The sequence below is a fragment of the Anabrus simplex genome, chromosome 1 (assembly GCF_040414725.1).
Source record: "Anabrus simplex isolate iqAnaSimp1 chromosome 1, ASM4041472v1, whole genome shotgun sequence".
NCBI lineage: Eukaryota > Metazoa > Arthropoda > Insecta > Orthoptera > Tettigoniidae > Anabrus > Anabrus simplex.
The window spans coordinates 1,450,089,536-1,450,377,893 of NC_090265.1; the positions used below are offsets into that span (position 1 = coordinate 1,450,089,536).

General features: G+C 39.2%; 2 protein-coding genes across 3 annotated transcripts; one reads left to right on the forward strand and one right to left on the reverse strand.

Annotated features, from left to right (window-relative positions):
* The first annotated feature begins 11,090 nt into the window (after positions 1-11,090).
* LOC136858417 (mitochondrial outer membrane protein SLC25A46) lies at positions 11,091-125,475 on the forward strand. 2 transcript variants are annotated; one of them, XM_067137943.2, is made up of 8 exons: positions 11,091-11,452; positions 14,474-14,577; positions 19,160-19,338; positions 34,093-34,149; positions 42,635-42,779; positions 72,128-72,280; positions 89,733-89,854; positions 124,634-125,475. In XM_067137943.2, exons 1-8 carry the CDS (start codon positions 11,290-11,292, stop codon positions 125,049-125,051), a joined length of 1,341 nt encoding a protein of 446 aa, XP_066994044.2. In that variant the 5' UTR covers positions 11,091-11,289; the 3' UTR covers positions 125,052-125,475. The 2 variants fall into 2 exon arrangements, with proteins under 2 accessions (XP_066994044.2, XP_066994045.2); XM_067137944.2 differs by having other exon boundaries at positions 11,098-11,452; positions 42,635-42,780; positions 72,144-72,280.
* Positions 125,476-170,297: 44,822 nt separating this feature from the next.
* On the reverse strand, positions 170,298-179,236 carry LOC136879372 (protein pelota). The gene is made up of 2 exons (XM_067153191.2): positions 178,032-179,236; positions 170,298-170,518 (listed from the first exon to the last, which is right to left on the reverse strand). Exon 1 carries the CDS (start codon positions 179,234-179,236, stop codon positions 178,094-178,096), a length of 1,143 nt encoding a protein of 380 aa, XP_067009292.2. The 3' UTR covers positions 170,298-170,518; positions 178,032-178,093.
* Positions 179,237-288,358: the final 109,122 nt, after the last annotated feature.

Genomic DNA, 288,358 nt, shown 5'->3' on the forward strand with positions numbered 1-288,358 from the left:
AGTTATTGAACAGAGAATGGATGCACCCGGATAGAATTGCAAAATTATTTAACATTATTAGGGGAAGGTGGAGCAGGAAATTGAAGGAAGGAAAGGATGTGATACATGTCAGCCAGGAACCGAACTGTGCCTAAGGTAACCTAGACAATATAACTTCGTTGAAGTCTAGATCCACTAGGTACATAGGGTTAAGTATGGAACTACCTCGTTACACAGACTAATAATGTTGTGTGCATAAATCATTTTATCATTTTTGAAATCAAATGTATTGTTAGGGAAGGCATTATATACCCATTGAAGGTGGTGATCTAATTCGAGTGCCGCGCAAACTTCCGAATTTAAACTAATGATGCCTATCCTAGCATTTGGCTTATCAGCCAACGTACCTTACTACAAAGAGCATTAAATCAGTCCCAGAAATCATGACTAAAATTTATGATTTAGAGACTAAATTAATCTTAAACGGTGGCGCAAAAATCGTGTAATTAATTTTCAACGTTTTACCATGAACATGCGTAAACTAAACCTAACACCATTTCCCGTGGAGTGAACATGAGGATTATGTTTTTAAGATAAAATACAATTATGCCATCAATTCTGGTGAGTTTTAAGCTGACGAGTGCTTTAGATGGTCAAAGTGTATCATACAGCTGTCGCTTGTACCTACTCAACAATACAGGTGGATTTTGGAGGGTTGAAATTTTGTTCGAGAAATTTGTTTGCGTGTTTTACATAATGGGCTGTGGTTAATGGTGGTGTTACATAGTATTTCATGTAAGGTTAATAATGTTCTTTGTTGACATCTATATATCGTATTTGCTGACCGGAGATTCACATTTCAAATATTTTTATAACCTGTGTCTGTTTCAACCTGACGTTGATACAATAATATTCCCTTCGTTATTTTCCCCTCTGAAATTCCATTTAGACTTACAATACGCTATAACGGTACTTTTGGTGTTTAATTATTCATATTTTGAGTTAGTGAGTTGCATTTCATGACGTTCGACGTGTGATATTTTCTTTAGGCGACTCGGAATAAGCATGCATAACCTTTCCGTCAACCTCTCACATCGCACACCGATGTCCGCCATGTTTTTTCTGGATTACGGTCTGATGTAATAGGGAACGTGCATAATTTTCAAAAATATTTTTTTTTGAAAAGTACAACAATGAAATAGTACGTAAACGTATTACATTGTGGTAAGTTGCCTTGTTTTCTACCATTAAAAATATTTAATAGTGCCTTTCTGCAAGGCGAGTGAAACGGCCTCTGGCGTAAGCGGCGCGCTGTGACGTCACGATCCAGTACTGCATGCTGCTCTACCAGCCGTTGTGCATCAGCCGTTGCTAAAAGCCGATTGTTTATTATTCGTGATCGCGAATAACTTCGAAATGACAGAAGAAAGGTTCAAAACAACACAGTCAGACAATCTTCCATGTGCAGATGTCATCATTCTTGAAAAATAGTGACTTTTGTGGCAGCAGAAATTCGCGGATGAAAAGCAAGTTTGTAAGTGGCGTCTTTTATATACGTGCAATGTACTGTAACCCATAGTATTAGGATAACAAGGAACCTGGATAGATATAACATCACTTTCTTCTAGATTGATTCCCATATTAAAAAATAACATTACATTTTCGGGCTTTCAGCATTAGTAAAGTAAGAAATCGGATTTCAGCACTAACATAAACATATAGGTAGCATTATAGTACTAGTCCGCCTCTGTGGTGTAGTGGTTAATGTGATTAGCTGACACTCCCGGAGGCCCGGTTTCGATTCCAGGCTCTGCCATGAAAGTTGAAAACAAATAGTACGAGGGCTGGAACGGGGTCTATTCAGCTTCGGGAGGTCAACTGAGTAGAGGGGTTTCGAATCCCACCTCAGCCATCCTTGAAGTGGTTTTTCGTATTTTCCCACTTCTCCTCCAGGCACCTAAGGCTACGGCCGATTCCTTCCGTCTTCCTTGTCTATCCCTTCCGATCCTCCCATCCTCCAACAAGGCCCCTGTTGAGCATAGCAGGTGAGACCGCCTGGGCGAGGTAATGGCCCTCCTCACCAGTTTCATCACCATACCCAATGTCTCACGTTCCAGGACACTGCCCTTGAAGCGGTAGAGGTGAAATTCCTCTTTGGGTCCGAGAGAAAACTAACCCTGAAGGGTAAACTGATTAAGAAAGAAAGAAAGAAATAAAGAAAGAAAGAAAGAAAGAAAGAAAGAAAGAAAGAAAGAAGGAAAGAAAGAAAAATCATAGTACTATAGGGTAGGGCTATAATCTATCATTCCCACAAAAAATATATTTATGTTTGGGACAGCTGGCCTACCCACTTCCGGGGCCCATGAAAGAGAAACATTAAATATCTTTGTGGAGAGAAAAAGTTAAACATGATAAAGATAAATATGACTTCATATAGTTTTCACAAGTCAGACTGAGTGGTTCAGACGGTTGAGGTGCTGGCCTTCTGACCCCAACTTGGCAGGTTCGATCCTGGTTCAGTCCAGTGGTACTTGAAGGTGCTCAAATACGTCAGCCTCGTGTCGGCAGATTTACTGGCACGTAAAAGAACTCCTGCAGGACTAAATTTCTGCACATCGGCGTCTCCGAAAACCGTAGAAGTAGTTAGCGGGGCGTAAAGCCAATAACATTAATTACATTTGGCTTTTAACAAGCTGAGCATATCAGGCGAGAAAAGTGTCCTGATGACATTTTAGTCGTTCAATACAGGAATGTCTTTGGGTGCTGTGACTTTTACTTTTTTCCTATTTGCTTTACGTCACACCGTCACATATAGGTCTTATGTCGACGATGGGACAGGAAAGGCCTAGGAATGGGAACGAAGCGGCCGTGGCCTTAGGTACAGCCTCAACATTTGCCTGGTGTGAAAATGATAAGCCACGGAAAACCATCTTCAGGGCTGCCGGCAGTGGGGTTCGAAACCCACTACCTTCCGGATGCGAGCTCACAGCTGCGCGCTCCTAACCGCACGGCCAACTCGCCCGGTATTTTTACCCTTCGGTTTATTGACTTGGCTTGTATAACCTAAAACTTAAGCTAAGTTGGATACTATTTTAAACACCAACATCACTATTTTCACCTGTGTGCAATTATGTTATTTATTTCATTAATATTATGATAATTATTATAATTGAGCATTGTTAACTTGTAAGACCCCATTAGACAAGCATTGGTTTTGTGTAGATTTATACATTTGTTAAATTCACGTTGTTTCCTTTCATGATGTACACGCCTATTTTTTGTTATATTATAGAGTATTTAGACATAGCCTAAATTTCTTTACAAATTAAGCTCTTCAATAAAGACATAAATAACTGTCGCATGCCAAGATAAATTGGTAGAATTAGAGCTGTCAAAATGGTTCATAACCCCTTTGATTTATTATCTTGTCATGGATCACCCAAAACATAGGTTAGGTTTGGAGAATACTTTAATAATCAGCATTAATTAATGCACTGTTTATTACTTTCATATTCCAAGATGTAATTGAAGCATTTAAATAAAGCATCATACCTTAAAATTTAAAGTTTACCACTAGAACAGCTGACATGGAAAAGTGATTGAAAATTCAAACAAATTCATCTTACGTTAAAATCGACAAAAAATAAACTGTAGACTTTTCCGATATATCACCAGCATTTCTCCGACTCGCCAGAATCCATTCCTCCCTAGTTTTAGCGTCTTTGGAACATGTATAAACAATTTGTTTGGGATGGTATGCGATGTGCTATTGCACATCGGAACTCTACACCATTTATATGTTTTCTGCCTCACTGTCTGCGCAGGATTCATTTTAAGTCTAAAATATACCACTCAGATTATTATCCAATGTATAGACCTCGAATTTAACTATACCAGACACTAACATAAGGTAGAAATACACGAAGTGTATCCTGCTTCTCACAGCACACTATGTGTTATTTCGTCTGGTAATTCAGTCAACCTGTACGATGACGTCAGACCAATGAGATCGCGTACTTGCGTCACGTGACAGTTTCGTGCATTGATTTAGATTTTTATCATGTTTGGAGTTATTATTTGTACATTCTGATCACATTTTTGAATTCTGCATGAAATTTTGTATCAGATTAGCATATTATTAATTAAAACACCGGATCATTCATGTTCCCTATTGTAGTTGGTCTTGGTCTTGAATAGACCATACCTTTGTTTTGGACCACGAGAGTTGGAGTCTGACATTTGAGCTGCAAAGCAGTAACTGCGAAGTACGCTGCGTTGTCATAGTTACCGCCTTCTGTGGCATATCACCCTTTCACACAGGCTAAATATTTTATCAAATATGTAGGCGTGATGGAATTCAATGAACTTTGACCCGCTGGTGCTAATATTTGCAGCATTTATGACAGAACACGTTATTGCCGATAAATATGAGAATTCATGATCACTAAACTGACATTAACCTCAACAAATGCATATGTTAAGTAGGTAATAGAACTGTACATCTAGCCACTGATTATCTTGCACAAAAGTAAACTAACAAAGAAAATAATATTCAGGAAACAAAAACGTAAACGTAAATAATTACATAAACCAGCAACAACTAACACAGTACCACTCCGAATAATATCACAAAAGCGACTGAGAGCATCTCTGTTATCGTTGCAGTAGCAACTGACCATTTTCGAGCAGCGTTATTCAACTTTTCTCGCCGGTGGCGCTAAACGTTAAAGCCGGTTAAATGTTAACTGGTTCAACATGTTAAACGTTAAATGGTGAATACTGTTTCATTTAACATTGTGTCCACACTTAATAAACATGTTAAACTTGACTTCCTTTCTCTAAATACAAGTAGTTCATTATATCAATTTGTGGTAATAGGCCTACATTTAAGTGGTGTCTAGTATTTTCAAACAAGGACAATGGACTCAGATGAAGAGGATTACCAGGCGAGTTGGCCGTGCCGTTAGGGACACGCGGCTGTGAGCTTGCATCTGGAAGATAGTGGGTTCGAATCCCACTGTCGGCAGCCCTGAAGAAGATTTTCCATGGTTTCCCATTTTCACACGAGGCAAATGCTGGGACTGTGCCTTAATTAAGGCCACGGTCGCTTCCTTCCAAATCCTAGCCCTTTCCTATCCCATCGTCCCCAGAAGACCTGTCTTTGTCTGAAATTTTTACACTTCTCGGCTGTACCGTACTGGGAGCGGAGGGACGCTAGTACTTTTTCGATGCAATCACAGGAACAATTTTAGATAATTTTGAGTTCCTGGAAACTGGCGGCTTTCTTCGCTTTATCTCTGAATTCCTTTGATGAGACATCCCACAAACAAGGCCTTTCTATTATATCATTAAGTCCAAAATACCTAATCTCCTTGCTCCACTCCATTTCTGACTATAAATTTTAGTACCGGTATAGTGCAGAGAGAAGGTGGTGGCGGTGATTATTGTTTTAAGAGGAAGTACAACTAGGCAATCATTCTCTATATAACACTAATCAGAGAGAAAAAATGGAAGGGATCCGACACTTCGAAAAATGAAGATTTTGGCCAAAGGAAGACAAGGGACACGGAGGGCGTGAACATAAAAGGCTTCCTAGTCCTCGCAAACCTAATAGCGTCGGGGTCGGAAAAGAACAAGAGTTAACCAAGAGAGGTCTGATAGGATAGGCGAACGTGAGGAGCTTGGCACAAGTAAGTGGAAGCAATACCAGGACTCAGCAAAAGGCCCCGTGGTCGCCATCCCACGCTTCAAAGTACAGAGCCCGTGGGGCCCCTTTTAGTCGCCTCTTACGACAGGCAGGGGATACCGTGGGTGTCATTCTACCGCCCCCCACCCACAGGGGGTGAGCAGAGAGGACATACGTGCGTGTACTGTATTTGTTGCTTATAACAAAGAAAATGGGTATTGCGGAGTGTTGTAACTATAATCCTACTTTATGAGAAGTACGTCAATTGTGTCGTTTAGGCTATCTGCTGGAATGGAAACAGCACGAAATTTGCCGAAGTTGTGCAGACAACTCACGAACAACGAATTGACTTGACATGTTTTCCACCTGGAGCGAAAAACACGCCAACATGTTAAAAGTGTTAACCTCAACATTCTGAGTTAACATGCAAATTCAATTGGAAGACACAATCACAATATACATGTCAATTGTAACATGTCAAATTTAACATGTTGGTGTTAAATATTAATCAGTGGAGACCGGCCTTTAGACTCCTCGTGGGCCCAACTATACTTTATTGAAATGCATTAGACTGTTTTCTGTGTGACCATCGCCAACGATTCAAATTAAATCAAATCAAAGCAAAATACTACCTTTGCAAATTAGGTCTCTACCTTGGTGGCAAATGATACATAAAAATGCATTATTCTCAACAACTACATTTTACGTTAAAAAGAAGACATTTTCCTAAAATACAGTATTATACAATTTACATTAGCATTTTTCTATTCAACACACAGCTCATCCTTAATAAATTTATATTATTTACCAAATTCTACTTACCGAGCTCGATAACTGCAGTCCCTTAAGTGCGGCCAGTATCCAGTATTCGGGAGATAGTAGGTTCGAACCGCACTGTCGACAGCCCTGAAGATGGTTTTCCGTGGCTTCCCATTTTCGCACCAAGCAAATGCTGGGGCTGTACCTTAATTAAGGCCACGGCCACTTCCTACCCACTCCTAGCCCTTCCCTGTCCCATCGTCGCCACAAGACCTATCTGTGTCGGTGCGACGTAAAGCAACTAGCAAATTCTACTTATTATATCTTCTGTGCTTACACACACAATAAAACTCATAAACAGTATGTGGAATCGCTTCAAAATACTATGCAATATCGCTATAAGATTTAAATGTACGTTGCATTTCTAACCCATTTTGGCACCTAACGTGCATAACGACCTGCCTCCTCTTAACCAAAGCTCCTTTTGCCACTGCTTTTCAGTGTTCTTTAAGGGCCTTCACAGCTACCGTAGCGGTCCCAGTGCCCTCGAAGTCCCCACTGTACTTCACTTCTCCAGGCATTCCCCTACTTCAGCTGTCCAGTCTCCATAGACAAGGGGATGGAATTTATTCACCAAAATTCCTTATTACAGTAACCTTCAGAGGTCGAATGCCCTCTAACATTTCTTTTCTCTGTTGCCGTTTATTCTTTTCTTGAATATCTGTACAGATTTTAGAAAAGGATCAAACACTTCCCTAGGTAAAATGTTTCACTCCTTCACGTCCTTTCCAATGAATGAAAATTTACCTCTATAATTTCTGCTTAATTCCCGTCTAATTTTATACTTGTGATCAGCCCTGCCGATATAATTATTTTCCAACTGAAACCTCTGACGGATATCTCCCCATGTTTCCTCTCCTGTGAAGGCTCAATATAATCCTATAAGTGTAGTTTTCTTCCTTCTTTTACTTAAAGCTTCACACCCAAGTTTCTGTAACACTTCTGGTACACTACTTTTTCTCCTGAAATCTCCCGTTACAAATCTTGCTTATAGTCTATTCTCTGCACACCATCTACTGTATTTCTTTTATTAGGCATTCCTGGCGAGGATTCCAAACACTGTTTGCATATTCCAATAATGGACGAACCATACTTAAGTAACTTTTCTCTTTTAATCCTTTGTTGCATCCTTTAAGTAGCCTCATTATGACATGTAACGATCTGTATGCTTTCCCAACAATGTCATCAACATGACCCTTCCAGTGCAAATTACTTTCAAATCTCACACCTAATTATTTGCACTTGCCATCTTTTGGGACAATAACCTCATCTAAAGTATATTTAAATTCAGTTTTTAAGCTCCTGTTTGTAAATATTGTGACAATTGATTTGCCTCCATTAATCTTCATATTATTCTCTTCAACCCATTGTTGGATACTGTCAAGGTCCCTTTGTAATTCTGTACGATCCTATATGTCATTTATTTCCTAAACAATTATATCATCTGCGTACAATCTTATATTTGATGTTATATTGTTCCCTAAATCATTTGTATTTATTAAGAATAGTAAAGAGCCGATTTTCCTACCCTGTGGAATTCCCTTCCAAACTATCTCTTCCTATGATACATTATTTCCTAGTTTGACTTTTTGAATCCTTGAATTTAGAAATGTTATTATCCAACATAAAAACCTTATAACCAATCTTATTTCCTCCAGTTCCTTTAATAATCTTCCATGCTCCACTCTGGCAAATGCCTTTGAAAGGTCAATGGCTATGCAATCAAAATGGTCTCCTGAATCCAACTGATCTGATATGTCCTGCTGAAATCCCACCGGTTGTGCCTCACAAGAAAAATGTCTTCCTAAATCCATACTGGCTCGTCATGAACCAATTTTTATCTTCTCATACATCTCTAATACGTTTTGCTATTGAACCCTTCAGTATTTTACAAACTATACTGGTCAGGCTGACTGGCCTTTAGTTCTCAGGTTTCCTTTTTTTCACCCTTTCTTTTACACATATAGAACATATAGAACGTTATGCATTTCAGCGTTCAGTCTGCAAGCCACTGTGAATTTACTAAATGTCGCCACAATCCTCTATTTGCAACTAGTGCTGTGGCCTGGTTTAGTTCCATACCTCTTATCTTTAAATCGTTAGAAACTGAGTCTAACCATGGGTGTCTCGGTCTCCCTCTACTTCTCTGACTCTCCATAAAGTGTCCATTATTCTCCTAGGCAACCTATCCTCCTCCATTCGCCTCACATGACCCCACCACCGAAGCCGGTTGATGTGTACAGCTTTATCCATCGAGTTCATTCCTAACTTAGCCTTTATATCCTCATTCCGAGTACTTTCCTGCCATTGTTCCAATTGTTTGTACCAGCAATCATTCTCGCTACTTTCATGTCCATTACTTTTAACTTTTGAGTAAGATATTCTGAGTCCACCCAGCTTTCGCTCCCGTAGAGAAAAGTTAGTCTGAAGACAGACAGATGTTAAGATAATTTGGTCCGGGAGCTGATTTCATTCTTACAGAATACTGTTGATCGTAACTTCGAGTTCACTGCCTTAACTTTACTGCACCTTGATTCAATCTCACTTACTATATTACCATCCTGGGAGAACACACATCCTAAATACTTGGAATTATCTTCCTTCTCCGGCTTTGTATCACCAATTTGATATTCATTTCTGTAGAATTTCTTACCTACTGACATCAATTTAGTCTTCGAAAGGCTAATTTTCATAGCGTACTTATTTCACCTATTTTCAAGTTGCAAGATATTATACTGCAGGCTTTCGGTACAATCTGCCATTAAGACCAAGTCGTCAGTATAGGCCCGTCTGCTAACTGAATCCCTCCCTGCCACTTTATACCTTTCAGCGGATGATCCATGTAAAGTACGAACAACAAACGTGAAAGATTACAGCCTTGTCTAGCCCCTGAAAGTACCATGAACCAAGAACTAATTCTGCCATCCATTCTCAATGCAGCCCAATTGTCAACATAAATGCCTGTGATTGATCCCATAGTTCCCCAGTACGGTGAACATCTTTTTACTCGGTACCCTGTCATATGCTTTCTCTAGATTTACGAAACGTAAACACAACTGTCTATTCCTCTCGTAGCATTTTTCAGTTACCTGGCGCATACTGAACGGTCTAGATAGCCAAGAATAACGACCGAGAGGATTCGTCGTGCTGACCACACGACACCTCGTAATCTGGAGGCCTTCTCAAATTTACCAAAACATTTGTTATATCCAGGAGGCTGAATATGAAGCGTAGGGAAAACAAGATGTCCTATGATTCGTCAAATGTAAGCCGTTTACTCAAAATTTACCAAGATATGAATGTATCTCTGTATGTTAATAGTTATCAGGTGTCGGTAAAAGAAATGGCATGTTTAGCTGATGGTAAAATATCCACGTGGTCTCAACAAAATGAATATTTATTCAATTATATAGGTGCCACTCCAAGTAGTGTTAGTGTTGAATGTGTACAAAGAAAAGTAAAAAAAAAAAAATATATTCGACAAGTTCAGAGTTTCGTGAGGTAATCAGTGAAGCCACAGACTCTTACCTCATATTTTTAAGGGAACAATTCGAACATTGCAGTAAAAGGAAGAAGAGTGGCTCAAAAAGTTTTTTTTTGAATCTGAGAAATAAAATTATTTACTGTAAGTCAAGTTTCAAAGTGAGAACTTAGAAAGAAGTACCGATAGCTTAGTGTTGTAAGTATAGTGTTACTACACTTTAAGTCCGAGAAAGTGAGATGAAAATGGGGATTAAGTGTGTTGTAGGCTTGCGGTGGTGGTGATATTGAAAAGTGAATTTTTATTGCAGCCAATTAGAAATGTCTCATTCCATCTACACAGGTGTTGTTAGGCCTAGTATGGAAGTAGTTAGCAATTTAGACTCATTTATATCATGTGAAGTTGTTGGTCGGCGTTTTGAGATGTCAGGGATAACATACATTTCTAGGTATACAGTAAGAACAATATCTAGAAGGATAAGCTGTGACAAATGTTTAGGTCTCCTGCAGAGTAATGAAACAGATGAACCCTATTTTGAAGAACTCAGAATGAAAATTAAGAGTTCTTTGGTTTTCTTTCTTCTTTACGTTATTTTGAAGTATGTCGAATTTTATTTGACCGATATGTGGATTTCAACGTTTAAGATCAAAATTTTTGCGTCTGATTTTGTCCATTGTGGGGATGTCTTGAAATTGTTTTTAATATCTTCCGTTATCCTAAATGCATTCACTGATGTGTGGGTTTCATAATATCATTTTACGAAGAGTGTTATGATCATCGTGTTGGTCTAAATGTAGTGAATATGTGTGATGTCTTTCCGAGTCGGACACGCCAACTTTTCTCTCGGCCTCCGTTTGACAGATAGGTACAGCGTTTACAGGCGTACGTTCCTCTTTTAACTGTAGGTGGCTCTGGTTTGATATCCGCTCACCCCCTAGCCCGCAATCTCTCTTATTCTCACTCTCTCCCGCCCCCCTCCTCACTACAAATAATTATTCTCTGGTTTTCTGTCTTCTTTACGTTGGTAATGTGAAGTATGTCGGATTTTATTTGAGATATGTGGATTTCAACGTTCAAGTTCAAAATTGCTGCGTCTAATTTTGTCCTTTGTAGGGAATGTCTTGAAACTGTTTTGAATATATTCCGTTTTCCTAAATTAATAATTAGGTATGGCCGAAATGACTTTTCCATGTAATTTTCAGTACTTGAAAATCGTGATATTAGGAATGAGACCTGCAATCAGCTGATCATTGTGTTAATGTGTTGTGAAGTTTTCTGTAGTAGTACTTTCTCCGTGTAAGATTTCCTTGGGAAGGTTTTCAAAATGGCTGGTATATACTGGCAGCCAGAGGCACGAAAGGACGGTGATGATTGGAATAATGGGCAGCCTGACAACTATTGCGCGAAACGGATTTTACAGTCTCCTACAGAAGTTGCGTGGTTACCATCTAAGCCATTGGATGTTAGTGACTTAGAAGAAGACGATGGTAAATATACTTGTTCTCGCATACATAACCTTACATTCAATGTTAGAAGTGCGGTTTCATGTTGACAGTTCTCTCCATTTTGCCGTGCTTCGTGTCTTTATTAATAAATGTTTTATTGCGCACAAATGTGCATGGAAAAAATCTTATGAGCAGTCGTCTATACAGAATTTTGTTAAGGATTCTATTCTCAGTTTACACTTAAGTACGTGATAGTGTTCACAAAGTTCGCCGCATCTTTTCCACCTGCAGTCCGGACTTGGTTATGAAAGCTCGCTTTAATACACAGGCGTTGGTGAAACCCATGGACTGAGAGTCTGGTCACAACGTGTCTCAACTCATAGCCTTCCTGAGTCCAGTTGCGTTTGATCATCGCATCACACTGGTAAAAGTCCCACCATATGCTGTCTCTCTTTTGTTGAAGCTCTTGTAGGAGTTCCTTATACGCTGGGGTGGCCGGGAGCAGTAGTTTCAAACACAGCTCTTCCGCAAAGAATAATTCCCTCGACAGTTGGTATACGAGGCGTGATGGAGTGTACTTTGACAGGCAAAGTACCGGTACTTTCTTTAAATAGAATGCTTTCACCTTCTCTATACTATGTAGTTGCCTCTTTCCAAGATATATCCATACATTTTCTAATCCATAGGTGGCTACAGGACTAACCTTAAGATGAAATAGCTCGATGGCATATGAAAGTGAGAGATGGCTCAAAGATCTGATGTCGTTAATGGATTTTATGGCAGCATTTAGTCGGGCTTTTACATGTAAAGAGAATACGTTCCCCGGTGTTTGAAAAATGACTCCTAGGTACTTAAAATGTGTGACTGACTTCAGTTGCTGGTCATTGATTAAGAATGTTCCCCGTTTTCCTCCTTTTGTGAAGGTCAGAGAGACAGTCTTATTTTCATTTAACCTCAGCTGGTTCTCTTCTGCCCATTTCGTAACTTTATTAAAAGTAGTCTGCAAATCTAACTGAGAAATTGACATCAGAACCATGTCATCTGCATACATGTGAATATTGACATTTTCTGAATCTATTCTTTGTACGATGTCAGCTGTGGCGGCAATGAAAAGCAATGGGCTTAGGGGGTCGCCTTGAAGGACGCCAATTTTTTGAAGTATCGGATATGACTTGGTGATGCCATCACTAATCTCTACCCGGTTATCTGTAAGGAGATTCTTGATGATTGGAAGTAGATAACAACTAGGCCCGATGATGTTTTGCAACTTCTCTAATACGATAACTCTATTGATCGTATCAAAAGCCTTAGAATAATCAATAAAGATTGCATGAAGTTTTCCATTTGGAATTGTGAGAGCTTCATTAATATACTGTTGTAGACAATCGATTGCTTGAATGGTTGATCTTCTTCTTCTGAAGCCAAACTGGGAATCTGGGAGCTTGTCATCTATTAATATTGTGAGGCGCTTACATACTAACTGAGTCAGTGTCTTTAGGAGTGTGCATTCCAGAGCAATTCCTCTGTACGAATTAGGGTCTGCTGTATCACCTTTGCCCGTATGGCTTTTGATAATTAATAAACTTATCAACTTTAAGTGGCTGTACTTCCTTTTGAGGCATTGGGCTCCTTGAAATTCTTGAGATGTCTCTAATTTGTTAACTAGCCTGCATAGTCATATGGTGGTACTTCCATACTATGGGGTGGTTTAGAGTTTGAAGTATTTTTTATATGACCGCTATTCCAAGATTAACAACCCGCTGTTCTTGTTTGATGTGTAATGTTACAGGTTTCTAGTGTCTATCATTAAATGTAAAGGCTGGCCATCACTTCTGTCCAACATATTTTTGCCGCTGGTAACTGAATGTGTGATTTGGGAGAGGGAAGACCTAACGTATTCTTTTATCTATGAAGGTAAAGAAGGCGGTCGTTACTAATTTGCTTTTAATACTATTTGGTGCATTTCTGTGGGCATGAGGAATGAGTTAAGGTGCAAACATTTTCTTTTTGACACAGTTATCGGGGACATAACCTACAATATTGAATACCGTATTGCATTAAACAGCACTTCAAGAGATCAGCATGCTTACAGGTTGACTGTGGAGTTATGAAGAGTCTTTCTATCATTCATGTTATCTACTACCAGTAATCAGCCTTACAGTTATATAGTATGTCAAGGATTAAAGTTCTTCTCCCGTGCTTACATCATTCATATTGGAAGTGTATATTGAAATATTAACGTGTAATATAAAAACTAACATGAGCATCACTGTATTCTAAATCGACTGGAGAAATGTACTGTATGCACTTGACCATCTGGACCGCAAAATATATTTTGAGACGTATTTTGGCTACCATTTACAACGTCTGTACATTATCTTGTCTAACGTACAGGACGGTGCAGTTGTGCTTGAGAGTGATGGCACTATTTATATTATTGTATTAATCAAGTGTTTGTAATATCAAGTGACTAAGTAATATTTTTTCATGGTGAAGGTAGTAAACATTGTCTATAAGGGGTAGAAATATAGAATCTGCTCCGCAAGGATTGTTACATAATATGTTATTTTCAGTGTTGCTGTTCTTACCTTGAAATGATTCTGGAGGAGAGATGTGTTAATTACACCTGTCAGGGTCCAACCAACCCGCCCCTAGAAGTATATTTACTTTTATAACCTAAAGTAGTGGTCCATGCACCATTATTCATTGCTTCTGGCAAGGATCACGGGTATTGGCCGACGTTACCAACCACTGCAAAAAGAAAAAAACTAAAGAGGCCCATGATGTTTGAAAGTGTCATAGCGTCGGAGTTTAACCTTACACTTTCTCTATTCCTCATTTAATCTCGGGACTTACGGCAAGAAATAAAGGTAATTTATTAGCTTTAACATATTTTTGCTCATCCAGGCCAATCTCTTATCATGAGAACAGCGGCCCCAAATGAAAACAAATACCAGTCACTTCGCGTGCGCCACATAGTGGTGCATCTTGTTAATAACATTGCAGAGCGGACTCTATACCTTTGCCAATTGTTCATAATTTATTGTTGTCCTTCTTTTCCAGATTTAGCAGTGAAGAGATATGTTGGGCTGGGGGTTGGCCTAGTTAGTTTACTTACAGAAAACTTGCTAAGTCACCCGTTTGTTGTCCTGAGGAGACAGTGTCAGGTAAGTTGAGCTAACATAATCATCACAGTAAATCTTTACTACTGGGCGAGTTGGCCGTGTGGTTAGGGGCGCGCGGCTGTGAGCTTGTATCCGGGAGATAGTGGGTTTGAATCCCACTGTCGGCAGCCCTGAAGATGGTTTTCCGTGGTTTCCCATTTTCACACCGGGCAAATGCTGGGGCTGTACCTTAATTAAGGCCACGGCCGCTTCCTTCCAATTCCTAGGCCTTTCTTATCCCATCGTCGCCATAAGACCTATCTGTGCTGGTGCAACGTAAAAGCCACTAGCAAAAAAATCTTTACTTACTAGTTCGGAAAAAGAGAATTTAAAAATGCAAGGTGCAGCTCTCACAGTGTCACAGTACACTACGCCCTGGTGCCAACTTAAGAATTTAGGTCCGATTAGTGACAGCACCATTGGCTAGTGGTAAATCACGACAGATTATGAGATATGTCTCGGTAGTAGTGGTCTGATTAGTGACCAGACCATTGGTCTGGATTGGTTAGGTCTGGTTAGTGACCAGACCATTGTCTGGATTGGTTAGGTCTGGTTAGTGACCAGATCATTGGTCTGGATTGGTTAGGTCTGGCTAGTGACAAGACCATTGGGCTTGTGTGGTTAGGTCTGGCTAGTGAGAAGACTGTTGCACTGGGGGCAAACAAAGTGGGTCTGGGGCGTTAGCCTCCATGTTAGCACCGCAAAGCAACCCACTGCCCTCTTGAATCCCTTGTGACAGTATTGTGTGTTGACAAGACCATTGATTAATGAAAACACTATTGGCTAGTGACAACTACGTTAGAGAATATGAGATCAGCGCATTCTATGTTTGACACTGGACAGAACTTAAATTAACAGGAACATTAACTTGCTCACTATGGTGGGAAGTGCTGGTTGTTCATAGAAATTTGTGGACTCTTTCTTGCCGTGGGAGCAGTATTAGAAGAAATGTTCTGCCGAGTAGCCAGTGAAATGGCCTTTTTTGTGGCCTGATACGGGTAGAGATTCCCAAACGTTCCACCCCTTCCTCTCAGTTGTATTTGTATGTGTGCACTCCTATGTCTTTCCTTGCGAGACATTCTTAGTAGACTTCCTGTGCTGTGTACAGTATCAACAGTGTCCACAAACTCAATAGTTTGATTGACCTTCAAATACCAGAATCTCCTGCTCTGGGGGCAGTTGTAAGCTTTCCAACAGTCAAATATTATTGTAGTCCCAGGCAATATGTATTTCTTAACAATTTTTGGTGACGTAGTATTGCGATATACTATGGATATAAAGAACTTCTTATAGTTTTCCCGTTCAATGCTGCCAAAGCCCTGTTAACTTTATACCCTACGGCTCTGGTTATACTTCCTTTTCCTGAATTTTGACTAGTCTATTTGAACTACAGTACCCACTTCTCCAATACATGTCAAACCCAAATCTGAGAAACTTCTCTGCAATTAGATTACTAGCCGCACTCTCTTCTAAAAGTTAGTTTTAATTCCTGTTAGATTAACATATAATGGGGCCTATTTTCCATTAATCAGTAGGCCACAATAGACATCGCTTTTATGAGCGAAGGTTTTCTTTCCAAAAATGTATTGTCCTTCATTGAGCGCTTAAAAGTTGCAGGTTCTTTTCTGGCAAGGGAAAACTGAGTTCCACTGACTTTCAGGTTTGGGTCTCTTACACACTCCACAATGATTTAAATGCTTAAATATGTTGTGATTAACAATATAGTAAATCTCATTTTTTGAGCAGATTCACTTTATCATAATAGCACTGTTTGATTGATTGATTGCTTTCTTGCTTGCTTGCTTGCTTGATTGATTGATTGATTGATTGATTGATTGATTGATTGATTGATTGATTGATTATTCTTAATATTTAGTACTCAGAATATTTAATACTCAGAATACTTTATTGGAATTCAGTAGCAGCACTGTGATATGGCAAAACATACGAACATTATTGGTAGCAATGTGTCCACTAAAATCCTATTAACAATAACCACATTCTTTTGACATTATTAGCTGTTTTTTATTGTGCATTATTGTGTTCATTATCCACTGTTTCCAAAGTCAGTTTTAGTAGGTATAGGAGACACACAAGCTAATATGGTTTGGTTAAACGTATCACAATATCTGAACTCCATTGGGAAGCTCTCCTGTGATCAAAAGCGAACAACTGGCAGAGAACAAGTCTCACTTTTATGACGTGCTTGCACAGCCAATGTTCGCAAGTTAGCCGTTGTGGGTAACCTGAATGTAAGAACCTTGGGATATACCTTAGTTAAGGCCACAGCCCCTTCCTTTCCAGTCCTATCCCATTGATGCCGAAAACCTACCAGAGTATGTATGACAGTAAAAACATAGATACCGTGACGTCTGCCATTTTAATGTGCGGCTTTGGGAGGAGCAAGGTAGCCTAGCTTTAGCCACAGGAGATGCCACTGAGTGAACCCCGTCCTCTCACCACTGCTAGTGACCAATCAGAGACAACCTTTGCATGCAAGGCCAGCTCCTGCTGCCTCCCATACTGTCGTCGCTAGTCGCAGGCCTCTCTGACAGCACAAGAGGGACCCTGAACTTTCTGATTTCAGAGATTTCAAGGAGCTTCTACTCTCGCAAAGTATCTGGAAGGGCCAGCCTTCTTATATAAGACAGGTCGGACAAGATTGTGACTGTTCAGTTTGGGGTCAGGTCTGCTCATAATTCAGCAGTGTTCTCCCTAGGACTTTTGTAATGGGTGCACCACCCTGCTGTTTTTTACAGGCCACCTGGTTAACATAACCTAGATATGTACTAGTTACATAATATTAATACATACTAATACATATTACATTAAAATGTAAAACTGGTTATTTAAATGATAAATCTTCATTATTGTCAGCATAATTCAATTACATTGGAGTTTAAATGTTTAGCTTAACTATCGCGTAGTGTCATGTGCGAGCATTGTGTGGATTGGCATGGAATTGCGTGCGAGCATACGATTCCGCATGACATCACAAACCTTGTAGGGCACTCCACAGTAACCAAGTGATATGGCCCCAGTGTTACATGATTATAAACGAGTGATAGAACATACGAAGTTCAGAATACCTTGTTATGTCTTGTTCAATTTTACATTTAATGTTTACCTCTCTGATATTATTGTTAATGTCCTGAGGGGAAAAAATTGAAATGTTATAAAGTTTTTACGTGGTATTTCCCGTCCGGCTACTCGTTACTGCCACCCGGCTGACGAAAATTTCTATGGAGAACACTTCATTCAGCGTAGACAGAGCTGTGAAGTGTGTGTACTGCTGTGGAATACTGAATCAATGTGCTGCAGTACCGATTGAAAGTTGTCTGTGAACTGATGCTGAAGGTGGAACATTGCAGCTGAGCGATGTGGGAGTGTGTGCGAAGAGTGCAGTGCAAGTGTGTGAACTTGGAAATTGCCGGTTACTCACTCCAGTAGGTCGCTGCTTCCTTTGCTGGTAAGCCTCACATCCTTACTGAAGCGTGTTTGGTACGAGGATCGTAAGTAAAAATCTGTGGCCCCCTCGTAGCCCAAATTTAACGGCATGTGATTTTTATTTGTGGGGAATGTTAAAAAATGTACTTTATGGGAACAACCCTCACACACTAGATGAACTTAAAGACAATATAAGAGCTGCAGTTGCATCCATCAGTGCTGAAGAACTTGGTAGAGTAACCAAAAACTTCATTAGGAGATGCCGATTATGTTCGGCAGCGCATGGGGAACATTTTCAGCATAAACTGTAAAAATGGTGAGTAAAATGCATGATAAATGCATGATAATGCTTTTGAGCATAAACTGTAAACATGGTGAATAAAATGCATGATAATGGTTTTGAGCACCGTATTCTGCCGTACATATGCACGCGCGGTACCCGGCAACTGAACTGACACTGGCAGCCAAGGTCGAGCGAGGAAGTCCTTGCCAAGCGTAAATAAAGACCCTGTAATAGCCTGTATGATGCCCAGTTAGCTGCTGCTCTTCTATTTGCCCAATTAGTGTGGGATTCATTCCAGAACCACACTCATCAAAAAATTTTCCGAATGTTTTCCAAGAAACAGAATATTTTGAATGAGAAACGCAAAACTTCAAAGCATCCAACGCATGAACACCACCCACAGCTTTCATACCCCCCTTCCCCCCAGCCCCCGATTAAAAATTGGACTGATTTACCCTTTAAGCACAACAGAATGTGATATCCTCAAAAAATATCTCATGTAGCTGAATTAGAGCTTGCTAACAAGAAGTTACCCTTAGATAAACAAGATGAAGTTAGATATGAAGTGATGGAAAAATTGCAAAACACTTTCTTGAAATAAAAACCCACACATTCTCCAACATCCAATACACAAATAATAGAACTGAAGCAAAATATTAAGGACAACAATATAATTGTTACCAAAGCTGACAAAGGAAATACTACCGTTGTAATCACTAAAGATAACTACATCAAAAAGACTGAATCCTTCTTCTTTGATAATATTAATTTTCTTCCTTGTGATTGTCTCTTCTGAGCTTAACAAGTAAGCAGGTTGTATGCTTTTATTTATAAAATTGTCATTTTCTTTTCTAGGTTAACAATAACTCACGACGATACCATTTGATACCGATTACACTTATACCTGTCATTTTACGCCTCCATCAGCGGCAGGGTATCACCACACTATGGAAAGGATTAGGCAGTGTCCTTTTGGTGCGAGGAATGAGCCTTGGCTTAGAAGATTTTATTAGCAAGGTGACTCCGTGGCCAAAGTACGTATTCCATTTAATATAGCATTTAGAAGCTGCACTTTACAAATAATGAAAGATACTAGGAATACTCTCTATATGTAATATGTATGTTTTTCTTTTCATCTTCCTTCTCTCCCTCTCTCTCCTTCTCTAACAACACGTTCATTCAATTATGTCTACTTTTCTTGTTTGTGTCTTTCTGTGTATATCTTGATTTGACACTTGTTTGTTCCTTTCCATACTTACGGCAGCTTTCTGTATCATATTTATCTTTTGTTTCAGAAACTTGTTTGTCATTGCTAGGTTGTAGATCCTTGTATGTATGGACTCTGTAAATTATTCTTGGTCTAAAAATGGTGTAGAGAAAAAATTTTCAGTTGAATATTCCTGTTTAATTTGGTCTTAAAAGTTTCTCAACAAACTGTTGAAAAAGTTTGAATCTTTATTTTTCTACACTAGAATGGAAATTTCTAAATTGTCCAGCTCCTTAGCTGAATAGTCAGTGCAGTGGTGTTTGGTTCTAAGGATCCTGATTTTGATTTCTAGCAGAGTTGGAGATTTTAGCTGTGTCTAGTTAATTCCTCTGGCTTGGGTACTGTGTGTGTGTCTTAATACACACTACTTCATTTACAGACAACACACCGCAGTACCAGCCACCACAAAAACGTGCAAAATAGTGAATACATCGTACCAAATAGGGTTGGATCGGGCAGGGCACCTACCATGATACTTTCCTCATGTGCAACACCACTCAGATCCGTGTCACTATTAGAGCGGAAAAAGTAGGAGAAGAAGAATAATGTAAATTTCTGAATGGGTAAACTGAAGGTAGTGTGATGAATACAATTTAAGTAAAATGTATATATATAAAATAAGAGTTTTGTCGGTACATTGCTCAGAATTTAAAAAGAATGGTGTTTCTGTATCAGTCGTGTCGCCAGTAACAAGGAAATGCACTTTTTACTTTTTCGTAATTTCTGTCTGTATGTATGTATACGCATCACGAGAAAATAGCTGAAGATAATTTAATGAAAATCGGTATTCATAGTCGGGGAATAAGTCGCTACCATCTAGGCCATAAATAATTGTATTCACTCTGAGCAAAATGGTAGTTTAGGGGAAGGCCTAAAAGTTAATTCTCAAATATGTATGTTATTAATGGTCGTATCTTAATGAAAATCAGTAGGCAAAGTCTGGGAATAAGTCGATGCAATCTACATTATAAATAATCTTATTACGCTGAAAGAAAGGGTAGTTTAGGGGAAGGCCTAAACTTAAAATCTCAAATATTTGTTATTAGTGGTCCTTTCTTAATGAGAATCCATGCAGTAAATGTAGTCCTTGTCACTTTGTGGAGAAAACAAGGAATGGCCGGAGGGGGTTTCCAAGTTTCTCGGGAAATAAGAAAAGGGATCAGCAGTCACAACATTTATTATATTAATAATGTAAAGATAACAATAAAGACTAGAGGGACTTTGACAATAATTAATGATTGATTATTATATTAAGCGCATTGCCTTGAGCAAAAGGTAGCCACGGGCTGTGCGTATAAAAATGTTAATATAAATAAGACTGTTGTCTTACGACACCTGAGAAATTCAGAATATCTGAGCGATCACATTAATCTGAAAGCTGGTCAAAACCAGACCGATAATTGAAGGTAAATAACATGAATAATTAGATAAATATTAAAGTTATCAAAAATAAGAAAGTTGAATGTACGAAATTTCGATAACAAAAGTTTACACAGTAAAGTTACAATTTGGATCAGAAATTCTTAAGTTGGATCTTACAGCACTCAATTCCCCGCCGGGGAGTAAAAAGTTCAAAGAAAATTGCAAAGGACCTTTGTCCAGCAGCTTCATTATCCAGTAGTAAGCTGCAATTAAACCTTCATAGGCGAACCAGCTGACATATAAATAAAATGTGTCCTTGCCAAGTATTAGACACGACTGGTTAAAATAGTCAATAAAATCTCAGTAGATTAGCGCATATCTCGCTACGAAGAAAACCAAAGCCTAGGCTGGCGTTCATTTAATGTCTGAAGTGAAACCTGCAAAGGCCGGCCAAGCCAGCATCGAGTGCAGCTACGCTGATTGACGAGTCATACTGTAGTGCTCAACACATGAGCAAAAGGCAAGATGATTGACCTCGAGCAGAATGTAGTGAAGTACATGTTGACGAGAAGCCACTATTCCAAATGCGTGTGGACAAGTATGTTGCCAAAATGAAAGTGCAGCATAGTAGCTGCCGTAGAGTACTAGCGGCGATTCTGGCAAGACCCGGAGAGTGAAGGGCGCAGCATTCCTGTAGACTTGATCCTTAAATAGCGCTGTAGAAGGTTCCAGATAGGATGCAATATAGTGCTGTAAAACTAACGGAAATAATTACAAACCTGTACATGAAAGTCTTAACAAAAAATACAAAGTAGTGAGGGAAGGGGAGTCCAGAAAGAATACTTTAAAAATTTCTAATTAATTAATAAAGACTAAAGGCAAATAACAGAAATGACCATTGAAAAAATAGAAAAGCGTGGAAGACTACATTCATTGTGCCAATTAGAAAGGAAGTTGCCGGTGACGCAAACAGTCATGTCAAGGTGATGCAGCCAATCAACAACCAAGAAAGAATGACATAAGGCAGCGAAGAAAAGAAAGAAAATAGGCAAGCAGTGTTCGCATGACCTGTGACATGATTGCACGTCCTTCCCATTCCTAGGCCTTTCCTGTCCCATCGTCGCCATAAGACCTATCTGTGTCGGTGCGACGTAAAGCAAAATAGCAGGGCTGCTGACAGTGGGGCTAGAACCTACTATCTTACGATTACTGGATACTGCATGTAATAAATATTTTGATCCATATTGATGATATTTGATTAGAATAATAACAGTAAGTTATTTATTAAATTGACCACCTAGTCAATACAATAAGTCATTGTCTTGGATGATTTACATTGATCTATTAACTAAAAATGGTACATGTTTCGCCTTGTTTGAAGGAACCATCAGCCATTGTCTTAATCTCGGAATAAAAAAAAGCACTTGAATAACAAATAAGATGAAATTAATTTTTAAAAGCCTTGAAGAGGCTTGAATTAAAATTAACATTAAAAATAACAATGTTGGTTTTGAAAATTTTTTTACAATGTGAAGAATTACAAATCAGTCATGTTTATTCATGTTTATTATATTACTTTTTGAATTCATGTTTATTATATTACTTTTTGATCATCATTCTCGTCAGAGTCTAATTGTAACCGCCAATCGGTCAAATTAATTTTTAGCAATCTTACTACTTGTTCATCACAGTCTGTTACTTTGTCCGTTTTACTTGTAATAGCAACTTTTTAATGTCAATAATTTTAATACTTTCACCTTTGTAATTCTTCACAATGTAAAAAAAAAATTTAAAACCAACATTGTTATTTTTAAGGTTAATTTTAGTTTAAGCCTCTTTAAGACTTTTTAAAATTAATTTCATCTTATTTGTTATTCAAGTGCTTATTTTTATTCCAAGGTTAAGACAATGGCTGATGATGCCTTCATACTAGGCGAAACATGTACCATTTTTAGTTAATAGATCAATGTAAATCATCCAAGACAATGACTTATTGTATTGATTAGGTGGTCAATTTAATAAATAACTTACTGTTACTGGATACTAGCCACACTTAAGTGACTGCTGCTATTGAGCTCGGTCATATGCCATTATTATTATTATTATTATTATTATTATTATTATTAATTAGTGAATTCTCCCAATATTGGAAGACTTTAAGCAAATAACTCAATTCTTCTGTGGGTTCTTGTTCTTCCAATAGGTTTTCATTCTTTCTGAGAAGGCTTATTTACGTTCTGCCGACCACTTTGGTCTGTATTGTTTTTGTTGTGGTTGCTGTGATGTAGCTTCCCAATTGTTTTTGTGCCTAAAGATGTCTCTTTCTAGGATGTCTGTTGAACTTGTTTGCATTATTGAGGTCCTTTCAAAGTTTAAGCCAGAGTGTTGAGTTCGTAAGCGAGGTTACATAATCTATTACCCTTTTTGTCAATCGATTTTCTGGTAATCTAGTGAGATGGCTGAAGAATTTCATTGGTCTTTTCCTAATGTTAATTTCGATGTTTGAGATCTTTTCTGTTGTTTTGATTGATTGTAACCTGTAACCGTCTTGAGTGTATCTTGCTCCTAAGATTTTCCTAATGATCTTCTTTTTTGATTTCTTCAAGTTCTTGTTTTCTGTTGAGTGCCAATGTTTCACTTGTGTAAAGGACTGTGTTGTAATGCTGAATTTTTGTATGTCTTGGCATAGATTTTTTTTTTTGGTTGAAGATGTTTTGGACTAACCCTAATGCTCTTTTAATTTTTTGGAGACTAGTTTGTTGTGAGATCTTTTCAAGGCCTGTCAGTTCAATAAATTCTCTGGGGTATTTAAAGTAAGGGACTCTGTCAATTGTACCATGTTTAGTTCTTAGGCTCTTGATATCTGTCTTTGAACATAAGAATTTAGTTTTCTCGAACGATATCTGTAGTCCCACTTTTTCTGCACTTTCTTTAAGTATCTCGAGCTGTTTGACGGCAGTCTCCTGATCCTCTGTTAGTATCGCTAGATCTGCAAAAGCGAGGTATGGTATGTGGAGGTTATCTTTGCGAAAGTCCAATCAGATTGGCTTCCAAACCTCACATTTTTTGAGTTTTTTCTCCCATTCGTCCATAACGTTGTCTGAGACTACGTTGAACAGAATAGGAGAGTGTCCATCACCATGTCTTACGTCTAAATGTCGAAGGGTTCTGAGATTTTCCCCATAAATTTCACTTTAGATTTTGTGCCAGTCAGTGTTTGTTTTATGAGTTCTCGAATTTTGGGATCCTAGTCCCCTCTCTTCTAGAATTTGGAACAGTGAGGGCCTGTCGTTCGAATTGTAAGCCTTTTTGAAATCTACAAATTTGCATACGAGGGTTTTTTCAATCAATACTGATCTGCATTGAGGGCAATCGCCCAGGTGGCAGATTCCCTATCTATTGTTTTCCTAGCCTTTTCTTAAATTATTTTAAAGAAATGGAAATTTATTGAATATCTCGCTTGGTAAGTTCTTCGAATCCCTAACTCCTCTGCCTATAAACGAATATTTGCCCCAATTTGTCTTCTTGAATTCCAACTTTATCTTCATATTGTGATCTTTCCTACTTTTAAAGACACCGCTCGCATTTTGAGTATGATTTTGAGGCTAAAAATTTGTTCAGGGCATTACCTATTTGGTCTGAAACCTGCTTGATATTCAGATAATTTGGGTTCTAATTGCTTTTGTGTTCTTTGCAAGAGACATACTGATAAAATTTTATAGATGACACATACAAGAGAGAGATACCTATATAATTATTTACATCTGATTTGTCAGATGGATGGTTTAGAGCAATCTTCCAGTCATCCGGGAGCTTTTCAGTTTGCTAAATGTTTTGAATTATTTGTGTAATTTCTTTGAGTGAATTTGGGCCTAAATTTTTCAAAAGTCCAGCTACAATTCCGTCGTCTCCTGATGCTTCATTGTTTTTAACCCATATGTGCCCACTGTTGACATTTGTCGACGTTAATATCTGAATATTGTCGATCTTGTATCGGTAAACTGGAAGAATATTTTTGAGGTGCATTGTTTACAGTTCATTGTTTGATACTTACTGCACAGCGCGAAAACAAGAAACACTCAGTTTCGAGCCTTATCGTGTGGCTGCGTTTGAAATATAATTCCGTATACACTCGAGGATGACGCTTCTGTCGCAGTGAGTAATATTTTCTTATAATATTGTTACAGTTGAAGGTAAGATCGGACTGTTGTGTTAAACGTAATAAATAACAAAACATGCCTTTAACAGACTTTGAATTCATTTATGGCTGATTTATAGTTGCTTTTGTCTAGCAGAGCACAAAAGTTTCACGTCGGCATATGTCGACAGTGGGCGCGAATGGGACTGCCTCATTACCGATACAGAATTTTCATTTATTCTTCTCAGATTGACCGTCGAGCAGATCGGAATCATCATGGAGGAATCAAAAGACATCCTAGATGCTAATATATACATAGAACCACCTGAAAATGCTTTCCATAGTGACGGTGGTAGCAATGATGATGAGTCATGTGGAGATATAAACAGACTCTCTGGTTATCAACTCCAGGCTGATGTTGAACTAGTGTGTACAAAAATAAGTGAACTTTACCGTTTGACCTCAAAGGGCAAAGAGGAAAATTTAGACCTTCTCGGCTTCACACGGTACATCGTTAGGGCACATATTAGATCTTGTGCCGCTATGCGTCCTAACGCAGGAAGACAGAGTACGAAAGTATCTTCACGCGAGTTGCAAGAAGTGCGTTTCGATGGGGCATCTCACTACCTTGAAACAAGAAAGAAGCAAGTGCAGTGTACTCAGTGTGTTAAAGCTGCCAGGAAACAGTGCAAAAAATGTAACGTTGGTTGCTGCGTCCTTTGCTTCGAGGCATTTCACTCGCGCTAAACCAGACTGGATGACGAAAATCAGAGTGTAACCTCAAAACACAGACTAAACTGCTGTGAAGTTCTACCCGTAGTTTTCCTTTTTTTCTTTTGCTATTTTTCATAGTGGTCATACTTGCTCAAGATCTGGTATTGTGTGTAACAAGTACTACAGACATATGAATATAGTCCTTTTGTTTTGAAACAGTATGTATTCTAAATTCAGACAAAACTGTTCCTCATTTGTGTTTTGAGTCTTATATTTTGCAATATTTTGTGCTTATTCAACACTTCTGTGACTAATATTTACTAAGTGATTAATTATTATATTCATATGAGCTTAAAACGTGAAGGAAAGTTCCTTTATTTAGCATGTCTTTTACCCTACCCGTCCATGCTCACCGTCGACATATGTCGTCAAGGCAAATCTACGCAAAAATATATTAATAAAACTTAAAATCATCATAACCCTTTCATTTAGGTTACGAACAACTCTATTTACGAAATACATCGCAGTATTCCACAGAAAAGTAATTTGGGCAGGTATGGGTTAAGTTTCTTGTTGTTTGAATAAATTTCTTCTTGTGTTGGTTGAGACAATTTTTTCTAGTGTGATTCCTGGGTATATTTTTGGTAATCTTTCTGGACAATTTAAAAGCTGTAAAAAATACGTGGCTAGTTCCTGGCAATTTTCTTTATTTGTTAAGGCTAATTTATCATCTTGTTTCCGAAAGCAAAGGTTCTGTGGAGAAAACCCTTTAATTTAGTTAACGAAGGTCTTGTAAAAGTTGTGTGTGTTGTAATTTTTGAAATCTTCTTCAATTGACTTCAGTTGGTTGTTGGCGTATTTCTGTTTGATTTGTCTTAGAATTTTAGATGCTTATTTTTGACTTCAAAAAATTTCTTCTTTCTGCTGATTTGTTTCAATTGTAGTTTTGAAATGCTTTTTTCCTTTCTTGTAGTGCGGTCTCACATTCTTCATTCCACCAAGGGTGTTTCGATTGTTGTTATTATTGTGTGAGAGTGTTTTTTGCTGAGGAAGACAGTTGCTCTCTTGATTTCTTATTTGAAGAGAAACAAGAAGAGACACTTGAGAGAAAGGCATTCCTTCCACACATCCCAGCAATTATAGAGAGGATTGGCAAGGTTATAAATGATCACAACAAGACTGCCTTTACAACTACGAAGAAAATCTCAGTAGTTTTGCTAAGCTAAGGACCCCCTCTCCAATGGTGGTGTGTACTGTATTTCGTGTTCATGTTGGAAAGTTTTAATGGGGAACCATCAAATGCAGCATTAACGCTTGGCTGAAAGAACATTCGCATCATCATCTCATCCAACTTGAAACATCTCAAAATCATGGAATGAAATTTAAGGAAACCGCTATTGTACGTACCACCTGCTATTATCATGCTCATTTAGCTATTGAGATGATGAAACATTACAGCTGTTTCAACAGAAAAGGAGAGGAATAACAGATTAGCAGAGTTTGGCGACTGTTACTGCCATTAGATGGCAGAAGTCACTGGATCACTTTTCACAAGTCCAGGCAGCACCAGTCTGAGAGAGAGAGAGAGAGAGAGAGAGAGAGAGAGAGGGGCAAGCCATTATTGGTGCCACCACCTAGCGAGTTGGCTGTACGGTTACGAGTGCACATCTGTGAGGTTGCATTCAGGAGATAGCGGATTCAAACCCCACTGTCGACAGGCCTGAAGATGGTTTTCCATGGTTTCCCTTTTTCACACCCACAAATGCTGGGGCTGTACCTTAATTAAGGCCATTGCTGCTTCCTTCCTATGCCTAGCACTTTCCTTTCCCATCATTGCCATAAAACCTATCTGTGTCGGTGTAACATAAAAGCAGCTTGTTAAAAAAAAAACACTTTTAGGTGCCCACCCAGCGCATGTTCTTTCGTCTTGACATGGCCTACTGTATAGTATTTGAAACATCAACTTATTAAAAAAGTTAACAAGACATTATATTTTGAGAGGAGATCGAAGCTTGTCTGTTGACATTGGCTGTGTCAGTCTGGACCAGTTTATAGAAGGCATTTGCTGATTTGGCAGCTCGTTGGAAGTCTTTGGAACGAAACCAAAGATATGGCCTAAGCATCAGTGGTCTGATACGTTAACATTACACAACTTGAAGAGAGTAACTCTTCACCCTGATATGGCTCGTAACTGAATGCAATGGAAATGCATACCTGCCAACCCTTCCGATTTACCAAGAAACTTTCCGTTTTTTAACTTGTCTTCTGATTTTCCTAATTCTTCCTATTTTTGACCAGGGCTAAGGGAGTAAACCCCGAAAGAAAATCCTCACCTGTGTTAACAAGTCAACAGTTTAGTATGAACGTACTGCTTTCAAACCTAAAACAAGCCTCGGATGGAAGAATAAATTAAATACCGGACATGACAGTTCTTCTCGTACCGTCCAAATTTATGATGGCCAAAAGTCTGATGCTCATCGGAGATACCAGAAGACACAAAACCCTCCCAGGAAAGAGTGACTAAAAATTGGTACACTCAATATCCTTACTCTCACCAACAAATATGAAGAACTTGTGGATCTTATGGAGAGGCGTAAGCTCAAGATATTGGGGTTGAGTGAGACAAAATGGAAAGGATATGGGAAGAAGCCCTTGAGAAATGGATATATGCTGTACTGGAGTGGGAACAATGATGAATCCAAAAATGAAGTTGGCTTCTTCCTTCATAAAGATATAGACACACAGACAGATGTCAAATATGTGAGTGATAGGATCATCCAGATGAGACTGAGTGTTGGTAATGCACTTCAAACTCTCCTGCAAGTATATGCACCGCAGACAGGATGTACCACAGAAGAGAAAGAACAATTCCTTATCGAACTTGAGGAACAAATAACAGAGGAGAACACAATCATTATGGGTGATCTGAATGCCCAAGTTGGTAAAGAAAAACTAGACTGTGAAAACATCGTTGGCCCCCATGGCTAGGGTAACAGAAACTCTGAAGGAGAGAATCTGATTGATTTCTGTATGTGAAACAACTTAACCATCCAGAACACATGGTATCAGACGAGGGACAGCCATAAAATGAGATACAGCTGGGATGGAAAGCTCAAGATTATGATCGACTTCATCATCACTGATAGAAAAGCGGGTCAGTATGTTACAGATGTTAGTCATACCCAGCAAGTGGCTATTAATCGCTGACCTAAAAGATGTTCATGTGCCAAAATTAAACAAAAGAAAATGCGAAAGATTAAGACATGGCTGTTGAAGGACATGGAGAAGAAAGGAAACTATGAAGCAAGGATAACAGCTAAATTACCCAAAACTGAGAAAGGGGATTTAGAAGAATAATGGTCCTTATTCAAAGAAACCCTTATAAAGGAAGCCACGGAAATTTGTGGGAAAACAAGTGCCACACCAAAAGAGAGGAAACACCTTGGTGGAATGACCGAGTGAAGACAGCAGTAAAAGATAGAAATATACTGAAAAGAATATTAGACCTCGAAAAACAGACAATAGGCGAAATGAATTAGAAATTGAACATCTAGCACAGGAATACCAGAAAAAGACTGATCCAGGAAGAAAAGGAAAAGTGTTGGGTTGACTTTACTACAAGGATAGAGGAAGACTGTCAAGGAAGTAGGAAACTACTATACAATAAGTAAATAGTAAAATAAATGAAAATATAAACATCCTTGCACTGGAAACAAATGGTGGTAGCTTAATACAGAGGAAGGGATCAGGGATGAAATTAAGTACTACTTCAACATGCTGTTAAATGGAGATGGGGGAACACCACCACCAATGATTGTAGCGTAGATGAAGCCAAAAACAACAAATACCCGTTAACATGGTTTGAGGTAGAAACAGCACTAAAGAACATGCAAAATGGGAAGTCCCCAGGCTTTGATGATATCAGCTCAGACATGATAAAGGCAGCTGGAATACCAGGCTTGAATTGGCTATGTAGAGTGTTATCAGTGATTTGGGAAAGTAACAAAATTCCAGAAGATTGGAGTAAAGGAGTCATCATCCCACTGTTCAAAAAGGGCAACCGACGGAAACATGGAAATTACAGAGGCATCACGCTGTTGTCACACTCACTGAAGCTGCTGGAAAAGATCATACAAACAAGACTTAGGAAGATAGTGGAACCTTTACTTGAGGAAGAACAACACGGGTTCAGGAAAGGTCGAAGTACTGTGCATTTTATCTTTGCAGTAAAGATGCTGACAGAAAAGTACTGGAAATATGGAAGAAATCTTGTGATTGCATTTGTGGACATTGAAAAAGCATATGATAACGTTCCTCGAAACAAGATATGGGAATGTCTGGAAGACCTAAAGGTGCCAAAGTACTTAATTGACAAAGTCAAGATTCTATACCAGAAGTGCTTCAGCTGTGTCCAGATAGGCAACGGACGATCAAAATGGTTTGAAACAAAGAGAGGTGTCCAACAAGGCAGTGCTCTGTCACCACTCCTGTTCGTAATAGTAATGGACAAGGTCATCAAATCTATCAAGAAAATGGACAGTGAACCAAACGCCCTGTTATTTGCTGATGATGTGCTTGTATGGGGATAGACAGAAGCTGAAGTTCAGAAGAAACTTAATGAATGGAACAACACATTCAAAAATTTTGGACTGAAGATGACCAAAACAAAGACAGTGGAAATGACCATCAACAGGGAAGGAACAAGCTCAAATATATTTCTGGAAGGAGCAAAAATCGATTCAGCTTCCCACTTCAAGTATCTAGGAAGCACAATATTGAAAGACAACACTGTTAGGCAGGAAATACTCAGCAGGACACAGAAAGCATCAAACTTCTACAGTCAAGTCAGAAATCTTCTTCTGGGACTGCAAAATACCACAGAAAGTGAAAACAGTCATGTACCACACTTACTTCGTACCAATCCTCACGTACGGTTTAGAGACATGTACCCTACTAAACAAAGACTTCAGTAGAATCCAAGCAACTGAAATGAGATTCATTAGAACCATGAACCAAACAACCAGAAAGGACAAGATCAGAAATGAAGTGAATAGGAAAGTAGCTGGTATTGAGGTTCCTATTATCAGCATCATAAAGAAATGCAGACTTCAGTGGTATGGGCACATAATGAGAATGAACAGGGAAATACCTGCCAGAAAATATTTCGACCTTAATCTCGTAGGAAGAAGACCACAGGGAAGACCAAGAAAACGTTGGATAGAGACTGTAACATCAGATGTGGAGGAGAGAGGATACAAATGGGTGGATGTACTGGATCAGAAGATGTATGAAGACAGAAGGAGATAGCGAGCGCTTGTACACCATACCCCGGGAAACTGGAGTTGGGAAATGATGATGGTGATGATAACCTCCAGTACAGTCAATACTCTTCCCCTAGGATAAAGGATAAATTCTCATGTGCTTGTGTAATTTACCCAACCTCATTTTAAGCCTTTTTATTTGATGCTTTATTTCACGAGTGTATCGTCCGTCGCCATCGTGTTTCCTGCTCGCTACAGCAGCAGGTGTGCTTTACAACTGGGGATTCGGGACGGCAATCGTCCTACACGCAAGAGAGGCTAGCTAGCGACTCAGTTGATCGGGACAAAAGAATGAGTTTCTTATTGTGTTGTTCGTGCATTATTAACATTGTTTCTGTGCTTAATTTCGTTGGAATTGTATGCCACGTTTTTTCTAGCGGGTCTGTGCTTTTCCCCATGTCAAAGTCGTATGTTAATAATGTACGAGACATACCTATCTGTTTTGTATGTGCTAGTTTAGCTTATTTCACTGCATTTTTGTTTATTCTTACTTCATAATTTTAATGAGTTGAATGTATTTCAGGGAGTTGTGTCTGTGACAGTTTCTGGTATTTTCTCTTCACGTTACGGCCAAAAAACATAAACATTATCTCCAGGTGTTAAGAGATACCTATGAAATTAAATTTCCGTTCATTTGACAGTCTAATAAAGGAAACTACTATGCGAATCACCTCGGGAGATGAATTTTATTTTGAGTTATCGAAATTTCGAGATATAGGGAAAACCGTTTATGAGCATGTATAGCACATAATTGTATCATATGTATCTACGGGCTTTTACTGAATACATTATGTTTAACGGTACCGGTACTTAAAAATATACAAAGAGACTATTTTACGGCATCACTTTAATTATAACCCTTATTATAGTCATTTTTTAGAAGACGGGATACAGTACATACAGTAGTGAAATAAGAAACATAGCTCCTTTAACACTTTTGGAAAAAAATCTGTTAGTCTCTTCTGTTTGTTACGGTTAACCTTTCCTCCCTTCACGTTGAAACTTTTCGTCAATACCACGCAGCCGAGTTTTGAAAATGGAGCTTGTCACCTGCGACTTCTGAGCTTGCTTTCGTACGTGACCGGTAATTGACACCCGAGAAACGGCAGGGCTAGAAGTTTGAGTTTTTCGGTTCCCGTCATATTAGTTTCCAGCTTCACTGGAACCCTTTCTTTACTTCTTAACTGTTTCTCAAAAACCACAAATGCCGTGTTGCACAGTTAATGTTGCACAAAATTTAAGTTACAGAGTATTTTTTGCTTCGAGAAATTCATATAACCAAATTTCAAGAATAGAGAAATAAATACATGTGAAGAATAGGACAAACGGCCGGAAAATCTAAGTTAATTTGAGTAATGGAGTTTCGAGATATCGAGGTTCGACTGTACTATTATTCGTATATGTGTGTCATAAATGAGAGGGAGTAGGTACATTTTCTTGTAACCATTTTAATTATTTTAGTTTAAGATATTAAATTTAATGATCAAATCATATTGTAATTGTAGGTATGCATGCCTTTTATCCTGTCCTTTTTTCACTTAGACCGTGGTGCAATATATGTGATAAAATCCAAGAATTAAAGACATCTTCCTACTTTTTATTTCTAAAAGTTGGCAGCTATGGAAATGGTGGAGCCACATAGCAAACCCTGCCACTAGATGGCACAAGCACTGATGAACATGAAAGATAAACACCATAGTATGAAATTAACTATACCTGAAAATGGTTTTCCGTGGTTTCCCATTTTCACACCAGGCAAATGCTGGGGCTGTACCTTAAGGCCACGGCCGCTTCCTTCCAACTCCTAGGCCTTTCCTATCCCATCGTCGCCATAAGACCTATCTGTGTCGGTGCGACGTAAAGCCCCTAGCAAAAAAAAATAAAAAAAATTAACTATACCTGGCAGGTCAGAGATCTCTCGTGCATACTTGAAGCCCTTAAGTTATTCCTCATGGGTATTGATTCATACTCTTCTTTTACAATCTGTTGTCTATAATATTATAGTTTATTGTGTATTGTTCTGTGCATTTTAATTTCGTTTCAGTATACTGAACTGCTTTTTTTTTTTTTACTGATCATGTCCATGTACTTCTATTTATCCTGAAATCTTTTAGTTAGTACAGTAGCTGGAGTAATTAAAAATTCAGATTTGATGGTAATTGTAGATTATTATCGATAAGTCCTCTGAAGTGTTGTACTATTTATTTTTTTAAATTTTTGTTTTTAGACAATTTAACTGCTTACCGGGCACAAGTGAGGTGCTGGTTAAGTTTATGCCCGAAGATTGAATTTAAATTTGCTAATGCCGCATTAAGATGGAAATTTAGTGAGCCTTGCCAATGATATTTAGCTAATTTGACAAAACAAGGTAATTTAATCAATGGGAACTCTTTAGAAATAGAAAATGAGGCAGAAATTATAGGGTGAAATAAGAAAATATTTTAGAGCAGAAAAATTAGGTTGTATTTGAGAATTTCTTATGTAGGAGATGCTATCAAATTCACATATTTCTCATTGTGTTTTAATAGAATATTAAACCACTTCACTAAATTCTAATATGGTCCTTTTGACCCTACATCTGGTACTCAAGTGCAATATAATGCCACCCATCGTAATATATCAGTCTTTCTTTTAAAACTTACAAAAATGGTGACAGATGAAGGGATTCAGTTTATGGATTCTTCAGATTTTTATTTATGAAATTTAAGTTACATTGTAGAAAAAACAAAACTAATATGAACGTGTTGCTGAAATCGGTTCTTTTCTAGACTTTCTTCCACATTCTTGTCCACATGAATGAAAAATCATTGAATCATATGTAAACAACAAAATGCACTCTTCTGTCCTACTTACCAGTCTACAGCATCTGCTCACACTATACTCCTTTTCCTTTCCCAACATTTTGATGTATCTCTTGATCAGCACTTCTCTTTTCCAATTCTGACATTGTTTATTTAGGTAGTTAACGTAAATTTTGCTTTTACAGAGAAATTTCATGGCGTAGTTCATTCAAATCTATGGGACAGCACATTCTACTTAAATGGTAAGTTCGTAATTTTTATTAGTTTTAGATATTAACTTGTGTGTCCCTTATGTACCTTGAGCCTTTAAAAAAAAATATTCATGTGATGTTATTGCTGAATAAATACAAATTTGGTTTAATTACAAACATTCAGTTACATTGGTTACATGTCGTGTCAGAGTATGCCCCCTTAGCTGTCACATACTGGTACCCGTTTTCTTTTCACCTCTTGCCTAGGACAGTGTTAAAGGTTTCAAATTGTACAGGATAATTGCAGTGTATTTATGCATGCATTAAAGTGAATACCTAGCTGTCTTAAGAGAGAGAAGGATCTCAGTTTCAGGATTAATATGTAATGCATACCTTGGCTGCTTGATTAGTGAATCATTTGAATAGGTCAGCACACGGCTGAACAAACGAAGCATGTTCAAAGACATTTCATTTTCTCGAAATGTACTTGTTAGGTTCTGAAAATAAATTACACCCCTGAATTTGCAGTGTCCTTGACTCTGATTTGTAAAAAACAGTGTAGTTCCATTTTAGAAAACATAGTAGCCTATTGTTATCTATCCAGATTTGACACACTGAAAAATACTCCAAGTTCAGTTATGAGCCCCTTGGGAGCATCACTGAAAGTGAAATAAAATTGTTGATCTGGGAATGGGTTATGAATTATTTGAGGTGAACCTTTTAGCTAATTTATCCTGTATGAACTTGATGAATTTTATATATAATTCATCATCATCATTGCAGTTTCCAGCTGTTGGCCAGGTCTGCTTGGAACATAAGCTTCTCCATCTCCACTTGTCTTCCCACAACTTCTGCCTCTTTACTCTTGCCTAGTCCTCTTCTCTGTACACACTCTTCCACTCCTTTTATCCATGTCTCTTGGTCTTCCTCATGGTTGTTTTTCTGTTATCTCCATTTTGTGCATCCTCCTGGGTATCCTTTTTTCTGTCATTCTCTTCATGTGTCTATACCATCTAAATCTAGATGCCTCTATCGTGTTCTGTAGTGACTCTTCTACTGTACTATATCTCTAACCTTCTCATTTCTCATCATTTCCATTCTTGTCACTCCTATCCTGCTTCTTAGAAATTTCATTTCACTTGCCTGTATCCTAGTCACAGCTCTCTGCCTCATTACCCAAGTTTCTGCTGCATACGTCAGAATAAGTACATGGTACGTCCTGTATGTCGCTCTTTTGCTTCTCTGAGCGACATCCTTGCTTCAGGAACGCTCCTGCTTGTCTTCCACGCTTGATTATTTTCTTATTTCTCCACTTTCCTCTATGATGTTTCCCAGGTACTTGAAACTCTCTACCTTCCTAAGCTGTTCCCCTCCAAACATTAACCCTCTCATAGGTCTCTCCTTCTTTCAAGTTGTGATCACTATCTCGCTCTTTTTGGCATTAAATTTCATTCACTATTGTTTCACCTCATCTTCCCATGTATCTAACTGCTCCTGGATAACCTCTTCCTTCTTTTCTCCAGACTAACAGGTCATCTGCAAGCATCATCACTTTCCTGTTTCCTTCCCCATTTTTCCTTGCCACTTTTGTCATTAGCTTGTCCATTACTACAATGAAGAGCCAAGGTGACAAAGCACTTCCTCCTCTTAATCCACTTTTTTGCTCAAACCAGTCTGTTCTCTCTCCTACTTTCACACAACTAACACTCCCATGGTACATCTCCCAAACTCTTTTTATTGTCTGCTTCTGGACACCTTTTTTCTGTAAGACTTCCCATACTTTGTTTCTCAGAGTCCAAGAAGGCCAACAGTAGATCTTTACCCCACTCATAAGTATTGGGTTTGTTATGTCCTATGGATCGTATTGCACCACTGGAAGAATGAAAGTAAAAGAAGTTTGATTTTTAATTATTGCGTACATATAAATGGTCCATTTATTCTCCATCCCTGAAAAATGCCGTTAGTCAAATTGTACCTGTATCGTTGCTACGACCTATGTTTCAATTTTCTATAAAAGACTGCCTCATGTCAATTATGGAATCTTTCTTTTGGGACCACTTAGTGGAAAACTGCCATAAGTAGAAATTGCATGTATTACTTTATATGTTCATAACTCATTGTGCCATTGTAATGTTGAATATCAGAGGACCGTAGAATTCAAGTATCATTATCCTAATATGGTATTTACTATTTTTCCCCACTGATTCAAACCTTTGACAGATTCTCTTGGAAAATGATTACTGTATTTCCTCATGTATTAGACCCCCTAGGTTTACGAGGCAAGGCAAATGAAAAATAAATAAAGCTCGCCTATAAGATCTCCAATGTAATTCGTCAGAGGAGAACAACGATTTTGCTTCAAAGTGAGTACAGGCCGTACTACAGCTCCGATGACACTAATTAGTAAATAGTCTTGTTTGTCCGACCATGGCAATGAAAGCTCGCATCAAAGTAATCCGGTACGTCTGTGTTTCATAGTTAAGAAATGTCAGCATCTGTAGCATACTGCAGCTCCGATGATGTGGCACAAATAGGTGAACAGTTTCGTATTTCCGACCCGTGCATTGCAAGCATGCATCAGTCATGCGATATGTCTGTGTCTTGCAGTTATGAATGTTCACCATTGTAACGGTTGGCACAATTAGCTGCCATTCTAGGGGGGGTCTGAGTTTGATTCCCGGTACTGCCAGAGATTTAACAATGGCAGGAAGGTTGGTATGCTGTAAAATCAACATGAAGCTCACCTTCATTGAGGGCATGCCTAAAACTAGCTGCACTTCCTCTTAGGATGAGGACAAGAGTTCACTTTAGTTAAGAAATGTTCACGGTTATTGCTATTAATATAGCATGTTTCAGGCGGCTCAATAAATATTTCTGTAATATTCTTCATATAAACTTCTGGCACTATCGGGGCACTTATGGATAGCACACCTAATGTAAACAGTTCAATCTCCCTATCTCAATTACATATGTTTATTTAAATCCTGATATGGTGAATGTTGAGAACAAGCAGGTGACAATAAGGGTCTGGCTTTCAACAGCCGTAGCTATCCAAAGAATGCTTCCAGTCACTATTTATCACATTCGGAAGTACAACTACTATCATTTGCTGGTGATCAGCTAGTGGGTTGGCACGCTTTCTACAGGAAGGCTTTATTCGGAAGGGGTGGTGCCTGCTACACATGAACCAACTGGGAAAATACAAACCATCTGTAGAAACCATTTGCAAATACATTTTCACTGTTTGGATTCTGTAATTGTGAACAAAACTATTTTTAAAAGTTTAAAACAGACCTGGATCTTGAATGCTCTCAATGGCAGTGAAGTTGACGTCATTTGGGATGATAAGTAAAATTCTTTCAAGAATAAAATTACTGTGTCCACCTATTCAATACAGTTATATTTTGTAAGTCTTAAGATTAGTATTAGGCTGAAGATGCCCAAAACTAGGGCGAAACATGTTCCTAACTAGTGTTTATAACTCATGTAGGATTTAATCACTACAAAATATAATTGTATTGAATAGGTGGACACAGTAATTTTATTCTTGTAAGAATTTTAGATACTTATTGTATCATCAATACGGAACAAAATGAGATTAGTTACTTGTAATTTGGGATGATGACAATGCCGGTAGCAGGGCTGTTGGCAGCACAAGCAGATGATAATTCATATGAAAGCAGTGATTAGGTTTACTGAGTGATAGGCCTACTGCTCTACTGACAGAGACAAATGACTGGCCATTAAGTTCTTTTTTTGTTCTTTTATATTAATATTGCATTGGAGATTTCAATGCTAAAATAGGCAGAGAAAAGAAGTATCGCACAGTTGTAGGAAAATGGCTAGCTCATAAATTAATGAACAAAAATGGCCAAAGATTAATTGAACTTTGTGCAGATCATGGACTAATTTTGAAAACCACCAGATTCATGAGGCGACCACATGAACTTATGACATGGAAATGTCCTAACGTAAAATTGGGAGAGTTTCAGATTGATCATGTTGCTATGGATAACTATTATCATTAAGAAATTTATGTCAGAGTCCTCCGTGGAGTAGACATTGACTCGGATCATATCTCAAAAATAAAAATCAAGTTAACACCAAAAAGGAAACACAAACGTAATCATCTCAAAGCAAGGAGAAATTATGATCCCCGTTACTTAATAAATAATAAAATATATTTAGAGAGATCCAAAACACTTTTAAATGACAAATTAGAGACGATCAACAAACTTAAAAACCATAGCTGAAGAAATTGCTCCAATTAGAAGGAGAAAGAAACATGCGTGGTGGAACGGGGAATGTGGCAAAGCAATTCAAGCAAGGCGCAAGGCATGGTTACATGATCAACAGAGGAAAACAGAAAAATCTCGAGAAGAACTAATTAATGCCAGCAGACAAACAGCTAAAGAAATTAGGACAATTAAAACAAATTATGAAAAGGAAATGCTTAACACTATAGAGGAAACATTCAATCAGCATAAAACAAGAGACTATTACAAAACATTTAAGCAATATCAATCTAAGTTACCCCTCCCACACTTATGTTAAGAAATATAAATGGAAAAATGGCACACAATCAAGGTAATGCTAACATCCTTGCAGAATACTTTAAGGAGTTACTTAATTGTGAGGATCCAATGGAACATTTAGAATTTGACCCTAACCTAAAAAATAAAACTCCATTACAAAATATTATACCACCAGTTTACAATGAAGTGAAAACAGCAATTAATGCACTTAAAAACTACAAAGCAGCAGGAGAGAATCAAACAGTAGCAGAAATATGGAAGAATGCTAATGATCAGACTATTCAAAACCTACATAAATACATCATTGATATTTGGTAACACGGAGAAGCTTCCCGAGGAATGGAATACAGCGATAATCCACCTGCTGCATAAGAAAGGTGATCGCTCCATCATCATCATCATCATCCTAAACCATCTCCAGTTTCTCGGGTGTGGTATATGAGCCTCCTCCATCTCATCCTGTCCTTGTACCATTCTTCCTCCACCAACTTGTCCCAATCATCACCTCTCAGCAGTACATCGCTCTTAACTAAATCTATCCATTTCCTTCGTAGCCTTCCCACGGGTCGTCTTCCTTCTACCTTTCTGTCAAATTCCTTCCTTGCAGTTCAGTTTACTGGCATCCTCTTCATGTGACCAAACCACTTCAGTCTTGATATCGGAATCTTATTGAGGAGAGAATCATCTATTCCTACTTCTTCTCTAATTTTCTCATTCCTAATCTTGTCTTTCCTGGTTTTCTGGATCATAGTGCGTAGGAATTTCATTTCAGCTGCCTGAAGTTTGGAATTATCTCTATTGGTCAGTGTTGTGGTTTCGAGACTGTATATAAGAATTGGTGTATAATAGGACTTGTACAATGTCATTTTTGTTTTCATGGGTATTTGCTCATCCCACAGCAGGTGTCTTACCTGGTGGTAAAATTGTGTTGCCTTATTGATTCGATTGTTCACCTCATGTTTTGCTAGGTTGTCATTTGATATAACGCTACCCAAGTATTTGAAAACTGGAACTCTGTCCAGTTCAGCTTCATTTAACATGACTATTGGTTCTGCTCCTTCCCCATACACTTTCATCACCACCGTCTTGGTCTTGCTGATGTTTAAACCATATTTCTTAAACTCCTCATTCCAGCTTTGTATTCTCTCTCCCAATTCCTCTTCTGAGTCACTCCAGATCGCAACATCATCTGCAAATGTGAAGGCTTTGATATCTCCATGATCTTTCCTTTTAATAGATTTCATTACTACATCCATTACAATAATAAATAGAAGTGGTGACAATGAGCTGCCCTGCTGCACTCCTCTCTTTGTTTCAAACCAGTCCGACAAACCACATCCTACTTGAATACAGCTTCTGTTTCCACTATACAACATTTTCACTTTGTCTATAAGGCTGTCTCGCACTTGAAGTTCTTTCATGCATTGCCAAATTCTTTCCCTTGGTACACTATCGTATGCTTTCTCAATGTCCAAAAATATTAAAAATAAAGGCTTGTTCTTCTCCCAGTATTTTTCCATTAGCATCCTAATTGCAAATATAAGGTCTGTAGTTGACCTACCTGGTCTGAAACCATACTGCTCTTCTTCCAAAATTGGATCGCTCCGATCCAAATAATTATCGGGGGATATCCTTGCTTGATATTACATACAAGATTTTATCCAAGATTATATACACAAGAACCCAAGAACAACTCGACCATGAACTTGGAGAATATCAGGGAGGATTTCGACCAGGTAGAAACTGTCCAGATCAGATCATTAGTTTAAAATGGATAATGAAGCACCAAGGAGTTCGAAGTAAGGGTCTAGTCATCACGTTTGTACATTAAAAAAAAGAACATATGACAGTATTCATTGTGAATCATTATTAAAAAGCCTTAAAGAATTTGGCTTACACCAAAAACTTGTTAACCTCATTAGTATGACTTTTAATAATATGAAGGCAAAAGTTAAATTTAGAGGTGAATTATCAGAATTATTCACTTTAAGAACTGGACTTCGACAAGGAGACAGACTTTCACCATTGTTATTTAATTGTGCATTGGAGAAGGTTATGCATGAATGGAACAAGAAATGACAACCAACTATCAAGATCGGTAGAAATATTAAACTTAACTGCCTTGCTTTTGCGGACGATTTAGCATTACTTGCAAATACAATAGAAGAGGCTAAATTACAAATTGAACAACTAGAAATTATAGCAAAAAAGATGGGATTACACATTTCATTTGAAAAAACAGAAATGATGACAACTTTTAAAGTTGATTTACCAGTTATTCAACTGAACAGTAATAAAGAGATTAAAATTGTTCAGAAATTCAAATATCTTGGGGAAATAATAACATGGAACACAAATGAAAAAGAAGCAATAGAACACAGAGCAACTAAATTTAAACAAACATGCAGACTTACCTGGCCAACCTGTAATAAAAAAAACAACAAAAAACAACTCTTTCGATAAACGCTAAGCTGAAACACTATAATTCCATAGTTAAACCGGAGGCAACATATGCTAGTGAAACTTTATTCAAATTAAATGTAAAATCTACAACAGACAAATTACAGAAAACTGATAGAAGAATTCTTAGATCAATTATTAATAAAAAACACCAAGTTGATGGACAGTGGAGATTGTTGCCTAACAACATTGTCTATCGTGAATGTGAATCAATAATATCTATAATGCGTAAAAGAAGAATTTCCTTTTTCTGTCGCATAACAAGATTACCAGACACCAGGATATTGAAACTATTTGACTACTTTTTGAAAAATAAAATCAGTAATAATTGGTTCAAAGAAGTTCAGGATGATTTGGAAGAATTGGGTATAACTTGGCAACAAATCAAAGACAGAAAAGGGAAGAGGATTTTGAAGAAGAAAAGCATAAGTCTCAAACAAAAAACAGTTGAATGGAAACGTGTACCTATGACTTTTATGTATTATGTATAAATTTTAACCACATAAAATAGTGGATTATATTGTATTGTATTGAACAGGTGGATCTATAAATATTATAATAATATTCGAGATATACAATATACTATGTCGGACACACAAAGGGCTTCCAGATCGGAGAGGATGAGAAAGTTCTGGGAGAAGAAAAAGAAGAAATTTATTAACTCAAATGTATTGATTTAAGTGCTCCAATGTGGGCGTAAAATATGTAAATAAATAATATTGCATTATGTAATAAATAAAACTGCATGTCCAAACTTTATCCCTTTTTTTCTATGGGGTCTAATATGACTGGATGTCCTTCTTGACGTCAGACTCATCAGAGGAGATGAGGTGAAATGAATGATGTGATATAAGAGTAAATCAAACATTATATTTACAGTACCTATATGTAGGCCGAAAAATCACGTGTTCACCATTGTTTTCTTTATTTGTTAAATGTAGGAATCCTGCTTTCCAACAAAGATAGTAAGACTCAGAATACAGTCCTAGTTTTGTTAAAGAATATTGTACAATACATGTACAATTTATATTTCTTTGTACTCAGAAGTCACTTTATCCTTTTTCCCTTTTTTTTAAACACATCCCTTTTTTTCTATGGGGTCTAATATGACTGGATGTCCTTCTTGACATCAGACTCATCAGTGGAGATAATGAGGTGAAATGAATGATGTGATATAAGAGTAAATCAAACATTATATTTACAGTACCTATATGTAGGCCGAAAAATCACGTGTTCACCATTTATTGTTTTCTTTATTTGTTAAATGTAGGAATCCTGCCTTCCAACAATTTATATTTCTTTGTACCCAGAAGTCACTGCATGAATTGGGAGGCTGTTGCATATTGGACCCCCTTTATTTTTTGTGGCTATAAAAGCAAGGGGGAAAAGGGGGTATAATACACAAGGAAGTACAGTATTTTTTATTTGTGGCGGTCATCTTCCAGGAGTGCAATAATTGCTGTCAGTTGTAAATTGTAAAGGGAACTTACTTTGCTTTTCATTATAGTCATCAGATGTTCTATCTAATTTCTTGTTAACAGCACATCTCTGGTCATTATCACACCTTTCTACTCAGCCAGCCTGGTGGAGACTGTTCAAAGTGAAATTGCAAGTGAGAGACCTGGTATGTTCAATGTGTTTAAAGAAGGCATTTGTCGTCTTGTAAGCTGGGGAGCACCACAGAAAGGTAAGCCCTTGTGGAAGTTTACCCATATTTTTCCATTTTTATTACTGTGTAGCTGGAAGCTGATTTTCAATATTTGTGTTTATGGGGTAATTATCTAATCTTATTATTTGTGAGTACTCTGTAATAATACACTGTTCAAAAGAATTAACAGAATGTTTTGGAGTGTCTGGTCTGTTACAGTACTTATGTCACATTTTGTACCAGTAGCCTTATTGCACAATCTGAGACCTTGTATATTCAAAGCAGGAAACATCTGAGTCATACCATCTATGTAGTCCTAATCCTTGCAATGCAGTGCCAAGAGACCCCTCAAAATAAAGTGAATACAGTGAAACCTTGTTAGTACGTTCCTCATTAACATGTTTTCCCCACTTAGCATGTCATATTAAATCTGTATAAAAAATACCTCATTTAACACGCCACGATTTTTCGTCTTTGCCGTTTAGTACGATTATATATTCCCCAGACCCGAAAATCTTCTTTGTCATCCCTTGTGTATGGAATGTTATTTCCAACAGAGATAAGAGCCCTCACCACGGATTGGTCGGAGAAAGTTGCACGATAAGAGGAAATGACCTTGAATTTTCGAACACCAAGTACAGTAGAAGTCCGCTATAGCGAGTACGGCATATAACGAGAACTCCGTTATAGCGACGACTTTTTTCTGTCCCTTCAAAATTCCTATATTAAACTGTGTATCGTTCTTCGGTTACAGCGAGAACCCTATCAGTGGCGCATCCGTTATTACGAGCGATTAAGCGCACGCGATTTTTTCCATTACTGATATACATTCACCCCAGCGATGATATTGCATGCAATCGATTACCTTCGGCATTGTTTCCTCGCTATGTGCACTAGTGATTTCTCTCGTCGACATTCGAAGGCGATGTCGGAGTCGATTAATAATATCCGCCGACAGCTGTTCCGTAAAGAAAATTTGAAATGAAAGAGAGGATATTTTCGTAATAAATGCGTAAATAATGTGTCCGATAACGGTTGTTAACTCGTTAAAAATGAAGGCTGACTAAACGACCGTTTAATTTTGAGGCTAAATACTGCAATTAAGAATGGGATACACCTCGAGATATGGCAGAGTGTTTAATTGATTTCATAGGTTAGTTTGTATTTTGTCGCGTCTGGTTAAATTACGGAAAGGCTATTATGAAAATGTATAACGAGAAAGGTATAATTTCTCTACCGGCGCTTGAAGTGTGTTTTCATCATACGTATAGTACGGTAAAGTGAGGATACGTGACGCTGTTTGAATGAGAAAACTGAAACGTTTGCAACAAAATGCGATCGATCATCTTCGGTACGGTATAGTTTTCTCACTTTGTGCATTTGCGAGCTCTCTCGTTAACATTCAAAGGCGATGGAGTTGATTAGTAATACCCATCGACTGCTGTTCTCTAAAGAAAATTCGAAATGAAAGGGTATAACACGTTTTCATAATAAATGCGTAAATAACGTGGTCGATAGCAGTTCTTAACTCGTAAAAATAAAGACTGAATAAACGATATCTTAATTTTAGTGTTAGATACGGAAATTACGTGAGAATGTCATACACCTCAAGATATGGCAGAGTACATCACTGATTTCAGAGGATATTTCATATCTTCTCGCGTCTAGTTATGGCTATTTACATGTCAATTTTTTGTGAGGAGGTTATTTCTCTGCATGCGTTTCAAATATGTTTTCATGATAGGCTACATACACGGTTAGGTTAGGTGACGCTGTTTGAAGAAGAAAGCTGAGGTGTTTGCCACAGAAATCTCTGGAGTGATACCGTATTTCTCTGAATCCAAGACTTTTTTTTCCTCAGAATCTCATGCGAAAACTCAAGGGTTGTTGCATTCGCGGCCTAACAGTATGTTAATGGATACCACTGGCAACTACCGTGGTAACCATGCTGCTTATTTTCACATGCGCACAGAACTCATTGACAATAAACGACCGCCTCTTTACTACACATCGCTACCGGTTGTACAGTGTACAGTGCCTGTGTGTTTCTCAAATCTGCAGAATGGCATCAAAACACGCGACCCTTCGAATTCTTAGAAAAACCATGTCTACTCAGTGGCAGAGTCATAACGCGTCTATTGTACTTGACGCTTAGTAAAATTAAGGTTTATAGAGAACAGGAATATATTCGTGATGGATAGTCGTATTGTAAAGATATGTGGAAAAGGTATTGCCGGCAAATTTTCAACGGGTTCTAGTCGATATTATGGAGCTAATTTTAAGTTAATGTTTATTAAACACTCGGAAATGTAGAAAAATTGTGCAGCCGCGAGAAAATACGGCATAGGCCTAACTAAAGCCAATATTTTGAGTTAGCGTGCAGACAAAAAGCCAAAAAAATGCGTACTGTACAAAAATGCATTCAGTGGTCCGCAACAAGGACGCTTTAAAGAAGTCGATGATGAAATTGTGAGGTATGAGCACGAAAAACGCAAGGGCGGTTGGCCATACCGAGGCGCAATAAACTCGTTCGTTGACTTTCAACGTTCGCGATTAGGCCTATACATCGCTAGCCGTTGAATGTGGCCGCACCCGACAAGCGAGACGTGCGTGTAGCGGTAGCCGGTTATATCTGACGGTGCATAAAAGTAACAGTTTTATAGGCAGCGAGAATAATTTCCCGATGGATCGTTGTATTGAAGAGACGCATGGAACAAGTATTGCCGGAAAATTTTCAACGAGTTCTCTTCGATATTATGATGCCAATGTTAAGTTAATGGTCCTTTAACCCGCGGAAATAAAGAATAATTGTGCAGCCGCAAAAAAAGAAGTACGGCGTGACGCAAGTCAATGTTCGGCGTCCAAAAATGCGTAGGCCTGTATGATTTTACAAACTTGTTTTTGAGCCTGATTTAAATTTTTTAAAGGAAAAAGTGGGGTTCATCTTGGATTCGGAGAAATACGGAACTATATTTTTTTCAGAATGAAATTAAACATACATTTTCACGTAGTATCGGATTACGAAAAATAACAAACAAGTAAGCCATAGTGTGGTTATCATCTGCGGAAACGCAAGTTTAGAACAAACGGATTGCCGTTTCATACCGATTTTAAAGTGCATGAAGGGTTTTCCGACTTTTATACAAAAATCGGATATAACGACAATCCGTTATAGCGAGTAAATTTTTCGCTGTTGTGAATTCTTGCTATAACGGACTTATACTGTATATTGCGCCTTCGAGGGGCAAGCTGTTAGCTTAGGTAAAGTTGAGTTTTGCGTCACTGATTGGCAGCAAAGACTTACACTAGAACAAGACAGGACAGTGCTAAGTTAAAGCACAGTAATAGATTCCACTGCAGTTAGGAGCGCTGAATTGAGTTTTCACATCTTATTTATTTTTTCCCCTTTTTCATATCTGTCATGTTGACATACATAGCTTATGAACAAATATGAAGATTTGAAACTTCCACCTAATCAATACATATATTTATATATTATTGTTCTACAGCACCGGTTTCGACCTTGTGAAGGTCATCTTCAGCTGACAATCATAACATACAATTAAAACATCACAATAAGAATGTCACATGGTATGGGTGAAATATAGTCATTACAATTGTTCTAGTTTAAATAATCGTCTACAATAACTGATATAATAATTAAAAAGTTAACATTACTGTATGTACATGAATGATGTATGTTAAAATATGTTTTCTTAAATTATAAAGGTGTCACATAGTATGGATAAAAACGTTATCAAATGTTTTTCTTCTTATCTTCGTCTACGTTAATCGGTATGAGAGTTAAAACTTTGCACTACTATTATGAGCACAGGTGATATATGTTGAATATACAATATTCTTGAATTGTGAACTGTCCACTGTTCCACATTAAAACTTATAGCTAGATGAATAAAACATTTTGAAGTACAGATTAATTCTTGTGGCATGTTGTATATGCGACTATGTTATATGATCAGCTGTGTTCGTCTACTGGTGGTATAGTAGTATGAATTTCTTGAAGTAATATGAACACTTATGTTGAAATCAGGTAGTTGTCCGGTGTTTAGTGCGGGACTTCGTCGATATATACACAAAGCTTATAGTTTTTACTAAGACTGAATTGACCATAAAATACGGTATATAAATGTAGATAAGTTGTTGTTTTAGTGACGTGATTCCTTTAGTTTTATGTTACTGTATTTGATTTCGTCAAATGTCAATATGTATTATAATACTTGATTTCAACATATTTTTGTGTTTTTAGTTAGCGTGAAAGCTTCTTTCTTCACTTTGTGTTGTAGGACGTATATTGTGCCTGTAAATAGAAATAAAGTGTAAGAAATGTTGCGTCTGCCAAGTTTGTTTTGAAGTTGGAATGGGTGTGCGTGTACTTACTGTAGATGTTGACACTAGATGTGTGCTATTCAGCAGCACGTCGAGCACTGTTCCGTGTTTGTTTGAAGTTGCTGCTTGTGGCTGCGGAGTGAAGTTCGGAGGGGTAGGAGGAGCGGCTGTTGAGGAAGTAGGACAGGAGCTGGGGGTGTCTTATGGTAGTTCTTTTATGTGTATCGGGTCTTGCTTTTTGATTTTCTTTAGGTAATTATTTTTTAGGAAAAGGATGACTGCATTGAAAAGAATGTTCACTTTGTCCGTTATTTCATTTAAATTAAAGTTTGGATTGGCGTATTGATCTAGATCGATATAGAATTCTTCCATTATATTGAGTAAAGGACTCTTGGGGTTAGTGCTTAGAATTTGCATATCGTTTTCAATGTTTGTAAATTTATGTTTGAAGTCTTCAATGTGTTGGCCTATGGCTGAGAAATGACTGTGTTTTATTGCGTTAATATGTTCATTGTAACGTATCTGAAAGTTCCTTCCAGTACGTCCGATATAACCGGCTTTACATATATCACATATATCACCTGTGCACATAATAGTAGTGCAAAGTTTTAACTCTCATACCGATTAACGTAGACGAAGATAAGACGAAAAACATTTGATAACGTTTTTATCCAGACTATGTGACACCTTTATAATTTAAGAAAACATATCTATAATATTATAAAAGGAAGTGTTTGTCTGTCTGTGTGTGTGTGTGTCTGTGCGCGATGCCCAGCAAAATTTACAGCACGTAGAGATCTGAAATTTTGAACATAGGTAGATGAAAAGGGGTCCCAATGCACCTCGAAGCCGGAATTTTCATTTTCGCTTTCGTTCGTGAGTTATGAACGAAAAACCATCGGAAAACGTGCATTGGGATATGAAAATCCAACGTGCTGTCACCAAGATTAAATGCGTAGAGTCGCTGTCGCTAGGCAACACACATAAGATAGGTAGAGAACACAATATTCAAGGAGCCATTTTACGTCCAGGACGTAGGAAGCTGTTTTTTGGTCTTATATGGTGGGAGGGCATATGATTCGTCCGTCGGATCGGGACGTTAAGTCTTGAGTTATTTGAGATGAATGGGCTATGTGCCGGCGCCGGGTTTCATCCTCTTCATTCTTGCTATCATATATCATGTCATTCATTTCTTTCAACAAGCAACTTTTACAAGAATTACCCGATGTTCTACACAGTTACAAGTCTATCGACTACATGACAGAGCTTCGAAAGACCTGGAGTCACCTGGAGTACCCTCGACATCTTAGAGGGGACAATTGTGGCACCAATTATCCTTCTTAAGTATAAGACCTGCCCTCTGCAATGAACACGTCTCTGAAACTGACGACTAATATTATTGAAGCCATTTTCATGATTGGGCATGCCGCGAGCGAAGTAATATTCATTCCTCGGATTCGATTAATTTCTTCGGATGTACAGTTTAAGTTTAGATGTCTGCAGTGTTCAAAATAAAATAATGTAATAATAAAGCAAGCATAATCTTCTTCTTCTTACTATCTTACTATATATAAAAATGTATGTATGTATGTGTGTAAATGACACATCTCCTCCTAAACCACTGGCGCAATTTCAATCAAATTTTGAACACTTATTATTTGCTATCTGAAAACGAGCACTGTGGGGGTAAGCCACCACTAGCCCCCTTAGGGGTGGGGGGTTAGGGGTTCATGTAAAAACATAATAGAAAATAGTGTCGAATCCATAATTTTTGGGGTCGCTGATGTGAATAGTGGCACTTCGTATTTTTTAAAAGTCAAATTTCTGCTCCCATTTGGGTGGGGGGCGAGGGGGGGACTGATGATGGATGTATGTGTGTAAATGACGCATCTCCTCCTAAACCACTGGAGCAATTTCAATCAAATTTTGAAACTTATTCTTTGCTATCTGGAGATGTGCACTGTGGGGGTAAGCCACTTCTAGCCCCCTTAGGGGTGGGGGGTTAGGGGGGTCAGGAAAAAATAATCGAAAATACTGACGAATACATAGTTTTCGGGGTCGTCGAGGTGAATTGTACACTCCGGATTTTTAGTATCAGGAGAACCACGTGGGGGTAAGACAGCCCAGGAAACCTTTGGGGCAGTGGGGGGCAAGGGGTCAGATATACAAATTAACGAAAATAGTGTCGAATCCATACTTTTCGGGGTCGCTGAGATGAATAGTGACACTCTGGGTTTTTTAAAGTCCAAGTTCAGCCCCCTTTGGAGGGTGAGGGGGGACTGATATATAAAAATAAATGAAAATGGATGTATGTATGTTTGTAAATGATATATCTCCTTCTAAACCACTGGAGCAATTTCAGTCAGCCCCCTTTGGAGGGTGAGGGGGGACTGATATATAAAAATAAATGAAAATGGATTGTATGTATGTATGTATGTATGTTTGTAAATGATACATCTCCTTCTAAACCACTGGAGCAATTTCAGTCAAATTTTGAACACGTATTATTTGCTATCCGGAGACGAGCACTGTGAGGGTAAGCCACCTCTAACCCCCTTAGGAGTGGGGGTTAGGGGGATCTGGTGAAAAATAATCAAAAATAGTGTCAAATCCGTAGTTTTTTGGGTCGCTGAGGTGAATAGTGACACTCCCGATTTTTTTAAAAGTCAAATTTCTGCTCCCATTTAGGTGGGGGGCGAGGGGGGACTAATGATGGATGTATGTGTGTAAATGACACATCTCCTCCTAAACCACTGGAGCAATTTCAATCAAATTTTTAACACATATTATTTGCTATCTGAAGACGAGCACTGTGTGGGTAAGCCACCAGTAGCCCCCTTAGGGGTGGAGGTAAAGGGTTTCAGGTAAAAACATAATAGAAAATAGTGTCGAATCCATAGTTTTTGGGGTCGCTGAGGTGAATAGTGGCACTCCCGATTTTTAAAGTCAAATTTCTGCTCCCATTTGGGTGGGGGGCGAGGGGGGGACTGATGATGGATGTATGTGTGTAAATGACACACCTCCTCCTAAACCACTGGAGCAATTTCATTCAAATTTTGAAACTTATTCTTTACTATCTGGAGACGAGCACTGTGAGAGTAAGCCACCTCTAGCCCCCTTAGGGGTGGGGGTTAGGCGTGATAAGTAAAATAATAATCGAAAATAGTGTCGAATCCATAGTTTTGGGGTCGCTGAGGTGAATAGTGACACTCTGGATTTTTAAAAAGTCAAATTTCTGCTCCCATTTGGGTGGGGGGCGAGGGGGGACTGATATATAAAATTAAATGAAAATGGTGTCGAATACATAGTTTTCGGGGTCGTCGAGGTGAATTGTATACTCCGGATTTTTAGTATCAGGAGACAAACCACGTGGGGATAAGACAGCCCAGGAAACCTTAGGGGCGGAGGGGGGGTCAAGTGGGTCATACATACAAATTAACGAAATTAGTGTCGAATCCATACTTTTCGGGGTCGTTGAGATGAGTAGTGACACTCCGGTGTTTTTGAAGTCAAAGTTCAGCCCCCTTTGGGGGGTGAGGGTGAGTGATATATAAAAATAAACGAAAATAGTGTCGAATATATAGTTTTCGGGGTCGCCGTGGTGAATTGTACACTTCGGATTTTTAGTATCAGGAGATAAACCACGTGGGGGTAAGACAGCACAGGAACCCTTAGGGGCGGGGGCTGAGGGATTAGATATACAAATTAAAGAAAATAGTGTTGAAATCATACTTTTCGGGGTCTTAGGGATGAATAGTGACACTCGGGATTTTTAGTATAAGGAGACAAACCACGTGGGGGTAATACACCCCATGAAACCATAGGGGCAGGGGGCAAGGGGGCTCTGATAAAAAATCATCAAAAGTAGTGTCGAATCCATACTTTTCGTGGTCGCTGAGATGAATAGTCACACTTCGGAAATAAGTCCAAGTTCAGCCCCCTTCGTGGTAGGGGGCGATGGGAAAGTGATATATGAAAATAATCGAAAAGAGTGTCGAATCCATAGTTGTCGGGGTCGCTGAGATGAATAGTGAGACTCCGGATATTTTATAAGTTCATCCCCCTTTGGGGTGGGTGGCGACGGGGGAGTGATCTATAAAATTAATCGAAAATAGTGTCGAATACATAGTTTTCAGGGTCGCCGAGGTGAATTGTACGCTTCGGATTTTTAGTATCAAGAGACAAACCACGTGGGGGTAGGACACCCCAGGACCATTCGGGGGGGGCAGGGGGTTAGACATATTGCACCCTACGGGTCAGGGTGACCACAGTATTTTCCCAACTAGTCAGTTACATATCTCAGGGTATTCATGCCTCTAGAAAAATGGTTAATTTTTCTATGTTTTGGTTTAACGTGTGTTCAAAGAGAAAGTAACGGTATCATACGCGGTTCAGAATTACGTAATTCAACGCTCAGTAATGGATTTTGCGAACATAAACTTCAGTCAACCTTTCGAAAAACATATTCGCATAACGAGAACCTCACTCACTAAGTACAACTACTGACTACCATTATAAATGAAAACTCATTCCATTCTATAAAAATGAATCAAGAAACACATTTATTAAACTATCAAGATTCGCGAAAGAAATGGTTAATGTCAAATATTGCTCATAATCTTCCAATTATCAACCTAATAAATAAATATTTTAATTACTGAATCAAATATTCTAGGTCAGCGCTGCCTTACTCCTAAACTAAGTTTACATATCTTAACACTCTGGGTCGCGTATTCCTGAAATGAATTGTTGCTTTGTTTCATCTTCCTATTAAAATTTACATCTGGTCACTTAAGTATATATTACATCAAAGTCTTCAGACCACGGTCAAAATTCGGTATATCAATAAGTTATTCCATCACTCACGGTGTTAATTATACACCCTCATCAAAAGTACAACCATTACATTGTTCAAGTTATCGCAGAAATGAACTGAATTTGAATAAAGTGTCCTGAATACAAATATCAGTGACCTAAGTTACATTGAAAATTATCTGAGTTCGTTGGTGCAGACTACAGTGAAGAAAATGAAATATTGAATGACGCACTAAGTTTCTCGGTCCGATTGCCACTTAAATTACGGCTCCTAACTAGATATTCGCTCTAATAATATTTCAGATTAACAAAACATCGATGATATCCTACGTAAATCTCAAATAATTTCCCTACTCTAGCTAGATAATTTCTTATGTAACGTATTCCAGTTCAATATACACATAGCCAATAAGCATTTCTCATATATAGATGTGCAAATGCCTACACAAAGATATTTCAACACTACATTATCATACTAGTTGCATACAAGTTTGATCTTCCACGCAATTACCATTCATTCAGAATATGATACAATCATGTATTCATTTACCCATCACCGGTTGTTATTATTGTCAAACCACTTTCACACTTCATTAAAATATGCGTAATTTTATTGTCCATACCTTGCTATAGTTCCTCCCTGGGGCATACTTATATTCCGTAGTCGCTTTACATGTGCTCCTACATCGCACATTATATATATCATACACGTTTTACTCCCTGTTAATCTGCGCAATATATCATTTAAAATACCATATATACTTCCATTATTTCATTATTAACCTTCAATTCAACCCATATTTAATTCATTTAACATCTATAATTACCGCGTTTAACCTCCAATATTAATTAAACACAACGATACGTATCTCTTCAATAGCGCAGAATTCGTTCCTCGAAACGCATTTTGTCATACTATTCAACATATAACCCCAAATTCAGTATCTATTCTTTCAATATATTCACACAGCAAAGAGTATGGTAATTTAACTTAACCAATTCAAACATGCATCCCTCTGTGACGTAACTGGGTTTGACTGGTATTACATCACTCATGGATCTTTCTAACTAACCGGGATTCTTTGAAAACAGCTGTTACACTATGTCACATTTTTAAATCGTATTCCTTCATCCTTGGATAAAATAATGTAGTAAACACGTTACCATTCTGTCACGAGATATCGTCTTAAATATTTCACACTGCACTTTCTTATATTCACTGCACACTTAATTATCTCACGCTTAGGCTATTCAGATCTATTGCATATACTGGTAATACTCTACATAAGAAATTATACTACTTAATACTATTACTTAGCTCGCCATTCAATATCTCGGGCCTTAGTTGCTCTTCGGTCTGGTCGCAGGCCTTGGATTGGGAACTGGGCAGGATCTCCACCACTGGTATCTCAGGTAGAGTGACCTCCTCCACACGGGTCGGGTGGTTTTAACAGCCAGGATGACATCTCCCTCCAGGTTGGTCTATGCCGATTTAGCAAGCCATCATCTGTTCAGGAACACAGTAGATAATATGCGTCGATTCTGGAAAATATGAATTCATCATGGTTCTGCGTAGTATATATATATTTTTTATAGTGATTGCTTCTTTATTTAGGCTGTCCTTGCTATTATTTCCACTAAATATAGCTCAACCTCGAGCTCTCACGTCTCAATCAACTTCTTGTTTCCAAACGACTTTGCGTCTAAGTATTTGGACGGACTTTTCAAAATTTCTGGATTTTATTCCCTCTTTACGGTATTTCAACGTTTATCTCTTCGTTTCGTTCAATATTTCCGTCCTCTCAGCTTAAAATTTCACGTTAGATATTGCAAATTTTGCTTATTTTTGAGAGCGATGTTCAGGATATCTTGTCCTTACCACGTCAATTTTTTAAGTCCGTTTTTATAATAATCTGTTTGATCCTTCTTATTTTTTTAAAAACAATTCTATCGATTCTACACCATTGTACACCGCCTTCATAGTGGTAGGTTTAAGTTAGTCATGGCCTTCTAGCATACATCAATATCGATACCCTATTACACATTTCTTTGCCTTGGCTGGCCTCTACCTTCTGTAGGCGCCATTTTTAATACGTCCAGTAAATGCATCGGGGTACAATATGTAGCATTGAAAGTAGTGTCGAATCAATACTTTTCAGGCTCGCTGAAATGAATAGCAACACTGCGGGATTTTTTAATGTCCAAGTTCAGCCCTCTTCGTTGGGTGGGTGGATGGGGGAGTGATATATAAAAATAATAGAAAATACTGTCGAATACATAGTTTTCGGGGTCGCTGAGATGAATAGTGACATTCCGGAATTTAATATCAGAAGACGAACCATGTGGGGGTAATACACCCCAGGAAACATTAGTGGCGATGGGCGAGGTGCTGAGATATACAAATCATCGAATGTAGCGTCGAATCCATACTTTTCGGGGTCGCTGACATGAATAATGGCAATTCGGAATTTTTTAAAGTTCAGCCCCCTTCGTGGTGGGTGGCAATTGAAGCGTGATATATAAAAATAAACGAAAATGATGTTGAATCCATAGTTGTCGGGGTTGCTGAGATGATTGGTGAGACCCCGAATATTTTACAAGTCCAAGTTCATTCCCCTTTCTGGTGGGGGCTGAGGGGATTCAGATTTAAAAATAATCCAAAATAGTGTCGAAGCCATAGCTTTCGGGGTCGCTGAGATGAATAGTAACATTCCCGTTTTTTTTAACTCTAAGTTTAACCCCCTTTAGGGGGCGAGGGGGAGTGAGATATAATAATAATCGAATATACTGCCTAATCCATAGTTTTCCGGGTCGCTGAGATGAATAGTAACATTCCGGATTTTTAAAGTCCAGCTTCAGCCCCCTTTGGCATAAAGGGTGAGAAAGTGTGAAAAAATAAATTGTCAAGAATGCCCAAGGTAATAGACGTGTGTATGTTCCAGTATGACTTTCAAGTATGACTTACTGCCTGGAAAACATACTGTGGGAGTAAGACGCCCCTAGAACCACTTCGGAAGCGGGTGAAATATATAATCCATATTAATAAATAGAAGTCAGTTTGGCGCGATATATATATATACTGTACTATACATATATAAATTAAGGCATAAAAATGAAAACAGACGTGAATTAATGAGACCATTCTAGGCATCCCAGAAACTTAAAACTTGGTACCAGACAACCTGATGACTTGAGGATCCTTAGAAAAATCTAAAATTCTCAAAATTCTCTGAGAGGGACACGTTGGGAGTTTCAAATCTGCATAAGAACACAGTCGGTGATATTTATCCAGAACGATAACCTATAGGTTTCATGGGCTTAAAAGTTTCCTGAAAGTCTTAATTTTTAACCCCCTCCCCCATATCAAGATGGCAGCACAATCTCCCAGACAAGTTAGAAAATAGAAATTTGGCAAAATTTTAGCTTTTTGCCTGTAACCGATGGAAAATTTTCGAGTTGTTCAAAAAATTTATTTTCTACCCCCCAAAAATATCGAAATATTGAGGCAATTTTAATGACGGTGCAGACCTTCCTTTCGAGGTAGTTGGTAGCTGAACGGTAAGTCGTATCACAAAACAGATGGCACAATCTCTGTTCAATTTGGAGTGATTTACAACTTTGGTCCTATGACTTTTTGTCGTATCTCTATCCCTTATGATAAATTTGGCTCTATTTCTGGATTTACGTAAATTTTGCACTTTGTACACGTATAACTGATGGTTTGAGCTACTTATAGGAAAGATGGGATCATCAAATTATACTCGAATATTGGCCCACCCAGCCAAATTCTATGTCTGAAGCTGTCGCGTAAGTATCTGAAAATTAATTCACTGTGTGAAAACCTTACACAAATTTCACCCTATTCAACGTTTCTAAATTATCTTGCCTTTAAATAGAGGAGATACGAGGAAATATCATAGGGCCAGCCATTTAAGTAGCGTTTTTCCATATGAATGAACCGTTTAGCAGCAGTTATTCTGTAAATGAAGGTGAACATGCATATACTTCCGTATGTCGATCTACATTTATTAATTTAAGTCGATTTGTAGCGATCTAGAAAGGGGTGTGTCTTAGATTGTAGTTAATACTTTATAAATCAATGGTGACTCTCAGCAGGAGGGCGTCTGCTGTTGTAATTAGTACTTCCCACATCGACTTTAACTAGCAATAGGAATGGGATAGTTCTCCAACGCCTGTGTACCATAGTAATGCATAATTCCCTTCTTGATTTGACTAGCAGAAGGCAAGGGAGCGTGCATTTTTAAAAACTCTTTTACCTGATTCTCTTTATCATTAGATATAGGTGCCCCAGATTATAAACAAATTTGCCCATCAAAATGTGACTGACGTTACGCATAGTGAACTGCGGCAGACAAGTGGACCTGTCGTTATCATCACAACCCTGCAACTCACACATCACATTGGAAACAACATCTGCGGACCTCCCTATGCTTTTTCTTGGATAACGCCAAGAGACATGCAATTTAAAAAATTTATTCACTTCGTGTACAGCAATTTACTTCGATATCCGTATACATTGTAGAATACCGTAGCGAAGCACGGGTACATTTGCTAGTTTTAACATGCATCATTCATGTACATACAGTAATGTTAACTTTTTAATTATTATATCAGTTATTGGAGACGATTATTTAAACTAGAACAATTGTAATGACTATATTTCACCCATACCATGTGACATTCTTATTGTGATGTTTTAATTGTATGTTATGATTGTCAGCTGAAGATGACCTTCACAAGGTCGAAACCGGTACTGTAGAACAATAATATATAAATATATGTATTGATTAGGTGGAAGCTTCAAATCTTCATATTTGTGAATATAATCAATACGGAAATGAAACTTACAGATTATGATATAACAACCAACCAGGCAAAGCAAACTGACTACAGATATAAAAATGTGGAAATCAAAATAACAAATGTAGTCAAAAGCATCACCTTTCTAAAAGAATGTCTATTAAATGAACTAACGCCTAAATTCCTCAAAAAATTCAACAAGAAACACCAACCAAACTCGTAACACACAGAAAAAGACCAATAAAATTTGGCTGAAAGAAGAAATAAAATTTTTATATAGGAAAAAACAACACCTTAACATACAACTTTATGAAGCACATCTGAAAGCTTCCCACGACTTACCAGACAGTTACTGGGACAATTTTCAACAAATAACTAATGAAAAATTAACAAATATAACCATTCAAAAACAGAACACATTAAATAAGAAATTAAATGCACTGAAACAATCACAAAGTCATAATACACAAAATGATGTTCCTAACAGCAACTACCCTATTAGACCTAATAACAGCAACCAACACACATTCCATCCACCAATGAAAAATCTAACAGATACGACCTTCGACGAAACAGAATCCATTATACTGAGTAAGGGACCCAAACATAATTGGGGAAACCCTTTAGCCTTCCAGAATATCACTACAATCATTACGGAAACCGAGAATGCCATAAATAAAATTCCTTACGAACAACATGATGAATTTAGATACGAAATTAGGAAAAGATTACCACAGTACATCAACAGAATCAGTAATGATAATAGCAACAAAGGTACTATGAACAACATACAAATTAAAAAACTCAAAAACAAAATTAAACAGAACAATTTACTAATAACTAAACCAGATAAAGGCAATACTACTGTCATCATGGACAAAAACGAATACATAGCCAAAACCAAACTTTGCTTTCTAGATAACACCTTTCAAATCAAAAACAAAGACCCAACAAACAGTATCCAAAGAAATCTTAAAACATTACTGAAAAATACTCATTTATTTTCTTCTAAATGAACAAGAAACTGCAAAACTTATCGCAATGAACCCCAGATTACCGACCGCTAAAACCTACCCGAAAATTCACAAAGACAACGTCCCAATGAGACCTATAATAAATTACAGACAGAGTCCAACTTACAAACTGTCACAATTCATCCAAACATTTCTTAAAAGACACTATGTATTTTTAGCAAAAAGACCAGTATGAAATTCAGTAGACTTCTGTAATATCACAAAAGAAATGAAAATCGAACAACACCACAGATTAGCATCATATGATATAATAAACATGTACCCAAACGTACCCACACAAAAAACCATAAAAATAATAGAATCTAATCTTAAAAACCACAGCAAACTCAGTATCCTTGAAATACAAGTTTATAAAATTACTCCAGTTCGCTACCTATAATAATTATTTCAAATTTCATGACACCATATATCAACAACAAGGCTTACCAATGGGATCCCCAACATCAGGCATACTAGTCGAAATTGACATAGATTACTTAGAACAACAAGAAATCAACAAAATAGACCATATTCTTTTCTGGTGTAGATTTGTAGATGATATCTTTGTCATAATAGACAATAGATATACTAATGAAACCAAAATATTAGAACAACTAAATGAAATAGATCCGCACATAAAATTCACCATGGAAACAGAAAACAACCATACTATAAATTACCTAGACATATCTATAACCGGACACGAAAGTCATTTATCATATAAAATATACAGAAAGCCCACACGTACGTCCAACACAATAAAAATAGACTCCATCCACCCTAACGCACACAAGAAAGCAGCATACCATAGTATGATATATAGAGCTTTTAATATACCACTAACACAAGAAGAACTAAACAAAGAACTTAACCTGATTCATGAAATAGCCAGACAAAACAGATACAAAAAAGAAATGATCAACAAAATCATATACAAAGTAAAAAATCAACCCAAATCAAAACTAATCAGAACAGACAAAACTAAGAAAGACTACATACTGTTCACTTTCAACAACACCCACGTATATCCCATAACGAACATCTTCGGGAAACGAAATCTAAAAATGATCTACAGAACTACATATAACAATGCCAATATCTTCCACAACTCCAATTCCATTAACAACAATAATAATAAATACAGTCACACAGGAGTATATCGTATGAAGTGTAACAACTGTGAAGCCAGTTATATCAGATGTACTGGAAGGAACTTTCAGATACGTTACAATGAACATATTAACGCAATAAAACAATCATTTCTCAGCCATAGGCCAACATATTGAAGACTTCAAACATAAATTTACAAACATTGAAAACGATATGCAAATTCTAAGCACTAACTCCAAGAGTCCCTTACTCAATATAATGGAAGAATACTATATCGATCTAGATCAATACGCCAATCCAGACTTCAATTTAAATGAAATTACGGACAAAGTGAACATTCTTTTCAATGCAGTCATCCCTTTCCTAAAAAATAATTACCTAAAGAGAATCAAAAAGCAAGACCCGATACACATAAAAGAACTGCCAGAAGACAACCCCCGCTCTTGTCCTACGTCCTCAACAGCCGCTCCTCCTACCCCTCCGAACTTCCCCTCCACAGCCACAAGCAGCAACTTCAGGCAAATACGGAACAGTGCTCGACGTGTTGCCGAATAGCACACATCTAGTGTCAACATCTACAGTAAGTACACGCACACCCATTCCAACTTCAAAACAAACTTGGCAGACATAATATTTCTTACACTTTATTTCTATTTACAGATACAATATACGTCCTACAACATACAGTGAAGAAAGAAGCTTTCACGCTAACTAAAAACACAAAAATATGTCGAAATCAAGCATTATAATACATATTGATATGTGACGAAATCGAATGCAGTAACATAAAACTAAAGGCAGCACGTTGCTAAAACAACTTATCTACATTTATATACCGTATTTTATGGTCAATTCAGTCTTAGCATAAACTATAAGCTTTGTGTATATATCGACGAAGTCCCGCACTAAACACCGGACAACTACCTGATTTCAACATAAGTGTTCATATTACTTCAAGAAATTCATACTACTATGCCACTACTAGACGAACACAGCTGATCATATAACATAGTCGCATATACAACACGCCGCAAGAATTATCTGTACTTCAAAATGTTTTATTCATCTAGCTATAAGTTTTAATGTGGAACAGTGGACAGTTCACAATTCAAGAATATTGTATATTCAACATATATCACCTGTGCTCATAATAGTAGTGCAAAGTTTTAACTCTCATACCGATTAACGTAGACGAAGATAAGAAGAAAAACATTTGATAACGTTTTTATCCATACTATGTGACACCTTTATAATTTAAGAAAACATATTTTAACATACATCATTCATGTACATACAGTAATGTTAACTTTTTAATTATTATATCAGTTATTGTAGACGATTATTTAAACTAGAACAATTGTAATGACTATATTTCACCCATACCATGTGACATTCTTATTGTGATGTTTTAATTGTATGTTATGATTGTCAGCTGAAGATGACCTTCACAAGGTCGAAACCGGTGCTGTAGAACAATAATATATAAATATATGTATTGATAAGGTGGAAGCTCCAAATCTTCATATTTGTGAATATAATCAATACGGAAATGAAACTTATAGATTATGATACATAGCTTAGGGCTGGGAGTCACCCGAAATTATGCATCACGGAAGTTACCGCTACAAAATGTGTAACGGAAGTGTAACTGTAGCACCGTTGGTCAATAGTCATGATCGAGAAATGTATCTATGATCATTTGATTTTCTCAAAGGGAAAAGTGGTTAATTTTTTTTTTTTTTTATATATATTCTTTGTTCTATGGAGAGGTCTTTGTTGTCGGTGAGATTGTTGAATAACCCAGCACGCTTCATTGTGCTTGTAGCCTAGTTCGCATTCCAATCAGAAGTTAGAAATTTATTTATTCAAAATCATTCTTTCCAACTTCGGAAATTTTCCTTCGTGCACTCGTTTTCATGTTCTGTTTCTATTTCGCTTATACGCATTTTCTATTTTGTCTTGGTTGCCGACAATAGTGTTCAAAGTAAAAAGTGCTAGTTTTAACGTTCGTGCCAACTCTACACGCTTAAGATGCGGATTCCTATCTACTTCTTGAAGGTTTTTAATTTTTTCTTCATTAGTGAGTGGTTTCACGACCCTTTTCTTATCCATTGCTAGGCAGATACCATATGTACCGCGCTACAGAACTTCTCACAATTATCCTATTAGTCCGTAAGTAGGCTGTCACGCAACAATCTTTTTTTTTTTTTTTTTTTACCACTCAACACAAAAATTGAAGGTAATGCCAATAACTGATCTTGTGATAAGATGGTTTAAATCACTGTGGTACGACTGGAGATAAAATAAGTCTATAGTGCATCAATAGCAGATCTTTGACAGGTCATTTGTGGGGTGCCGTTAAGTAACAAGGCTCCCATATACAGTAGAAGTCCGCTATAGCGAGTACGGCATATAACGAGAAATCTGTTATGGCAGCAACATTTTTCGGTCCCTTCAAAATTCCTATATTAAACTGTGTATCGTCCTTCGGTTACAGCGAGAACCCTATCACTGGCGCATCCGTTATTACGAGCGATTAAGCGCGCACAATTTTTCCGTTACCGATATTTATGCACCCCAGCGATAATATTGCATGCGATCAATTACCTTCGGCATCGTTTCCTCGCTATGTGCACTAGCGATTTGTCTCGTCGATATTCGAAGGCGATGTCGGAGTCGATTAGTAATATCCGTCGACAGTTGTTCCGTAAAGAAAAATCGAAATGAAAGAGAACATATTTTCGTAATAAATGCGTAAATAACGTGTCCGATAACGGTTGTTAACTCGTTAAAATTAAGGCTGACTAAACGACCGGTTGATTTTGAGGCTAAATACTGCAATTACGTAAGAATGGGATACACCTTGAGATATGGCGGAGTGCTCAATTGATTTCAGAGGTTTGGTTTATATTTTGTCGCGTCTGGTTAAATTACGGAAAGGTTAATATGAAAATTTGTAGCGAGAAAGGTATAGTTTCTCTACTGGCGCTTGAAGTGTGTTTTCATCATACGTATAGTACGGTTAAGTTAGGATACGTGATGCTGTTTGAATAAGAAAACGGAAACGTTTGCAACAAAATGCTATCGATCATCTTCGGTACGGTATAGTTTTCTCACTTTGTGCATTTGCGAGCTCTCTCGTTGACATTCAAAGGCGATGTTGGTGTTTATTAGTAATACCCATTGACTGATGTTCTCTAAAGAAAATTCTAAATGAAAGAGAAAAATACGTTTTCGTAATAAATGCGTAAATAACGTGGCCAATAGCAGTTGTTAACTCGTTAAAAATAAAGACTGAAGTAAACGATATCTTAATTTTAATGTTATATACGGAAATTAAGTAAGAATGTGATGCACCTCAAGATATGGCAGAGTACATCACTGATTTCAGAGGATATTTCATATCTTCTCGCGTCTAGTTACGGCTATTTACATGTAAAATTTTCGCGGGGGAGGTTATTTCTCTACATGCGTTTCAAATATGTTTTCATGATAGGCTACATATACGGTTAGGTTAGGTGACGCTCTTTGAATAAGAAAGCTGAGGTGTTTGCCACAGAAATCTCTGTAGTGATACCGTATTTCTCCGAATCCAAGACTTTTTTTTCTCAGAATCTCATGCGAAAACTCAAGGGTTGTTACATTCGCGGCCTCACAGTAAGTTAATGGATACCACTGGCAACTACCGCAGTAACCACGCTGCTTCTTTTCACACGTGCACAGAACTCGTTGACAATAAACGACCGTCTCTTTACTACACATCGCTAGCCGCGACAACCGGTTGTACAGAGCCTGTGTGTTTCTCAAATCTGCAGAATAGCATCAAAGCATGCGACCCTTCAAATTCTTAGAAAAGCCATGGCTACTCAGTGGAAGAGTCATAACGCGTCTATTGTACTTGACGCTTAGTAAAATTAAGGTTTATAGACAGCAGGAATATTTTCGTGATGGATAGTCATATTGTAAAGATACGTGGGAAAGGTATTGCCAGCAAATTTTCAACGGGTTCTAGTCGATATTATGATGCCAATTATAAGTTAATGTTTATTAAACACTCGGAAATATAGAATAATTGTGCAGCCGCAAGAAATTACGGCATAGGCCTAACTAAAGCCAATATTTGGCGTTAGCGTGAAGACAAAGAGCTAAAAAATGCGTACTGTACAAAAAATATGCATTCAGTGGTCCGCAACAAGGACTCTTTAAAGAAGTCGAAGATGAAATTGTGAGGTATGTGCACGAAAAAGCAAGGGTGGAATGGCCATACCGAGGCGCAATAAACTCGTTCATTGAATTTCAACGTTCGCGATTAGACCAGTACATCGCTAGCCACTGAATTTGGCCGAACCCGACAAGCGAGACATGCGTGTAACGACAGCCGGTTATATCTGACGCTGTGTAAAAGTAACAGTTTTATAGACAGCAAGAATAATTTCCTGATGGATCGTTGTATTGTAGAGATGCATGGAATAGGTATTGCCGGAAAATTTGCAACGAGTTCTCTTCGGTAATATGATGCCAATGTTAAGTTAATGGTTAATGTGTAGCTGCCAAAAATAAAGAAATACAGCGTGACGATAGTCAGTTTTCGGCGTCTAAAGATAGTCTAAAAATGTGTAGGCCTACTGTACAACAAGGCATTCATATGATTTTACAAACTTCTTTTTGAGCCTGATTTAAATTTTTTGAAGGAAAAAGTGGGGTTCATCTTGGATTTGGAGATATATGGTACTATATTTTTTTCAGAATGAAATTAAACATACACTTACACGTAGTATCGGATTACGAAACAAACAAGTAAGCCGTAGTGTGGATATCATCTACGGAAATGCAAGTTTTGACAAACTGATTGCTGTTTCATACCGATTTAAAAGTGCATGAAGAGTTTTCAGACTTCTATACAAAAATCGGATATGACGACAATCCGTTATAGCAAGTAAATTTTTCGGTATTATGAATTCTGGCTATAACGGACTTCTACTGTACTGTATGCCTATCCCATTAAAACGTTATGTAAAGATGCAGGCAATGGTAAAGCGATGTACCATTCATACAAAAATACAAACTGCTTGTTTGACAGTTGGCACATTTTTATTATTAACCGTCGAGTCTGTCCGTACCAATGTCCAGTACTGCAGAGGTGCCAACTATTACAAATTGTCCGTAATTATTACAGGTTTCACCTCACGATTACGGAATTACGGTCAAATGAGAAATTACTGCGGAAAAGCTGACTTCACGAAAAAATAATTTTCTACAGGAAAAAAGGAGAAGGAAAAATGTTCAATTCTTTCGAGCCTTTCTCCTAAATCGTCCTCGTTTCAATGCTTGTGAGTTGGCAACGATACTTATTCGATCGTGACTTCCTTTTGCTACCCATAAGCGTTGTAAAATTCATTGTGAAAGAAGGAGTTCAGGTGCTGCTCTTCTCCACTATAAATCCTACAGTAATGTTGTACTTACTGTGTTAGGGTACGAACATGCCGAGTGGATTACTCCTCGCTCAGCGCTCATCACTCCTGTGTCTTCACACAGGAAGTTGAGAGATGCAAAACAAACCCATACATTTCAATAGCAGCGTTCATGCCGGCACTTCACTCATCCCTCTTCTCTCCGCTCCTCCCTCAAGAATCAAATCGGTTTGATTTTGGAGCGATGTGCTTTTTGAGCGCTGTTCTGTGATTGGTTGGCTCAAGGCCACGGCCGCCTACTCATAATATTATCGGCCTGCGTTCACTGAAGGTAAAATATCCATGTTGAATATTATCTTTATACTCAGTAAATTTAATCTTTCGATGCAGTACAGATTGCTTTATTGAAGTGGAGAATAATATTATATTACTACTGCTTACGTTATTGTAATGACCAGTTCTTCTTCAATGCAAATATGACTGACATGATAGCTGCTGTACTTCCGTGGTTTCATATTGCCTTCAATTCCCTTCAGCAAATATTGAAATGTCTGCATTCTTCTTCTTCTTCTTATTTTTCTACCGCCTTTTGCCACACCTTGTGGGGCCGCGGATGCGAACCGTATCACACATGTTGACTGACGCTGTTTTACGGATGGATGCCTTTCCTGACGTCAACCTTATGTGGAGGGATGTAATTACTATTGCGTGTTTCGGTGGTAGTTTGTAGTATGGTGTGTTGTCTGAGTATGAAGAGGAGAGTGTTGGAACAAACGCAAATAACCAATCCCCGAGCCAGAAGAATTAATGTCGCCAATAAAATCTCCGACCCGGCCAGGAATCGAACCCGGGATTCACTGAACCGAAGGGATCAACGTTTGCCATTCAGCCAAGGAGTCGTATACTGAAATGTCTGCATTGACATTCTTCAATAGTCGTAACATTTCTGTGGGTCTTTCTTCACTTCTTGGTATAAATGATGGAATTCACCCAATCTCTGCCTTCTCTAATTAATTGGATGTGCGCTGTATCTTCTGTCAGAACTTGAAATCAAGTACAGTTTGCGTGCTATCATAAGTTCATCATCACTTCTGCTACTATACTTAACTATTATGTATGCCATTTTGCTTTACGTCGCACCGACACAGATAGGTCTTATGGCGACGATGGGATAGGAGAGGCCTAGGAATGGGAAGGAAGCAGCCGTGGCCTTAATTAAGGTACAGCCCCAGCATTTAACTGGTGTGAAAATGGGAAACCGCGGAAAAACATCTTCAGGGCTGCCGACAGTGGGATTCGAACCCACTATCTCCCGGATGCAAGCTCACAGCTGCGCGCTCCTAACCGCACGGTCAACTCGCCCAGTACTATTATGTATACAGAGGAGTATGAACATTTTCACGAAACAAAATTACATATAAAGAACACAACCCTATCTTCTCGTGAATGCTGCACAATCATAACTGGATGGAAAACTTTTCCTCATTAATGAAGAAAGAGCGAGGGTCTCCTACCCGGTATGTGCGCCTTTGAATGATGAGTGATGAGTGAAGAGCACTGCTATGAGCACTGAGTGAGGAGTAATCCACTCGGCATGTTCGTACCCTTAAGTGTACCTGACAGTTGACGGAAAGATTGAGAAAGAAGGGAGGCCTACCTTAAGCACATCTGCACTGGAATCGCTTATGGTTCAGAAGACGAAAATGTTATCGAAGTGGGAAGAATGCTTCAAGAAAAACTATACTGAAAAGCAGCTGCTGCGTGAAAAACAAGCTACAAGGAATGTTTTATCACAGAACTAACAGGTTGCGTGCAAATGTTATTGTGTAATGTGATATACTTTCAAATAGATTGCTAGAAGGAGGGGGCAAAAGGGGTGTTATTATCGAGAAGGAAGGAACATGCTTTGGACTTGACTCAAAATTTTTCTCGGGGGTGGAGAGCGATTACTGATAATCCACTTCAAAGGTTTGCCCTCTGGTACTGCCGAAGTTTTGGGTTCAAGATGGCGGCCGAAGGTGCTTTATCACGTATGACGAGTATAACCTGAGAAATTCATGCTCGAACAGAGCGACCAGTAAACGGTGTTTAATTACTCACTGGTCAGTAACCTAAGGCTTCAACTAACAATTCATTATACAGTTGTTTTAGGAAGAAAGTGATCTGCTATAATATGTAGGTAATGTAGGTACTGTAGCTACTTCTATGAGCCCAAGGGCAAAAGAATGTCATATATGTTCTTCCGTGTTTTTCACATCTTTTAATAGTCTCTTGTTACATTAACAGGGTCCAGTAGAGAATTATTGATATTTATTCTCTCCACTTTTTCACACTTTTTAGTGCTCTCCTTTATCTCCTTAAACACTACACATACAGTGTAAAATGTACTAATGTGTAGAGTGATACCATCTCCATGTTGGATAGTTTTTAATCCCTTGACGTTCTTTGACGGATCTCTCCATCCGTGTGTAGTGTTTATTTCCGGACCCGCTCCAAGCTGGTTTCCTTTGTGAAAGGATTTGATATTAGTAAGGTAACCTCTTGTTCGATGGAAGAACTGTTTTATTCCATTGATGTATTTGATAAACTCTTCTGTGCAGTTATTCCGTGGAAAGAATAACCTGTATCTTAATAACCTCATCGTAAGCGAAATCTTGGCTGCGTCCAAGTTGAGTGACGAAGCGATTATAATGGAATTTTTAGAAGAGTGACATTGATATCGAAATAAGCGACAAAGAATTTAGTGGAAATGAATGTAGTGAAAGTAGTTTGTGTGACTTAGAATGTCACATGAGTGCTGGTAGGGGTGAACAAAGTGCTGTTTTGCCGTCAAGTATGTCACTGAATTTTAGGCCTACAACTGATGCCACACCAACGGCTTCTAATCATATTTTACACGATAGGGAATGGAACTGGGAGCATGTAAGTAATACTCCAGAGTATCATTCATGCATCACAACTGGTGAAATAAATAGTGCTTTTCAAAGGCACCTAGGACAATGCCCGAATGAACTGCAAGTTATGAACGAATTTCTAACAGACTTTTGGGAGCATCTAACCAATGAGACAAATGCTTATGCAAGTAAATGTCTTGTAGCAGCTACTGAGGATACAAATAGGGCAATATTATACGAAAAGGAACTCTTGGTATGAAATAAAGGCCAGATTACCTTGAAATGGTAAAGTATAATGGAAAAAAGAAGTTCAGACCCAATATTTTTTTGACTACTACTGTTAAATGGGTGGTGTTGATTCCCATGACCAGAGACTTGCACCATTCCTCTTGATGAGGAAGGTTGTAAAAGGATACAAAAAAAAAAAAAAACTTCTACATGCTAGACATGACACTGCTGAATTCCAACGTCATTCATCGCCTCCTCAACCCTGGCAAGAAGCGAGTAGGCTTTATCAGCTTCAGGATCAATTTGGTCGAACAGCTGTTGGCAAGTGTGATGTTGCCTGACTATCCAAAATGAGGACGCCCAAGCTGTAGCGATACACCACTGAGACTTCAGGGGAAGCACCGGGGACACTTTCCAACCAAAATACCCCAACAACGAAGGAGGTTATCCTATCACAGAGATGCAGAGTCTGTGTGGCATGGGGTCTGAGGAAGGAATCTTCATTTGAATGCCAGTGGTGCAAGGTGGCGCAGCACGTGTATGACTGTTTTATGATCTACCATACACATAAAGAGTTCACAAAATACGTCTGACAGTAGTTTGGATATTTCCTCTCATTAAGTTTCTGTAAAGCATGCTTTTTCAGTGTCGGTGGTAATATCGTGTAAAGTAATGGAAATAAATGGTACACCAAGGCATAAATTAGTTCAATTAAATGGTATGTGAATGAGTTAATGGGATATTCAATAGTATGTTTTCCCGCTTAACACTATTTTTGTCATTGTCCCCTGCAGAAACGTACTAACGAGGTTTCACTGTACTAGTGTGTCGATGGGTCATAGTGGGGTGAACAGAATGAAGTTGTCATTTATTGAGTTTGTATACTTTTGAGCATGACAATGAGACATCTTAATGACATACTAATCACAAGAGCAGTTGCTTTGATCCAGGAAGGGTGGACTCATTGTGTTGCTGAGGACTTCAGTGTCTCCCTGTTTGTGATTTATTGGTTATGTAACCAGTACATCAAGACAGGTCAGTTCAGTAGGCGGGTTGGATTTGTTGACACATCGTACCACCAGTGCTAGAGAACTGGAACAACACCTCACAAGAGCAGCAGGAGTCACGGTATCCGATCAGACTGTAAGGAGTAGGTTACACAAAAGGAAATTATGACCCAGACAACCTGTTCAAGTGCCTCACTTGATGTGAGAGCATGAAGCAGCTCGCCTTCTGTTTGCCTGTAATCACATCAATTGGTAACTTCGCCAGTGGAGAGTTGTGTTGTTTACAGATGAGTTACGATTTCCCTTGACTCAAAGTGATGGCCGTTGTACATGTAAGGAGAGGCCCTGGTGAGCGTTACTTACAAAATTTTCTACAATAAGTGGACAGATTTGGACAAGATTCTTTGATGGTGTCAAGTGGCATTGGTGTTTGACATCGTACAAACTTGTTGGAGCATGTGGTGGTTGCTGCATACAGTGTTGGCCCCGATTTCTTTCTCATTCACGATAATACCAGGACACATGTAGTGGATGACACCAGGGACGTCTTGAGCAGTATTCACATTCAAGTGATAGAATGGTCGCCGGTGAGTCCCAACCTGAATCCCATTGAGCATGTGTTGGGACGTTTGGCAGGCATATTTGTGCACCACAGACTCTCCAGGAACTCTCACAGGTTTTCATTCAATGGGAATGGATACCACTGAGTGACATCCGTAAACCTGTACAGAGTACGTCATGTAGATGTTAAGCTGTGATGTGTGTACGGAGGGCATACACTATACTAAAGCTGTGAAACTCGGAAGAAAACCTAACTGGATGAGCGGCTACTCCCACTTTGTTTTTGACACTGTTTGGACGTTTAAGTTTGTTTTGTAAAAATGACTATGAATTAAATTATGTTCTGTTGTGTAATTTATCTGTAAAATGTCTTTTAGCATTGCTAATTATCAATTATTGTTTATGCATTACGACATACGTTCAAGAAAGTGTTTTACTAATTCTTCTGGACGATGTATTATTAATATTATGAGGCAGAAACCATTACTAGTCAGTAACATCATCTCTCACCAGCAGCAAATCTCTTCAAAAATTATTCAGAATAAATTGTAGTCTGTCATAATTTGTGTACATTTCAAAGAATATGTTACTTCTATTTCTTCCCTTTGCTTCTAGCTCTTTGTCATGCAGCCCATTATTGCCTCTTGGGTCCCTTTCCGACAATTTCCTGCATGTAGTTCATGCTATCATTCTATTTCTTGTTTATGTCCAAACCATTGTAGTTGTGCACTTTCTCATGGACTGGTGCAACAGCTATCCATTTTCTTATGTCTGTGGAAAACTTGATCCAGTGATGCCAGTTGGCACCGCATTTGGTCTATACACTGCCACAATTGCGTGGCAAATCTCAGTGCAATTTAGACATTTTGCCAACAATGTATACCATTGTGAGTACTTCTACTTTGGAATATGCTTCCATTTGATCCATTTCACTCACATACTACAATGCAACTCTTACCAGTACTACAGCTGCTGCAAATATGTACAGTACTCTAATCGGGAAATGTGCCACTATTGTTGTGTAGTGCTCTCCGGTTTGGGCGACTTGTAACTATATTTTGAATGCCTCTCATTCTCAACTGTTATGAATAGTACATTAGGAACACAGGTCCTCCTTTTTCCCAAAATCTTTTGATTTGGTGCATGTCCTCAGTACATAATTATTTTATATTTTTCCCAAGGTGCCATTAATAACAAAATTAAAATTAAGGGTCACACATGAAAGTATGGGCAAATCTGACCATCTCACCATCTTTTCTTCCATGATGTTTAGTTGATATTCTGCCTCCTTCATAGTTGGCCAACCCTTGGTACTATAGAGTGCACCAGGATGGATAAATCTTAGATTTTAGGTGGTCTTCTGTCTGGCAATTGCAGGTGACACCAGTCATTTGCCAGTTAATTGAGGCTGCATTAATTCTCATATTCACAGTTTTGATATGTTAGCAATCAGCAATTACTCACCTCCATGATCAATAAGGCATCAAGACTATATGGTCTGACACCATGGTTCGCCGGTTCAAGTCCCGTTAGTGGAAAAAAATGTCATCAGCAGAATGTTAACCAGCAGGGTAGAAGAGGTGCCAGTATACAATTTTTAATCACTAGATTGTGTGCCAAAAGCCTGGATTCCATTCCAAACTTCTCTGCAGTGTTCATGTGGAGAGTGGGCATATGATACTGTTGGTGATTCACCCGTCAGATGAGGATGTTAAGCCTTGAGCAGCCACTATGGTTTTATTTAACAGGAGTAAGCTATAACACAGGGTTTCGCCCTCTCCCTACCTCATTATCACCATAATCATCATCTGACACCCAGACATTGTAGGTCGCCCTTGGGTGTTCAAATAGACAGACCTACACCAGGTGAGCTGAACATGTTCTCGGACATTCCTGGCACTAAAAGCTGTATGCTAAATAAATACAGTAAATAAATATAAAAGAAAGAAATAAGTTAGCAAATGTAGACCTAAAATATAAACTTCTTCTTTCACTGCAGGTTCTCTCCAACTTGGGAGTGTTCTGATTTCTTGAAGGTCTTACATTATATTTGGTTTTCCTTTTGTTGGATTGTTGTCCGTAGTGAGTCAATCACTTGTTTTATTCCGGGATTTGGTGTTAGATATCAAGCTTTTCCTCAGCAGCCTGCAGTATGACATTAGCATAGAGAGGATTCAAAATGTTTTTTAGTGCAGCTCCACCATAAGTCCGACTCATTGACTAAATGGTCAGCGTTGAGGCCTCGGTTTAGAGGGTCCAGGGTTCGATTCCCGGCGGGTCGGGGATTTTAATTGTGTTTGATTAATTCTTCCGGCTCGGGGACTGGGTGTTTGTGTTTGTTCCAACACTTTCCTCTTCATGTTCAGACAATACACTACACTACCAACCACCACATATCCTTCCATATAAAGTAGGTGTCAGGAAGGGCATCTGCTGTAAAACAGGGCCAAATCCACGTGTGTGTGTGTGTGTGTGCGCGCGCGCGCGTGTGCACGCACGCGCGACACAGTTCGCACCCGCGACCCCACAAGTGTGGGAAAAGCTGTATTAGAAGAAGTGCAGCTCTGCCATAAGTGTCCAGTGAATAGAAGTGGCAGTAGAACTGAGCCTTGGTGATAGCCATCTGCAGTAGTTTTTTCTAGCTTCTGGACATGATATAAAGCAGGTGCAGCTCACTGACAAGATTCTTCAGAACACTGTTAAATTTAGACTTCCAATAACTGGTTCATAGCCCCTTCCACCACCTGTATCCCTGTGCCCAATTAGTATTATTGGACTCCTGTGGTTGAATACAAGCAATTCACTGCATCTTGAGAGCAGTGGTGTTGTTTCAACTGAAATTGATGAAACATCTTCTGATTGAATTCTGTTATTTATGATAGTAATGGCATTTAAATCTTGCAGGTCTTGCCTCATATTTAACTACAGCAGAAGGAAGCCTTTAACATTTGAACTCTTAGATTATACATGCATATGTTGGATTTTACCTGGATACTTCCTTTGTATAGTTTTATTACTAATTATTAGGTATATTGAGGGAAAAGATATTAGTTCGGGTAAATTTTGAGCATTTTACATTGTAAATTGTACTTTTTCTCCTTAGAATATTTTGGATAATATCTTAGAAAGAAAATGAGTAGTGTATGTTTATTGGTGTGTAATTTATGTTTATTTTTATTGGAACATATGATGCAGGAAGAATGCTGCCAGTTTGGTCTCTAGTTGTTCCAACTGTGATGTATGGATTGATGAAGTATCTGTTTGGGTTGATGGTCCAGAGAGCAGCAAGTCATGTAATTCATGCTCATGTCAAACATAGGCAGCTCCAGAAGGTAAGATGATGATCTCCTGTATACTGTACATTCTTGAGTTCTGTTTGTAGCAATTCTTCCTGTGAACTACAAGGAATATAGTGATGTGAAAATTTTGTCCTGCGATATCCATATATGCCAAAATCCTAAGATGATGTTTGACATTTCACATATTTCTATAAAGTTGTGTAATTCATGAATTCAGTTTTTGAATGATAAGGTATGTGTAGAAAGGTAACATGAGAAGCCCCAATGCTGGTGTTGTGTTTGTTCTATTGTGTGTTCCTCCTCATGTTCCTACCTTTCTACATACTGCCAGAGCTGTATTTAGACATGGGCCTTACGGGCGTGGGACCAGGGCGGCAAAAATTAAAAGGTCTAATAGTTTGAAAACAAGTGTTTAGAATGTGCTCACTTTTGTAGTATTGAAAAGCGAAAACTCCTAACATGAGTAAAGGCATTTTTGTTCCGCTTATGGAAAAGCTGTCCATAATAATATTATAAATACCACGTAAATGTTGAAACACAGCCCCCCTTGGTTCTGTGTACGGGTATCAAGATGACTTCGGGCTGCAACTTAGTCAAGAGGGCAGCGAATGGATGTCACCTAGAGACAACCACGTGGTGTTGATTGAATCGAGAAGGCCATTAATTTGCCATAAAACCAATAGTTCTGAAGAAGTCCATGAAAGTGAAAGTCATTTTTGTTCATTTTGTGACAGTTTTATTAAGTGTTTTTCGTGTTACGTATACTGTACCTCATGGATGGTCGAAAGTGATTACGGTAAGTGGTACAATTATCGCAGATTAGCAGAGAAGGAAAAGTGAATTATTCTTTCGAACAGCAATATTAGACTTGTTTCACCACAGGATCCAAACTATAACTTAACTTCCTCTTTTTCAATGACTAAAATAAAAATGTTGGTACCGGCACAGAAAACTTTGAGTGTATGCCCAGTTTTAGTTTCGTTCCCATTGGTCTGCTGTTGGAACTGTAAATGAAAATCATGAAGTGGGTCTAGTACCAAGAAAAGGTATTTTTAAACCAAACGATTATTTTTGGCTTATGAATAATATTACTAGCGACTGCTATGCTAAAAGTGGAGTGACACAGAATCACAGCAATTTCTGTAATTCTATGTGGATGTATCCAGACAATTAGCGATTTCTGACAAAGTGCTGTTTGAAAGAGCTTTTAAATAGAGACATTATGAAACGTGAATACAGTGGAACCTCGATTCCCCATTTTTGACAGGACCACGGGAAAAAAAAATTCATACAACATGTGTCAACGGAAAATCTGGGAACAAATTAACCATCAACAATTTGGCTAAGCGTCACAAAAATGAAATATGTATAATTATTATCTTACAAACACTCCTACATCAAATCAAACTACAACCCCAATGGGCCTTCGCCTACTAAGCTACCGCTGCTCAGTCCGAAGGCCTCTCGGCTGTTATTCCTGGCTCACTAGACTGGGGTCGCCGTCTCACCATTAGATAGCTCCTCAACTAAAGGTAATCTTAGGCTGAGTGGACCTGGAACCTGCTCTCATATCCAGGCCAAAATTCCTGACCTGGCCAGGAATCAAACCTGGGCCCTCCAGGTGAGAGGCAGGCAAGTTAAACCGCAGGGCCGGATTCAAACATTAATTTCCGGTACGTGAGTTAAGTGTCAAAACTTTACATTCATTTTTACCAGGGAAACTTTGTTAGCTTCCCCTGAAAACCTCTTTCAGTTTAGCAACTTCGATCAGCTAAACTAATCTAAAAACCTAATAACACCAAGCCAAATAACAATCGACTACAAGTAGTTTTTAATTCTCTAATCTAATAAAATAAAGCACATTAGATACAAAAGCACCTAACATGATGGCAAAATCCCTTTTTTTAATCTTCCATTGCAATTTGGTCACCTGTATACCGTGCTGTTCGTAGTCGGTTGATGGAAATCTTGTACCGCGTAAATTAGGCCAACATCGACTTTTCAAGGTTATGTCATGTTATGTTGAACCAAGACCAACTACAGTATCTCAGACCTTAACACTAGAACCGCCGGAGCGGTCAAAATGACCGCTACACGTTTTTCAAACTCAATTTTGAGTACAGTTTTATTTTAGAATATTGAGCTGCAGTGACTTTTCGTGATTAGTGCCTAGGAAAATCCATATTAAATATAATTAATTTTGCATCAATAGATGGGGCGTTAGTAACGGCTATACCTACTACCGCCGGAGCGGTCATTTTGACCGCTGTATTAATTATCATAATAAAATATATTGTAACACATACCTCTCGTTGAGATATAATCATCTACTTATAATTATCCTGTCAACAGCGGTAATTTAAAAAACCACAACAGTGGAACTGGATATATTATGAATTGTACGAGCATTATTTCTGCTGTGTCTCCGGTAGTGTTATCCTTCGTCAGCTTTTGTCAATTCGTCAGCTTGTCACAGTACAGTAAACATGTCCCCTAACCATCAGTTGCTGAGTCTATTGCATGACATTCTTGAAGATATGTCTGATTTAAAATGTGGCCCAGATATAAAGGACCTAAAAAGAGAAAATGCATACGAAGCTTACGACCAGACAAGTGATAACTCAGAAAGCAGTGATTCATATCACGCTGAAAACCGTATTGTTCAGGCTGAAGGTAAGTTGATATTAGTACAAAGGGCATACCGTGTTGTTTTACATTTTATTTTTTTTCTACCCAAATGAAGTACACCATTTCTTACGTCTACCTTCTCAACATAATCTCCTTGTAACTGTATGCACTTTTGTTATCGATGTGCCAGTCTCTCCAGACCTTCCTGAAACCATTCTTTCGGAGTGCTGCGTACCCATGCCTTGACAGCTGTGTCCAGTTCTGCAAAATCCGCAAAACGGCGACCACGCAGAGGTTCCTTCATATTCCCAAACATTATTTCTTTGGCGGTGGACTGCCCCTGAGCCTCCATTGCATCGATTGTTGTTTCGTTTGTGGCCTATGGTAATGGACCCATGTCTCATCACCAGTCGCAAGCCTAACCATGAAGTCGGATGGATCTTGATCATAGCGTTGCAAAATCCTCTGCACATGTCCACATGCCACGGCTTTTCATCTGCAGACAAGATTCTAGGTACCAACGTGGATGACACCTTCGGCTAATTCCCGTGGATGCCTCCATTTCCGTAAATGTGATGCATTTGTTTCCTTGGATGGCCTGTTCGACCTGGGCAATGTTGGCTGGTGTTGACACTGTCACATTCCATCCAGAACTGGTTCCCTTGTCCACTGACGTGCGCCTTGTTTTCCAACCACTTGTAAACTGTTTTACGTGACGGCGCATGTTCTCCACAGACTGCCACCAAGCGCCGGTGAATTTCTGAAGTGGTCACACCTTCAACCAAGTCGTATAGCGTTGTCCCTGACGGTAGCTTTCCATTTTGTCTGCTCCTACGCTGACATTATTGTTATGAAATGGCTATGACGAGTGCATTCGTTGGCCTCTGTTCGTGTACTGCTACCAAATAGTGGAATAAGACACTAGTTACACGTCACCATCTTCAAAGGTGAAATGTGAACCATACCCGGACGTACAAAAAATAAAGTGTAAAACAATAGAGTACGCCCATCGTAACCGTTTAATGTAATTAATGTAATTCCTTGATTTATGCCGTATTCAGATTATAACGATGCCTTGCATAGGCTGAGTACTGACAAGTTTTTAATTATTCTATTACAGACGTAGAAACAGTAACCCGTAAATCATGGTGTAATAGGGGACACAACAACCAATGTAAAGCCTCCCATGGCCAGATAATGCGCTATTGGGCACTGATGGCATCAGGGAGTGGACTGTGGCAGACTTGGAAGATGTTACTTGGTTGGATTGCTCACCATACACCCTTGAAAGGAAATCCAGGACTTACTCCATATTCAAAGTGGCATGTTTCTGACGATAGTGTAATCAGTGAGTGGCGTCTTTTTATTGATAATTCAATACTGAGACTCATAAACAAATGTACATAAACAGAGGTAAAACGATAATAATGAGTAACCGTGTGTATCGAGAACGAAAATATATTAATTTCAATAGCAGTCAAAATGACCGCATCGGCGGTTCAAGGTATACAATATATTCCGGCGGTTCTAGTGTTAATTCTACTATCGATTGACAGGAAAATGGTGGAATTCGTGATGGTCGTAAGGGATGTGTGGTTCGCACATTGTTATGTTTGTTTACGTTGTGTTTAGAGGATAGGAAGTACTATTTCATCTGCGTTATTGAGTATAAAGTATACACGTGGTCATTAATGAGTACTTCAGATTTTGTAGGCCTAGTGTTAGAGGTGTAAATAATTCTGTATAACAGTCTATTGTGCTATAACAGCTACAGCATTTATGAAAATGGATCATTCGTGCTGCGTACTATGCTGTAGATAAAATTCTACTGTTACAGATATTGTACTTCAGTTTTTAAATTCCCTGAATGTACAGTTCTAAGGGAGAAACATATAAGGAATATGCACTGGGAAAATTAAGTCTAAGGCCAAACTGTTCAACGTATTGAACCACTATTTGTGATTAGGAAGCGTCTCTTTCCAACAGAAAGTGGTAGTAGTTTAGGAAGTCGAGTTGAATTTTGCTAAGATTTGATCTACTTTTGATGACCTCAGAACAAACTCCTACTTCCACTTAACGTAGATGATAGTGCTCTTTTTATTAAGGTACAAGATGATGGTAGATTTGATGATATCTTGTCAAGGAATGCCTGTTTCGAAGTGTTGAGTATCTTGATTGTGCGGGTGTTTCATAAGAAAATAGGTGTGTGCCAACCGAGACCTTTTGTATAACAGCTGGGATAAACTGTAGAATTTGGGGAGTCATTTTACAATTACGAACATCTTTCCACCTCCAATAGGATTTATATCATAGTGAATATTTTTCAGAATGCCTTCATTCCTGATAGTGATATAGATGCAGTAAGATGTAGCAAAATAACATTTGTTTGGAATGATAGTTCAGTTATTAGTTTCAGCTTTCGAATGCACAAGTTTCTTGTTAGTTTCACGCAGTCGCTTCCCAGCCTCAGTAGACAGTGTACAGTTTGTTCTGCACAAATTGACTATGCGAAACCCGTAAAAAGACATCAAGTTGCCTATTATCTTTAGAAATGAGCCTTACACCTAGAATTTCATATTTCTCATCTTTAACATTTTTGTAGCTTACAAATTCTTCTTTCACCAGAATGAATACTCCCCTCCCACCATTCCTATCCTATCTCTATGATTCACTCTCCAGTTCTGTGAGAAAATTTCTGCATCCATTATATCGTTTCTCAGCCATGATTCAACTCCTATTACAATATCTGGTAAATATATATATCTATTAAATTAATTCTATTCCTTTCTTTACAATACTTATAGAGTTCAACACTAACATTTTTATGTCATCCCTACTTGACTTCCAGATCTCTGTACCCTTATCACTGCTCCCTAGACAACCCCGTTTCCCTGAATGTACTTCCCTATAACCCTTCCAAACAAATTTCCTAACTTATACGTACTACTGCAGTTTAAGTGAAGGCCATCTGAGCGCAGATCCCTATCTCCTACCCAGACCTGACATCATGCAAATACAGTAGAGACAATACGCGACACTCGGCGAGATATCGAGGGACAGCTATTAGAGCTCTCTCTAGGGGGTAGACCTGAGAACTACTGATTCTGTCATAACAGCACGTGTATTTGTGTGTGAAGTTTTTGGTGTAATTTATGCGTTTCCAGTGAGTTGACATAATTAAAGAGTAGCTTGTGTCATTCCTTGATATCTCCTCTCAACATGAGGGGAAAGGTATGTGCTGTGTTTGGCTGCAGTCACTATGAAGTAGAGAAGAAAGTGCTGTCTTTCTTTCGCTTCTCTCGTGACAAGAAAATGTAAGTAATATTGTGTTTGCATATATATTCTTCCAGTGACAAAGAGATTTTTATAGTACTTCATAATCTTCTGACCTGCTCGACCCATATTTTAACTGGCTTGAAATATAATACGCATATTTTATTGTATAGTGCAGCAGTTAACCTTCAATACCGATGTGTTGTTGTAGGTGTGATCTGTGGGTTTTTAAATGTCATAGAAGTGATTTGGATAAGGTGTACAAGAAAGAAGGGACGTTACGCTTATATAAGAATTTTAAGATCTGTTCAGATCATTTCCAGGCCAGCGACTTTAAAAATCCTCGACTATACAGCCAAGGGTACGTTACATTTTTACTCTAATTGTACATAAATATTTCTCAAAGCATCACTATCGACAGCATTTTCATACTTTTCTTTCTTGTATCCCTCTTCTCAGATTAAAGCCGGGATTTTATAGATTTTCTTTCTGTTAGTAGGCTTCATGTTGAGGAAAATTTTTCAGCTTTTAAATGTTAATTCATTGCATCATGTGTGTAAGGAATGTGCCGATATTTTTATTGACAAGTGTCTTCATGTGATGATACAATGTTTTGAAATGAGAAAAAAGATAATCTAATTATAGAAGTTCAGGCAGGAATGATAAAGTAAGAAAAGTAATGCATAAATGAAAGATCAACCCATTTCAAAGCAGTCCATTTCACATCTTGTTTATATGTCTAATTTCAGTCTTTAAATAATAACCTTTTAAATAATTCTTCATTCATTTACCCAGAATTGCTTTAGCAACTTCGAAGTTAATATCTCAATAATACTTTCTTTCTAGACTAATTTATTTATCCATTTTCGTATATGAATTTCCATAGATATTTGAATTTAGCACGACTTTTCAGGTCAAGTCACTAGGAGCGCCACCGTCGAATTGTCTCCCATTTTAACAAGGCTAAATCCGTAAGTGTCGCGTATTGTCTCTACTGTATTTGCATCATGGTTCTATCTCATCATGTATATCTTTGATAGAATAGGTTCGCACGAATACTGTTTAAAGCTTGCTCTAAATTTGACCAGGAATTCCTTGTATCCCACAGTTATAGAGATAAAGTTGATCTAGCTACTAGCATTTATCATAACATAACAAATCATAAGATTTTATATAATGAGTGTACTGTTATTTCTGAGGGCACTATCCACGAATATTTGCCCCAATTTGTCCTCTTGAATTCCAGCTTTATCTTCATATTGTGATCTTTCCTACTTTTAAAGACATCACTCAGACTTATTCGTCTACTGATGTAATGTTGAATGTAATATGTAAGCCTGTATGTTCACATTAACTTACTTTGAATTTCCTACCGTAGCAATTCTGTCTTAATATTTCTGTAACTGCTCAGTTAGGATTGCATTGATGGATATCGTCAAATCTACCGCCATCGTATAGCTTCATAAAAGGAACAATATTATCCTTTATTACTATATTAAGTGGAATCAGCTGTTTGTTAGATAAAATGTATCTATTGCATGTCATATTTCCTTACATGTTTCGTTCTGTCATTGTTATGTTATTCATATTTTAAGCAATGCTAAGGTAATACATTAACCTAACTAATACATTCGTTCTTAATCCTCTTGTTTATTATGAATCATTTCATTTATTATCTGCAAAGTACATGGTTTTGACATTAATCTTGGAGTTCCTGGAGGAAGGAAATCTGGTGTGCGGAGCTTTCGTATCCAAATGAAGTTATTTAGATGACTCCGTAATCTTGAACAGTAGGCAGCTGATCCTCCTATGACGCCCACTATTTTGGTTTTGATATTATGGTCTGATATATTGTAGTTGGTCTTAGTTGAACTCAAGAATATGGTTTTTAATGTAAGTATTGATTCTCAAGTTCTCGAATGCATTATATTCAATTCTGCCTGTCACTAATCACAATGAAATTGGAAAGAGGAAAAAGTATCATGACCACTTCCGAAATTACGGTTATTCACGACCTTGAGCTCAGCTAGAAAGTGTGCCCGCTGTACAAATCGGTACAAGTGCGAAATGACTAAACGTTTTTAAATGTAACGTGCGCAAATAAAACGACTGCGGTTTTTATAATATTTTAAGACAAAAACGTGAAATTCCCAGTCTTATATTAGGAGCAAAACAGTAATAGGCAATCCCAAAACCTCCCATGGCTTTATGTATGTAAGGTGTAACAACTGTTCTTGTCTCGATAACATAATAATGTACGATAATATTCAAATACTAAATGTGTGTTACTTCAGAAGGAACAGTTTCGATTTCTGCCTGAAAGCTCAGTGATTATACAGTGCCCTGAGGGAAGTGCTGAAAACCTGTTCGACGATACACTTGGGAAAAAAGTAAAAAAAAAATATACATCTAATCCTGGACATAATGTAGACGTTTCGCAAGTATCGCATGAACATTTGAGAAAACTCGTTTCGTCTTCGAGTAGAGGACATTATAAATTTTCCAGCTAGCTCATTCTTGGTTGCCAGCGTTTCGCCCTCGTGTGCTAGGGTGGGCTCATCAGTTGGTACCTAGCACACCTACCAATACGCTGGCTAGTGCATACCGTGGAGGCCACTGCGTAGGCTAACTGGAGCCACCGGCAGTGCCAATGCACTAAGAGAATTTGTCTCATCACTAAAAATTGATGCCTGCTTGGCCATCAGATGATATAGATGTTGATTCCCATAGGGAATCTGAAATATTTGTCCTGAATGAGCAAATTTATAATACCAATTTAAATGGCAACCAAGAATGAGCTAGCTGGAAAATTTATAATGTCCAATAACGGACCATTTAAATTGGTATTATAAATTTGCTCATTCAGGACAAATATTTCAGATTCCCTATGGGAATCAACATCTATATCATTCGAGTAGAGCTGTCGAAATATACTCTGCCTCCTTCCAATTGCTGTGAACACACTCTGCTTTATGATTTCTGAGGATTCCCTAAACAGTACCACCCAAATGCGATGCTAAGATGGTTCCTTATGCAAGTTCAGCGTCGATCGCTTTTCCAATACAGTACTTCCTCAAATTACCGCAGTGACGGGATGTTAACACCAAGATCCGCAAGTATGCCGTAGCTGTCCTTTCATGAGATACAGTTTGTTGAAAAACGCGTGAGCAAGGATTTAGCGTTGTTGGGACTGAAATTTCTGGACAGTTGATCCGGGAAGTCGTTTCTTCGGAGAACGGATATTGCAGGATTTTTACAGTGTGATTTAATCAGGGTGTTCGCGGGACCCCGTAATTTGAATGAATGATACAGGAAAACGTAGTTTCCGTGAACATATAATCGGAAACAATGATTTCATTATTTTCAAATCTTGATTACCAAAACATATCCTAAGTGCATTCCAAAATACTCATTTCCTTGTTGCTGTCACAGGCTCCATCTTGATGTCAGCTGTAGAACTTCATATTGCCTGGCTGGTTATGCAGTTGGTCGTAGGATACAATAATATCAATCTATTCATTGCATCACCCTGCTTATGGCTATTATACAGAAAAGCAGCTCGATTTGTTCTGGGTGATTTCCGACAAAAGAGTAGGGTTACTAAAAATTTTTAAGTTTGGGCTGGGATGACTTGGGAGAAAGTAGACGAGCTGCTCGACTAAGTAATATGTATATAGATGTTGAAAAATGCTGGAAAATTTATAATGTCCAATATTGGTATGAAGTTATATGTTCCGAGCTGTCATTGGAGAGATGATGTGGAATGACATCAGTAGACGAATAAGTCTGAGTGATGTCTTTAAAAGTAGGGAAGATCACAATATGAAGATAAAGCTGGAATTCAAGAGGACAAATTGGGGCAAATATTTGTTTATAGGAAGGGGAGTCAGGGATTGGAATAACTTACCAAGGGAGATGTTCAATAAATTTCCAATTTCTTTGCAATCATTTAAGAAAAGGCTAGGAAAACAACACTTAGGGAATCTGCCACTTGGGTGACTGCCCTAAGTGCAGATCGGTAGTGATTGATTGATTGATTGATTGATTGATTGATTGATTGATTGATTGATTGATTGATTGATTGATTGATTGATTGATTGATTGATTGATTGATTGATTGATTGATTTTCTCTCATTGGTTGGCTGACAGGCATGCCCAGCTTATCTGCCTCCTGTTGACTCATCACTCCCCGCTCCGTGGCATAGCAATAAGGACAGCACTTTGTTCACTTTATCCTTGCATGATATGAGATAACTAATAAAATTTAGAAAATAAGAATTAATAAAATTAGTAATTATTAATTAAGAAAATAAGCTCGTACCTTACGACAAGAGATGTTGGAAATTATCTCCTCCTGCATCCACACATTTCTGGCATCGCCTTACGAAACTCTGATTCACACGCATTCACACAATACACGACAGACAGCCAAGCAACTCGCATCACAACCACCCCACAGTAATTTTGCCAACTTCATAAAAAGGGAAAGGAACCACGAACATTTACGACATTGAGTGAGAAAATTCCAGAACAACAGTCACATCAGACAGGCCAGAATATGTTCAAGTCAATTAAAAAGTGGTTGAGTCATACACAAAGTGTATAAGCATTGCATATTAAAGCTTGTAATTTGAATTTGCATTTATAAAATATAAGGAAGTGCTGTCACTTACTATTTGGACTTAAAAGACATTCATATATAGCATATCTTACAATGTTGTAAAAGGCAAATTTGTCCAGTATTTTAATGCAACAACATAATATAATGCAAGAACTAAGGCCAACAGCTATTTTAGACTTTCAGTGTCACAAAGTACATTAGTCATACTTCATAACAGTTTAATGTGAATATGTAAAATTTTATTGAAGTCAACACGCAATTTAGTCTACTAAGTACATTATCATACTTTAACATTTTAATGTGAACATGTAATACAACATTTTATCAACACGCAACTTTAGTTAATTAGTATATTTTACTGGTAGCTCATTGCTATAACATTCACGAATATAAACAAAGCTCCCCTCAAATATGACTATACATTTGTAAAATGGGGCTTATTTCAACTGAATAGGCAAAACGCCTATGGTAAACATTTACACTCACTAAGCTTAAAGACGAATTCATTCCGCTACAATTGCATGTGTATATTAAGATATAAGCTTGTTTTGTCACAATTTCAGTTATGATGTAATGTTTTTAAAATTTTTAAGCAAGAGTATAAAAAAATATTTTAAATAATGTTGTTAAACAATAGAGTATGTCATAAATCTCTTTATGAGGCATAAGGTGAAAATGCAAATAAGATTCTAATGTAGCTGAGGATGACCTTGTTAAGAGGTTGAAACCGGTCCTAGACATGTGATAATCTGCATTACATGTAAATAAAATGTATTTATCAGGTGGAACTTTCTTTTCCTTTTATGACAATAATGTTTTCGTAGCCCGCCATGCTGACCTCTTCAGAACCATGGCTTCTTGTCCAAGTCGTCTTGGGGATTTTGTAGGCTTATGTTCTAATCTTTCTGCAATTTCATTTACTTTTTCCTCGTTAAGTACACATTTTTAACTACTTCTTATCAAGTTTGTTTACGAGTTTCTGCACGGTCTCTCTATGTGGAGGGGTACACCTGGAAATTGTTACAAATCGCCTAACGACTTCCCTGCAAGACTCTTTTCACATAATTATCGTACGTAAATACCCTTTCCTCTTTTCACATTATTATCGTACATAAATACCCTTTCCTCTACCGTATACACATATGGAGGCCAAAGTGAATTACCCCGAAGTATCACTTCACAACTCGAACAGTTGGAGCGATAGATCAACACGTAATATACATTCTAGGCACGGATCTGAACTGCGAAGTGTGGGCATTACCGTACTGTCGCTGCACTGTGTAACAGGAAGTGATGAGTCAACAGGAGACAGGTAAGCTGTGCACGCCTTCCGGCCTACCATTGAGAGAAACTCACTGTACATCTGTCATGTCAGTGGACCTTGCCAACCTCGCCGCCTACTGTGAAATGGTTAGTGCCATGCTCGTATCTACCTTGAAGTTGTGGAGATAATGAAACATGAAAACTGTTTCGATAGGAAAGAAGAGGGCCTGCAGATTAACAGTGTGCGGTGACTCAAGGAGACTGACCAAAAACTAGCCTGGTTGCTTCTTGTGGCTATAAAAGTACGAGCAACTGTCTACTCGTCTAATTTTGTTTTGACAAGAACTACCATAGAGTAGTTGAAATTGTCACTTGCTTAATATGTTAGCATAGCCGATGTCCTGGAAGGGCATCAAAGCTTGTCGGTTGATATTGGCCGTGAAAGCCTCCCTCAGTATATGAATCAGGACTCTGTACATACTCGGCTACTAAAACAAAATATAGATTCCATCTCAATGTCAAACCAGATATTCTGTTGCAATCATCCCAAATTCAACCAGACATAGCCACATTTATCGAATTAAAGTAGTTCCGTCCTTCTCATTAGAATACAAGTTTTTTCATGATGCCAAGAAACATTTTCAGTTTTACACCTGTGAAAATGCTTCCTTTCTATCCAAATGTGTTGTCTTGCTCTTAAATTTTTATAGTTCATGTGTGTGTAGTGAAATTTTTTTAGAAATGAAGTTTAAATCAATCTTGTTTATCAAGCTCAGATGTTTTTATCTTCTGTCATTCAGTTTGGTACTTACTGTATGTAGGTGCTGGGTGACAATTAGTGCTTCCGGACAGATTTTTCTCCTAATTTTTTTCAGATTGCTGGTCTAGAGAAGGCATATGTTGAATACAAATGTGGATTGTGTTATCAACTATCAGAAAATATTGCGGGGTGAAAAAAGATCCACACATTTCTGGCATCGCCTTACAGCTTGCATGACTTAAACAAGGTATATTTGTCTGAAGAAACCTAACAGTACGTAAGTTGTATGAGAGGTATAAAGTGAAACAAATGGACTTTGATCATTTTTCCCCTGAACCCTTCATATGCATTCACCACAGATCAGTTGTGGTCAACTGGATAAGTTAGCAATATCCCTAAGCTATCTCTTTAAATTAATGTCCAACTCTACCATCAATCTTTAAAGCAACCCTAATTTTCAACAAATACATCTATCCCCCCTCCCCACAATATTTTCTGATAGTTGATAACACAATCCACATTTGTATTCAACATATGCCTTCTCTAGACCAGCAGTTCGAAAAAATTAGGAGAAAAATCTGTCAGGGAGCACTAATTGTCACCCAGTGCATGATACAGTAAAAAAAGGGTTAATGTTAAAACAATTGAATCCAAAAAGTGTGCAAAAACTAGTGAAACTAGCACACTTTTTCGATTCATTTATGTTGCTAAAACTAGATCTTCTTAGTTTTAGCACACTTTTTGGATTCAATTATGTTGCTAAAACTAGATCATCTTAGTTTTAGCACACTTTTTGGAATCAATTATGTTTTTCATTAACCCTTTTTTTTTACTGAATTTGTCTCAGCGAGTTATTTATTGCTCCATCTAGTGATGTAAATATTGCATATTGTTACTGTTTTTATTTCCATGTCTCCTTCGTTTTTTCTTTTCTTCCTTTATTATGTTTTTAGCACTTTTTAGCTTGTATTATGTAGTTTACTTTAACCTCCGCCCTTATTCCACTGAAGATGGCTCAAAGGAGTCGAAACATGTTTGAATTTTATTGCTCCATCTAATGATGGAATTATGATTTGTATTGAATTAGGAGGATATTTTTAATTTTTCCTTTGTAAAGTGAAAACCATCAATACGGAATTATTCTAATATCTTGTAATGCATGGTAAATACCTTAATAGACCACGTAGACTTCCGAAAGAAACTGTTGACAATGTTGTTGCTCATATAAGTTCCCTAAGAGGTAGAAAGTCATATTATAGCTTGCATGACTTAAGGAAGGTATATTTGTCTGGAGAAACCTAACAGTACGTAAGTTGTATGAAAGGTATAAAGTGAGAAAACCAGCACATCCACTAAGCTATGAAAGTTACAGGGACATATTTAACAGTAAATTTAATATTGCTGGGCTGAGTGGCTCAGACGGTTGAGGCGCTGGCCTTCTGACCCCAACTTGGCAGGTTCGATCCTGGCTCAGTCCTGTGGTATTTGAAGGTGCTCAAATACGTCAGCCTCGTGTCGGTAGATTTACTGGCATGTAAAAGAACTCCTGCGGGACAAAATTCCGGCACCTCGGCGTCTCCGAAAACCGTAAAAGAGTAGTTAGTGGGACGTAAAACAAATATTATTATTATTATTATTATTATTATTATTATTATTAAATTTAATATTGGATTTTCGTATCCTAGAAGTGATCAACAAATTACTAAATTCATTTAAAACACCACCTAATCGATACTTTATTTCTTGCCTTTTAGCAGAATTATGAAAACATTATCATATACAGGACATGTTTCGACCACTTAGTGGTCATCTTCAGCTGTCTTTAAAATAGCTTAGACGAAATAATTTGATTAGTAAGTTCATTAAAATCTTAAATTACTTTCCCATGGGAACTTATAACTATTTCTTGAAGCGCTTGAAATTTGGGAGCAGGAAGGAGGAATAAGTGGCAGGGGGGGGGCATTTTAGTGATGTGGTGTGTAAAAAGGTACTTAAATCACAATTCAGGTCTACGGTAATATTAAAAAACTTATTTTCTAATTGAACATATTTTTAAAAATATTAAAACGTCTGTAATTGGGCACTTTTTGTAAAAACAGTAGGTGGCTTTATCTTGCTTATGTTAAAATCGATGTGTATAACAGTCTTCAAGTTTCTTATTGATTGTGTTGTATTGATTATCTTCCTTTAAAGTTGGTTTTTATTTTTAGTACCAGGTTGTGTTGAACTGTTAAGATACGATGGTCCTATGGTGACTTCTCTATTAAGTGATCGTGAGGCAAGCTGCCCAAATCTGAAGACCGCTATTTGAAGCAACTTAATAGAAAAGTCACCATAGGACCATTGTATATTAACAGTTCAACACAACCTGGTACTAAAAATAAAAACCAACTTTAAAGGAAGATAATCAACACAACAGACAATCAATAAGAAACTTGAAGACTGTTATACACATCGATTTTAACATAAGCAAAATCAAGCCACCTGGTGTTTTTACAAAAAGTGCCCAATTACAGACGTTTTAATATTTTTTTAAATATGTTCAATTAACAAATAAGTTTCTTAATATTACCATAGATGCGAAATGTAATTTAAGTACCTTTTTGCACACCACATCACTATAATGCCCCCCCCCCCCCCCGCCACTTATTCCCCCCTTCCCCCTCTCAAATTTAAAGTGCTTTAAGCAATAGTTATAAGTTCCCATGGGAAAGTAATTTAAGATTTTAATTAACTTACTAATCAAATTATTTCATCTAAGCTATTTTAAAGACAGCTGAAGATAACCACTAAGTGGTCGAAACATGTCCTGTATATGATAATGTTTTTATAATTCTGCCAAAAGGCAAGAAATGAAGTATTGATTAGGTGGTGTTTTAAATTAATTTGTTTAATAATTTGTTGATTGAATTCATCGATACGGTCGTGAAGTTCACAGCTTGCAATCCTAGAAGTGATTCGTGTAGTGAATGTGATGCACATGTTGCCAAACTTGCCTCTCTTCAGTCATCTATTTCCAACTTGAAAGCATCCCAGTCAGACAAAAGAAGGAAGCTAGAGAAAGAAATGAAGTCTGTGGAAGTAATAAATAGATTTCATAAAATGAAAGCAGAAACATTCTATAACAGGAAACACCAATCTAAAATGTCTGCAATGAAGGCAACATACTTAGAAGCAAAAGGTTTTGATTTTCAACAGAACTTAGCAGTTCCCAATATTTTGACGAATGATGAGACAACTTTCCTTCTACGCTTTTAACATACATGTACTGTCCACCAGAGAGTCTTATGTTCTACACTTACGATCAGACTGTTGCAAAGAAGGGATTTGACGAAGTCATTTCAGTCCTACATCATTTCATTGAAACATTTGTGTCGGAGAGAATAACAACGCTTCATCTATTTTGTGACCCTTGTGTAGGGCAAAATAGAAACTACTGTTTTCCACTACCTGCACTGGTTGATTCTGAGTCATATTCCCCATAAGAGGCCACAGTTATCTTGAATGTGACCGAAAACATGCGTCTGATAAACCAAAGGAGTCGTGTGGAAATTCCATCTGAATGGAATGAGGACATACTAAGTGCAAGAGGAAATCCATCCCTCTTGCAGTGGTCGAAGTTCAACAAAATTCTGTGCATGACTAGACATCATGCTTAGAAACTCCATCCAAGAAAAAGTGCCCCTTTCAGAAACGTCCAGCAAAGGAGATCAGGTTTTCTCAAACACATCAAAGAACAGTGGAGTTGAGGACTATGTACAATGGACAGTGGGAAAGTTATGACCTCACTGATAGAGCCTTTGTTATAGGTGGTTTGGGAGTTTTCCAGAAACAAGATCAACCTCGACTGTCATTATGAAGCCCTGATTCCAGTTCCGAAGGCCAAATTTGAAGATCTCCAAGTATTGAAAAGATTCTGCACTTCTACTGCTCAGAATTTCTACAATGCTCTACCACAGTGTCCTTCAGCAGATGATGATGATGATGATGATGATGATGATGATGATGGCCAATTTCCACTGCCAAACTCAGTTGTGACATAGAAAGTGAAGTTTCAGACTCATGTTTACTTTCAAAATATTTTTAGTGGTTATTCATTTCCAGGCAGTATAAATATTGATCGTCTTCCATACCAGAGAGTGTATATGCATAATGTTTACATGGTAATTGTTGTGAAGAACAGTATGTAACAATCAGTCAGTTTCATAACATCATTTGTATATTCTCTAACAATATGTATTCAGTAGTACAGTGGATCATTATTTCTTAGTTGTTGTATAAAAGTGTTTTTAAGATTCAACTTGAGGTAACTATTTTCAATGATAATGTGACTTTGATCGTTTTTCCCCTGGACCCTTCATATGTGATTCTTGAAATGGTAAGCCATGCCTCTGTGGTTCAGTTTCCGTGCATTAGGACCACAAGATTTGAAATTGAACAAATGTGCAAACTATTCACTTTTCATTAGCAGAAGGATGGTACTGAAATGTACTTCAAAGATATTTTTGTATCTGTAGCCTGAGTACTAGAAGACATGTTGATTTTTTTAATGAAAATGCGAGAATGAATATGTTCATGATCTTTGTGGTAGGTTTCCGTACTCCAGGAATTTACCTGTCCTAAGGTAGTATATCTCTTTAGCTACCATCCAAGTTAGTTGGCTATTTAGTTTGGGTCATAGCTGTGAGCTTGCATTTGGGAGATTCTGGGTTCAAACCTCCCTCCCCTTATCAGCAGCCTGAAGATGGTTTTTTTTTAAATCCCATTTTCACACCAGGAAATTCTGGAGTTGTCCTTTAAATTAGACCAAAGTCACTTCCTTCCCAGTCCTAGCCCTATCCTATCCCATTGTTGCCATAAGACTGCCTGTGTAAGTGCAACATAGAACCAGTAGAAAAAAGATAAATGAAATTTCATTATTATTTATATGTTTTTTTAGGGTGCGCTCTCTCGTGACTTACCACCAAAGGCTGTCCTTCAGGAGCTAGAACTTACCTCTACGTTAATTGGACTTTTTACTGCAGAAGTAGTGTTTTATCCCCTGGAAACTGTTTTGCACAGGTAAGATAAAAATAGAATGTCTATGTTCCACTTATTACCAGGAAAGTACCAGATCATTTAACTTAGACTAGTTTTTTGGTATTGAAGAGTGTTGCCTGGTGATCCTATCACAAGATTGTCCTGCACTTTTAAATAATCAGCATGTCACATTGTTTAGTGATCAAATGTAAACTCTGCAAAAAGTTTCAAGAGCTTTAAGTTATAAGTGGATAAGAAAAATAGGGGTGATTACGTAAATATGATTGTAAATAAAGGGTACAGATCTCTGCACATGGTTGTGAGGGTATTTAAGGCTTGTAGCAAGGATGTAAAAGGAGAAGGCATATAAGTCTCTGGTAAGACCCCAACTACAGTATGGTTCCAGTGTATGGAATTACTTGATTCAAGAACTGGAAAAAATCCAAAGATAAGCTGCTCGATTTGTTCAGGGTGATCTCCGACAAAAGAGTAGTGTTACAAAAATGTTGCAAAGTTTGGGCTCGGAAGACTTGGGAGAAAGAAGACAAGCTGCTAGACTAAGTGGTATGTGATTGAAATAATAACAATAAGTTCATTTATTAATTTGTCCACCTAATCAATACAATAAATTTTATTTTTTTATTGTATTGAATGTTGCAAGTAATCTATATCATTATGAGTCCATATTAAAAAATTCAATGTACTTTTTAAAATTACAAATTATTACATCATACACCTATTCAATACAATAAAATCCTTGTGATTAGGATTTAAACTTTGTTACATTTGTTTCTAATGGGGCATGTTTTGCCTGTATTTCAGGCATCATCAGCCAGTATATCACCTCTATCTAAGTTAGATCAAGATCCTGATATTGTTCTTACTGTATATGAGACTATCACATCATTTAAAATCTTAAAAACTACTTACAAATTCATATATATATTAGAATATATTAGAATTACAAACAGTTGTGGTAAATTTAAAAGTATAAATAATCAATAGCTAGGCTGTGATTGTGGACAGAGTAGAAAAAGCACATTGAATAATTCTAATACATTGTAAGGTATTACGAATTGTTAAAACCAAATAAATTACTATGTCTAAACATTTTAGGAAACTCATTCCATCTTAACCTCTTTCAGAGAATGGTTGTGAACACAGTACCATTTAATTGCAACTGTTGTGAAAATCTGGTTAAAAACTTGTGTTAATGTTTTATAGTAAGTCTGTCCTTAAGATATTTCTACACTACCATTGACGAGAATTATTTGTCAAAACCAATGTTAGACTCCCTTCTTAGTTGTATTATTAATGCTTTGGCAAATCAATAAGAAAATTAACAAATGCAGTACATGCTTTGCAGTCATCATCTGTTGTACAAACAGAAATATACCATGGGAAACTAAAAACTTATAAACTAATTAAGGGAACTAAACATTTATAAACTAATTAAGGGAGGAAGGTCATGTTGTGGGGGAGAGGGTTGTGTGTGGATTGTGCAGAGATGAAGGTAGTTGCTTAGTGATACTTAGCATCTAACATGTCAAAAATTCTTACTGGTAGTTAAAATAACTTAAAATGTCTAATAAATTATGTGATTATGCTTAAAAACACTGGTCCACTTTTCACTGAGTATAGGTGGAGTGTGTTGAACGTTATTTTCCTATGTCTACCATTTCTAAAGATGAGAGAGTGTGAAAAACATGAGAGACCAAAATATGAAAACCTTTGCAATTGCCACTGTCACACTCTGACCGTGTATTATTTGGAGGTTACACTCAACCATGTGCGAGAGAATAATTTTGGCTGCCATTTTGAATGCCAGAAACCTACTACGCTGACATAGCAGGGGGGAGAATTGATACTCCAAGTGGCGGATAGGGGGTCCTAACCGGCTTGCCGGCGGACTTCAGAAAAATAAAATAGCTCTCGCGGACTAAGTCACAACCCCTGTGGGTGGGGACGCAGACGAAGAATGTGCTCACGGTATCCCCTGTGCTTCTTTGCGCATCGCATGGACAGCGACCTTTTGAGGTAAGTCACGGAGAAACAATTACGTTACAAGACGCAATTTTATATCTTGCCTCTTCGGTGAAGTGATAGTTTTATTACATTCTTATTATTACAGGTTTGCATTGAACTGGGAACGTTGTTCTTGATAACATCTCAAAGGACTTACTGCTCGTGTCCACCTCATTAGGATTGCTCCATTAAAGGGACACTGTAGTTTTTATTGAATTATTTCCACTACGATACTACATCAAGTTTTAAGAAGCGAGATAAATTAAGCACATGGTGTTTCAAGACTATGCTATTTTAATTTGTTGGTCTTTTAAATCCACTTTATATCATAAGTGAGCAAAGCAGTTTGCACATGTTTTTATCAGTTTATGGCATAAGACTCGCAAGTCTTGGACTTGTAGAAAATATGAAATTAGAGACAGTATATTTTTAACAGAGTTTCATGTTGTTAAAATGGTTTTAAATTGTGGTCAATTTGACGTTGATAAAACTTACGAGATTGTCAATTTTTCTACAAAATTCTATCAGTTAATGACGCAGAGGGGCGTCGAAACTAGTACTGATTGAAATATATGTTGTAATTAAATATACGCAACAATTTTTATGTATTGAATAAGGTGGACCCAAATTATAATAAAAGTTAGAACCCTGAGACCACTTGTAATTAGTACCATCATGTGAGGAACACATGGGTCGCCTTTACTTGTGAGTAGTACCACTATGTTACGTACACAATAGGTTTGTGATTAGTAGTAACAGAGGGTGAAACATTATGGGTTTTACATACCCGTGATTAGTACCACTATATGCGGAACGCCACAGGCTTACGTTGCCTGTGATTAGTACCATTGTGAGAAACACCACATGTCTGGGCATTGCCTGTGATAAGTACCACTATAAATTCATAATCATTGTTCGTCTCTTTTTTTTTGAATTCTAGTCAGTGGGTTAATTTTGGAATTATTTTAAACTTCCAATATTGTGAGCGTGATCCGCTGATTATTTTAAATTCATATTCATCCATTCATTCTTCATCATCACGTTTTGAATTCTGGTCAGTGGATGAGTTTTGGACTTTTTAAATTGTCATTACATTTCGTCTCATCTCGTACCATTAGGGGCCGATGACCTAGATGTTAGGCCCCTTTAAACAAAAAGCATCAACATCACCATTTTGAATGCTACAAAACTTTGACCTACTCAAATCGAAACTCGAAGGTGTGAGTTTCAACAATCGTACAATCTCTGTGCACTTAAAAGATGCAGATGTCAGTCCATTTCCTAAAGGATTTTAATTTTGCCTTCATTAATAATCAATTTCACTACTTTTACCTGATCTATCACAAGGCAAAACAGCTTCACACTTGTCAACTGCACATGATTATGCAGGTAGGCTATCATGTGACAAATATTCACAACCCTTCACTGTAACAGTTAAGACAGATACATTATAATTCCTAACTTCTGAAAGGAATGCAAAATACAAGCACGAACAGGCTCGCTGGCTTATTCAGCAATCTCTCTGTTAACCAGCAAGTAAAATTGAATTTTCTTTAGGCTAATGGCTTTTTGCAAGGCTGATTAAACATATTATTATTATTATTATTATTATTATTATTATTATTATTATTATTATTATTATATTCAATGATGGCGGCTGTGTGATAGGACGTATCGTTTGCGAGTGATAGTGAATTGGTACTTATAAGAGCAATATTTCACAATACAGACTGTATTAGTTGTGAAGAGTGTAAGAAGCAAACGCTGATCAACGGACGTTAAGGTGAGTCTGTGTGAAATGTTTAGTGTCGTTAAGAATCACGAACTACGGTTGCATGAAGGTACTTAACCTAAACGAATAAGAGTTAGGTTCGAAGCTTAGACAACATCGAAACGTAATAAGTAGTTCACAAGATCACCGCTAAAGGCGTATTGGAACAATAATTTTGTGGTACTATCACTTGAGTTGTGAGGAAACAACACTAGAGCGCAGTTATACACCTAGTGCTAATGTGGGTCGTTCGCGTAATGTTCTGGTGATAAATGGAAACATCTACTAACACAATCACGCGTGATCAAAATCAAATGGTTACTCCGAGCATCGAATAAACTGAAAGAATCAAACGATGTCTCGCGAGATACCGACCTAATTATCCTATCTACAGCTGTGGAACAAGGTGAGGGAGAGGGGGAAGATGACCCAAACATGGTCGAGACGGCAGAAGTACAAAACAAAGAGCTTATATTTGTAACATTAGTCAATGAGATTAAAGAATGCGACAAAGTAAAATGGATCGAAAGATTGCAGCAGATGATTGATGCACGGTTTAGCAGGATGCCCCGAGGATGGTGGCCGAAAATAACCAAAGAGTTTCAACAACGCTTTGACCAAGGAGCTCGTCAATTTGATGTCAGGAATTTATACAATCGATTCAGACACAAGAGTCAGAATATTAATGCATGTGAAACGGATAACCTCAAAGAAAATAATGCAATACAAATGCCATCTATGATGAAGAACACAGACTTGTTCCTCAAAGTGAAACGAACGTTATTGACAAATATTGATGAATACTGTAAGAAGAAAGAGGCAAAAACAAGAACTAAGAAAATATTTAGCCAGGAAATAAATCAAGAAATATTCGAAATGATGAATGTAATCATAAAATCGGAACGAGTAGAACAGCAAATAACCACGATCGCCGAAATGAATGATGTGTTGTATGCATGCCAACAGACGTATGAGATGGTGACAGCTAAAGAAAAGAAGGCATCTGTCTGGAAAAGCTCTATCGAAGCCAAGATCAACAAATTGAATAGAAAATTGGAAATAATTGATGCCCACCGCCCAAATGAAAGAGCAAGTAAGGAGTTGATTAGAATGTGCAGAGAAAATCGAATTCATTCAAACAAGAGTAGTGATATTCAGAAGATGCGTGATACGATTCTTGAGAAAATAGCTATTTACAAGAAGAAGATAGTGATAGCTGAAAATCGTATAGCATCTAGGAACACAAACCGAAAGTTTGAGTTTAATAGGAAGACCTTCTATCGTGACCTTGAAGGCGACAGATTTACAGTAAGTGAAGATATTAATCTTGAAGAAACCAAACGCTTTTGGACTACAATTTGGCAATATGATGAAAGACAAGATTATGAACAACTGATCCAAGAACTAAGTCCAGCGGATGTGGAGGTAGATATGGATAGAGATAAGATAAAAGAGGTCATATCCAGGTGTATAAAGTGCCTTGCGAACTGGAAAGCAACAGGACCTGATTTTGTATATAATTACTTTATTAAGAGGATGTATGCACTACATGAGAGGTTAGAACAACTAATCCACGAAATAATCCAAAACCCAGACTTGATCAATGAAGAGCTTTATGCTGGGATAACATATTTGATTCCAAAAGTCCCGAATGCAAACATACCGCAGCTCCTGAGGCCAATTACATGCCTTTCAAATTTATTCAAATTAATCAGCAAAGTGTTCACGGTAATAGTCAATGATTTCTGTGACGTGAACAATATTATCTCAAGTAATCAAATGGGAACACGCAACCGATGTCAAGGCGCTAAGGAACAAGCACTTACAAGCAAAACCATAAACGAAAAGTACAATAATAAATTGTGTACTGCTTGGGTGGACATTCAGAAAGCATATGATTCGTTGTCACATGAATACTTAATTGAATGCCTACGGAAGATACATATGCCAGAAAACATCATTAAATTTGTCAATAGAACACTTGACAAACAGAGAACAACATTAATATGTGGAAATAAAGTGGTCGGTGACGTGAAAATAAATAGAGGAATATTACAAGGAGATGCTCTATCACCCAAGTTGTTCGTAATTGCTATGGAATCGTTAAGCAGAATTTTAAATAAGAACTGCGAGAAGATCCAAGCAGATGAACATGGAAGAATTGAGTGCAACCACCTCATTTTCATCGATGACATTAAATTGTTCGCCAAAGATGTGCAGACATTGAACGAGCTGAGCCAGTGGACGAATCAATGTCTCAACAACATGGGTTTTACAATCAATCAGCAAAAGTCAGCGAACAATATCAATTCGAACCATATCTTTGGAGAGAAGGTAAATGACGTGGAAGGATACAAATACCTAGGAATATTAGAAGACTCGAGAAATGTAATTAAACCCGAGAATAAAGTTATCATAGCCAACAAGATCGAATCACGGGTAACAAATGTATGCCAAACAAAGTTGAACGCGAGAAACCTGTTTGCAGCAATAAATGAGTATGCGTTATCAACTATTAACTATTATATTGGCCTGATCCCGTACGAGCACGAAGAATTTAACAACATTGATCTGAAGGTGAGAGGAATCTTGAGAGAGCATAATATCGTCAGAACAGCAGGTAATATGGAACGACTGTACCTGAAAAGACATGAGTTAGGAAGAGGACTACAAAATATTTCTGAGAAGGCCGAATTGATTTTACTAGAACTATGTAAATATTTGGCAACAAACACAAGAACGAAGTTTATCGCAGAAAGTGAAAGAAGAAATGCAATCCATCTTGGACTGATTGAAGAACATTTGAAACGGAAGTACCTAATTGAGGAAGGAAACGATGTCACGGTAAAAGTAGTTAAGCAGAAACAAAAACAGATGTGAATGGATCGAATCATGGCTAAGTCAATGCATTCCACATTGTTCCGTGAACAGGAGAAATTTGTTGACGTAAAACAGTCATCGTTATGGCTAATGAAGGGGAATATATCTCCACAGGAAGAAGGAATGTTTTGTAAGATACAAGACAGAAACATCTTCTTTAGTCATGGGAGTATAATCCAGAGGTGCCCACACTGCAACCAGGGCAATAAGACACTAGATCACCTGGCAACACAATGTGGACGAATGCTTAATTTGGACTACAAGAAACGCCACAATGATGTTGTCAGATGCTTGCATTTCATGTTCACCAAAAAGTATGGGTTGAATAACTCTAAGAAAATAAAGAACTATAAAGTTGAAAATGTCATATCCAATCAGCGAATTAGAATGAAGTCAGACGTCATCATACAGACTGAGCTTCGCATTGAACACAATAAACCGGATCTGATGATACATGACCTTGTAAAGAACGAAATCCTATTAATCCTAAAACAGACTGAAACCACTAAAGGAAGAAAGTACGAGATGCTAGCCAACGAACTCTCACTTATGTACAATGGGGCCAAGGTGACGATGGTCCCTGTGGTAATAACATGGGACGGGCTAGTTACCAACTTGTTCAAGAAGCACATGGACAAATTGGAAGTGAGCAAACAGCTACAGGCCTACCTACAGACCATTGTACTAAAAAGAACATGTGAGAGTGTGCTAATCGACTTCAGACGAGGCAACTTGGATAACGAGTTGTGGACGGAGGACTTGCAAACAATGATGGACCAGATGGAGGCGGTCCTGGTACCGTAAATGGTGTGCAAGAAGTGTGTATACAAATGCGTAGAATCATTGGATGTAACATGGACTTAAAAACTAATTGAATAAATTAATTATTATTATTATTATTATTATTATTATTAAAATCATTATAAGTGTGGTGTTGCCTTGATCACAAATTAGCCATAGTATGCTGGGAAATCAAGTCTTGAAGGTTTAATACCCAGGGGATGTACAATTTAATATGAAATGTGTACACTTGCACTAAAAATTGTTCACAGCAAAGAAAGCAAAATTGCCTAATGAAGTTACACAGGAAAGTAACGAGACATGGCAGTGCCTGAACACAGATGTCATGAGACCTGAAAAATATTTAATAAAAGCAAAAAAAAGAATTACTGGGCGAAGAAGAATAAAACCAAGAAAGTCAGTTAGTTGCACATTCACAAAAATATAATCTTCAGATTTGGGACATAACAATTTTTTAAACCAGCTTCCTTAAAAAAATACCATCTATGGCTAAGCATTCCCAATATCCCAATTAAATGCTAAGATTTTATATAAAACTCGTGCCAAATTGTAGTGAAAGGAGAAAGAAGAATCGTAGTCTTTATATTCACACAGAGGGCTGCGTATTTCTGAGACGATCTCGCTAACTAAAGATTATTGCAAGAGAAATCAGTCTTATTTTTCAAAAAGGGTACTTCCAGTGCTGCCATCTAGGGATTCAAGCATGAATCAACTTGTCCAAAGCACGGCCGACTGGATCTCTCGCTGTGCTCCTTATACTGGCCTTGACAATCGCTTGTGAAGCCCAGCATAAAACTGTAGTTGGAAAGTTTCACCATAATGCCGCTGGAGGCGCTGGTCCTCTAGTCACTGACAGGAAGCTGTATACTGCAAATGACCGCTTTTCCAGTTTTATTTATATTGTTTTGCTGTCTTAAATGTTGGCAGTGTGTTCGCTATGAGGCGTTGGTTAGCTTGATATTGACAGCTGACAGTTATGCGCTAATCGGTTTATTTTTTTTAATTTTATAGTGTGGTGATTTGATTTTTTAACTGTGTTTACAAATCTGGGAATATGTGTACTTTGTACAGAAATTTTCTGCAAACAAGAACACATGTAATGAGTGGCTCAAAGTGATTTCTCGCTGTAACGTCGCCCTAACCAAGCATTTTAATTTATGCACTAATTTTTTAAAAAATTGTGTAGTGATTTACTTTTCTTTAACTGTGTTTGGAAATATTCAAATATGTATTGCTGTGTACTTTTTGCACTTCGAACAGAAAAAAAAAAAAAAGAGCAAAGGGGCACTATCATTTCATGAATTCTCTGTAGACCAGGACAAAATTACGGTGTGGCTCAAAGCAGTTAGCACTTTCATCATAGTTTTCCGTTTCCATTTCAGGTATTTTTCTTCTTTCGTAATCTGTTTAGCCCTCCAGGGTTGGTTTTTCTCTCAGACTCAGCGAGGCATCCCACCTCTACTGCCTCAAGGGCACTGTCGAGACTTCGGGTCGGGGAATGCAACCGGGAAGGACGACCAGTTCCTCGCCTAGGCGGCTGCAACTGCTACACTGAACAGGGGCATTATATTGCGGATGGGAAGATTGGAAGGGATAGACAAGGAAGAGAGTAGGAAGCAGCCTTGGCCTTAAGTTAGGTACCATCCCCTTATTTGCCCAGAGGAGAAGTGGGAAACTATGGAAAACCACTTTGAGGATGACTGAGGTGGGAATTGATCCCATTTGACCTTCTGAGTCTGAGTGGACCTTGTTCCAGCCCCTGCACCACTTTTCAAATTTCGTGGCAGAGCCGGGAATCCAACCCAGGCCTCCAAGGGTGGCAGCTAATCGGGTATTTATTGCCCCTAAATTTTCTTTCATTGAATAATCCTTTAGGTGGAGTGACTTTTGCCACATGACAGCAACACAACACATTTTTATCCAAGATAATTTGAACTTTAACATTTAAACACTGACAAGTAGAAACCATTACTGTTATGATGGTAAGGCCAATGTTTGAGTGTTACCTGTGCAGTGACAGTTTACAATGTATTTACTCAAAGTACTTTTCTTTCACTGAATTTGTATTAAAAATTCTTCTTTTGTTGCAATTTGTTTTACGTTGCACTGACACAGATAGGTCTTATGGCGACGGAGGGATAGGAGTGGGAAGGAATCGGCCGTGGCCTTAATGCAGGTACAACCTGGTGTGAAAATGGGAAACCACGGAAAACCATCTTCATGGCTGCCAACAGTGGGGTTCGAACCCACTATCTCCTGGATGCAAGCTCACAGCTGCACGCCCCTAACGGCACGGCCATCTCGCCCGGTATTTAAAATTTTAGTGCAAGGTATGAATGAAATGTAATCTGAAACTATATATTGAAATTAAAATTTAAGCATGTTTGAGTCAAAATATTTGTTATCCGTACACCGAATATAGAAAAAAGTAAGATTCGTATGTTTTGTCCAACCCCCTTCCTGATAGCAGCACTTGAAGAATTTTAAAACTCTAACTGAATAATGACTCTTAATCTCAAGATTAACATGAGAGGACAAATGTGTTGCGGTAAGTACTGCTATGTATCTAAATGATATGGATAATAAGTGATTACTGTTATTCCTCACAGTTAAGGAACATCAGTTGGACTACTCCATCTCTCTGCAGTTTCATTTCACGATGCTATTTTGACAAATATCAATGAAAGTAGCCTTTAGGATTAATCATTTTAACAGTATTAGTCAATGTAATATACTCCTTTCCCTAAATCGTCAATCATAGTCAACATCAGAACGTCAGCTGGACTACTCAATCTCTCCGCAGTTTCATTTCACGACAGTATTTTGACAAATATGAACAAAAGTAACCTTTAGGATTAATCATTTGAACACCATTAACCTATGTAACATTCTCCATACCTCTAAATTACAATAAATCTGCAATCAAAGTCAATGTCTTTTCCATAAAGAAGTATGCATTTCTACCACAAATAGTTAGGCCGCCAGCGCCACGTGTTGAGATGTGTAGCTACTCCAATTACATTGTGTGGATCCGTTTGTCAAGGCCGGTAAGGAGTTAGCTAGAGCGAAGCATCAAGTCGGCCGTGTCCAAAGTTTAACACATTGGTGACAGCCATATTTGAATGTGCTACCCTCCAGAAATTGCAGGATTTTTAATGGTTTTTGAAATTTTTTCAATGTTAGGGAAAGCCATGATTATAACAACTTTTGGAATATTTAGAAAGGTCATACTTTCTTCTACAAAAGAATGAATTTTAATTATCATAATAGGGCTGCAATTTTTAAATGTAAATTTATGAAAATAGTTTTACAAACGAAAAAAATCTGACGCAGCAATGGATGCCAGTTTGGTTAATATTTTGAAACTTGTCCACTGAAACACACTAATACAGATTCTAACCGAATTGGTCAATTGGCACTGGTATCCTTATTTACAACCAGTAATTTGCTTTTCCACTGTTCATTGTTTGACAATGGGGTTGCATAGAGTTCCTGCAGGTTGTCATCTGTACACGGGAAACAGTCACATTTTTAGGAAGCCGTATAAAACCGTATTACAGAACCCACATCAGGAAGCGGTATAAAACTATGTTACACTTCACACCAATTTGAAATTAGCTCATTATCTACATTTACTTGCCTGAAGCGCCAGGATCATGATGTTTACTTAGTGTGTATTTGTTATCCTCATCCTCATTTTCAGAAACTCGTGTCTTCTACAAGAACATCCATTATGGATTCGTTGTCGAAATTTCGTATACTTAAATTAGACATGTTAAATATTCACAAGAATTACACAAACTAGCCTGCATCTCAAACACACTCTCTTCCTGTCTGCATATACCGTACGTACTTTCCTGCTCATTTCACAGCTAAGAGACAACGATGACGCAGCCCCAGGTTATGTAGGAACGTGGCTGTGTTATCAATGTCTTGAAAGAAGAGCTCTCGACTTATGCTCACAACTAGTACATTTTATGCCCATAGAAGCATTCAACACTTTACATTAAGACATATTATGGAGAAAGGATGGGAGTTTGGAAAAGACATAGTGATGACATTTATTGATATTGAGAAATCTTATGACAGTGTGCCCAGACAGTTGGTATGGGACACATTAAAGAAAAAAACAAGTTAACGGAATGGAAGTATAAATAAAAATAATAAATCGTATGGCCTCAGCTACCGTGTACAGACATTTCAATTTGGCTGTCTTCTCATCAATTTTGGCGTTCCGTTTTACTCTAGGCCCACTAGATGGCAGACCGAGTAAACTAAAACACTCTTGGGTGTCTGTGGCTGAGATTTTAATGAATTTTGTCAGGTAAACACCAAATGTGTCACCAGAGATCTTTTACATGCAGACATCGTACGACATGGAGTGTTGAATAGACTTTTTTTCCGCCCTTCAAAAATCCGACTACCTCTGCCGGGTTTGAACCGACTATCTTGGGATGCGGAGGACGACACTCTACCACTGATCTACAGTGGCAGCTAGAGTGGAAGTGCAAATGATAAAGGCTATGTACAAAACTTGTGTTAGTAGTGTGAAGACTTGTATAGGAAAAACAAAATGGTTTAAAGTTGAAACTGGTCTCCGACAAGGAAGTGTACTATCCCCCAGACTGTTTATCATAGTCATGGATGAAATTCATAAGAACATTAAACAGAGAGAGATTGGGAAGACAGGCAACAAAAGCCATGTTGTTTGCAGATGATATAGTGATATGGGGTGAGCACGAAACCGAAGTGTAAAAACAAGTAGATGTACGGAATCAAGAGATAGAAAAATTTGGGATGGAAGTAAGCACAGAGAAAAGTAAAACAATAGTGATGACAAGGGGAGGGAAAGAAGAAAGAGGTAAGATAAAACTGAATGGTAAAGTTCTGGAAGTGGTGAAAAGTTTCAAGTACTTGGGAAGTGTGATCACAGAAGATGGAAAGATAACCAAGGAAATTGGAAAACAAGCAAACAGTTCCTACCAGAGTGTAAGGGGTATTTTGTGGAACCAAGATGTCCCGAAGAAATGTAAGAAAGTATTACATTCAACCTATTATGAACCCATACTAACTTATGCAGCTGGATTGTGGACTACAACAAAACGGGAAGCTGGAAATGGGAAATGAAGATAAGCATTCAACAGTATCCTAGTGAATTCACAGCTCGCTGAAACGGCAGCTACATTTTAGCTACAGTGAAAACGTGCCTGTAGCATACCTGCCAACCCTTCCGATTTACCCGGAAACTTTCCGTTTTTAAACTCGTCTTCGTATTTTCCGATTTATTTTTAATTCTTCCTATTTTTTAATCTATATAACAACCAGTACGGTCAATAATCTTCCCCTAGGATAAAGAATAAATTATAATACCAATAGAATGGTCCGTTATTGGACATTATAAATTTTCCAGCTAACTCATTCTTGGTTGCCTGCGTTTCGCCCTCGTGTGCTAAGTTAGGCTCATCAGTTGGGACTTAGCACACCACCCAAGACGCAAGGCTAGTGCATACCGTGGAGGCCACTGCATAGTCTACTTGAAGCCACCAGCAGTGCCAATGCACTATGAGAGCTATGTCTCATTTCCAAAATTTGATGCCTGCCTGGCCATCAGATAATACAGATGTTGATTCCCAAAGGGAATTTAAAATATTTTTCCCGAATGAGTAAATTTATAATACCAATATAATGGTCCGTTATTGGACATTATAAATTTTCCAGCTAACTCATTCTTGGTTGCCTGCGTTTCGCCCTCGTGTGCTAAGTTAGGCTCATCAGTTGGGACTTAGCACACCACCCAAGACGCAAGGCTAGTGCATACCGTGGAGGCCACTGCATAGTCTACTTGAAGCCACCAGCAGTGCCAATGCACTATGAGAGCTATGTCTCATTTCCAAAATTTGATGCCTGCCTGGCCATCAGATAATACAGATGTTGATTCCCAAAGGGAATTTAAAATATTTTTCCCGAATGAGTAAATTTATAATACCAATATAATGGTCCGTTATTGGACATTATAAATTTTCCAGCTAACTCATTCTTGGTTGCCTGCGTTTCGCCCTCGTGTGCTAAGTTAGGCTCATCAGTTGGGACTTAGCACACCACCCAAGACGCAAGGCTAGTGCATACCGTGGAGGCCACTGCATAGTCTACTTGAAGCCACCAGCAGTGCCAATGCACTATGAGAGCTATGTCTCATTTCCAAAATTTGATGCCTGCCTGGCCATCAGATAATACAGATGTTGATTCCCAAAGGGAATTTAAAATATTTGTCCCGAATGAGTAAATTTATAATACCAATATAATGGTCCGTTATTGGACATTATAAATTTTCCAGCTAACTCATTCTTGGTTGCCTGCGTTTTGCCCTCGTGTGCTAAGTTAGGCTCATCAGTTGGGACTTAGCACACCACCCAAGACGCAAGGCTAGTGCATACCGTGGAGGCCACTGCATAGGCTACTTGAAGCCACCAGCAGTGCCAATGCACTATGAGAGCTATGTCTCATTTCCATAATTTGATGCCTGCCTGGCCATCAGATAATACAGATGTTAATGGACCATTATATTGGTATTATAAATTTACTCATTCGGGAAAAATATTTTAAATTCCCTTTGGGATTCAACATCTGTATTATCTGATGGCCAGGCAGGCATCAAATTGTGGAAATGAGACATAGCTCTCATAGTGCATTGGCACTGCTGGTGGCTTCAAGTAGCCTATGCAGTGGCCTCCACGGTATGCACTGGCCTTGCGTCTTGGGTGGTGTGCTAAGTCCCAACTGATGAGCCTAACTTAGCACACGAGGGCGAAACGCAGGCAACCAAGAATGAGTTAGCTGGAAAATTTTTAATGTCCAATAACGGACCATTATATTGGTATTATAAATTTACTCATTCGGGACAAATATTTTAAATTCCCTTTGGGAATCAACATCTGTATTATAAAGAATAAATTCTCATGTGCTTGAGTAATTTACCCAACCTCATTTTCAAGCGTATGTATTTGATGCTTTATTTCACGAGTGTATCGTCTGTCGCCTTCATGTATTGTGTTTCCTGCCCGCTACAGCAGCATGTGTGCTTTACGGCTGGGGATTCGGGACGGCAATCGTCCTACAAGCGAGAACGGTTAGCACGCGCTAGCGACTCAGTTAATCGGGACGAAAGATTTTTCTTATTGTGTGGTTCGCGCTCTCTGTTATTAACATCGTTTCTGTGCGTAATTTCGTTGGAGTTGTAGGCCATGTGTTTTTTTCCAGCAGTTCTGTGCTTTTCCGCGTGTCAAAGTCGTATGTTAATAATAACGTATGAGACATACCGATCTGTTTTGTATGTGGTAGTTTTGCGCATTCCAATGCATTTTTTGTTCATTCTTACTTCATAATTTTAATGAGTTGAAAGTATTTCAGGGAGTTGTATTGATGACAGTTTCTGGTATTTTCACTTTACGTTATGACCAAAAAACATAACAAACATCTCCAGGGGTTCGGAGATACGTATAAAATTAAATTTCCGTTAGTTTTACAGTCTAATAAAAGAAGTTATCATGCGTTTCGTTGCATGTGTCGGTGTGATATAAATACAGTGGAACCTCGATATCTCGATTCACCTCGGGAGGTAAATTTTATTTCGAGTTATCGAAATTCCGAGATATAGATAATGCTGTTTTTGAGTATGTATACCGGTATCTCGTAAATGAATCGTGTGTCTACAGGCTTTTAGTGAATACATTATTTTTAACGGTACTTAAAATATACAACGGAACTATTTTACGGCATCACTTTAATTATAACACTGATTATAGTAGGTAACTTTTTAGAAGACAGGATACCGTACGTACGTACGTACAGTAGTGAAACAAGAAACAGCTCCGTTATCACCTTTGGAGAAAAATCCGTTAGTTTCTTCTGTTTGTTGCGGTTAACCTTTCTTCCGTTCACGTTGAAACTTCTCGTCAATCCCACGCAGCCGAGTTTCGTAAATGGAGCTTGTCATCCGCGACTTCTGGGTTTGCTTTCCTACGTGACCGGTAATTAATTGACACCCGAGAAACAGCGACGCTTTGCCGATTTTCCGATCACTAGAAGGTCGAGTTTTTCGGTTCCCGTCATATTAGTTCTCAGCTTCACTGTAACCCTTTCTTTACCTGTTAACTGTTCCTCACAAATTCCGTATTGCACAGTTAATGTTGCACAAAATTCGAGGTACAGAATATTTTTTGCTTCAAGGGAGGAAATTTTTTCTTCAAGAAATTCGTGTAACCGAATTTCGAGTCCATCCATCCATTATCTAAAGGCTAAGCCTTGTCGCTGCAGTCACATCCCACGGTCTTCAGCACTCCTTCTCATCGTGACATAGGAAGCAAAACCCAGCTGAGTGATTAAGTTCCTAAGGATGAGAGACGTGGTCTTCCTCTCTACTTTTTCCCTAAGATCTTTCCTTCGAAGACATTCTGAAGAAAGGTGTCATGTCGTAGGACGTGTCAATGAAATTTAGCTTTCCTCTGTTCTGTTGAATGAATTAAGGTCCGTTTGTCATTAACGTCATTCAAGATTTGGATATTAGTCTTTTTTTTTCTGTCCACTCGTCCCTGTCAGTCTTCTCCAGAAGATATTCGAGTAATAGAGAAGTAAATACGTGTGAAGAATAGGACAAACGGCTGGAAAATGTAAGTTACTTCGAGATACTGAAAATTCGAGTAATGGAGGTTTGAGATATCGAGATGATGATGATGATGATGATGATGATGATGATTATTATTATTATTATTATTATTATTATTATTATTATTATTATTATTATTATTATTATTCGTATTATCATTATTTTACAATTATTCGTATGTATAAATGAGAGTGATAGGTACATTTTCTTGTAACCATTTTTATGTTTTTTAGTTTAAGATTTTAAATTTAATGGTCAATTCACATTGTAACTGTAGATATGTATGCCTTATATCCTGTCCTTTTGTAACTTAGACCGTGGCGTAATATATATGTGATGAAATCCAAGAATTAAAAATCTTCCTATTTGTTATTTCTAAAAGTTGGCAGTTATGCTGTAGATTCTCCTAGCTCCATCAGCAGCAATGAAATAGCGTGCCCATAGTTTCTACGAGCGGCATCTCCAATGTGTTAAAGTAGAGTCCAACCACAACACTATTCACTTAAATAGACTTTAAACGTCATTAAAGTTTCAAAACAGTATTGCAGACTAAATGGATGGGACCCCCAGCTAATCACACTGTCCACTTCATTCAACAGCTCACAAATATATATGAGCAGAAAAACAATCACCTGCCAAAAACCATCTTAACAAGCTGCATCACTGTGATAAGTCCTGCATAATTTTATGATACCCATAGAGTAATGAAGGTTAGAACTCTCATCCTCATGATAAGAGCCCAATGGAAGTCCGCTTAGACTTAATGGTATTGGGCAAATGAACGATTTTGAGTTGCGGATGACGAGGTTATTTGCAATCAACTCGGAAGAGGCGTTTAGAGTCTAATACGTTGCTGCAAATCACCACACCACACGTCAACATCAATTTTCTAGATTGATCAAGCACAGGGTAGAAGGTGACATTTTAGTATCAGGTGATAGTTCTAGAAGCCGGTAGGTGCCCGTATTGGAAATGACGGATTAGTTTCATGTGTAAGCTGCTAGCAGGATGTAAAGCAGATCCATGGGTGAGAGAAATTCTTAATGAAGCAGTCGGATGATGCTGCCAGTAATCAGCTCTGCTAAAGGCGAGATGTTTTGCTGAATACTGGTGGGATGTTGGTTACAGGCTTGCTCCCCAAAAGTGCAGTTTACCCTGTGAAGTTCAAGAATTGAAGGCCTTTTCCCATTATTGTGCAACATTCCTGCCTTGATGATGAGGGCTCTTACCATTGTGGGAAATCACGTTCCTTTCACAAGGGATGATTACAAAGTACATTTTCAGGGCTAGGAAAAAATGTGACCATACTAAGTGGTAAAAGCGAAAGTTCGTGACACAATTTGTTAGGTATTTCTTTATAGATATAATGCAATGGAAATCCAGACTTCGACGTGCTAAGCAAGAAAACATGCTAATAAGGAACACATTAATGAGGTTTCACTGTATTTGTTTTTCTTTTGACGAGTTGCAGCCTATATTGTACCAACTGGAACATGATGAATAAGACGTGCTGGAGAAAAAGTACAAAGTAGAGAGGAATCATAGCCATGCTGGATAATAAGGTATCTTCATGGTGATTTGACTGTACACTAGAAATGTCCCTGCAGAGAGGGAGATTATTATTATTACAGCAAACTCTTGGTTATCCGGGATAATCACCAGGAAAATTTGTACGGTTAACTGAAAACACGGATAATATGATTTTGTGCATTTTAATGGATAATGAAACTTTTAATACAGAACATACCATACTGTTTGAAAATGCAGTATTGTCCAAAAAATTAATACATTCAATAGCCACTTTTATCAGCACGTATGAAGAAGCACTGGGAGGACTGCAAGGCTCGGACAGATCCCACCAAGAAATTTGTAAACCAAAGGGTTGATTGAAGTGATCCAATGTAGTCTCAAAAATAGAAGAAGACACTTTTATCAATAAAGAAGTCCAATATAAAAGTTACAACGTCTGTTGTTGGTAAAATACTCAAGGTACAAGAAGTATACAAAAGGTCAGTTTCTATTTGGTATTGTTAATGTCTCCAAATGTATGAATACTAATTTCCTAATCATTCACTATTTCTTTACTGATTCTCCTTTCTCAAACTTTTCAGTTAATTCAAGCTTTTGTTTTAAGTTAAAATCACTTTATATCATTTCATGGCCAAGACCGCCATTACAGAACACAAAGAACTGCTATACAGAACATTATTTAGTGTTTAGTTCTTGAACAAAGTATGCCTCCAACACACTTGTAGTCGAGAGTGCACTTGAATTTCAAGTGGGCAGATGACACCTATTTAAAATACCGTGACAAAAATAAACCTCGGTGGACCGAGCTCGATAGCTGCAGTCGCTTAAGTGCGGCCAGTATCCAGTATTCGGGAGATAGTAGGTTCGAACCCCACTGTCGGCAGCCCTGAAAATGGTTTTCCGTGGTTTCTCATTTTCACACCAGGCAAACTCTGTACCTTAATTAAGGCCACGGCTGCTTCCTTCCCACTCCTAGCCCTTTCCTCTCCCATCATCGCCATAAGACCTATCGTGTCGGTGCGACGTAAAGCAACTAGCAAAAAAAAAAAAAAACCAAAACACCTCGGTGGTGCATGGATAATTTGCACCCGGATGACTGGGAGTTTGTTGTATAATAATAATAATAATAATAATAATAATAATAATAATAATAATATCGAGAGATTGACCCAATCACCAGCACAATGAAAGAGAATCTGTCATTTCTTTTACATCTTATGACCTGTTTTTACAACAACTAGTGATGAGAAATCTTGGAAAGAAGGTAGGAGAACAATGGATTCATGAAATTCAGCAAGATCTCAAAGTGGCGGTTGGACTCGAGGTAGCAGATGCAGAGAACAAAAATAAAATTAACACCTGACTGAAGACTCACAAATTTTCCGCAGAAATGACACAGAAGGGCTAGCAATTTTAGACAAATTGAGAAAATTACGATCGGAACAAATGACAACGTACTCAGCAGATCAGAAGAACCAAAGCATACAAACTTCAAAGAGAAAGTGAATGTGGAATGACTCAACTGGTCCAGTGTGGCCAATACATTTAATAATAATAGATTATATCTATATTTTCAGGTATTCTCTAAATTTGTTATACTGAATTGGTTTCAACAGACTGAAGAACCTCACAGTTATAAATTAAGTCGAAACTGAAGAACATTGGCTTCCATTATGACAAAGTTGAGATTATAAACCATATAACAGAGAAGGGTACTGGTGAAAAATAGGTGTGTGCATAATTTTGCGGTGGTGAATCAACAGTTCAGGTTTTAGTGAAATATAAAGCAGAAATTTTGAATTTGGTTGCATTCGTTAATGGAGCATCTGCACTGCCAAATATGAAAACAATGAAATTGACACTAGTGGATCTCGATGTAGCTCGTAATGTTTAGCTTAGGCAGTGAAGAGCGAAGTCCATTCCTACATCAGTTCCAATGGTGAGTGGAATAGCTTTATGGTTTCATAATCATGTGAACATTGCTGAGCTGTTTTCTCTGTTTAGTGGTTGGCTAGCTAAGTTTAAATGTCGACAGGGCATCGGGGAATTGAACTTCCAGGTTGTAAGTCTTAGTGGAGATTTTGTGGTCGCAAGGATGAGTTTAATTCCTTTATTGTAAAATCACAACTGGTTGCAGGAAAAATCTGCAAGGCAGATGAATCTCGTCTTTTTCTGGACAATGTCTTCAAAAATCTTTGGCCTTATAATTAGAGACTTTGTTCCCGGTCATAAGACCTATAAAGAAAGCCTAACAATGACGACGTGTTGTAATGCACCAAGTTCACACAAACTCAAGGTGACAGTTACGTGCTGAATGAAGAAAACCACAATCTTGTAAGGGAATGAATTTCTTCACAGGAAAAAGTTTCAAGAAACGTAATAATATCTTAACACCTTGTTAGTATAGACAGTAGAAGTCAGTTATTGCGAGAATTCACAACAGCGGAAAATTTGCTCGCTATAACGGACTGTCGTTATATCAGATATTTTGTAAAAGTCGGGAAAACCCCCATACACCTTAAAATCGGTATGAAACGGCAATCATTTTGTTCAAAACTTGTCTTTTTCATGGGTAATTTCCACACTATGGCTTACTTGATTGTTATTTTTCGAAATCTGATACTACATGCAAGTGTGTGTTTAATTTCATTCTGAAAAAGTTGTAGTACAGTATTTCTCCGAATCCAAGACTACCTCCACATTCTCTTTCAAAAAATTTTAAATCAGCCTTAAAAAGTGCTTTGTAAAATCATACGAATGCCTTTCTTGTACAGTACACATTTTAGACTATTTTTAGACCTTGAACATTGGATTTAGTTATGCCGTATTTTTTGCGGCTGCACATTCCGCGGGCTTAATAACCATTGACTTAAAATTGACATCATAATATCGAAGAGAACCCATTGAAAATTTGCCGGCAAAACCTATTCCACGCGCCTGTACAATTTGACGGTCCACCAGGAAAATATTCTTGCTTAATGTAAAACTGTTACTTTCACTCAGCAGCAGATATAACTGGCTGCCACTACACGCACGTCTCGCTTGCAGGGTTCGGCCAACTTCAGCGGCTGGCGATGTATTGGCCTAATCGCGGGCGTTGAGGGTCAACGAACAAGTTTATTGCACCGCGGTATGGCCATTCCGCCCTTGCGTTTTTCGTGCACATACCACACAATTTCATCTTCGACTTCTTTAAAGCGTCCTTGTTGTGGCCCATTGAATGCATTTTTTGTACTGTACGCATTTTTAAGCTGTTTTTGTCTTCACGTTAACGCCGAATATTGGCTTTAGTTAGGCCTATGCCATATTTTCTTGCAGCTGCTCAATTATTCTACATTTTCGAGTGTTTAATAACCATTAACTTAAAATTGGCATAATATCGACGAGAACCCATTGAAAATTTGCTGGCAATACCTGTTCCACGTATCTTTACAATACAACAATCCATCATGAACATATTCCTGCTGTCTATAACACTTAATTTTACTAAGCATTAGGTACAGAAGACATGTTACAACTCTGCAGCTGAGTAGCCGCGGTCTTTCTAAGAATTCAAAGACTCGCATGTTTTGATACCATTATGCAGATTTGAGAGACGTTTTTGTAGAGGCTAATAGAACGTCATTCTCTCTTCACTATTTCCCAAGATCCAGTGACGTTACACATAGGCACCGTGCAACCGGTTGCCATGGCTAGCAATATATAATAAAGAGGTGGTCATTTATTGTCAATGATTTTTGTGTGCACACGCAGGGGGATGAAAAGAAGCAGTGTGGTTACTGCGCTTGTTGCCAGTGGTGTTCATTACTGTTAAGCCGCAAAGGTAAGACGAACCTTGCTTTTCCACATGAGATTCTGGGAATAAAATGTCGTCTTGGATTTGGAGAAATACGATATCACTCCAGAGGCTTCTGTGGGAAACATTTCAGTATTCTTCTTCACGTGGTGTCACCTAACCTAACCGTATATGTATCATGAAAACGTATTTCAAACGCCGAATGTAGAGAAATAACCTCCTTGCTAAAATTTTACATGGGAATAGCGTTTCCAAAATTTAACTAGACGCGAGAAAATGTTATATATGCATTTATTACAAAAACTTGTTATCCCCTGTCTTTTCGAATTTTCATCAGAGAACAGTGTGGCGTCTTTGTCAATATGGGGTGCTAATAAATATTATGTTCATACAAATGGCTAAAAGGACGAAAATCTTAGTATAGATAATGATAGGATGGTCGGCCCACAACATCAAAGATCGTCAAACGGTAATCATTAGGACACCATAACGTTGGAAGCAAGCAAATGTTATTTCACTGGTGGTGACTTGTCGGACCACGGAAAGGCATGCGCTTGATGCCTCGTTGGGTCAAACCTAGTATATCAGACTTATTATTCATCAATCAGCAGAGTCAGTGGACGTCACGGCGGGCTAACCGAGAGGGCTGTCCGTGGTAAGTACAATGTTCAAAGAAAAAAAAAGAGAAGGAAAAGGTAAAGAGTGAGAGAGAACGTACAACGAACCAAATATAAGAAAGGTGGATTGATTTAAAACAAATTGTATTCAAACTTCAAATGACTAGAATAGGCAGTGTATAACAAACAAAGAATGGGAATTACAAACATTTAGCAAGGGCTCAGCCCGTTTGACAACCAAAATACAATCAATATGAATAATAATTAAGAATTCTTGGGAATAACGATTATGATTTTCAAGAAAAGCCCAAGACCAAAGTTCGACAGAAAAAAAAAAAAAAAAACCAGAAATAGCACCTATTTAAATATACTACTACCTTTTTTTTTTTAAAAAAACACACATTGGTTAGGAATCAAAGGGGGGGGGGGGGTACATTAGTATATTTGGAAATAATGATTTAAGGCCACCCTTACAATCTTCATTTGAAACCCAAAAGAGGGCAAGAGAGTTAAAGCACGTCGGGAGGCAAAATTTTTACAACTCAATACCGGAAAAGAAAAAAGGGAAAGAAAAGGAAACGGAGTGAGAAGGGAAGAAAAGAGGAAAGGGAGAGGGGAAATCCTTCCAGGCTGCTTAAACGCTATCACGTTGGCAATGTAAGCGACCACTCGGGCCTGTAGAAAAAGTCCAGGATGTGGCAACACTTCTATCACTTGTCCAAGCACAGTTTATTTTGGTGTATGAAATTGATAAAGGTATCAGTCTGAAGGACTCAGTTAGAATGGAGACCATGAAGCCACCAAATAATTTAACATTCAAAGTTCAGATCTTGATATAAACCACGAAAGATATAAAAAGTTGTAACATTTTGCTCACCCAGTCTGTTGATAAACAATGCAGCTATTCACAAATTAAAAGTAGGTAAAACGTTGCAACGGGCCAGCCGCTAGCGAACAGTTCCGCTCTCTCCACTCGTGTTGTTTTCCAACTCAATATCTGACCTGGGGAAACTAAGGAATAGCTTGCTTATATACGTGGTGAAGAGATTCGAGAAGTTACTCGATGAAAAATACGTAGGTGTGACGTCACAACGAGGGAGCAGCAACAGTGCCGGAGAACAGGCCAGTCAGTGAACAGCTGGGCGAGCAAGCAGATGGACGGTAGAATGTGACAGAAGGCAGAAGGTAAGATGTAGTAGAGCGGTCGTAACATATTCCCACCACTCGGCGAATCCGAAGGATGGGGGAGATGACGACAATGATCCAGAGGAGTAGAAGAAATTCCCATGTTGACGAAAGAAGGTACCATCGCCGGAACTCGTAGAACGATGAAGCAGAAACGGAAAGCAAAAACCAAACAGGCATAAGCAGCGAAATAAAACAAGGAAAAAGGGAAAAAGGGATGGGATGGGATGGGATGGGATGGGATGGGATAGAGAGTTAAAGAGGGTAAAAAAGGGGTATAAAGAAAAAGGAAGAGAAAAGTGATATGGATTGAAAGAGAGAATTACAAAAATATACATTTATACATTAATGAAAAAGGAGTGGCCTTAATATATATAGAGAGAGAGAGATGCAATAATTATAGATGTTTTAGGACTATATATGTAATTTAAAGTAAAGTTTCCCATATTGGAAATAAAAAATGGGATATAAAATCCCCAAAATTTATATATGGGAGAGTCAGACATAGGGCGAGGGTGAGTGGAGAGAGCAGAACTGAGTGAGCAAAAGGAAAAGAAAAAAAATACAGGTATAGAAAACTCAAAATGGACAAATGAAAGAAGATAAATAACCTAACCAAAAGGAACAACAAAGGCAGCCTGGAAGAAATCCCTATCCCTGGCCCTCAGGAACAGGAGGAGGAAAAAATTTCTTCATCTGGGAAAAATGAGCCTTTTTAACATCAGTAGGAGTGTCAAGGGATTGGAGGAGGGCAGTGGTCGGAGAGGGAAAGGAGAGGATACGGAAAGGGCCAATCCAGCGAGGGGAGAGCTTTGCAGGTAAATTTTGAGAAGTAGAACTAATGGGGTGATTCTTTAATAATACAAAATCAGAAACTTGAAAAGATGGAGAACGGACTCGGGAATTGCAAGCCTTACGGTGAAGATCTCTGGCATGAAGAAGTTGTTGAAGGGCGTGATTCAGTTTAGTATCAGTGAGAAGATGAGAGGGGGTATCCAATAATGAGGGTAAATTCCAAGATAAAGAAAGGGGTGTGTGTAACTCTCTGCCAAGAAACAACCTGGCAGGAGTAGAGGTAGAAGAGTTAATAGTAGCATTTAATGCCAAAACAAAATGGGGGAGTTCGGAATCCCAAGACTTATGGTCAGTAGAATGAAAAATAGAAAGAAAGGTTTTGAGATTTCGATGGTAACGTTCTACAATGTTACCCTGAGGATGATATGGGGAGGTAAAAACTTTCTTGATACCGTGAGAGAAACAAAAATGATAAAAGGCTTAAAAATAGAGGCATTATCGGAAATTAATACTTTAGGAAGACCAACGTTAGGAAAAATCTGGGTGGATAATAAATTAATAATTATTTGGGAAGAAATATTTCGTAACGGACGAACAATAAGAAACTTTGAAAAACCGTCGAGCAAAGTGAATATATAAGCATTTGCTTTTGAAGATTTAACTAATGGGCCAACAATGTCAATATAGAATTTCTCAGCGCAATGAGTAGCAGGGGAAGCAGCATAAGTACCATAGGGTTGGTGATTGAGTGGCTTAAGTTTTTGACAAGAATCACATAAACGAAGCCATGAACATATGTCTTTTCTCATCTGTGGCCAAAAAAATAGAGGCAAGACGAGCATAAGTTTTGGCCATTCCAATGTGGCCCCCAACAGGGGAACCATGAAAATACTGAAAAATCATAGGACGTAAATTTGAAGGAAGAATGAGGCGAGAAATAGCACGTGGAGTAGGTTTAAAAATGAGGAGATGATTCTGCAAACGAAAAGGACCAGAGTAATTTGGAAGAGAAAGGTCATGAATCAGCTGTTGGCAATACGGATCTTGTTTCTGGTGGTCTACACAGGACTGAAAAGAAAGAGGAAAATTGCTAAGGGAGGAAATAGAAGTAATAGCATTAACAGGCAAAGAATCAATTTCAGGTTCATGGGATTATCTTCAAAAAGGCGGGATAAAGCATCAGCAACTGAATTATGGAAACCCGATACAAACTTGAGCGAAAATTTAAAGCGAGATAACCGAAGGAGCCACCGACCAGTACGGCCTATTTTAGGAGCATTATGAAGCAACCAGGATAGTGCTTGATTGTCGGTATTTACTACAAATTCCCGATGGTCCAAGTATTCGGCAAAATGTTCAATAGCCAGAAGAAGCCCCAGAGCTTCTCTTTCGTAGACAGAATATTTTCGTTCGACAGGAGATAAAAGACTACTAAAATAGGCAATGGGTAAGGTTTGGCCATTACAAGTTTGTTGTAAGACAGCACCAAGAGCGACATCAGAGGCATCAGTTGAGAGTTCAAAGGGGAGGGAAAAATCGGGAATTTGCAAGAGAGGGGCATAAGAAGGTTTTGATTTTAAGGTATCAAAAGCAAGTTGTTGAGAATTAGTCCAGTGAAATTTAATGCCTTTTCTTTTAAGAAGATTTAAAGGTTCCGAAATTTGAGAGAAATTAGGAATGTATTTGGCATAAAAGCCCACCATACCTAAAAAGGAGCGCAATTGTTTCAAATTCTGAGGAGGGGGAATTTTATGAATGGCGGAAACACGGTCAGGATCAACAGCGACACCCTGTGAATTAAGGATATGACCAAGAAATTTGATAGATGTTTGAGCGACAAGAACCTTGGAAGGGTTAACAGTCAAGCCAATGGAACGAAGACGTGTAAGAACTTCACGGACATGCAGTAGGTGAGATTCAAAATCATGAGAATAAACAAGGATATCGTCAATAAAAGGAAATAAATGCTGCATGATCTGGCATCCAAGATTTAAACCAAAAGGAACTTTTTTGAACTGATATAAACCATTAGGCGTAATAAACGCAGTGTAGCGAGAGCTAATGTCATCAAGGGGAATCTGATTGTAAGCGGAATTGAAATCAAAAATAGTAAAATAATGAGAATTAGAAAAATGTTGAAAAGCGGATTGTAATTTGGGCATCGGATAGGCATCATACAATATACGGGAGTTCAATTTCCTATAATCGACAATAAATCAAAAGGAGCCATCAGGTTTATTAACAATGAAGGCAGGAGAAGCATAATTGGAGGATGAAGGAACGATAGTGCCATCACGAAGCATCTTATTAATTAATTCATTAAGAATGTTCATCCTAGGAGGGCTGAGAAAATACGGAGAAGAACGAACCGGAGTACTGTCAGTCAGATCGATATGGGCAGTGAAGTTCTTAACAGTCCCTAAGTTAGGGGTGATCACGTCAGAAAATTCCGGGAGCAGAGACTGTACCTGATCAGAATAAAGGGAATTAATTGTGAGGGAGGAAGACTGATGGAAAAAAAGGATAATCAAAGAGGTTTATCAACGGAACAGATTTAGATGAAAAATGAAAAGAAACCTGGGAGTGAACTGAATCAAGAATGAGACCAGTGTGAGAAAAAAAATCAAAACCTAAAATGAGAGGAGACGATAAATGTTCAACCACAAGAAAAGTAAAAGGCCAGGAAAAATTTTGCATTTTAATGTTTAAAGATATAGTGCCAAGGACATGAAGGGGGTGGTTTGATGCGGAAATACATTGCTGAGAAGATGGAGTATACTGCAAATGAGGAAAATTGGCTTTTAATGATTCAAAAAATGGTAAACTAATAAGAGATACGGCAGCACCTGAATCTAAAAGAGCAACCGATGGCAAATTATTCAGTTATCAACACATGAGAAGTACATGGAAGAAAAGATTATATATACTGGAAGAAAATTGAGGAACATTTTCAGCTGGAGAAAAAGTAGATGAAGGCAGGTTTTCCCCAATAATACGACGACTGCCTAACGACGTGGGTGGAAGGCGTTTCCCGAAAGTGGGGCAGTACAATACTTAGAAATATGTCCCTGACCTTTACAACGAAAGCATGTTATAATTGAACGATTTGTTGATGGAGAAGGGGAGACGGAAGGCGAAGGTAACGAAATAGGTAAGGGAGGGGGTACGATACCAGGTGGGGGAATAGATGAATAATATGAAAGATCTCCTAAAGAATTAATGACATGAGACTGAGCCAAATTATATAACTGAAGCATGGTAGTGGGGGGCTTAAGTGCATCAAGGAGCTGACGAAAGGAAGGAGCAGCATAAAAACGGACAATTGAAATTAATTCAGAAGTATTATAAGCAATGTTCAATACATCACTATAGGTGGTAATAGAATCAAGATAGTCATGTGTAGATTCAGTAGGTAGTTGGTGGCAACGGACAAACTCAGTACTTAATTTATAACGAATCTCATATGGCAAAAAATAATTGTGTATTATAGTCCGTAAGTGAAACCATGAAGAGAAATTAGACATATTATCAAGCCAAAATTTTGAAAAGAAACCAGTAGTTTTAGCCGACAAAAGACCGATTAATTGAGGGAAGGAAGCAAGTGTAATATTTAAAAATTTTCTCACAGAGAAAAGCCAAATGGTCAAGCTGCGAGGATCAGTAGCCTGTAGCTGAGGTACCAGAAGCAATGACTGCTTAACTATCTGAATATTAAGTGCACTGTCAGCAGAAGTAAGGTGAGGGGAGGAAGAAAAATGGGATGGTGGAGATGGAAACATTGCATGTTGAGCAAGGACTGGATGAGATTTTATGTCATCGGAAGAATGCATTACTGAATCAGAAGAAGGAGAGAAAGAAATCAAGTCCCCGACAGGAGGGTTGGGTAAGGACAAATTATGATATGAAGGAAGTGGTGAAGAATTAGAACTGTCACCCAGAGGAAAGATATCCAAAAAACATGCCATAACGATAAGTAAAAGAAAAACAGGGTGTATAATTAATAGAAAAGATTGTCTGCTACCATTTGTGGCGTCTTTGTCAATGTGGGGTGCTAATAAATATTATGTTCATACAAATGGCTAAAAGGACGAAAATCTTAGTATAGATAATGATAGGATGGTCGGGCCCACAACATCAAAGATCGTCAAACGGTAATCATTAGGACACCATAACGCTGGAAGCAAGCAAATGTTACTTCACTGGTGGTGACTTGTCGGACCACGGAAAGGCATGCGCTTGATGCCTCGTTGGGTCAAACCTAGTATATCAGACTTATTATTCATCAATCAGCAGAGTCGGTGGACGCCACGGCGGGCTAACCGAGAGGGCTGTCCGTGGTAAGTACAATGTTCAAAAAAAAAAAAAAAAAAGAGAAGGAAAAGGTAAAGAGTGAGAGAGAACGTACAACGAACCAAATGTAAGAAAGGTGGATTGATTTAAAACAAATTGTATTCAAACTTCAAATGACTAGAATAGGCAGTGTATAACAAACAAAGAATGGGAATTACAAACATTTAGCAAGGGCTCAGCCCATTTGACAACCAAAATACAATCAATATGAATAATAATTAAGAATTCTTGGGAATAACGATTATGATTTTCAAGAAAAGCCCAAGACCAGAGTTCGACAGAACAAAAACCAGAATTAGCACCTATTTAAATATACTACTACCTTTTTTTTTTTAAAACACATTGGTTAGGAATCAAAGGGGGGGGGGGGGGGTACATTAGTATATTTGGAAATAATGATTTAAGGCCACCCTTACAATCTTCATTTGAAACCCAAAAGAGGGCAAGAGAGTTAAAGCTCGTCGGGAGGCAAAATTTTTACAACTCAATACCGGAAAAGAAAAAAGGGAAAGAAAAGGAAACGGAGTGAGAAGGGAAGAAAAGAGGAAAGGGAGGGGGGGAAATCCTTCCAGGCTGCTTAAACGCTATCACGTTGGCAATGTAAGCGACCACTCGGGTCTGTAGAAAAAGTCCAGGATGTGGCAACACTTCCATCACTTGTCCAAGCACAGTTTATTTTGGTGTATGAAATTGATAAAGGTCTGAAGGACTCAGTTAGAATGGAGACCATGAAGCCTCCAAATAATTTAACATTCAAAGTTCAGATCTTGATATAAACCACGAAAGATATAAAAAGTTGTAACATTTTGCTCACCCAGTCTGTTGATAAACAATGCAGCTATTCACAAATTAAAAGTAGGTAAAACGTTGCAACGGGCCAGCCGCTAGCGAACAGTTCCGCTCTCTCCGCTCGTGTTGTTTTCCAACTCAATATCTGACCTGGGGAAACTAAGGAATAGCTTGCTTATATACGTGGTGAAGAGATTCGAGAAGTTACTCGATGAAAAATACGTAGGTGTGACGTCACAACGAGGGAGCAGCAACAGTGCCGGAGAACAGGCCGGTCAGTGAACAGCTGGGCGAGCAAGCAGATGGACGGTAGAATGCGACAGAAGGCAGAAGGTAAGATGTAGTAGAGCGGTCGTAACAACAGTAATCGACGGGTATTACTAATAGTCTCCAACATCGCCTTTGAATGTTGATGAGAGAGCTCACAAATGCACATGGTGAGAAAACTAGACTGTACCGAAGATGATCGATCGCATTTTGTGGCAAACGTTTCAGTTTTTCTTATTCAAATTGCGTCATCTATCCTAACTTAACTGTACTATATGTATGATGAAAACATACTTGTAATTGGTTAAATATATGTGCTTGACTTATGCAACCATTTGCATTTCAGGATGCTTAAATTTGTGTTTACCGGGCGAGTTGGCCGTGTGATTAGGAGCGCGCAGCTGTGAGCTCCCATCTGGGAGATAGTGAGTTCGAACCCCACTGTTGGCACAGCCGCTTCCTTCCCATTTCTAGGCCTTTCCTATCCCATCGTCGCCATAAGACCTATCTGTGTCGGTGCGACGTAAAGCAACTAGCAAAAAAAAAAGAAAAAATTGTGTTAGAATCAAATGAAAATGAGTAGCTGTCATCACTCCATGTCCCGATGCCCTACGGGTTCATGTATGAAATGAGATGAATCTTCATTGATCTTCATTGTGAGTTTTTACAACCTGATGGCCTTCCTGACATCAGCCTTACCAGAGGAGTTAATAAGATTAAATGAATGACGTGATATATGATAATAGGAGAGGAGAGGGTAAAACCCAGTGCCATCACATAGCCTACTCTGGTTGAACAGCACTAAGGAGTGTGCTCAAAGCTTAACATCTCCATCCGATGGATGGATCACCATCAACAGCATCATATGCCCTCGCTCCATATGAAAATTGTGAAGAGGTTTGGAATTGAATTCAGACTTTTGGCACACAGTTTTGTGATTATAATTTGTATAGCACCAATTCTTCTACCTTACCGGCCAGCAGTCTGATGGTGAATTTTTTTTTTTTTTAACATTGGGACTCAAACTGGTTAACTGCAGTATTAGACCATATAGACTTGATGCCTTAACAATCATGGCCACCACTGTCTGACTTCAAAATAGTGGTTATTGTGTACATTAAAATTTAGAGGTCACAGTAGAGAACTTCAGAAATGAAATACTGTCTGTGACCAAATATGACATGAACATCACAACTCCATTTACATTATCTAACGTCACAGTAACATAACACAGTTAAATAGCACATTCTGCATAACGAATTTAGGATGAATTTTCACTATCACATCTCAGCTTATTGTATAATTCTCATGGCGCAGTACCTTCCACTATTTGAACCACTTAACCTCACGTGAGCTCGCCCACGCATCAATAGCATGTCACGATATCACCCTACACTATATTATTTATCAACACAATAACTATCACCATCGCAGGCACTTAATACACTTGGCACTAACATCATTAATATTATTATATTTATTTCACGTCGATTCACATTAGTATCATCACTCGTAACTTCGTTATATTTGTATCACTTACCTGCAGAACATCTTCATTGATACCTCGATATGCCATTGCTTCATGACCATTCTCGTAATTGTAGTAAACCTGCTGCAATTATCATTCAAAGAACAACGTACCCTTGAATTTACAATGTTCGCTGTCTCTGTACTTATATTAAATCACGTATCCATTTACCTGCGTTACCTGCGTTAACTTCACAATAAATATGCTCAGATTCTATGCTAACGCATGTTACATATACATACGTAAGCTCGTGCTTTTCAGTAATCTCGATACCGCAACATAATATAAACAATGCCGAAGTCGCCTACTGACATAACTAATTGTTTGCTCACATGATACCACAGAATTTCGAATACCGTATCGCCAAACGCATATATGAATAACTTCAGGCCAAATAACATAATATCACGTCGCTCATTGTGCAATTATTATTACGTCTTGACAAACTACTTCAGGACATGTACTGTATATACACTACTATCTACATTGAGGATACTAGTAAATAAAATAGAATGCAAATAAATGCTGCATAAAGTAAAATACAAGAAAGGCATTATTATTAAGAAGAATATGAAACTACTGACTTGGCCAGGGTATTGGAAAGCACATGGCCTAGGTTATCCTTCCTCTTAACCACGCCATCATCTCGTCTGGACCTGCTTGTATCCATTTAACTCTCCATGCTCTCTTGTGTACTTGTATTTTCTGGATATCTTTCTGACATTGTTATTCTACTTTCGTGCAGATCACACCTGAAAAAGGCTAACATTAGATTATTCAATACACACACAATCACTATTGAACCAACAATGCATATACTTCCAATTATACATAGATGTTTGCAAGATACCGACAATTTCTATTATGTATCGCGTTGCTTTCCTTGTAATGGCTTTGCCTTGTATGACTCATAACTTCTTTTCACATTCAATTTACATAGACTAGTAATAGGCTCATTTAGCAACAACTTTTCTTAAGCTTCCGTGTATCAATTTCACACACTACCATTACATCGACACCAACAATGAACAAAATGACCAGGCTTTGTATTCCATCTTTTCGTTTTAAAACAAGACATGGAATAACAGAATTACACACTAGATGTGGAAGTCTATCTTAAGTACCTACTTACGTCTATCGATACCTAGGTGTCGCCACCATTCTTATTAACAACTATCGGTGTTTTACATTGCATAACATCTTTGGTTTCGTCTTATTTTATACATTTTACATTCTACTTTCCGCTCAAAGATGAAAGCAAAGTCTCTCTCTTCACGATCCCTTCTTCACATATTCAGCGTATGTAGTTGAGTTCTCGCCTAGACTGTTCCGGCGCCATGTCCCCGGACCTCGTGCTCACTGTTTTCACTCGCACTGTGGCGCATGTTCCACATGGAAATGGCACAATACATTAGCCCTATCCTTATAAAAATTGAAATATCTCACAAGCCATGTACTATTCTGTCTAACCCTGATCCGACAGCATCACAGCACCTTCGTACTGTATATCGAAACAAAAACTCAAAGTACCAACAACTATAAATTGGGCGCCCTGGATTGCTCCGTGCAGGATTATACACACAAGACTTCCTCTCCCTTGATAACTACTCCATACCAAGTCTCTTTACGATGTAGCATCGGATTCGTTGATCCCTTATCATATCTTTCCCTCTCTATTGCTTCAAGAGTAACCAGTGGGCGTGTCGACAATATTGTCTGGGGCTCGCTCTTGCCTTGCGCGTGGTTCGCATGTATAATTATGTGCTCATGAGGTAAAACCATTTACTCATCCCAAATTCCCAGCTTCAAGAATAACTTTTCCGTATACACAAATATGAGATGAAATGACACAAACACTGTCTCAACATATTGACCAAAATACAATACATAATAAATTCCTATTCATAATTTAAATAATAAATGATGTACTAATATATCTAATATGATTCCAATATCATTCTAATTTACAATTGACTGCAGTTTAATTAACAGGTCTCAATGAATCATTGCCGATAACGGATAATTTGATATCGAGTGATATCACGTAATTGGACTATAGGATTACACTTAACATGGCTGGAAAAGCCTGAAAGGTTACAACGCTAGAGGAAGATCACGACATTTCACTTTGACCGGTCGACTCGCATAACAAGAACAAAAAACGTAACAAATAATAAAAATAAATGTGACTAACCAGCAGCAATAACTTCCAACAACTCCAACAACAAACGCAAGTGTAAAACAATAGCCGTGAAATAACAAACTTGGGCAATCCAAATACTGAATCACTTGATAACGTCTCCTTCTTGTGGCTTATAGTGTACTTACCAATAAAGCAAACACCTGATGTCTTCTTCTTCTGCTGCTGCTGCTGCTGCTGCTGCTGCTGCTGCTCCTCCACCTCCTCCTCCTCCTCCTTTGCAGTTTTGTTGGGCTCTGCATTTTGCCATTATCCAGATGTGCGGTATTATACATGTTTTTGATTTCTATTGGGTGTGTGTTTACTTGCATTTAAAAGTCATAGGATTATGGTGGAAAATTTGTGTGTATGTGAGATTTAGAGAGTTAATTCATCTCGTTGGATTTGAAAATAAGGTTTAGGACGTTGTGGAAAACACCTGATATCAGAGAATGCGCTGCTTTGGTTAAGCAAAAAGTTCAATACTGAGAGTTCTAAGAGTTATTATAGACCATGGTTGTTTGATTTGGTCATCATGCCATGGTTACTCAAAGCGTTTTAGGTTAGTTGTGGTGCCATTTTACCTCAAATTTTTTTTCCTCTCGAACGGCAGGAAGCATAAAATGTTGCAAACGAAAATTTGAGGATTTTAATACATTGTGAGGATAGGAAATCTCAGGGGACCAACAAAAAACGTAAAAGATGGGAAAACTTAAAAAACAGGAACGTAATTGTGGGGTAATACTGTAAAGAGTTCTTCAGTCTGGCTCCTAGGCCGAATGGTCAGTGTAGTGGCCTTTGATTCAGCGTGTCTTGGATTTGATTCCTGGCTGCACCCAGGAATGTTGGTTGCAGTTTGTTTGTTTCTTGCTAGGAGGCTTGAGTGGTTTTTTTTAATACACTTCTTCATTTATGTACGACACATCACATCCCATTTCACTGCCAGCCATTGCAGACACAATAGTGAATACATTCCTCCACATAAGGGTGGCATCAGGAAAGGCATTTGGCTGTAAATTTGGGCTTAAACTACGTCTAGTGGCAGTCTCAAATAATTGGAGATAAGGCCAGGAAGAAGAAGAAAAACAAATCTGTTATTGATGTTGTTGATTGATATCTAAATGAAGTTTGAAGCTATAATTAAATTGATGATAACATAGTTATTTCTTGGGAATATTGTCTACTGTGTAAGTAATTAGATTTTTGTTTCCATGGAGCTTGTTGTTGCTACTTTGTTTTAAGGCTTAGACAGTCATTATGTCAACATTCTTAGTTTGAGTGAATATTGTGTGATGGCTTGTTGCTGGGAAATTTGTAACCTTGTGGAGTTGATTGTTATTTGAGGGTACTCTGAATAACTATAGTATTCCAGTATTCCCCGATGTCAGAGCAAGTATATGTCTAGGAAAATAATTTTCTTAAGCCTGAAAATTGCTCTGATCTGGGTTCAGATCATTCATCTTCAGTATCTAAGTCTTCTTTTTCTGAGCACCTTCTCACTTTCCTTCTTGTATTCTGATTACTTTCCTGTTATATTATTGCAGTTGAATTTACTTCTAGGTTATGTTTCTTATAAAACGCCATCTTTATTATACCATAGTTAGCAATCATTGTAATGATATACAATTTTATTTTTTATTTTTCAGGTTACATTTGCAGGGAACAAGGACAATAATCGACAATCTGGACTCTGGTGCTGAAGTAATTCCGATTCTAACTAGCTATGAAGGTGCAAGTGATTGTTTCAGTACAATTGTGCAAGAAGAAGGTTTTCTGGGTTTGTACAAGGGCTTTGGATCCCTTTTGATACAGTGTGCTGCTCATATTGCAGTCATTAGATTGACAAAATTTGTGCTAACAGAGGTGGTTAATCTCTTACGTACAAATACCAAATCAAGCAGTCCACCTCCTCCTACAGACATGATGGCCCCTGGATCCTCCGGGGTACAACCACGGACAGCTCCTGTTAGTGCTCGTAGTTACCCTCAAGATCCATACGCACCTGCTTCTGCTCAGCCATCTAGTTTCAGTTACCCTCATCAACCTTATTTTCCTTATAAATGAGAAAGTTAATGTTTAGTGGTGTGTGTAAATTTGCGAGGTGTTTTGTCAGTTGAGAATGTGAGCAGTGGGTAGTCTATATGATGTTTATCTCAGTTGTGCCGTGTCTGCCTTGAACTATTTTGTAACTGGAAATTTCCTTATTATAATTGTATATTCAATCAAAGTTGTTTAGAAATAATTGGAAACATATAATGTAAATATATGAGCAAGAAGTTTTCAGATGAGAAATTTAAAATTGTAATATAATTTTGTTTGATTGCATCTTCCAAATGTGAAGATTTGGTTACTTTCAATTAAGCAACTTAAATTGGCTGATCATGAAGTTGATATAAACCATTTTGTAGATTGTGATATATTTTTTGTTAATTTGTAAATAATGCTGTATATTTATTTTGATTGCAATTACACCTTGGTCAGTTTATTATGTCTGTAGATTGTTTGCATATTCTGCCTTTTGTAGTCTTGGATTGAGAAGGGCTTAATTTTTGAGATAGTTTGATGAAACTTCCTTTTACCGGTAGGCCCACAGATATTTGTATTTGGCTCTGTAATATATGTAATTTCTGGTAATATATTAGTGGATTATTAAATATTAAAGGAAAATTCTGGTTCAGCAGCAAAAACAGGAAGGAGATGAGAGATAATACATCACAGTGTTATGTTAATCATTTATTTGCTTAATCTATTCATTTTAAGTTAGTTAACCTGTTACAGACCGTATTTTACCTAGATTGCATTGGATAACATTTGTTAGACAAGAGATTACCCAAATGAAAATGTTAATTGGTCTGTAAAATTGTCAAAACATGAGGCAAAAATTTGTGCTTTTCTGTTTTCCTTGGAATATTAACTTTGATGACCTACATTTGGTGATGAAAAAGAAAAGAGTAATTTCAAATGGTAAAATAACTAGAATATGTATAAATAATTTTTTACACTCGGACTTCTTTAATTTCTGGAACTACCATATTTTCTCACATAATTAACACCCTTGCATAATTTATGCATCCCAATATTTTTGGGTCCAAAGTGGAGAAGAAGCACCCACTTCTTCAAACATTCATCACGCAGCTCCGGATGTGTTCCGAAATAAAGATGTCAGTTACTCAGGTAACAGCCTTCCTATCGCAAAACCGGACATTCCAAATACTGGGCAACAGCTTCTAGGAAATACCACTGCACTAGTTCAGTGAGAAAATCAGCCCGGAAGTGACTAGTGACGCTCTATTCCAGTCTGGTACAAACACATTTTACGAGTGTTTCGGGTACAGGACATGCGTTTTATGTGATCTCAAAATTGTTTTTTTAGTCCACAGTGAGCAAGAATTTGAGTAATACTGCATCATATAAACGCGCGGCGATCAGCTACGCCAAAACATACGGGAATAGGGTGGTGGGCCACCGGTGTCCTAATGCAACGTGCGCTACCGCGGTAACAGAGAAGTGTACCCTACTTCAAGCGACCATTAAGTCTCACAAAGCATTTCGTGGACCAAAAACGGCGAGTTTCTGGAAGTAGGGGAGAATCTGCATAAATATATGATTTTCTTATGCAACATTGGATAGAACGAGAAATAGCTGCTGCAGTGTCTTGGATCTGAAGGTTAGCCAAGGCTTGATGATTAATTTTATGAAGAGAAATCGACTTCCTCTTCAATGAAGAACAACATTGTCACAAAATGCTGAACGATTCAACCAAAATGTAATTGATTTCCATCGCTTTGTGATTGTGAAGCGTAAAGTGAAGGAATATTTGCTCTCCCAAATAGGAAACACAGGTCAGACACCAATCAGTTTCTATACGTCACATTGTCGAACAATCGATAAGAAAAGGACATAGTGTTATCGTACACACTATCAGAAGTTAAAAAGAACCATGTACTGCAATGCTTGCTGTAACAGGTGATGGCAGAAAGCTTTCACTTTATGTTCAATCAATCAGTCGGTACTGATCTGCATTTAGGGCAGTCACCCAGTTGGCAGATTCCCTACCTGTTGTTTTCCTAGCCTTGGTTGCAAAGAAATTGGAAATTTATTGAACATCTCCCTTGGTAAGTTATTCCAGTCCCTAACTCCCCTCTTTATAAATGAATATTTGCCCCAATTTGTCCTATTGAATTTCAACTTTATCTTCATATTGGGATCTTTCCTGCTTTTAAAGACACCACTCAAACTTATTCATCTACTGACATCATTTCACATCATCTCTCCACTGACAGTTCGGAACATACCACTGATGATATAGATGTTGATTCCCATAGGGCCAGGAATGAGTTAGCTGGAAAATGTATAATGACCAATAATGGACCGTTTATATTGGTATTACATACCACTTAGTCAAGCAGGTCGCTTCCTTTTTCCCAAGTCTTCTCCAGTCCAAACTTTGCAACATTTTTGTCGGAAATCGCGCAGAACAAATCGAGCTGTTTTCTTTGGATTTTTTCCAATTCTTGAATCATGTAATCCTGGTGAGGGTCCCATACACTGGAACCATACTCTAGTTGGGGTCTTACCAGAGACTTATATGCCCTCTCCTTTACATCCTTACTACAACCCCTAAACACCCTCATAACCATGTGCAGAGATCTGTACCCTTTATTTACAGTCATATCTATGCGATTACCCCAATGAAGATCTTTCCTTATATTAACACCTAGGTACTTACAGTGATCCCCAAAAGGAACTTTCACCCCGTCAACGCAGTAATTAAAACTCAGAGGACTTTTCCTATTTGTGAAACTCACAACCTGACTTTTAACCCCGTTTATCATCATACCATTGCCTGCTGTCCATCTCGCAACATTATCGAGGTCACGTTGCAGCTGCTCACAATCTTGTAACATATTTCTCTATACAGAATAACATCCGCAAAATGCCTTGCCTCTGATTCCACTCCTTTACTCATATCATTGATATATATATAAGAAAACATAAAGGTCCAATAATACTGCCTTGAGGAATTCCCCTCTTAATTATTACAGGGTCAGATAAAGCTTCGCCTACTCTAATTCTCTGAGTTCTATTCTTAAAATGAAACGCAATGCCTAAAGTAAAATTTCCGCGAGGGATCCATGTTCGTATACAAGAAAAGGGGTGGTTGGACATGTCACTCGTACGAGATTGGATACGAACGGTTTAGGCAGTCTTTTTTTTTTTTTTTGCCGGTATGTCATTATTGTGTACTTCATAAATTGTACTTTTATTAGTAGATGGTTATTTTACTTCAGGTCATATTGTCAGCTTGTAACAGGAAGAATATTTTCCAGTGTTGGTATTTCAAACCCTCGTGCCCAACTTACCTGATGTACCCTATTTGACTTTTCAGAAAAAATGTCACGTTTGAATTTTATGCCAAATGACGATTAACCGCAAATGAGTTGAACCAATTGCATGCACCTATATTATATTTGATGTATCTTTTAAATGTAAATGAACCATAAATCATTTTTTAAATACCGTACCTGAATTTCCCGAATAATTTACGTATCCGAAGTTTTCGCCTGTACTTTTCGTCAAAAAATTGTGTTAATTATGCGAGAAAAGACGGTATCTGTAATGAAATTCAAGAAAAGATGTGATTTTTTTTTAAAAACTCCTATGAAAAGGTAGTTGGTTAACCTCAAGTAGTAGGCTGGTATGTATTTTTACTTATGCTGTAGCACTGCATATTTCATTGTGACTGGCATGTATTTGAAGTTGTATTACACAAGAACATTTAGAAAGCATTATGATATTACACTGTTATTCTAGAGCAGGGTTCAGCAAACTTTTTTGTGAAGGGCCAAATAGTAAATATTTTAGGCTCTCTGGACCACGAGGCAAACTCAATATTAAAAAAAAAATTACGATTTGCTTTGTCGCACTGACACAGATAGGTCTTATAGTGACGATGGGATAGAAAAGACCTAGGAGTGGGAAGAAAGCAGTCATGGCCTTAATTAAGCCTCAGCCCCAACATTTGCCTGGTGTGAAAATGGGAAACCACAAAAAACCATCTTCAGGGCTGCCAACAATGGGGTTCGAACCCACTATCTTCTTGTGCATGCTCACAGCTGCATGTCCTCCTGTGGGTGGGGGTGGTAGATTAACACCCACGGTATCCCATGCCTGCTGTAAGAGGCGACTAAAAGGGGCCCCAGGGGCTCTGAACTTTGGAGGGTGGGTAGGCGACCACGGGGCCCTTAGCTGAGTCCTGGTATTGCTTCCTCTTGTGACAGGCTCTTCACTTTCATCTATCCTAACCGACCTTCCTTGGTCAACTCTTGTTCTTTTCTGACCCTAATGCTAGTAGGTTTGCGAGGGCTAGGGAGTATTTCATTTTCACGCTCTTCATGGCCCTTGTTTTCCTTTGGCCAATACCTTCATTTTTCGAAGTGTAGGAATCCATCTATTTCCCCCCCCCTCTGATTAGTGTTATATAGAGGATGGTTGCCTAGTTGTACTTCCTCTTAAAACTAAAATCACCACCACCACTCAGAGCAGCACAGCCCTAACTGCACGGCCAACTCGCCCGGTCGATATGTTTTTCTAGGTTGGTCTACATATGTGACAAGTTTTCAATAATTTATTGATAAAAATCTAACATAATAATAATTAGACTACAATTACTGTTTGAAATCCAGCTCTACTAATTTGAATGAAATTGCTCATTTAGAGGTAGCATTTCATTAGATTTTGGTTCAGGGCTAGTTCTGTCTTTCATCGAAATTGATTACAAATATTCATCTGTTCGTGCTGACCTGTATTAAGATTTTACGTGAAAATGTGTTTTCACACAAGTAGGTACTACCAAATACAGAGATCAATCCCCAAGCATAAATTATGATCTTCAGTCATCATATTCATCACTTTAAAGACACTTACAGAAATAGATTCTTCTCTTAAAATTTGCCTTTTAGCATGTCATCACACTGCAGATTAATCACTTCAAATTGAAGAAAATATATCGCCTGAAAGTTTGTGTGGGATTGGAGATTTAACTTCTTTCAGTTTTTACGGCATGGGAAACGCACAAGGCAGCTTGTGAAATGATTTGTGATTCAGAGCTTTTTCAATCCTATTTGGTCTGTACTGACTATTTCAACTAAACACAATGGGTTCTTAGTGGGTCTGCCCAATCAGTATTTGTTTACACTGAACAAAGTTAATCTACATTATTCAAACATGTTTCAAGAAAAATTATACTTTTCTCCTCATCAGTAAACAAAAATTATGCAAACATCCTTATTTTCTCAGACCCAAGACAGAATAACCCATTAGTAAACATATCTGTAAGTTTCTCTCACTTTCTCAAATTATGCTGTACTCTGTTTTAGTTTTCAGGTTCTGAAACTCTCTAACTTTGACCCTCCTCTTATTTTGGAAATAAGAGGATCACACAACATGGCAGGCTCATATAAAATCTAACTTCCCAACGGGACTCTTGGTTCTGCACTGTTTTATTTCTGGCAAATAATATTGCAAGACAAGGTCGCTCCATTACTGATCTTAAAGTTTTTCAAATGAACTCCACAAATAAAATTGAGTTTACAGTATCTTGAGACATTGACGGCCTAATACAGAGTCTGAAATGTGTGCAAGTGGTGTTTTAAAATTTTTTGTAGCCAGCCTATAAGATTTTAAGATTTTAATATGTCTACAATCATCTGAATTTCCCACTGCATTATATTGGTGTTGTATTACACAAGCTTTTTGGAGTTCTCACAAATCTTAATTTTCAAGAAAGGATGTCTCAGTAACTTTGGAAATTATGCTCAGCAAACAGCAATATTAAGAAGTTTGTATTTTAATGGTAAGTTTTTACATAGTAACATGATATGTTGACTAATTGTAATTTTGTCTTGGAACCTACAAATTAAGGATGTTTGCATGTTTTTTGTTCCCTGATAATGAGAATGGTTTAAATTTTCCTGAAACATGTACAAATAGTGTAGATTAACTTTTTAAAATGTAAACAATAAATATTTGCAGAGTGGACCCAATAAGAAGCCATTGTGTTATTTAGTTTAGAGCCAGTTATCAAAATTCACTGCAGTATAAGTTTCACATGTTAGCACTATTTTGCCTTGTAGTTTTAAGTTGAATCTGTTAAGATATCTGCAGCAAAATCTAAGTTCCAAAGTCATTCATTGTTTGATAATGGTGGTTGAAGGCAGTTTTTCTTGTTGAGAAAAATGTCATTCTCTGCTTTTGGGAACAAAATATCTTAATAAAATTTATCACTGCTGAGTCATTGAACTGATGTATGGTAGGGCAATATCTTTCCACTTCTGACAAGAAATCACAGAACTGAAGATTGTTCTGACCATGAGAATGAATGTAGTTAACCTGTGACACTACTGGTTCGAAAACAAGACAGATACAGATATTTTCCACAAAGTATCTGCTGGTGAATAAATCAGTTACCATATTTACTGGCATACCTAATTCTTGGAGTTTTTTCTGTGAATGTTATCGTTTGAGTCATCAGTCCATAGGCTGGTTTGATGCAGCTCTTCATGCCACCCTATCCTATGCTAATCTACATAACTGCTGCATCCTACATATGCTCTAATCTGCTAGTCATATTCATACTTTGGTCTACCCCTACCGTTCTTACCCCCTACACTGCTGTCAGAAACCAACTGCACAAGTCCTGGGTGTCTTAAGATGTATCCTATCATTCTATCTCTTCTTCTCGTCTGATTTATCCACAATGATCTCTCACCAATTCGATCCAGTATCTCTTCATTTGTGATTCGATCTTTCCATCTCACTTTCAGCATTCTTCTGTAACACCACATTTCAAAAGCTTCTATTCTATTTCTTTTCTTAGTGGGTCATCGTCCATGTTTCACTTCCATACAATGCCATGCTCCAAATGAAAGTCTTCAAAAACATTTTTCTAATTCCTATATCAATATTCGAAGAAGGCAGATTTCTTTTCTTACTTCTGCCATTGTCAGTTATTTTACTACCCAAGAAACAGTATTCATCTACTTTCTTTAAGACTTCATTTCCCAATCTAATATTTCCTGCATCACCTGACTTTGTACAACTGCACTCTATTACTTTTGTTTTGGACTTATTAATTTTCATCTTGTACTCCTCACCCATGAGCCTCCGTGGCTCAGTCGGCAGTGCGTCGACCTCTCACCGCTGGGTTCCTTGGTTCAAATCCCGATCACTCCATGTGAGATTTGTGCTGGGCAAAGCAGAGGCAGGACAGGTTTTTCTCTGGGTACTCCAGTTGTTCCTGTCATCTTTCATTCCAGCAACACTCTCCACTATCATTTCATTTCATCTGTCAGTCATTAATCATTGCCCCAGAGGAGTGCGACAGGCTTCGGCAGCCGGCACAATTCCTAACTCGCCACAAGATGGGGGCTTCATTCATTCCATCCCTGACCCAGTCATTGACTGGAAAACAGGTTGTAGGTTTTCATTTTCACTCCTCAACCAAAACACCGTCTTACCATTCAGCAACCTCTCCAGATCTTCTGCAGTCTCAGATATATCATTGGCAAATCTCAGGGTTTTGATTTCCTCTCCTTGGATTGTGATTCCCTTTCCAAATTCCTCTTTGATTTCCTTTACTGCCTGTTCTATATAAACATTGAAAAGGAGGGGGGACAACTGTAGCCTTGTCTAACCCCTTTCTGGATTGTTGCTTCTTTTTCATAGCCCTCGATTCTTATCACTGCAGACTGATTTTTATATAAATTGTAGATAATTCTTCTTTCTCGGTACCTGATCCCAATCACCTTCAGAATCTCAAATAGCTTTGTCCAATCAACATTATCAAATGCCTTTTCTAGATCTACGAACACCATGTATGTAGGCTTGCCCTTCTTAATTCGATCCTCTAAGATCAGACGTAAAATCAGGATTGCATCACGTGTTCCTACATTTCTTCTGAAGCCAAATTAATCTTCTCTCAATTCAGTTTCAACTTGTCTTTCTATTCTTCTGTAAATAATATGTGTTGGAATTTTGCAGACATGAGATACTAAACTAATGGTGCAGTAGTTTTCACACTTAACAACACTGGCTTTCTTGGGAATAGATATAACAACATTCTGCTGGAAATCGGATGGCAACTTCTCCTGCCTCATACATCTTGCACACCAAATGGAATAACCTTGCATTCTGGGTTCTCCTAAAGCAGTCAGTAATTCAGAGGGAATGCCATCAATTCCAGGTGCTTTGTTCCTATTTAGGTCTCTCAAAGCTCTGTCGAATTCTGACCTCAAAATTGGGTCACCCATTTTATCAGCATCAACAGACTCTTTTTGTTCCAGAATATCGAATCATCTATGTCCTTACCTTGATACAACTGTTTGATATGTTCCTGCCATCTTTCTGGTTTATCTTCTTTCCCTAGAAGTGGTTTTCCATCTGAGCTCTTAATATTCATACACCTAGTTGTTTGACCGAGATGAAACTGTTTCGTTCACGATCTAACCTTACCTCTGGTGGTCGCATATAATAACCCCATAATAAAGTACACTTTCAGAGGACCACTTAAATGTTATTATTAAGAAAATTACGTTTATAACAAATAAAGAGCACACAAGTCACTGATTTATTTAGTTATACGTGGACTAAAACACACAATTACTGTAAGTACTGCCTGTACATATACAATTATACATTTACATATATGAGGTAAGCACTGACACTAAAAACACTAGAGATGTTATTTACACTGAAAAGATGTAACTAAAATTGTGCCAATGGTTTGGCTGCACTTAAAATGTTAGCACTGTTGTGCAATTACATAATTTCATGAGACTGTTATCTCCACATGTTACTCGCGGTATGTCTGACGCGCCTTCCCCCTGGTCCCTAGCCAGTCACTCGCGCCAGAAGACAGTCCCGGAAGCGAGGTGTTGCCCTCTATGTACAACTTGATCAATAAATACATTATATAAATGAAATACTACAATATTGTTAAGTTAAAACACAAATAAATGATATAATTACTAAATGTAATTGTTGATGCGATATGTGCAGTAACATACCGGCCCACTTAAAATGTGCTCACATTTTACATTTACAAATTAAATGCATTACAATGAAATTTACTACCCTAAAAATAAAACAAGTAATGCATTGAGTTCTGTCTCAAAAAAAAAAAAAAACTGTCAAGGCAAAGATAAATCCATATGCACAAATACACAAAATATTGACTACGCACTACACTGAGGTCACTAGTCAATTGGGAGTGGGCATAATTTGCACACAGGTCTCCTATAAATTCCTGAGGGTGTACGGACATCAACAACTCTCACCAACCCATCCTTGCCTGGGAATGTTTGCTCAATAATGCCTAATCTCCAGTCCAGTGGTGGAATGTTGTCTTCCTTAATTAGGACAACAGTTCCTGTAGATACACTGGGCTGTGCTGACCTCCATCTTATGCGTTGCTGCAAGCTGCCCAGATAGTCGGATGACCACCTGTTCCAAAAATGTCTCTTCATCTTTTGAAAATGATTCCACCTGGAAAGCCTTGAAGTATTTGATAAGGTTAGGTCTGGTTCAGGTATGGCAATCGTGGGTTCTCCTATCAGGAAATGTCCTGGTGAAAGAAAGGAGGTGTCATTTGGGTCATTGTACAGGAGAGTGATTGGGCGTGAATTTAAAATGGAATCTATCTGACAGAGGAGAGTAGTAATTTCTTCAAATGTCAAGTGAGCATGCTTGGTAACTCTAGTAAGATGAAATTTCATAGATTTCACCCCAGCTTCCCAAAGACCTCAAAAATTTGGTGCTTGTAGAGGAATGAATTTCCAGGTAAATCTTTCTTGGATTCCGACATTATCAATCTGTCGTTGGTGTTGCTATGATTGGAATAATTTGTGAAATTCTCGAAGTTGATTTCTGGCTCCGATGAACGATGAACCATTGTCACTGTGAAGTTGAAGTACCTTTCCTCTCCGGGCTATCATTTTCCTTAAGGCAGCAATGAAGGCTTCGGTGGTTAAATTGCTTACAAGTTCCAAATGAACGGCCTTGGTGGCTAAGCAGACAAAAAGTGCGACATAACATTTTACTCTCGTGTTACTACGTGGAGAACCTTGTTTAATGAAGAAGGGTCCCGCAAAGTCTGCACCGCTATATAGGAAAGGACGAGTGGGCTAAACTCTTTCAGTAGGCAGCTGGCCCATCAATTGCAATGATCTCTCAGTCTTGAACCTGTAACACGTCATGCATTTGCGAATGACACCTTTGACAGTTGTCCTGGTGTGAGGAATCCAATACTTCATTCTAAGTGATGCAACTAGTAGCTGTGTGCTAGCATGTTGTAATCTTAAGTGTTCATCACGATTAATTAATTTCGTGACATGGTGATGCGCTGGCAATATAAACTGATGTTTCTGGTCATATGCTGCGTCTGCATTACGTAATTGCCCGCCCACTCTGAGACACTAGTCTTTATCAAGAAATGGAGTGAGAGATTTTAACTGACTTCTCTTGTCAACTTCCTTTTTCAGTTGGAGGTAGTGAATTTCCTTCTGAAATTCCTGGTGTTGAATATATCGTACACAGCAAAGTAATGCATTGTTGCATTCTTCCATGCTTAGATTTTCTGTAATCTTTGCATGAGAGTGTTGTAGATTGTAGATGAATCTTTTACAGTACGCAAAGACACGTTTCATTCTTGATAACGAGGAGAACCTTGTAGTGATGTCTTCATTATCGCAGCTGTTGATTGCACATGTAGTGGGTTTGGCTTAAAGTGCTTCTGAGGCACATTCTGCAGTACTGATTAGCCGTAATTCTTCAGGCTGGCACAACCAGGACGGTCATGCCACCAGAGGTCGCGTAATTTTAATGCTTGAGGCTCGCTTCCTTGTGACAATATGTTAGCTAGGTTCTGTTGTGTAGATACATGATGCCATGTGCAGTTTTCAGTCGCGTCCTGGATTTCAGAGACCCGGTTGGCGACGAATGTTTTCCACCTTGTCAACGGTGACGAAATCCATTGTAAGACAATTGTTGAGTCTGTCCACGCATGAATAGAACTAATATCCAGGTTGAGACTCGTGAACGTTCGCTTAAGTAATCTTGCTAACAGGAGAGTGCCTCACAATTCTAAGCATGGAATTGACAATTGTTTAAGTGGAACGACTCTTGATTTAGAGCATATCAAATTGCATGAAATAAGCCCTTGTTCATCTGTGGTACGAATGTATACGCATGCCCCGTAAGCACGTTCCGAGGCATCACAGAAACCATGTAATTCACACTTTACAACTTTAGTCTTATTTAAAATGTACCTGTCAACTTTATATTGTTAAGTTCTGGTAATTGCGAGTAAATTGCATTCCAAGTGTTAAGAAGCTGACTCGGCAGGTCTTGGTCCCATTTTAATTGAAAAGTCCAGAGTTGTTGCATAAAGACCTTGCATGAGAGAATAAATGGAGCCAATAAGCCCAGAGGGTAAAAAATTGCAGCAATAGTTGAGAGTACACTTCTCTTGGTTACATGAGAAACCCTTTTAACAGTTATGTCAAATTGAAACTGGTCCGTAGAAGGGTGCCAGAGTATTCCCAATGTTTTAATTGTGTCCACATTGTCGAGTTGAAGTGGTGATTTGGTTTCTCTATTTTCTTCTGGTATTTTTGACATGACCTTACTACTGTTAGAACACCATTTCTTAAGTTCAAATCCTCCTCTTAACAGTAATGTGTCTAATTCTTGCTGTAAGCGAATGGCTTCTGTATTGGCTCTGGTTAGGAGGTCATCAACATAAAAATCCTTTCTAAGGACAGCTACTGCTTCTGGAAATTCCTCTGACTCTTCATTGGCTAACTGTTTCAAACATCTCACAGCGTGAAAGGGAGCACTTGCCGTTCCATAAGTGACTGTCGTGAGTTCATAACACTTGAGTGGTTCGGTGCTAGTGTTTCTCCACAGTATTCATTGTAGTTTCATGTCCTCGTTGTCAACTTGAATTTGTCGATACATTTTTGTAATATCTGCGACAAGAGCAATCTTGTGTGATCTGAAACGTAGTACAATAGAATGCAGGTCGTCTTGTAATGATAGGACCTACGAGTAACTTATCATTCAAAGATACGCCATTGTCAGTTTTAGCAGATGCATCAAAGACAACACGAGTTTTAGTGCTGGTACTTGTCGGTTTGAATGTGGCATGAAGTATCCTCCATCTTCGGTGCACGTGGGTACTGGTTTCATGTGGCCAAGTTTCAGATTCTCATTCATGAAAGCTGAATATTCTTCTCTTAATTTGGGATCACAATTAAGTTTCTTGTCAATACTGTAGAATCTCACTACTGCCTGTGGGTATGAATTCCCTAACTGCGATGTAGTCTGTTTAAGTGGTAGTTGAACTTGGAACCTTCCTGTAGCATGTCGTGTTGTGTTCTTGGTGAAGTGTTCTTCGCTATCTCTTTCTTCCTTGGTGACTGGTGGCATATTGAGTTCTTCTATTTCCCAGAATCTTTTAAGTTGTGTGTCTAATTGGTCTACCTGGATGAATAGTGATGTTGCATGTGGTGGTGGTGGTGTTGTATGGGTGCCTGGCCAGCTACTACCCAACCCAGTTTCATATTCTGCAATGTTGGATACCCATCACGAGTTTTCTTGCCCTCCAATATAACCTTAAAGAATATATCTGCACAGAGTAGTAAATCGATCTTGCTTGGAATGTGGAAATTTCTGTCGGCATATTTTATATTGGTGGGTAGATTCCATCTTGAAGTCCGACTCGTTGGCTGAATGGTCAGCGTACTGGCCTTCGGTTCAGAGGGTCCCGGGTTCGATTCCCGGCCGGGTCGGGGATTTTAACCTTAATTGGTTAATTCCAATGGCACGGGTGCTGGGTGTATGTGTTGTCTTCATCATCATTTCATCCTCATCACGACGCGCAGGTTGCCTACGGGTGTCAAATAGAAAGACCTGCACCTGGCGAGCTGAACCCATCCTGGGATATCCCGGCACTAAAAGCCATACGACATTTCATTTCCATCTTGAAATGTCGATTTTTCTACTTGGCAAATTGTTTGTAATCTTTGGTAGCACTAAGCATGTGGGATCTGTATTGAAAGGGCTGACCGCAGATTGCAAATGAACTGTAATGCAGTGTGAGGTTTGAACTCCTGCACTGTTAATTCCAGTCACTGGTGTAACATGTTTTTGTTTCCTGAGGCATAATAATTGAGCTAGTTCTTCGCTCACGAAATTCGTTTGAGAAACTGAATCCAAAAGACATCTAGCCTTATGCTTATTACCGTGAATGTCCTTAACCTTGACTATCCCTGTTGATATCAAGACTGTAGACAGATTGGATTCCTTGACAGCGCAGTGAGTAGCATCTGTTGAATGGGTTGTGTGATTAGCTACTGCCTGGCGCGAGCTGTGTTCCCTCTCTGTTTCCCGTGAGCTAAGCATTGGCCTGCTGCGGTCACGCCTGGTGTCATCGTGCAATAGTGAATTATGATATTTTCCGCACATCTTGCATGAGCCTGATTGGCACTGATTGACATTATGATTATTGCCCAAGCAGTTAAAGTATAATATTTATAATCTCTAACAACATTATGTCTCTCATGGACATTGAGCCTTTTGGAGGACTCACACTTATATAGGTAATATGAGCCCTTGCAGAGTACACATTGGTAATTAACACAAGCATGCACATTGCTTACTTCATGTTTGGGTGTAGTTCTAATTGACTGTTTCATCTGTTGAACTTGAGTACCAGGCTTGATTGCCTCAAGTGCTAAACACCTCTTTTCTAAAAATGTCCACAACACCTCCAGAGATTCTAACTCAGAACCTGAAGTGTGTATTTCCCATGCCTTCCTAGTCGCTGGGTCTAGTTTATTGATTAACAATTATGACAGTAATAAATCTTCAATTGAAACATCTAAGTCAAGGGCCTGTAATGCCTTCACATTGGCTTGACTTGTGTTTATAGCCTCTCTGAGAGAATTGGCATTCTCTTTCTGGATTTAGTCTTGCTCTAATATCCGTTTAATGTGAATTGACGAAGTTAATTTGTTGTTTGAAACCTGTCTATTAACCTTTGCCAAACTATGCTGTAGTTTTCAGCAGATAGAGGGAGACTTTGTGCAATTGAAAGAGATTTGTTTCTTAAACTGCTAATTAAGTAGTGAAATTTCTGAATATTGTGCAAATCTTGATTGTTATGGATCATAAATACAAAATAATCGTGAAATCCTCTCCAGTCTTCGTACTCGCCTCCAAATGGTTTCAGTGTAATAGTAGGTAATTTAATTTGCACCTCATTGTAATTATTGCTTACTGAGATATTCCCATGACTGGAGTGTCAGGAAAGATCTGTTATTTCATGCTGGGTGATTATTCTGTCTATGTCGACCTTTATCTGATATGTCTTCAAATAATTCTCTATCTGCTTCGTATGTTTCTCCCTCCTGACTGATTTCTAACTGGGATTGAATGTCCTCATACTTTTGTTTCAATTCCTCTAAACTTTCTCTACGAGAGGTAATAGCCACAATTCCCTGCTCACTGTTAAACCCATCTATAAAGTTTTTAATACGTGTCACACTGCTCTTTATTTTTTAATACTCTCCTCTGCCATAATGAAAGGATAGGAATAAAGATATGAATTGGATCTGACCTTGTAAGGTGTGTGAAATAGTTGTCATCAAGGAGCCATCTTGACATGACTCAGGGTTGCTACTGCCAACAGTCCACAGGTTGTACGTTCCACAGCGCGGAAGATTTGACCGGCGCGGTTGGTAGCTCTGATTTAGCGGCGTGAGTTCGTGCGTAAATCAGTCGTGGCGAATTGCATCATAAATTGCACCACGATACATCACACAATATTATCGGCATAATCGAGTTGCTGTAAACGCACTATGTATGCTGTCACATAAGAAGGAAAGCTCGAAGATCCGGCCCGGAGGACCAAAATGTTTGACTGAGATTTTTTTTTCTAGGGGCTTTACGTCGCACCGACACAGATAGGTCTTATGGCAACGATGGGATAGGAAAGGCCTAGGAGTTGGAAGGAAGCGGCCGTGGCCTTAATTAAGGTACAGCCCCAGCATTTGCCTGGTGTGAAAATGGGAAACCACGGAAAACCATCTTCAGGGCTGCCGATAGTGGGATTTGAACCTACTATCTCCCGGATGCAAGCTCACAGCCGCGCGCCTCTACGCGCACGGCCAGCTCGCCCGGTAAGATGACTGAGATTAAACTACTGTTTTATTCACAATGGAACCTTACGTCTGGTGGTCACATATAATAACTACATAATAAAGTACACTTTCGGAGGACCACTTAAATGTTATTATTAAGAAAATTACGTTTATAACAAATAAAGAGCACACAAGTCACTGATTTATTTAGTTATACGTGGACTAAAACACACTATTACTGTATGTACTGCCTGTACATATACAATTATACATGTACACATATGATGTAAGCATTGACACTAAAAACACTAGAGATGTTATTTACACTGAAAAGACGTAACTAAAATTGTGCCAATGGTTTGGCTGCACTTTGAATGTTAGCACTGTTGTGTAATTACATAATTTCATGAGACTGTTATCTCCACATGTCTGACGCGCCTTCCCCCTGGTCCCTAGCCAGTCACTTGCGCCAGAGGACAGTCCCGGAAGCAAGGTGCTGCCCTCTATATACAACTTGATCAATAAATACATTATATAAATGAAATACTACAATATTGTTAAGTTAAAACACACATAAATGATATCATTACTAAATATAATTGTTAATGCGACATGTGCAATAACACTCGTTTTCCTTTCTCCAAATATTTCCTTGATTTTTCTGTATGCAGCATCTGCCTTTCCTAGGACCATACAACTTTCAACATCCTTGCACTTCTCCTTTAGCCATTCTTCCTTAGCTGCCCTGCACTTCCTATCCACTTCATTCTTTAATTGCCTGTATTCTTATCTGCTTTCTCATTTTTTGCATTCTTGTATTTTTGGCATTGTGCTGGGAACAGAGTTTCCAACAGAGTGAGCATAAAAAATACCAAATTCCAGATTTCTGTATGTGTTCAAATATGTCAGCCTTGTGTCTGTTGATTTACCAGCATGTAAGTGAATTCGTGTAGGACAAAATTTTGGCATCTCACAGTCCCCAAAAACCGTAAAAGTAGTTAGAGGGACATAAAATTAATATTATTATTATTATTATTATTATTATTATTATTATTATTATTATTATTGTGTAGTATTCATACTAGCATTGTAACTTACAAGCATTTCAGTGTGTCGAAAACACTAATTATAACACGTAACATACGTGTAATAAAATACACACTATTAAACGTGTCATTCTTTGTTCAGAAGCTTTAAAGTTACATTAGCTAAGTCGACACTGGAAAATATGGCTTCCTTCTTAACCAGAAATAAAATATACCAGCGTTGTTGCACAAAAGTGAAAGCTGGGTTGTTGAAGGTATCAGATCCTTCATTTGGAAATAGACAAAGAGGTTGTGAGACAGTTGAATTGGAACATTGGCAGGAGGGTTACATTTAAAGAAGAAGTAAAGTCTAAAGAATGATCATAATAAATGATGTTGTACATAAGACTTTGTGTGCAGTTGGGAGATGAATTGCTGTAGAAATAATATCTTCTGTGGAGGGTGAAGGAAATACATTTTATCCCCCCAAAAATGGGAGGTAGTGTTTAATGCAGTCAGAGTAAGAGGTATAGAGGCAAAGGAGGCTTTAAATTATGGAAAGGCATGATTTGTTCTTATAAATTTTTGACTGAATCCTAAATACTACGATCTGTGGTCTGTATGGATGTGTATGCGAGCCTGTATAACTCAGTGGAATTAGCTGTTAAATACTATGAAATTAAATGATTCTTGTTATCTTGTATTTTGAATCCTTTGCGTGAAACACAGGCCACTGATTATTCTGTGTCTTCCATTAAGTAGAATTCTTGTTTTATGTACACATTAGAACAAATCTTAAATATAATTTTTGTTTTACAGGGAATTATTACTCTAGTGATCTCTACTGGAAGATTAACTTCCATTGTAGCCATGAATTAATTTTTTTTTTGACTCAGAGCCCTAGAATTTCTGTAGAACTAGTCAGTTTACTTACGGTAGTCCTGATGGTTAAAAATATTGAATTTGTACATTGTTGTAAAATGTAATATATATAGTTAAATATGTGAATTCTATTGGATTATGAAAACTTCATTTGACAACAATTGTAGATTTACCATTAAAAAACCCCCACAGTTGACATTATGTTAATGAATTTAATTTCCCTGCGGTTAACTATACCAGTCTATGGTGTATGGGAGTAGTTTTTAATCGGGATTACATGAAGTTATATTGGACAAAAAAATATCTTCTTAACCTTTGGTATGCTCTCTTCAAATTATACATGGTGCAAGCATTAATGTAAACCACAGTCACAACCTGTCTAGTAATTTGTCAAACTTATATTATGGGCCAAATCTAACAAATATAATAATTTGTATGTGTAGTTTAAAAATCATCTTTTCACCAAAGCACTGTGTTTAATTCAGTATTTCCTTTAGTTTTGCATGAAATATTGTAACTAATTACAGTAAATTAATAATGAATACGTCCAGCTCCATGGCTAAATAGTTAGTGAACTGGCCTTTGGTCACAAGTATCCTGGGTTCGATTCCTGGCAGGTTTGGGAATTTTAACTTTAATTGGTTAATTTTGCTGGCACAGGGGCTGAGTGTATGTGTTGTCTTCATCATCATTTCATCCTGATCATGACGCGCAGGTCGCCTACGGGAGTCAAATTAAAAGACATGCATTTGGCAAGCTGAACTTGTCCTCGGACACTCCCGGCACTAAAAGCCATACGCCATTCCATTTCAATAATGAATACGGTGACAGTGAAGAAAATGTAAACAATAAGGTCTGGTTCCCACTGAAAGATATTGTGTTGAGGGAAGAAAAACATTGTTCCTGTTCGGCAATTGTCATGAGTTTTGTGACATGTTCTCTACAGTTGGTGATTTGGGAGAATGTGTCTGGTAAATAGTTGGTCAGGATGAATTGAAGACATGGTAGAGTTCCTTCAGTGTTAAGTCTGGTCTTTGATATATAATACTGAAAGCTCTGTCTTCAGTTAAGTTTCTCTATCATGGTTCCAAGTCTGGGTAACAACATTGTTCTCTGTCATATGTAGAAGAATCCAAGAGTTCTGCTGCCTCTAGGGGGGGGGGTCATATTTATTGAGGAGGGAGTAAGCGTTCTAAAACACCGTAGCTGTGAGTCTGGTTGCACATGTGATTTATCTTCACTCATGCGTACATAGAACATTAATACTCCTGTGTGATGTCATAGTTTCTTTCCGCCGTGCGGTTAGGAGCGCGCAGCTGTGAGCTCGCATCCGGGAGATAGTGGGTTCGAACCCCACTGTCGGCAGCCCTGAAGATGGTTTTCCGTGGTTTCCCATTTTCACACCAGGCCACAGCCGTTTTCTTCCCATTCCTAGGCTTTTCCTGTCCCGTTGTCGCCATAAGACCTATCTGTGTTGGTGCGACGTAAAAGCAAATAGCAAAAAAAAAAAAAAAACAAAGTTTCTTTCCAGAATCTGAACACTTGGTGATGCAGGTACTTCCTTGTGAGTCAAAACCTCTTAAGGGAATTGTCAGTTTCTTAAAACAGCACATAAAACGAAGAGAATAACATTTTGTTCTGTAATATAATAATAATAATAATAATATTATTATTATTATTATTATTATTATTCTGTAATATCAAATTACCAGTATGTTACAGCTCATTAACACAAAGAAGTGGCTGCTACTGTTTTAGAACGCCAACCATTCAAATTTGCAAGCAAGGACGACACGATAGCTGAGTGATACCATCACTGACTTTTCACCAAAGCGGCTGCAATTCTAATTTCAATGAATGCATGAGGAATTTTCGAAAGTCATGTCCTTGTTTCAATATCTTTTTTGTTAGAATTTTTGTGAAGGTTCCACATAAAACTGGAGGTTACAATCACGTTATCAATAATCATGTAAAACTACAAGCTTTATATTGGAACTAAATTCGTCAGTACAAATAATCAAATAAATATGCAGTATTGACCTCCATAGATACTGAAAATAAAATTAGTGTGATGTAAAATCTATAACATTATTAACATAACTGAAGATAAGAAGACAATGTCAGAAATAAAATTCATTACAGAAGAGTCAAAGGGAAATACAACCTGTGACAATAAAGTTCAGTGAATGAAGTCAGAACGGTCGATCCGGCAACACTGGCGACATGCAACGATGCACCTGCGTAGCAGTTGGTTTTGACCACCTGCTCCCAACGGTATTCAGTTGAACATCGTGTGTGTGCCGTGTACGACCTGTTTGACACAGTGCATTGGTTCTGAACTGCAAACAGGAACATGAACGACCAAAAGATCAATGTACAGTTTTGTTTTAAGCTTGGCAAGACATTGAAAGAAACGCATGTGATGCTGGTATGTGTTTATGAAGATCAAGCACTGTCCTTAAAGTGTGTGTACGAGTGGTTCGCCTGTCTTCGAGGAGGCTGGGAAAGTGTTTCTGACAACCCCCATAGCAGAAGACCGGCGACCGCCGTCAGTGACGAAAACATTGAGAAGGTGAGGACATTAATCACGAACGATTGGCAATTAACTATGCCCATTATAGCGGATGAACTGCAGATTAACCCTGAATCCGTGCGACAAATCCTTACCCAGAAGTTAGGGAAGAGGAAAACTTGTTCTCGTCTTGTGCCACATCACTTGACTGACGATCAGAAGCAGGCACGTTTAGAGGCTTCACATGATTTTGTCGAAATTTGAGATGCAACACCAAATTTCTTGAACTGTATCGCCGCTGAGAATGAAACCTGGTGTCTCAGGTATGACCCTGAAATGCAAGGGCAAAGCATGGAATGGCGTCCTCCGGGATCCCCTCGTCGGAAAAAGGTCAGAGCCGAAAAGTCACGCATCAAAACCATGCTCATCACTTTTAACCATAGTCAAGGCATTATCCACAAGGAATTTCTACTGGAAGGAATGATGTTGAATGCTGCATGGTACATTGAAATTTTGACCCGTTTCATGAAACGCAGGGTACAAACCCAGTACGCACAACAAGGTTCGTGGTTTTTTGTCCATGACAATGCTAGCCCACACACAGCCAATGTTGTCAAACAGTTCATGGCAAAAAAGGGGGTGGTGCAACTTGAACATCCCCCATACTCTCCAGATCTCAATCCTCCAGACTTCTTCCTATCCCCACGACTGAAACTTGCTTTGAAAGGAAAGAGATCTGACAATATTCCTGACATCCAACGAAACTTGACAAGGCTTTTGAACACTATCCTAAAGGAAGTCTTCTTGCAAAGTTTCCAGGACATGTATCGCCGATCTCAGCAGTGCATAGTTATGGGAGCGACTGTTTCGCAGGACAGTAAGGTCACTGTTGTGCATTGTTAATCTATGTTGATAGTACAGTACTATTCACCGAACTTTATTGTCATAAGTTGTGTGATCTAACTATAGAGAGCAGCTATGATGCTTAGTATGCAGTCATTACCTCTGTTAATATTTTTCAGGTGTTAGCAATTGCCATCCCCCTTGAATGAATGTAGCTGTAAAATATTTTCTCCTTACAAAAGATGTCCACAAAGGTCTTTATGACCCAATTTTTGTCAACGTATAAAGTCACTGGTTGAGGCTCTGTCACCATTAATACACATTCAAGTAAACAACTGAAATACAAAAGAAAATTTAACCAGAGTTATTCGAACATTTGTATGGAGAAACGTTGCCTAATATCTGGATTCATGTCCCAGCAGTGTCAATAGAAGCATTAATTTACTGGCATTCCCTTATTACTTTGCTTCATTAATCTCAATCATCATCATTTGGGGAAAATATTTTTAGATAAAGGAAAATCCTACGGCGGGGAAAATAAACACTTGCTAGAAACATGTTCCCAGTCAGTACAGAAATGAGATAATAAACCGTGCAATTTATGAGTGGGACCTCAACAAACAACTGACCATGACCATTGGTCACCTGAAAGTAACACCACTGACACTGGCCTATTTCAATGAATTTATGACTCCACAAAATAAACATAGTCAAATGATCAAAATTAGTGTCCATGTTGTAATTATGAGCATGTCAACAAACCATTAAACCGGGCGAGTTGGCCGTGCGGTTAGGAGTGCGCAGCTGTGTGCTTGCATCCAGGAGATAGTGGGTTCGAATCCCACTGTCGGCAGCCCTGAAGATGGTTTTCCGTGGTTTCCCATTTTCACACCAGGCAAATGCTTGGGCTGTACCTTAAGGCCACGGCCGCTTCCTTCCAACTCCTAGCCCTTTCCTATCCCTTCGTCGCCGTAAGACCTATCTGTGTCAGTGCGACGTAAAGCCACTAGCAAAAAAAAAAAAAAAAAAAAACATAAATCTTGAGCATAACTTCCAAATTATAATAGAATCATCTACAACATACAGAAACACAATACTCTAAAATATAGACTCACTGCAGTAAGAAGTAATCACTGTGACAATCAAGCTTTCGTGGATGAGTGAACACAATAATCCAGGTCAAATATTAGACACTCCTTGCTAGCATAAAATAATTATCAAGTCAGAAAATTTCTTGACCAAATGCATACAACACGAGGGAATCCTATACCCTAGCTAAATTCAGTAGCCAAACATCTCTACGATCATCTTGAGGCTCTGGCAAAATGGAGGTGTGATGCGAATATAAACCTCTCTCACCTCAATCCAATTTCCAACCTACTCACGGTGCCCCTGTTACGCCGAGCAACCCAGTGGAAGGCTGGGTAACCAACCCCAGCGGGAAACTGGGTCGTGAGCCAATGAATTTGGGGGCAGTGGAAGGCAACGGGAAACCACCACTGTACTCTTCCCTCGACAACCCCATGATGGCTTTGCTTAATTCCAAATGTTCCGGAGTAAGTCTCCCAGGTGGATCTCCGGGGGAGACAGGATTAAGAGAAGCCCCTATTTTATTCCGTCAAAGTAAATTCTCTATCAGAGTTATTAGAAGGATTGCAACATGGAACGTCCGTGGTGCCCTACACGCAGGGAAACTTGCAATAATAGAAAGAGAAATGAGTTCACATGATGTGGATATCCTTGGCCTTAGTGAGACTCATTGGAAAGGACATGGGCATTTTGTAACTCATGGAAGGAGTACAGTATACTTTTCGGGAAGCGATGATATGAGTCAAAATGGTGTTGCAATTGTTGTTCATGAAAAACTGAACAGTACTGTCCTAGGCTATGAATCCATCAGTGATAGAATCATTACCATCGAACTGAATGCTTCCCCTTGCAGGATTAATATTATCCAGGTCTATGCTCTCACAGCTACAGCATCAGGTGCTGAAATAGAAGAGTTCTATGAACTATTAGAACATACCATCAATCTGTTCGCAAATAGGGAAATAGTAATAATCCAAGTTGACTTCAATGTTAAGATTTGGGACACTACTGGAGACACTGACATCAGATCTGTGATTGGTCGCTATGGCCTTGGCGAAAGGAATGAATGAGGAAAACAGCTACTGGAATTTTGTGTTGGCAATGACATGGTAGTTTGCAACACCCTCTTCCAGCATCACCCAAGGCGTCTTTACACTTGGATATCGCCTGGTGATAGAGTCAGGAATCAAATTGATTTCATCTTGGTGAGACAACGTTGGAAGACATCTGTTCTAGATTGTAAGACCTTTCCTGGAGCAGAATGTGGCAGTGATCATAATCTGTTGTCCATGAAAATACGGCTAAAACTAAAAGTCACCAAGAAGATAAGAGAAAGGCAGTTTAGACTCACTAACCAGGAATCTCTTGCACACTTCGGGCAACTTGTACGGCCAAAGCTCCCAGATTTGCTACTAAAGGAAGAAGAATCACCTTGTCAGACGTAGGACAGAATAAAAGAGATTGTCTCCTCATCTCTCCCAGAGCCAGCTAGGAGGACACAGAGTGCAAAACATCCCTGGATATCAAACAAGACTTTGCAGCTGATTGAAGAGAGTAGTAGTCTGAAGAAACATGGTATCCAATCCATTCAGGATGAAAATAGGTACAGGATCCTGTGTAGAGAGATACAGCGTAATTGTAGGAATGATAAATCACAGTTCATCCACTGCATTTGCATGGAAATAGAACAAAACCAGAACCAAAATCAAACAAAGGATCTCTTCAAACAAATCAATAGCATTACTCGTCAATTTAAACCATGCACATGGTGTATAGAAGATGAGAATGGATGGCTAATTGGAGATAGAAAAGAAGCGCTAGAGAGGTGGAAACAATACTGTGAAAAGCTGTACTCTGGAAGAAATTATGTAGCAGTCCGGCAACCAGGAGGGCCTTCTGCACTGGAACCTCCCATTCTAAAAAGCGAAATCAAGAACGCCATTAACCATTTGAAAAGAAACAAATACCCTGGACTGGATGGTATTTCTGGAGAGATGTTTAAAGAAATGGGTGAAGAAGGTTTGCACGTGATGTACTCATTGTGTAATAGGATACGGACGACGAGAGAATGGCCGAAAGATTGGACAAGCTTAATCCCCTTGCACAAGAAAGGGTCAGTCAGGAAGTGTTCCAACTATCGTACAGTTGCTCTGATATCTCATGCAAGTAAGATTTTATTGTACATCATAAACCAGTGCCTCAAGTCATACATAATGCCTCACATATCCATTGAGCAAGCAGGATTTGTTGCAGGAAAAGAAACACGGGAACAGATTTTTAATATGAGGCAAATAATTGGGAAATCTTGTGAGTTCTGTGTTCCTGTGCTAATATGCTTCCTTGACTACAAGAAAGCTTTTGATTGTGTTGTCTGGAATAAACTATGGCAGGTTCTTGGTGAATTTGGCATTCCACAACATCTAATATCATTACTGAAAAGTCTGTATGGAAACAACATTGCAACTATAAAGGTAGATGGTGACATTTCAGAATTTTTCAGTATTTTGCAGGGTGTCCGACAGGGCTGCATATTATCACCTATTCTATATAACATCTATGCTGAATATGTGATGAAGAAAGCCCTCGATGACTGGACTGGAGGCATATCAATTGGTGGATGAAAAATCAGTAACCTGCGCTTCGCTGATGACACCACTCTCCTTGCCAGCAGTGAAGATGAACTTGCAGAATTACTAGCAAGGGTAAAATATGCAAGTTTAGAATATGGGCTAGAGATCAACCTGAGCAACACAGCTCCAGCTGACAGGTCAATTAAAGGAACTAGAAATAGTAAATGACTTTATATACCTTGGGTCGATCATCTGTGATACTGGCTGACAAAGAGATTAGGAAACGTATCACCGTAGGGCGCGTTGCCATGAGCAAACTCACAAAAATATGGCAGAGCAGAGCATTCACAAACAGTGCAAAGATTAGACTAGTTGATTCTCAAGGCAAGAGATAAGTACCGTATCGACGCCTTGCAGATGTGGTGTTGGAGAAGGATGCTCCGTGTACCTTGGACAGAAAGAAGAACTAATGCATCTATTATTCAAGAACTGAATATCTCCGAACGTCTCTCCTCTCGCGTCATAAAGAGACAATTCTTCAGACATATTGTAAGACGTGATAGTGAAAATCTGGAGAAATGTATCATGGAAGGCAAAGTTTTCGGCAGAAGACCACGAGGAAGGACATAGAGTAGGTGGATTGATCAAGTTCTGCGTACCACCGGTCTGACTCTTCAGCAGGCTTTAAGAGAAGCTGAACATCGTTAAAGTTGGCACCGCTTAATCCAGAATATTGTGTGAAGTCAAATGGGGTCATGACACTCAGCAATGAGTTACACGACTTATGATGATGAATCCATCTAGATCAGCATGGGCTTCATTTTCACAGATTGGACATTAGCCTACCGCTAAAGCCTGTCAAACTATAATCAACCACAATATCACATCACTTGGCATTAACTGAAGACTCCTCCTTACTTTGACGGTGCTGTAACTATTCCACTCAACAAAAAATGCTAACTTTCGAAATTATTTGAAGAAATAAAATTCTACACTTTATGGTCGAATATCAATTACTAATTATAATCATGGAAGTGCCAAATTACTGGAATTTATTAAAGTTACCTCATGCATGTTATTCATGGCCTGGTCACAAATTGAGATCCTCTTTACCAATTCTACATAAATCTTTACACTGGATTGCATCAAATTAAATGAAGAATTACACTTACACACTTGACATAACTACGCGACGTTGGTCCTATAACACTGCATTAAATAGTGTAATTTGGTGACCAACTCAACAAAAATCTGTTATAAAATATACTGTTGCCATTAATACACATTCAAGTAAACAACGGAAATACAAAAGAAAATTTAAATTTAACTGCACACTGCACTTGAGACGAAGAAAGAGTAAAGACTGAAGAAAGTGGTTTAGCAACCTCTCCACACCAAACAAGGATCACTTGGAACTCATTAACGCAGGATGTTGCAGGGTGAGATTGGGAACTCGCTTCCAGGAACTGAGGCTGTCACGTTTTGTCCCTAAGTATATTTGTTGCGTTGTTTGTGTTTGGGTCATCAGTCCATAGACTAGTTTGATGCAGAGCTCCATGCCACCCTATCCTGTACTCACTTTTTCATGTTTAAGTAACTACTACGTTGTAAATCTACTCTAAACTGTTTGTCATACTCAATACCCCTAATGTTCTTACCATCTACACTTTTCTCAAGAACCAACTGAACAAGTCCTGGGTGTCTTAAGATTTGTCCTATAATTCTTTCTCTTTTTCTAGTCAAATTTTGCCAAACCGTTCTCCTCTCACCAATTTCATTTAGTATCTCTTCATTCATGATTCAGTATTATTCAGCATTATTATGTAACACCACATTTCAAAAGCTTCTGTTCTCTTTCTTTCTGAGCTAGTTATCGTCCATGTTTTGCTTCTATACAATGCCAAGCTCCAGGTGATAGTCTTAAGAAACATCTTTCAGATACTTTTGTCAAAGTTTGAAGTGAGCAAATTCCTTTTCTTAAGAAAGGCCTTCCTTGCTTGTGCTAGTCTGCATTTTACGTCCTCTGTACTTCTCCCATTGTTGATACCTTCCATGGTCTCCAGGTCTCATTCACGTATACAGTCACTGTTTGTGGTGTTTGAACAAAGTATTAGCAAGGAGTAAATTATGATTGGTGCAGAATTCAACAAGCCGACTTTCTTTTCATTCCTTTGCCCCAGCCCGAATTCTCCTACTTATTACCTTCTCTTCATTGGTCTACCACTAAACTCAGTTTCTCATCACAATCAGATTCTCATCCCCCTTTATATATTGTATTAAATCTTCTTTTTCTTCATATATCTTTTGATTTTCAAGCCATCTCACCTAGAATTGCAACTTTGAGTTTAAAAGCATCCAACAAAATTTATAACATCATAAATGCCCATGCCCCTACTAATGAAAATATTCTTCTAACAAAGACTAGGAAAGAAGTGGAAAAGTTTTGGGATCTCCTTGACCAAACTGTAAACCAAATAAATATTAACAACATTAAGATCCTGTTAGGGGACTTCAGTGTCCAACTTGGAAGAGAAAAGAAATACTGAGATATCATTGGGAAATGGGCTCCACATAAACATACAAATAAGAATGGTCAAAGACTTGTTGAACTCTGCAGAGAACAAACATAAACTGATCTCAAAGTCCACATACTTCAAAAAGGAGGTCCAACAAACTTAAAACTTGGAAACATCCTGATTGGAGAAAAGGGGAATGGCAGCTGGATCACGTATTTATGGACAAAACCTTCCACAGAGAAATCTACAATGTTAAAGTATTAAGAGGAGTAGATGTAGGTTCAGTTCATTATATAGTCAAAATCAAATTTGAAGTTCACACCACTAAAAAAGAAACCAAAATGCAATAAACGAAAGAGGAACATTGATCCACACCAATTAATTAGAAATGATAAATATAGAGAATTCACACAAAACATAAAACTGACAGATAATTTAGAAGAACTGGTTCCAATTCTCAGGCAACAAGCTGAAAATTTAGCCCCATTGAACACACGTAAAAGATATGCCCGGTGGACCTCAGAATGTGACAAAATTCATGAAGAAAGGCATTAGGCATAGTTAAAATTTCAAACACACAAAACAGAAGAAAGTGCAACCAACCTCCAAAATATCAGGAAAAAATTCACACAAATTATTAGACAAACCAAGAGACAATCACAGAAAGATCTAATCAACTCAATAGAAGAAAATTACCTCAAAACCCATTCCAGAGACTTTTACAAAATGTTTGGAAGACAAGTACAAAAATGTGCCCCTTCTACATTCATGCTGAAAAGTGAGGATGGAAAAATGACACATAATGACAAGGAAAATGCCGAAATCATGGCAAAAGCATTCATTAAACTTTTGAATTGTGAAGAACCCCAGGAACTTTTAGCAATTAATACAGACCATCATGGTCAAGATTATTAATAATTAATACAGACACGCCCATCAAAACCCCGTCTGAACTCATAAACCCCCCCCGACAATCCAAGAGGTGGAAACAGCACTCAGAGAGTTGAAAAATTCTAAGCCATGCGGAGAAGACCAACTTACAAGTAACAGCTCTCATTGTTCCGTATTGAAGATGACGTTAGGCATAGAATCTCAAGGATAATTTAATAAAAATCACGTGGAAAGTATTGAATAGGTGGCTTTTATTAAATTATCCTTGATTCTATGCCTGAAGACCAAGTTTTTGCAGAAATGTGGAAATATGCCAGTGATACAGTTCGAACATCCTTACACATGGCCCTAACAAAAATCTGGATACCAGAAAAGTTCCCCGAACATTGGACCACAGCCATAATCCACCCACTCCACAAAAGAGGAGATAAAAGCAATCCAGATAATTACGGAGGTATCTCTCTCTTAGACTGCACGTACAAGATTTTCTCCAGAATCCTATACAGGAGGATCAAAGAGCAATTAGAGGAAGAATTAGGTGAATACCAAGGAGGCTTCAGACCTTGGAGAAGCTGTGCAGAACAAATCATCACTTTAAAATTAGCCATAGCATATTACAAGAAGCAATAACCTTCGTGGACTTTAAAAAAGCTTATGACTGTATCCATAGACCTTCAATGTTGAAAATTTTAAGAAATTTCGGGCTCCATCCAAAATTAATCAAATTGATAGAACTCACCTTAACCAACATTAAAAAAGTGAATGACAGAAAGCATGAACAACAAATGGCAAATAAGTTAATATGGGAAGGGCAACTGATTCAGAAAGTGATGGAACCAAATAGACGAAAGAATATTTTGGATGTGGTGCTGATAAAACCAGATGAGCTCTATAGAGAAACCGAAGTAATAGATGGTATTAGCGATCATGAAGCTGTATTTGTCGTAGTTAAAAATTAATGTGAAAGAAAGGAGGGTATTAAAATTAGGACTATTAGGCAGTACCATATGGCTGATAAAACAGGCACGAGGGAGTTTTTAAAAAGCAACTATGATCGCTGGAAAATGGTAAATAGAAATGTAAACAGACTCTGGGATGGGTTTAAAGCAATTGTTGAGGAATGTGAACATAGGTTTGTACCTTTGAAGGTGGTAAGGAATGGTAAAGATCCACTATATTATAAAGAGAAGTAAAGAGACTAAGAAGGAGGTGCAGGTTGGAACGAAATAGAGTTAGAAATGGTTATGGAAATAAGGAGGAAGGAACTTGCTAGGAAATTGAATCTAGCAAAGAAGTCAGCTAAGGATAACATGATGGCAAGCATAATTGATGGTCATACAAATTTTTGTGAAAAATAGAAGTGTATGTATAGGTACTTTAAGGCAGAAACAGGTTCAAAGAAGGACATTCCAGGAATCATTAATGAACAAGGGGAGTGTGTATGCGATGATCTTCAAAAGGCAGAGGTATTCAGTCAGCAGTATGTTAAGATTGTTGGTTACAAGGACAATGTCCAGATAGGGAAGGTGAGTAATACTAATAATGCCTTGTCGAACAATATTCAGGAAACCACACAAGAAGTTATATCACTACAGGAAATAGCACAGAAAATTGGTCTTGGAATATCTTTTGAAAAGAGTAATTAAAATTAAAATTGTAGATGAATATAAATATCTGGGAGAAATCATAACATATAACCTCAATGAAAAGCCAGCATGGTATAACAGAATAAATAAATTGACCAGAGCACAATATGTCACCAAGAATACCTACAACAGAAAGGGCCTGTCAATAGCAACAAAATTAAAACACTACAAAACAGTCACTCAACCAGAAATAACATACACAAGTGAAACCATCTTCAAAACAACTACAGTAAAACCTCGTTAATTCGAAGTCGTTGGGACTCAAAAATCTGACTTCGAATTACGTGATTTCGAATTTACCGCCAATTCGCAATTCAGAAGTACCAACCCTTGCCGCGTTACAAAATATTCTAAGGCCCGTTATAGCATGCAGTTAACCTTGATTCACAGTTTATACCTTTCAAATGCCATGAAAAAAGAACTATTTCCTAAATGTATCCAAGAAGGTGCAATTACAGTATTCAAATAATGCACTCCGATATCTCACTGGTAAACATAACCTCACGCATCGAAAGAAAGAAAGAAAGAAAGAAAAAAAAAAGATTCAAAGACGAGGAGAAATTTATGCTGGCTCCCATGTGCAAGTGCTTTATTAATTGGATTACTATACAGTATGCATTTTAGATGCCTTGTATTTACACAGAAAGTAACCGATGCTCTTAAAATCGAACTTTCCTATGACTATCCCCGGACGATTTCCCGCCATGGCACTTCTCTCGCACTTCAGAAATGTAAACACTTGCAGCGTCACAAAGTATTCTAAGACCCATTAATACATGCAATCACCTCGATTCACAGTTTAAACCTTTGAAATGCCATGGAAAAAACGATTTCCGAAATGTATCCAAGGTGCATTTACAATGTTCAAATAATGCACTTGGATAAATCACTGACAAACATAACCTCACGCAACGAAAGAAAAAAAAATCGCACAATTCAAAGACGAGGATAAATTATGCCGGTTCCCCTGTGCAAATGCATTATTTTTTGGATTTCTGTACTGTTTGCATTTTTAGATGCTTTGTACTGGCATGGAAAGTGCCCGACGCCCTTAAAACATTGTAGCTTATCGAATTCTCCTATGGCGAGACGATAAAGTATCTCGCATCCATGTGCACTACTATGACCCCCATCCCTCACCCTTGTACGATTTCCCGGCTGGCAATTTCTCCTTTAAAACCATAAGACCGTTTGGGCTCGCATTAAAATAAAGCAATGCAGTTTCACCGGCAATGAAAATATTGTTCGGTGTGTACGAATTTATTATATGAGCCACGTTTTTTCGTCAACTGTTGGTATCGCCAGTGTTCGCGGATTCTGTTTTCCCGCACACTGCCTGTTGCGTGATATTACGGCGTTCCTTAAAAGGTTGAATACAAAAGAATTCCGATTTCATTCACCTTAGCAATCATGAAGCGCACTGTAGACCCACCGAAGTGAGTGTAAATGCGGAAAGCTACCCCTCCACGTTCCGGAACGCGCGTTCTATTATGACGCGCAGCGGATAAATTTCGAGTTGAAATTGCTCTGTAACGTACCGTACTATTGTTTTAAAATGTAAAGGCAGTTTCGAATTAAAAGTCTGAATTTCGGTAATGGGGCCGACATTGTACTTCCAATTACGAATTATCCGTATTTCGAATTAAACAATTGAAATAACATGCAAAACTGTATCTCATGTTTCCGGGAACGAGAGCTTCTTCGAATTAGGCGGGATTTTGAATTAACCGATTTCGAATTATCGAGGTTCTACTGTAACACTGCACAAATAGACAAAATACAAATGCCTACAAGACCTGCCTAGCAACGACTTTACATAAGTGCATACTTGACCTGCTTATGAACTTCAACTATATTTGTTTTCGGCGCAAGATAGTGATGTTCTGTTTACTCTCTTGACTGTGATTATTGTGTTTTGAACATTAACTGAATTGCTACGATATGATACAATGTTAATTTTTTGCCTGTGTTCAATGTATTAGTTGTTTTAAGATCTTCGCTAATTGGCTGATGATGACACATGAAATATGTTGAAACCGGTCCCAATAAACAGGTTGTAACTACTTTTTAGTTCAACTTACTACGGAGTATTGAAAGGTGGATCCTTCCCTACAATATTGTACATCTTCTTATTTCTCTATTCAATACGGAACAATCATGAAGTTTTAACTTTAAATCATTCCTGGTTGCCAGCATTTTGCCCCCATGTGCTAGGTTGGTACCTAGCACACCCACCAAGACACTGGCTAGTGCATACCATGGAAACCATTGCATAGGCTACTTGGAGCCACCGGCAGTGCCAATGCACTATGAGAGACTTTGTCTCTACCAAAAAAATTTATGCCTGCTTGGCCATCAGATGATATAGATGTTGATTCCCATACGGAACCTGAAATATTTGTATTCTTTTATTGTTCTGTTCCTTTCATCACTCCAGACTGAATCCATGAGTGAAAACACATGTTGAGGCCAAAGCATTTAGCCCTGGGGAAAGCTGCAGTTTTAAAAGCTGAAACACCTACATTGTTCTCAACAAATGTTCTAAACATTTTATCCACTTATCTTCAACTGTCATCATTCTCAGCTGAGGAAATTTTGATACACAGTAATTCATACAACACACATGTGCATAAAGGTATGGTCATTTTTTTAACAGCCAATTGGATGAAGCAAAAGTTTCATATAATTTCAATTTTGATGAAATCCAGGACATTTACATGGCCTGAAAAGCTCTTTCGGGGCACCAGGACTGAGGGCAATGAGAAAGACAAACCGTACTGCAAGATTTTCATGTGATCATCTTGGTCATACCAATATAGTTGGTCCATTATTAGACTACGTAGTGGACTCCACAGTATGCACTGGGGTGAAACACTGGCAACAGAAATAGTTAGCTGGAAAATGTATGTCTAATAACGGACCAAATATACTGGTATTTTAAATTTACTCATTTGGTACAAATATTTCAGGTTTCCTATGGGAATCAATTTCTGTAACATCATCTTAGTCCTTGGCTTGGTCAGGAGTATCTATTTGTCTTGTTTACATCTGCTGCTTTAACCCGAAACAGGGTGCATGGTTACGAGGGACGGAAGTAGACGCATGGTGAGATTTATCCTCACCCATAAAATAAATGAAAATATAATCTTTTCAATGCAGTTTACTTAGTTAATAGGACTCAGAAAGCTTCTCAATTTTATTTTCAAGTGAAAAATCTACTCTGGGATGTTAAAATACCCCAGAAAGACAAACTGACCATGTTTTATACCTACTTCATTCCAATTCTCACATATGGACTCGAAACATGTACCCTGCATAACATGGCAAATAGTAAATTCCAGTCAACAGAAATTAAATTCATTAGAACAATGAACCAAAAGACCAGGAAGGACAACATTAGAAATGAAGCAAACAGGAAGGAGGCTGGCATCAAAATACCCATTACCGAGTTTTTATGAAGACGCAGGCTACAGTGGTTTGGACATGTTCTGAGGATGGACAGAATGAGAACAGCAAGGAATTACTTTGACAAAGAAGTGAAAGGGGAGAGGCCAGTTGGGAGACCAAGGAAGGGCTGGATAGATGCCGTGAAATCTGAGTCAGCAAGAGGAATGCCAAGTGGGAGGACATAGAGGAACAGAAACTATACTTTTGTAACTGTTCGACCCTAAGCTTCTCACTAGAGAAGACAAAAGTTAATACCTTGGGACACATGAATATCAAATAAACTATATGTGGCTTGCCCGCAAATTGCCACGCAAATAGAAACAATTAACATTCAATGGTTTCCCATTTCTCTATGTGATGTTTGGGCGCCAGGGTTACAGTTTTAAACAAAACTGTAAACCAAAATTTATATTTACTAGCATAGAGACTTATACTTAAATCACAGGGGTAGGATTTTAAATAATTAACCATTATCCATTAAGTATCGCTTAAGAAAGAAAATTAATGCAATATAAAATACAAATGAATTTATTATACAAAAATAATGAGATGAATCGGAAAAGTTCCTTAAAGCGTGGAGGGATTTAGAATTTACGTTACTCAAATTACTATTGCTTGCTTTATCTAATTGAAGCTCACCAATTGCAGTTTCCGTTGAAGTCATCTGGTTTCCGTGGTTACTCGTTCTCTTCTTCTCGATGTAGAATTGGCTCCATGGACATCCTTCCTTCTGTGATGTGGTACGGGCTATCTGGACTAGCACTCCCTAATTGCCTAGTCTTTAAATTAGACATTGGCCCTATACTTGTAAAAACTGATCAGCGTTGATCATCTGAGGAGAAAATTCAGAGATATGAATTTTTCCATGTTAGTAGAAATCTCAATCCAACTGAGCTATACTGCTTATACGGTACAGACTTGTACCAAATTCCATGGACTTGAACTAAATAAAGTTCTTCGTCCAGATTTACTGAATATAACACAAGCCATAAGCTTGTTTCGTCTCACATAGATCCGATAACATTACCGCAGCTGAGTAAAGTGTTGAAGCGACAACATACTGAAAAATAACTATGTCTCGGAGAGACCACAAACTGTCTCAAAATCAATAACGTCGTTCAAAGTAGATGTTCACAGTAGAAGTAGCAATGTATGTATCTGAGACTCCGTGAATCCGTAACTCCGTCAGTAACTCCGTATTGTATCTCGAGGGTTGCTCCGCACTTGATAATATATCACCGGGCTCTCCCCATTATTGATAATAGCTCAATATCAATTCTCTATATAACGAAGCATCTGATTCGTAGATCGCATTATCATCTCCCTCTTCTTTCTTCTTGACAAGACCAGAAGGCGTGGCGATGATGTAGTCTGCTGGTATGCAAGCCTCGCGCGCGGGTCGCTGTTTACTGCCTTGGCTCATGAGTTTAACCCAATGACTCATGTAACTTCCCCCCGCTATAAGAATAACCTTTTCCGTATACACAAATATGAGATGAAATGACAACAACTATGTCTCAACATATTGACCATATTTACAGTACATAATGAATTCCAATCCTACCTATTATGATAATTTAAATAATAAATGATGTTATAACTACATAATATGATTCCTTGTTTACAAATGATTGACGTAGAATAAATATGTTATTACGAATAATTGCCGATGGTGGATAAACTTGATATCAAATGATATCGCGTAAAATGATAGTATATTAAATTAGTCTGGCTGGAGAAGCCTGGACGGTTACACTTTGAGAGGAAGAAGTGGCGAGCGCATGTACACCACACCCATGAAACTGGAGCTGGAAAATGATGATGATGATTAGCTAATTTAAGCTCTCTATATTTCTTTTCATAAGAATTATTGTAACTTTACAATATTTTAGTAATAAATATAAGGTATGTTACCTTGTCTTGTTCTACCATTACTCACACAAGATTGTAGTATACCATTACTCAACAAAAAGTTATTCAGTAACATAGAAAAGCCACAAAATCACAATAAACATGATACAAACCAATATGCAAAATGTTTCAAGGAACATGTTGCACAAGGACTAAATGAAAAGGCTGAAGGAAACACTATAGAGGAAGAGTGGAGAGTCATGAAAAATGAAGTCAGTAGGGCTGCTGTAGAAATGTTAGGAAGGAAGAAAAGATCAACTAAGAATCAGTGGATAACTCGGGAGATACTAGACCTGATTGATGAACGACGAAAATACAAGAATGCTAGAAATGAAGAGGGCAGAAAAGAATACAGGCGATTAAAGAATGAAGTGGATAGAAAGTGCAAGGTAGCTAAGGAAGAATGGCCGAAGGAGAAGTGCAAGGATGTCGAAGGATTATGGTCCTGGGAAAGGTAGATGCTGCATACAGGAAAATCAAGGAAACCTTTGGAGAAAGGAAATCTAGGTGTATGAATATTAAGAGCTCAGATGGAAAGCCATTTCTAGGGAAAGAAGACAAAGCAGAAAGATGACAAGAGCATATCCAACAGTTGTATGAAGGTAAAGATGTAGATAATTTGGTTCTGGAACATGAAGAGGCTGTTGATGCTGATGAAATGGGAGACCCAATTTCGAGGTCAGAGGTTGACAGAGCTGTGAGTGACCTAAATAGGAACAAGGCACCTGGAATTGATGACATTCCCTCTGAATTACTGAATACCTTAGGAGAAACCAGCATGGCAAGGTTATTTCATTTAGTGTACAAGATGTATGAGACAGGAGAAGTCCCATCCAATTTTCGGCAGAATGTTGTTATATCTATTCCCAAGAAAGCCGGTGCTGACAGGTGTGGAAACTACCGCACCATTAGTTTAGTATCTCATGCCTGCAAAATTTTAACACGTATTATTTACAGAAGAATGGAAAAACAAGTTGAAGCTGAGTTGGGAGAAGATCAATTTAGCTTCAGATGAAATGTAAGAAAACGTGAAGCAATCCTGACTTTACGTCTGATCTTAGAGGATCAAATCAAGAAGGACAAGCCCACGTACATGGCATTCGTAGATCAGAAAAGGCATTCGATAATGGTGATTAGACCAAGCTATTTATGATTCTGAAGATGATAGGGATCAGATACCGAGAACGAAGAATTATCTACAATCTGTATAAAAATCAGTCTGCAGTGATAAGAATCGAGGGCTTTGAAATAGAAGCAGAAATCCAGAAAGGAGTGAGGCAAGGCTGCAGTTTGCCCCCTCTCCTTTTCAATGTTTACATAGAACAGGCAGTAAAGGAAATCAAAGAGAAATTTGGAAAGGGAATCACAGTCCAAGGAGAGGAAATCAAAACCTTGAGATTTGCCGATGATATTGTTATTTTATCTGAGACTGCAGAAGATCTCGAGAAGTTGCTGAAGGGTATGGATGAAGTCTTGGGTAAGGAGTACAAGATGAAAATAAATAAGTCCAAAACAAAAGTAATGGAGTGCAGTCGAACGAAGGCAGGTGATGTAGGAAATATTAGATTAGGAAATGAAGTCTTAAAGGAAGTAGATGAATATTGTTATTTGGGTAGTAAAATAACTAATGATGGCAGAAGTAAGGAGGACATAAAATGCAGACTAGCACAAGCAAGGAAGAGCTTTCTTAAGAAAAGAAATTTGCTCACTTCAAACATTGATATCGGAATTATAAAGATGTTTTTGAAGACTTTTGTGTGGAGCATGGCATTGTATGGAAGTGAAACATGGACGATAACTAGCTCAGAAAGGAAGAGAATATAAGCTTTTGAAATGTGGTATTACAGAAGAATGCTGAAGGTGAGATGGATAGATCGAATCACGAATGATGAGATACAGAATCGAATTGGTGAGAGGAGATCGATTTGGCTAAATTTGATGAGAAGAAGAGATAGAATGATAGGACACATCTTAAGACACCCAGGACTTGTTCAGTTGGTTTTTGAAGGAAGTGTAGGTGGTAAGAACGGTAGGGGTAGACCAAGGTATGAATATGACAAGCAGATTAGTGCAGATGTAGGATGCAATAGTTACGTAGAAATGAAAAGGTTAGCACAGGATAGGGTGGCATGGAGGGCTGCATCAAACCAGTCTATGGACTGATAACTCAAACACATGCAAAATGGTGAACTGCTGTTTATTCACTTGTTCTGTAGTGATCCAAATCCGTGCCGAGCTTAGTCGAGTTGAGCAGAGTCGCCCCGAGACGATGTGCCGGTCCGAGCCGAGTGGGACCGATGCACTGTGCACAGGACCTCTGCGCCTCAGTTTGTACGCGTGAGATTTTGGTCGTTTGAGAGGCCCTGGTGTAGATCCTACATAGAAATTTCATCTTTACCTGTATATATGGGTCTACTGTATTTGTTTGTGCTTTCTGATCAGATATCTGTAATTACTTATCTGCATTTATTCTTGTAACTCTCTAATAATTCCAGTGCATTGCTATTTCAGGTAAGTCAGAGATTTTGTGATGTAACCTGCAATGCAGGATGCTTCATCATTGGAGCATGGAAAGATTGAAGTCCCCTGGAGAGGAGATTGTTTCTGTCTTTGCTCTTCCCGAAGATGAAAAATTGAAGGCTCAGTTGCTAAGGAAAATTCCAACTGATTTCAGAGGTCTAAAAATCCTGATTATGAGTTTTCAGAAAACATTATTACAGCTGACAAATGCATTGTTAAAGGTGAATTAAAAGAATTTCCTCATAAAATTCTAAAGCTAACAGAAAGTAAAATTCCTTATGTTTTCCAAAATGTGCCAAAGTATTTGAGTGACATAAAAAGTATACTGAGAAGATTGTCATGTGTGGAGGAACAACAATTCAATCCGACAATTGCAGTGAGCCTCAAGTCTAACCAAGAATTTATTGGAGGAAAGCTGATTTCTAGGTCGGATGATGTTTTTCCTCATTATCACAAAAGTCTGGCTGGAAAGGATGGACACTACCAGTTTACGATGGAAGAATTTCAATCAGTGATCTGTATTTATATATATTTTTGGTTAACAGATCACAGTACTTCAGAAGTTCCAGATGCATCCGGGAGGTTGTGGGTTCGAATCCCACTGTCGGCAGCCCTGAAGATGGTTTTCCGTGGTTTCCCATTTTCACACCAGGCAAATGCTGGGGCTGTACCTTAATTAAGGCCACGGCCGCTTCCTTCCAACTCCTAGGCCTTTCCTATCCCATCATCGCCATAAGACCTATGTGTATCTGTGCGACGTAAAGCCACTTGCAAAAAAAAAAAGGAATAAGAAGATCCAGATACATCCCATCAAATCCTGCTGCTTTACCATTCTATAGAAAATCCAGCCTATGCTGTACTTCTTCCAGTGATAATGGTTGTGAATAATATGGGTGTGGCTAAATATATAGTGTATTTGTTGTTCATAGATTTAATTGCAGTGCCAGGTCCTACTATTGAGGCTTTTATAGTTATAGAAAGCATGATGTAAGACTGGTCGTAAAACTCACTACGAAGTTTCATCTTACTTATACTTGACCCCGTAGAGGAACTGGACAAGGGTTGGACATAAATACATATAGTTATTGTTAGCAGCCTTTTATATAATATTGTTAGGGTTAGATAAGATTTCCAAGCACTTTCATAAATTATGTTCAGTGGATGTACTTGATGAGCTGGTAGAATTTGTAAGTAAGAAGAAGGAAATGGGTGTTAACAGTGGCAATGTAACTGATAATTTGATTGAAACATTGCCTGAATTCGGTAGCAACCGTGGAACTTTAGATTTTCTAAAACAGCAGTTAGTTTTTATAGAAAACTAGTGCCAGCAATAGACAAAATTTAAGCTTCACAATTATACTTACTGGTTCTCTTTTCCTTCATTCAACAGCTTCATATATTTTGTTGTACAATGTTAAATTGTTATTGTTGCGTTAGGAAACTGATAGGTGCTTTTTCTCAAACTGACCAGAGTATTGAAGGCAATACCTGTTACTTAAAGAGTAAGATAGGAAAAGTGACATTATTGTGTGAATATACATTTTGATGAGATACATAGATAGGCCTATATATCCTCAGCTTAATTTTTTTTTTTTTGCTAGGGGCTTTACGTCGCACCGACACAGATAGGTCTTATGGCAACGATGGGATAGGAAAGGCTTAGGAGTTGGAAGGAAGCGGCCTTGGCCTTAATTAAGGTACAGCCCCAGCATTTGCCTGGTGTGAAAATGGGAAACCACGGAAAACCATTTTCAGGGCTGCCGATAGTGGGATTCGAACGTACTATCTCCCGGATGCAAGCTCACAGCCGCGCGCCTCTATGCGCACGGCCAACTCGCCCGGTCAGCTTAATTTTAAAGCAGGCACAAATTTTGGGCCTAATGAAGACAATCTATATATATAAAATAAGAGTTTTGTCTGTACATTGCTCAGAATTTGAAAATAATGGTATTTCTGTATTGGTTATGTTCACAGTAACAAGAAAATGCATTTTTTACTTTTCCATAATTTCTGTCTGTCTGTCGGTATGTATGTATGTACACGCATCATGAGAAAACGGCTGAAGAGAATTTAATGAAAATCGGAATGTAAAGTCGGGTGATGAACCGCTACAATCTAGGCTATAAATTATTTTAATCACGCTGAGTGAAATGGTAGTTGAGGGGAAGGCCTGAAATTTTATTCTCAAATATTTGTTATTAGTGGTCGTGTCTTAATGAAAATCACTAGACAAAGATGGGAAACAAGTTGCTACAATACAGGCTATACACACTGAGAAAAATGGTAGTTTAGGGGAAGGCCTAAAATTTAATTATCAAATATTTATTTTATTAGTGGTTGTATCTTCACGAAAATTGGTATGCAAAGTCGGGGAATAGGTTGCTATAATCTAGGCTATCAATACTGTTATTCACACTGAGTGAAATGGTAGTTTAGGGGAAGGCCTTAAATGTAATCTATATATATAAAATAAGAGTTTTGTCTGTACATTGATCAGAATTTGAAAAGAATGGTATTTCTGTATTGGTCATATCCACAGTAACAAGAAAATGCATTTTTTACTTTTCCATAATTTCTGTCTGTCTGTCTGTCTGTCTGTCTGTCTGTCTGTCTGTCTGTCTGTCTGTCTGTCTGTCTGTACACGCATCACGAGAAAACGGCTGAAGAGAATTTAATGAAAATTGGAATGTAAAGTCGGGTGATGAACTGCTACACTCTAGGCTATAATTTATTTTAATCACGCTGAGTGAAATGGTAGTTTAGGGGAAGGCCTGAAATTTAATTCTCAAACATTTATGTTATTAGTGGTCGTGTCTTAATGAAATCGGTAGACAAGGATGGAAAATAAGTCGCTACAATATAGGCTATACACGCTGAGAAAAATGGTAGTTTAGAGGAAGGCCTAAAATTTAGTTGTCAAATATTTATTTTATTAGTGGTCGTATCTTCACGAAAATTGGTATGCAAAGTCGGGGAATAGGTCGCTATAATCTAGGCTATCAATAATGTTATTCGCACTGAGTAAAATGGTAGTTTAGGGGAAGGCCTGAAATGTAATCTATATACCAAAATAAGTGTTTTGCCTGTGCATTGCTCAGAATTTGAAATGAATAATATTTCTGTATCTGTCATGTCCACAGTAACAAGGAAATGCATTTTTTACTTTTCCGTAATTTCTGTCTGTCTGTCTGTACACGCATCAATAGAAAACGGCTGAAGAGAATTTAATGAAAATCGGTATATAATGTTGGGTGATGAACCACTGCAATCTAGGCTACAAATTATTTTATTCACGTTGAGTGAAACGGTAGTTTAGGGGAAGGCCTGAAATGTAATTCTCAAATAAGTTATTTATGTTATTAGTGGTCGTATCAATAAATACAACATAATTAACATAACTTTAGTTATGTCGTAAGTTAGTAGTAGTTATGTAAGAAGTTATTCAATTTACGATTACTTATGTCTTTTACATTGTTACCGTACCGCATATAATCAGAGATATTCATGAATTTGGATTTTTGTTTCTAAGTCCATATCAGCGCCGAGTCACGAGAAAATGGGTAAACAGAATTTAGTGAAAATCGGTATGTAAAATCTGAGAATAAGGAACTACAGTCTATGATATAAATAATTTTGTAAGACACCCTAATATCACAGAGTCGAAAGAAAACTAATGTGAAGGCCTGCAATATAGAAAGCTCATAAACTTTATCAACAATAACATTACATTGACCATTGTTTGTTGTGATGTGCTTTTTGTCTTCTGTTTCCTCTCATCCCCGATAGATAGGATTACTGCAGTGTACCGAGGTTTTTTAAATTTGTTTGACGTCGCACCGACAGGTCTTATGGCGACGATGGGATAGGAAATGAATAGTGGTGTGAAGGAAGTGGCCTTGGCTTTAAGGTACAGCCTGGTGTGACTGGTGTGAAAATGGGAAACCACGGAATACCATCTTCAGGGTTGCCGGCAGTTGGGTTCGAATCCACTATCTCCCGGATGCAAGCTCACAGCTGCGCGCCCCTAACCACATGGGCAACTCGCCTGGTCGTACCGACTGTAACAGCCTGCCTGTATATTGGCGGGAAGTAGCTGGGGAGTAAGATAACTTTCTTCTTTAGCATGCCATTCCTCTGGTTCTTACATTTTCTGATATATCTGGTGCGTAACACACTGGTTCATCATAGTATTCGAGCTATTCAATCCCTACACTGAGGCACTGATTGGAATGAGTAGTGTGCATATTTAACGGAATAATGACAGAGGAGTGTTCACGGCAGTCTGCGACCTGGTTATTCCAGCTCTGGAACTTTGGACTCTTAGATCGGCACCGTAGTACTGTTCGTTGAAAGTGAGAAAGTGTGGGGTTTTTCATTTGATCGAGTATTTTATATGATAACATTGCTTTCAATCGCTACATTCCTACTGACGTTTTTGTAATGACCTATGTTGAATTCAGTTAGGAAAACCACCAAGTCAGTCTGTCTGAGAATCCCGTTGTGAAGCACGGGTACATCAGCTAGTCTAATGTATGTTGCTTAAAGTGCACAAGCAGTGGCGGCAATAAGGACCCTGCAGGCCCTGTGGGGCGGGACGGTCCCATGGCTTGTGAGGGGCCCATGATTTTTTTTTAAATTCAGTAACTGAAGATTGATTTTACACATTCATAAAGCTACAGCACAGTATTATTTGTATTACAAAGGGTTATTCCAAACTTAGTCCCATCACAGTGGAGAGTTTCTTTCATCAACAAACGTGAACGAATGTGAGTTTCCCAACCTATTCCAATAATAACCATCCCTTGTTACCACTCACAACAAGGCTTTCGAAGTAATTACCAGTTCTGAGAAACCAATAGTCGGCGAAAATGCGATAACAAAAACTGAGGTTTTGAGCCTGTTTATATCTCTCGGCAGTCAGTGTAGTTAAGTAGGCCTACAATGGACGGTTGAGTTGTAAATTATTTGGTCCTAGGAATTAGATTATTTCTTAGTATTGTCCGGTCAGCATGTTTTGGTTACTGTAATTGGAGTATACAGTATTTAATCATGTTTGAGTCCAGTATTTAAAATTAGGATGAAAATATGTAGTTGAATTGGAGGCGGTATAAATTAAGACGTCTTGGAAAGTTGGATAAAAGTCATAGTATGTCGTGAAGTGCTAAAAATCATTGAAGAATTTGTCAAAAACGCTGCTAAAATTATCCGCATAAAAGAAGGTAGGTCAGACGACAATTTTGTGTAACCAGAAAATATTTCAAATAGACTAACGCTGCAGATACGTTAGGACATACGTTACATCTTGAGAATGAATTGACAACATTGTTTACTACGGATATCCACGTCTACATTTTTTCAATACGGAATAATGACGAGAGTAATGGTTTGTAATTTGTATTGTTTTTGCCAAGCGGTCATCCCAGCCGCAGGGTAACTTTCACTTTGTGTCTTCTAACTGTCTTGACGCCTTGGTTTTGATATTCTGTTTTCCAAACGTGATGTATATATTTTCAAGCTTTTTATCAAAAAGATCCATTTCAGTGTCAGACATGGATTATTTTTTTAAAAACAATGTGTGACAACTACTTTTAGACGAACATTTCAATTTTTCAAATGTTTTTATATAAGTTCTGTTTTATTCAATATTTTTGTGCTGTAATCATTTTGCATCCACAGTATCAACACTTGTAGATATTCATCATTACATTTTATTTAAACTATTATGATTCCTCAGACCAGTGTGTGTTTTGAGATTGATTGAGGCTGATGATGCCCAATAAATAGTGGGCGAAACATGTACCATTCAAATTTCTAGTAATTTCTATGTGTATTTAATCACACAATAGTGGAGTAAATTGTATTGAATAGGTGGTATTAAAATTACTTCTTGTATAAACTTTGTGATTAGCTATTTTTCAATACGGAATAATGACGAGAGTAGTGGTTTGTAATTTGTATTGTTTTTGCCAAGCGGTCATCCCACCCACAGGGTAACTTTCACTTTGTGTCTTTCTCTGTAGTAGTGACATATCATTGACCCACCCTTCATACTGTACTGTTATTTCTTAAGGGATGCACAAACCATCAACATAGCTAAGGGATGCGATTCTTTGACAGAATACTTCACTTTAAATTATTAAATTATTTTTAGATGTTAGAGATGTACAGGCTTTTCAAACTATTTTCAAGTGTTTGATAAAGAAATTACATTGATGTACTGTAAAATTAGTGAAAAAAAGAATGTGTTTTCTTTCAAATGTGCAATATCCTTCAAAATATTTAAAATATGTAATATTTATCAAAATATTTATTATGCACCAAAATTTGTAAAAATATGTAACTTTAAACTCCTGGAAAATGGTCCTTTTAGTGTGATTTGCTGACATTTTAGCTTTTTAATAACTAAATATATGGGAACAGATTATTTAATTACATATAATCTGGGAACTAATCATGGCGTTCAAAACGAAGTAATCGTATTGAAATGAATAATAACCGAAATTCAAGCAGCACCACTTTATGATATAATACTGGACACTACACAAGATATTTCTAAAAGAGATCAGTTAAGTTTAATCATCAGGTACGTCAGTACAGTTGACAACAATGGTAAAACAGAATTGAAGGTGAATGAATCGTTCTAGGATTAACTAATCAGTCCAATGAAAGTTTCAAATGTACAATTTTGGAAATTATGGATAAAATGGGGATTGACATTCACAGATATAGAGGGCAGGGTTATGATGGGGCAGCAAACATGAGTGGCATATATAATGGACATCAGGCTAGAATAAAACAACTAGTTCCAAACACAGATTTCATACACTGCGCCGCTCATAATCTTAATGTGGTGGTAAATGGTTCAGTTTCTTTTATTCCTGAGTCAAAACAGTTTTATGATTTTATTCAATGAGTGTACATTTTTTCAGCGAGAGCTTACCATGTTGGCAACACCTAAACGAAAGACTAGCAGAAGACAAATGCGTACGTCTTACTTTAAAGAAGTTATGCATAACAGGATGGTCATCACATTTTGACTGTCCAGTTGCTGTTAGAAATAGCTTTCCCACTGTAATGAAATGCTTGAATGCAATAATACTAAACAGCTCTAAGTCCTCAGGGAGGAAAGATGTGCTTTCACTAATTAAGAACTGGGTGAGTTGGCCGTGCGGTTAGGGGCGCGCAGCTGTGAGCTTGCATCCGGGAGATAGTGACGGCAGCCCTGAAGATGGTTTTCTATGGTTTCCCATTCTCACACCAGGCAATTGCTGGGGCTGTATCTTACTTTTCCTTCAGACTCCTAGGCCTTTCCCATCCCATCGTCACCATAAGACCTATCTGTGTCGGTGTGACATAAAAAAAATCTAATTAATAAACTTGACAGGAGAGGAGGAGTAGCTCTATACTATAGAGACGATATCATTTGTAAGTTAGTTTACACATCTGACCACTCCATTGAGCTGAGACCTGAGTTCATGTTCAAGGAGGCGAATATTTTCCCAGTAAAGGTATTAATTGGTGTTGTCTACAGACTCCCTCTCCACCTAGTAGGGCATATGACTGAATTTGAAGACATTCTACACTGACTATTACCAACTTATGAATATGTATTAAAATTTGGGGACTTCAGTACTGACATATTTCAGCGGACAAGTGAAATGAAGCAACTGCTCAACATATTCCAGTCATATAACATGACAGTGTTACCACTACAACTAACTAACCATACTATCGGAACCATCACATACCCTTCTTGATTTAATGGTTACGAATAATCCTCATAAAATTTTGTTGCATGGTCAGATTCCTGTTCCATGCATTTCTAAGCATGACTTGATATACCTGTCGGCCGGCTTAAAATTCCTTTCTTTCACAAAATGTATATCAGTGTATGCTGTTGTGAAAACGCATCACCAGGAACTAATGGGTTAATAATTGTATACAGTATTACTGTCAGTGACAAAATTACTGATAGCAGCAGTTAGATTACTGTTGGTAAAAACAATAATAGTGACTGTTTAGATTCTGGTTCATTAGAATAAATACCCCTGTGATGTATTAGAACACTGATTTTGTTTCAGACCTCAATGATGTATATTTATGGACTGAGGTGGGTATACATCATCAAAGAGAATATAAGCTTATGCAACAATGATAAATTAAACTAAAGGAGAATTTTAGTCAGGTATATTTGGAAAAGAACTGTGAAAACTTTTATTTACAATAAATATGTATAACTACACTTCACTCTAAATTATCATGACTTTATAAGTACATTATTGCGATAACACTAATAATGTGTAAATGAATGACTTCCCTGAATATCAAAACATTTTTCATTTTCAAAAAATAACAAGCCTACCAAAATTTTATGTATGGTACCATATGTTTCCATATCTTTTTCAGCAGAGAAAGTCTATTCCTGGCTTTTTCATCAGCTACTTTTGCATCATCTGCTTGTGCTGAATCTTCTAAGACCTGAAAAAATGAAATCACCCCATGAATAGTCTACTTCTGCTAATGAATTTTTACTGCACATTGACATCTTTGGAATGGAAGTTCGGAGTGGATGGTGGTTTTACAAATAACAATTACAATTCAATATAAGGTGATGGAAGAGAGCTGAAATTCTTGTTTAGGAGGAATGAATGAATGAATTTTATCTGTTTCATATTTTCTTCAAAGATACAAGAAACATATACAACCAGTGACACAGATTTTACAACATGTGTGGTTATTTAGTTAAACACTGAACATCTATTATATCTCAAAGTAACCCCATTATCAGTTGCATTCTATACAAAAATGCCACTCTTACTACAGTGCTGGCAATGAACACAGAACTTCAAGTGTTACTGCACTGGAAGTCAGTTGTTAATGATGACTATATTCAAGGTTTTAAGGAATTAATGAGATAACTTGTTTACCTAAATAAATGTGGATAGTTGTGCATAACTGAATGAATCACTACGTGGTGGACATCAGGTAGTTGGATTTAAAGACAATGTCCAGATAGAGGAGGCAACTAATACTGGCAAATTACTTAAATTTACCTATGATAATAAAGACATTTACAGAAAAATACAAAATTTGAAATCCAGAAAAGCAGCAGGGTTGATAAGATTCCTGGGGATATATTAAATGCTATGGTTTGGAATATAATGCCATATCTGAAATATTTGGTAACTGTTTGCATGAAGGAGCGATACCAAATTAATGGAGAGTTGCAATGGTAGCCCCAGTGTGCAATGTTGGTAACAAACATAAAGTGGATAATTACAGGCCAGTCAGCTTGACATGTATTGTTTGTAAGCTCTGGGAAGGAAAGCGTTCTTTCTGATTATATTAGACACGTTGGCAAAATTACTAAGTACCGGGTGAGTTAGCCATGCGGTTCGGGTCGCACAGCTGTGAGCTTGCATCCAGGAGATAGTGGGTTCGAACCCCATTGTTGATAGCCCTGAAGATGGTTTTTCGTGGTTTCCAATTTTCACCAGGCAAATGCTGGAGCTGTACCTTAATTAAGACCATGGCTGCTTCCTTCCCACTCCTAGGCCTTTCCTGTGTCCCATCGTGGCCATAAGACCTATCTGTGTTGGTGTGATGTAAAACAACTAGCAAAAAAAAAAAAAAAAAAAAAAAAAAAAAAAAAAAAAAAAAAATCTAAGTGGTTTAATAGAAGATGGCTTGCGTTTAGGAAGGGTTATTCCAGTGTAGCTCAGCTTCTAGGATTCCAACAAGATATAACTTAGATATTTTAGATTCAAGACATGAAATGGACTGCACTGCTACTGACCTATTCACGGCTTTTTATAGGGAAGATCTTGGATGTTACTGACAAAAATGAGGCCTATTGGACTAGAAAAAAGAGTGGTTGAATGGGTGGCTGCATTTCTAGAAAACAGAACTCAGATAGTTAGAGTAGATGAAGTTTTATCTGATCCTGTAATGATTAAGAGGGGTGGTCCTGGAGGGTAGTATTACTGGACCTTTATGTTTTCATATGTATATAAATTATACGAGTAAAGAACTGCAGTCACAGATAAGACTATTTGCTGATGATGTTATACTGTATAAGGTAGTAAATGAGTTGAAGGCTTATGAGTGACTGCAGGGAGATCTAGGCAATATTGTGAGAAGGACAGCAGATAATGGTATGATGGTAAATGGGAAGAAAAGTCAAGTTATAAGTTTCACTAAGAGGAAAAGTACTCTCAGCTTTAATTACTGTGTTGATAGGGTGATAGTACATCATGAGGAACACTCTTAAGTTCCTAGGTGTTAATATAAAGAATGATCTTCATTGGGGTACTCATATTAACGAGGTTGTTAGGAAACGTAACAGATCTCTTCCCATGGTTATGAGAGTATGTAGGGGTTGTAGTAAGGATGTGAAGAAGAGGGCATATAAGTCTCTGTTAAGACCTCAGTTAAAGTATGTTTCCAGTGTATGGGACGCTCACCAGGACTACTTGATATGAGAACTGGAAAAGACCCAAAAGAAAGCAGCACGATTTACTCTGGGTGATCTCCGACAAAGGAGTAGTGTTACGAAAATGTTGCAAACTTTGGGCTGGGAAGACTTGGGAGTAAGATGAGATGCTCAACTATGTGGTATGTTTTGAGCTGTCAATGAAGAGTTGGTGTGGAATGACTTAGCAGATGAATAAGCTTGAGCAGAAGAAAGATCATAAAGTTGGAATTCCAGGGGAAAAATTGGAGCAAATATTAATTTATAGGATGAGGAGTAAGGGACTGGAATAAATTACCGAGGAAAATGTTCAATAAATTTTCAAGTTCTTTGAAAATATATAATAAAAAGCTAGGTAAACAACTGACAGGGAATCTGCCCACTGGCAACAGGCTTAAATGCAGATCATTGATTGACTGACTGATTGATTGATTGATTGATTGATTGATTGATTGATTGATTGATTGATTGATTGATTGATTGATTGATTGATTGATTGACCACTCAAGACTACAAGAGATGGTTGGTCCTTAAACCAACACTAACAGGAGATCTTATGTAGGGTTATCATGTGTACTAGGTGCCAAGAAACAGGGACTATTCCTGATTCACTGACAGAAAAATTGTTCCAGCCGGTTCAACAGAACCAATTTGAAGATGTGCTATAGTTTCCAATTTAAACTAGGAGCCCTCTGATGCGTATTTATATTTAATGTGTAAATTGGAAAGAATAAAAGGTATCTGTGAACTATATTCAGAGAGAAGAGATGGCCATAATGTTTCCCTCCCACATGACGATCTTCACAAAGTTGTTGATTATTACGATCTCATCAACTCTGAAATAATGTTCCATTCAGTTAGCAGAAGAATATTCATGGGTGCATATTTTCAAGACTCCAAATATATAGATAGCATTCAAAGCATAAAGATTTATATGAATCATTTATGATGTTAATCAATTGTAGCTCCAGTCTAGGGGTAGGCAATTTATAATGATTTTCATTCCATAGTATGGAAATATGCTGCTCTATAACCATAGAGGGTGACTATCCTACAGTAAAAGGAATCAAGTTCTAACCAACAACTGTTTCAGGAAGATAATATACCGTTTAAAATTGGTCGTACCAAGCAAATGGCTCCACAGTTTGGGTCACATAGCTATCAGCTTCCATTTGGGAGATAGTGGGTTCGGCAGCTTTGAAGTTGGTTTTTCCATGGTTTCCCATTTTCACACTTTAATTAAGGTCACGGTCGCTTCCTTTCCACTCCTAGCCCTGTGCTATCCGATCATCACCATAATACCTATCTGTGTTGGCACAACATAAAGTAAATTGTAAAATTGGCTTTAAAAGACTAGTCTACATATTCTCTTATGGCCTTATGGAACTTGAGGGACCATGATTGACCTATTACTGGTTGATCTGTAATGAGCCAAGGTAACTGTGCAACTCAAGACAGTTATTGTGCGAGGGAGATAACTGGGGGAAGAAAGATACAGAGAGATTCTGTGCATGCGTGGAACAGCTAAGCACCTCTGCTACTATATTTTTTACTTCAGTACATCTCTGAGTGATCGCTCTGCTGGCCTATGTCATCGTTCTCATTACACAGCAGACCTCTTATCCCAGAATGAGCCAGCACTTGCTGACAAGCAAACGACTTCACAGTTCCTGGTAATTGTAGTTTTGCTGAAGAGATCTAATTCTCGAGGAGATGAGGAAGTGAAATTTTTACTGATAATTTTACTGATAATATTAAGAAATTGTTCATTTGTAGCCAAAAGAAAAATAGGTAGGGTGTATTTAGTGTTTACATAATAATATTAAATCCACCTACGTATAGCTAACCTGGACAAACTATGAAGTTCTTCGCTTATCATGTTACGATGATAATAATAATAATCATCGTATGGCCTCAGCCAGGGTTCCCACTAGTAACCTAAATCTGTTTTCCCTGTGTTTTCCATGGGATATTCCTGATTTCCCAGCATTAAATTTAGTGGGGCATGGTACATAGGAGTGACACTCAAGCATGATCTAGAAACATATTTTGCTCGAACACTTACAATGACATAAAGAACTTGAGATACATGTGTCATAAGTCAAACAAGCTAGAACTAGTCATAAAGTGCCAATCTGTAATGTGGGTTATCAGTAATCCCATTGTGGGATTCGGCAGTACTGAATGGGACATGTGTACGAGTATGGTAGTATGGTATGTGTTGGTAGAAGCTAATCACACGTTTGCCAATGAGAACATTTAACATAACGTTTAATAGAAATTCAATCAATTATTATCATCTGCTAGTGGCCATTGAGGTAATACATGCAGTCTCAGAACGGTCCAGAAGAGTGTTCTCTTACTGTCACCTGTGGACACATGACAAGAGCACATTTTTGTCTTATGCCTCGACAAGTAATTACCACCACTACAAGAACAACCAACAAAAATGAACTACATTGCTCACAGCAAGCCATCAGTCAATCACTCTTCAAACTAATGCCTGTGTTCATCAGGGACTTTATTCTTGAAATTGGCATGAGTGAGCTTGCCACTTTCTAAACACACTCATAACAGAAATGAATGGCTGTGTGTTTTAAAAAGAATATTAAGAAGATAAGAGTTATTGTCTTTTTAATTTTTAACACACACCTCAAAATAAGTTTTGCACCACCTGTAATTTTTGTGGATGGGAAGGATATTCGCTCTAAAAGTTGTTGCATGGCAAAGAGACATCAACCATCTTGTGGATAGCATGCAATGATGGGTCTAATCATGCTTCACTGCACGGGGTGGGGTAATAACCATACTGAGAGGCAGAAGCAGGTTCCCATGTTCGATGGGTGGATGCATGTTGCCAAAGAATAATGTTTGTGCTGCGCCTTTCATTGCCTTTTCTTTACACTAATCATGTTATGCTTGACATAAAGTGTGTATTTGCATCCCATACATTCCCTGGGGCCATCAGCAACCTAGAAACTCAGAACTCCAGGTGATGCAAAAGGTTTTTTGAGGTATGTTTTATTATATTATCATTTAGACTTTCACGGCCCGTGTAACTATTCATGAGTTCTATTTTTGGGCTTATGCCGTGTAAATAATTATAAAAGAGACATCAACCATCTTGTGGATAGCATGCAATGATGGGTCTAATCATGCTTCACTGCACGGGGTGGGGTAATAACCATACTGAGAGGCAGAAGCAGGTTCCCATGTTCGATGGGTGGAATTATTTACATGGCATAAGCCCAAAAATAGAACTCATGAATGTTTTATTATAATTTAAGTTTTGGTTTAATGAGAACAAAACAATTACAAATTAATGGGGGGGAAGTTACTATCTATGACCATTTAATTTTACTATCAAACTAAAGACCTGGAATTACGTTATCTTTAACAGTGAATTGTAAGGTACACCACACTTACTAATGTAATACCGGTACCACATATGTTGCACGCCTCGTGTATTGTCACCTTTGAACAAGTATCACAAGTATGTCTTTTTCATTCTCTCTCCTTCACTACCAAACACGCTTACTCTGTCCGTGTTTTTCTCTCAAAGTACTACTCACTGCGTATAACTCGTGTAGCATCTACTTATAAGTCTTGTTCAATCATTCCATTCCGGTCCAGCCTTAGATCGAAAGCTTAATTTAGATGTGACAAGTCATTTCCCTGTATATTTTCTGCATTTCTATTTCCCTGTTCTCCCCCTGTTTTCCCAGAAAATGGGTACCCTGTCAGCTACCAGGTGCAGACAGTTTAATTTGACACCATCTGATGCCTTTGCTGTCAAGACCTAGTGTTAACAGTGCAGGTGTAGGCTACAACAAATTTGTTACTTTCACTGATCTGTCACAGTCTCATCCTTGGCTTTGACAGCATGAAAGTGACCGAGGAATGAGTGATGCTAGTAATGCCATTCCTTATGCAACCAGTCCCTGTTGTGAATGGTATGGAAATATCGCTTATAGGGTGGGTTGGAGCATGCATTTCAGTGGGCTTAGCAGACAGGTATGTAATAGTAACTTCTGGCTCAATGAGGAAAGCAATGGGAAACTACCTCACTCATTTCCCTAGTACACCTCTTCAGTGACTCCTGGGCCACCTATGATGGCTGATGGCCTCTGGATGGCAGAGTAAACCAAATCTCTCTTGGGCGTTTTTAATGAATTTTGTCGGTTAAAGACCAAATTTGTCACCAGAGATTTTTTTTTCATACCGACGTCGTGCGACATGGAGTGTCGAATGGACTTCTTTTCCGCCCTTCAAAAATTCGACTAGGCCCTACCTCTGCCGGGTTTGAACCCGCTATCTTGGAATCCACTGATCCAGAGAGGCAGTTTATCATGTTACTATAAGTAATAGTTGAGTAGTACGGTCATTAAGTTTAGGTTCGGTTAATACCGTAGATTTAGTGACTGCAAAATTAGTTTCACAAGGGAGGGATATAATTTACAGTGATGAAGTTCATGGAATAAAGAAGCCACTGCAGTCAGCTCTAACGAGAATTTCTGAAGCAATAGGAGTGTCTTAGCGCTTTGTCAGTAAAATCAAGTGTGAAGGCATTACAGTAATGTTGATAGGAAGGGGCTGATTGTATAACGCCTTATTGTTTCTAAATTTATCTATAAACTTCAAAACACTCGTTGCTTTTGGAGTTTCGATTGTTTCGAATAAGTTGAGCACAATTATTCTCTTGTGTGTAGTTATTCACATTTTGCGCTAGATTTTCTCTCTCACGCTATGAAAAATAACTAATGCCAAACTGTGTTAGAATACGGTCAATTCTTGACCAGTTTGAATTTAATGGTGTGTCGATGACATTTCATTCAGTATTGTATTGAGTACTGTTTTGTTTAAACCATTATTTATTCATTCGTTAATGAAATAATCTTCGTTATTAAAATATTCCTAATTACGCCCGACAGTTAACTCGCCTTCCGGTGTAGCACAACCATATATAGGCTACGCGTATGTGGTGGATAGTGGGGTGGGAACGGTACGTACGGAGAAGCAAGACAGCAGCCGGCCGTGAGCGTTGACGTGTACCGGCTTGCTGAAATATAAACTGATGTTACTGCGATCAGACGTAGCGGGTCTCTGACGTCACACGATTGCACAATACTTTGCACCAAACGTTATTCCTGTTCCTACGCCTTTGGAATTAATGGCGGCTATTTGGGGGAACTATGATTAGCATTCAAAAAATCAAAATAGTGAGCTCTGGAGCTAAAATATTCAACAAACCGTTACTAGTATCTGTGAAAGAGAATATAATGCAAGAATCTAAACATTCGCAGTATGTTCGAAATCTTTCCCACTGCTACTATCACGAAGGCAGTGCTACTGCAGACCATTTTGGAACCCCAACTCTAGCTGTTCTAAAAACCTCCTCAAATTAATTTCTAATGTATTTAGTCATACCTTATTTCCTGTAATTTACCAACAGAACAAAGATAATAATTACAAATAAATATTTCATAATTGTTATCACTGCTGAGATGGTGACCAACTTACGTAACAAAGATGTTCAGAATTTCAAATAAGCAACTCCTGCGAAAATAACTCTTGAAGCACGATTAGTCTTCAACGTCACTTTCATCTTCCAATTCTGGCAATGCAAAGCGCAATATTGCTGCTATTCCACTTAGCTGATTAAGTTGTTCTCCAGAAATGTGCATGCTTGAAAATAATTTTACTGTCCCGCCTAACTCCTTTACACTTTCTGCTAAACTAACATATTTCTTCCTGAGCTCTACATCTTGAACACGAAAGAGTGTGTCAGATATTAGCAATGTCTCAATCGCTTCAGCTTCATTTGCTTTTACAACATGTCTGGTTCCATAGAATGCTTTAGCTGGTTCATCTTCTAACATTCGATAAAATGCTTCTAAAGCTTCTACTTCACTTGAAGCCTTTATGTCATTGACTTTCCCTACAACAGCGGGATCAATCAAAATTTCCTTTAGAGAGTGTTTGAATCCACTTGAACAATGGACTCGAAGAAATTTATTTCTGTTATCTAATAATTCTTTGTTGTCTAGTTTCATTGCCTGCTGGAACATGTATTCATAAAATGTGTCTCGAATAAACCCAGGACTTGCGATCAGAATGCACTTGACAATATCAAAATTCACATGTCGAATTACCCCTTGCATTACCGTCTCAAAGAAGTGCTCGAGCCCTTTCTCGTGTTGCTGAACGCTATATCTCTTGCGTGGAATATTCTCAGTAATTTTCGCCCGAACTAATGTCATGTTAGCGGTGATGAGACATATATTTGCCAACCCTTCTTGCATAACAATTGCTGCCACTTCCGCGCTTTGGGTTGGATCACATGCTGTTTCTATCCTATCGAGAGAAATTGAATCCCATTCCGATTTTATGATCATGAATGTCCGGTTCAGTTCCAAATCAAGAGTATGATACGCACCTAACTTCACATATTGATTCTCTGTAATGTTACGTCCCTTTAGGCGAAGCATACAAACTTGCGTGTCAAAGTCAATAGTTTCTACTCGAACTGTAAGTGTTGTCCGAGCCCTAAAACTACACGATGCGCCTGTAATTGTTTTATTCTGCACTTTCCGTAATGTAGAAGCACGAACACTGTCTCCTTCACGAACAAGATTGAACACGTGCCACATATCTTCTGGGTTCTCAGCTATCAGAGACACACTGCCTTCACCTTTCTTATCAATACTTTTAGTCACTAATTTCATTTTGATTCTGCTGTGGACCTGGAAGATAACAGGCTTAAATCGCACTGAAATTTGTTTGATGAGTTAGCGTATTTTCCACACGTTCTTAGAAAAAAGAAAAACTATAATACATCTTATCTTCGACACGTAGCGCATCAGTAACAATGTAGACACGTTCGAGACAGTATTGTAGTCGGCGGCGGAAACTAAACACCCCAGATACATTTCTCGCTGACTCCTGGCGTCATACTACGACTGCGACTGCACTACTATACGACAGCAAGCCCCGATTTCTAGCGAAACTAGCCGAGTGCCGAAAGTTCCCAATGTCACTGTCGCGCTAATGAACTTGGCGGTAGCATATCATAAGTCTCAAAACTATGTTTACGAGTTATAAAGAATTTATATTTGTACAGCGTCTACGTTTTTGAAGTACTTTTGTTAAAGAGTTATGGTTTTATGCTTCATAGGCTTAGTCTGATTGTCAGCAGTAAAAACAGATGACATGCGTTGATTATGTATGCATGAGTTTGTTTTCAGTTTACTTACTGTACACCAATTTCTGTATGAATGGCCAATGTTGCTATTAAGAGATCTAAGCAATGTCATTTTTTCCAAGAGCGCCAAGTCTATGGGGTCCAGGTCCCTTCCCCCACACAAAACAACTACGCAATAAAGTAAATGACATACACGAAAAGCAGCTGCGAGCTTGGTGAATGCAGCGAGGATCCGGTGGCGATTTTCCAGAATTGTTCAAGTTCATTCGACTCCTACTAACGATTTTTATGCCATCTTCTGCAGCAGAGTGGTCATTTTCTTGTCTGAGAAGACCGAATGATTACTTATAGTCAATAATGACTTCTGTCCAAAACAATCTTGCAATCCTAAACGTTCTTCTTATGGAAATGACATAGATTCTATGACTTATGACTTCATATCTAGGGCAGAGATACATAAATCAATTTCTACTGTAAAATTATAAACTGCATTTTATTTGCGAGCAAACAAATCTATTCTTTTATTTAATTATTTAATTTAATTTCCGGGTTGAACCGTGTAGTACTTGTACGCATATCACGTACAGTTTGCCGACGTTTCGAATACATTGCAGTATTCTTTGTCAAGGCGACTGAAATACCCCTACTCGATCCGAGGTAATCAGTCTCCCAGGCAGAAATTACACTACTAGAGTGGCCTTGATCTTGGCCTTTTATATCCTAGCCTTTCTGGCTGACGTAAGCTCTGGCTGTCTCGCGAGACTTCTCGAAAGTATTTGTCACAGCCAGGTAGTGGGGGCTTGCCCGCGCTGTTATGTAATGGGGTTGCGGCCCGTGTGTTTATGTTGTGGTCTGTATGTCTTAAACTATGAATGATAGGCATCCAGGAATTACTGATTTTGTATCCTTCTTCTAAATTTATGTTGTTCGGATGTTTCTTGATTTCGATAGCCTCGCGGATTTTCCTTTCCAGATTCCAAGGGATAGCTGCTAGGATCTTGGTCTTGTCAAATGATATTCCGTGCCTAGCCAAGCATTCCTACGAATGACGTATGTCTTTTCGTGCCGGGAGTGTTCGAGGGCAAGTGCGGCGTTTGGTCTTTTAATTTGACTCCCGTAGGCGACCTGCTCGTTGTGATGAGGATGAAATGATGATGAAGACGACACACACACACATCCAGCCCCCGTGCTAGCGAAATTAACCAATGATGGTTAAAATTCCCGACCCTACCTGGAATCGAACCCGCGACCCCTGTGATCAAAGGCCAGCATGCTAACCATTTAGCCATGGAGCCGGACTGTTATGTAAAGATTTCTAGATATAAACACATCTAATATAAACATCTTTTTATGCCGTCAATGAAGTATCATTATTACAATAGTGCAATAACAAAAATAAAAGCGAGAATGTCAAAGGTACACTCTTGGAAATTTAAAAATAGTGACCCAATTCTGAGCAGTCGAAATACTCCATCTATTCATCCTAATACCTGTATGTTCGGTTCCATGGTTAATTGCTTAGTATACAGTCCTTTTGTCCAAGAGACCCGGGGTTCGGTTTCCGGCCAGGAAGCGAATTTTCACCTTCATTGGTTAATTCCTAAGGCTCGATGCTGAGTGCGTGTGTCTTCAACATTAGAATTCATCCTAGGTAAGGCCCCATCCTCATAGACGCGCAGGTCGTCAATGGGTGTCAATTCGAAAGATCTGCACCGCGCCTCTCCGGAGACGATACACTACGACAAAAATATCGGTATCATCTTAATAATAATAATAATAATAATAATAATAATAATAATAATAATAATAATAATAATTGTTACCGTGGTTGGTGGATCAGCAGAGGTGAAAGAAGGTGCCGGGGTGAATGGGTCTAACTACAAAATCAAAGCTAATTTAAAACTGTAACAGGTTATACTTTTCTCTCTTTTCTTTTAAGAAACAACAAGTAACAATGTAATAGGTACAAGTAGCGAAAATTAAGTCTAGGAAATATAAGATTGGTGGTATAAACAGAACTTGGGCTTTAAGCCGTCACTTTACATTTTCTGAGCTCTCAGCTCACAAACACATATTTACCAAAAGGCAGAAATCCCCTAATACCTGGAGCACTTGCTCCCAAAAATTGCAATATGAGGCCTCCCTAGGACACTTTTACACACTCGAAAAGAGCTGACACGCTCTCAGTTTTTCAAGCCTTTTCAAGGCACCATAATAACCTTACAATTACTTACCATCAGGGCACAACTTAAAAAAATGAAACAGGGGTATCTTGTACCCAACCTATTGGGCCTTTATGGAACGCGAATAATGGTTAAGTAAATGGCCCGAAACCAAAATGGAAGGAGGCGAAGTCTTGCACTCCTCGATGTGACTCCTTAAAACCTAACTGGCACTAGGCCGAAGAAACAGGGGCTATTCCCAAACTATGGAGGTGACTCGTGTAAGAATAATTTAAGACAGAAAGGAAGAAAACCAGTTACAAAACGTAGTCACCTCAAACCAAAATGAAGGGGAGCTCGAGAGGGTAAAACACTCTCTATCCCCGAATTACAGTTACAGATTTATAAGATTTTTACATAAGCCGGCAGAACTTACATTTTAGAGAAGTTGGTTACATATTAAAGTTTCGGACCTTTCCCGCGGGTTAGACTGCTGAGCTAGCAAGAAATAAGAAGTTAACCGTCCATTACCTTGCTGAAGAGCAGCTGCCTGATGAAAAAAGCACCTCCCGCCTCCTGCTTCACATACCCACACTTAGTTAGACGTTGATGGAGTGGCCAAGAGATGTGAAAATCCGCAGTTTATAAACCCTCGGGGAAATTTCGAGACCTTTCATGAATAATCAAGACACACCCACAGGTTTTTATTGGCTACATAAAACAGTTACACACAAAATCGAAGAAGAAATACGAGATTGGCTGAAAATTAATTACAGAAATTATTGATTGGCTAACTTCAAAACTGGCGGAAGGAAAAGATAAATATTGCCAACCCAAAAATGAATGAACAAAATTTAGTAAAGAAAAAACTTATGAATACAAAATTTCTTCAAAAAGGTTCTTTCACTTCGCACCAGGATGCATGATCATAGTTTTTGTAGTGACATCTATGAGAGAATGTACATACTTCTTGACCAATGGAAAACAAAACAAGTTGAAATTCACACTGTACTGGCAACTTCGTAATCACAAAATTTACGGTAGTGACATCTTCTGAGAAAAAAATTTAAGTTGGTCTAGTTCCAAGTTCAGTGTTTCTCCAGTAGAGGAGTTCTAATTGGCGCAAGATTTAAACGTGCGGCGTAGAGGTGTACCACCCGGTATAATAATAATAATAATAATAATAATAATAATAATAATAATAATAATAATAATAATAATAATAATAATAATAATAATGTATATTGAAATCTCAACTCGAATGTCACTTGAATTCCCAACAGCACCATTATTCGTCGATCTCTATCAACTTCTAGAGCAGAAAGGTCATTTTTGAGTATGAGAAGACTGAAGAACTACCTGAAGTCAACAATGACTTCTGAGTTCCTAAAACATGAAATGGCGTATGACTCTTAGTGTCGGCAGTGTCCGAGGACAAGTTCAGCTCGCCAGGTTCAGGTCTTTTTCATTTGACTCCCGTAGGCGACCTGCGCGTCGTGATGAGGATGAAATGATGACGAAGACGACACATACACCCAACTCCTGTGCTAGCGGAATTAACGAATGATGGTTAAAATTCCCGACCCTGCCGGGAATCGAACCCGGGACCGCTGTGACCAAAGGCCAGCTCGCTAAAAATGTAGCCACGGAGCCGGACTGAGTTCCTAAACTACAGAGGCGTTCTAGGTACATGAAGGGTAAGACTTTTCCCGCTGTTTTCCTCTCTAAATCAGAAGGTGCTATCACATAATCAGTCTGCCAAGCCCACTGAAATGCACACCCCAGTCGACCGTATGAGCAACACTTGCACACCATTCATAATAGGGACGGGGCGCGTAAGCAATATCATTATTAGAAGTGCTGATAATTATGTTAATCACTTTCATATTGTCAAAACAAAGATTAAACTGAGACAGGCCAACGAAACTAACAAATTTGTTGTATCCCTTACCAGAAGACACAGTGATCTTTTTCTATCCAGAAACGGATTCTGCACGTTCGAATTGCTAACGGTCTTAACAGACTCTAGGTGGTCGTAATTTAATTACACGGTTTTGTTTGACATGCCGGGCGCCAACGACATGGAGCTGTCACATTTGAATTCCATCAAATACCATCGATCTAAATCGGAATCGAACCTGCTGTTTTTGGAACAGGAAGTCAGCGACTAACCGAATGGGCCACTAAGGTCGACGATAAATTAGTGACCACTGTGGGTAAGAGAAGTAGAGGTAGACCAAGACGACGATGGTTAGACTCGGTTTCTAACGACTTAAAGATAAGAGGTATAGAACTAAATGAGGCCACAACACTAGTTGCAAATCGAGGATTGTGGCGACGTTTAGTAAATTCACAGAGGCTTGCAGACTGAACGCTGAAAGGCATAACAGTCTATAATGATAACATATGTAATGTATGTATGTATGTATGTATGTATGTGTCAATGCAATGCGACATCGACGCAGTTGTTATTATTACGAAACTAGCTGATGTACCCGTGCTTCGCTACGGGATTCTCAGAAAGACTGACTTGGTGGTTTTCCTAACTGAATTCAACATAGGTCATTACAAAAACGTCAGTAGGAATGTAGCGATTAAAAGCAATGTTATCATATAAAATACTCGATCAAATGAATAACCGCAAACTTTCTCACTTTCAACGAACAGTACTACGGTGTCGATCTAAGAGTCCAAAGTTCCAGAGCTGGAATAACCAGGTCGCAGACTGCCGTGAACACTCCTCTGTCATTATTCCGTTAAATATGCACACTACTCATTCCAATCAGTGGCTCAGAGTAGGGATTGAATAGCTCGAATACTATGATGAACCAGTGTGTTACGTACCAGATATATCAGAAAATGTATGAACCAGAGGAATGGCATGCTAAAGAAGAAAGTTTTCTTACACCCCAGCTACTTCTCGCCAATATACAGGCAGGCTGTTACAGTTGGTACGACCAGGCGAGTTGGCCGTGTGGTTACGGGCGCGCAGCTGTGAGCTTCAATCCGGGAGATAGTGGATTCGAACCCCACTGCTGGCAACCCTGAAGATCGTATTCGGGAGATAGTGGGTTCGAGCCCCACTGTCGGCAGCCCTGACGATGGTTTTCCGTGGTTTCCCATTTTCACACCAGGCAAATGCCGGCACTGTACCTTAATTAAAGCCACGGCCGCTTCCTTCCATTTCCTAGACCTTTCCTATCCCATCGTCGCCATAAGACATATCTGTGTCGGTGCGACGTTAAGCAAAAAGAAAAAAAGATGGCATTCCGTGGTTTCCCATTTTCACACCAGTCACACCAGGCTGTACCTTAAAGCCAAGGCCGCTTCCTTCACACCACTATTCATTTCCTATCCCATCGTCGCCATAAGACCTACCTGTGTCGGTGCGACGTCAAGCAAATTTTTTTGAAAAAAAACCTTGGTACGCTGCAGTAATCCTATCTATCGGCGATGAGAGGAAACAGAAGACAAAAAGCACATCGCAACAAACAATGGTCAATGTAATGTTATTGTTGATAAAGTTTATGAGCTTTCTATATTGCAGGCCCTCACATTAGTTTTATTTCGACTCTGTGATATTAGGGTGTCTTACAAAGTAATTTATATCGTAGACTGTAGTTACTTATTCTCAGACTTTACATACCAATTTTCACTAAATTCTGTTTACCCATTTTCTCGTGACTCGGCGTTGATATGGACTTAGTAACAAAAATCCAAATTCATGAATATCTCCGATTATATGCGGTACGGTAACAATGTACAAGACATAAGTGATCGGAAATTTAATAACTTCTTACATAACTACTACTAACTTACGACATAACTAAAGTTATGTTAGTTATGTAGTATTTATCGATACGTCCACTAATAACATAAATAACCTTTTTGAGAATTACATTTCAGACCTTCCCCTAAGCTACCATTTCACTCAGCGTGAATAAAACAATTTGCAGCCTAGATTGCAGTGGTTCATCACCCGACATTACATACCGATTTTCTTTAAATTACCTTCAGCCGTTTTATCATGATGTGTATACATACATACATACATACATACATACATACATGCCTACAGACAGACAGACAGACAGACAGACAGACAGACAGACAGACAGACAGACAGACAGACAGACAGACAGACAGACAGACAGACAGACAGACAGACAGACAGACAGACAGACAGACAGACAGACAGACAGACAGACAGACAGACAGACAGAAATTACGGAAAAGTAAAAAATGCATTTCGTTGTTATTGTTGACATGACCGATACAGAAATACCATTCTCTTCAAATTCGAAGTAATGTACAGACAAAACTCTTATTTTATATACATAGATTTATCGATATGACCACTAATAACATAAATAACTTATTTGAGAATTACATTTCAGACCTTCCCCTAAACTACCATTTCACTCAGCGTGAATAAAATAATTTATAGCTGAGCTTGTAGCGGTTCATCAACCGACATTACATGCCGATTTCCATTAAATACTCTTCAGCCGTTTTCTATTGATGCGTGTACAATCATACAGACAGACAGACAGACAGACAGACAGACAGACAGACAGACAGACAGACAGACAGACAGACAGACAGACAGACAGACAGACAGACAGACAGACAGACAGACAGACAGACAGACAGACAGACAGACAGACATTATGGAAAAGTAAAAAATGCATTTCCTTATTACTGTGGACATGACAGACACAGAAATACCATTCATTTCAAATTCTGAGCAATGTACAGGCAAAACACTTATTTTATAGTATATAGATTACATTTCAGGCCTTCCTCTAAAGTACCATTTCACTCACTGTGAATAACATTATTGATAGCCTAGGTTATAGCGACCTATTCCCCGACTTTGCATACCAATTTTCGTGAAGATACGACCACTAATAAAATAAATATTTGACAATAAAATTTTAGGCCTTCCCCTAAACTACCATTTTTTCAGCGTGTATAGCCTATATATTGTAGCGACTTATTTCCCATCTTTGTCTAGCGATTTTCATTAGGACACGACCACTAATAACTTAAATATTTGAGAATTAAATTTCAGGCCTTTCCCTAAACTACCATTTCACTCAGCGTGATTAAAATAATTTATAGCCTAGATTGTAGCGGTTCATCACCCGACTTTACATTCCGATTTTCATTAAATTCTCTTCAGCCGTTTTTTCGTAATGCGTGTACAGACAGACAGACAGACAGACAGACAGACAGACAGACAGACAGACAGACAGACAGACAGACAGACAGACAGACAGACAGACAGACAGACAGACAGACAGACAGACAGACAGACAGACAGACAGACAGACAGACAGACAGACAGACAGACATAAATTACGGAAAAGTCAAAAATGCATTTCCTTGTTACTGAGGACATGACCGATACAGAAATACCATTCTTTTCAAATTCTGAGCAATGTGCAGACAAAACTCTTATTTTATATACATAGATAGATTACATTTCAGGCCTTCCTCTAAACTACCATCTCACTCACTGTGAAGAACATTATTGATAGCCTAGATTATAGCGACCTATTCCCCGACTTTGCATACCAATTTTCGTGAAGATACGACCACTAATAAAATAAATATTTGACAATTAAATTTTAGTCCTTCCCGTAAACTACCATTGTTCTCAGCGTGTATAGCCTATACTGTAGCGACTTATTTCCCACCTTTGTCTAGCGATTTTCATTAGGACACGACCACTAATAACTTAAATATTTGAGAATTAAATTTCAGGCCTTCCCCTAAACTACCAATTCACTCAGCGTAATTAAAATAATTTATAGCCTAGATTGTAGCGGTTCATCACCCGACTTTACATTCCGATTTTCATTAAATTCTCTTCAGCCGTTTTCTCGTGATGCGTGTACAGACAGACAGACAGACAGACAGACAGACAGACAGACAGACAGACAGACAGACAGACAGACAGACAGACAGACAGACAGACAGACAGACAGACAGACAGACAGACAGACAGACAGACAGACAGACAGACAGACAGACAGACAGACAGACAGACAGACAGACAGACAGACAGACAGACAGACAGACAGACAGACAGACATTACGGAAAAGTAAAAAATGCATTTTCTTGTTACTGAGGACATGACCGATACAGAAATACCATTCTTTTCAAATTCTGAGCAATGTACAGACAAAACTCTTATTTTATATATATTGTGCCCTTTTCAAGGCAATAAATGCGGTGAACTTCTTCCTTCTTCTGTGCGCCGGCTGCTCCTGTAATAAATGACATTTAAATGATACTCACCGCTGCATGTAGACTCTTCTTCCTCAGTCGCGGACCGTCCGATGATATCCCCGAAGATAGGCCACACGTCGATCAGGATGTGAGGAAATGAAAAGATGGGGTAAACTAACTATAAATGACGGTACCCAAAGACTGAATTAAAATTTAAATAACAAACTTATTTATTGAACAAAGTGCAAAGTGCCAAAAATTATGAAAATAAACTGGTGAAAATAAAACAAAGTGAAATGAAATTAGATTTAAAAGAAGGAATTAAGATCTACCTTACAATAACTCAATTATCTGCCTAATAAAACTGACTGAAAGTCGATCAAAATTAAAATATTCCAGGTTATGTTGACACAGTCTTCAAGACGATGACGTGAATAAATTCAAAACTCAGATCAGAAAATACCACCTCATTTGAAGTACATAGAAAAATGTCTCTCAAAATAAATTAGTGTTGTTGAATAATTAATTAATTAATTAGTTACGTCATCAAATCAACACTGACTCAGAGGTGTTTATCAAATCTTTAAAACATGTGACTTAGTTGGGAAACACCCAACTTTAAAATAATCCTGGACTGCACTAACCATGTGTAACAAATAAAAGACAGAATTCAAAGAAAACAGCCATGAACATCGTACTTCATTTACCACGTAACCACTGCCACATTCACAACTACTCATAGTTGAAAAGGAAATTATTGAAACATGAACCTGAGTGTTACAATCACTCATTTAATTATTTAAACTTCACTTGCATGACTGTGATAGCCTGCACCTCTTTAAAATATCAATAGTTAGGCCAAGTGCCCCATGTTTACATTTCAAATGAAAGCGATCCTTGTACATTAAAATTTTACTTAATTTGCCGCTGACTGCATTTCATTATGAACTCATTACTTGTGGTACCACCACTAGATGGAGGCAGATCCCATCTTATTTACCTCATTCATTGCGGCAATTATTATACAACTGGTTTATTAAAGATCGCTTCATTTCCTAATTAAAATGTAGTGGATTTTAAAAGGTTTGGTAATTACTGAATGCCTGGTATGAGCATACCACTACTACTATGAACTAATCGATGATCTCTTATCCTAACACATGAAATCTTTTTTACATAATTAAATCTGTTAATGGAGAAACACTGCTCCAACAAAAGAAAATACAGCAATCAAAGCTAGCCTAGCTACACCTATCTATTTACATCAAGTCAAGTGCAAATAATTCACGTATGATCCTACAAATAAACGGTAATAACAGGTACACAAAGAAAGAATAAATAAATAAACAAAACTAGATCCCAACATCGCTGCCTGCTGAAATAAATAAGAATAAATGCGCAAAATATCGGAGTCTAAAGAAAATTTTCCCCGCTACAAGTAGCAAAAATATTGTGAATTTGACGGCAATCTCTAACCTCAGTCGACAAATGTCTGGCCATGACACTATTAAACTTTTATGGACAATAATTACTGCTATTCCATGTCATCCATGACTCTACATGACTGTCAAAATACACATTGATTCGCCGCTCTGCTCACATAAACCTCGTACTAACTAGCATATTTGCCGAGCATCTACTTCCCTGGAATTATTTGAAACAAAATACAGGCTTCAGCCTACAATCATAACCCATGTCGTTACGTATTTAACACTCTTGGTTAAATTATTCATCTCTCAATTCTATTTACTCATCATTAATCTCGACGTAGTACTTCATAATATGGCCTCGCTCGTATCCGGCGGGCGAAATATCTGTCGTGCACATCTCTATTTCTTACGACAGTTCATGACATGGTCCAAAAATCACACTTCCATTATCAACGCAGATCATCAGGGATATTATTCACTTAGCTCGATCTCTAGATCATTCTCTACTTCACATATCACAAGATATCAGAGCTGACTCATCAATGGCTTCCTGTCACTAACTGTTTACTAAAAATGACGAGATTGCCTCTCAAAACACAGCGATTGAAAAATGTATAACCGCAACTACACACAGAAATAAATACCCGCGTCCACCAAAAATCGTCGCAAAATACACGGTATAAGAACTACCGGAAACGGTCATCTGACTGATGATTCCACAACATAAAACAAGCTGAATGCGCAAATATAGCAAAAATAAGCATTAGAAATCAACAAGGTGGCGTCTACAAAAATCACAACTTCAACAGATCGCTCAAAACCAACGTTATAATAACATGATGATTATTATTATAAATTCCAAAAATCGGCATTACACTCATTGAGATCTAATAATATAGCATCCTAAACTGTCAAAGTGACTTACTACAAATGATCCATAATAATACGCAAACACATCTACGTAAAGGAAATGCGCAAATAACCCTGGCTCAAAGTGCAAAAATTATTATTATTATTATTATTATTATTATTATTATTATTATTATTATTGTGATTATTATAATGTGAATTATTTACAATCCTATCTAACAGTCTAAGCTACATTTGATCATCGATTAGTCACAGTCCTACATATTTATTTACACATTATTTTTGTTGTTGCTCATACCTGGGTGCTGGAGGCATGTTGGATCACCCTCCGGGCTCCGTCATGGTGAATTAGAATTCCATCTTGAAGCTGATGTGGTATTCCAAATTTTCACACACGCAAACTTGATACATTTTTATCATGGCGTTACACACGTTCACATTTACATAAACACTCGCATTTCTAGCACTTCGGTGAAGATTATACAACAGCAGTGCATAACATCTGACGTGAAGTCGAAAGTTTTCTCTCCGCTACCTGCCTGATGCCTCCTGCTGGTCCCACACACCCCTCTCAGCTTGTTTACTTACAGCTTACCGGTTGTTCACCTCTTCGGAACATAACAGTTTACTCATGGTCTTTAACACCGTGGCCTTCCATTAATGAAAAGTCATTCTCCTCCCTGTCTGCTTTAACTAGTTTCTCCCCGAAACATCTCGCTTGCCATAACAGTTTATTGTAAGTGGTAAAAGCAAGCTAAAAGTACAGTTTCCAATTATGTGTGGAGAAATTTTATACTGATCGTCCTCCAAAAAAAAAAAAATAAAGAATAAAATAGCTTTCCAACAAATGTCAAACTACACGTGGATTAGAAAGGTTTTATGCAGCTACGTGCCACAACATGTTCCATTGACCCTCTCGGTTGGTAATGTGAGTTCATTTAAGGCAAGTGTTGAAAGGTGTAGCTATTGCCTGTTATCTCTGCATAAGCTCAAAGTAAAGTAAAAGTTTGTTAAAGTGTTCATTTCTCCTGAAATATTACTCTCCCAAGTAAAATACATGGCTCACTCGGATGCCAATAAGTGTCTCTGATCGCGTTCCTACCAGACTCGGAATTCATACAGTAGAGTTCACACAAGAATGAAATTGAAAGCTGACTAACTGAAATAGCTGACACACTCTAAACACAGTGAACACACTGAACACAGTGAGGAATCATCACTCTGCTCGCTGGTTTTGTAATCAGTTCTCCCCCCACCTCGAAAATAGTTCTGTGGAAGGGATGTTTATCATACATCCGTAGGTTAAAGCTTCAACAATTATGTACAAAATCTTCCTAATTTCGGTCTGACTTACTTGTTATATTGCGCCGTGGGAAACGATCACGGGATAATCCACACGACGGCGCGCGTCACCGGCTTTATTTTCTTCCAGCGAATGATTCCTTCCCGCCATGACAGTTCAATTCCTGGGCGATACTACTCTTCCGTGTAAAGTTAAATTTTTATTAATTAGCCAATAATTAACCACACCTTCGCACCGATAAATTTTCAAATATTATTAGGAAGTCAGGACACTGTTTTTCCACAACTACTCCGGGCTCCAAATAGCGAAATACTGACTGTAGATTCCCGCTATGACAGGACATTCAAATTTGGAATTTTGTGATTGGCTGAGACTTTCGCGCTCTTCGCAGCATGGATGCTTCCATTTTCTCCCAAGGGTTGGTGGGTGTTATCGTTGTCTCTTTGTCCTACTAAGTAGGTCAGGCCTCAACGCGTGATTTTCTCGTGAGAACCAAGTAGAAAGTTGCCCCTCCTAGGCGGTACCATAAAATTTATTGGATGCAGTCCTCAGGTCGGTCTACAAGTTGTTCGTGCTCTAAGAGAAGTTTCGAGGATTTCCTTGCCGACTGACTGGCGCCAGAATGTCGCTTTGTGACGGCTGGCTTTCACAGCCTACTGTAGTATTCCAATATGCGAAATATTCAACTTTTAATTCATAAATTAATTACGTAAATTCGCTTATGGGTGCAATATAGATTAATAAAAGTAAGAAGAAACACCTCAAATGTACTCCGTCTGCACATGCGTGGCTAGCTGGGTATATAAGCGCGTGCAAGCTGCTACAGCCCCCCCCCACCACGATCCACACTTGTCACCCAGTGCTACATGCTCAGCACCCACCCGCCCGCTGCAACAGATGTGGCGGCTCACACCGTCACACTGATAGTAAGGTGCCGCGGGACCAGGCGAGGTGCGCAAACTGCCACGGCAGTCATGCCGCCTCATTCCCTGGCTACCCTTTCATCAAAAAGGCAGCGAAGGACCACTACAGACACGCACAACACCTGTACACACACACCAAACCTCTCCCACTTCTGAGCCTTAAAATTCCACCACCTTCGAACCCCGGTCCCCTCACTCACTAGTACAACAACCAACATAGCCAAGACACCTCCACCCTCCTCAACTTACTTCTACTCAACCTCCTCTCGGCCCGAAACGAGATCCTTCACGCCATTATGCCAAACAGACAATTAATTATAGGCCTAACTTAAATCCCCCCAAACAAGCCTCCCCCGCCCAGCAAACATGTTAAGTCCCCACTTCCTAAAAACTGCACCCAAGAGCACTGGAACACACGGAAACCGTGGCGGAAGCACCTAATACTAAGTACTGCCTAATAATATGCTGTTATTACTTAACATCCGCCATTCTTGTTTATTTTACAATAAATAAGCGGCGCAATTTTTCGCGATGCAGCTGTTGCAACTCCTACGCAACATCAAGCGTGGTCAGGAGTACTACCACATCGCACACACTAAAATTACTTTGTCAGCCACATAATTAAATGAACCGCTGACCCTGGCCACAATTCGCATAAGATATAAAAACACATAAGAATACCTCATACTGTTATAAACTGAATCATATTTTAAACTGTATTATATTAAATACATTCAGAAATAACACATATACATGGCCGACAGAGGAGCGCCAGGAGCGCACCGGTATCGGTACCTCTCATACCACCCATCTCTTCGGAAGTTGGTGACACATACAGATCACCAGGTTCCTTGCTCATTCTGAACGGAGCAATAGCTCGTTACAGACGTTCACGTTATCCCCTGTATAGGTCCCCACGGCCCATGATAAAGAAGAGTATAATTCATTTCTTTTAATGCTAGTTGCTTTACGTCGCACTGACACAGATAGGTCTTATGGCGACGATGGGACAGGAAGGGGCTAGGAGTGGGAAGGAAGCGGCCGTGGCCTTAATTAAGATACAGCCCCAGCATTTGCCTGGTGTGAAAATGGGAAACCACGGAAAACCATCTTCAGGGCTGCTGACAGTGGGGTTCGAACCCACTGTCTCCCGATTACTGGATACTGGCCGCACTTAAGCGACTGCAGCTATCGAGCTCGGTGAGTATAATTCATATTGATAGTTATGCTACTGGCGATGGTTATCACGCCTTTGAGTTATATAAGCCAGATGAATCTGGTGTATTACTAGGTTGGAAGATGAACTTGTGTGTTTATAACTTACGTGACAAGGGGGAAGCATGTATGAATATTTATATGTGCGTGTTTCGAGATGCTCTTCCTACAATTGAACACTTGTCCGAAGTTGATGATCAAATTATTGGTTCTAATTTACTTACTGCGTATGCATCACAGGATTCAATGACTGAGGCTAATAAATTATGTTGGTTCTCGAGAAGGAAGGCTAAATTATTGAGGGGACACGTCCTGGGTGTTGTTATAAATAAAAAATCAGAACTGATGGGTCATTTTATCTTATAAGATGTATTAGGCGTTTAAGTGTTCGGGGAAGTAACACGATCAATAATACTTACCCCATAAGACTCCCGGAGAGTCGTGCACTTTCAATTTGACAAACTCATTTTGTTATACATGGCTGCCAACAATACATCTACTAGTATGTAGCATTTAGAAAGAACAAAGGCCTACAGGGTAAGAGGAAAAGAAAGAAAGAAAGAAAGAAAGAAAGAAAGAAAGAAAGAAAGAAAGAAAGAAAGAAAGAAAGAAAATGGAAATTTATGGTAATTTATTATCAGAACTTTAATGCAAAAAAAAAAAAAATACATTGTACTGTTTCTCTGAGTTCTCCTTTCACAATGAACTAACTCAGTTATCTTCATATCAGAACATCCAAGAAAATTAACAAAACATTTCTGAGCTCACTGCTTTAGGCTGTACAGCGGAATGAACACGAAATTAAATATTTCTACTGCCTTCAGAAAACTTGAAAACAAGACTGTTTATAGACATGATATGGGCTTTTGGGCCTATGCCATGTCAAGAAAACAAGGTGAAACTCTACGTTTCGTAGAGAACTTCGCTCCGCGTCTTTAGAAGAAAATCTCGACTGTTCACAAGCAAGTCTTCTACAATAATGAGGGTTTGAATTTAAGAATATTTTACCGTTGGAGAATTTTAGTGGTATGCTCGTTCGTCACCAGGTGGCTCGCTGTATGCTGGCACCGCGCTCCAAGCCGGAGCCGACGACAACAATAAGCTCCAAAGAGATGTTCTGTCACACCGTATGTGCTCGAGAAGTATCAGAGAGGACATCAGACGAATCAGGGACGAAGGTGATAGAAGCAAATAGAAACGAATAAAATGAAAGCAACGAAAGACACAAGTATAGCACAGAACAGGGCTGAAGATTGGAAAGAAAGTACCATTGGAGAAAACCAGCGGATGATGATGATGTGAGACGGTGAGAGAGGGGGCGGGGGGCATACCCGGTTTCTTCTTTTGAACAAAGTATTTTTATTCTATTTTACAATTTGCTTTACGTCACACCGATACAGATAGGTCTTATGGCGACGATGGGATAGAAAAGGCCTAGGAGTAGGAAGACGCGGCCGTGGCCTTAATTAAGGTACATGGGTACATCCCCATCATTTGTCTGGTGTGAAAATGGGAAACAAAGGAAAACCATATTCAGAGCTGCTGCCAGGGGGCTGACTAATACCATAAGACCTATTGGTCAGTTTCGACTCTTACAGTTGTGTAAAAACAGGAGTTCTTTCTCTCCGGTTGTAAAAGTTCTAAGCTTCTAGCTTGTTTGTTAAATTCCTGTTCTTTTATCCTCTGTTATTGTTGTTCTTTTTCGATAAGTTTCCTAAGGAGAGAAAGAAAATAAATACCGTATCAATAATTTTTGTTGTCAAAATTTAATCTTTGGTTCATGCTTTGACCAATCGTTTATCCCTCAGCCACGCTTCTTTACCTCTCTGCTCCATTAAATCTCCGTACTACTACTACTACTACTACTACTACTACTACTAAAATAATAATAATAATAATAATAATAATAATAATAATAATAATAATAATAATAATACTATGAAGATAACATTGGAATTCAAAGGGATAAATTGGGGCAAATATTCATTTATAGGAAGAGCTCAGGTCAGCTGTGGGCTCCAAGTGGGGTGCAACCGCTGGTGGTGATCATCATTACACGGCCTGCGCTACACTTATGGAGGCGCCGGTGTACGCCAACTGCGCGGGGGGGCCACCCGGCCTCCCATTGCAGTTGCCCTGTATACCGGGCCATGGCGCATGCAGAGAGGAAGGAGGCCTGGCGTCATGACCTCATTCTCCGGGATCGGAGACTGGGTACGAGGGACCCCAAGGAGGTGGCGCTGTGCGGCGGGCCCTAGTGGTACTCGACTCATGGCTCCGCAGCCGGCAAGGCCCGCGCTAGCCACAGCAGTGCCCAAAAGGACTGATGCCCTGAATAACTGGACCGACGCGGAATAGGCTTATGACTTGAGCATGATACCTATTCCCAACTAACTCTCTTACCTGGACCTTTCCAGAACCACATCCTTGCATGCGCTATCTACAAAATGTCAGGTTTTACATGTAGGCGTCTTTCTATTTCTGCCTATGTGGTTTTCTCCTGACCCTTACTACCCGATTACACCGCTATTGATACCCACCACCATATCTGGTCTGGTAACATGCTGAACATGGGGACAGGCAGATACTCCTGTAGTATCACACTCCCAGTCCTCCCTGCTATCTTTCTCTTCTTAGAACTAATAGCATGTCGGAGGCCATGTAGATTGAGTCGATGGTCACGCGGGGGGGGGGGGGGGGGGGAGCGGGCTTCGGGGGCCCTCCGATAAAAAAAAAAAAATAGGACGAGGAGTAAGGGACTGGGAAATGCTCGATAAATTTCCAAACATTTAAGAAAAAAGCTAGGTAAACAATTGATAGGGAATCTGCCAACTGGGCGACAGCCCTACATGCAGATCATTGATGACTGACTGACGATTTCAACATACCTTTAGAAAATCCACAATACGCTAATTGAACCATGGTGTCGGCAGCCCTGAAAATGGTTTTCCGTGGTTTCCCATTTTCACACCAGGCAAATGCTGGGGCTGTACCTTAATTAAGGCCACGGCAGCTTCCTTCCCACTCCTAGCCCTTTCCTGTCCCATCGTCGCCGTAAGACCTATCTGTGTCGGTGCGACGTAAAACAACTAGCAAAAAAAAAACATGGTGTCAAATGCCTTACTATCTATAAAAGTATATATAAAATAAGAGTTTTGTCTGTACATTGCTCAGAATTTAAAAAGAATGATATTTCTGTATCGGTCGTGTCACAGTAATAAGGAAACGCACTTTGTAATTTTTCGTATGTAACTTCAGGGAATGAGCCACTACTATCTAGGATATAAATAATTTTATTCACGCTGAGTGAAATGGTAGTTTAGGGGAAGACCTAAAATGTAATTCTCAGATGTCTGTGTTATTAGTGGTCATATCGATAAATACTACATAAAGAAATTTATACAGAATTACATTTCCGATCATTTATGCCTTATAACATTTTTACCACACCGGCTATGATAAGAGAAATGAATGAATTTCGATGTTTGTTGCTAAGTACATATCACCACAGAGCCACGGGAAAATGGATGAATATAATGAAAATCGGTATGTTAAGTAAGAGAATAAGGCACTACAGTCTAGACTATAAATAATTTCATGCAAGCTGCATGAAGTGGTAATTTTTAAATACCGATGTCATTGGCCCTGTCAAAAAGTCTTAATACAGTTTCACCGTACCGACTTTGATAACAGAATTCATTAATTTAGACTGTTGTTGCTTAGTCCATATCAACGCCGAGTATTGCTAACATGGAAATATTGTTCAATCGTGTTAACTGGCGATGGTTTTTGTCATGATTGTCTTGAGGTGTAAAACCAAGTCGTCATCGGTCCACATCGACAAGGAAAATCGCGAAGATGATTACAAAAACGAGAAAACCATAAAGGAACGATCCCTTTTAAGAATAACGATCGCTTGAAGAATAAGACAAGAGGTAGTCATGAAAGAAAGGACTTCCTTTGCATTAGGTACCCTAATATCACAGAGTCGGAAGAAAACTAAATGTGAATGACTACAACATGTAACGCTCATAAAACAAGATCAACGATAGCATTACATTGATCATTGTTTGTTGTGATGTGCTTTGTCTCTTCTGCTGCCACTCATATCCGATACAGGGAATTACTGCTGCGCTCCGAGTAAAACAGCCTGTCTGAATATTCCCCGGGAAGTAGCTGAGGAGTTAGATAACCTCAGGTATCATAGCCGGTATGGCAAAAATGTATAGGGTAAAACAGCCTGTCTGAATATTCCCCGGGAAGTAGCTGAGGAGTTAGATAACCTCAGGTATCATAGCCGGTATGGCAAAAATGTATAGGGCATAATTTCCTCTGGTTCAAAATTTTTTTGATAACTTTTGGTACGTAACACCCTGGTTCATCATAGTATTTCAGCTATTCGATCCCCACTCTGAGGCGCTGATTGGGATGAGCAGTGCGCAAATATAACGTAATACGGCAGAGGAGTGTTCACGGCTGTCTGCGGCCTGCTCATTTCGTAGCGAAGAACGGGCACATCAGCTGGTATCAGTATAAATCACACCCACTTGAACTCCATTGTCCTTGGCAATTGATATGCAATAAATGAATCATATTACATTCGTTACGGTAGATCGCCTGAGTCTAAAACCATGCTGAGAGCTATTTATGGAAAACTGAAAATGCTGAAAGGGGCGCTTGTATAAGATTTGCTCAAATACCTTCGCAATAGTAGCGACGACTGCAACAGGCATACAATTACCTATCCTATAACTGACCGGTCTCCAAATTTGTAAATTGTACTGATTTTCGTAATTTTCCATCTGGCTGGATACATTCCGGGTCAATAATAAATCACCACATTCCTTTATTATGTCCGGGGGGAAAAGTCAGGAACCGCAGATCTCTTGGGCTTCATTTTAGATATAGCGTTTTTGACGTCTAATATGGTAATTTCTTGAACATCAAAAACATAAAGTTTCGGATCTACATCCTGGTTCTCATTTGCTAAGACATCATACTTTGCACAGTTCTGAGAATAGACAGAGGAAAAATAACTCGCAAAACCCTCAACTATCGAATGATCATTATCAAATAATAATTGTCTATCGTGTTTCATTATGGTTCGACCTGAGAAGCTGCTTTTACCTTTAATAAATGACCAGAGGTTTTAGATATCTTTACCGATCTCATTTTCAGCTTTCCGAAAATATTCTTTATACGCTAACTTGATATCCCGTTTAGAAACTACGAATTTCTTTAAATTTGGCTTGGTGAGAATCCCTATTTGGCTTTTTATGATGGTATGCCTTACGCTCGATTTTTTTATTAAGTTAAACGAAGGTGGACAGATTGTCTTTCCTAGGTGTCATAGGTACACATGTATTTAAAATGCGGTAAAAAATAGCCCAAAGCTTAGTCTATGTCGGAATATCTTAATAATATACGCCAAACAGTATGAGCTAGTTTTCTGTAAGTAATTCAAAATCATCCTTACAGAAAGTATATACGTAATTCGATTGAGTTTTAAGGGGTTCAATTTCTCTCTGCCGGTAACATAATATGTCATTGTGTCACGGCGGATGATGTTTATACTCTGAAACAGGAGACTCTATACACTGACACAGAGGATATGCTCGACAGTCGACAATACTAGATCAAGTGTTCGGCCGTTCTTGTTCAGAACACTTTTTACATTGTTGAGGACCATCAAGCTCAGAGAATTGTACATCATCATCGACAATCGGGACTCTGGTCTGCCTGCCTGCAAATTATTGTTATTGTGTTGAGAGTCTATATAAGACAGCTGTCTCTCGTAACACGAGTGGCACGCTCTCTCGTAAATATCAGCACCAAGAAAACAGTGAAAATTGGTACCAACATGTCAAATTTTAGACCTAATTATTACTGTCGCTTTTTCTTCCACAAAACGATAATTTTCGAAACAGAAACTTATAAATATCTAGTTTACCTGTGAAATGTTATGAACCAATACAGACTCTGTGAACTCAGCCTCCTCAGCATCGAATATCATCCACGGATATCATTGAAATCGTCAATGCCTTTGAATCCCAGAAAATACACTGCTTGGTCCAGAATCAAATGTTTTAAACATGTAAAAACAAAATATAGAAACATATATTGTTGACGTTTAACTTTTAACTTTAACTTTCAAAATCAAATCTCTTAATACATTAATTAGTTTTATAATCTTATAGTCCTCTCGTGCGAACCATGTGACCTTGCCGCGGTCGCGAGGCTTGTGCGTCCCAGTGAAGCAGATAGCCGAGCCGCAGGTGCAACCTTATAGGATGGGTATCTGTCGAGAGACCGGACTAACGAGTGGTTCATCGAAAGTGGGTACTAGCCTTTTGGAAGTTACAAGGGCGTCAGATGATTGACTGATATGGCCTTGTAATACTTAACATGGCTTAGCTGTGTTGATACTGCCACACAGCTGAAAGCAACGGGAAACTATATCCGTAACTAACTCCCGAGGACATGCAGCTCTCTCTGTATGAACGATGTGATGGCTTCCTCCCGGGTGAAACATTCCGGAATATACTAAAGTTAGATGCAGTTGGTAAAGTGAAGTACATTGGCAGGAAGAGCAGGATTTTTGGTCAGATGACTACAGATTTATCAACACAAAATTAAACAGGGGAAATGAGTAAGAAAATAGGGCAGCGGGTAAGCTACTACGACCAGCATAGTAAAAGGATTATTGTTGTCAAAACACACAATAAATCAATGCCTACCACAATAGTGCAGGTACCGGGCGAGTTGGCCGTGCGCGTAGAGGCGCGCGGCTGTGAGCTTGCATCCGGGAGATAGTAGGTTCGAACCCCACTATCGCCAGCCCTGAAAATGGTTTTCCGTGGTTTCCCATTTTCACACCAGGCAAATGCTGGAGCTGTACCTTAATTAAGGCCACGGCCGCTTCCTTCCAACTCCTTGTCCTTTCCCATCCCATCGTCGCCATAAGACCTATCTGTGTCGGTGCGACGTAAAGCCCCTAGCAAAAAAAAAAAGTGCAGGTATATATGCCTACTGGTTCAGTGTATGATGAAGAAATCGAAAAAGTATATGAAGAGATAGAAGATTTAATATAAAATGTACAATGTGACGAGAATCTAATTGTGATGGGAGACTGGAATGGAGTGGTAGGCCAAGGAGGAGAAGGTAATGCAGTAGGAGAATTCGGATTGAAACAGAGGAATGGAAGAGGAAGTCATCTGGTTGAATTCTGCACTGAATATAATTTTGTCTTTACCGGGCGAGTTGGCCATGCGCGTAGAGGCGCGCGGCTGTGAGCTTGCATCCGGGAGATAGTAGGTTCGAATCCCACTATCGGCAGCCCTGAAAATGGTTTTCCGTGGTTTCCCATTTTCACACCAGGCAAATGCTGGGGCTGTACCTTAATTAAGGCCACGGCCGCTTCCTTCCAACTCCTAAGCCTTTCCTATCCCATCGTCGCCATAAGACCTATCTGTGTCGGTGCGACGTAAAGCCCGTAGCAAAAAAAGAAAAAAAATTGTCCTTGCTAATACTTGATTCAAACACCACAAACGACTGCTGTATACTGAACCCTTTAGGTCCTTATTGAGGGATACCTACCTTCCTTACCTATCAGCAAAGCTCATGAGATCTGTCTCTTGGGTCGTTTCGGGTTCTTCGTCACTTGCTGAGGTAAAGGTAGGGTTCATTAATTCTAATCTATCTACTGGAATGAAAGGTCTATTTAATAGATTCCTATTTATTCAGGGAAATGAAGTAATTTACTATGTCAACGATGTCATAGTCAATTGTGTCCACTAGACACCACAATCATTTTTACATAAATGTCAGAACACTGGTGTGAGACTTTAACGTACCGGTAACTGCCTGATGGGCAATCTTACTAGAAACCATTGTCTCAATTATTAATCATTTAAGAAAGGAAAGTCTGGAAATCCTTAAATTCGGCTTCCATGTGAGATCACATGTACCATCATAGTGATTCGTTATGGTCCAGCCCTCGTAACACGAACTCTGGACTCTGAGTATAATTAAGGCCGTCCAATCGGTGTGTGCCACACAGTGGTTCTACGGCATGGACCCTTAATTGAATCGATGTGACCTGCGTCTATGTCATGGACCGACATCTAATCTTCTAAGTTACTTTAAAGTCATTGTGGATGATGACCGCAAGGAAATGATGCTACAATGGCATATGGCCCTAATCTAAGTCACTGAGGTTGATGACCCCCTGACCATCCAAGTTTCTAGGCTGAAGGCTAAACACAATTAAGTTACATCGGTTGATGACCAAAGTTCCACGTTACTATCCCCAGCACATTCACTGCTCAATCAATCAAAGTTCAATAATTACAACAATAGCAATGCTCACAAACTTTGTGGCAGTAAAATCCATTTCCTTCGGATATGTTCCTTTAATCTTTACTTTTTATTTTTAATATTCCCCAGACAACAAACTAAAATTTCCAGAATGCATCTCCAAGTTATTCGCTTGATTAAAGTTATTTCAAATGCGGTTTCACTGAATTTAATAATTTAATAAATTTAAATGATTTAACGAAATTTTAACAAACAACAAATTTCATCTCCGCGGACTCTGGTTTCCTCACAAATTTCTACGCAGCTGTGATGTGAATTCAATATTGCGATGTTTATCTGGCTGGAAAAGAATTTTTTACATCATTCATGTCCAGCTATATATCTCATCTCGTGATATCATGCTTAAAATCTAATCTAATCCTAACCGTTATTAACACTTGGATATCCTAATAATCTACGTACAAAGCAAACAACTCGCCATATCATTACGATGTCATATCTCGTCATCACTGAATTTTGCACACCCCTCGCAGACAAATCGATCATCACGACCATCGCTCTATATTTTGGACAATCCTGAAATTGGGTTACTCTGTTCCTTATACTCAAAGTTCATGGTTTCAAATGTTCATTCCGTCCCCAATTACAGTATTTCGCAATACTTAGATCAATACCGGCTATGAAATTTCAACTAAATCCAGCATTTAACGTTTTCCTGGCCGAGAATACAGTACAATCTCGACTCCACTCCTATTCCCGTTATTATCCCCGCTGTCCGCTTAGGTCTCTCACCCCATGCTCGCTTGGCAGTTACATAAACCACCCGGTTCGTTCTACCTGACTGACTTCTCAAAATGCTCCCTTTAAACTCTGCCGACATGATTAAACAAATACGATATTCTAACCAACAAAATGCACAGATATGCTTCAAGATGCCCACACTAATTATACGCGTCGCCAATTATACCACTATGGATTTCTATGAATTTCTTTCCATTCTCAACATTATAAAATATTCCTCGGGTTATCATATCCCGGCTTCAATGACAGGACTCTAACCTGATTCGCACATCTCATCTCAACTCATATAAAACATTCCTCGGGCTTCCGTATCCCGGCTTCAATGACAGGTCCAACCTGATTCACAAACTAACCTCTGTTTCCCAGCTCCACAATTATCATCGACAAAGAACTGGAATAAAATCCTCACTAGAAATCCCAACATCTAATATCGCACAATGCATTAATCATGAATAACTTCGCATAAATGATATCGTATTTAATAACTTGATTTTTACGAGAAATGACTGAAACATTCTACTAGATCTTTTTATTGTCAGTCAGACACAGTTTAAAATGGGCATAGAAAAACGTTTCTCTCCATGACCAAATTCATCCCCTAGGTTCTCACCCGACAGCGCGCTTCCTCTCGATTGAAAATGAGTAACCATGGATTATTATTATTAACGTCAAATTGCAGACAGAAGAATTTTACATCGAATGAACATCTTAGTTCGACATCACAAAATACAGGCAGTACACTCACACGGATGACGATCTACATTGGACGTGATATCACTTCGGAATCCTATTCAATAACTTTTTACAACATTATACGGCTCTCGCAAGACTTCAAAATTTATCCAAGTGGAAAATAAAACAAATGACCCTTTTAGTCGTACTCTCACATTTACAAAACTTAGTAGGGCGACCACTGCGTCGTATATCCCCATTCAAATACACTTTTAGAAATCACGATACGAGATATAAGAGGTAGTAAGATGGAAAGTCACATTACCTTATGTAGTCACACCATTGTTCGTCATAGGGCTCACCTGCGACCCTGGCATTTTATTTAGCCATTTTTACATTCATGGCTGTACATATCATTGTGTTTCTTCAGGTTTCCTGGAATAAAGCATAAAAAAAAAAGAAATACCCTTCACTTGTTTGCTGGGCGCACACGATGGATTTCAATTATTCCCGCACACGAATTACTCAATCACATTAGAATATTTCAGTACTTTGACCGTCCTATCTGATACACTTATTTCTCTCAAGAAAACTATCTCCCCACGGAGTCAAGACTTAGCCACACTGGCTAAAATCTGCAGTCGAACTCAGTCTACTTTCGTTGGTTTGATTTAGCAGAGCAGCTCAACAATTTTTCGTCCGCTTTGTATCACAAATGCCGGAGAAGGAAGCTTCGTCATGGCGTCCCTTCATATTTATAGCAGTTACCCTCTCTCTTCGGATCTCTCCCTTTGCCGCCAAGAAAAATTTCTATAAATTTTCTGACTTACCTAAACTGCAATTTCAAGAGTTTTGAAAGTGACTACATGCTTGCTACATTTCTGACGGTAGTGTTCATGGACATTTAAAAATTTTACGGGTTCGATTTGTGAGATGATTGACCTCCTTTGATAGGCACTATATTTTTTTGACTTGGCGTGGTCACGCCGGGTACACGCACTTTGAAATAGTTCATAAAAACTACTTGAGATTCTTCCGCCGTCGACACGTGTGGTTGACGTCACGTACCCCAGAGCGTGGGACCGAAGGTAATCACCCCCTCGTCACGTGTCAAATCCATGCTATCAAGAATCCCACTTTTAGTTTAATTGTTATATAATGCATAATGTTCTTAGGGCACAAAGGTCATGGGTTCATATTTCCCCCAAGACACGAATTCCTTTCGCGCAGTGACAAGGAATTTCCTTTAAATACTCCAGATGGCGAAATTTCTAATTTTGACGTCTGATGAAACATGACCTTTGAATGTAAATTCCTTTCTTCTCTCTTATGCAGTTGGTCATCTTCTGGTGTACGGATACTGGTTGATGCCTTCAGCTTCCTGGTAGTTCTCCACTGAATTTTCGACTGAGCTATTTATCCCTTCCTCGCCGTCAAAGTCCTCCTCGCTGTCAAAGTCTTCTTCCTCAGAACCTTCCTCAAATTCTCCCTGTTCTATCGAGATTTTCTCTGTAAGATTCCAATACTCCTCAAATGCTCTCAATATCACAGAGTCTGGGACTTGCCTGCATTCCCTACATCGTTTCAGTGGGTCATCCTGCTTTTCTTCGAGCGGTTCCACATCCTGATCCACCACTGATTCAATGAGGTTAACTTCCTGGTCCGCCATATCTTCAGGTTTGCGATAAACCTTCAAGTTGGCTGCATTGAAAATAGCCTCAGAGCGTCCATCTAACGACTGGATTTTATAGGAATTATTTCGGAAACTCTGGATGACTTTAAATGGACCCATATACAACGGTGCAAACTTCGCGCAATACTTGTCCTCAGGTTTTGAGAGAGCGGGTTTACGAACAAGCACATATTCGCCTTCTTTCAAGGGCCGATGAAATCTCTTATTTTTGACGCGTCTCAAACGTCGGTCAGCTTGCTGACGAAGATGCCTAGCTGTCTCTTCAATGCGCATCGCTTGAGTCGGCCGTGGGTAGCTCGGACACTTCACCACTGCGTGCCATGGTCTCAAAGGATAAATATCGGAGTGAACCACATTTGGGACGCATCCTATAGATTCGTGGATTGTGTTATTCACGCAATCTTCTATGATAGGTAACACATCCATCCATCTCCAATGCTCTTGAGCACAGAAGATCCGACAGAACTTCGCGATGACCTGCATAATTCGCTCTGACGGGTTTCCCTCCGGATGGCGAACTGAACTAAGAATATGTCGAATTTCAAGCCTTTGCAACTCCTGTTTAAATTGAGCTGAGGTAAATTGTGTACCGTGGTCCGTTAATAAAAACATGGGCTTCCCCATAGCTGGAATTATGGTCCTATTTATAGCTCTTAATACCAATTTAGTGTTTGCTTTCTGTAATGGACATAACGATGTGAACTTAGAGAATACGTCCACGGTTACCAAGACGTATCTATTCCCTCTACGTGACTTGGGAAGGACTCCGTAAATATCCATCGCGAACAATTCACGAGGTTTAGCTGGTAAGAGAGGTATCGGTGCCTGTCGAATGAGGTACGGGTTCGCCTTAACTCTCTGGCATGTGTCACATGTAATTACAAGGCTTCTCACGTCTTCTCGTAGATGAACCCAAGTGAACGTTTCCTGAAGGGTGGCGGTGACCTTGTCAATCCCACCATGACCGGTTATCCTATGGGCATGCCATATAAGACCCTTCCTAAGTGGTGGTGGTACCACAATTCGAGATTTAGTGTGATCCTTGTCTATGAATTTCAACAAGGTGTTGTCGACAAACAAATAGCTCTCAGCTAGCTTCTCAACTTCTCCACGTCCTGGGTCGTCATGTGGAAGTTCTCCCTTCAACAACGAAATTAACCTGCCACAGAACTGGTCCTGTCGTTGACATTCTGGCAAGCGTGTCAGCTCATTTAGAAAGGTTCTATCCTCGTCAGTTAACTCCACGAAGTTCACCTCATGTTCGTTATCGTTTGGGTTTCGACTTAGGGCATCCGCCAGGACATTTGACATTCCTGAACAGTGCTCGATGGTCAGATCAAACTGCTGGATAAACAGTGCCCACCTAGCTACTCTCTCGCTAGCAACTACCGTCTTCATCACAAAGGTCAAGGCCTTGTGATCCGTCCTAATGGTTATAGGGAATCCAAAAATCATCTTTCTCCAGTGCTGTAGTGATTGAACAATTGCAAGCATTTCTAATTCAGTGACACTGTATTTTAGCTCGTGTTTCCTAAGTTTACGGCTAAAGAATGCCAAGTAGTTCTTCTTCTTGGGTTCTTCTCCTTCCTCTTGGTATAAAACTGCACCAATCCCTACGGTGGAAGCATCAGTTTGCAAGATAAAGGCCTTATCGAAATTCGGGTACCCTAGCTTCACACTTCTAGCTAACATCTCCTTAGTATCCCGAAAAGAGATCTCATGTTCCCTAGACCATTTCCATCGATTGTTCTTTACTAGCAAATCTTGCAATGGAGCCACAACCTCCGTATAATTTGGACAGTGATCACTGAAAAATTGACTCATACCCAAGAACTGTCGGACGTTCTTTACCTTGATAGGCCTTGGAAAGTTGTCAATTGCCTGCAATTTCACTGGGTTAGGGCGTACTCCTTCACCATCAATGATGTGTCCTAAGAAGAGAACTTTCTCCTGTCCGAAATTTGATTTTTTCAAGTTGATCTTAAAACCAGCCACCCTGAGATTTTCGAGTAGCAACTCGAGATGATGAAGATTTTCCTCGAAATCCTTCGACGAAAGCAATATGTCATCGACATAGCGCGTAGTTATGGCCTTAACCTGTTCGGTGAGGTTGCGATCTAGGGCGCGTATGAGAGCTGGACCGGCGTTTTTTATCCCAAACGCGAGACGGTTAAAAACATACGTGTGCTGGTCATACAGGAATCCAGTAAACAATCTTGACTTCTCATCGAGCATTATATGATGATACGACGAGGTCAGATCAATATTAGTGAAGCGGCGCTTGCCCCTAAACCTCCTAATAACTTCTTTGATGGGAGGAGCTCTATCATTTTCAGGGATTAGTCTGTCATTTACGACCCTTGCATCCAAGCATACCCTCAGGGACCCGTCGGGTTTCTGAACGGTAACTAAGGAATTAACGAATGGAGTATTTGCCTTGGAAATCAACCCACTTTCTTCCATCTCTTTAATAATTTTTCCAGCCTCCTGGCGATGTTTCTCCGGAATGGGATACGGCCTACGTTTGAACGGCTCCCAACTGTTTACAGCCAACACATATTTGAAATTTGGAATGCATCCTGGCTTTGAATCGAATACATCCTGATATTTGAGAGGTAGTTCCCTCAACTTCATCTTCTCTTCCGCCGTCCCTGGGCATTCTGATACTTTCTGATTTATTAAATCTTCTACAGCCTTTCCCAATTCAGTCTCGAGGACATCCCACTCTTCCTGGTTGACCTCTTCTGTTCCCTGTTCTATCTCCTCTTCTGCCTCCTTAGAAACGGTAGTGAAATGGACTTCTTCCTCACACATTCTTCTCCCAGTCTGACCCAATGATTCTTCCTTTAGAGCTACTAATTCCGGTCCGTCATCCTTCCTAAATTTCACCTCTCTCCTTCCTAAATCGATGACGGCATTACTTTCACAAATGAAGTCTGCTCCCAGAATAACATTATAGTGCAGCTTTGAAATTATGACAAAAGGATGCGAAAATGTCATGTCTCCTATCTGCAAATCCAAAAATGTCTGCGTTTTACAAATGGCAGTTTTGTCGGGAATGACTCCTCTAATTTTGATATTTGCTACAGGAATTTCTGGCAATTTCTTCCGAGTAGACAATTCGTTAAAGAAATTTTGTGAAATTAAGCTGATGCTGGCGCCTGTATCCAATAAACAGCTCACCTTAAAGTTGCATATCCTGACATTAATGATTGGTAGCTCTCTTATTTTCCTAACCTCCTGTCTGAGGTGGTCTTCCACTAATTCATCTGGTTGTATAATCCAGGAGTCAATCTGGGCTACTATCCAGCCGTCGCGAGAAACATATTCAGGCTGTGTGTGGGAATCCTGTCTCGTAACCACTACTGGAAATTTGGAGTTTTTTTTCCGCTCATTTGACGAATTTAGATTTTCGTCGAAATGAGGCGCGTTAGGGTTTAATTCCCTATCCTGGTGGTAGGTTTTTCGGATAGCTCCAGTATGGGACATGTCTTGAGCTCCTACACAGTCAGTGTTGACTTCCCTTCGTTGGATGCTGTCCTTCCATTTGTCCTGTCCGGTACCTGACCTCAGCTCTCTCAAATACTGGTCCCCTTCTCTCCTTCTCTCTTCAGGCCCGTGCCAACGGTCAGAACGTCTGGAATTTTCGTAACCGTCCCCTCTTCTGTTGCCTTCATTCCCGCGTGGGTTCCTTCGTCTTAGGTCTGAGTTCCCCTGGTATCGACCCTGGTTTCTTCTCCATTGTTCTCGGCGTCTGTCCCACTCTTCGTGATGGTATCTGGGCTGTTCCCAGTTCTTCCTACCTTGGTATGGCCTGGTGTCGAACCGCCGCCCCTCATTCTCATATCTCGGTGCTCGTGAAACTTCCCTATCTGGCGCGCTCTCCTGGCTGTGATTTACGACATTCACCTGGGGCTCTGAATGCCTGACTATTCGCGGGGCTGATTGATGCGAATGGGTCTGGTCCAGCTGTCGCAATATCAATTCTGCCTGCATCGGGGTTTCGACCTTCGCAGCAATTAATATTCTCTGGATATCCGGTGGGAACTGTTTCTGGATAGCCTGAACCAGTTCTTGCTGACTTGGGGCTGATTCCAGTTCCTTGAACTTAACTAATTGTTCGGTAAAGTAAAGCGAAAATTTCGGCGGTCCTGCTGTGTTATACCGGCGACTATATAACTCTAGCCTTAGGTTCTGCTGAATCTCAGAATTCCAAAATTTGCCCAAAAATGCGGTCTGAAATTCCTCGAACGTGTCAAAGCTATATCGGAAACCTTTGAACCACAGCGACGCAACTCCGTCTAGGTACCGTTCCACAGTCCTTAGTTGCCTCTCTTCAGGTATCCTATTATCGCGAATATACTCTCTAAGTTCTCTAAGAAAACCCTTTGGCGTCTGGGTACCACTGCCATCGAATTTCTTAGGCTGATCTTCCTTAAGACGAATCATGTTTATAACATTAGTGACGTTTTGCCCCTGAGAATGGGTAGAATTGTCAAAGTGTCCGTTCCCTGCAGGATGTATGGGACTACTAGCGTTGCTAGGGCAACTGAACGACATATCTGAGGTGCGGCGAGATTTACTAAACACTTCCTCTATCTTGGCCCGGACTCCTACGATATTGTTCACTAACCCATCCAGTTCCAATTTCCGGGCACTAACTTCCCCCTTAAGAGCCTCATGAACAGATGTCAACTCATCGCTCAGCGTTATGACCTTATCTTGGGTATCTTTAAGTTGTTTCGATAGGTCTACCCTTGTATCGCCTAAATCCTTTCCTAGTTCCTCAATATCTGCTTGTACCTCCTCAATACTCCTAGCCGTTTCTTCCTGAGTTGTACCTAATTTTCTCATATCCTCTTTATTCATCTGGATTAATTTAAAGTCAATGGCCTCAATACGCTGGTCTACAGTTGCCTTCACGTCTTCGGCTACCTGGTCTACTTTGTCATTTACGACGGCTATCTCTTTACACAACATTTCCTTATGTTCATTCATTGCTGTGAAGACCTTTGACTTATCGTCTTCACGCATGATGTTGAACTTCTCTACCTCTGTCTTCAGATCGGCCTTAAGCTCAGCTTGATCTGACATCAACTGCTGATGTAGTTCCCTACTTTCGTTGACGTGCCTATCGAGGTCTCCTCTAATTATGTCCTGATTTTCACTAAGAACACGATGTAGCTCGCGAGTTTCTATAAACTGCTGATTTATTTCATGTTTAAAGTCACCAATGTCCTTCCTAATATCAACGCTAGCTTCCTTACAACTATCCTGCGTGTCCTGCACTTTAATGTCAACATTTTGAACAACTTCCTTCATACCTTTTAATTCTACGTCTGCACTATCTAATTTATTGTCCACTGTCTCCAGCTTATTATCCACTGTTTCCAACCTTACACTCATAGATTTAATATTCTCACTTAAGTCCTTCCTATCGGCATCCATTCTCTCCATAAAGTCCTTCTTATTATTTTCCATCCTCTCCATTAAGTCCTTGATCATTTGGGCCACCTGCCCTTGGGCCAATTCCCCCTCCTGCATAAACATACTGTATTTAACAGAAAAAGATAGGTCATCGGTGAGCCCGAGACTTCAACGGCGTATAATAAGACTACAACGATAAACATCACAACATCCTCCTATCCAACACATCACACTGTAAATGCAACATTCTCTAAAATTTTTATTTAATAAAATGTGAAATTCAATGTTCACTCGATCAAAGTGATCAGCCAAAACACTCAAACCAGTATTCAAATTTTTGGGAAATTACATTAACACACTCAAATTATACCTTTCATTCAGTAGATAAATTACTCTCATAGTGGTATCTCCTAGCCTTACTCGTCGGGCGTTTATCTATTTCTTCGAGTTCACTATCAACTCTGGCGCACGATTTTATCATCCATAATGTGGCATAGCCTCAACATTATTTCTCTTTTCCCATAGTACACGATTTTTTTCAAAATATCCTTATCGTTATCGTGACTTAGGTTCCCTCATCGTTATCGTGACTTATGCCCCATCGTTAAGTGACTGATGCCACCACGTTGGAAGCCATTTTAATGAACCCTTTAGGTCCTTATTGAGGGATACCTACCTTCCTTACCTATCAGCAAAGCTCATGAGATCTGTCTCTTGGGTCGTTTCGGGTTCTTCGTCACTTGCTGAGGTAAAGGTAGGGTTCATTAATTCTAATCTATCTACTGGAATGAAAGGTCTATTTAATAGATTCCTATTTATTCAGGGAAATGAAGTAATTTACTATGTCAACGATGTCATAGTCAATTGTGTCCACTGGACACCACAATCATTTTTACATAAATGTCAGAACACTGGTGTGAGACTTTAACGTACCGGTAACTGCCTGATGGGCAATCTTACTAGAAACCATTGTCTCAATTATTAATCATTTAAGAAAGGAAAGTCTGGAAATCCTTAAATTCGGCTTCCATGTGAGATCACATGTACCATCATAGTGATTCGTTATGGTCCAGCCCTCGTAACACGAACTCTGGACTCTGAGTATAATTAAGGCCGTCCAATCGGTGTGTGCCACACAGTGGTTCTACGGCATGGACCCTTAATTGAATCGATGTGACCTGCGTCTATGTCATGGACCGACATCTAATCTTCTAAGTTACTTTAAAGTCATTGTGGATGATGACCGCAAGGAAATGATGCTACAATGGCATATGGCCCTAATCTAAGTCACTGAGGTTGATGACCCCCTGACCATCCAAGTTTCTAGGCTGAAGGCTAAACACAATTAAGTTACATCGGTTGATGACCAAAGTTCCACGTTACTATCCCCAGCACATTCACTGCTCAATCAATCAAAGTTCAATAATTACAACAATAGCAATGCTCACAAACTTTGTGGCAGTAAAATCCATTTCCTTCGGATATGTTCCTTTAATCTTTACTTTTTATTTTTAATATTCCCCAGACAACAAACTAAAATTTCCAGAATGCATCTCCAAGTTATTCGCTTGATTAAAGTTATTTCAAATGCGGTTTCACTGAATTTAATAATTTAATAAATTTAAATGATTTAACGAAATTTTAACAAACAACAAATTTCATCTCCGCGGACTCTGGTTTCCTCACAAATTTCTACGCAGCTGTGATGTGAATTCAATATTGCGATGTTTATCTGGCTGGAAAAGAATTTTTTACATCATTCATGTCCAGCTATATATCTCATCTCGTGATATCATGCTTAAAATCTAATCTAATCCTAACCGTTATTAACACTTGGATATCCTAATAATCTACGTACAAAGCAAACAACTCGCCATATCATTACGATGTCATATCTCGTCATCACTGAATTTTGCACACCCCTCGCAGACAAATCGATCATCACGACCATCGCTCTATATTTTGGACAATCCTGAAATTGGGTTACTCTGTTCCTTATACTCAAAGTTCATGGTTTCAAATGTTCATTCCGTCCCCAATTACAGTATTTCGCAATACTTAGATCAATACCGGCTATGAAATTTCAACTAAATCCAGCATTTAACGTTTTCCTGGCCGAGAATACAGTACAATCTCGACTCCACTCCTATTCCCGTTATTATCCCCGCTGTCCGCTTAGGTCTCTCACCCCATGCTCGCTTGGCAGTTACATAAACCACCCGGTTCGTTCTACCTGACTGACTTCTCAAAATGCTCCCTTTAAACTCTGCCGACATGATTAAACAAATACGATATTCTAACCAACAAAATGCACAGATATGCTTCAAGATGCCCACACTAATTATACGCGTCGCCAATTATACCACTATGGATTTCTATGAATTTCTTTCCATTCTCAACATTATAAAATATTCCTCGGGTTATCATATCCCGGCTTCAATGACAGGACTCTAACCTGATTCGCACATCTCATCTCAACTCATATAAAACATTCCTCGGGCTTCCGTATCCCGGCTTCAATGACAGGTCCAACCTGATTCACAAACTAACCTCTGTTTCCCAGCTCCACAATTATCATCGACAAAGAACTGGAATAAAATCCTCACTAGAAATCCCAACATCTAATATCGCACAATGCATTAATCATGAATAACTTCGCATAAATGATATCGTATTTAATAACTTGATTTTTACGAGAAATGACTGAAACATTCTACTAGATCTTTTTATTGTCAGTCAGACACAGTTTAAAATGGGCATAGAAAAACGTTTCTCTCCATGACCAAATTCATCCCCTAGGTTCTCACCCGACAGCGCGCTTCCTCTCGATTGAAAATGAGTAACCATGGATTATTATTATTAACGTCAAATTGCAGACAGAAGAATTTTACATCGAATGAACATCTTAGTTCGACATCACAAAATACAGGCAGTACACTCACACGGATGACGATCTACATTGGACGTGATATCACTTCGGAATCCTATTCAATAACTTTTTACAACATTATACGGCTCTCGCAAGACTTCAAAATTTATCCAAGTGGAAAATAAAACAAATGACCCTTTTAGTCGTACTCTCACATTTACAAAACTTAGTAGGGCGACCACTGCGTCGTATATCCCCATTCAAATACACTTTTAGAAATCACGATACGAGATATAAGAGGTAGTAAGATGGAAAGTCACATTACCTTATGTAGTCACACCATTGTTCGTCATAGGGCTCACCTGCGACCCTGGCATTTTATTTAGCCATTTTTACATTCATGGCTGTACATATCATTGTGTTTCTTCAGGTTTCCTGGAATAAAGCATAAAAAAAAAAAGAAATACCCTTCACTTGTTTGCTGGGCGCACACGATGGATTTCAATTATTCCCGCACACGAATTACTCAATCACATTAGAATATTTCAGTACTTTGACCGTCCTATCTGATACACTTATTTCTCTCAAGAAAACTATCTCCCCACGGAGTCAAGACTTAGCCACACTGGCTAAAATCTGCAGTCGAACTCAGTCTACTTTCGTTGGTTTGATTTAGCAGAGCAGCTCAACAATTTTTCGTCCGCTTTGTATCACAAATGCCGGAGAAGGAAGCTTCGTCATGGCGTCCCTTCATATTTATAGCAGTTACCCTCTCTCTTCGGATCTCTCCCTTTGCCGCCAAGAAAAATTTCTATAAATTTTCTGACTTACCTAAACTGCAATTTCAAGAGTTTTGAAAGTGACTACATGCTTGCTACATTTCTGACGGTAGTGTTCATGGACATTTAAAAATTTTACGGGTTCGATTTGTGAGATGATTGACCTCCTTTGATAGGCACTATATTTTTTTGACTTGGCGTGGTCACGCCGGGTACACGCACTTTGAAATAGTTCATAAAAACTACTTGAGATTCTTCCGCCGTCGACACGTGTGGTTGACGTCACGTACCCCAGAGCGTGGGACCGAAGGTAATCACCCCCTCGTCACGTGTCAAATCCATGCTATCAAGAATCCCACTTTTAGTTTAATTGTTATATAATGCATAATGTTCTTAGGGCACAAAGGTCATGGGTTCAATACGTGGACGAGACCTGGAGACACTGCAAGGTATCAAACAGACTTCATTATGATTTGGCACAGATTCGGAAACCAGGTGTTGGATTGCAAGACTTTTCCAGGAGCGGACGTGGACTCTGGTCACAACTTGTTGGTCATGAAATACCATCTGAAGCTGAAGAAATTGAAGAAAGGAAGGACCATAAGGAGATGGGATCTAGACAGTTTGGAAGAAAAGAGTGTGAGGGATTGTTTCAAGGAACATATTGCACAAGGATTAAATGAAACGGCTGAAGGAAACACAATAGAGGAAGAACGGACAGTCTTGAAGAATGAGGTCAGTAGGGCTGCTGAAGAAAAGTTGGGAAGAAAGGAAACATCATCTAAGAATCAATGGATAACTCAAGAGATAGTAGACATGATTGATGAACGACGAAAGTACAAGAATGCAAACAATAAAGAGGGCAGAACAGAGTGCAAGTGATTAAAGAATGAAGTAGATAGAATGTGCAGAACAGCTAAGGAAGAATGGTTGAAATATAAGTGCAAGGATGTTGAAGGCTGTGTGGTCCTAGGAAAGGTAAATGGATAAAGGAAAACTAGGTGTATGAATATTAAGAGCTCAGATGGAAAACCACTTCTAGAGAAGAAAACAAGTAAAAAAAATGGCAGGAACATATCAAACAGTTGTATCAAGTTAATAGATAATATGGTTCTGGAACAAGAAGAGGCTGTTGATACTGATCAAATGGGAGGCCCAATGTTGAGGTCAGAATTCGAGAGAGCTTTGAGAGAACTAAATAGGAACAAGGCACCTGTAAATGATGACATTCCATCTAAATTACTGACTGCCTTAGGAGGAAGCAGCATGTCAAGGTTATTCCATTTAGTGTGTAAGACGTATGATACAGGAGAAGTGCCATCCGATATTCGGCAGAATTTTGTTATACCTATTCCCAAGAAAGCCGGCACTGACAAGTGTGAAAACTACCGAACCATTAGTTTAATATCTCATGCCTGCAAAATTTTAACTCCTATTATTTACAGAAGAATGAAAAAACAAGTTGAAACTGAGCTGGGACAAGATCTATTTGGCTTCAGAAGTGTAGGAAAACGTGGAGCAATCATGACTGATCTTAGAGGACCGAATTAAGTAGGACAAGCCCACGTAGGTATACGTAGATATACAAAAGGCATTCGATAATAGTGATTGGACCAAGCTCTTTGAGATTCTGAAGGTGATCGGGATCAGATACCGAGAAAGAAGAATTATGTACAATCTGTATAAAAATCAGTTTGTAGTGATAAGAATCGAGGGCTTTGAAAAAGAAGCAGCAATCCAGGGAGAAGTGAGGCAAGGCTGCAGTTTGTCCACCTTCCTCGTCAGTGTTTATATAGAACAGGCGGTAAAGGAAATCAAAGAGGAAGTTGGAAAAGGAATCACAATCCAAGTAGAGGAAATGAAACCCCTGAGATTTGCCGATGATATTGTTATTTTATCTGAGACTGCGGAAGATCTGGAGAAATTACTGAATGGTATGGACAGAGTATTTGGGAAGGTGTACAAGATGAAAAGAAATAACGTAATAAACGTAATGGATTGCAGTCTAACGAAATCAGGTAATGCAGGAAATATTAGATTAGGAAATGAAATCTTAAAGAAAGTAGTTGCATATTAGAAAGAAGATTTTCGTTTGGAGCGTGGCCCTGTATGGAAGTGAAACGAGGACGATAACTAACTCAGAAATAAATAAATAAATAAATAAATAAATAAATAAATAAATAAATAAATAAATAAATAAATAAATAAATAAATAAATAAATAAATAAATAAATAAATAAATAAATAAATAAATAAATAAATAAATAAAGTAGATGTCCGACTCGTTGGCTGAATGGTCAGCGTACTGGCCTTCGGTTCAGAGGGTCCCGGGTTCGATTCCCGGCCGGGACGGGGATTTTAACCTTAATTGGTTAATTGCAATGGCCCAGGGGCTGGGTGTTTGTGCTGTCCCCAACATTCCTGCAACTCACACACCACACATAACACTATCCTCCAGCACAATAACACGCAGTTACTTACACATGGCAGATGCCGCCCACCCTCATCGGAGGGTCTGCCTTACAAGGGCTGCACTCGGCTAGAAATAGCCACACGAAATTATTATTAGTAGATGCTATTGAAATGTGGAGTTACAGAATAATGCTGAAGGTCAAATGGATAGCTCAAATTACGAAAGAAGGGATGCTGAATTGAATTGGTGAGAGGAGATCGATTTGGCTAAATTTGACTGATGTAGCCAATGGTAATTAATAATAATGTTATTTGCTTTACGTCCCACTAACTACTTTTTTAAGGTTTTCGGAGACGCCGAGGTGCCGGAATTTAGTCCCACAGGAGTTCTTTTACGTGCCAGTAAATCTAACGGCACGAGGATGACGTATCTGAGCCCCTTCAAATACCATCGGACTGAGCTAAGATCGAACCTGCGAAGTTGGGGTCAGAAGGCCAGCACCTCAACCGTCTAAGCCATTCAGCCCGGCGCTAGTGGTAATTAAGAGAAGAAGAGATAGAATGATACGACACATCTTAAAGACACACAGGACTTGTTCAGTTGGATTTTGAGGGAAGTGTAGGTGGTAAGAACGGCAGGGTTAGACCAAGGTATGAATATGACAGGCAGATTAGAGATGGTATAGAGTGTAGTAGTTACCGGTACGCATAAATGAAAAGATTAGCATAGGACAGGGTGGCATGGAAAGCTGCATCAAACCAGTCCATGGACTGATGACTCAAACAGCATCTTATAGTAAGCTCTTTGTATATATTAAATTGATATAGAGAGCATTAAATGATGTACTGTAGTTAAATTTATATGCGTTATTGAAGGTTTTATACAATTTATTTGAAAGGCCCAATTTTGTTTCATATTCGTTACGCCTCTGTATCTGTCATCAACAAGCTATAAACTATGAATGGAGTTGTGGAGCCATATCTCGGATAGTGCCACCAGGTCGAAGTTTTCTCGAAATAAGTTTACATAGAATTCAGAACTCTTTGTTCTCATAATACAGCAATGTTGTCTTCTGCTGGAGAAGCCGACCTGCTCATTTCTTCCTTGTGATGCCTCTTGATATGAACCCACAAATTTGATATGCCACCACCCGTCACGTAAATGGGGTCTCAAAAGTTGCATTTTGCTGATCTTTTATCATCAGTAATTTCAAAGAATTGCATGCATCAGATGATTTTCTTGGCACTTGCGATACAAATGTCTTTAAATTCCTTTAAATAGACTATTCTAAAAGCATAAATACTATCTAAAAATGGGATTAAACAACACAATTATTATCTAATATATTTTATAATATCTACAAAACACAGCATGCGGAGGAAATACAGACGCAAATTTGAAAAGCAAAGATTAAATATAGGTACAGTACACTTAAATATGTGCTTGCGCTACACTGTACTCTGGTCCTCCGCGAATACTTACAATTGTTTAATTTTAATTTCGTATGGCTATTTCTAGCCGAGTGCAGCCCTTGTAAGGCAGACCCTTCGATGAGGGTGGGCGGCATCTGCCATGTGTAGGTAACTGCGTGTTATTGTGGTGGAGGGTAGTGTTATGTGTGAGTTACAGAGATGTTGGGGACAGCACAAACTCCCAGTCCCCGAGCCATTGGAATTAACCAATGAAGGTTGTAAGCGGAGAGGATCAGTGGTGCACTACAGCTACAACCGGATTATACTCATCGGTATTACTCGCTCCTCTCCCAGCTTTACCTTCAGTACTCTCGGTACATGAACAGCATGGACCCAAGGTAGGCAGAGTATATTAGGTAGGCCGTTCCCGCTCACAGCGCTCTCATTGGTTGATCGTACGTGACGTAGCCGGGAGGGCTAGAAGCGCGCGCCTACATTGCCTGCATGCAGCATAAACCTCGATAATTAGGTAAAATAAGTTCAATTTCTTATAAATAATTAAAAGGTTGGCATTATTATAATAAAGTTGTACTTTACATACCACCTGCAATCACTGATATAATACTATTGATAGAAAAATAGAAGAAACTGTGAGTAATTACATCTTAAAAGCCGGGTGTAAGAACACTGCATATATAAACACTGGAATAGTTATAGGTTTAATTGTATTTAAAACTCACGTTTTGATGACTTAGGAAGTTGTTGAAGAAGCCGAAGCTGCCCACAGTCGACTCTTTTTCGCTGAATACTTCTTCATAGCATCTATATGATGTTTTTTGTTGAGGTGACGTATTCTAATAAAAGTCCTAGTTCTAACGTACAGTGGTATAATATTTTCGTAAAGTTCTGGAAATTTTGATTTAATTATAGATATCAAAGTCTGCATTCCTCTTTCACATTTAGAAATATAAATCCCTTGAAAACTGCCAAACAGTACCTCAAACTGGATAACTTTTTGATACCATTCTTCGGTTGGACGAGTAAGGCCTCCTTTTGAAATGATTGATAACCAGTCGTGAGGCACTTCCTGTGGCAAGGCAAACATTTCACTTTTATCACCCAAGCTGTCATCAACAGAGCGACATTTGAATGCCAAGTAGCCTGCAAGGTATATAATTGCATTCTGGTTTACGTCTTCAGTTTCGAAGTCCTGGCTCAAGTCTTCCATCCGACGTTTCTTCCTGTTCATCTACGGTTACAGGTGTTAACGGCCCCTCAAAAATATCTATACATAGTTCATTACTTACGAAGCTCAAGAAATCTTCCTGATTATCAGCATCAGGATGAAAAATACCCGTATCACTCGGCGATGAATTATTTTCTGCTTCCACTGACACGCTACAGGAGAGAGGGATTTCATTACTCCCTGTGAGTAATAGAAGTCGAATTTTGTTACGAACTTCAAAAGGGGACGGATTGCTATAAAAAAAACCTCCTAGGCCACGGGCACGTGAAAAAAAATTCTTCAAGCAGTCTTGGTTTAACCTGGCAGTTAAAATATATGACATATTTGCATGTTTCGTGTCTTCAAAAAGTCCTAAGAGAGAGTTTATAGATATTATGAACCCCTTCTGAAACGGAAGTAAAGTTTTCCGTTTACCAAATCTCACTTGTGTAATCACCTCCAGAAAGCTCTTCAGAGTTTTCCTGGCTCCTTAAGTTTAAGCCGTATCCACTCCTAAGGGGAGTCTTTTCATCTTTAGGCGACCTGGAGTTCAACACGTCGAAGGTGTCTTTCACTAGCTCGATGAAGTTGCTTTCAGCGTCCTTGTTTAAAGTATACCGCACTGCCAGAGCTGTGCGCCTGAAAAATAACTGCGCAGCCATTCTCACATTCTGACGGGATCTGCCTGTTACACTCAGATGAGCTTCATTAATATGATGTGTAGTTGATAGGTCCCCTGTTTGAGTTTGTAATAGGTGTTCTATTGTCTTCTTCTGAAATTCTGAACCATCAGCTAACGTCAAACCTTCATCTAAAAAGTGGTTTCTCAATAATTTCAAGAGATGGGGTACATCACAGAACACCCACACCTTCCTTTTATCATCCACTGGATTGGTAAAAAAAAGCTCTTGTCCTTGTGTACGTTTAGTTCCTTCCACACTTTGGCATTTTTCCCCCCATGTCACAAGTTACTGCGACAATATGAATGTCACAAGCTTCAAGTTTACTAATCATGTTTCTTAACTACTCTGGCGTCATTGTCACATCGAAATCGTAAAAAAATGGGGTGCTTCGATGCAGCAAAGAGCCCTCGAACCATCGCTACCCGGACGTTGCTGTGAGGCCCTAGTATGCGGTCATCAGATGAATCGTATGAAATACGTTTGTCTATGTTCATTTCATCAAAAGTCAAAACCGCGATCTTTTCAGACTCCTTGTAATTTACTGCGCTGGCTTTCAACAGATATAGCACCTCTGTTAAAATTCCGGGCCTACATTTAAAGCGCCGAATCCATTTTTGTAAGGTTGACCGACATGGTAAAGGAATGTTCCGGTTCCTCAAATAATCATATGCTTTTCTGGAAAGCGATCTCAAAGACAAAGCATTTGCTATGTCCTCCGAGGACCATTTCACTCGGTTATTGCCTCTCAAGAGACATCGAATCTGCCCTGGCATAAAACATTTGAACAGAATCTTAACTACTTCCTCTCTGTGTGCAATCTTCTTCACTTTCGGCGGAGACGGTTGTTGTCTTTTTGAGACTAGATACCTAGGTCCCTTGAGCTTCTTTAGAGCGGCCTCCCTTCGTCTTAAAATCGCGTTTCCCTTTTCCAAAATCTCCACCCGCTTACGGAGTTTTAAGATCTCCTCATTTTGAAGCGATTCAGTGCTAGTCGCCTGGTCAACTTTTCTTTTCTTTGGTGACAAAGTCTCTAATGTTGACCGCGCCCGCTTCTTCACACTCCTAAATTCATGACACAAATCTCTATCACTGGAAATCTGTAAAATGAAGATAAAACTTTATGAGCGATCACGTTTTAAACATATATAAAATCGAAACTACGATCGTTAAGTAAAATAAGCCTAACTACGTTCGAAGCATATGAATAGTTGTAAGTTAATATACTGTCGTAACTCGGTGTTCTCACATAAAACGTTCTGCTGGCAAACAACAGAACAAAGTAAAAAGATTCAAAAAATTGTTCTAGTACCAGGAATCGAACCGAAGCCTTCTAAACAAAAGTCAACTACCCTAGCCAGTATACAATACCGTTGCACGACAGAATTAGTTTATTCATACTTCCACGTAGCTGGTCAAATTTATTACTATTTGTTAAATATTGTATTTATTAAATATTAAATATTGTATGAAAATTAGTAGACAGATAGGCCTACCTGCTCTGCTGTTTCGCTGGGAACGGTGCTAATGGTTGAACACAAAGCTTTATCGCCATGCCAATTTTCAATGGACAGAGACGGAACAGCATCTGCCCGCAAGATTGTTCTCTGCGGTAATCCCAGTAGTTCATTTCTCAAATCTCGTTCATAATCCTCTTGACGAAAATGTATGAACATACTCTGGCATTATCAGGATTAAATTTGTCACTTCGCTTACAGCGCAACACCCACACTCGCTTAATTACCTCACATTTTGGAAATCTGTGGTACAAGACATCAGTTGTTTTCGATCCCCAATTAGAACATTGTGCCATAGCACAATGGACTTTATATTTAGAAACCTTACTCATCTTTAACACAACAATCAACACAACACGGAAAATGTTACAAGACTGCGTACCGCAAAATAGATCTATACTGAAAGCGAATTCCTCATCGTTCACCGCAACAGCTGCCGACTGGAGACCTCCACGTGACGTCAGCATGAGGCGATGCTACGCTGGAAGCAAAGCGCGGGAGTCGGGAATGAGCCCCCCTGGCATGGACCATCGAAAGTGCTACAGATAAAATCCTGTAGAACAATAATGAATTATGACAACTTTCTCAAATCATCACTATTACATTATCTACTGTAGATTTGAGAACCTTCACTCTTTCTTAATCGGATAACAGCATTCAGAATTCTGGCGACAAACTTTTATTAATATAAATTATACTGTCACTGTCCGGCTCCATGGCTAAATGGTTAACGTGCTAGCCTTTGGTCTAAGGGGTCCGGGTTCGATTCCCGGCAGGGTCGGGAGTTTTGACCATCATTGGTTAATTTCGCTGGCACGGGGGCTGGATGTATGTGTTGTTTTCATCATCATTTCATCCTCATCAAGACGCGCAGGTTGCCTACGGGAGTCACATCAAAAGACCCGGCGAGCCGAACATGTCCTCGCACACTCCCGGCACCAAAAGCCATACGCCATTTCATAGTCACCAGAAAGTCACATGTGCCTGTTTGGCAAGTTATGTTTCACTTTCCTTCGCTGCATAAAGGGCTGGATGGTAAATGCCCAAAAAACAACGTAAAATTTCGCAAAAATGAATTTTCATTACCGCAAAAAATACTTTTTCATTACCGCAAAAGATACATTTTTGATAGGGCTGAATTAAATTCCTAATTACATACTACGTAAGTTTTGCAACCCCGCGTTTATTCTATCCCATCCTGGATACATAACTATTGCTGCTTGCAGATGGCGCTAAATAGAAGATTGAGTTTTGACTCTACGGCCACAGGCCAAAGTTACTGTAGATATACAAGGTAGAAGGCTGTATGTTGTGTTGGGTGGTGAGTTAAGTATCTCCATGTACACAGTCTAAAGTTACTGCTTTACGTAGATAGTGGGAACGAAGTCTCGACAGTGATATCGAAGCGCGTTTATCTCTTTTTTTTGGGGGGGGGGGTCACTTTAAGCATTCTTAAAAACTATTGCAAATCGTGGAGTGGATTGTATTGTTAAGGACAATTTTAAGTACAGAAAGCAGCGTAAAACGAGGACGGGTGACATTTCGTGGAGGTGAACGGAGAAGAATTGTGTCGCAACTTTACAGACCAGGGCCATCCAGCTGTTGCGCTCTGAGAGCGCTACCGCGCTCGGGGAGTACTGGGCAGTCAGACTAGAGCTCCGTCCCCTTCCACCACTACAGTGTGGTAGCGTGGAGACCTGAGACAGACAGACGATGTTCAGACCAAAGAGGATAGAATAGAATAGAATAGAGATGAAACTCAATGATATATTTAGGTACCAAGCCACTCGGCGCTAGTAGTTTCAGTCTCTTATCAGAGATAGCGTCACAATGCGCATTTTGTGCACTATCTTACCGCTATTATCAACAGATAGCGCAGAGAAGCGACATCGGGCGCAGTGACACACATCCGGGTATGCTTACAGCTCCCCCTCCTCCTTTCCCCTGCCCCTCTCGCCGCTCCCGCCCCACTCCCGCCAGCGATAATAATGTAGTTCTACTACTTCCATGCCCAATACATTGTAATTCATATACTTTTATTTCCAAGTGCTTACTATGTTGTAAATAATGATCTGATACCCCTAGTTCGTATGGCATACTATGTTACTGAGAACATAACCACACACCTCAAAGCAGCTTTAACTTCAAATGTAGATTGACACATTAACACAAAGCTGATATTATAACAAATAAGAAATCCCTTCGAAAGCAACACAGCAGAGCACACCATATGCAAGAGAATGGGGTATCACATCCATATCCAAGTACCACATAAAAATAAAAATAACAGAATTAAATGCACTGAGACAGGAAATATATAGAACTACATTAATAGAACCATTCAGCTTTCAGCCCCTGATGTGTACTCAAACAGGAAATACAGGGATTTCAGGAGGACTGGCGAAGATATATTTCAAATAAACAAGCACAAGGAACAAAGATTTACAACACAAGCACATGAGCAAAGACTTTAATATTACTTATCTAGACTCACAGAGCGCGCTGGTGCTATGCGGAAAATTGAATATCTTCGCGCATCGCCATGTTGCGGGCGCTTCAGTTTTGAATGCATGGTTAACACGTAGTGATGTTTACAGTTTCTTGTGTGTTTTTCATGGTGATTCCTATCGGTTAGCGGGTCTGTGGTTGTGTTATGTGATAAAGCTTACATTGATTGGCGATATTAAAGGAGAGTAGGCCTAAGTGAAGCCGTAAGTGCGGAGTGGAGAAATATTCACGATGGTGACCTCTTGTGCAGCTTTCAATTGCACAAATCGGTATCAGAAAGGATCTGGTATTTCTTTTCACAAGTGAGTAGAAATTGAAATGTTATAAAATTACCATAATCGAGAATAGGCTACAGAGTGGTGGATTCAGGTATGTATGGACGTGGCATTTTCAATGTTTAGGCTTCTTCTTCTTGGCGTTTTTCATTTCATTACGGGAAGTTCTTAAGAACTAAACAGCTATTCTGAAAAAGCGCACATTTTGTTCTTACAGACTGTGTACCCGTATTAAAATTTCGATAAACACGGGCCTAGAATCCGAAAAATATGATTGATAAAGCTTGGTAATCCCATCTATTTTTAGGTCAAATTATGGCTTCAGATTGTTAACAATTATCAGAAAAATGATTTATTGATATCATTACCCATGTTTTCACATCTCGTTTATAATAAAAGAATTGTTAAGTATGCTGTTCCAGAGAAGTTTGACTAGGCTGACTACTTTGCACTAGAAAACACTAATCAAACTACCTATTTAACTGTTATATTCGTATATGCTTAATATTCAAGCTCCTTTGTTTTCTTCCTTATGTGAATCATAATGTTCCTGTAATAAAAAAGAACACGTTTTAATTTGTGCTCAGAAAATCTCCTTTCAGTTTGAGTTTATGAAATCAGTAGGGCTAATATTGGTATTTAAGATGAGAATAGTATGAGAGGGAATTTTGCAACCTAAATGATATATTATTCCTCTTAAATTTAACCAACTGGTAAAAATATTTTTAATTCCGAGAAACTTAAACTAAGCTAGGTATGTAGAATTATGAGGTAGAGCAGTACTAGTGTAATGAGTTTTTCCAGGAAGAATATTTTCAAAAGGTAAAATAATGTAGTGAAATGTGAATGATTGCTGGCTCCACCACTCTGTTCTGAAATATATCACATGAGGTTCTATTTATGAAGCAGAAGAATAAAAAATGAAATGGCGTATGGCTTTTAGTGCCGGGAGTGTCCGAGGACAAGTTCGGCTCGCCAGGTGCAGGTCTTTTGAATTGACACCCGTAGGCGACCTGCGCGTCGTGATGGGGATGAAATAATGATGAAGACGACACATACACCCAGCCCCCGAGCCAGCGAAATTAACCAATTAAGGTCAAAATTCCAGACCCTGCCGGGAATCGAACCCGGGACCCCTGTGGCCAAAGGCCAGCACGCTAACCATTTAGCCATGGAGCCGGACAGCAGAAGAATATACTGTGATAAATCACTGGGAGGATGTTCTGTCATTGTACCAGGAATGGTTGAGAAAAAAAGGAGGAGATAGAAATATATACATTTCTTTGATTTCGAATACATGGCTATTATTTTTAGACATATTGCTTACAGATTTCCATTGAATAAGCCTGAACTTCTGTCAAAGTGACTTGTTGCTGTTAAAGGAGACAAGTTTGTAGTTCAAGTAATTTGGATTAGATATTGTATTACTTCATTTTATTTTTATTTTTTATCAATGATAAGGTTTTTCTTATGGTAGACCCAATAGGTCTATTTTTTTTCAGACTGAAAAGGCTCCCTGTAGGATTTTAAAAAGGAAGTTAGATTTTGGAGAGACAAATCAACAGAATAACACCATAGATCCCAGTCCATGTAGCAGTTCAGTCAGTACTGTTACACAGTGCGTTTCATCTGAGCACATTTATTTTAGTGCAGGAAGCCCCACAAAACATAAAAATCTCAGCATATCTCAGTAGATTTTAGATAGCTATTTTCCAAACCATATAGAAATCATAATTGAAGTATACTCATCCTGATATACTATTTCACATCCTAGAAATAATAAAAAAGAAAAATGTCACTCAGATGGAAATTAGTAAAGTAAGCAAAGTTACTTGTGGTGAACACTGGGCATAGCTTTATTTTTTACAGATTTCTGCAGTCATGTACCTTTTCAACAATCTGTTCATAGTACTGAATAATATCTGCTGTGATTACTCATCAGAACGAAAAGATATGCCATGTAACTTTATAGAAAACATTCTATTTCACAGGTTTTCTTTATGCCAATATTACAGATTCTTGCTTTTGATACAACTGTTTGTAAAAACTGTAAATATTGAAAGAATTGATGGATTACTGATGTTCTCCAGTCTCCTATGTCACAGGTAAAAGATTGGTTTTCTCCTCATGATCTGGAAATCATACTTAAGTTGTAAACTGCTGTGATTTGAAAATGTCTTGGTATTTTCATGAAAACTTAACTGCTGAGTGTAGGATTTAATTGCATGTGTCTATTCCGAATATGCAAACAAATCAGTTACAAACATGATCATTATAGTAGGCATAATGTGAGCTACATATTCTTTCTTGAAAATTATTAATTTAATGTACTGGTATACAATGTTTTCTGTTTTTGGAGAGTGTTCTCTAAATTTAAGACATGTGTTTATCTACGTAGGTATATATTTACTATCATTACTAGTGTATTTTGAAGTCTTCTTATCCAGTTTTCTAAATGTTTTATTACGTCTGTTACTTCTACGCCAGCTATCTAAATGATTTGTGGAGATTTGTTCAATAACAATGCAAATGTGTTCAGTTTGTAAGCATAAGTATCATTTCCGTGTTATTACCGTCTTGATTCTTGTATATTTATTGCGTGTATTCACGTTAATCGGTGCAGGTTGTGCCATTTATTATTAATGCATTAGGACCTGGAAATAGCTAAGTTTCCCTGATGCTTGGAATGAAATATTTCTGTACGGGTCTTCTGCTTTTGCTTTCTAAAGCGGCACCTTTTAAACATTTTATTTTGGATATATCTAATTAACATCTTTTCTTACCGTGTTATCCTGTATCACAGGAATACAAATAACCTGTCGACAGGTGTTTTCATTTGTGCGTAATTGAAGTTAATGCATGAATTCCATACTACGGTCTCATCGGCGAGCTACAGAGTGTCCGCAACATGGCGAAACGCGCATGGACAGCTCTTCACCAGTCACAATCTACTGCGCAGCCAGCGGTGTAGGGCCTTGCACATGAGCACTTGGAATTCAAACAACACAAATACTGTAGCATCCTGGGAACTATCGATTAAAATCGATATAAGTTCGAACAAGGTTAATCGATTGAGTAAAGTCGAATTCGATGCAATCCAGCAATATTATCTCCATACTGCTTGACGTTATATGACTAATTAATTTGTTAGAAGGGCCCAGTGATTGAGGTTAGACATCACTTTGAGACAAATTGCCTTTAATTATTAACATCGCTCACTTCATGCTTACTTGCGTGCCATCTACAGAACCTGTATATAACTATTTACACGTTATGATGACCTCCAGCGCCATCTAAAAGGATAGACTAAAACTACCTGAAGCTAGCTACAGATTGGAACCAAATCCCCATTAGACTTTCACCCCCCTGGTTCAGACCGCACTGACTAGATACGTACGTACAGTCGTGCGTCCGACGGCTTTTGTGGGTTTGTTGACATCATATTGATAGGGCTGTTTTGCCATAACAAATATACCGCATGTACAAATCGAAAGGTATTCCGATGTATGGAATATGCAGGAAACAAAATCAAGTGTTAAGTAAAAATACAGTAATGTGATTTATTCAAAACTGAAATTTGAACATATCTGAGAGGAAAATTCAACAAAATTATACCAGTATGAACAGATAGTACAGACCTTGAGTGACTTTTGCTCCGTCGTTTTTACGAGCTTTTTACTTTTGGAGCAAACAATCTTCTCCAAATTGAGTAGACCTACAATATTTCTGGATACAGCTATTCTTAAACAATTGTGCAAGTTTCTATCGCTCATCGTTGCACGATGTTTACTTTTGGTAAGCTTAAGAACCAAAAAGAAACGCTCACAAATGTACGTTGAAGCGAACATTGACAGAACTTGACATGCATGTTTATACAAAAGGGGGTATTCTTCTTGCGGAAAGTCGCTGCAAAATTCTTCTGAACTTCGTGACATTAGAAAGCGGTCTGTAGTTCAAGCAACTCTAATTGAAATAGCTGTGGAGCACTGTCTGCACTAAGAGAAAATGGTCGAACAAATACATCTAACACCGCTTGGAGTTCTGATAATTCGGAAAATTTCTTTTCAAACTCTTCTTGTATTTGGCGAATTACCTGCAAGTACTCAGCAAAGTCGACACCTTAGTCTACTGTTTCAAGCAATGGAAAATGTCCTGTGTTCCTTGCACGCAACTGGTTTTCCCACAAAATCAATTTTCTTTTGGACACTTGAATTTTTTTCCACCAAATCGCAGATATTGTGCTTTTCGCCCTGAAGCGAAGTGTTCAAAGTATTCAGGTGGGCAGTAAAGTCACTTAAAAAGGCCAAGTCCGCCACCCAATTAGGATCACGCAGAAGAACTTCGGGCCGCCCTTTCATGTCATAAAAGGTATCTATTGCATTCCGCAAGCAAAAAACTCGATGAAGCACCTTCGCCTTGCTCAGTCATCTTACTTCTGCATGGTACGGGATATCCGCATACTCCGTTTCGATGTCATCCAAGAACTCTTTGAAAATTGATTTTATTTTTTTATTTTTGCTATTTGCTTTGCGTCGCACTGACACAGATAGGTCTTATGGCGATGACGGGACAAGAAAGACCCAGGAATGGGAAGGAAGCGTCCGTGGCCTTAATTAAGGTACAGCACCAGGATTTGCCTGGTGTGAAAATGGGAAACCACGGAAAACCATCTTCAGTGCTGCCGACAGTGGGGTTCGAACCCACTATCTCCCGACTGTGAGCTCACAGCTGCGCGCCCCTAACCGCACGGCCAACTCGCCCGGTACTCTTTGAATTGACGTCTTTAAGCTTGGCGACTTTTGCACAGATTGCCTCCTTGTGTATCAAGCACTGGATCGCCGCCATTAGGGTACTACCGCCTTCAGCCATTTTTTATTTTACATAGCTGAGGAACCCCATGCGTAGACCACGTAAAGCAGGAGCTCCATCCGTCGTTACACTCTTCAACCGCTCCCATTTTAATCCCGTTGACTCAAAAACACCCTCCACTGCTTGGAAAATATCGAAACCGGTAGTGGTGTCTTTGAGGGCTACCAAGGCTAGGAAATCCTCGGTGATTTGAAGATCGTCATCCACCCCTCGAATGAAAATAACTAGCTGGGCTGTGTCCGCAATGTCGGTTGATTCGTTGAGGGCGATGTAAAAGGATACACAATTTGCTGCCTTCTCCATTAATTGCTGTTCCATATCAACGACCATATCGTCTATTCTGCGAGCCAAAGTTTGAGGAGAAAGAGAGATTTTGTCAAATTTCTCAACTAGCTCCATAGGACAAATACATTCCGCCGCGTCTATTAGGCACTCCTTGATTACCTTCCCTTCCGTGAAGGGTTTCCCAGCTTTGGCAATTCGCGGCGAACATTTGTGGCTTGCTCGTAAATTGCGTCCACCAACCTCACTCTCCTCAATCTCTTGTCAGACAAAAATACGGCAAGTCACAATTTTAGTGTTCTTCTGATACTAATTCAATCATTTCTTCATTCCCGTTTGTAAACAAGCATTTTAAAATTAAAACAATAATACTTACAGAATAGTGCTTCTTGAATTTTTCTTTCAATTCTTCCAACTTCGATTGGCGACTGGCGTCTGTCAAATCACCGTAATCATCCATGTGGTTGGCACTGTAGTGCCGTTCCAAATTGTGTTGTTTTAAACACATTAAATCTCGGTGGCACACTATAAATTTGGCGTGCCCTTTATAATCTGTACAGAAAAATGAAATCCCATTCTGCTTTAAAGGCTGCTGCTTCACCACCCTTTTTTTTTGTATGATGTTCAGTCATCATGACAACTGTGAAACTGCTTTAGTTACACGCTGTCAACAAAGCTCTTCGGCGGGCCTCGCTCAGCCAGCCAAGCTCCTCCCACCACCACCGAAACTACCTTTCCCCAAAGCGTTCGGTCTCCCTGTTATGTTCAGTCTATCCCAGTAGGTCCGCTGGTAAACAGCAGTGCCAAAATTAAATGCCTTTTTCAGTCGAATCATTAATTAAAATTGCCTTTATTTTGGATGAAGAAGAGGAGATAGGCCCAGTCGGAGGTTCTGGGTGCATAAATGCTGGCAAAGCGAAAAGGAGAAGGAGAATTTTTCACCATATTTCCAGAGTTAGTTGAAGATGAATCAACATTTTACCAGTACTTCCGTATATCGCATTATGATTTTATGCGGTTGTTGGGGTTCATTGAAGCAGATATTCAACAGATGAATACTTCGTTCCGAGAATGCATCACGCCGGCTGAAAAACTTACTGTATGTTTGAGGTAAGTTATAGGGATAAATTCAGGTAAACGCCATTGCAAACTCTAAAAATTAACTTTATTAAATATATTAATGGGCACATTACAGAAAATACAGTAAAAGAAATAAAGTGCTTGGTGAAAAATGTAGCCTATTTTCACTGATTCTCTTGAAATGCTGCTATAAAACGGATAAGGTCCCCTTGGGTGGGCGGTTGCCCAACAGATGAATCCGAACGGGCAGAAATTTTGTTTTGATTCTGTGGGTAGCTCGCTGGTATGAATTGTGGATTGGGAGATGATGGCAACGATGGTGAAGTGAACCTTTTCTGAAGTGAAATGGGTGATGGTGTAGAAAATGTGTGCTCCGAAAGAGTTCTTGAAGAGGGATGGTAATAAGGAGGACGCTGAGTTTGCTGTTGGCTATACTGAGAGAAAGGTTGGGGTTGACATCTTTGTGCTTCAATATCTGTTAAAATTTTCAATATTTGCTGCTTAGCTACCAATTGATTGAATTTGGAAAATTTCTGGAAAGTACCTTTCATAGAGGAAAACAGTGGTCTATCTCATTGTCTTCTCTTTCTTTTCTTTTTTTTTCTGTTTCCAGAACATGTTTCATCAGCACACTAGTTGCAGTCTGCAGTTTTCGTTATTTTTTATTACTTTGAGTGAATGTTACTAGTTTTACATTGTGAAGTAGATGGGCTGTACTAGCTATAGATGTTGCTTTTGAAGCGTGATCAAGCTCCTCATTCACCTGTGATAACTGATTGGTACCCTCGTTCTCTTCACCTGAGTGAAATTCATATTCACCATCGTCCATTATAATGGATGCTAGTCTTTTCTTGTACCTTAAATAATTACGTAGATACTCCATCAGTTCACCGTATTTCCATTTGGATGGCGAGTTAGCTTCGTATCCAGTTGTGGCTTTTGCGCTGCGTGTATGTTTCCGGTATTGAGCCCTAAGGGATTCCCAGCGTCCTTTACATTTGTGCTGATCTGCAAATAAAAGACGATCATGTTTCAGACTGTTGACGATATTGATAAAAATTTACATTTTGTGATGTAAGTAACAAAAAAAGGCCGTCATTTTGGACGAACATCAGTGAGACTGATGAAATTTGACTAGTCTGTCATTTTCTCATATTGGGGGACATTTCAATGCGTTAATCTGGAATTTTAGAGAAATTTATCTGTCTGTCTGTGACGCGGTACAGGTCGAAATTGGGCACCCGAAATTCGCTGTACAGTTTTGACGCGGAACTACTAGTGTAGGATGCTGTCGAAGATTGTTGACAGATTAGGTTCTTTTTACTTATATCATGCCACGGATGTATGTTATAAGAAAGAGTAATTTAATTTTTATATTACGCAATTATAATTTCGGGTTAAATAACAGTTTCTGGTCTTTTTTCAGATTTCTTGCAACTTGGAATTCGTTCCAAACCATTGCGTTTATTTACCGTCTTGGGCACTCAACAGTGTATGCGATTGTTCGTCAGGTGTGCCAAGCGATAATAAATAATTTACTATCAGTCTACATACCTATTCACCGCAGAAGTGACTGGGAGCGGATCGCAAACACATTTCGGAATGTCTGGGATTTTCCCAACTGCATCGGCTGCCTTGATGGAAAGCATGTCAAAAAATGTCTCCTTCTAATAGTGGTTCCAAATATTTTAACTACAAGAAGACCTTTTCTGTGGTTCTGCTTGCTTTAGTTGATGCTGATTACTACACTGACTTAGCAAATGTCATGGGATAGTCACCTAATAGCGTGTGGGGCCTCCTCTGGCCCTGCGAACTGCAGTGAGACGCCGTGGAAGTGAGTCGACAAGTCCCTGGTAGTCATCTGGACGCAGCTGACACCAAATCGTTCGCAGAGCGGCCACCAATGCTGGTCTGTTCGTGAGTGCAGGATCAATGGTACGGAGCCTGCGTTCCAGGACATCCCAGATATGCTCGATAGGGTTCATATCGGGGCTCCTGGGTGGCCATGGCAGTCATTGGACCTCCACTGCATGTTCCTGGAACCATTCCCGGATGACGTGGGAGCGATGTGGCGGCGCGTTATCATTTTGAAACATCGCAGAACCGTCTGGGCGCTGGAAGGCCAAAAATGGGTGGAGATGGTCTCCGAGCAGCTCAACATACCGCGTACCATTCAAAGTCTCTTCCAGAACAACTAGGGGGGCATTCCATACCAGGAAAATGCACCCCAGACCATAACAGAGACACCAGAGCCCTGGACCACACCTTCGAGGCAGGCGGGATCCATCGCTTCATGTGGTCTGCGCCATTCACGGTGCCTCCCATCGGCATGGTGCAGTTGAAATCGTGATTCGTCCGACCATATCACGTTACGCCATTGTTCCAGTGTCCATCCCCGGTGACTGGCGACAAATGCGCGTCGTTGTGCCCGATGACGTTGGTTAACAGTGGCACCCGTGTTCGGTGCCGGCTCCCATACCCCATAGAACCCATGTTCCTACGGATTGCCCACTGGGAGACGTGTCTATCACGGCCTGTGTTATATTGAGCCGTGATTTGTTGCACGGTTGCCCGTCTGTCACTATTGGCAATCCGTCTCAGATGCCGCCGGTCACGGTCATCGAGGGTGGCTGGACGGCCGGTCGTTCGTTTGTTGTGGACGGTGACACCCACATTCAGCCATTCACGATACACCCTGGACACCGTTGATCGTGTGAAGCCGAATTCTCGCACCACTTCCGAAATCGCACTTCCCATCCGTCGGGCACCGACCACCATACCCCGTTCAAACGGTGTCAGCTCACAACGACGTTCCATGTTACACCTGTCACATGCACAGCCACTGCTCACAAGGTCTCCTATACAACTGCCGCTGGCACAGGGGGCGTGTGGTGCGCAGACAACACAGCAGCGCATCAGTGCTCCGCTATCCCATGACATTTGCTCAGTCAGTGTATTTCATAGCAGTGGACATAGGATCATACGGCATAAACAGTGACGGTGGCATTTTTTTGTCTTCTCCATTAGGAAATGCATTTCATAACGGGACCTTTAACATTCCAGAAGACCCTGTACTGACCGGATCAGATATTTCAGCACCTCAAGTGATTTTAGGAGATCCTGTACTTCAGCTAAAAACGTATTTAATGAAGCCCTACCCCGAGAATAAAGCGCAAGATAATACTGACAGACGAATTTTCAACTACCGACACTGTCGTGCGAGAAGTGTGGTGGAAAACGCGTTTGGCAGAGGTTTCGCATTTATCCAAGGAAAATTAATTCTAAGCCCGATTATGTTGAAAATATAATTCTGACCACTTGCATCCTACATAATTATTTGCGCTATGATCGACTACGTCTCATGGGAAGTGCCCCATCAAATGAAGAAACTGCAAGTGCTTTGACTAATTTACCACGTCTGTGTGCAAATGCCCAACAGGCCGCGTTTAACACCAGAGAGAAATTCAAGACATACTTCAATTCCCCCGCAGGTAGTGTACCATGGTAAAATGACAGAATATAGTCTCTCATTTCACTTACAATTAGTTCCCTCAAACTGCATTAATTAACTACATTATTTGAAATTTATTTCTTAGTTTATCTACAAATATTTTAAATTAATTACAAATGTAAAAACTTCAGCCAATGTCAAATGTCAAAGTGAAAAATGTTAATCAGTTGATAACGTGCGTTTGGCTCCGAATTGCTTTTACAGACTCTTATAAATATTACAATTGTATATGTTCATTGAAGGGGCTGCTTGGCCGAGGCGGTAAAGGCGTGCTCGGTTCGCCCGGAAGGACGTGGGTTCGAATCCTCGTCTGGAAGTCGTAAAATTTAAGACACGAGATTTCCGCTTCCGGAGGTGCATATGGCCCTGAGGTTCACTCAGCCTACACCAAAAATGAGTACCAGTCTAATTCCTGGGAGCAAAGGCGGCCGGGCGTAGAGCCAACCACTCTACCCCATCACGTGCCGAGGTTAACAATGGTGGAAGCCTTTACCTTCCACTCCTCCAAGGGCCTTCATGGCCTGTACGGACTTGACTTTGCTTTGCCTTTTTGCTTTGTTCATTGAGTTTATACCATTTTACACAACTGTACATGTATTTTCTTATATGTTTGTACGTCTTGTTGTACATAATTTGTATGTCGTTCAATAATTTCAAAATAAAGTAAAAACAATTATTGTCTCTTTTGTTTACTCACCTTGTCCAACTTTCTTGGAGATTTCGGACTACAGCTTCAACTTGTGGTTTATGTCGCTATAGTTTTTGTGCGATAAATCATACAGTTCTTGATACGCACGCACTCAATCTTTCGTCTTCCATGGTTATCGCACAAGTGAGGAGCGGCATTCTGTTGATTCTTCGCCCTTGGTCCTTCACGCGTTCCCACTAGACCAGGGTCGGCCAACTACCTGGCGTGTGATGTAAGAGAGACCGTGTGACGTCGGAGAGCCCATGTGACGTAAGAGCGCAGAAGGTGGGGAGCCGCTGTCGTAGAGTGACACGAAGAGACAGCCTCGCTTTGTAGTAAACACGTGATATGCCATACATGCTGGTGGCTACGGCTTTTATAGACACTTTTCACAAAAATCCACACAAATCCTTCTTGTTTACAAATTAATCTCTTAGTTCTCTATCACACTGTAAATCTAATAACTCTAATTGTAGGTCTAGGTCAACGTTATCTGCAACAACTGAAAATGGCGTGGTTAAAATTTGAATATAAGTTTCCAGATACTCCAAATTGTTAAATCTACAAATTTCGAATAAAGGTTTGTTATGATTTTGACATACCTATCAACGTCCTCAGCCGTATGGGGTTAGTGGTACAGTACGGTACATAACTATGGACTAACCGGGCACATCATGGTAGGAGAAGCTATCTACGCCTCCGATCTTTTTATCTTTATGGGAAGATCTACATTTATTTGTTGAAAATGAAAGGATTGCTACAGCTAAATGTTTAGTTTGTAGAAAAGAGCTACAGTATGTAAAAATATATAATTTACAAGGTCACTACAGTTTGTATCACGCTGCAGATTATGATCACTATCAAGGCGAGGAAATGGTGCATGTAATTACAAAACTATAAGGTAAATTCTTCTTCTTCTTCTTCTTCTTCTTACTCTGTTTATCCTCCAGGGTCGGTTTTTCCCTCGGACTCAGCGAGGGATCCCACCTCTACCGCCTCAAGGGCAGTATCCAGGAGCTTCAGACTTTGGGTCGGGGGATACAACTGGGGAGAATGACCAGTGCCTCGCCCAGGCGACCTCACCTGCTATGCTGAACAGGGGCCTTGTGCAGGGACGGGAAGATTGGATGGGATAGGCAAGGAAGAGGGAAGGAAGCGGCCGTGGCCTTAAGTTAGGTACCATCCCGGCATTTGTCTGGAGGAGAAGTGGGAAACCACGGAAAACCGCTTCCAGGATGGCTGAAGAGGGAATCGAACCCACCTCTATTCAGTTGACCTCCCGAGGCTGAGTGGACCCCGTTCCAGCCTTCGTACCACTTTTCAAATTTCGTGGCAGAGCCGGGAATCGAACCCGAACCTCCGGGGGTGGCAGCTAATCACGCTAACCACTACACCACAGATACCACGAAAGGTATGGACATTTTCAACTGCATTGTAAGTGTTATTGAAAATGCTTCTTTGCCATCGAACAAACTAGTTTTAATAGAAACAGATGGTGGACCTTCTATGGTAGGGCCCAATTCTGGAGTAGTTGGGCTCATAATATTAAAAAAACAGGTTTCCCCTATTGCATAGGTTTGCAGCGAGAATGTTGAGTATTTTCGGTTCCACGTATGCCTGTGGAGTAATCTTTTCTATTTTAAATCAACAAAACAAAAATAGAGAAGCCAGTTGTCAGGTCACGATTTGAAGTGTGCTCTTATACTTAGTGTTTTCTCAAACATTAACTACAAATATTGCAAAACTAGTCAACGAAACAAGACTACAAAAAATCAAGGAAAACCACGAGTGGCAACAGAGTATTGATATCATGAGGTAAAATGTATGTTTTAAGTTTACAGATTAATCTCTGTACTATTTTTGTGTAAAACTGTGCTGTTTGTTACTTTTAGCACTAATTTTTACAGTGGGTGATATTGTAAAACACAGCAATTTTGTGTTCAATATAAGTTCGGAAGATTCACCGGAAAAAGCAAGTTTAGTTTGTATATGTAGAAATAAATTTGTTTTATACCATTTATGCTACTTCATAACAAAATTGCGTTATAATAAATTATGTGGAGAGAAATGTGTACTACACATAACCGCATTGTACTCCCTGCAGCCCTTGGGCCTCCCCCTAGGAATGACGTTGTGATTCCCCTCGCCCCTCTAGCATTCACTTCTCAGTTACAGTACTAAGTACTTCGTTTCGCTGCCCGAGCAAAGCGTGTGACGTGTACCTGACGTCACACGTACACGCAGTTGGCTGACTCTGCACTAGACGGTCATTGACGGTCCCAGCCGAGCCGTTCCGGTCTCAGATCGGATGGAGACCGATGTGATGGTCAGTTGATCTTTCCTTGCACGGCTCGGAACATTCCATTGAAGTACATATAAGCGATGTTTGACCAGTCTTGCTCAGAACGGCTCAACACATCTAGTGTGAGCCGGGCATAAGAGTGGTGCAGCCTTTGTAAGGCAGACCCTTCAACAATGACAGGCACCATGTGTTATGAGTACAGTGTACAGTAAAACTTCGTTTATCCGGACTAACTGGGACCAAAGGCAATCTGGATAATCGAAACTCCGGATAATCCGGGTTATAGGGGTAACAAGCAAAACAAAATTCTTAAATCCTTAAATAAGCAGACTTGCCGTTTATAAGGATGGGAACTACCCCATCTTGAAATAAAATTATGTACTGTACATAGTATTGTTTACAAGACATTAAACCGAGCTCGATAACTGCAGTCGCTTAAGTGCGGCCAGTATCCAGTAATCGGGAGATAGTGGATTCGAGCCCCACTGTCGGCAGCCCTGAAGATGGCTTTCCGTGGTTTCCCATTTTCACACCAGGCAAATGCCAGGACTGTGCCTTAATTAAGGCCACGGCCGCTTCCTTCCACTTCCTAGGCCTTTCCTATCCCATCGTCGCCATAAGACCTATCTGTGTCTGTGCGACGTAAAGCAAATACCAAAAAACAAGACATTAAAAAATATAAAAATCTTAATTACCCTACTGTTCCTAAAATCACATCATTTCTTAGCAAAGAATTGATCCACAGTCTTCTGCTTTAAACACGTGTGGCGTTTGAACGAAACACGGTCACGCAAACCCATATCACTAATAGTTCAGCTGGAGTGGTGTCAGGCTGACGCTCTAAGTACGTCATAATGTTTGTCAGTTAGTGCGCAGCATCGGCATGTGTTGTCCGCTGTTGCGGTGTGATCGGTCCCTCCTCGTCCACGTCATCTTCTCTCTTACTGTCGGCTGTAGATGTGCATGCCGCTACAATTTCGTCTTCCGACATAGTGCCGTAGCCACCCTCATTGTTGTTTTTTAGCCACTCACTGACGTCTTCCTTATCAACATCTGAGCGCTCACGTATTGTTCATAACATTTGCAGAAGGTCGTCTGCAGCCACTTGCACCAAATCATCGCTTGCCATTTCATTTGTAGTACAAATAGCAGGCAACAGTTTTTCCATGACTTTTTCAACAAATCAACCACACTCCTTTCTCCTTCCTCTTCAATTATTTTTCCAATCAGTTCTTTTCCATAAAGTCTTTCGATGTTTTCAAGGACTCCCTGGTCCATAGACTGCAGCAGTGGGGTTACGTTAGGTGGAAGAAATTTCACTTTAATTCCTCCACTCACGAGTTCTTCTTCTCCCGGATGAGACGGAGGATTGTCGATCAGTAAAACTGCTTTTTCTGGTAAACTATTTTCTTTCAGGAATTTTTGAACTTCAAGAAAAAGTTATCAAAAAGCCCGTTCTTAAACAAAAATCTGTCCATCCACGCACACTTTTGTGATCGGTAAACCACTGGCATTGAATTGTGGTTCACATTTTTTAGCGCTCGGGGATTCTTTGATTTCCCTACAACGACAAGGGGAAGCTTATGATTCCCTGATGCATTGCTGCAAGCCATAGCAGTTATCCTATTTTCGCTTTTCTTACAACCAGCCGAATCTTCAAGCTTTGATTCTAACGTTTTGCTCGGAAGCATCCGGTAAATAACGCCCAGTTTCGTCAACATTATAATTTGATCGGGTGTCAATTCCTCAGATGTTCGAAGTGCGTTTTAAATTTTTCAGCACCAGCATCACTAGACAAGCTCTCTCCAATCACAGTAAGTTGACGAATACCGTGTCGGCTTTTCCAACGCTCTATCCACCCCTGGCTAGCAGTGACATTTAGATCAGGATTCGGTAACATTTTGTTTAAGCTCAAAGCTTTCTGGGCCAAGACCGGCCCAGATATAGGCAAACCACGTTTTCTCTGAACACTGTACCATGTGAATAGTGCGTCATCTAATGTTTCATTCCTTGCTTTTTTTGCCGATACTCTGCCTTCTAAGCTGCCTTTACATATCATTTTACAACAAAAATCTTCAATATCTTTTCTTTGCTTCTTCCAGTCGGACACAGTCGAAGTCCCAACTCCCAATCCACCGCCTATTTTCTTCAGTGTTTCTCCTTTATCAATTCGATTAATAGCATCCAACCTTTTATCCATTGAAACCACAGCTTCTTTCGCTTTGATGCCATTTTAAACTTGTACGGTACACTGAATTACACTCCCAAACACTTTGATAAGAAACAAAAACAATCCGGCTGAAACACACACGATAAATTTAATGACCCGTGCCGTTTGAAAATTGTAGCAAAACTGAGGAGATATAGGGAGGTGTAGTGAAGCATAGGGTTCAAGGTCAATGCTCTCCCCCGGCGCTATTTATAACTGGTGAGGCATACCGCGTCAGCACCGTGTGACACACTACTAAATCTTTCTTAAACTCAACAGCAGTGGCGGCGCGTTCTATATGTTCAGTGGTTCAGTGAACCCCCTAGAAATAGATACGTCTAGGTAAAATGATTTATCAGAGCCTATTCCTTAAATTTGCTCTGTATATCAGCGCGCGTAGCGGTATTTTTGACATCAACACTCGGTTGCTCTCCGGAACCAGCGAAGAGGTTCAATTTCAGGTCTGAAAGCGCGGGGCCGTGAGACGTAAGGAAGGTGCGCACGGCGAGGGGCTGTGAGGAGCAGGGAAAACATAGCCCAGGAATCGCTGGCAACTGGACCAGCGATAGACACGAGTTACATCGAGCAGTTCCAAAATTAGCCGAAGCATTGTCAGAGCGCGCGGTTAAAATTTGCCGTATGTGGTAGGTTTTGAAGGGATTTTAATTTGGCGATTTTGCCATTCTGATGTAATTAACCGCAATGAGCCAGAATATTTTGCTAACTACAGTTTGTATAGCATCAATAGTCGTAAGTAGCATAAGTTTATGTAATCAAATGAAACTTTTCATTAGTAATACGTGTTTTATGAAAAGTAAACAGCAAAATACGTCAACAAATAAATAACAGTATTCTGCCTAACACGTTCTTATTCCTACGTAAGCAACGTCTTCAAAATGAGGGGAAATTGGATCAGCTTAAAGTAATTGCACCTCACATCCTCTGCCTTTCATTCTTCATTGTTTTGGTAACTTCTTCAAGCTGTAGCCGTGTCTCTGCAAAGCAAAGTCATGTTTCTAATCAAGCAATGTCACTATTTTACATATATGTAAACATCAAGTAACAATAATAATCTGAACACCTTATTTTCCACAGCAGTGAACCCCCAGACGTTTTATCCACGCGCGGCCACTGCTCAACAGGTAGCATTTTACAGTAGGCCTACGTATTACAGTACCACAATTAATTGTGCAATTTACGCAGGAACCGTACACTGAATCCAACTAAAAAGCGAATATTTGGCGTACTTATAGTTATGTTCATGCTATCATAGTTAAATTTATTGTCTATTGTGAGCATTACATTTTTAAAAAATATCTACACATCTGATCCGGATAATCCGGAGATCCGGATAAACGAGGGTTTACTGTACCTTTAAAAAATAAGGAAACAAGATCTTGCACGGAGAAACTTTATTTTACAGGCAGATAAAAGAATACATAGTAGTACACATTGCTATTCAGCGTACTCACTATTCTTATCCAAGCTCTTGTTCCTCTACATCAAGACATGTATGTTGGTTAAGACAGAAATCTGCTTCCAGTTTCTGAAGCCACATCATGACGTTCATCCTCGTGCTTCATAAACGATCCGAAGAGATGGAAATCACTGGAGGCCTGGTCGGACGGTCATCGCTCAGCCCAGCTCGACAAGGTTTGCCTTTTTATAGGTGAGATAAAGATAATAGAGCTGCGTTTGTGTCTTTTTCTGGAGGGGGCGGGGGGGCGTGAGGCTCCGCCCCGCCTTACAGCCCGTGGTGACCTACCTGTTTGGACAAATGACCGACAAGCGAGTACTAACGCAGGAACATAGCCTAGTACAAGAGTACAGAATAACTTGAGGTGCAAAGGCTGGTCTTCTGCCAGCTACTTCCACCCCTCCGTAAAGGAGAAGTTATGAGAAACCTCCCTAAACCCACCAGGCAATCCCATATCTCCTTTCGGCACTGGTTACCCTGTCGCGGTCATACCAAGAAATTCCCGGCGCTAGACCACTGCCGCTCAAGAGTCACTGTCACCCCCGGTTCATGGCCGCCTGCAAGGCTTTCAAGGTAGAAAATGGAGAAGATAATAAAATAAGAAAGAAATTTTGATGCGCGGTCGAGAGAGAATAAATAAATAAAAAGTAGTCTTGCAAACGACCATGCGGATGGCCAGTAATGCGAAAGCTCTTCCCAAAGGAGCTACTTCGCATACCCCCTTCAAATTAGGATATTATTGCAGCCACCACTTATAACATTAAGGACGGACCGCACAGAGAATGTGGTGCCGTACCATTGTTGTCACAGCGCTGGTGGTGCTGAAAATTGTTTTAAGAGGAAGTACAACTGGGCAATCATCATCTAATAACACTAATCAGAGGGGGAAGTAGAGGGGATCCGACAATTAAAAAATGAAGGTGTCGGCTAAAGAAAGGCAAAGTCCACTACGGGCATGAAAATGAAAGACTCCCTAGGCCTCGTGACCCAATACCGTCGGGGTCTGAAATGAACAACAGTTGATCAACTGAGGTCGGGTAGGACAGATGAAAGTGAGGAGCCTGGCACAAGCAATGTAGGGCTCAGCTAAAGACCCCGTGGTTGACAACCCACGCTCCCAAGTTAAGAGTCCTTGGAGCCCCTTTTAGTCGCCTCTTACGACAGGCAGGATATATCGTGGGTGTTATTCTATTGCCCCAACCACAAGGCAAGTTAAAGTATAGTCAAACTCTCCCACAAACTTTACGTCTAGTAGAGGAGAAATAACTGACATGGCGATTATCACATCTCGGCTAGCATTCATCTCTGGTCTTCTGGAGGTAATTCCCGTAATATTAACGTTGTTGACTAGATACTAAGGAATAGTACAGGACAAGGTATATTGCGGAAATCATATTAAGGTTGTCAAGAAAGGTTACAGATTTCTCCACACGGTTATGAGGGTATTTAGAGGGTGTAGTAAGGATGCAAAGGAGAGGGCGTGTAAGACTCTGGTAAGACCCTAGTGTATGGTATCCTCACCAGGACTACTTGATACGAGACTGGAAATACTTCAAAAAGCAGCACAATTTGTTCTGGGTGTTTTCCGACAAAGGTGTAATGTTACGAAACTGTACAAACTTTGGGCTTGGAAGACTTGGGAGTAAGGAGACGAGATGCTCGACTATATGGTATGTTTCGAGCTGTCAGTGGTGAGTTAGTGTGGAATGATATAAGTAGACGAATAAGCTTGAGTGGTATTTTAAAAGTAGGAAGGAAATATGAAGATAAAGTTGGAATTCAAGGGGAAATATTCGTTTATAGGAAGAGGAGTTAAAGATTGGAATAATTTACAAAGGGAGAAGTTCAATATACTTCCAAATTCTTTGCAATTATTGGAGAAAAGACTAGGGAATGTGCCACCTGGGCAACTACCCTAAATGCAGATCACTGGTGATTGATTGATTGATTGATTGATTGATTGATTGATTGATAGATTGACAGGAAATATCGTGGGTGTTATTCTACTGCACCCACCCAGGAGATCAATCAATTGATTAATTGATTGATCGATCAATCAATCAGTGGCTTATGCTGGGATCAAGACGTGGGCTACCAACTTAGGGTACCCCTTTTCGTTGGTAAGTTTACCGAATGTCAAGCCTTCAGCGTTTTGAACTGCAGCCAATAGCCAACGGAGAAGTCTGATGTGTTGTGAAATCTGCTTCACAAGCCACTGCCCTGGCCTCTGCTGCTGCCAATACTCAACCCCTGATCAGTGGAGATGATAGCCGAAGGCTTAGCAAATTAACGTCCAGTTTTGTGGCTAAATGGATAGAATGCTTGGCTTTGGTCCGATGGCCCCGGATCAATTTTCAAAATCAACCGCCTCATACTGTTAATTCCGTTGGTTTGGGGACTGGGGTTTTATGACGTCTTCGCCATTCATTTTATCCTCATTAGGACACCACCAACCCTACACAGATGCCATCCACCATTATTATTATTATTATTATTATTATTATTATTATTATTATTATTAAATACAAATGCTGAATTTTACAGCGGTCGTACCCATCGTTCACTTGTTTATTAGCTTCCTAGGAAGATCAGTGGTGGTGTCTGACCCATGATCACGGGTTCGATTCCAACCAACAACAGAGAACCTGAAATATTGCATTTCATTTTAGCAGTTGTACCTATAAAAATAAAACTTCCTATAACAGCAGCCCTGCAGTTACTTCCTACGAGGATGTAGAAGGAAACGGGAGTAAAATACCAGCATTCTGTTATCTATGTGATTAAGTCAGAAGTATGAGATGAGGAAGTATATACGATGAGTAACTCATGGTTAATAGTAGTGGCGATCTGACGGACCGAAGCCTAGCACACCTATCCCCCCTCCCACCCGGTCCCTGCACCTATGGGAGAGTAGAGGAGAGAGGGACGATAGTCTGGGCTGCGATATTAGTCTCCGATGTTTAGCTCTCAGAAATACGTGCGACATTTTTTCTCATTGCTTTCAAGTTTTGAAAATGGAACAATATGTCAGATGCTTACATTATAATGTGCTTTAGACTTCCATCGTTCTCAGTTGAGGTTTGGGCTTCACCGATAACCTTGGTAGCCCTCAGTATACGCCACTGGTATAAAGATTGCTGCTCCGGTGCCATGTGCAGATTTAGCAACATCGGTATAAGTGCTGACTTCAAACTCAGAGGAAGATATTCAAACACGTTTACACTGACTGACAGAGCAAATGCAACACCAAGAAGGAGTGGTCAGAACTTTATGCCAATTGCAGGGTAGACTGACGTCACTGAGGTATGCTCATGATGTGAAATGCGCCGCTGTGCTGCGCACGTAGCGAACGATAAATGGGACACGGCGTTGGCGAATGGCCCACTTCGTACCGTGATTTCTCAGCCGACAGTCATTGTAGAACGTGTTGTCGTGTGCCACAGGACACGTGTATAGCTAAGAATGCCAGGCCGCCGTCAACGGAGGCATTTCCAGCAGACAGACGACTTTACGAGGGGTATGGTGATCGGGCTGAGAAGGGCAGGTTGGTCGCTTCGTCAAATCGCAGCCGATACCCATAGGGATGTGTCCACGGTGCAGCGCCTGTGGCGAAGATGGTTGGCGCAGGGACATGTGGCACGTGCGAGGGGTCCAGGCGCAGCCCGAGTGACGTCAGCACGCGAGGATCGGCGCATCCGCCGCCAAGCGGTGGCAGCCCTGCATGCCACGTCAACCGCCATTCTTCAGCATGTGCAAGACACCCTGGCTGTTCCAATATCGACCAGAACAATTTCCCGTCGATTGGTTGAAGGAGGCCTGCACTCCCGGCGTCCGCTCAGAAGACTACCATTGACTCCACAGCATAGACGTGCACGCCTGGCATGGTGCCGGGCTAGAGCGACTTGGATGAGGGAATGGCGGAACGTCGTGTTCTCCGATGAGTCACGCTTCTGTTCTGTCAGTGATAGTCACCGCAGACGAGTGTGGCGTCGGCGTGGAGAAAGGTCAAATCCGGCAGTAACTGTGGAGCGCCCTACCGCTAGACAACGCGGCATCATGGTTTGGGGCGCTATTGCGTATGATTCTACGTCACCTCTAGTGCGTATTCAAGGCACGTTAAATGCCCACCGCTACGTGCAGCATGTGCTGCGGCCGGTGGCACTCCCGTACCTTCAGGGGCTGCCCAATGCTCTGTTTCAGCAGGATAATGCCCGCCCACACACTGCTCGCATCTCCCAACAGGCTCTACGAGGTGTACAGATGCTTCCGTGGCCAGCGTACTCTCCGGATCTCTCACCAATCGAACACGTGTGGGATCTCATTGGATGCCGTTTGCAAACTCTGCCTCAGCCTCGTACGGACGACCAACTGTGGCAAATGGTTGACAGAGAATGGAGAACCATCCCTCAGGACACCATCCGCACTCTTATTGACTCTGTACCTCGACGTGTTTCTGCGTGCATCGCCGCTCGCGGTGGTCCTACATCCTACTGAGTCGATGCCGTGCGCATTGTGTAACCTGCATATCGGTTTGAAATAAACATCAGTTACTCGTCCGTGCCGTCTCTGTTTTTTCCCCAACTTTCATCCCTTTCGAACCACTCCTTCTTGGTGTTGCATTTGCTCTGTCAGTCAGTGTATATTCAGAGGAGGGAAGATAATAATTTTGTGTTTTACTTAAAAAAATCAATCGAAGAAAAAATAATGGATGGTATAAAACACAAACTCTCATAAGGTATGGAATACATAGGAAGTTTGGGCATACGTAGAAATTCAATTCGCTTCGTACTAATGGAATTATAAGCGTTGTATATGGCAGGGGTTCGATTCCCACGAAGAGAGTGCTGTGAATAATATTCATACAAGAGTTTCAACTTCGAAATGAGTGGAGACTGAGCTGGCGTAAAATGCTTGAGTAGATACGTGGTAGCGAGAGTCTGTCTACGTATCCATAAAGGATATTCGCCCGTTTCAATCAGTAATGCGTAGGTAGGGGTGGTTTTGAGTGTGCCTATACATACTAGCAATGCTTGGAATTGAATAGCATTTAAGTGTGTTAGGGTGGTGGCGGGTGCCATATCGATAAAAATGCACCATAATCCATTATAGATCGGACAGTGGCACGGTATAATATAATAGTAGTTTTGGGATCAGCTTCCCAGCTTCTACGTGTAACCGTGCGTAAGATTTTGATAAAACTATTAGTTTTTTGTCTAATCATCGATACATGTTGTTACCACGTCAATTTGTGATCCAGTAGTACACCAAGGTAAAGATGTTGTGAAACAAATGGAACTGAAAATCCTTCGAAAATTAAGGGCGAACTGTTATATGCACGTTTATGCGTAAATAGCAAAGCGGCGCATTTAGGGATAGATTGTGCAAAACCATGCCATTGTAACCAGTCTATGACGTCACTCATCATCTGGACAATAATCCGCCGACATTCATCGATATTTTCGTGGGAGACATATAAAGCAAAATCATCTGCGTAAGCTAATACTCGTGCTTGTGTTGTAATTATGCGTTCCAGGTCATTCATAAAAAGTGCAAAAAGTACGCCGCTTAATATATCGCCCTGAGGCAAACCCTGTGAACATTGTCGACCGGGAATCGGTGGGTGGGTGGATTTAATAATAAGGGTACGATATGTATATAACTGTTCCAATAATGTGATACAAGTGTTAGGAAATCCTTTCGAATCCAGGTATATTCATAATAGACTTAAGCGTACAGAATCATATGCACCTTTAATGCCAAGAAAAAACGTGATGGCGCGCTAAGAGCAGATCAATGATCAAAATGTTTATGGGATCTTGCGTGCTTCTCCCTTTGAGGAAGGCATATTGAGTTTTTGGAAGTAAATTATAGTATTCCAACACCCACACAAATCTGTTTAAGAGAATTTTCAAAAAATCGGATACATGAACTTAATACAATGCCTCTATAGTTTGCGGTGTTAGTCGTAGCTTTTCCTGGTTTGAGAGTCGGTACTAAATGGAAAATATTCCATTTTGCCGGTATTTGTAAGGTGATTAACATTTTATTAAAAAAGGTAAGCACGACCATGTGCGCTGAAGACGGTAGCAATCTTTGCATAGTGTAAGTAATACCATCTGGCTCGGGAGAGGTACTGTTGACGGAGTCTAGCACATATTGTAGTTCACTGAATTGGACTGGATTTAATAGTGTGGTGTATTGAAAAGATGTGTTACGGAAAGAATGAAAAGGGCGAGGAACTGTGAAATCCGGTGTTAGCGAGTTAAGGAAAGGGAGGAGAATGTCTGACGGTATAACCGAACGGGTATTATTAGGAGAGGCAACCCGCGTAAGAGCGCGAAAGGCATTCCAGAGACTGGACGCGGATAAATGTTGATTAAGTGATGAGATGAATGATCGCCAGAAAACTCGCCTTTTTGAATAAAAGACTTGCATGATGCGTGCATTATGTCTTTTCAACGCTAAGTAATGCCCTAATTCCATGTCCTTTCTATACTGTTGAAATAAGAGTTTGCGCTGGTTTATCATGTTATGACATTCACTATACCACCAATGGTTACTTTGGAATGGACGCGATTATTTGGGAGTAATTAATTTGTAAGGATGAAATGAATTTACATAATCATAGAGTATGAGATCCGAATAATCGAATGTTGGGGGCTGCCTATTGCGAAGATGTTCACGAACAAATGTGCAGTAAGTTTATTTGTCAAAATTACGAAATGACCGTACATTACTAATATGTGGATTGATATTATATATCAAGCGGGAGTTACCTATACCATATGTGACGCATATGGGATAGTGGTCGCTAGAGTGAGTGACGCCAAGCGTCTGCCATCTTATATTGCGGGTCATATGATACCTACAAAGAGTTAGATTAACTGCACTTGGTGGTGCACCCGGTGGAGAAATTCTCGTTGGTGAACCATCATTTAGAATAATGAAGTCATGAATTGCGACTCGCATAATAAATTTCTTCCTTTAGCAGCGTCCCTCTCACTTCCCCAGAACGTATGGTGGCAATTTACATCGCCCAATATAATGACAAACTAACTGATCAAATTGGCCAGAAAACCTGGACCATTGAGAGGCTGTTATATACACATCTGGCGGATAGTATATGTTAATCAAATGCAAATTGTTATAAATGAGCCAGGAACAAAAGTGTTTGGAATTTGATACTGAAAATTAAAAAGATGGTAGGAAATATGCTTATGAATGAAGATCGCCAACCCTATACTGCCATTATTATCATGTCATTCAAGATTAAATCCTAGAATGTGAAAATTACTGACAGCAGAAAACCATGTTTCTTGTATGACAAGTATGTTAGCAAGAGTTTCTTTTATCAATAACTGCAATTCATATTTTTTAGATATTAGACTCCTTGCGTCCCATTGTAAAACGCGAATCATAAAGGGCTAATATATGCGCAATCATCTCTTGTAATTGATAAATCACGGGGGAGATTGGCGATTCGCCTGCCTAATTCTGAAGTAACAAGAAGAGAATTTGTTGAATTTCCTGCTGTAAATGGGTTCTTTGCATATTTAATGCTGATCTTGCTGCAAGGTCGGGTAACGAGGACCCGTATTTGACAAAGCAGTAGCCGTAGAAGTAGATGGTAGAGCTGCGTTTTGTGTCTGAGGCGATCTAACTGTTCGTCCCAAGGGGATGTTTTCTTGACGTAGAAGCGCCATATAACCCTCTTTATCAAAACCTGGTGCCGGCATGGGTCTTGAGGCTTTCTGTACTACCTGCGTAAACTTCCTTTTCCGCGGATATTCGTGAGAACTGGAAGCAGAGGGAGTATCTTGAGCAGTGTTGCCAACTTAGCGGACTTTCCTCTAAATTTGGCGGAATTAGAAGACTATCGACGGAGAAATATATCATTTAGCGGACAGCGGATTTTTTTGGCGGAATTCTAGATTTATTATAGCGGAATTTAGTGTTTTATCCATTTTACGTTTATTAAACATTTGTACTCCAGTCTGTCTCCAAGCTATTCCGTATTACTTATCAGGAGCTAGCAGTCACGTGGGGAAAACATGTTATTTGGATTTGATGTTATGAGATCATGGTATCATACATTTTGTAATGCGTGGGGAAAGGGTACTTCTCTTAGTTGACGAATGACGACAGATAATGAAACTGTGAGAGAGTAGCTTTTATATTTATGCTATGAAGGAAGACTGTATAATGAACTGGCCTGTTTTGTGTGTGTGGCTCTTGAGGTAGGGGATTCACCTAATTTGCACCCGGCACAAAAACGCCTACAAGTTTTAGCTCGCCGGCTCGCAGGCAGAGGGTTAATTCCAGTGAAACTCACAGATCAGGTGAGTGCAGATATTTATTATTATAATAATAATTGTTAGGTTCGTTACGACCCCTGAGAATTACGAGTGACTTGTTCGGTACATTTTCTTTCTTCCCAATACCTCTTCATTCTCTCACTCCTCCTCTTTCTCTCGGCTTCCGTGATCTGAATCTGGATCCTGGTGTCTGTCCATCTGTGACCTTCCACGAGCTTTTTGTATTTTTATTGCTCATTATTTGAGATTGGATTTCTTGGCGGAATTTTAGCGGATTTTTAGTAGTATTTAGCGGATCTTGGAAATATAAGTTGGCAACACTGATCTTGAGAGAGGGGTGGGAAGTCCTGAGGATTTTGTTGTAAGTAATACACTGGTAAAGCGATTTTCGCTTTAGCCTCTTGAAATGAAATGTGTTCTATACTCATAACTTTTTTGATCTTCTGCTGATGTTTTTGCTCTGGACAAATCAATGCTCCGGTTAAATGGTTCCCCTTACAATACGCACATTTGTGATATTGGGCCGTACACTGCTCAGTTGTGTGTCCTAGTGTACACTTCCCGCAACGAAATGCTTGCACCTTACATTGTTTTAGGGTATGTCTATAACGTAAACATTTACGACAGTGAAACAATAAAAGGTTCAGCATGGAGATGCACCTGAAAGAATGACGCTGTGGTAACTGTTGGGAACGAAATATGATTTTAACAGAACCTGTTGGAACATAATCAATGTCATCATTAGTAACCACTTTCCTTTTTCTTCTTTGGACTAGTTTGACAGGAACCCTTGATGTGAGGTACAAGCGAATGTCATCGTCAGATAAGCTTTTATCGACATCGCGAATAATGCCCACACGCAAGACTTTTGACGAAGGAATATATGCCTTGAGTTTTAATGTTTCAAGAAGTGGATTACTTAAGAAGTTATTAGCCTGCTCGGCATTATTAAAGACAATTTGTAACCTATTTCTCCCTTTACGTGAAATTAATTGCACAAAAATGTCCCTGTCATAGAAGTGTCATCTCAAGGCCATGGGATGCAGCTAACCAAGATTCTTGTTTTCGGTCGACTCAATAAAGATAATGTATGGACCACGATGGGAATGAATAATATTCCTGTTCCACTGGGACTTGTAAGGTGTTACTATCATTACTGTTTCTTTGTAACCATGTTGAAGATCACAATATGAAGATAAAGTTGGAATTCAAGAGGACAAACTGGGGCAAATATTCATTTATAGGAAGGGGAGTTAGGGATTGGAATAACTTACCAAGGGAGACGTTTAATAAATTTCCAATTTCTTTGAAATCATTTAGGAAAAGGCTAGGAAAACAACAGATAGGGAATATGCCACCAGGGTGACTGCCCTAAATGCAGATCAGTATTGATTGATTGATTGATTGATTGATTGATATCATTCGTACTTTGTTGAGATATGGGGTTTCCAGAAGATTCTACATTCATAGTGACTTCTTCTTCCCCAGTAAACTATCCCCTATAACGTGACCACCTCCTCCACTGGAAGCAGCCATCCTGTACACTTCTTACTAGCAAGCCCACTAGAAAGCCCACAAAAAACCCACTTATCACACGCAGCACACTAACTGGAACAAGTAGCTCACTGCACTGCTAATGCCGAACTGTATGTCGATTGTTACCGAACTAGGTCACCTACTTCTCAATGTGCGCCCGGCCTAGGGTCGTCTGACGTTCTGACGAGAAGTCGCGTGGATGCGCGGTAAGAAGAAACTGGTTCCGTCCGCGGTAAATGAAATGGCGTATGGCTTTTAGTGCCGGGAGTGTCCGAGGACATGTTCGACCAGCCAGGTGCAGGTCTTTTAATTTGTCATCCGTAGGCGTCCTGCGCGTCATGATGAGGATGGAATGATGATGAAGACGACACATACACTCAGCCCCCATGCCGGAGAAATTAATCAATGATGGTTAAAATTCCAGACTCTGCCGGGAATCGAACCAGGGACACATGTGACCAAAGGCCAGCACGCTAACCATTTAGCCATGGAGCCGGACTCCGTCCGTGGTGACTCTTGCGAATTGAGATGGTGGTGTGAAGTTTCAAAGTGGTAGTGCAATTGTGCTTTAGTTACACACTTACTATAAATTAATACGTACTGCATAATGGACAGTTCAATAAGGAATGTGCAGGAGGTCGCATTGTCTATCACGACTAATGGTTGTAGACTGGACGAGTTGGCTGTGCGGTTAGGGGCGCGCAGCTGTGAGCTTGCATCCGGGAGATAGTGTACCTTAATTAAGGCCACGGCCGCTTCCTTCCCATTGCTAGCCCTTTCCTATTCCATTGTCGTCATAAGACGTATCTGTGTCGGGGCGAAGTAAAATAAATTTTAAGAAACGTTTGTAGCTAAGAGTGTAGAGGATCTTTCAGGATCTTTCACTCGTGCCGAACCTACAAACTGTCGCCACTTCTCGTGAGATGCAGATAATAGTAAGGCAGCAATCAGTTTCAGTACTCGATGTATTGTTGGGAAAAAGGTTACTGTCGCAAAATGTTAAGTGCAGAAATGAAGTCCATTGGTTCCGCAACATCTAATATCATTACTGAAAAGTCTGTATGGAAAGAACATTGCAACTGTAAAGGTAGATGGTGAGATTTCAGAATTTTTCAGTATTTTGCAGGGTGTCCGACAGAGGACATGCAACATGTATGCTGAATATGTGATGAAGAAAGCCCTCAACGACTGGACTGGAGGCATATCAATTGGTGGACGAAAAAATCAGTAACCTGCGCTTTACTGATGCACCACTCTCAATGCCAGCAGTGAAGATAAACTTGCAGAATTACTAGCAAGGGTAAAAGAAGCAAGTTTATAAATATGGGCTAGAGATCAACCTGAACAAGTCCAAACTAATGGTAATTGACAGAGAGGCACAGATCCAGTTGACAGGTCGATTAAGGGAACTGGAGTTTTTCAGGGTTGGGGGGGGGCGAAGCCCGCTCCCCGCGTGGCAATCGACTCAGTCTATATTGCCTCCGACATGCTATTATTTCTAAGAAGTAAGAGATAGCAGGGTGTTAAGGGTCAGGGGAAAACCACATAGGCAGAAAAGAGAAAGCCTACATGTAAAATCTGACAAATTTTTGATAGCACATGCAAAGATGTGGTTTCTGGATAGGTCCAGGTGTTGTGTTAGTTGAGAAGAGGTATCATGCACCAGCCATGAACCGTAGTCTCGCCACTCCAGTCATCAGGGGCTCAGTCACGGCCATCTTGATATATAGAGGCCTGCTACCAACAGTTGTGACGTCACGCGTATAGTGCTCACTCTCCGTCGTCGCGTGTAATTCCTATATTGCTGATACGATACTTTTTATCATAATTTGACAAAGAAAATGCAATAATAAGCCTATAAACACAAAACACCGAAGAAACACTATCAAAAGTATACATACGAATACACAAATATATGCACTCAAGCTAATATATTACATATTGTAAAATGATCAACTGAAGGCTACTCACCTGGACTGTACGATGACGGTGAATAGGCGAATGGTTTTCTCTCAAAAAATGCAATTCTTTTATGCTTGTTTGAGCACATGAACTTCGAGTTGGCCGTGCTCAGTCCGTCTGGGCACTGCCGTAAATAGCGCGGGCCTTGCTGGTTGCGGAGCCATGCGTCAAGTACCACGAAGGCCCGCCGCACAGCGCCACCTCCTTGGGTCCCTCGTACCGAGTCTCCGATCCCGGAGAATGAGGCCAAGCCCGCCTGGGTGGGGGCCTCCTGGATGGGGGGTGGGTCATGACGCCGGGCCTCCTTCCTCTCTGCCCGCGCCATGGCCCGATAAACAGGGCGATTGCGATGGGTGGCCGGGTGGCCCCCCGCGCAGTTGGAGCACACCTGCGCCTCTTTAAGTACTGCGTAGGCCGTGTACTGGTGATCACCCCTACATCGGTTCCACCTCACTAAGACCCTACACCTCTCGTGCCGGTGGCCCCACTTCAGGCAGCGGAAACACTGCAAGAGCTGCCGAGGGGGACGTTTCGGTCTCACCTGATTGCCGCTTCCCGCTGAAGTCCTCTCCTGATTGGCTCCTCGGTCCGCTGCTATCCTTGGAGGTGTCCTGTGTTGCGGCTGGACGGCCCTCTGCTGGTGGGTAGCCGATGGTTTAGCAAATTAAAGTCCGCCTTTGTGGCTAAATGGATAGAAAACTTGCCTTTGGTCCGATGGCCCCGGATCAATTTTCAGAATCAACCCCCTCATCCTGTTAAATCCCCTCTCTTGGGGACTGTGTGTTCATGGACGTCTTCGCCATTCATTTCATCCTCATTAAGTCACCAGCAAGCCTTCACAGAGACTATGCGCTATTATTATTATTATTATTATTATTATTATTATTATCATTAAATTAAAATGTAGAATTTTACAGCATTACCAGCGGTCGTAGCCGTCGTTCACTGTTTTATTAGCTTACTCGAGAGATCGGTGGTGGGTGTCCGACCAGTGATCGCGGATTCCATTCCGAACAACAAAAGGGAACACTAAACCTGAAAGATTGCGTTTCATTTTAGCAGATCCACTTATAAAAATAAAATATTACTCCTATAACAGCACCCCTGCAGTGTCTTCTACAACTCTGTAGAAGTGGACGGGAGTGAAATACCAGCATTCTGTTATTTATATCATTAAGTGGGAAGTATGAGGTGAGGAAGTATATACGATGGGGAACGCACAGTTGTTGGTTAGCAGTGGGGATCTGGCGGAGCGAAGCCTAGCACACCTATCCCCCCGATTCCTGCACCTATCGGACATACACCAGCAAGCCGTGCGAGGTGGGGCGAGGGGGAAGGGAAAGCAGCGCTTAGGCTGCAAGATCTGTCTCCGATGCCTTCCTCCCAGAAATACGTGCGACTGTTTTTCTCTTTGCTTTCAAATGTTTCAAATGGAACGATGTGTCAGATGCTTACATTATAATGTGCTTTAGATTTTCATCTCTGTCAATGGAAGTTTTGGACTTTGTATACGCCCTTGTATTAACTGTAATTACGCTGTTTGCACTAAATATCGGATCCCCATATATAATCCTGAACACGTCGTAATTCTCACTGCATGGTTTGAATACTGCTAAAGAACCAAGGAAAAAACAGCACAGCAATCCTAAGAATGTTTCGAATGGTTTTCCGCGTAACCTCAAAGCGGCAAATTTCAAAGAACTTGTGGATGATCTGATGCGCTATTATTAACAGCTGCAGTGTATTATGTCACTAAAAATGCAGTTTTTGCTATCACACCTAGATTTCCTCGCGCCAAATTGTGGTGATGTGAGCGATGAACATAGTGAGCGCTCACAGTAATGGAGCAAAGGTAGAAAGGGAAATGGAGTGCTGCCATGTTGTCATTATTGGTGGATGGAGAAATAGGACGCTCCTGGAACACAGTATCAGAAGCAGGCCAAGAAAGTGACGCTATTAAGGTAACTGACATTCTTTCTTTTCATATTTCCTTGTAAGATACATAAAACAAATATCATTATCTCAAAATCGAGAGCCGGTCAATACATTTAAGCTTCATTTTCAGTTTTTGTGACTCAAAAAGATACAGAAATCATATTCTCCTCACCATAACATTCAACTTTTCAAAATTTGTATGCAAGTGAGAAAAGGATTTTCGATATTTTTATTGTTTTATGAGTTACTTTGTATTTGAGGTGGACATCTTAGGTGACTCACACTGTTTGTAGAAGATGCTCGAATTGCCTGTTTCATAGACGTGTTTTACTATTGTTTATGTCCGGCTCCATGGCTAAATGGTTAGCGTGCTGGCCTTTGGTCACAGGGGTCCCGGGTTCGATTTTCGGCAGGGTTAGGAATTTTAACCATAATTGGTTAATTTCACTGGTACGGGGGATGGGTGTATGTGTCGTCTTCATCATAGTTTCATCCTCATCACGACGCGCAGGTCGCCTACGGCTGTCTGGCGAGCCGAACTTGTCCTCATGCACTCCCGGCACTAAAAGCCATAGGCCTACGCCATTTCATTTTTTTTACTATTGTTTATTATATTCTATATATATATTTCATAATATTAGAAAGGTATGGCGTACATGAACTCATTTCTGCTTACAATCATCTCCCTTATACCAGACCTAGAGTAGAATCAAATCGAGGGAAAGTTGTGAGGCGTCAAACAACAGTTGTTCGTTTGCTATAGCCGAAGGGTGTAGAGTTGAGGATAAACAATAATTATCTTGAAGTAAGTCTCCCTCGTTTCTTCCATTTCTCTTTCATCCCTTCACCTTGCATGAGACTGCATTCACTCTGAAGTGCCGCGCAGTGATCTTCTTCATCACAGATTATGAATCTGTTTTACACTGCTTCAAATAATTGTTATTTTCAATACAATATTACAAACCTTATCAGACCCATATTTTTACTAACCTATCACCCTGGACATGAAGAGCTGCTGGATATAATACTACGTGTTGAAAACACATACTGGTTGCGGAACTCTTACCAAGAATCGATACTTTGTTCGCGGGTTGTTGGAATGGCTCATTTTGTGATGTAATTTAAATATGCTATCAATCGGGTCCTTTGTGGTTATTACTACCGCCCAGACTAACAACGCACATTAAAAAACAGAATCATCATCAATTGGATGCTATTTTTGTGGTATAGTTACAGCCAAATGGCATGTCAGAAGTGAACGCCAGCACCAAAGGGAAATTAACGAATTGTTCAATACATCCCAGTGTAAAATATCCGGTCCTTGCATTATGTAATAAACTATTCAAAACAAGGGAGCGAATAGGATTCATTTTAAAAGCTCAGAGTAATTTTGGTACTCTGCATTGCATGCTTTATTGAATTTCTATATTTCGGATTAACTTTCCAATAATTGACGAAGTTTTTGAAACACATTTTGATTATTTTTAGGAGTATTTTAAGGTTTGTATTAGCCCTCTTGTTAGGTTAATAATGTGATGTTATAAAATTACAATTGGCTATACGTCGCATCGACACAGATAGGTCTTACGGCGACGATGGAATAGGAAAGGGCTAGGAGTGGGAAGGAAGCGGCCGTGGTCTTAATTAAGGTACAGATCCAGCATTTTTTCCTGGTGTGAAAAAGGGAAAATGCGGAAAACCATCTTCAGGGCTGCCGACAGGGAGTTTCGAATCCACTATCTTCCGAATGCAAGCTCATAGCTGCGTGACCTTAACCGCACTGCCAACTCGCTCGGTTGAGTACAGACACCAGCTTAACTCACCCTACGAATTTTAAAACAAAAATTTTCTCTTCTTTGGACACTTGCCCCATTTGATGGCAGAAAGAATGACAAGACTCAATTTATAAAACAATGAAGTAATCTATAATAACTACATAATACATTTGATGCTTCAAAAGAAAAATATTTTCCGGTAAAATATCGCTGTCTTCTGAAAACAAGTGTAAGTAAGTATAAAGCGAAGTCACCACTTGTAAATTCTCCCTTCCACCATTCCAAATACAATTTCCGGATATGAGGTCGTGCAAGTACTTTAGGTTCTCCCCAATTCAAATGGTCTCAGAAATCCAGTGATGCTCGAAGCACATTGTCCCACGAATGTACTGCTGGAAACTTACAATTTTTGGTATACAGTTTGTAGCTTTACGTGGTTGTAGACATCGTAATCATAGCCAGGAGAATCCGAATCACTGGGAGATGAGCGTTCATTTCAAAAATTGTACATGCTTTGACTGCGATTCGAACCAAAGCCGTTTTCATGAGAAGCCAGTGACGTCACTCGGCTATCATGCCCCTCAATTCGCGACCACGGGCGCTTCCTTCCCACTCTTAGGCCTTTCCTATCCCATCATCGCCATAAGACCTATCTGTGTCGGTGCGACGTGAAACAAATAATAATAATAATAATAATAATAATCTAATTCATATCGTAATTTTGGACCATGTCATTTCAGCTGGCTACTTCCGGCTTTGATCTCTGCCCAGTATTCCCGCATGCGTTATCGGTGTAGTTCTTTCCACCCCTGTGTCCATGCCTTTCCTGTTTTTAACTTTGGCTTGTCTCGGAAATCCTGGAACGCTCGAAGTTTCTTCTTAAGTGGGACACGCCCCTGGATGTCACTACGTGTGATTCCCATTTCTTCAAGGTCTCTCTATCCACCTCAATGAGCCAAGTCCCTTTGGTTTTCTTCTGCTGAAAGAAGGTAATGATGCGGTTGGTCAGTCTTGCTTCGTGTATTCGTGTCACATGCCCATAAAAGGTAATTCTTCTTTTCCGGATGGTACCTGTAATTTCCTCTACGTTGGCGTATAGTTCGTCCTTATGCCGTCTTCTGTACTCCCCATTTTCTTTTGCTGGACCTAAGATCTTCCTCAAAATCTTCCTCTCTTTGGTCTCCAGTTTCTTTTTGGTTCATTGCAAGGCATTCTGAAGCGAATAAGACCTCTGGACTGATGACACTGCAGTAAAGCCTCAGCTTTGCCTTGAAAGATATGGACCTTTTGTTGCAGATGCCGTTGGTTAAATGGTACGCCATTTCCATTTTGTTCATCCGTAATGTAAAGGCTTCTTTCTCTGACAAGTTTGGTGTTATCAGTTCTCGCAGATACTTGTATACTCGTATAATTTTGTCTTGTCCCAGCGTGATCTCTCTGGGTGCCAGTTTGATATTAGTTATTTTGTTTTCTCAAAAGAGAATTGGAGGCCTGCCTTCGCTGCTTATGTTCGCTGAGAAACCTGTCCCATGGCTGTGGAATCGAATCGATCGCAAGATCATCTGGAATCAACATCAAAATTATGGCTTTTGCACCCTAGCGTGACTCCGATTTGAACTCCTTGATAATTCAGTTCTTTGCGCCACTCCCGGATGGCCTTTTCAAGGATACAGTTGAAGAGTAGAGGTGATAGTCCATCTCCTTGCCTTGATTTCAAAGGCGTCTGAAATCTCTCCCCTGAACTTCACCTTCGAAGTCGTGTTGGTCAATATTTGTTGGGTGATTGTTCTGGTTTTGTTGTCTAGGCCAAATTCCTTCAAAATTCCGATCAGGATGGTACGATCTATCGAGACATATGCCTTCTTGAAATCTATTAATGTCACCACAAAGTCTTTATTTCTGAGTTTCATATATGAAGGGATGGATTTGAGGTTCAAGATTTGGTCACTGCAAGAACGCCCTTTCTTGAAACCTCCCTGATATTCACCGATTTGTGGATCTAATTGTTCTTCTGTCCTCATTTGAAGGGCTTTTGACAGAATCTTGTATGTCATCAGGAGGAGAGAGATACCACGGTGGTTATTCACGTCTGTTTTATTGCCTTTCATATGATGGAGGTGAATCAAAGCTGAATTCCAGCCATTCAGAAGTATCTCTGTTTCTCAAATCTCGCAGATACTTTCCGTTAGTTTATCCATATTTTTGTCATCTGCATAATAATAATAATAATAATAATAATAATAATAATAATAATAATAATAATAATAATAATAATAATAATAATAATAATGTGATGAAAAATATTTTACGCCCGAATAACCACTTTTATAGTGTTCAGAAACGTCGAGGAGCAAGAACGTTGCCCCACAGTTTTTCCGTGCCATCAAATCTACAGATATGAGACTGACATATTTAAGCACTTTAAAATACCACCGGAGGGAGCCAGGATCGAACCTGTCAACTTGAGCTCAGAAGTTCAGCGCTTTACCTTCCAAGCATTCAGCGTGGCTAGAAGTAATGAAATCACTGAAAGGTATGAAAGAGATCGCGGGACTTTGGGATCATCACCGTATTTGGCAGAGATCTCAGGTGCGCCGCTGATCAGGAGAACACCGGCTGTTAGCTGCACTAGACTTTCAATATTCGTTTGTTATTAGGAATTGTATTTTAATTGCATGATTTTATCCTTTCTTACTTGAGCTCGTGTGCCTCAGAAGAACGCTCGGTGGCTCAGGTGTAGCTGGTGCATACTATTGTTAGGGGTAATCGTTAAAACTTCTTGCCTCGCTTTCTTTCTCTTTAAATTGGAATGCTCGGAGAAAACTTTCCTTTTTTCAACGCACAATAGGAACATAGGCCCTAAGGAAATAATAATGGGAGTTTTTCGAAGTATTTACGTGAATAGCTTAAAGTTGCGGGAGTGACTGAGAAATAGAAGAGGGTTTTCAAGTTATAATTCAAGAAGTACGCCAGTACATAACAAGAAATAAGTAATGTTGCAGATTAGCACTCCAAACACTTGCTTCCCTTCAATTTTATTATTCTCTGCTACAAGCGCGCTTGACTAAAACATGGGGAAAAGTACTGCGATTATAACTGTTTGTTTATTTTCCAGTATCCGTCCAAGTTTTGCCTGACGGTTTTATGTGCACGAATAAAGAACAGAAGAGAATGTAAGTATGAGAATGGAGGTGGGAGAGGTTTTCTGTTGGGAGAGATTGTGTATCGACTTCATGTAGTTTTCTCTTCACAGTCAGCGTTTGTGTATGATAATGTCTCAGACATAACTTCTGACGACGAGAGAAGTATCGTGCATGACAGCCATAGCCCAACAGTTTCTTCTTCGTCTTCTTCCCGACATTTTTACGATTACGTGGGGTCGGCACTACGTGTCGATTCAGCCCAATTTTACAGTCGGATGCCTTTCCTGACGCTAATTCCATGTGGAGGGATGTATTCACTAAATTACATGTTTCTGCGGTGGTTGTTAGTGTGATGTGAATGAAGATGTGTGTATTGATATAAACACAAATCCTCAGCCCCCGAGCCAGTGTAATTAACCAGATGCAGCTAAAATCCCCGACCCGACCAGTAATCAAATCCGAGGCCCACTGAACCGAAAGTCACATCGATGATAATTTAGCCAAGGAGCCCGAATAAGCATACTCTAGCAATTGCGTGTAGATTAATATTATAATAGATGAAATGTTATCACGAGAAGTTTCAATATAGGCCTAACATCAAATAGCCTACGTCCAGAAAGGAAGAACTCGATGAATGTTATACATTTTGAATTACACAGTATCGTGCTTTTGTTTCATGAGATAAAGCTTCTGGATAAAAATCACTGAACAACTAGAACCACAGTTTGAGGAAGAAGTATGGCTTCAGAAGTAACAACGGACATACATTTTGCGGCTGGAATAGTAATGGAGAAACACTGGGAGAGAGAAGGAAAGTTACGGCATCATTTTCCTTGAGATGGCCTACGACAGTGTGCAGAGGGACAAAGCGTGGGAATACCGTTGTTAAATGAAATGTGCCAGTATTTAGAATAGAGTATACGGGTGATACAGAGGGAGCAAGAGGAAGGACCACAGTAAGAGTACATGGGAAGGAATATCAAAGGGTTACAACTTTCAAATATCTAGGCTCAATAATAACAATACAGGCAAATACAGTAGAGACAATACACGACACTTACGGATTTAGCCTTGTTAAAATGGGAGACAATTCGATGGTGGCGCTCCTAGTGACTTGACCTGAAAAGTCGCGCTAAATTCAAATATCAATGGAAATGCATATACGAAAATGGATAAATAAATTACGTCTAGAAAGAAAGTATTATTGAGATATTAACTTCGAAGTTGCTAAAGCAATTCTGGATAAATGAATGAAGAATTATTTAAAAGGTTATTATTTAAAGACTGAAATTAGACATATAAACAAGATGTGAAATGGACTGCTGTGAAATGGGTTATCTTTCATTTATGCATTACTTTTCTTGCTTTAGCATTCCTGCCTGAATGTTTACGGTTAGATTTGTCTTTTTTCTCATTTAAAAACATTGTATCATCACATTAAGACACTTGTCAATAAAAATATCGGCACATTCCTTACACACATGATGCAATGAATTAACATTTAAAAGCTGGACAATTTTCCTCTTAACATGAAGCCTACTAACAGAAAGAAAATCTATAAAATCCCGGCTTTAATCTGAGAAGAGGGATAGAAGAAAGAAAAGTATGAAAATGTTGTTGATAGTGATGCTTTGAGGAATATTTACGTACAATTAGAGTAAAAATGTAACATACGCTTGGCTGTATAGTCGAGGATTTTTAAAGTCGCTGGCCTGGAAATGATCTGAACAGATCTTATACATATATATATGTATTTTTTGCTAGTTGATTTACGTCGCACTGACACAGATAGGTCTTATGGCGACGATACAGGTCTTATAATTCTTATATAAGCGTAACGTCCCTTCTTTCTTGTACACCTTATCCAAATCACTTCTGTGACATTTCAAAACCCACAGATCACACCTACAACAACACATCGGTATTGAAGGTTAACTGCTGCACTATACAATAAAATATGCGTATTATATTTTAAGGCAGTTAAAATATGGTTCGAGCAGGTCAGAAGATTATGAAGTACTATAAAAATATCTTTGTCACCGGAAGAATATAAATGCAAACACAATATTGCGAACATTTTCTTGTCACGAGGTAAACGAAAGAAAGACCGCGCTTTCTTCTCTACTTCATAGTTACTGCAGCCAAACACAGCACATACCTTAACCCTCATGTTGAGAGGAGATATCAAGGAATGACACACGCTACTATTTAATTATGTCCACTGAAAACGCATAAATAACACCAAAACCTTCACATACAAATACACGTGCTCTTATGACAGAATCAGTAGTTCTCAGGTCTACCCGCTAGAGAGAGCTCTAATAGCTGTCCCTCGATATCTCGCTGAGTGTCGCGTATTGTCTCCACTGTATTTGATACAGGGAAGGATAACACTTGGTAACCGATGATTTTGCGCCTTGCAAAATATGTTTAAATCTAGAAATGTTAGCAGGAATACGAAAATAAAAAAAATACTCAACAGTACTAAGACCTACTGTATAATGATGTTGTAACTGTTCGACCCCTCATCAAAACACTTGGGGAGATGAAAGTTATTATCTTGGGACACATGAATATCAAATAAACTATTTGTGGCTTGCCCGCAAATTGCCACGCAAATAGAAACAATTAACATTCCATGGTTTCCCATTTCTCTATGTGATGTTTGGGCGCCAGGGTTACAGTTTTAAACAAAACTGTAAACCAAAATTTATATTTAATAGCATAGAGACTTATACTTAAATCACAGGGGTAGGATTTTAAATAATTAACCATTAAGTATCGCTTAAGAAAGAAAATTAACGCAATATAAAATACAAATGAATTTATTATACACAAAAATGAGATGAATCGGAAAAGTTCCTTAAAGTGTGGAGGAATTTAGATTTTACTTTACTGAATTTACTATTGCTTGCTTTATCTAATTGAAGCTCACCAATTGCAGCTTCCGTTGAAATCATCTGGTTTCCGTGGTTACTCGTTCTCTTCTTCTCGATGTAGAATTTGCTCCATGGACATCCTTCCTTCCTTCTCTGATATGGTACGGGCTATCTGGACTAGCACTCCCTACTTGCCTAGTCTTTAAATTAGACATTGGCCCTATACTTGTAAAAACTGATCAGCGTTGATCGTATGAGGAGAAAGTTCAGAGATATGAATTTTTCCATTTTAGTAGAAATCTCACTCCAACTGAGCTATACTATTTATACGGTGCAGACTTGTACCAAATTCCGTAGACTTGAACTAAACATGGTTCTTCGTCCAGAATATTTACTGAAAATAACACAAGCCGTAAGCTTGTTTCGTCTCATGCAGATCCGATAACATTACCGCACCTAAGTACTGTATCGAAGCGACAACACATTGTACAAAAATAACTATGTCGCGGAGCGACCACACACTGTTTCAAAAATCAAATAACGTCGTACAAAGTAGATGTTCACAGTAGAAGTAGTAGTGATGGAGTATACGTAAGTATCTCGCTCCGCACTTGATAATATCACCGGGCTCCCCCACTCTTGGTAACAGCTTAATCACAGATCTCTATATAACGAAACATCTGATTCGTAGATCGCATTATCATCTCCCCTTCTCTTCTTCCTTGTCGAGTCCAGCAGGCGTGGTGATGATGTACTCTGACCAGCTTGCAAGCCTCGCGCGCGGGTCGCTGTTTACTGCCTTCGCCAAACCCATGAGTCACGCAAAACCCCAGCTTCAAGAATAACTTTCCGTATACACAAATATGAGATGAAATGAAAACAACTATGTCTCAACATATTGACCGTATTTACAACATAATGAATTCCTATCCTACATAATATAATAATTTAAATAATAAAACGATGTTATCATATATACAATATGATTCCAAAAGACCTTGATTACAAATGATTGACGTTGAATAAATATGCTATTATGAATGATTGCCGATGGCGGATAAACTTGATATCAAATGATACCGCGTAAAATGATATTATTTTAAATTAGTAGGGCTGGAGAAGCCTGGACGGTTACAATGTAAGGCTTAGAATGCTGGGTGATAACCACCAGAGAAGAATGTTGGCTGTTACGGTGGGATAGGAAGATACTGAGAAAGATTTTTGGAGCAGTTAGAGATCAGGATGGATGGAGAATGAGGACGCCTGCAGAGTTGCATGGATTGTTTGGCCAGCCAGATATTGTAGTTAAAATCAAGCAAGGAAGAATTAGGTGGGCTGGTCACGTCCAGAGAATGGAAGAAACCCGTACTATCATAAAGGTCTATATAGGAAAATTTAAAGGTAGGAGGAGGAGAGGAAGGCCCAGGAAAAGATGGACTGACAATGTTGAAGACGGAAGTTAAATGCTGGAGAAGGAAAGCTGAGGATCGAGATGAATGGGAGGCAGGTGATTAAGGAGCCTCTTCAGGTGTGAGATAATGTACTGAGGATTCTATACTGTAGATGTAATAAATTCCTCAGTTGGAATTATTCTAGGCGCTACAGCAGAGTTGAGACCTTTGGCGTGAACTGCCTGTTGGGTTTCATTTAGAGGCATACTGGACAAATACGACAACTTAGGGCACCGTTTTAAGTTCTTTGTTACTTTCTCTTAGCAACCTTTGATGCGTCATGTTTCATTTCTGTTTACTTCTGATGAAGAAAGGCACAGTTCCTTTTGAAACGCGTTGAGAGTGTTTATACAGTTCATTACACGGTACAAACCCAAAATATACATCATGAATAGTTACACGGGCCGTGAGAATCTAAATGATTATAATTAATTACTTACCCCCACAAAGACTACAACTAATAAACGGACACAAAGCTGAGAATATTAAGTTGAACTCTACCAAAAATAACCAGATGAATGTTGATATTGTTGAGATTTACTCACACATTCATTTTACCGAACAGAGTGGGCGCGCGCGTTAAGGGCAATGCGGCTACGGAGCCAAGCTCTGCATTCGGGACACGAGTGTGTTCGAACCCCCACCGTCGGCTGTCCTGAGAATGGTTTTCTGTAGTTTCTCCTCTTTTTACTTCCAGGCAAATGACGGATCAGTTCCTAACCATGGACCACAACCGATTCCTCCCACTTCTTTACATAATTTCATGCACCATCATTCATTTCATCCTTATTAGTTCCTCAACTGAGGTTTCATTTTGATTAATGTTTATTTATTTGCCTTGTTTTGCTTGGCGTGGTTAAGGTCATAAAGCCTTCTCTTACACTAAATCAAGTTAAACAACTACATCAAACTGATACAATTAAAATACGTTAACTGGGAATTCTTTTTGGATTCAGAAGGGGTATCTGGTCGTAAAAGCATGCCATAAAATATCATCTCACCCCATCACTGACCCCGTATCAAGAAACAGAAATAGGGGGCAGGAATACACACACTATTCATTTTCAAATGTCAATTTCATTGTAGAACCACTAGCACAAAGTGAAGATATGTCTGAAGCAGAAAAATAAAATGGCATATGGCTTTTAGTGCCGAGAGTGTCCGAAGACAAGTTCGGCTCGCCAGATGCAGGTATTTTGATCTGACTCCCGAAGAACAAGAAAGAGGATGGATCTTTAGGACACAGCGTGTATCGTAAGCCTACACACACCAATAGATATCTCCACGCAGATTCTCACCATCACCCTGCCCAGACACATGGTATCCTTACAACTCTGACTACCAGAGCCAGGAGGATTTGTAAAGTGTCAGCTCTACAAGAATAAACTAACCCCTTGAGGACCACATTTGAGAGCAACGGTTACAGCAGAGCTTTGATCTCAAGGGTTCTGAAATCGACACATAATCGGACGTCTGTTAAGGAAAAAGATGTAAAAGGAACTGCTTACCTGCCTTACATACATAACACGACGGATCGTATTGCTAAAATCTTACGTAGGTACCATGTACGAACTGTTTTTGGAACATCAATTAAGATTAGGCAACTCCTGCGACCAACTAAGGATAGTTTTCCTAAATTGCAACAACCTGGTATATACAGAGTTCCCTGTACTTGTGGCAAGGTTTATATTGGGCAGACTTCGAGAACGGTGTGTACTCGCATCAAAGAACATACCAGATGTATCAGACTCAACCATCCTGATAAATCAGCTGTTGCTGATCATGCCTTAACACCTGGTCATGATGTCTTGTTCAAAGAATTGGATGTTCTTGCCCGTATGAAGCAATATCGCCCAAGAATTATCAGGGAGGCGGTTGAAATACGTAAACACCCAGATAATTTCAACCGCGATACAGGTTACAACCTCAGTGAATCATGACTACCTATTATCAGAACCATTAGCGAGTAATGCTTGGCTGTTGCCATTCATTTTCTCTATCATGGGGCTAAAATGGCGTCCCTTTTACATCTTTGGGCACCATTTCAAGCTTCCTTGTTGCTTTCTCCTAGCAACCATTAATACGTCGTTTCTTTTCTCTTTTGTCTCCTGATGAAGAAAGACAAGGTTCCTTTCGAAACGTTGAGTGTGTTTACAATTATTTACTCGGCATAAGCCCAAAAATATAACTCATGAATAACAAGAAGATTACCTAAAAACCCGGATGAAGGAGAGGTGATCTGTAGCACCCCGATAAACTACTGGTATTTGGATGACGTTGACATATTATACGAAGATTCAATACCCATCATTAGCATAAAAATAGGCAACATTAATGTAAACACATTAGTTGATTCAGGTTCACAGGATGCTTTAATTTCCAACAAATTAATTGATGTAGCAAAAGGGAAGACTGATATTTGAGCCATATCGGCATGGCTAATTCCCAATTATTACTGTTCGGCCACTGCCAATGGCCTCTTTCGGCCTCACCTTGGATGACTTGATCACTTCCATGATTATACACTGACTGACAGTGACAATGCAACACCAAGGAGGAGTGGTTCGAAAGGGATGAAAGTTGGGGAAAAACAGAGACGGCACGGATGAATAATTGATGTTTATTTCAAACCGATATGCAGGTTACACAATGCGCACGGCATCGACTCAGTAGGATGTAGGACCACCGCGAGCGGCGATGCACGCAGAAACACGTCGAGGTACAGAGTCAATAAGAGTGCGGATGGTGTCCTGAGGGATGGTTCTCCATTCTCTGTCAACCATTTGCCACAGTTGGTCGTCCGTACGACGCTGGGGCAGAGTTTGCAAACGGCGTCCAATGAGATCCCACACGTGTTCGATTGGTGAGAGATCCGGAGAGTACGCTGGCCACGGAAGCATCTGTACACTTCGTAGAGCCTGTTGGGAGATGCGAGCAGTGTGTGGGCGGGCATTATCCTGCTGAAACAGAGCATTGGGCAGCCCCTGAAGGTACGGGAGTGCCACCGGCCGCAGCACATGCTGCACGTAGCGGTGGACATTTAACGTGCCTTGAATACGCACTAGAGGTGACGTGGAATCATACGCAATAGCGCCCCAAACCATGATGCCGCGTTGTCTAGCGGTAGGGCGCTCCACAGTTACTGCCGGATTTGACCTTTCTCCACGCCGACGCCACACTCGTCTGCGGTGACTATCACTGACAGAACAGAAGCGTGACTCATCGGGGAACACGACGTTCCGCCATTCCCTCATCCAAGTCGCTTTAGCCCGGCACCATGCCAGGCGTGCACGTCTATGCTGTGGAGTCAATGGTAGTCTTCTGAGCGGACGCCGGGAGTGCAGGCCTCCTTCAACCAATCGACGGGAAATTGTTCTGGTCGATATTGGAACAGCCAGGGTGTCTTGCACATGCGGAAGAATGGTGGTTGACGTGGCGTGCGGGGCTGCCACCGCTTGGCGGCGGATGCGCCGATCCTCGCGTGCTGACGTCACTCGGGCTGCGCCTGGACCCCTCGCACGTGCCACATGTCCCTGCGCCAACCATCTTCGCCACAGGCGCTGCACCGTGGACACATCCCTATGGGTATCGGCTGCGATTTGACGAAGCGACCAACCTGCCCTTCTCAGCCCGATCACCATACCCCTCGTAAAGTCGTCTGTCTGCTGGAAATGCCTCCGTTGACTGCGGCCTGGCATTCTTAGCTATACACGTGTCCTGTGGCACACGACAACACGTTCTACAATGACTGTCGGCTGAGAAATCACGGTACGAAGTGGGCCATTCGCCAACGCCGTGTCCCATTTATCGTTCGCTACGTGCGCAGCACAGCGGCGCATTTCACATCATGAGCATACCTCAGTGACGTCAGTCTACCCTGCAATTGGCATAAAGTTCTGACCACTCCTTCTTGGTGTTGCATTTGCTCTGTCAGTCAGTGTACTATAGAGGGCAGCTCCCTCGATGTTAAGCACTGTTAATTTTATCTCCTTGACTCGAATCGTTGGCTGTTGCCTTGAGAGAAGAATATAGAAATGGACTCCACGCATTTCGGCATAGCGTTTTTGACGAACAGAAAAGTCTTTAAACGCTTCAAATTTACCCTGTACTATTATCTTTCTCCTTTTCTTTGACAGTTGATATACTCCAGGTATGGGTATCCTTTCGTAATATTTGTTCAACGATATAGGAGGTGGTTGATATGTGTTGTTCGCTCCGCAGTATGAATGGACTGCATGTTTTTCCTTGAGATTGTTGGGTTTATGATATGTTTGATGGTACGGTCTCATATTACTACTGTGTACGTGCGCTGCATGTTTATGTAATTCGCCATCTGATGACTGCTTGCCTTTTGCGTCGGCGCGAAGTGCGAACCTTGATGGATTTGTGCATGAGTGCGGGATATCTCTGATCCCTTACTGAATTCATTTTGTTTTGATCTGCGCACGCAACTTTTGGGATAAATGAGACCTCGTTTGTGACCTTGGGGTCATGTTATATGAATTTGGTTTTGTCATTTACTGACGTTGCTGCTCGTATTGTTCGCCGAATCCGGCTGTGCCTGGATGTGTGCATGGGTGTTAGTATGAGAGGGGAGTGTAATAAGGACGTATCAAACAGTTGAATTTGTATTTTGATCTTGTTTCATTATTTTATTTATGCATTTTCGTATGGTGCTATTTCTTTTGCCTTCGCACCTATCTTTGTCCCTCGTTTACATTTTGGGCCGCCATGTTTCATCTTTCGTTCTCTTATGTTATGGGCATGCCTGGTGTTTTCCCCTTTGTGATATATTATCTCCTTGGTCCAGAGTCATTTCTCTTTTATCCCGTACTGAAATCCTACGAATTTCTTTAAAACTCAGGGTCTTCTCCTTGATGCGTGGGGGTTGGAGGATCTGGGGTTATTGTTATTAATGAGAGTGGTGTGTGGGCGTTTTTGAGTGGAAATGATATGGAATATACTCATTGGAAAGAACGACCTCTCTTTTGATTTGTTGTGCCATTTGTAAATATTGGCACCATTTGAAAGGTTTTGTACTTAATTGAGTGATCCCGCCGAATGTTTAAATATGGTTAATTTTGACCTGATGTTCACGAAATAATGTCGTGCCAATGACTCGGTCTGGACTGATTATGTACGTATGCGTTCTACACCTAACCATCGGTCGGGGTCTATGTTCCCGCCAACTCCTCAGGGTAAAAATATTGACTTCGACCTTAAAATATGATAATATTATCGTAGGTTCCGGTGAAGAGTAAGACTATGTGCATAAAATCATTATTTAACCCCTAAACTCTACCAATGTATTCCATAATTCGTCATATCATCTCAATAATCCTAGTCATTAATAGTTATATAACCTTACAGCTACATATCAGCACCTATGTTTCATAATAAAACTCCGAAATAAACCTTACACTAGTTTATTAGCATGCTAATTTTGTATAAAAGAAAATAAATTGAAATATGTGTTGTAGAGAAAAGAAAATGTAAATACATTAATTAAGATCTTATATATATTAATTATTTTTGTTAACATAGTTGCAATTGGGTCTCTTGTATTCTTACATTCTTCATTTGCCATTAATGCTTCGGTGAATTACTTAAATCCATCATTTCGCACAAGTATTGTTCATAGGGTAATTTTTATACAAGGTCATATTTTTTATTCTTGGTGGGATGTCAAGGATTTTTCATATTTGATATTTAATATTTGGTATTTGGTACTTGATACTTGGTACTTGGGTTTTCATGTTCATTCTGCGAGATACGAGATAATTAACAAGTTTCCTCATTGTGGCTTTAAACTGATACCACACTCTACAATACTATTATAATTAGAAATACTAACTAGGCAATATTATATCAATTCGTTTATGACGTTGGAAATCAAATATGTAATCAATAAGTGCCTCCAATGAAATAGCCTATCGTTATTAACTCTAAAATTGTGCCACTCCTTTATATATGTGCTAATATTAACGATGTCTACTCTTATTTTGTCTACCGCTGTGCCATTACTTCGACGTAATATCATTCCTCAATCTATATTTTATTCTGGGAGACATTTTCGTTCTGTAGGGCGATAAGTATTAATGTCCCTCCATATACACCAACAAGTATCCTAAAACTCATTAACCATGCATAATCTTTCACGTTATATTACCAATCGACATTAAATCAGCTATTCTGCAACTCAATATTTACATCAACATGACTTAACCTCATAGCTTTCATTTTATTTAATGTGAATTATCAATATCTGTCACACGAAACTGTTACAACAACTTCCTTCCTATAACCTTACAACGAAAATAAAACATTATACCACAATACTCTCATTACTACACATTTCTCATGTACCTCTTCTTATTAATCTACCAGAACATATATATTCTCATTTCGCTTCAATTAAATAATATTCCTATTATGGTTTGACACTCCCACGACGATATATTCTTCTTATAAAACGCAGATTCCTAATATAATCCATCTCTTCGTATAATAAAGTCATTACAGCCATGTCAGTCAGTCGATTTGGTTTACTCAAAAATTAGGTTATGCTCTGCAATTCATGTCTACTCTTTTCAATCTTCCCCCCATTTCATAGTAAAATAAACTTTCCGTGTAGAATGTTAAGATCGATATGCACACTTCAGGTATGTTGACAGTAACCTATAACTGCATTTTGGTTATATCTGCTACTTAAATTGGCACACACTCGCGGTTAACAGCTTAAGCTATAACGCTGACATTCACAATTTGGCACATATAATTCGTTTACAGGTAACACTCAATTGCCTTTAATTTAATCCAACAACAACTATTAATTATATATACCGGAAACTTACCTCCTATCTCGACTCGAGTTGGTCAGCTGTTGGCTCCTGCTTGTACACTATGCCATCTCTGACGAATTATATTCCATTTCCGGTCACGTCACAGCTGGTTACTGGGCATCGTAGTCTTGGTCTCCGTCATAGTAGCCTGGGCAGTCTTCCTCTATCAGCTTAAGCGGTTATCATCATGTTGGCGGTGTCCATGCAAGAAGAAAACAATATTATACTAGCAGAATAATTATCTAATTCATTCATTTTAAACATTAGCAGATGTGAATAAATGCTAGTATTTCTCCTATATCTTGAAATTGCTCTCTTATATGAATTTAAATGCGGCTTATTCTCATCAAATAGGTCTTTTACTTCACGTTGGCTAGTGCTTTTAGCTATTATTTATGTTATTTTTGCTTATATTCAGCCACTTATAGTGCTAGAATTTGCCCTTTCTCTTCGATCTTGCACCGGTCCGTATATTCCTTTTCTTCCAATATGTGAAATTGAAATATATACGTTTCCCCTCGTCTTGACTAATTCTTTAGCTGTGAATAATCGACTTCTTCACCGATATTTATATTTTAAATACACAGTTCTCTTCCTTTTTGTTGATCAGCCTTTTCTTAGTTTCAAGTAGATTACTTTTTTCAAATGCGATCTTCTCTCTCAAAAGTAGTAAGAATTAACTGAATTCAATTATTTCTCAAGACAATAGTTGTTCCAATATGAAACTCTCTTCCGATGGTCTTTCATAAGTCTCCGCCTTCTAAACTGTGATTAACTTGCCTCTTGGTGGCAGTTCATATGTGTTCATGTCGCATGAAGCCGGCGCACGCCATTTTGTCCGCTACATCTCTGCGAGTAAGATCACATCGACTGTAACGTAATGGTACAGTTCTTTATCCCTTTTTATTTGAATTAATTTCCTTTCCCTCTACTTTAGTTTCATGATTTTAATAAACCCTTAATTCCTGTATTTTGAATTTTATTGCTTATAAATCTAGTCTCTTACTATTATTGCCAAGAGGCTCGTTTCCAGTTCAAGGCTGTTTACATTTAGGCCTTTTCTAGTCGCGATCTACGCCTCAACCTTTGTTTTGTGTATTATTGGTACTGGGATTGCTTCCGCGATGCAAAGGATGTGGCTCACATTTCGATCATACCTGTTGTCCAGGTTAAGGTGAAATGAATTGTTCCAGACAAGGCCATCAAATGTAATTCCAGGCATTTGTTGAATTGGAGATTGGAGGTGTCAAATTTCAACATGGGTTCCTAATCTTGAACCAGATAAAGTTCAACATATTTCTAGGATCTGATTTTCTCATACAACATGGAGGAATCATTGATTATTTTGTCAGCTCAGTAAAGTTTTATAATATCAAGTCTGTAAAGCTACAGAACCCGAGGAAGTGGAACCCATTGATGACCAGGAAGCGTCCATCATCGACAATGAATTTAATGAGGGTCACTACGATTTTCCAGTGTGGCTGAGAGCCCAAAATTTGATCAAGAAGCGGCAGAGGCAACCCATGAGATCTTCAGGAGATCCCCAGATGTTTTCGATGACAAACCTGGTGTCATTAAGGATTTTGAACACCATGTAAATATGACAGACATTTCTCCTTTCAGGAAACGGCCTTACCCGACAACAGAAAATACCTAGAAGAGGCTAGAGTTGTAATCAGTCAAATGGAGAGCGATGGCATTATTTCGAAATACGTCACACCTTACATCAATACCTTGGCCATCGTAACGAAACCAAACAGTAGCCTACACATATGCTTTGATGCTAGGGTCCTAACTGAGAGACTCATTTTAGAGTTCTATCTGCGGTGTCAATTGAGTTCATCTGGGCTTTTTCCAGATCCTTCTTCACTTCCAGTACCCATGGAATATTTTTTGGATGTTTTATGTAGGTGAGAATCTTGTATGTCAGTCTACTTGCCGGCAGTCTGCGGACGTGCCCATAAAATTTCAGATGTCTTTTTTTCTAGGGGCTTTATGTCGCACCGACACAGATAGATCTTATGGCGACGATGGGATAGGAAAGGCCTACGAGTTGGAAGGAAGCGGCCGTGGCCTTAAGTAAGGTACAGCCCCAGCTCAGATGTCTTTTGCGGATGTCTGCTGCAATGTTGGAAAGCTCTTCTGTCACTTTGCGTGACCTCAGTCTATATCCATCTTCTGTTTTTCGGGGGTCGAGAATATTTATCAGATTATTATTATTATTATTATTATTATTATTATTATTATTATTATTATTATTATTATTATTATTGCCCAGTATTTGAGATCGGATTTCTTTGCGGAATTTTAGCGGATTTTAGTAGTATTTAGCGGATCTTGAAAATATAAATTGGCAACACTGAACGATTTACTTGGGAGTACCTAAGACGTGACGTACGCAACATTATCAAGACGTGGGACATTTGCCAGAGGATATAGCCCTATAACAGGCTACTTAGAGAAATTCCAAAACCTCTGATTCCAGAGAAACCAGGCGAGATCTTCGCAATGGATCTGTATGGGCCCCTACCCAAGGCGTCACGTGGCAACCGGCATATCGTCGTCACTGTCGATGTGTTCTCAAAGTCTACAATGATACTACCCATCCAGAAGGCGAACGTCGGGAACATCCTTAGGAGAATTCGTCGAAACATCATTCCTCTCATGGGCAAGCCAGAATTGTGTAGTGCAGTAGCAATCTTATGTGGTCTTATAAATAGGGGACAGAATTTTGCAAAAATTCACTGTTCGGGATGAGATGCTGCAGGTTTTCTAATTAATATAAAATCACCGACTTGCAAAGGTTGCCTGAAGTTGCGGTGTCCTTGTTTCCTCTCACGGATTTGCGCACCATACCGCAGTTTTCTGAGTGCATTGGCGATGCGGTTTTTCTGACTGACTGTTGCGTCCTGTGGAATAGGCAAAACCCGATACCACGGTCTATCGGGAGTGAGGTCTTTGTGCACCCTCATCCTGGATAGACTCGTGAATGGTAGTATTGACTATTCTTTGCATAATGGGGAGAACCTCGACCCACTTCCAATGTTGCGCACCACAATAATGCCTGCAAACTGTAGCAATTTCGGGCATAACCCCTTCAGCTGTGTTGGTTTCCGGATGTCTAATGGAGTTCATTATGTGCCTAATTCATAGCTCTTCTAGAGCTTCTTGAAACTCTACGGAAGTAAACTGTGTTGAAGGTGTGCAAGTTCCTTATGGGGATCACTGTAAGTACCTAGGTGTTAATATAAGGAAATATCTTCAGTAGGGTAATCACATAAATGGAACACAGATCTCTGCAGGTGGTTATGAGGGTGTTTAGGGGTTGAAGTAAGGATGTAAAGGAGAAGGCATATAAGTCTCTGGTAAGACCCCAACTAGGGTATGGTTCCAGTGTATGGGGCTCTCACCAGGATTACTTGATTAAAGAACCGGGAACATTTTCAAATATAAACAGGTCAATTTCTTCTGGGTGATTTCCGACAAAAGAGTAACGTTACAAAAATGTTGCAAAGTTTGGGCTGGGAAGACTTGGGAGAAAGGAGACGAGTTGCTCGACTAAGTGGTATGTTCCTAGTTTTTCAGCGGAGAGATGGCATGGACTGACATTAGTAGACGAATAATTTTTTTGCTAGTGGCTTTACGTCGCACCGACACAGATAGGTCTTATGGCGACAATGGGATAGGAAAGAGCTAGGAGTTGGAAGGAAGCGGCCGTGGCCTTAATTAAGGTACAGCCCAAGCATTTGCCTGGTGTGAAAATGGGAAACCACGGACAACCATATTCAGGGGTACCGACGGTGGGGTTCCAACCCACTGTCTCCCGGATGCAAGCTCACAGCTGCGCGCTCCTAACCGCGCGGCCAATTCACCCGGTAAATGAATAAATTTGAGAGGTGTCTTTAAAAGTAGGAAAGATCGCAATATGAAGATAAAGTTGGAATTCAAAAGGACAAACTGGGGCAAATATTAATTTGTAGGAAGGGGAGTTAGTGATTGGAGTAACTTACCAAGGGAGATGTTCAATACATTTCCAATTTCTTTGAAATCACTTAAGAAAAGGCTAGGAAAACAACAGATAGGGAATCTGCCACCTGGGCGCCTTCCCCAAATGCAGATCAGTAGTGACTGATTGAATAATAATCTCTATTTCCTCTTTCTATAGACGAATATTTGTCCCACCGATTGAGTGGCCGCGTGGTTTGCGGCACGTAGCTGTCAGCTTGCATTCGGGAAATAGTGGGTTCGAATCCCACTGCGGCAACCCTGAAGATAGTTTTCCATTTTCACACTAAGAAAATGCTGGGGCTGTACCTTAATTAAGGGCACGGCTGCTTCCTTCCAACTCCTTCCCTTTCTTATCCCATCATCGCCTTAAGACCTATCTGTGTTCGTGCGACGTAAAGCAACTTGTGAAAATTTAAGGCCACGACCGCTTCCTTCCCGCTCCTGACCATTTCCTATTCTATTGTCACCATAAGACCGATATGCGTCGGTGTGACGTAAAGCAAATATTTAAAAATAACTATCTAAATAAATAAATAAATACATACATACGTAAATAAATTAAATAAATAAATAAGTACTTATTTTTCCCCAATTTGCCTTCTTGAATTCCAACTCTTTCATAATATGATCTTTGCTATTTTTAAGAACACCACTCAGAATAATATATTCGTCTACTAATGTCATTCTACGTTAACTCTCCACTGACAGCTCGGAACATACCCCTTAGTCGAGCAGCTCGTTTCCTTTCTCTCAAGTCTTCCCAGCCTAAACATTGGAACATTTTGGTAACTTGTCGGATATCACCCAGAATAAATAACGAAGGAAGAAAGGAGCTGATTGGATTATGTAATCAGATATACATGACAGGAAAATGGCCAAAGGACTTTAGTGAAATCATCTTAATGCCTATACAAAAGAATAAGAACAGCAAAACATGTGAAGAACATAGGACATTGAGTCTAATTTCACATGCAGCCGAAGTCTTACTGCGGGCGCTCACCATAAAGATATATGGAAAGCTGAATAACTTTATAGGTGAAGAACAGTTTGGTTTCAGGAGTTAGAACAAGAGATGCCAATAGGCTATTGACGGTGATAGGAGAGAGGTACATAGAGAAAAACAGGAAGGTTTATGCTGTATTTATTGATCTTGAGAAGGCTTTTGACTGTGTCAGATGGGACAAATTGATGACAATCCTGAAGAAACATGGAGTTGGAGGGATGGAAGGCTAATAAGGAATTTGTATTTAAACCAGAAAGCAAGAGTGAGAATATGAGATGAGTGAAATTGAATTAGGAAGAGGTGTAAGACAGGGCTGCTATTTATCACCGGCACTGTTTAACATCTATCTGGAAGAAATGATCAATGAAAGTTTTGATGGAAAAGTGGAGTTCGTGTTGGAGGTAGGAGAGTAGAATGTATAAGATCTGCAGATGATATGATTGTGATGGGAGAAAGCGAATATGAAATGATACAAATGTCAGATAAACTCAACATGAAACTAGAAGAATATGGAATGAGAATTATTAAGAAGAAGACCAAAAGTATGATAATTGGATAAAGAGGTAGAAGCTGTCGTATTAGTATAGGGGGAGAAGAAATAGAGCAAGTCAGTAACTTTAAGTATTTGGGAAGTAGGATCAGTGATGATATGCACTGCACGTCAGAAAGTAAGAAAATAATAATTGCCATAGCAAAAGAAGGCTTTAAGAAAAAAATCGAAATTACTTTGTAGACCACTAAATAAAGATTTGATGAAAAGTATATTTGGAGCATAGCGCAGTCTGGCGCAGAGACTTGGACATTGCGAAAGGAAGATAAGAGAATATTGGGGGCACTAGAGATGTGGGTATGGAGGAGAATAGAACAAGTGAAATGGGAAGACCGGGTAAGGAATGAGACGGTATTATGAAGAGTTGGAGAAGAACGAAGTATGTTGCAAATCATTAGAAGGAGTAAAATGAACTGGATCGGACATTGTTTGAGGAGAGACTGTTTACTGAAAGAAGAAATAGAAGGAATGGTGAAAGGCAAACGAAGAAGAGGAAGGAAAATATATCAAATGATGGACAATATCAATGGAAATAAATATTTGGACATGAAAAACTTGACGCAAGACAGGCAATAGTGGAAGAGGTTCATCCTATGAGAAGACCTGCCATAAGGCAGAATACCTGGATGATGATGACCCAGAATAAATTGAACTGCTTTTCTTTTGAAAGTTCTCGAATCGAATCAAATTTACATTTAATTTATGAGAATATAGAGCTTCCGTGGCTCAGGCGGCATCGCGCTGGCCTCTCACCACTGGGTTCCGTGGTTCAAATCCTGGTCACTCCATGTGAGATTTGTGCTGGGCAAAGTGGAGGCGGAACAGGTTTTTCTCCGGGTTCTCCGGTTTTTCCTGTCATATTTCATTCCAGCAACACTCCAGGAACATTTCATTTCATCTACCATTCATTAATCATCGCCCCGGAGGAGTGCGACAGGCTTCGGCAGCCTGCACAATTCCTATCCTCGCCGTTAGATGGGGGCTTCATTCATTCCATTCCTGAAAGGTCTAATGACTGGAAACATGCTGTGGATTTTCATTATCAGAATACATAAAAATTCGTTGGATGTGATAAAGAACAGACAAACATAATTTTATTTCATCAGTGTTGTGGCAGTGAATGATGAAATAAGTTTAAATATCTGCTCACACGTTTTATATTGTAGTTTTGCTGTAGGAATATTTCAGTTTTTCGCCTCTACCTGTGCGCTATGGGGCTTCTTTGTTATCCTTGCAACAAGTTCTGTGTCCGGCTCCATGGCTAAATGGTTAGCGTGCTGCCCTTTCGTCACAGGGGTCCCGAGGTCGATTCCAGGCAGGGTCGGGAATATTAACCATCATTGGTTAATTCGGCTGGCACGGGGGCTGGGTGTATGTCGTCTTCATCATCATTTCATCCTCACCACGACGCGCAGGCCGCCTATGGGCATCAAATCTAAAGACCTGCACCTGGCGAGCCGAAGTCCTTGGACACCTCCCATTTCATTTCATTTCATTTCAACATGTTCTGTGTACGTGCTTTCCCTGTTTGTTAGTGTTTCTTCAACTTGATTATCTTGTATTCCGTAGCTATTTTCAGCCTGATCTCATGAGCGGTGTTTTTTTTGTCAGGGTACAAAAAGCTCTTTCAACCGAGGCCTTGGAGAAGGGAAGACGGAGGAGGAGGAGGAGGAGGAGGAGGAGGAGGAGGAAGATAACCATTTACAAATCTGTAAAAATAATAATAATGACCGGCGGTTTTGTATTAGAAACTTTCTTCCAACATTCATAAGCAGGTTTAGATGCATGTAATCCGAAATGTTCATATTGCATCATAGGATTTTTTGTAGTTGCCGAAAATAAAATACCACGCCTTCGAGTATCTTCTTCCATCACTTTTCCCACAAGCTGGTAGAGTCGTGGATGCTAACTACTTAATACGTCGAAAATGCTGGCAACATGAATAGTGAAGGTATTTGGATAGAGAAGAGGGCCATGCGGGGCGGAAAAGTAAAAGAATCCCTGGACCTGGCGAAGTTTACTGTTGGGGTCGTAACACAAAGATTGATTGATTAAATGGAGGCGGTAAAAAGAGACAAAATTCTAATAATAATAATAATAATAATAATAATAATAATAATAATAATAATAATAATAATAATAATAATAATAATAATAATAATAATCTATAAAGGAGCAATATTACCAATGTCATATGTTGCACCAGTCTGGATAGAATCCCTGGAAAAGAAATGCAACATAATTAAATACATGAGAGTGCAAAGACTTATCCTCACGAGAATAGCAAAAGCCTACCGAACTATATCACACGAGGCACTGTGCGTCATTCCAGGAATTACTCCCATACACATAAAGGCAAGAGGGATGGTTGCTCTACATAATATAAAAACAGGCAAAATAACTGCAGATTATATAATAGATTACCCAGAAAAACCAGCAAGATGGCTTCGCCCGGCTGTGTTTCTAGGCACAGGAGACCAAAAAGTAGAAAAAAAAATATGAAAATACCCGATGGCAAATCTATACGAAGGAGTGAGGGCAGGAGTAGCTATATACAAATGTAATCATTTTATAGCAAGGCAAAGTCATCTCCGTAGAGGCCATGGGGGAGAATGGAAAGTAAGGGCTTCCACCATTCGGAACCTCGGCATATGATTGGGCGGAGTGGTTAGCTCTATGCCCGGTCACCTTTGCCCCTAGGAATTAACCTGGTACTCATTTTTGGTGTAGGATGAGTGAACCTCAGGGCCATATGCACCTCCGGAAGTGGAAATCCCGTTTCTTAAATTTTTACGACTTCCTGACGGGGATTCGAACACACGTCCTTCCGGGCGAACCGAGCACGCCTTCACCGTCTCGGCCAGGCAGCCCCTATTCAGTTAATATACCAACTCAAACTTAAACTCCACGACAGATGTTCGAACAAGCAGGCGGAGCAATTTGACATAATAGAAGCTTTGGAATCCTTAGGAACAACGTGGGTAGAGGATGATGAAGATAAAAAAGCAACTACACACACGGACAGTAGAATAACAATTGATTCCATAGTGGATTACAAAAACCATAACCATCTATTTGAGAAAATAAGGACAATTATAGCAACACTTAAAATAAATAACTAATTGGAGCATACAATTGAAATGGTTTAAGGAACATATAGTCTAGGTATACAAGGCAATGAGCTGGCTGATAAACTAGCAAAGGAAGCAGTAAAATTAAACGAAATAAGTTATGACAAATTGTCTGGCTCCATCGCTAAATGGTTAGCGTTCTGGCCTTTGGTTGCAGAGGTCCCGGGTTCGATTCCCGGCAGGGTCGGGAATTTTAACCTTAATTGGTTAATTTCGCTGGCACGACGACTAGGTGTATTGTCGTCTTCATCATAATTTCATCCTCATTATGACACGCAGGTCGCCTACTGAGTCAAATCGAAAAACCTGCATCTGGCGAGCCGAACTTGTCCTCGGACACTCCCGGCACTAAAGGCCATTCGCCATTTCCATTTTTTAAGTAGGAAAGATCACAATATGAAGATAAAGTTGGAATTCAAGAGGACAAACTGGGGCAAATATTCATTTATAGGAAGGGGAGTTAGGGATTGGAATAACTTACCAAGGGAGATGTTCAATAAATTTCCAGTTTCTTTGAAATCATTTCGGAAAAGGCTAGGAAAGCAACAGATAGGGAATCTGCCACCTGAGCGACTGCCCTAAATGCAGATCAGTATTGATTGATTGATTGATTGATTGATTGATTGATAAAAAGGAATTCTTTCCAACAGTTGAAGGTACACTAACAACCAAAATCAACCTAACGCCAAATTTGACAATAGTAGTAACCGGCCATGGAAACATCGCATCGTATCTGCACAGGCTTAGGATTGTACGCAGTCCCAAGTGTTCCTGCAACAGAGGACCCCAAACAGTAGACCACTTAATATTCGAGTGTAGTGAAGAGAAAATGAAAGAGAAATGTTAATAAACAGTGTTAGTGTAGTAGGCAACTGGCCAATGAAAAAGTCTGTCCTAATCAAAAAGTATTCAAAACTATTTGCAAAATTTGTGAACTTTCAAGCATTGAGAAAGAGTCAAGAACAATAGCCATCACCAAATATGTATGTTAAATGTAATGAATGCTTTTTATACAAAAGGTTAATTAAGTGCATGTAGTACTACGCACGTAGTGGAGCATGCAGAGAGAGAAATAATAATAATAATAATAATAATAATAATAATAATAATAATAATAATAATAATAATAATAATAATAATAATAATAATAATAATAATAATAATAATAATAATAATATATTACTTTAATTTTTACTGTGTGAGCTTCTTCCTTGGCTTTGACAATATGAAAGTGACTGAAGTATGAGCGATACTGGTAATGCAATTCCTTATGCAGCCAGTCCCTGTTATGAATGGTGTAAAATGTCGTTCGTAGAGTCGGTTGGTGTGTGCATTTCAGTAGGCTTGAAATGCTGATAAGTAATACCAACTTCCGACTCAGTGAGGAAAGCAACGGGAACTACCTTGCTCCTCATTTCCCTTGTAGGCCTCTTCAGTGACGCACATAGGCCATCTATGACAGCTGATGGTCGAACTGTTGAGAATCCAACCACCTCCAGACTAGCTACTCAATATACATACAATACCAGACCGAGTAGTTCAGAGGGTAGAACGCTGGTCATCTGGGTCCAACTTGTTGGGTTCGATCCCTGTTCAATACGGTGGTATTTGAACGCAGTACCTACTCTGCGTTCTCATATACGCGAGTCTCATGTCAGTAGATTTCCTGGGCGGTAAAGGGACTTCTGCTGGAGAAAATTCTGTCACCTCGGCGTCTTCGAAAACTAAAAAGAGTTAGTGCGACTTAATACCAGTGACAATGACAATAATCATATTTAAGTGCAAAAGTTCGATTCTCTTCCATTTGATTACACCCATCTGATGTTTTGCAGGCAACTTGCCTCTAGTTTTGTATTGATCCAAGATACAATTTTCATGGAGATATTTGAAATGAAAAAAATGTTGCATAGTGATTGGGTGTAAATTGTGGTTGAATGGGAAAGTTGATGATTCATTTACTTTTTTCTTTACTGGCTCGGGTATAAATATCGCCTCTTTATCTTCAGAAGGTTTAGATCGCCTGTATTGTTAGGAGAGCAACCTAAGTGTCACAGCTTTCTAAGAGATTAATGTCGTGGTCCAGTTTCCAACCTCCCACTGGCGACTGATTTACGGCACCTTTCCTTATATCCCTCCCCGCTGAGCAAACACTGGCCTCTATCGTCACAGCCAGATGACGTTCTGAGATCAGATAAGGACGTACTTGATAGAAGTTGCACCAATCACGATTACTCGCTAAACCTACGACGGCTTTATTCTTCTTCTAAGATTGTAAGACATGGACGTAATCCTTTTCCAGCGCGGGCTTTTTATTTTTACTTTATTAGCTTCCTGAAAATTAACAAGGCTGCCACAGGGATAAAGATTAACAAAAACACAAAATATGGTTATAGGACTAAAATTGCTGATAAAAGACAGGACAATAGTAGAAGAGATTAAGACAATAACACATTGTTATGACTAGTTGCATATTTAGGGACGTTTACATTTCTTCGATCTCACCATACTTCATAATATTTAATAGCTGGATGCATAGCACCGGGAAGAACAGTTAATGCAGAGTTAAAAGTATCAGATGATCATTTATACTTGATCGAATTGAGTGATATCAAGATCGCAGGTAAATTTTACCTTCAACTTGAGGTCATCTTTATATTTTGAGAAATCATCACATTTGGATGCTATGGAACTTGTACTGTACGCCGACTTTCAAGTCGGTAGCATTAGTATGATCTTCAGTATGATCTTTGGCCAGCGCAAAATTTTGGATTGCCTCTCAAAGAGTATCTCTCATCCGGGAAACATTATTCACAGAACGAAACGAGGTTATCAAGGACGAACTAATTTAGGAATTACCATCAGAAGCAAGAATTATGTCACTGTAAATAGTTTACAAATAATACGTTATGAATTCTCTCTTACTGTAAATTATATGCTTTTGAATCCTTAAGAGAACAATTTATTGCATCATACATCCCATATCTAGAAATATTTCCTTGTGTGTTTTAGAGATATCACAGTTTTGCGTTTAGTAAATGATTGATTACTCAAACTTAGATGACCAGTGTAGAAGATATCAGCTTATCATTATCTTTATTATCTTTTTAGCTGTAAATACTTATTATGTTAAGAATATGACTACTGTAGTTTCTTTGACGTAGACAACCATAAACCATCATGCTAAACAAGATGGAGTGTTAAACTGTTTGTATCCGTAATTTCCCAATATCTGGTGCCGAAATCTGAAAAGAGTCATTGGAATGTGAGGATATGGATTGTGAACTGTGCTGCTTGATAAAGGTTTTCTGAAAATGGTTCTATTATTATTATATTATTATTCTACATTAAAAGTTCTGTCACAAAGGGAACAAGTATAGGGATTGGAATAACTTACCAAGGGAGATGTACAATTAGTACAAACGTATTACACATTGGCGTAAGATGTACGGTACATACAGAAAACGACACCCCGATCTGAGTTAAAGAAGCATTCTACGAAATAAAAAGCATAACAAGAAAGGAAAGGAACGAGGTGTTGATTAAACTGTTTTAACTTAACCTATAAACTGATCAAACATGTTTAACCACATCTATGAATCCTCAGTATGAAGTTTCGACATTTCATAATCAGTTCTCAATTTATGCTGAAATGTACTGTAGGCCGGTGGACTTCACTCTGTCGATTTGGCGGACTTTACGGATGTGGAGGTTGAGTTATATGACCGAGCCGGAGTTTATAAACTCCCATTTGAATGAACACAATAGCTTAGACTTTCAAGGTTAGAACAAAAATATTCGTAGTTTTACGTGACTGTTGATATCGTGATCATAACCATGGGACATCCAGTTATACTTCGAATCCAAACCACAGTGTCGTGACTTCCATTTTCTAAAATTCCAATTCATTGCCGAGATTTCAAATCACGACCACTTCGATGAGAAGCCAACGATAATGATAGTAGGCTATCGTGCTAAAAGTGTCAGTTGTATACATTCTTCGTAGTCATCAACTTAGCCTGATAAACCCGACTATTTCCTCATACTCTTTGATTTTTGTTTAGCAATTCCGACTGAACAAATAGCAATTATTCATTTTGTGCACTACGTTATAATAAAGGTCATCAAAAGGTGACACTTTAAAGCGCTAATCTCTGCGCCACACGGTTTAGGGAACAAGTAGAAGTTTATCATCGATAAAATGACTGAGGGAAATCGTTGAGAGGGAAGATCAAGATTAATGTTCACGAGTCCACTGCTATTAGATACGCGGGTTATTAATGTTAATGTTATATAGTTTAACTGAAAATAGAATAAAATGTGAAAGCCGTGGTGTATTGTTGTGAACGAAACCTCCATGATGACGATCACCTGTTCTCACGGCCGTTTCTCCTGAAGTTCTCTTGATTTTCATAGTCAAACTACCCCCTTTCTTAAATTATGACTCTTGCATGGAACAACATAATTTCAGCATACTGTGGATTAGTTGAACCTGGCTTCCATTCAAATGTCAAGAATTTATGAATGATCAGTAAGTGCTGTGATTACGGGTCAATCAATCAATCAATCAATCAATCAATCAATCAATCAATCAATCAATCAATCAATCAATCAATCAATCAATCAATCAATCAATCAATCAATCAATCAATCAATCAATCAATCAATCAATCAATCAATCAATCAATCAATCAATCAATCAATCAATCAATCAATCAATCAATCAATCAATCAATCAATCAATCAATCAATCAATCAATCAATCAATCAATCAATCAATCAATCAATCAATACTGATCTGCATTTAGGGCAGTCACCCAGGTGGCAGATTCCCTGTCTGTTCTTTTCCTAGCCTTTTCTTAAATGATTTCAAAGAAATTGGAAATTTATTGAACATATTCCTTGGTAAGTTATTCCAATTCCTAACTCTCCTTCCTATAAATGAACATTTGCCCATATTTGTCCTCTTAAATTCCAATTTTATCTTCATATTGTAATCTTTCCTACTTTTAAAGACGCCACTGAAACTTATTCGTCTACTAATATCATTCCACGCCATCTCTCCGCTGACAGCTCGGAACATACTACGTAGTCGAGCAGCTCGTCTGGTTTCTCTCAATTCTTCCCAGCCTTTGTTACAGCCTTTGTCCTTTGTCACAGATCTCGCAATATGCCCGTTTCTAAATTTCACTATTTGGGGCTACTCCGCCCAGAAATATGGGGATTATTCCACCCAGCCAACACTACTCTTTTTCATTACTATTATTATTATTATTATTATTATTATTATTATTATTATTATTATTATTATTATTATTATTATTATTATTATTTCTTTTCTTTACGTTTAGGCCATTTGTGGACCACGGTGCTTGTGTTCTAACTGTGTTTTTGTCGTCTGCCCCTTTTGGCGTACTGGATTGTGTTCTTAGTGGCCTCTTGAGCCTTCCTGTTGGCCCAGTATTCATTCATTTTCTCGCTGATTCTTTCCTGCGCTCCTCTGACCAATTCTCGGCTCCTTTGTGACTAGCTGATGTAAGGGATGTTAGGAAAGGTTTAGTTTTAACCATTAAACGGTATGCATTCCTGTCAGTTATGGCGGCTTGATTAATATTAAGCTCTGCAAGATCTTTGTCCACTTGCTTGGTCCAGGGGAATCCAGTAGTTTTGCCTTTGTTAGCAACCTTGAAGATCTTATGGGATAATCTATTAGGATCCATTCTGTGTAGGTGTCCATAGAAAGTCAGACGTTTTCTTCTGATGGCATCTATGAGGTTTTCTTGATGCTGGTAGAGCTCATTGTCAGGTTTGTACCATCGCCTTCAATCTGGTAGGATCCTTGGCCCTACTATTCTTCTCAAGAATTTCCGTTCTTGCACTTCCAGGGCTCTCAGTGGGGTCTTTTTAGTTAGGGATAGGCATTCTGCTGCGTAGAGGACTGATGGTCTGACTACTGCATTATAGTGTCTCAGTTTCACATTCTTTGATAAATTCTTTGAGGCATATTATTATTATTATTATTATTATTATTATTATTATTATTATTATTATTATTATTATTATTATTATTATTATTATTATTATTATTATTCTTTCTTTATTTCTTGCGAACCGGCCAAACTTAGGACCACGCCAATACCACTTCACTTCCTTCTTATCATCTCTTCTTCCTTCCTCTTTCTCCACAGTGCCTTCATTCTTTCAGAATGTTGCGCTCTTCTCTCCTCAGTCCATCTTCTCCATCTGCGCTCTTTCTTTTCTTCAGAAAGAAATGTTATGTTGGAAAGTCTTTTCCTGAATTGGTCTCTATCATGACATTCTTCATCTGCAATTCCTAACCTCTTGAGTTCTTCCTTCATCTGCTTGGCATATCCCTCCTGGCTCTTCAAGTAGTATATTTTATTAAAAATTTGTTTATTTAAATTTGCTGGATCCATTCTGACCATGTGTCCATAGAATCGCAGCCGTCTTTTTTCTTATTGTTGTTTCCAGGTCTTCTTTTCTTTTTTATATCTCCTTATTTGATCGTAATCTGTAGTTTCCCTCTACCACCCTTGGGCCGTAAATCCTCATTAATATTCTCCTTTCAATCTTTAGTAGTTTTTCCAGGTTCGTTAGTGTTGCTGTTTCCACCTCATACAGAATCACTGGTTTTACCACAGCGTCATAATGTCTTAGTTTGGCATTAATGGAAAGATTCTTTTTGTTGTAAATGGCTTTGGTGGCAATGTTTAGCGTTTCCAACTTAAGTCTCCTATTTTCCATGGCTTCTTTATCCATCCCGTTGCTGCTGATAATCTCTCCCAGGTATTTAAACTGCTTTGCGACTTTAACTTCGCCATATTTCGTCTTCATTGTTCTCTTCACATAATTCCTGTCCGTGCTCATCATCTCTGTTTTCGTGAAGGAGATTTTAAACCTGTTTTTTCGGCTATATTCTGTAATTCATTTATCTGTGGTATTGCTCCTGTTCTGTCTCAGCGAAGAGTGCCAAATCATCAGCAAAGGCCAAACACTTGGGTTTGACATCTTTATTTTTACTACCTATTATAGCACCTGAGTCATTATGTCCCCACAGTGTTTTCATGACCTTATCTAGAACCACGTTGAAGAGTGTTGGGGATAAGCTGTCACCCTGTCTCAGACCTGTTTTTATCTGGAAGGGTTTGCTGATCTCTCCTCGAAATTTCACTTTGTATATGGTGTTTGTTAGTATTAACCTAAGTAAGTTGAGTGTTTTTTGATCGATGCCATATTCTCTCGAAATTTCCATCAATTTATCTCTATCTATTGAATCGTATGCTTTTTGAAAGTCAACGAAAGAGATGAAGATGTTCTTTGATCGCGCATTGTAATATTTGATTATCATTTTTAGACTCAAGATATGATTCTGACAAGAGTGCCCTCTCCTGAAGCCACCCTGATACTCTCCCAACTTGTGGTCAATTTGCGGTGTCAGTCTGTTCAATAGGGGTTTAGAAAAAATCTTATACGTGACAGATAAAAGTGATATTCCTCGGTAGTTGTTGATGCCTGTTTTCAATCTTCTTTTTATGTAGTGGGTGTATTAATGCCACTAGCCAGTCTTCTGGTATTTTTTCATCTCTCCAAATATTCCGGAACAGTTCTTTCGCTACAGTGATAAAGGCGTCATTGGCTATCTTCCACAGTTCTGCTATTACTCCATCTTCACCAGATGCTTTGTTGTTCTTTAGGGAGTTTATTACTTCCCTTACTTTTTTCTCGTCTGGTGGTTCGGAATCTGGGTTCTGGATTGTGTCCTTCTCTCCAATTTTTCCCGTGGCGATTCACAGTCTTCAAAGTACTTTGCAAGGATCTCACAGTTATCTTTATTGTTCAGGGCAAGAGCTCCGTCCGTTTTCTTGAAATGCAGGCTCGGTGCTATATAGCCTTTTATTCTAAAGGCCCTATGGAATAATCTAGTATTGTTTTTCGTGAAGTTTTCATCCATTTCTGTGACTTCTGCCCTAAGGTGTTCTCTTCTCAGTGGTTGGTGTGTTTGTTTCCTCGTTTCTCGTGATTTTTCCAAATTTGCCACAGTCTTATTCCATGATTCCCATGCCTCAAATATTTCTTTGATTGCACTTTCGCATTCTGCATTCTACCATGTATGCTTGCTTCGACGATTATTATTATTATTATTATTATTATTATTATTATTATTATTAATATTATTATTATTATTATTATTATTATTATTATTATTATTATTATTATTATTATTATTATTATTATTATTATTATACCAGTATTGCAACTCTTATCTAGGGCCTGGAATAAATGAGCAACAGTCGGACACGCTTTGAAAGGTTTCCAATGCACAAGTTTCCGTTCAACCCGTTGACCATTCCCGAACACAAATTTTCACCTTCAGACTAATTTCAACCAGTCATTTCTGTGCAGGCAACTAATTAAACAAGCGATACTCCACAACCTCTGAAATCACCTAATTTACCAAGAATAGGAGGAAAAAAAGTCTCCCTTCTGCTCAGCAATCCCAATTCCAGATAAAAGGGATCTATCAAAGAAGCGCAGAAGTACCCAAGAAACCAAGCACCTTACATCAGAGAGTTTATAATTCGATAAGGGTATAAAGAAAAGTTTGCTAAGAAATCTTTCCGAGACATTAACAAGACAAACTATTGAGACCCACAGAGCGTCCGACCAAAAGACAGTGACGTGGAAGACACACAATGTGGATTTTGTGGCGTAACTTTCTATTCCGCTCAGTCATATCAAGGAGTGGCTGGAGACAATGCTAAGACTGTGGAACATAATTTCAAATCAAATCAAAATCTCTTTATTTGCAAATGAGGTGTCTACCTCGGTGGAAAATGGTACACTAAAATACATTATTGTCAAGCACTAAATTTTAAATTCACAAGAGACGAAGAAAATTTTCCTAGAATACAATATTATACAATTTACGCTAATAATTTTTTCTATTAAACA

Excerpts from the sequence above, each read along its gene's own strand:
- LOC136858417 (XM_067137943.2), top strand. The coding sequence starts at position 11,290 with ATGGCTGGTATATACTGGCAGCCAGAGGCACGAAAGGACGGTGATGAT. Across the intron at positions 14,578-19,159 it reads TCCTGAGGAGACAGTGTCAG|GTTAACAATAACTCACGACG; the intron begins GTAAGTTGAGCT and ends TTTCTTTTCTAG. Across the intron at positions 19,339-34,092 it reads AAGGTGACTCCGTGGCCAAA|AGAAATTTCATGGCGTAGTT; the intron begins GTACGTATTCCA and ends TTGCTTTTACAG.
- LOC136879372 (XM_067153191.2), bottom strand. The coding sequence starts at position 179,236 with ATGAAATTAGTGACTAAAAGTATTGATAAGAAAGGTGAAGGCAGTGTG.